This window comes from Castanea sativa, chromosome 7 (genome assembly GCF_040712315.1).
Source record: "Castanea sativa cultivar Marrone di Chiusa Pesio chromosome 7, ASM4071231v1".
NCBI lineage: Eukaryota > Viridiplantae > Streptophyta > Magnoliopsida > Fagales > Fagaceae > Castanea > Castanea sativa.
In genome coordinates, this window is record NC_134019.1 from 19,998,059 (window position 1) to 20,286,416 (window position 288,358).

A 288,358-nucleotide genomic window follows, 5' to 3' on the forward strand; every position below is an offset into this window, starting at 1 on the left:
GTATTCTTGCTGAAATCCTCCCATCCCATGCGGATACTTCTCCACAAGCCACACCCATGCGCCCCTCTACCTAGCTTGGACTTCCATCCCCCCCAATCTTCCCCAAACTTAAGGGCTATGACCCTTCTCCAAAGCCTTGTCTCCTCAATCCCAAACCTCCATAACCACTTCCCTAGTAAAGCTTTATTAAAGGTAGTTAATTTCCTTACCCCTAACCCACCATTATTCAAAGGTGCACACACCTTGTCCCATCCCACCAAATGAGGCTTGGAGTCCCCCCACAAGAAATCCCTTTGCAACCTCTCAATTTTATTGGCCACATGCGTAGGGATGGTAAAAAGAGACAGATAATAAGTGGGAAGACTAGACAAAGTGCTTTTAAGCAACGTTAGTCTTCCACCTTTTGACAGGTACAACTTCTTCCAACCGGCCAACTTACGCTCAAAATTCTCCAAGATAGGATTCCAAACAGTAGGGGACTTGAAGGACGCCCCCAAAGGCATACCAAGATAGGTCATAGGCAAAGATCCAATCCGGCATCCCAAAAGCTCTGCTAAGACATGGATATTAGGAACCTCCCCAATAGGAACCATCTCACTTTTCAGCACATTAACCTTAAGACCTGTCACTGCCTGAAAACAAAGAAGAAGCATCCGAATATAAAGAATCTGCTCCTCATCAGCATCGCAAAACAGAATCGTGTCATCCGCAAACAATAGATGCGATACACAAACCCCTCCCCTTTGTCTACCGTGAGCCCTAAAACCTCGAATTAAACCAGCCCCTTCAGCTCTTTGCAGCATCTTACTGAGAACCTCCATCAAAATCAAAAACAACATGGGCGACAGCGGGTCCCCTTGTCTCAACCCCCTCGAACTCCCAAAAAAATCAGCCGGGGTCCCATTAAACAACACCGAGAATTGGGCTGTAGATATGCAAGTGCGGATCCACCTACACCACCTCACCCCAAATCCCATTCTCCTCAACAAATCAAGAAGAGTCTCCCAATTCACATGATCATACGCCTTCTCAATATCTAATTTGCAAATAACCCCCGGAGACTTACTTTTCACCCTACTATCCACACACTCATTAGCAATGAGAACTGAATCAAGAATCTGTCTACCACCCACAAAACTGTTCTGAGACTCAGATATCAACTGATCCAAAACCTCTTTCATGCGATTTGCCAGCACCTTGGCCAAAATCTTGTAGACACTCCCCACCAAACTAATAGGTCTAAAATCTCGAATATTGGAAGCACCATTCTTCTTAGGGATTAAGGCTAGGAATGTTGCATTTAGAGATTTTTCAAACTTACTGTGTTGATAAAACTCTTCAAACACAGCAAGGACATCTCTTTCCACAGTTCCCCAACACTGGTGATAAAAAGCCAGAGAGAAACCATCAGGACCTGGAGCTTTATCTCCTTCCATCTCTTTAACAACTCGAAGGACCTCCTCCTTTTCAAACCTCCGTTCAAGCCAGTCCCTCTCCAACTCCTCTATCTGAACAAACTCCAATCCTTCCACGAAAGGCCTCCACTCCTCTGTCTCCTTGTACAAATTTTTATAAAACTGTACAGATTGGTCAGCCATCTCGAATTCGTCTTCATAGGTAACCCCATTCACTTCCAACATACTAATATGGTTATACCTTCTCCGAGAATTGGCCATCTTGTGGAAAAATTTGGTATTGTTATCTCCTTCCTTATTTTCCCTGAATTTTAGAGTTGCACTTGCTTATTGTATAGCTTCAATTAGCTGCTTCAACTCTGCCATTAATGTTTGTTTTCTTTAAAAAAAAAAAAAAAAAAAACTCTTCCTTTAAGAAGAGTAAGAAAACTCTTAAATAATTGTATATATACTCCATGTCCAACCATAAATTTCCTTATGTTTATTATATAACTCCCAAAAAAACTCTCTATACATTCATTACATAAACTTGCCTCCTTATTTTATGTATCTATAACTATTCAACTAACTCATTTCATGAATAAAATAGATATTCATAACATAAATCAAGTTTAACTTTCAAGACCTCCTTTTAAACTTAATTTTTGATCACCACAAATTAGGCTCGCATCTTGTAGAAGTTGTCATAGTTTAGTGGCTTGGTGAAGATATTTGCACCCTAATCATGTGACTTCACAAACTCAAGTGGAATTTCCTTTCTAGCAATACATCCTGAAATAAAACAATACTAGGTATCAATGTGCTTGCTTCGGTCATGAAAGACTAGGTTCTTTAGAAGAGCCAGTATTAACTTATTGTCCACAAATATCTTTATAGCTTTTTCTTGCAACATTTGCAACTCTTTCAATAAATTTCTAAGCCACATTGCATGACAAACACTAGATGTAATAACAACATATAGTCACAATTGGTTGCTTCTTGGATGTCCATGCGAATGCAATATCACCCATATAGAATTCAAACCCACTATCACTATTTCTATAATCGGTGTGCCCTGCCCAGTCACTATCGCTATAGCCAACAAGTTTAAACTCTTTTGAGGGTGAATACAATAGTCCAAAATCTAGTGCACCTTTCATATGGCGAAGAATTATGTTGGCCGTTATCAAATGAGTCATAGTTGGTACTTCTATGATGCGACTAAGAAGTCCAATGCCAAATAGAATGTTCGGTCTTGTGCATATTAGGTACCCCAGACTTCCAACCAAACTCTTGAAGAATGTTTGATTTACCCTCTCTTTATCATCATGCTTTGACAACTTCACTCCACATTCCACAGAGTACTAACTAGTTTGTAATTTGACATCTAAAATTTCTTGAGGATCTCATGTTAGGAATCTCATATTTGTTCTAATATCCTAATACTTCTTATAGATCCATCCCTTCAATTAGTATTTAGTCCCAAGATAGGATTGAGTTAGTTAGTTACACATGTTAAGATTAGAATAGAGTTATCTCTTGGCATATGTAACACTATAATCGTATGGGTTAAAGAATTCGTAACATTTTAAAGAATAAACCAATTTCTTACTTAGTCTTTTCTTTCTCTCTTATTATTTCTATATGGAGGGAGATTATCTTGAATTAAGTAAACTCACCAACATTTCGTATCCATTTCCATGAACTTCCCACTCATCCCCCTTAAGAACCATCGGGTTCCTAACAAATGGTATCAGAGCCGTTGATCTTGAACTGACCAAATTTGCAACTCATCATGCTTTCATTGATTTTACATTCAAAGGTGGAGATCCTTTTTGGCGGCTTCTCAAGCTCTATGAATTCTTTGCTCTAGAAAACATGCCACTACATCTCATGTTTTTCATTGCCTCTTATTACATGTAAGGAGAGGTGTGGGAATATTTTCAAGATGTACAAGCATTGGGATTATGCACAAATTGGAAGGATTTCATATGCCCTACAAGACCGGTTTTGAACACCAATCCTTGATGTATCAATGGTAGATTATCACCCAAGAACCCAAGATCCAAAATCTTGTGAATTTCATGCTGGAGGACTAAGAACCAATTCTTAATGCACCAATAGAGGCTACTACTCAAGAGTTCACCATTCAAGAACCGAAAATCCAGGTGTCAGTGATTCAAGAATCAAAGATGCAAGAGACAACAATTCCAATGGTTTAAGAATCAAATGAGGGCTCGAGGATCCAAGAACATTCCAAGGTCCAAAGAACCAATAAGATCTTGAAGATCGAAGAACCATTGAAGGATCAAGAATTTAAGCGGATTTTGAAAGTACACGAGACCACTAGTCAAAGAGAAGTATATGAATATGGTGATCAAGATGTCACTAAGATACTAGTCCTTTGGAAAATTTCCTTTGATGATGATGCCAACCATAACAACACCTTGTGGGCTGTTTTGAAAGGGAGGGGAATGTTAGGAATCTCATATTTGTTGTAATATCCTAATATTTCTTGAAGTTTCATCTATTCAATTGAAAGTTAGTCCCAAGATAGTATAGAGTTAGTTAGTTAGTTACACATGTTGGGATTAGGATAGAGTTAGTTAGAGCTATTGGCACATGTAACACTATAATCACATAGTTAGTGAAAGCACATGCTTAATTTGTAAGCAAAAGGATAAAGCCATGAGTTATGATAAAGCCATGTATGAAAATGGATGTGAATTGTAAGCACTTAACTCTTCCTTATTGCATTTCCTTTTTCTCTTAATATTTCTCTATGCCTTTAAGTCAATTCACCAACAATTCACATCCATTCTCAAACACTTCCCACCCATCCTCTTTAGGAACCAACTAGTTCCTAACATCTTGTTAGCATATCCTTCTTCGGAAATGAATATCTCATCTTCCATTTGCTTCATCCCAATGCCTAGATAATAGGCCATAAGCCAAATATTTGACATTTCGAACTCCTTAGTCATTGCTTTCTTGAAGTCCTCAAACTTACTCGGATTGTTTCTTATAAAAATTAAATCATTTACGTACAAACAAACAATCAAGATAACTCCATTTTTTATGCACCTTACAATACAGTGCATGTTCATGTGCGCTTTTAGAGAATTTTTCTCCTAAGAATATTTGCCAATTAGGTTGTTCCAAGCTCTAGGTGCCTGTTTCAAGATATATAGAGATTTCTTAAACTACAAAGTTTTGTTTTCCTGCCCTTTGACAACATAGCCTATAGGCTGCTCAATAAAAACTTTTTCTTCAATATAAGCATTCAAAAAAAAAAAGATTTTACATCCATTTGATAAATTCTCCATTTATTTTGAGCTGCTAAAGAAATTGACAAACGTATAGTTTCTAAATAAGCAATTGGTGCAAATACTTCATCATAATAAATACTTTATTGGCTATAGCCTTTCACCACTAGTCTTGCTTTGTATCTCTCCACCTCTCATTTTTGCATCATTCTTCATCTTTTACATCCATTTTTCACCAATTGCCTTCTTTCCGTGTGGAAGAGTTGCTAGTTCTCATGTATCATTTTTCTTTATTACCTTGATCTCTTCTTACAAAGAATTTATCCATTTCTTATCTTGCATAACTTCTTTAATTCTAGTAGGTTCACAATCAGCAAACAAATAAAAAAGCATTAGATCATCTATATTCTTCGTTGAATCATAGAGATCATGTAGACTTCTCATTCTTCTTGGTCACTTCTTTCTAGTGATGCTTACAAGGATGGACTTTCATAAATGGGAGATTTTGGTGATGGAGGTGGAGCATCAGGCTCTTCTTGAACTTTATTCAAATGCTCTTCCTCCTCAAGTAAAGGAAAGAAAGCATACTTCTCTTCTTCTTGGGTGCTCCCATTTCTCATACCTTCTTCATCGAATTCCCCATCTCGACTAACAGTTAATTTTCCAGTGCTCAGATTTTTAAGTTTATAACCTTTAGAGCTTGGATCATAGCCAATGAAGACATAATTTTCGCTCTTGTTGTCTAGCTTGGGCCTCTCCTAATCTAGTACATGTGGATATGCTATGCTCCCAAACACACGAAGTTGAGAAATGATTGAACAAATAGACTGCATAATCAATAGCTTCAGTCTAATGTTCTTTAGGCATTCTCTCGCTCTTCAATATGTTTTTAGACATCAATTCTTGGAATATGACTAGATAATTTGATCATAATTTGGTTCATGATGTGGCTATTAACACATCTATCAAGTGCCATCCTCCTTTGGCATGAGTAAGGTCGGTACTACACAAGGAGTCATGTTTTCTCTAATATATCCCTTCTTCAAAATCTCCATGAGGACCATAACTTGCCTATTCAATTCTTCATGCTCCTTTAGGTTGATTCAATAGTGCACTTTGTATCACATGGTCAATTTGTCTTTTAAATTTTCTGCCTATAATGGCATTAAGTTCCTCACTTAGTCTCAGCCAATACACTACTCACACACACTGCAGGAACGTAGAACATAATTATTAAGAGAATACACACAACACACAGTATTTACAAGGCACCAACCCCAACTTTTATTACTCAATATTCAAGTACAAAGGAAGCCTGGAGAATACACACGAAATTCTCTAAGGAAAATACACTCTCTGCTGTTGACAACCCCAACAGCCTAGGCTATATGCACAAAAATAACTATCACAGCAGTTACTACCAAGTAATTGCCCTCTGTCCAGGACTTGTTGTCATATGTGGTCTGACTTAGGACACCTCTAATTGATGTTGTCTTGACCTGCTCTCCACGTTTGCAGCCCCTACACAGCAGGTCTGAACATCCAGCAAGTTAGGAACTGTTTGGTAATTGCTACTGCACACTCTACACATGCCAGCCCATCACTCAGCACATCATGAGGCCTCTGCCCATGCTCCAGCAACCCACACATGATTGTCCCATCATGTCTTAGAAGCTTGGCCCTTGCCCAAGCCCTTCTCATCAGCATCACAGCCCACACAACACTTCCATATGCAGCGCACCAAGTAACTGCTATCAGTCCACTCACACAAGTCCATGCATTCTGCCAGCACCAATCAGCTCAATGCCTTGCACAACCTAATATCATCACAGTAGCCTAGCATTGCCTTGCACACAAGCCACCAAAACCTCACACAAAGCAACCATCCGCCAAGCCACCAGGCCATGAACCATCACCTAGGGTTAGCACTACATACTGCTGCCCATCATCACCAAACCATCTCTGCCCACCATGGCCTTGGGGCATCATATGAAGCAAGGTGCCTCCACATGCTGCCCCTCCTCATGCTCATTATTCTGAATCCAGCAGGGAGACCGGGCTTGTCCCCCCTCAAAGAGCACTTAGGAGCTTCACTAGATAGGCATGAGAAGCCATTGGTGTCTTGAGAAAACATTGAGTCAAGTGACTGGCCTGATGTTGTCCAAGCACTCCAATTCCTCATGCCATCATCAGCAACTTGCAAAGCTCCTAACAAACCACCCCCACCAGAAGAAGTTGACGTCCTTATTGGTAGGGTATCCCCATATGTCTTCACCTCTTTCTCAAACTGCCACAATGTAGATGCTTTCTCCCAACTTGCCTCTAATTCAGCAGCCCCTTTCCACTTCACCAAGTAGTATGTTATCATATTTCCTCCCTTTCGATAACCTGTCACCTTCTTATCGAGAATTTTATCCACTTCTTTATCAAACTGAACCATGACAGTAGGCGGGGCACGCTTTGCCTCATTTCTTGTAGGATCCTCTGCATCCCCATGATAAGGCTTCAAGAAGCTAACATGTTTTGTTGGGTGAATCTGTAATCTTTCTAGCAGCTTCAACTTGTAAGCCACAACACCAACTCTCTTTGCAACCTCGAATGGACCATCATATTTAGGAACTAAACCTCAGTGAATTGCTTCACTTCTGAACTTCCTCCAAATCTGTGGAGTCAATTTCAACAGCACCTTGTCCCCAAACTGGAAGCCAAGAGGCCTTCTCCCTTTGTCAGCATACTTCTTCATTCTCCTCTGTGCTTTCAACAAGTTGTCTTGTGCCTTCTGCATCATCTCTTGCTTGTGGATGGCAAATCTATACGCTGTAGGACATTTGCCTCTTGAACGCTGCTTAGCAATCTCATGAGGTGTGAGAGGTTGCTGTCCCATAGCCAACTCAAAGGGACTCATCCCAGTTGATGAGGACTTATGTAGATTGTAGGCAAACTGTGTAGAATCCAACAAATCTAACCAATTCTTTTGGCTAGCAGTCACATAATGCCTCAAATAGTCCTCCAACACAACATTGAGTCTTTCTACTTGCCCATCTGTTTGTGGGTGATTAGCAGTAGAGAACTTCAACTCTGAACCCATCAAACCAAATAGAACAGTCCAAAATCGACCAGTAAATCTAGAGTCTTTGTCACTTACAATGTCTTCAGGTAACCCAAAGTATTTCACCACATTCTTATAGAACAAATCAGCAGCTACCTCAGTTGTACATGTACTCGGTGTAGTCATAAAAACAGCATACTTTGAGAATCAATCAACCACCCCAAATACTGAACCCATGCCCTTAACTTTTGGCAAACCAGTAACAAAATCCATTGAAATAGAAACCCATGGACTTTCTGGTATAGGCCAATAGTAAGAACGGGACAGTAATGCATACATTCTTTCTCTACCCGGATGTCTTGCCCACTATGGATCATGAGTCTTCTTCAGCAACTCTCTTCGGATCTTCCCACTTGGAACAAACAGCTTGCCACCTTTAGCATACAACAACCCATCCTTAAGCCAATAACGCCTCACTAGGCCTGCAATCACATCCTGCACCAGCTTCTGATAGGTAGCATCAAGCTTAGCACTGTCTTTGATCCTATCCACAAAGTCTGACTCCACTCTAGTCAGGGCAGCCACATATTCTTGCACCTGTTTGCTACTCAGGGCATCTGCTACTTCATTATGCTTTCCTAGTTTGTGCTCCCACACAATGTCATACTCCTGTAGCAAGTCCTGCCACCTAGCCTGCTTGGGTGACAACTTCTGTGTGTTAAAGGTGTTAGCCACATTGTCTGTTCTCACCACAAACTTAGGCCCTAGCAGATATACACGCCATGCTAACAAACAGTGCACCACTGCAATCATCTCTTTCTCATAAGCTGAACACTTCTGTTCTGCCTCATTCAAAATCCTGCTCTCATAAGCAACAAGATGTTTTTCTTGTACCAGCACCCCACCAATTGCTTTGTTAGAAGCATCTGTATGGACCTCAAAGGGCAACCCAAAATCTGGCAGACGCAGCACAGGCTCACTCGATACAGCAAGCTTCAGTTTGTCAAAAGCTTCTTGACATGCATTTGTCCATAACCATTTCTTGTCCTTCTTCAGCAAATCTGTGAGAGGAGCCACCTTCTTCGAATACCCTTGAATAAACTTCCTGTAATAGTTAGCCAATCCAAGGAAAGACTGCCACTCAGCAACCTTGCTTAGTGGAGGCCAATCAAGGATAGCCTGCACCTTCTTCTCATCCATCATAACCAAACCTTTGCTTACCCTATGCCCTAGAAACAGAATCTCTTGCTGGGCAAACTCACACTTCTCTTTCTTAACAAACAATTGGTGTTCTCTCAATTTGGACAGCACCTTCCTAAGGTGTTCCAAGTGATCCTCCAAGGATTCACTATATATTACTATGTCATCTAGGTAAACCACAACAAAGCGATCCATAAACTCATAGAAGACATCATTCATCAAATTACAGAATGTAGCAGGGGTATTGGTTAAACCGAAAGGCATAACTAAAAACTCATAAGAACCATACCGAGCCACACAAGTAGTCTTAGGCTCATCCCCTTCAGCAATCCTCACTTGCCAATAGCCTGATCTCAAGTCCAGCTTTGTGAATTAGATAGCTTTGTTCAATCTGCCAAAGAGGTCTTGAATCAAAGGGACTGGATACTTGTTCTTCACAATCACCTTGTTCAAGGCTCTGTAATCCACACGCAACCGCAATGAGCCATCCTGCTTCTTCTAAAACAGAACAGGAGCACCATAAGGAGCCTTGGAGGGTTGAATGTAGCCTGCATCTAGCAGCTCTGTCAACTGCTCCCTCATCTCAGCCAACTCCATTGGGGACATTCTATATGGGGCCTTCGAAGGAGGGTTTGATCCAGGAACCAACTCAATCCTATGATCAACAGCACGCCTTGGTGGAAGGGTTTTTGGCAATTTTGGAGGCATCACATCAGTAAACTCCCCCAACAGTCCAACCACAGCATCTGGAACTTCTGCATACTTTTCTTGCTTCATCTCAATTAGTGTAGCCAAGTAAGTCATCTCACCCTTCTTCAGCCCATGCTTAACCTGCATGGCTGAAACCATTGGTTCTTTCCCCTTGCTAATCTTGCTATTTCCTGCTCCACGCCTCACAGGAACATAGCAGGGCTGCTTCTCATCAAGGATCAGCAACACTTTAATGAAAGGCAGCAAAGCAGCCTTAGCAGCTACTAGGAACTCATCACCCAGAATTACATCGAAATCATCTAACTCCATGACTAGAAAATTCACCTTTCTTGTCCACTCGCCCACCTTAAATTTCACTCCATAAGCAATACCCAACACAGGTTTTGCCTCTAAGTTTACTGCCTTGATCTTACTTGGGCACTTGCTCACTTTCAGACCAAGCCTTTGAACCATTCGATCAGCAACAAAATTATGGGTAGCACCAGAATCAAGCATACCCTCAGCCCCATTTTCGTTCATCTCCACTTGAACATAAGACAGACCCCTAGAAGTGCCTTTTGCACGTAGTGCATTCAGCAACTGCAAAGGGTTCACTCTGCTGGGAACTTCTTCATCAGACTGCCCACTACCATCTTCAGCAATCATGGCATTAAACTTCTCACGCTTTGGACAGTCTCTTGCACGATGAGGGCCATTGCAAATGAAGCAGCCATCATTAAGCTTAGGCTGTTCTTTGCTTGGTTGAGAGGTAGAACTCTCTCCCTTGCTCTTAGTACCCCAATTTTTCTTCTGCTTGTCCTTCTTCTTGCCATCCTTCTTTTGCTTGTCTTTGCCTTTGTCCTTGGACTTACGTTTTTCTTCTTCCCCACTTAGCTTACTGAACTTGTAGTCCACTAAGGCATCTGTAGCAAACATAGCAGTAGGCAGATCACACACAACCTTGTTAGGAATGCTATAAGCATTGTTGTATTGAGATTTAGTTAGTTAGTTAGTTAGTTAGTTACAATTTCAAGCATGTTAGTCACATTTAGCACATGTTGAAATTATTAATACATATGAAAAATAATAGAACCAATGTTAATCACATTTAGCACATGTTGGAATTATTAATGCACATGGGGAATAATAGTTACAATAGGATAAGGCCATGTGAGCCAATGAGATTAGAGCTAGTCTCCTATAGATATATGATTGTAATCCAACATGAGATATCAATTGAAGAATAAACTAACTTCTTAGTGCATTAGTGCATCTCTTTCTCTCTCTCTTAATCTCTTTTTCTCTATGGAGGGTGATTACCTCGAATTAAGTCAATTTCTCTACAATGCCCATCAATACCCCTACAATTTATACCCATCCCCATTAGGAATATCTAGGTTCCTAACATTTGGTATCAGAGCCGTCGATCTTGATACAAGTGAATATGACCGACAAGAAATCTTTAAAATGGTGAATGAAGTTTCAAAGAATTTCAAGACTTTGTACGAATCTCACAATGCCATTTTAGAGAAGTTCAAGGCCTTGGATGAATCCAACATGGCCATGAAAGAAGAGCTCTCAAGATTGCAAGAGGATCTTGAGTGCAATCTTGAGATCATGACGAAAGAGGACTTACAATCTCTTGATTCAATGAAATTCGAAGAACAAATCAAATTCCAAGAATCTACTACTGTTGTTGCAAGTCGGAATGTTAATTTTTGTGTCAAAGGGGATGATGATATACATGAAGATGCAACCTTTGAAGTTCAGTCCAAAGAACCAACAAATAAAGAAGATGATGATTTTCCAAGAACCAATTCTTGATGCACCAACGGAGGCTTCCATTCAAGAGTCTATGATTCAAGAATTGGCAATCCAAGTGTCGGTGATCCAAGAATCCAAGATACAAGCGCCAACAATTTTAATGGTTCTAGAATTAAATGAGGTCTTAAGGATACAAGAACATCTCAATGTTCAAAGAACCAATGAGACCTTGAAGATTGAAGAACCATTGAAGGCTCAAGAATTCAAGCAAAGTTTGAAGATCTATGAAGAAGAAACCTTCGTGTGCACGAGATTGCTTGTCAAAGAGAAATGCATGAATATGGTGATCAAAACGTCACTACTCTATTGGTCCATTGGAAGATCTCCTTTGATGAAGATGCTATTTCACAACACCTTGTGGGCAAGGTGTTTTCAAGAGGAGGGAAATTTTAGGAATGCTATAAACATATGGATAATAATTGTTGTATTGAGATTTAGTTAGTTAGTTAGTTAGTTATAATTCTAAGCATGTTAATCACATTTAACACATGTTGGAATTATTAATGCACATGGAGAATAATAGTTACAATAGGATTAGGCCATATGGGCCAATGAGATTAGAGCTAGTCCCCTATAAATACATGATTATAATCCAACATGAGATAACAATTGAAAAATAAATCAACTTCTTAGTGCATTAGTGCATCTCTCTCTCTCTCTCTCTTAATCTCTTTTTCTCTATGGAGGGTGACTACCTCAAATTGAGTCAATTTCTCTACAATGTCCATTAATACCCCCACAATTTATACCCATCCCCATTAGGAACCTCTCTAGGTTCCTAACAGCCTGCCTCTTTAACTCCATCTGTGCCCAAGGTTGCTTCTCATCAAGGATTAGCAACACTCCAATGAAAGGCAACAAAACAGCCTTAGCAGCCACTAGGAACTCATCACCCAGAATTACATCGAAATCATCCGACTCCATGACTAGGAAATTCACCTTTCCCGTCCACTCGCCTACCTTAAACTTCAGTCCATAAATACCCAACACAAGTATTGGTCCTTAAACATCTTGACATATTCTCTCACTGTACCAGTCTATTTCATTTTCTTCAAAGCGTCTCTTGCAACCCAGGCAGTGTTGGTAGGCAAGAATTGGTCCTTCAATTCCTTCTTTAAGGCTTCCCATGAGTCAATTTTCCCTCTACCAGCATCTAAATCATCTTCCACACGGGTCCTCCACCACAACTTGGCATCTCCTAAAAGATACATGCTAGTAATTGTCACCATCTCTTGACTAGGTACCCTGGCAGCCTTAAAATATTGCTCCATATCCCACAGGATATTCTCCAAATCCTTGGCATTTCTGGCACCATTAAAGGGCTTTAGTTCAGGCACCTTCACTTTGGTGGCCACTTCCCCCTCCCTAGGCAGGCCACTCATTACTCTCTTCAACATAACAATTTTTGCTTCCAATTGGCGTTGGGTCTCCCTTGCTGCCTGATTCTAGACATCCAGTGCAACAGCCAACTCTTCAACACGAGTGAAAACAATGTCCCTTTGTTCTGCAAGATCATTCCTCACCATAGTAGTTTCTACAGTGACACATCCAATTTGTCACACACAAAAAGTTGTTCCCCCTCTCTAGGAACTCCGAGTATGTTCTCCAAGACAATCACCCTTGCCTTGGTGTTTAAAGACATGACAACCAAGCTCTGATACCAATTGTCACAAGGTCAATTTTTTCTTTTAAATTTTTTGCCTGTGATGGCACTAAGTTCCTCACTTAGTTTCAGCCAATACACTACTCACACACACTGTAGGAACACTCAGAGTAGAATTTTTGAGGAAATACACACACACACACACACACACACACAAAGTATTTACAGAGCACCAATCCCAACCTTTATTACTCAATATTCAAGTACAAAGGAAGCCTGGAGAATACACACGAAATTCTCTAAGGCAAATACACTCTTTGCTGTTGACAACCCCAACAGCCTAGGCTATATGCATAGAAATAACTGTCATGGCAGTTACTACCAAGTAACTGCCCCCTCTCCACGACTTACTGCCACATGTGGTATGACTTAGGACAGCTACAACTGATATTGTCTTGGTCTGCTCCACGTTTCCAGCCTCTACACAGCAGGTTTGAACATTCGCAAGCTAGGAACTACTTGGTAACTGCTGGTAACTGCTGTTGCACACTCTGCACGTGCCGGCCCATCACTCAACACATCATGAGGCCTCTGCCCATGCTCCAGCAGCCCACACATGATTATCCCATCACGTTTTAAAAGCTTGGCCCCTACCTAAGCCCTTCTCATCAGCATCACAGCCCACACAGCATGTCCATGTGCAGCTCACCAAGTAACTGCTATTAGCCCACTCACACAAGTGCACGCATTCTGCCAACACTAACCAACCCAATGCCTTGCACAGTCTAATATCATCACAGTAGCCTAGCACTACCTCACACATAAGCCACCAAGCCCGCACACAAAACAACCATCCACCAAGCCACAATGCCATGAACCATTGCCTAGGGTCAACACCACCTACTGCTGCCCATCATCACCAAACCATCTTTACCCAACATGGCTCACCCCTGCCATGGCTTTGGGGCATCATGTGGAGCAAGGTGCCTCCACATGCTGCCCTTTCTCATGCTCATCATTCTGAATCAAGCAGGGAGACTTAACTTGTCTCCCTCAAAGAATACTTAGGAGCTTCACTAGATAGGCATAAGGAGCCATTAGTATCTTGAGAAAACATTGAGCCAAGTGACTGGCGTGATGTTGTCCAAGCACTCCAATTCCTCATGCCATCATCAGCAACTAGCAAAACTCCTACCACTTTGTTAGGTAGGCTATAGAGTACACTAAGAAGCTTCCTTTGTTTCTTTAGCCACCACATGTACACCACTCTAGTACTTTTATCTTATATTACGATTGGAAAAAATAATAAAATTACTACCCTCCTCTTTGAAAGATTTAGGAGCTCTTTCCTTCTTAATTGGCAAAAGGACAAATTCAAATTTTCTAATTTTAAAGGTATATGTGTTTCTATGGCCACCATGGATACCATGCCCATCATATTGCCAATGCTACACCAAAGGAGGTAATGACTAACATCCATGGAAACAATATCACACCAAATTTCATCTTTACAATTATTTCCCATTTCAAAAGAAATAATATATCTTCTAGTTACCTTTACCTCTGTTCCTTTCTTAAACCATACTATTTGTTAAGGCTTTACATTGGGTTCAATCTTCAACTTAATCTTGTCCACCATTTCTTGTGAAACGATGTTCTCAAAAACTTTTCCATCAATGTTAATGGAATATACCCTAACTTTGGACTTGCATGTGCACTTGAAGATGCTATGACTAGGTCAACCCTCGTTTGAGTCATTTTTTGGAATGACAAGTATTCGATGGATCACTCACCTTCTTCAATTCAATCTCCCAACTTTGCATAACCACAATATCATTATATACGGGTTAACCGACATTATCAACGAACTCTTTGCCATTATCTTCGTCCCGAAGTCACATACACATCTTCCCCTTTTATATGGACATTAGTTAGTTAAATGACCAATTTGGCCATACATAAAAACAAAAAGATTGTTGGCCATGCTTATTAATAATTACCATAATTGTCAAATTTTATATTATTAAAAAAAAATAAAAGAAAGGGAAAAAAACATATTTTGTTATAGGTTTTAAAAATCTATTATATATATAAAACCAAAATTTGACTTTTAGTTGACTTTGTAATATTGTGCCATTAAGTTTTTGAGACCGTACAATTTTGTATGTTATTATTTTAATATAGATTTCTGATTAAATTTAAATTATATTTTGTAATCATATTCTCTTTAGGACAAAGTTTGACTACAAATTTAGTTGCACCCTTAGTTTTCAACCTCTTCTAAGAAGCTAATATGCATGTGTGCAATGCACATGACAAGTATTGGTTGGGTTAAGTGTGGTTAAGTGAGTCATATGCAAACAATAACACATGTTAGTGTCTTGGAGGAAGTTGAAGCATAAGGATGCAACTAAGTTTGTAACCAAATTTTGTCATTGTTTTTAAATGATAGAATATTAAGTTCCAATACAAATATAATTATAATAAATATGTAATGCTAGAATATAGTTCTATACACAAACAAAATCATAATAATTTCTTGTTAATAACAATCATAATATTCATATTTCATATTTACACTATAAATAGAAAATAAAAGAGGGGAAAAAATATCATATTTTGATGTGCATTTTAGAAGAATTTAACTTTTAGTTGACCTCATAAAATTTTATCAATAAGTTTTTCTGTCCTTACAATTTTAATGTCATTATTGTAATTTATATTTTTAATTGATTTTAAATTCTATTCTACATTAAAATCCTTCATTAGAATCATGCCACATTATATTTTCTTTAAATGATAGAATAAATTGTTTTATATACATGCATGATCATAACAAATTCATATTAATAATTATCTAGATTATTAAATTTCATATTTGGAAAAAAACTATTAAAAAAAATTATAATTTTTTAAAAGATGGTAAGGGAAGATTTGCATTATTACCTAAAATATATACCAAAATCCAAAGTCACTAAAAGTTGGGTTACTGGTATATAAGCAACCCACAAATTTTCCTCTCAAAAAGAAAAAAAGAAAAAAAGTTACCTACAATTTTAAGAGCCTATAACAATAGCATTAGATATGCCTAAACATCATACTTGAAAGGATGTCCTAATGAAAGTATCTCTATTTTTTTAATTTCATTTTAATTTTATTTAGGCTTTAATTATTATTTTTGAGAGTCTTTTAGGGTTTAATGATAGAATAAAATAATTATTTTTTGCTTGAAATCAATTCAAATTTTTTGTGCCACATAAATTTCAAGTCATCTTATATGAAATCATACAGGGGTGCTCCATTATTTTGTAAATTGGTGCTCCATCACGCTCTAATGTGTGCATTACCTATTATGAAACGTGCAACATTAGGGAGTAAGAAACTTTATTTTGTTAGGTTCTCAAAAAAAAAAAAATAATAATAATTTGTTAGTATTGTTCATTCAAATTGGGGGAAATAGAATTAACTTTAAACTCCACTTTAGAATTTCCATTCGTAGTACCCATAAAGAAGGAAAAAATAACACATTTAGAGAATAGCAAGAAATGTGAGAAGAGATCAATAGATATTGATTTTAGGGGGAAAAGAAGGAAGAGAGAATATAAAAATTAATATGGAATAGAAAATTAGAAGATTTGGTTCAGGGATAGAGGCAAGCTTTGACATGGGGGGCATTACCCCACCCCCAATTTTTTTTTTTTTTAAATATTAGTATAGACTCGGGTACTAGTTTTAGCAATTTTGTTCTATAAAATTACACTTTGCCCCCCTTTAATAATATCATTAATTATTTTAAGTAATGCTATTGCCACAAACTTTTATACAACATTTTTACAAACTATGGAGGTAGAAAATTCATATTGGTTCGCACTTGACCCACCGCTTACACCACTTTTTGACTTATCAATAACTACTCACTAGATCAACAATTTGTAAACAAGTTTGTAGTTCTAGCATTCCTCCTCGTAAAAACCATAAAAAAAAAAAAAATCAATAGATCTAAAATCTAAAACAAAATAGGCCCAATTAACCAATTTTACCCAACACAAAAAACCCAGCCCATTAAAAAATTTTAAATAAAATTATTTTGTCCTTACCTAATAGCAACATCAAGGTCACACCCACCAGAACAGATAAAAATTAAAAAAAATTAAAAAAAAAAAAAAAAAAACTCTCCAATGGCTAAGTAGTAGAAGAGCCAGAGGTCGAAGCCGCCGCACATAGCCAACAATAGACCCGCCCCCTTAACTCTAAGTCCTGGTTCCGTCCCTGATTTAGTTCACAATCTTAAAGTTTCTCCTGCATTCATTAAATCTTATGAAAAAATTGGATATTTCTTTGAATGTTTACTTAAACAATAGTCTTGGGTATTGATTGTTCATATAGAGAAATTTTATCACTGATGCAATTTTTTTGATAAACAATGAGCAGGAAGGGCTTTGTTTATCCTGTGTTGTTAGGTATTTTCGGATAAGTTGTCTACAAAACTTTTCTTAGGTAGAAGGTTTGCTGCAAAGAGATATAAGAAAAGCCAAAGGCCAATTTTCAATTCAAAATAATACTCTCTTTTAATTTCATACATGATCTAGGACTTAAATAGGATTTACTTGGAAAAACTCTCCATGCATAAGAAATTGCTTACATTTCAAGGAAAAATATGCAAAGTAAAGGTTTGACCAAATATTTTAAAAACAGCTGACAAGACCTATTCACCAGACTTTATATGGTTTGTATATATTTTTGCTAAAACATTGAAGTACTTTGAAAGGACTATCAACTCTAGGCAAAAGTTCCCAAGATATCCAACTAGAAAGCATTCTTCTAAGGATGAATCTACCATTGGCCTGCAGACAATGGTAGATATGCAGTTTGCTAGCATGAGATAAATAATTAATTCTTCAGTCACCAGCACAAGTTTTATTTCCTTAGATTTGAGTCAGAAATACATACTAATAGTTTATAAGTTCATCTGCACTTTCAATTTATTAAAATGAGATAGAGATAAAAGAATTGAATGTGTTATCCTTTTGTTGTCTGAAGTATGCAGCAAGTAATTAAAAGGCATAATCTACGTCTAGAGAATCTTGGCAAAATGGACCAACTATCTCTTGAGCTACAGGTAGGATGTTTTAAAGTTTTTTAGTTAGGTAAATAAGTGAGGTGGAAAGTCATAAGAAACAGATTATGTCTACTTTGAGATAATAACTCTTGAATCCATAAGAGGTTCCTTTAATTCACAAGGAGAAATTTGAAGTGCACCAAAAGGAACGGAGAAAAAACTTTTTGAAATTTATATTAATGAAATTCTGAATTACCTTGGAGACTACTATGCATATAGATAGGAAAAGAAATCATATGGAGGGTACTAGACCATAAAACACCCTAATTTGTGTTACTAGAGGCATTCTATTCCTCTTTCTGTGAGTAATCCTTAGCTACTAACGATGCCTTGAATTTTTCACCTTCATTTTCTGATAATGCTTTTTTCTTCTGGTATACCCACTTGCAACCAATAGCCTTTCTTTCCCTTGGAAAATTTCACTAATTCCCAAGTCTTATTCTTCTATAATGACCCCATCACTTCTACATCCCTATATAAGACGATGGATCTCCACTATTGTTTATGAAAGCAAAGCTAACCATATCTTCAAAGTCATATCTCTGTGGTGCTTTGTGAACTTGCTTCTCTCTACCTTTAGCAATTGAATAAGGCTCTTATTGTTGCTACTATGGATCAATATCATTATCATTATCCCTATCACCGGGTGAACTATTCTAGTCAAACTCCACCTCAACAGTTAATTTCTCCTGTGAACTATCATCATGTCTCTACTTTATTCAGTCTTAACATAAAACCTTCATCAAATATGACATTTTTGCTGGTTACTGTTTTCTTTGAAATTGAATTTTAAAGCCTGTAGCCTTTAACACCTTTTTCAAAACCAAGAAATGTGCATTTTCTTGACTTCAAATCCAATTTATAACGCTTTTCACTCTGCACATGCACATAAGTTGGACAGCCAAAGAATTTTAGACTCGAATAATTAACTGGCCCACCTGACCACACCTCTTTTGGAATCTTGAAATCAATGGTTGATGATGGAGATCTATTAATACTAAAGCTTGTTGTGTAAATTGTCTTTGCTAAGAACACCTTAGGAGACCATATTCAATCTCATGCATCTGGCTCTTTCTGCTAAGGTTCAATTCATTCTCTTTGCAACCCCATTCCGCTATGGAGTTCCTTTAACTATGAAGTGACGAGTAATATCTTCTAATTCACAAAATCTTATGAATTCTATATCTCTATACTCTAGTCCATTATCTATTTTAAAGTATTTTATTTTCTTGCCAGTCTGATTTTCAATTTGTGCTTTCCACTTTTTAAATATGCCAAACACATTAGACTTATGCTTCATAAAATAAATCCATACCTTTCTAGAGTAGCCATCAATGAAACTAACAAAGTACTAAGCACCACTATGAGAAGAAACTGAACTGGAAACCAAATATCTAAATGAACATAGTCAAGAACACCTTTACTTGTATCAAGAACACCTTTACTTGTATGAGAGTCTATCTTGAAACTAACTCTATGCTACTTCCTATACACACAATACTTGCAGAAGTCTAACTTGCATGTCTTCACCCTCTTCAATAAATTTCTCTTGTGTAGCTCTAACATACCGTGTTCGCCAATATGGCCAAGTCGCATATGCCATAATTTTGTGTCATTTGTGCTGGACTCTACCGGAGTGGTGACTGCAACTTTTCCTACAACTGTGTTCCCAATCAATCTATAAAGCGTGCTTACTTTTTATCCCTTCATCACCATCAAAGCACATTTGGTAATCTTTATGATTCCACCATTTGATGAGTATGAATACCCCAAATCGTCCAATACTCCTAAAGAAACTAAATTCTTCCTAAGATCTAGAATATGTCTGACAGTACTAAGAACTCTTACAACTCCATCAAACATCTTGATCTTCACGATACCAATCCCAATAATCGAGCATGTAGCATCCCTACTCATTTGGACCATACCACTATTGTAAGGCTTATACGTGTCAAATCAATCTTTCTTTGGAGTCATATGATACAAGCATGCTGAATCTAAAACCCAAGATTCCCATAGAACATTATTACTTAAATGAGACTGAAAGTAAATCTGCACCAATGTCACTTTCATTTGACGTTTCTTCGACAACACTAGCTGATTCTAGGGGCTTCTTTCCATTCCTCTTCTTCTCTAAATGCTCTTTCAACTCTTTATATTGATTCTTGTTGTGCCTTTTCTTGTGACAATAAAAACACTCTATATCTTTCTTTGTACGTGATCTAGACTAAGATTTGTTCCCGTTGGATTTTGACTCACTTCTATGCCAATTACTCGACTCTGACTTTACAATAAGTCCATCTGCCTGGGAACAATCGTCATCTTGCTTCATCTTTACATGTGACAAGAGAGTACTAGTCACCTCATCGAGTACTACAGTCTCTTTCCCGTACATCAACGTAGTCACCAGATGAATTCTTTGTTGAATTAGGAGATCCTTCATTTGCCATTGCCAAAGGGAAAAATTTCCCTTGCCACAAAACTTCTCTACGTTATACTTTGTGCTTGACATCTTTACTATATTCTAAGGATTAAATCCCAACCTGACCCTGATAACACTTGTTGTGCAAATAGCACCCCAGGACTCAAATCAATAATAATAAATAAATAGAAATTAAATAACAAGCATATACAAAGAACACAAGAATTTACGTAGTTCGGCAAATTGCCTACCTTCATAGCGACGACGGAAAAATTTCACTATAAAAATAGGGAGAAACAATAGTGCACAATAACACTCTCTAGAAACTCAAATTCCAGTACACGCTAACTCTCTCTCACCCACAAGACAAGAAAACTCTATTCTTCTTCTTATGTGGCTGCTACTAGGTTTTAAGAATTGTCTCTTATAATTGCCGCACACTAGCACTTATATATTACTATGCTCAAGTCGGCAATATAGGATTCCTTGTATCAATTGTATTGTTCAACTGCTGTGACCGACTGGGACTTCTGGTTTAATTGTAATTGACTTCGGCTTCTGGCAATTCAAGCCACACACGCAGGCCCACAACAGTTCCATATTTTAGAATCGTTGTTATATTAAAAGTGCTCGGTAACACATCACATTTCAAAAATCTTCATGAACGGCAATTGTTTATATTAGCTTGAGAACGGTACCTCCTACGCCATGTTGAGCAAGGAAATTGAGGAGAAGACACATGAACTGAGGTATTATAGCTACATCACTATCATCTTGTTACTGTAAAGACATATACATACCACAATAAATTAGTGTTGAGAAATGTTCACACCTAACACAGGAAGATTAGGGGAGAAGAGCTCCCTGGAATGGATATAGAAGAATTACAGAAACTAGAGAAAGAGCTTGAAGTAGGCCTCAGCCGTGTTGTAGAAACAAAGGCTTGTCTCTCTTTTTTCTTTTCTTTTTTTGGTTTGCCGGCATTTTAATGGAGTGTTGAAATTTATGTACTTTTATCTTAATATAAGAAACTGTTGTCTTGCAGGGTGAAAGGTTTCTGGAAGACATCACTGCCCTTCAGCAAAAGGTCATGTTCCAAACTTTAAATCCTTGCAGGACATTTCATACAATTATTATAATGTTTGCAAGACATTTCCGGAACAAGATCAGTGCCCTTGAGCTAAAGTTCATATGGTTTCAATGTATAACAGTTTCGTACTTTAGTGATGATCCGCTCCTTAATGATATCATGGTAAAATATTGAAATATTAAGTGGAAAGAAGAAACTAAGAGAAGTTGATAGAACTCAAGGAATTAAGGTGGTTTTGTCTTAGAGGCCTACGTGAACAGTGGAAAGTTTTAAACAACTACATATTTATTATTGAATTTTGTGTATAATAGTGTACTTATTTATAATAGTTTTAATCAACAACTAACAAGCACCATTGAACATATAGTTGAAACCATTGTCAACGTAAATTCATAACTGAATGTTATATTGTTTATCCTATCACCTGACCTGTACCAATTCCTAACGCATCTATTTCTTATATAACAAGTTAGGTAAATATACCAAATTAATTAAATTATATTTTGTGTTTAAGGCTAAGAAGTCTTTGTAATGGCTCTCTGTTCATCTTATACTTTTAATGCAGGGAGCCCAACTGATGGAAGAAAACCAACGATTAAAATAGGTAATAGGTCTTTCTTTTTTAAGAAAAAATTCTTCCTCCTCTCTTCCTATCTCAGTTATAAAAAATGTCTCTTCCACAAATAGGGAATCTGTTTAGCACTCAAAAACATGTACTTGATCAAGGTCAATCATCTGAGTCAATCACCAATATTTGCAGGTCATCTGATCCTCAAGACAATGACAGCTTAGACATATCTCTCAAGTTGGGATAAGTTTGTGAAATTCTTAAAATTTTGAGTTTTCTGAATGAGGTATGAAACAATATATTCAGGATTCAATCAAAGGATATTTACATCGAACCTCAATATTTAGGGGCCTTATAGCATATAGTTGTAGTTTCGATAGAGGAACTTGACCAGGTGGATAAATTTGTCCTTAGGTTTAGTTATTTCTCTGGATTTAGCATTACAATATGTACTATATTCTAATTTTCAGTTCTATATGGGCTTATCTGGTACTGAAAGATAAATTTGTTGGTGAAATTAATGGCTGCAACCACAGGTTGATGTCACTTTGAACTCATCAATGAGCAATTTTTCTGTTTGTGTAGCAACTTAACTATCATCATGGACTGCATGCCGATAAATGCATGCTGCTACTATAGAGAAACTCTTTGCGTTAGTGCATCTTTCTCTGTCTTGCAGGCTACCTTTTCCTAAATAAATTTGAAGTATAGTGAAGATCAAGAAGCATACATGGATTCTCTTTTCTCTAATACAAAAGAAAAAAGACCATGTTTAAGTAAATACAAATCCTAGCTCAGAGCTGTAATTAACTTTCTGTAAGACCAATTTGTTTCCATCAGCTGATTCTAAGAGAGTCTGCTTGTGTATACGGTAGATTTTGGATGCTTGGTCATTTTTATGGATGAATCATAGGTCAATTTGTTACAATGGAAAATGAAGTAGCGGGTGTTGGAAAAGGTTGAGTGTAGGTTTGAGACTGATGGCAAGTCATACTATTGATAAATTAATTCACAATTCTGCAATAGTCTTTGTTTATCTTTGTGTGATTGCCAGTATTACATATTTTCCGCAACATATCTTTATCAAAAATGGTGCTTTTGAGTAAAATTTGGTTTAAGCTTTCAGGTCTAAAAATGTTTTCAAGTCAATCTTGTTTGCAATAAGTCTTCTGTGAGCTTCCTATGATTTTGCAATCCAGATTCTTGCACCAACTTGAGAAGAGTGATATCATAATTCATAATATTAATTTGCTCCCACTGTTTTCTTTTTTGTTTTCTTCTTCTTCTTTTTCTGTTTTTGTTTTTTTTTTTTTTTAATTTTGAATTTTGAATTTTTCTAGGTTGGATTGTTCTATTTCCTAGTCTTCCTTGGCAACTCAAGATTAGCATATCACAGGTTTCATCCATATTTAACTAGATCTTGTCTTGGTTCTCTCTCTCTCTCTCTCTCTCTCTCTCTCTCTCTCCATATATATAAGTAAATAAAATAAAGCAAGATTTTAAATTATATCTTCTTCTTTTTCGGTCAAAATTGCACCAATATATAATTTGGTATTCACCAATCACCACGAAGTAAACTCATAAAAAAAACGTTTAACATGTTAGGACTAGTTAAGACGAACAAGAATCAAATGTCATTCTTTTCTTTCTTTTTCTTTTTTTGTCGTTTTGTTTCGGGGCGCTAATGTGAATATGTAGAAGTAGAACTCCTCAAGTAATTGATTATCTACCTAATGTGTGTATTACTTTTCAAGTAATTGACTAATCAATTGTGAACGAGTCTTTTTAGTCCTTTTTCTCACTTTACTCAAAATAGCAACCAAAATGTGAATCATGAATAGTACATGAGGTCACTTATAATGCTAGTAGGTTTACACCTGGAAATCTTACCAAACATATTTATTTTTGGTATAACAAGAAAATATGAACATTTTAAACATTTTGAAATTAATAATTACACTTACCACTTCTATCTTTGTATAATTTGATTTATTAATCATATATAGTACATGCGGTCACATCCTTTGATTTATATTTACATCCTTTGATTTATATTTTTCTTCAATCCCAATTCTCGAATTGTTAAATTGAGAGAGAGAGATATATATATATATATATATATATATATATATATATATATATATATATATATATATCTAAAAGCAAGTACTTTATTATATTACAGTTTGAATTAATTAAACTCATGAATCAAAAAAAAAAAAAAACTACTTCAAACAAGTACTTTATTATATTACCATTTGAATTAATTAAACTCATTAATCAAAAGACAAATAAAACTACTTCAAACATCTAGTCTCTTAGGTCGAGTGATATGTACAGTGGTACCCTATTTACTAGTACCAAAAAATAAAAATAAAATCTTAACTTCAAATTAGTTGCGTGTGACATTTTATACTAAAGGTTAACAATTATTGAAACTTTGCGTAGACCACAATTGAATAAAATAAAAAATTTCCCAATATTCAAATGTTGCACTTTAAGGTAAATGACAAGTGACAAGTGTGCTTAGCCAGTTTATCCCAGACATATGGAACAAGAGATGGGGAGCATATCGCTTGAGCTAAGGCTGGACCATTTTTGTTCCTTCTTCTCAATCAAATTATCTTATTCAGGAAAAATAAAATAAAAAAAATAGTTCCAGTTTTGTATTTGAAAACGTACCTGGACTATCTTGTGGTCCAGTTTTGTGTTTAAGTCATGGGCCCGCTTCTGCAAAAAAAAAAAAAAAATGTCAAGGCCTCAAAAATCTAGACCCTTTATCTCTTGTTGAAAAAGTTTTGATGTTGACCTCTCCATTGGTCCCTATTTATTATTACGGAAGTCTGCAACTAAATTTAATAGCATTTTGGGCTTGTTTAGAAATGTTTGAGTACTGTTGTTTAAAATAATGTAAAAATTGTAGTTTGAAAAGTGTTATAAAAATATATATTTAAAGTACTCACTAGCTTCATCGAGTGCGATAAGGTTTTTTTTAGCAAAAAAAAAAAAAAAACTGTGTTTTTATTTTATATATATAATTTTTATTGTGAGAATCTAATTTATAAGTGGATAAAGCAATTTGAAAATTAACAGGAGAGCGGTCCAATTTTTTAAGCAATATTTTAGTGGAAGTTAGAGTTGTATTTTTACTGGATTGTCATTTAATTTTGTCTTTACTTAAACATAGAGGTGTATGAGTATTTTTGAACTAAAAAATGAGAAATCCAAACAGGAGAAGCCTCTTAAATAATAGTATAGATAATGCAAAAAATGTGTTTGGTACTATATTTCTAATAATGTCTTTTCAAAAGTGAAAAAACATAATTGTGTGTTTGGTATATGTTTTTTTTAGAGATGCTACGTCAACATTTTAACAACAAATCATAGGTGGTTAGTTGTTATTGGTTCAAATTTGAACCTAATACTAAAATTACATTTTTTTCCCTAATAATAAGAACTAGTAACAATCTGCTACTTAGGATTTGTTGTAAAAATATTGTGAAAATATTGTAGACATATCATTTTTTTTTAAGTGATGACATGTAGTCTAACCAGTGGGACCTACAGTTTATAAAATATTTACAAAAGTGCCATTGACCAATGTTATTTGAAAACTGAAAACTGGTAAGAGAAGTTTGTTAAATTCAGTGTTTAAATACCTTAAAATGAGAAACATAACTCAAACATTCCTAAAAAAACACTCTTACCAAACATGTTATTTTTTTGGGGCCCACAGTTTTGTGTTTACTTATTTGATTCCAATATTATATATTATACTCGTTTCAACATTTTCATTATTTTTTCACTCTTTCGATCTGCATATGTATCATTTTTACTCTCTCGGTGTTTTCTCCATTATTATTATTATTATTATTATTATTATTATTATTATTATTATATAAGCATGTTTTCTCCATTATATTATATTATACATAATGAAGAAAATAAATTGACACCTTCCAAAACATAGGGTTACAAAGTAAATTCTGCCAAACAGGAATAAAGTAGAACTTTCTCTTTTTCTACTTCTCTCTTTGTAAGTTTAGATGATATAAATGAAATTTCCATTTTTATATATTTAGTAGTATTGTTGGTTTTCTTTTTACATTTTTGGGGCCTAAAACTTAAGTAATTTTTTTAACATATCAAAGAATATTATCAAACATTTAAATCTCCTCATTTTTACAAAATGTGCCATTAAATTATAAGACCTTTTGCCAAGAGCATTGCAGCTCAATTGACAAATACTCTTCTTCTAATTATCGAATTATAAAAATAAAAATAAAATGGTAAAACCATTTGTCTAAACCTATTATTGTTAAATAATTAGCAACAATACATTAAAAAAAAAAAAAGGAACAATACATTTTAACTTTTCATTAGTAATTGTTTCTCAAAAAAAAAAAAAAAAATTTATTAGTAATGATTCAAGGATATTGACAAAAGAGTGAGCAAATTTCATTTTAACCCAATCACATTTATTAGGGCCCTAAAAACACTTAATTTTGCCTAATTTCCCTTTTTAAAGGATAATTACAACAATAATTGAGAAATCATTTGTAAGTGCACAATTGCACCTGAACCCAAAGACAATCACGAGCTCAGGCCCAATGAGCCTTAAACAATGAAATTTGTAGAGCGTGGGCTTGAAATCTAGATTAGAAGTACTGAGAATTCAATAACAGGCTAAAAGTTACAAACACTTGTAAATAATAAACGATAATTGCAAATAGACCTCCTCGGACGTGAACCGAGAACTACTTCTGTATTATTTCTCTTTCTTTCCTAAAGGTTACAATTCTTAATTTCTTTTTTAATTACCGACCCCCCTTTCTTTGGCGTTCATCCCCCTTAAATACTTCTTTTTCTGATACTTTACCCACGTGTTGCCCCAACCCCCTCCCTCCTAAATATTTCTCTTTTTAGTGCCTTCGAATAGTGACCAGAAGTTTCAGTTCTACTGTTCAGGGGTCACTTCCCCATTAATGAGGCCAGGGAGGTAGGTGCAAAGTCTTTAATGTGGAGGTGACAGCCTTTGCTTTTGGTATTTTTCTAACACCGGTGTACCTCGAAGGTTCAGGGTTTCCCTCTTTTAACCAGCAGTCTTTCCAGAATTCTGCCTTGGCCTTTGCAGTGAATTTTCGAGTTCTCTTGGAACGGTCCGAGGAGGAACTCACCCTCGGCTGTATCCTCGGACCCTCAGCATATGGGCCGATTCATAGTACTAACAAATTCCTAGTTTTATGAACAGCTCGGCCCTCCTTGCTAGAGCCCAAAGTCCCACATGCCCACTTGAGTCATTTTTACTCCCCACAATAGCCCCTCAAAACTCTGTTTTTCAGTATCCGAGGAGAAAAATAGGGTTTTGATCCAACGAAAACTTTCCCCATACGTTCTGTAAATAACTACACGTGTGAAGACCATTTCGCGTTCCAGAGGATGCCACTTGGCGGTTTTATTTTCGAAAACGCGCGCATTTATTACCGTAAGTTATACCTTGTCCCCCATGTTCAACGGTGAGATGAGCATCCAACGGTCCTTGTTACTCCATGAAAATTTGGGCGGGACGAATACACTTTCGAGGCCGCTTCCCGCACGTCGTGACGCTTCGGGAACCTGCGCCTTCATTTATTTCTCTAGAGGCTAATCCCATCAAAACATCAGCAATCACCTTTTGTCTGCAGAAATCCGTGAAAATTTGCACAACTTGAAATTTGTAAGTTCTCATTTCTTTTCTCTTAACCCTTTCTCCTCGGACCCTGTCCTCGGCTCCCCTTATAACCGTTCTCCCTCTTAGAACTTAGTCTTTCGTTCCTTTCTGATGGGAAAGTTTAAATGTCTAGTTGATACCGCCTCTGGGATGGAAGGCTTTAGAGCCAAGTATCATATTCCCAGCGATGTAGGTTTAGAATACTGCCCGGCGGAAGCCGTGGCCGGTTCTAGGAAGGCTGGAGAGGTTATCATCCCCATGGTAGCCTTCGTAGAAGGTGGGATGACCCTCCCAATGAGACTTGTAACCAGGGAGTACCTCCGCAACCACCGGTTGTGTCCCGATCAGTGCGCCCCAAACGTTTTTAGAGTTTTAGGTAGCATCGACGCTCTAAACGAGCAAATGGGTCTCAACCTTACTTGGCATGACGTCGTCTTTATGTACGAATGCCACAAACTCACTGGAGTAGGTTATTACATCAAATCCCACTCCAGCGTAGTTAGGTTGATCTCCTGTTTGCCCAAGTCCAATAAAGGCATGAAGGATGACTACCTCATCGTCTTTGGCAACTGGCACGATGGCCCCCACTGCCCAGTTGAGTGGGGAGATCCAGGTGTGACACCTTAGGATTTAACTTCCCACCCCATAAGTCCCTAAATTATCTAGGAATGTGCATTCGCATTTACTTGAGCGTCTAACTTTGATTCATTATACGTTCTACGCATCTGACCGTGTTTGTTTATTTGGATGTTTTTCTTTGTAGACAAGCAAAACATACGCCCACGCTTAAGCCACTGCAATGTTGCAGATTTGAATAGAGTGCTACGCTCCAAGGTGTTCGTCAGCAGAGACTTACAACTTAGGGCGGCCCACTTGATTCTGGGGTATGATCCCCATCTCCTCGGACTTCCAGGAGATCGAGAACGCAATAATCGCAGGTGACCGAAGGCGTAGGAGAATCCACATAGCTAGACCTCACTTTTTGGCCGATCACGACATCCCTGACGCCCCTCACACCGTATTGTACACACAGCCCATCGCGGCCATCCCACTCGCCGTGCACTCTCAGGCAATTGTTGTCCCAGAGGAGCGGGTGTCTTTTTCAAACACGTTGAACGAGGAGATAGACCAGTTTCGGCTCGAGGACTCCTCACGACCTCGCGGAAACCCGTTTGTTATCCTTTCCGACGAGGAAGAAGAAGCAGCTAAGGCCTCTAGGATCGAAGGTCTAGTGATAGCGCGTCCAAACGACAGCTCCCTTGAAGAAGAGATGGACGAGTTGAAGGGCCTTATGACAGCGAGAGGCGCAAGAGTGGCGAAAAAGGGGACGAGGGGGTCCCAAGTTCCTCCTGCCTTGCCACCACCCCCTCCTCTAGCCGAGCCCAAGCCTCCCACCGACGATTCTAAGAAGAAAAGAAAGGTGGATGCCGAGGGGGCTGGTGGCGAGAAGCCAAAAAAGCTGAAACAGCAGCCACTGCCAGCCCAACAGCAGAAGCTGGACAAGGGTAAAGGGTGCGCCCGCTCAGTTGAAAGCGGGGAGATCAAGGACGTCGCCGAGGTGCGCCGAGCACCAGCTACCTATTCTCCTGACTTGCGACTAGACGGCGCACCAATTCCCTGCCACTCCAGCATTAGGGCAGTCCAACAAGGCCACGCCCACCACTTAGCCGAGGTGTTGGAGCGTCCTCTTTTGCTGCCCAAGGATATGGAATCCTTGGAGAAAATGGGCCAGCCGCAGCTGTTCCTTTCGTTAAAAAGGGGTTTAGCTCTGGTAAGTTCCACCTTGCAATTGTACTTTATATTTAATTTGTAAACACTTTACCGTATTTAACCTCCTAACATTTTTGCAGTCCATCCAAGAAGTTTTCGCGGCCGAGAAGTTCGTGGATGATTCTCGGAAGCGCGCTGGGATGGAGCAAGAGCTAAGGCAAGAGGCAGAAAGGTCCCTAAGCTAGGCCCTAGCAGAGAATGGGAAAATCACGTCACAGCTGGCCGACTTGAAAAGAGAAAGAGATGGTGACAAGGCCAGCTTGAAGACGATGGAAACCCAAGTGGAGGGGCAGCGTAAGCTTCTCCGTCAAAAGGATGACGAGCTCGCCCAAGTCCACCAGGCACGCTCTGACTTGGAAAAGGAGCTTACGCGAGCAAAGGAGGAGGCTCGCGCCCACAAGCACGCACTGGAGGCCGCGAAGAAGGCCAGCTATCAGGAGGGGGTGACCAGAATGCAAGAACAGCTGACAGAGGCTTTTGCGGCCTTGTGCTGACAGTACTGTCAGCAGGTCTGGGGAGAGGCTATGAATGCAGCTGGGGTTCCTCAAGCTTCCGAGCTGAGGAAGCCCGAGAACATTTGGCTTCCCTTAGACATACAGGAAATTGAAGACCCTCCTGTTGCTGCTTCTCCTGCCCTTCCTCCTGTGGTGCAAGAACTTGTACCTGATCCTACAGAACCTGAAGGTTCCTATAAAGAGAAGGACAAGTGTGATGGCGCCGAGAAGGAGCAAGTTCAAGACATGGAGCCCCTCGTCCCTTCATCAGACAAAGGGAAGCAAGTTTTGTCCACCTTTGAACTGGAACTGAAGAGTACCGAGGCTGGCAGCAGCTCCCTCCAAGACCCCCCTACACAAGCTTAAGGCCTAGGATAGAACCTTTTGTACTCCTCCCCATTTTTTGTAAATAATTAATGAAGAACATTTTTATTCAACTTTTGTTCATGTTGTCTTTGTTTTACTTTATTCTTTTTGTGCTTGCCATGAAAGTTTTCAATAACAAATAGTTAAAGGGAAAACAGAATAAATAAGTCTAACTCCACCATGCAAACCACTATGACTTCCAAACAGCCACATAACTTAATTTAGATATTAAATAATGTCACAGTTAGACAACTCACATGATGGTTAAACCTTTGTAATCTGACATATTGCTTTCAGTAGGATGTAAGGTCCAAAGACCATTCCTTACAAAAATTTGTTTAACACTTAAAAATGAGGAACTTGAGATCCAAATTAATGAATGGTGAGATAATGATTCCCATAAAACGTGTGATAAGAATAAGAACAATGACAAGATATTAAGAACAGTGACAAGGTTTGTGGTCCGAGGACTATACTTAACCAAGTTTCTGTTTGATTCTTAAGAATAGTAACTTCAAATGTTAATTTTCCCAAAGTAGGAGGTCCAAGGACCCGGCATAACTAAGGTTCTGTTTAACAAATGATAAGATATCAATTTCCACAAGGTTTGTGGTCCGAGGACTACACTTAACCAAGTTTCTGTTTGATTCTTAAGAATAGTAACTTCAAATGTTAATTTTTCCAAAGTAGGAGGTCCGAGGACCCGGCATAACTAAGGTTCTGTTTAACAAATGATAAGATATCAATTTCCACAAGATTTGTGGTCCGAGGACTACACTTAACCAAGTTTCTGTTTGATTCTTAAGAATAGTAACTTCAAATGTTAATTTTCCCAAAGTAGGAGGTCCGAGGACCCGGCATAACTAAGGTTCTGTTTAACAAATGATAAGATATCAATTTCCACAAGGTTTGTGGTCCGAGGACTACACTTAACCAAGTTTCTGTTTGATTCTTAAGAATAGTAACTTCAAATGTTAATTTTCCCAAAGTAGGAGGTCCGAGGACCCGGCATAACTAAGGTTCTGTTTAAAAAATGATAAGATATCAATTTTCACAAGGTTTGTGGTCCGAGGACTACACTTAACCTAGTTTCTGTTTGATTCTTAAGAATAGTAACTTCAAATGTTAATTTTCCCAAAGTAGGAGGTCCTAGGACCCGGCATAACTAAGGTTCTGTTTAACAAATGATAAGATATCAATTTTCACAAGGTTTGTGGTCCGAGGACTACACTTAACCAAGTTTCTGTTTGATTCTTAAGAATAGTAACTTCAAATGTTAATTTTCCCAAAGTAGGAGGTCCGAGGACCCGGCATAACTAAGGTTCTGTTTAACAAATGATAAGATATCAATTTCCACAAGGTTTGTGGTCCGAGGACTACACTTAACCAAGTTTCTGTTTGATTCTTAAGAATAGTAACTTCAAATGTTAATTTTCCCAAAGTAGGAGGTCCGAGGACCCGGCATAACTAAGGTTCTGTTTAACAAATGATAAGATATCAATTTTCACAAGGTTTGTGGTCCGAGGACTACACTTAACCAAGTTTTTGTTTGATTCTTAAGAATAGTAACTTCAAATGTTAATTTTCCCAAAGTAGGAGGTCCGAGGACCCGGCATAACTAAGGTTCTGTTTAACAAATGATAAGATATCAATTTCCACAAGATTTGTGGTCCGAGTACTACACTTAACCAAGTTTCTGTTTGATTCTTAAGAATAGTAACTTCAAACGTAAGAGGTACTTATAACTTTGAAATGTTAACTAACAAAAGCACATTTTATTAATAATAATACCTTCTAAGGTTATTTACATTCCATGGGTGTGGTACAATTCTTTCATCTAAGTCAGCTAGCCGATATGACCCTGTGCCTGCTACTGAAACAATGCGATAGGGGCCTTCCCAGTTGGGACCTAGTTTACCCCAAGCTGGGTTCTTAGAAGTGCCCACAACTTTTCTTAGTACAAGATCACCAGGTGCGAGCGGCCTTAGCTTCACGTGGGCGTCATATCCCCGTTTTAGCTTCTATTGATAATAGGCCATTTGGACCATAGCTGCCTCGCGTCGTTCCTCAAGTAAATCAAGACCTTTCTCCAGGAGTCCATTGTTATTATCCGGGCTAAAAGAACTCGTCTTCAGAGTGGGAAAATCAGATTCCAGGGGTATAACCGCCTCGGCTCCATAAGTCATAGAGAATGGTGTTTCTCCCGTGGACCTGCGCGGCGTAGTCTGATACGTCCACAGAACATGGGGGAGTTCTTCTACCCATCTGCCTTTCGCATCGTCCAACCTTTTCTTAAGCCCACTAACTATGACCTTGTTAACAGCCTCAGCTTGCCCATTTCCCTGAGGATAAGCTGGGGTTGAATATCTATTTATGATGCCCATATCACCACAGTATTTCCTAAAAGCCTTGCTGTCGAATTGAACGCCATTGTCTGAGATAAGTGTGTGTGGAATACCGAACCTAGTGACGATGTTTTTCCAGACAAATTTCTTGGAGTCAACATCTCTGATATTTGCTAAGGGCTCGGCCTCAACCCATTTAGTGAAATAGTCTGTCCCCACGAGAAGCCATCTTTTTTTTTCCTGCAGCTCTCGAAAATGGCCCCACTATGTCCAATCCCCATTGTGCAAAAGGCCAAGGACTGGAGAGAGGGTTAAGAACCCCTCCAGGTTGATGAATATTAAGGGCGAACCTCTGGCATTGATCACATTTTCTGGCATAGTCCTGAGCCTCTCTCTGCATATTGGGCCACCAATAACCCTGAGTCAGAGCTCTATGGGCTAAGGACCTTCTCCCAGTGTGGCTTCCACAAATCCCCTCATGCAGTTCCTCTAGTAGTGCTTCCGTTGATTCAGGGTGCACACACAACAAGTACGGTTCTAAGAAGGATCGTTTGTACAGTTTCTGGTCCTCGGATAACCAGAAACGTGGGGCCTTTCGACGTATCTTATCTGCTTCAGATTTGTCCTCAGGAAGGGTATCATTCTTGAAAAAAGATATAACCGGGTCAATCCAACTAGGTCCAGGCCTTATCAGATGAATGCGAACTGCGCTAATGATGGAAAGAGTTAGTTCTAGCAAATCCTCCACGAGGATAATCTTGGGCAAACTTTGAGCCGAGGACGTTGCTAAAGTAGCCAAAGAATCTGCATGGGTGTTTCCACTCCTAGAAATATGAGCTAAGACGAAGGAGTCAAATTCAGCTTGCTGACGCTTGACTTGGGCCAAATATTCTTGCATTCTGGGATCTCTAGCCTCCATGGTCCCCATGACTTGGCCGACCACTAACTGAGAGTCCGAGAACACATGGATTTGCTTACCACCCATCCTACGTACCATCTTCATGCCCACCAAGACTGCTTCATACTCGGCCTCATTATTAGTAGCTGAGAACGCCAATCTCAAAGATTTTTCGAAGACAATTCCCTCAGGGGACATCAGGACAAGTCCAACACTAGACCCTCTCTGATTAGCTGCCCCATCCACATACACTTTCCAAGTCGGAGGTACTGCAGCCGTGATCATACCAACTGATTTTTCATCCATGTGGGCCTCCTTTAAGGTTTCTTCTAGCAATGGTTCGGTAAACTCTGCCACCAAGTCAGCGAGGACCTGGCCCTTCACCGAGGTGCGAGGCTTGTATTTAACATCAAAGGCTCCCAAAATGGTTCCCCATTTGGCCACCCTGCCAGAGTAATCGGCACTGCGTAACACCGCCTTAAGAGGCAATTGGGTCAGGACCACCACAGTGTGAGACTGGAAATAATGAGGAAGCTTGCATGTGGCGTGAACTATGGCCAGAAGCGCTTTCTCCAAGAGCAGATAGCGCACCTCGACCTCATTCAAAGACTTACTAACGTAGTAGACCGATCTTTGCACCCCGCTTTCATTCCTTATAAGGACCAGGCTGACCGCGTGGACGGTCACTACCAGATAAGCAAACAAGACCTCGTCCGCCTCGGGGCGAGACAAAATGGGTGGCCGAGAAAGATATTGTTTAAGCTGTTGGAAAGCTAACACGCAGTCCTTGGTCCATTGAAACCCTTTCCACTTATTCAACAATTGGAAGAAAGGACGGCATCGGTCAGCTGATCGAGAGATAAACCTATTTAATGCAGCAATCATTCCGGTCAATTTCTGGATCTCTTTTGGGTTTCGAGGCGGCTGCAAATCTTGAATAGCCTTGACCTACGCTGGGTTCACCTCTATGCCTCTGTGAGTAATCATGTATCCCAAAAACTTCCCGGACCCCACGCCGAAAGAGTACTTTGAGGCGTTAAGGCGCAGCTTGTACTTTCTTAGCACCTGGAAGGTGTCGGCTAGGTCTTTGACGTGGGAAGGTATTGTTTTGCTCTTCACCATCATATCATCTACATACACCTCAATAGTCTTCCCTAATTGTTGTTCAAACATTCTGGTCATCATTCTTTGGTAGGTAGCCCCAGCATTCTTCAACCCAAATGGCATGACCTTATAGTGGTAGTTCCCTGTTGGAGTAATGAAAGCAGTCTTCTCTTGATCTTCCAATGCTAATGGAATCTGATGGTAACCCTGGAAGGCATCCAAAAAACTCATTCGAGGATGTCCGACGGTGGCATCCACCAGTTGATCAATACGCGGCATAGGGAACGAATCCTTGGGGCAGGCCTTGTTCAAATCTGTGAAGTCGACACATACTCTCCACGTTCCATTCTTCTTTTTAACCACAACCGTATACGCCAACCATTCGGGGTAGAAAACTTCTTTAATAGCTCCAGCCCTCTTGAGTTTGAGCACCTCTTCCTTTACAGCCTCGGAATGTTCTTTGGAAGAACGCCGAGGTGGCTGCCTTCTCGGAACAATGGCAGGGTTGACATTCAAACGATGACAAATGAAGCTCGGATCTACGCCTGGAGCCTCATAAGGGTCCCACGCAAAAACATCAATATTGTCCTTCAGAAATTCCAACAACTCCATCTTCTCCTGGTGTGGCAAACGTATGCCGACTTGGAAGAACCTCTCTGGATCATCGGCTATCAGAAACTTCTCTAACTCCTCACAATGAGCCTCCTCTCCTGTCACCATTCTAGGTGCACTAGGAGCTGTTAACTGCTATAAGTCTTTGGTGATCAAAGCCGAAGACTCAGCTTCCGTCTGGTGCAGCACTGCAGCCGAAATGCACTGCCTGGCCACCGATTGGCTGCCGAGGACCTCTTCAACACCTTCCCCCGAGGGGAACTTAACTTTAACATGCAAGGTAGAGGAGACAGCTCCAAGAGCGTGCAGCCATGGCCTGGCAAGGATGGTTGTATATGGGGAGTACGCGTCGATCACAATGAAATCCACCTCAACCGTTTCTGAACCAGATTGAATGGGAAAACGAATCTGTCCCTTCGGCACAACGGCCCTTCCTTCGAAACTTATGAGTGGCGAGTTATAAGGAGTAAGATCTTCCAGCTTCAACCTTAGCCCCTTAAATAAATCAAGGTACATGATATCTGCACCGCTGCCCTGATCTATCATCACCCTCCTCACATCATAATTCTCTATCCTAAGAGTAACTACAAGAGCATCGTCATGGGGTTGGATAGTCCCCACCTTATCCTCCTCGGAGAATCCCAAGACGGGTAAATTTGGCTTCAACCTCTTCGGCCTGCAGCCTGACTCCTCGGCCTGAAGATGTGAAACTGTCATCACCCTGGTGGGACCCGAGCCGGTCCTGCTAGGTGCAGCAAAAATAACATTAATTGTTCCTAACGCCGGCCGAGATGAATTATTCCTCTGATTGTTTGAGCTAGATTGACTGCCCTACCCGCTAGGTTGGCACAAGTGCTGCTTCAGTTTTCCTTCACTGACAAGCTGCTCCAAGTGGTTCCAAAGGGTCCGACAATTCTCGGTAGTGTGGCCCACATCCTAATGGTACTGGCAGAAAAGGTTCTGATTCCTCTTTGTGGGGTCTCCTGCCATCTTGCTAGGCCACTTGAAGAAGGGCTCCTTACGAACTTTCTCCAGCAACTGATGTACTGGTTCTCGGAACACAGTGTTCACGGCCTGAGGTGCTGCCGAGCCGGACTGCCCAACATAATCTCTTCTCGACTTGTTGTTGGGGTACCTGTCCGACTTGAAATCCCTTCTCTCCTACGGGATAACCTTCTCCTTACCCTTTCCTTGCTGCTGGTTTTCCTCCACTCTCTTGTACTCGTCAATACGGTCCATGAGGCGACGTACGCTGCGGACGGGCTTTTTAGTCAAAGACTTTCTCAAGTCGTGATCAGTAGGAAGACCTACCTTAAAGGTATTGAGCGCCACCTCATCAAAGTCACCATCTATTTCATTAAACATCTCCCAGTAACGGTCGGAGTATGCTTTCAACGTCTCCCCTTCCCTCATGGTCATGGATAACAGCGAGTCTAATGGCCGAGGTACTCTGCTACACGTAATGAACCGCGAAGCGAATGCTCTAGTAAGCTCCCCAAACGAACCTATAGACCCCGATTTAAGGCCGTTGAACCACCTCATAGCAACAGGCCCTAAGCTAGAGGGGAAAACTTTACACATCAGGGTCTCGTTGTGAGAGTGCACCGCCATCCTCTGGTTAAAGTGACTCACATGCTCCATCGGATCAGTCTGGCCATTGTAGATGGTAAAGGTGGGCTGGGTAAACCTCCTAGGAAGCCTTCCTTTCTCAATCCTCCGTGAAAATGGAGATTTGGAGAGTTGGTGCAACGCCCGACTCATAGCATCATTTCCCAAGCCCCTAGAAGGGAGTTTCTTGTGTCTGCGAGCTGGCGGGTCGTCCTCCTCACAAGAGGACATTGCGCTGGGGGGTGAGCATGACCTCGAACTGTAGCTACCTTCCCGAACCTCCAATGAAGAAGGATTAGATGAGGACGGTGAAGGCTTACGTCTGGTGCGGCGCAGTTTTCTTTTCAAATGATTAATCTCTTTCTGCATGGCTTTAGTACCATCCTCGTGGGTGGTGCTACCCCCGCCATGAGTATGGCTAGCCCTAGGGTATTCCGTATGGACACTTCCCTCACGATCCCTTTGACGCTCAAGAAGCTCGAAAAGGTCCTCCGGTTGTGATCCTTGAGACTTAGCATGGTGTGAGCCTAGGCCTGCCATAGTATCCCAACTCCTTTTAGACTAGATTCCCACAGACGGCGCCAATTGTAAGTGCACAATTGCACCTGGACCCAAAGACAATCACGGGCTCAGGCCCAATGAGCCTTAAACAATGAAATTTGTAGAGCGTGGGCTTGAAATCTAGATTAGAAGTACTGAGAACTCAATAACAGGCTAAAAGTTACAAACACTTGTAAATAATAGACGATAATTGCAAATAGATCTCCTTGGACGTGAGCCGAGAACTACTTCTGTATTATTTCTCTTTCTTTCCTAAATGTTACAATTCTTAATTTCTTTTTTAATTACCAACCCCCCTTTCTTTGGCGTTCATCCCCCTTAAATACTTCTTTTTCTGATGCTTTACCCACGTGTTGCCCCAACCCCCTCCCTCCTAGATATTTCTCTTTTTAGTGCCTTCGAATAGTGACCAGAAGTTTCAGTTCTACTCTTCAGGGGTCACTTCCCCATTAATGCGGTCAGGGAGGTAGGTGCAGAGTCTTTAATGTGGAGGTGGCAGCCTTTGCTTTTGGTATTTTTCTAACACCGGTGTACCTCGAAGGTTCAGGGTTTCCCTCTTTTAACCAGCAGTCTTTCCAGAATTCTGCCTTGGCCTTTGCAGTAAATTCCCGAGTTCTCTTGGAACGGTCCGAGGAGGAACTCACCCTCGGCTGTATCCTCGGATCCTCGTCATATGGGCCGATTCATAATACTAACAAATTCCTAGTTTTATGAACAGCTCGGCCCTCCTTGCTAGAGCCCAAAGGGCCACATGCCCACTTGAGTCATTTTTACTCCCCACATCAATAATATTTGATAATTGAATTAATCAAGTGTGTGCAACTTTGCAATTATTTTTAGTTCAATCGATTAGGATTATGACATGTTACCAATTTTAAATTAAATATTCATGGTACCAATTAAAATCAGTTGTTCATAATCACAATTGATTAGACTCAACCTTGTGTATACCTTTTAGTAGTTAAAATTTGATTTCATGATATCTTTTGATCCAATGGTTTTGATTGAAGCCTGTGAGCAGTAATTTTGATTATTAAGATTAGTTATGATTATTAAGATTTCAAGATTTGTTTTGTATGAAGCGAATGAAATTACGGTCAAAAGTTATGATTTTACCTTTGGGATTTGAAATTACCCTTTATTCTCCAAATGAGGTTAAATACAACATATAAAATTAGGTGTCTACAAATGTGAAAGAACAAAACCCTTGTTTTTTTTTTTTTTTTTTTTTTCTCATTAATACTTGAGATAATTGTTAGCATAACCATGTTCACTATAATTTATAAATGTCCAACCCTAATGAAATTGTGATTCTATTTAAATAAATATAAATAACCTTATAATTTCTTAAATAAATTATATACTTAAAAAATAATAATTTTATTTATAGATATCTAAAAAACTTAACTAAGATTTAGGATGTTAGAAGTCAAGCTACTTTGCCATTTCATATATATAAGATTTTTTTTTTGGATAAAATTTTTAAGGATTAAAAAAGAAGAAATATTCAAGATTTAAAAAAAAAAAATTGGGTTACCCTCCCCACCCCCACCCCCACCCCCACCCTGGCCTCTTTGATCCTCTGCCACTATATCCACCTATGATATTGTCCAATTAGAATTTAATTTTACAATCTTTCAATTATTACATTTTACCCATAAGATGACTAAAATGAAATCAATAGAATTCCATTCAAATTAGAGTTTTAGATTTTATTTTAAAAAATTTAGGGGTGAAAATGCAGTAATTGAAAAGTTTATGAGACTAAGTTGTAATACACGCAAACCAAAAGGAAATAAATAATTTGTTCACAAAATGCAAATTGGTTTCATTTTAGTCCAAATGATAGGGTGTGAAATATAACAATAAAAAGTTTATGACCTAAGTTATAATAAGGCCAAACCATAGATAAATAAACGGCAGTTTTCCAATATCTTTTGAACTCTTTAGTCTCATGCCTTTGTAAGGCAATATCATAAAAATGAAAGTCACTCTACTTTCAATTTTTAAAAGGAGTGTGGAACAAATGTAACATTGGATTAATTGTTATTATTGTTTTTAAGAAACGAAATTGAATAATTAAGTTAACGCAAGCATTGGTTCAAGGATGAAACTAAAAACTACAAATTATTTAGAAGCAATATTAATGTGTTCTTAACTTTATTTAGCCTCTTCTTCATATAAAATTAAAAATTAAAAAAAAAAAACTTTTCCTTTCTGTGTCTAGTTTTAAAGAACCTTGTATTGAACTTTATCTTATTTTCTCTAGTTTTCAAATTCAACCGCACAAACCTTTCTAGAGTTATATATATATGGGCTGGGTTCAAGTTACACTTGGTATAATTCTAAATAATATTACATCACTCAATAACTTTTAATGAATTTATATTTTGAAAATTCCATCGTTGGATTATATGTTCTATATATTCAAAACATACATGCCAATTTTCATACAAATTGGATGTTATTTACCATTCGATCCAAAAATTCATCTTCTATACATTATTTTAAATTACAAAAATTTGAATTTATACCATTGATAGATAACATGACTATTGATCTCTGATCACCTTGAAATTTTGTGAGCATGGAGAATATATAAAAATGATGTAATCCAATAATTGATTTGTCAAAATTCACATCAATTAAAAAATATCGATTGGTGTAATATTACTTAGAATTATATTAAGTGTAATTTGAACTCAAACCTATATGAGACTATAGTTTATTTTGAATTATTTAAATATAGACTATAACTTTTTAAATTTGTTTTGACTTTTGACATAAAACTTGTAGTAAAACTTGTAGATACAGAAATCCCAAGCATTATTGGACTACAATGAATTCCCTATCTTGTTTTTCCTTTGCTGTCGACACAGTAAAATAAAAACTCATTCACATGATCACCATGACCACTTTATGCACCAATGCAGCCCTATCCACACTCGGGATGATCATTTTGGTATCCATCTATATAGTGCTCTTCTATGAGTCTAAATCTTCTGTCCCACTTTTCCTGCTCTACTCTATACTCCACCAATAAAAACTTGTCACGTGTTTACCTAATTAATTAAATACAACTATTAATTAATGACGGTAACATTAATAAGTCAATAATGATAGTATTTAATTAATTAAGTAAACACGTGAAAAGTTTTTATTGGTGGAGTATAGAGTGGAGCAGAAAAAGTGGGACAGAAGATTTAGACTCCTCTTCTATATATCATGTAGTGGAGGAGAAAGAGTGTCAGGACCGAAATCCATGAAACATGAATTTAGATACCTGATTATCTTGCTAACCTTACTTAGCTCAATAAACATAATTTATTTAAACTTAATTCAATAAAACTCCAAATAAACAATGCTTCTGATAAACCTCTTATAATAAACAAAATCCACAATTTATAATAATCTCCAAAATATTGTGAAGTCTAATCGGAAAATAAAAAATAAAAATAACTATTAATCTTTTCAAAACTCCACAAATTGAAAATAAACTCCACTATATAAAATGTGAACTACAAAACAAAGGTAACTAAAATTTAATGAGTCTTCAAGTAACACTGAAGCCGCCTACAACTTCCACGCTCTACCTTACATCTCACAAGCGGTCCAAAGGTTCTAATTCCCAACTATACTTTAATCTGAAAATATTAATTGATGGGGTGAGCCACACATCTAGTAAGTAATTATACAGAATACACAACGCAATAGAGTCAAACAAAGCACGAGTTTGATTTCACAATTTCACTCAAAATATTCAATATAGTTTTCAAAACATGTAAAGAATCACTTAATACACATATAATCATATCTTAAAGTCTTTTGGAAACACATACAAATAATTGATCAGAGCACAGTGTCACATATACACATCACATATTCTCACATACAATCATGTGAGCAGATACCAACATCTAACCCCTGCTGGTGAGGGATCAACACATATTCTCACATACAATCCTGTGAGCGGATTTACACATATATATCTGATCAATTCTAAAAACATTTATTTTGAGTCACATATCTCAAACAATAAAGTTTATACAACATATAATAATTTTCTCAATATTAACAATTGTTCCAACAATAAAGATATATTAAATATCACAATATCAAATTGAAACATAAATCAAAAGATACTTGACTCTCTTAGGGAACGAATAGGAACTGAAGGGTTTATATAAATGTTTTTACAATTCTTGAATAAGTTTGAAAATCCAGTTTGCTAAAAGGAACGTCTTAAATACCATTTGAAAAACAAGAATATGATTTCGAAATCGTTGGTTTGAAACAATTTAAAGAACAAAAATCTTTTTAGAAAACTTACTTTGAAACTCAATTATTTTCATAAAATAGTTTAGTTAAAAATCTTCTTTTAAATGGGTTTTGGACATACAAATCGTTATTTAAAATTTGAAATTTCTTTTAAAACATTATTTAAAAGCCAATTAAAATTTCTCTTTCAATAGTGTAAAAAAATGCTTTTTGATAAACTTTTAAAAAAATGTAAGCTTAAAAATATAACTTTGAAAATCTTTAACTTCTAAGAACCTAAAGAACAAAACTTGTGCATATTATGCATAATTACTTACCGCACTCAAATCACTCTGAAAGTCCAGCCAAAATAATCTCCAAAGAGCCTCAAGACACTCTTAAATCGGACCTATAATCAATTACGAAAATTACTCAATATCCTCTACAAAATATAAATTTTACTAAACTATAAAAATTGACTCACTAGTAAAATACTTTGCTGAACTAATGATAGCACTAATGCAAAGTAATTTATCAAAACCCAGAGGCAGCAGCTAAAGTTTTAGAGTTTAAGTTAATATACATAACCCCAACCAAGCCATATTATATATATATCTACCATAGAAAACTTTACAACTATCCTAATATCCTAATATGTATATATATATATACAACACGGCATAGCATAAGTCCAGAGGCAAAGAAACCACAGCCGAAATATTTGACTTCTTCTATTCATTATATATATATATATATATATATATATATATATATATATATATATATATATATATATATATATATATATATATATATATATACAAATCCAACTAAAGATCAATAGCCACCTTCTTTGACTTCTTCTTTGACCTTTATATATATATACACAAATCCAACGTAGCCCCCTTCTTTGACTTCTCCTTTAACCTTCTTTAACCATTATATATATATACCAATTCAATGAAAGAAGGAGGGCCGAATTGTTTGACTTCAATCTAGGATTATATGTACAGATCCAATGGAAGACTTAAACAAAAAAAATTGATTCGTGAAATCCCACTAGCTCAAATCTAATATCTAATCCAACGGAAAATCTAAATGTTAGAATATAAATTTTAGGATCAAAATCAAATTTCTAAATAACCTAATAAAATTCTAATTTTTTCTTATTTCTAATTGAGAGAAATCTTACCTTGAACAATCTGATTGTCTCTTCAATTGTACGTGTACTAACTCCAAGGAAAACACCTCTTAGCCTCTTAGCCTCTTAGATAAAACCCTGACTATCTCTTCCTCTATTCTGTAGCTTGTATTATAAGATGTGGGCTTAGTGGGTAGTGGGCTGCAATAACAATTAAAAGAAAGCCTATAGCCCAACAATTATATTTTAAAGAAAACTCTAAAATAAAAAAATTATGTGGGGTATTACGAGAAAAAATTATTTTGGGAATAGAGAGAGGTATAGAATGTCATAAATAAGAAATAATAAATGAGATCCTAATCAAAATATTAGCATTAATGAGTTTTTTATTTTTTACCGTTAAATCTACTTAAATCCAATGGTTTAGAAAATGTGTAACTCTTGAAAGTTACACCAGGTGTAACTCTAAGCAATGTCACACCATTCGATATTTCTTAATTGGATGTGAATTTTGACAAATTCACTGTTAGATTACATTATTTTCATATATTCTCTATGTTTGTAAAATTTCAAGGTGATCAAAGATTAATAACCATGTCATCAATCAATTATTTAAATTTAAGTTTTTAGAGTTTAAAATAATGTATAAAAGATGAGTTTATGGATCAAATAACAAATTACATCTGATTGATATGAAAATTGGTATGCATGTTAAAAACATATAAAATATGTAATTCAACGGTTGGATTTTCAAAATATGAATTCAATAAGAAGTTATTGAGTGATGTAACGTTTCTTAGAATTACGTTAGGTGTAACTTGAACCTAACCCTATATATATAATTCAAATTTAAATTCTTTTCTACAAAAGAATTGGGTAATATTACTTAAAGCATTAGCATTGGGGGTGTAAACATCTCTTGTTGCTATTTTACAACCTGAGTCACCCAAAAACCACTCCATTTAGGTTTGTAAACTTTAAAAAAAAAAAAAAAAATTTGCATTCTATGAATAGTAAGATTGCATATGCAACCTTACTGTTCATAGGTTGTAAAAAAAAAAAAAATTATTTTAATGTGGTTGAGTGTGAAGAAAAAAAGTAAGTGGGGAAAAAGAAAGAGAATAATAATTTATTATTATTTTATTTGGTAGTTTATATTATTTTATTGGGTTGTATATAAAAATAAAAATTGGGATGTAAAGTGAGTTGTAAAATGAATTGGTGAAATAAATAAAGTAGTGTTTGATAATGTAATTTTTTTTTAATATAATTTAATTTTTTTGCATCTGTGGATGCTAATAGTCACTCATAAGGCTCTTGACCTAACTTTTTAAAAGACTAAATACAAATTACATCATCTAACCATAACTAGTTTTCAATTTTGTTCTTATAGTTTTAATATATATATATATATATATATATATATATATATATATTTTTTTTTTTTGTTGTTGTAATTCAGTCATTTCAATTATGTATGTTTTCAATGTAATTCTTCCGGAAAATGACGTAATTTTTCTGTTGGAGAGAAATATGACTTAAAGGTACAATAAGATGGAGAAAGATGGAAAAACTAGATTCAAATGTAAATAAAGCAACTTTTTTTTTGAAAAGAGTAAATAAAGGAACTTAAATAATATATATAGAAACAAAAATAAGAGTAGATAAAAATTGTAATTTAACTTTTATTATGGTTGTGTTCATCTTCAAGATGTAACATTAAAAAGAATTAAGAAAATATCTTCAATATATAATTTATGATAATAATAAAATTCAATGTTAAAACTAAGCTAGTGTGCTTCCAACACAACAGTTTTTTTTTTTTTTTTTCGTGTGCGGAGAAACAACAGTTTTGTTAGTTACGTGGGCTGTGTATAGGCCTATAGAGTACACCCTGCTCGGATTTTATTTTATTTTATTTTTCCATCTTTTATAGGTAGAGTAAGTACAGTTTTTTTCATGAAAAGGAAAAGGAAAGAGAAGGCAAGTGCAGCTTGACTTGTTATGTTTTATATATAATATTTTTCCATCTTTTATTGGTTGAGTAAGTGCAGTTTTTTTTTCATAAAAAAGGAAAAAAGAAAAAAGAAAAAAAGCAAGTGCAGTTCGATTTGTTGTATTTTTGATCTGATACTTTGGTTAAACTTCTATCAAACACAATATTCCTCTTCCGTACAATAATACATAGATTTCATTTTATTTCTCTATAGTCTGTAGCGTTCTGGAATCCATAAAATTTAGGATCCGTTTGGTTGGGAGAATGCAAAAGCAAGAGGATAGAAAATAAAGGGAGGATAGAAAAATAAAAGCATAAAAAAGTTTTTAGTTTTTCTCATTTGTGTTTGATTGAGAAGGTGAAAAAATAGAGAGATGAAAATTTTTTTAGTTTGGTTGAAAATAAGATTCTTATAAATTTATCATTATGTTATTCTTAAAGAAAACAAAAAGTAATATATTATATTTTAAAAAAAAAGTGTATAAATAAAAGTGGATATTTCAAAAATAGCACAAGAAATAATATAAAAGTGTTTTCTTAAAAAATAATTAAAAAAAAAGAGAAGGAAAAGAAGAAAAACCCACCGCGCCTGACAGGAAAAAAAAAAAAAGAAAAAAAGAAAAAAAAAAAAAACCAGCGTTACATAGAAAAATCAAAAGAATATATATATATATATATATATATATATATATATATATATTCCTTTTCTCTCTCTCAGCTTGGTATGCAAATAGTTTCTATTTCTGGAATACAAGGTTGGGCTAATAATTTGGTTTGAACTTTGAAGTAAAGGGTCTGATAAGCTATTATCAGGGAAAATGACGAGGAGGAAAATTCAGATTAAGAAGATTGACAACACGACGGCAAGGCAGGTGACATTCTCAAAGAGGAGGAGAGGAGTTTTTAAGAAAGCTTTTGAGCTCTCAACTCTCTGCGATGCTGAAATTGGTCTCATGGTCTTTTCTGCTACAGGAAAGCTCTTTGAATACGCCAGCTCGAGGTTCCAATCTCTCTTTCTCTCTTGTACTTCTTTCTACTTATAGAAAAACCCTTTTTATTTTCTCATTTTTTTGACTAGAGAAAAACCCTTTTTCTATCTTTAGAAAAATATGTCATTGTCCATTCATTGGTCGTTTTGTTCATGCGTTCACTTTGATTTTATGATTTCTAAGGTGCGTGTGAGAGAGAGTGAGAGACCCAACTGCTCAAAATAAAGATCTTTTACTGAACAAACCAAATAAGTGATTTAAAAAATAGTACTATATAGCGTTAAATAAAGAGAAAATATATATATATTTTTTGGATGAGAAAGAGAACTTAACTTATAAAGTAGTACTATGTAGCATCAAATGAAGAAATGAAAAAGTACTGCAAAATCTTATGGTTTCTGTCTAAAGAAAAGGGACAGGAAAAAGAAAAAAAGAAAGACAAATAAACAGTTTTTTTTGGTAAACCAAGTATACAGTTTGCAATTCTTACCTTGAAGGGTTTAACGTATATATGTAGCTGCTACTTGTTTTGAAGTTCTATAAGCGGGTTATTTTGGCTTTGAATATTGCTAATTATTCCCTATTATTTAGCTTATAATCTAATGTTTTATTTACCCTGAGTTTTAGAGTTGCACTTGCTTATTTTAAAACTTCAATTAGCCGCTTCAACTATGCCTTTAATGTTTGTTTTCTCCACAAAAAAAAAAGAAAAAAAAGAACTCTTCCTTTAATGCCTGATGGTCTGTGTACTTTTGCACTTCTACCTGATTAAATCCACTTTTTTTATCCTGACTAATCTATTCACAGCATTACTGTAAGAATTTCTTCATAAACTACCATGCAAATCTCAATGAAATTATATGACTCTAGCTTAGGAGCGACATTAGAGATTATAATTTTTTGTTTAGAGTAACATATATCAATTGAAACACTTTTGGTTATGTATACATAAAATCTAATGCTAAAGATTCCAACACAAAAGTGAGCTCTGATCTCGTCAAATAAATTCTCTTCCTATCTTCTATAGTAATATCACATATGTACATGTTAAATCTACTTAATTGTAGTGTTCTTCCACTAGCAAATAACACCATTAGGCTTACATTGCAAGTGTATGATGAAAGTTCAGAGTGTGCAATATACAAATTGAAATTTTCAAGTAGTCTTGATTGAGAAAAATGAAACAAATTACTTTACTCTACATGAAATATATAAGCATTACAAGAATTACGACAACAACAAAAATAACTAAGCCTTACTCTAAAGTTTAGAATAGGTTATGGATCCTCAAAAATAACTAAGTCTTATTCTCAAAATTTAAGGATTGGTTATGGATTTTCAATAAACTAGTTAGGGTTTTTGGAAAAACATTGGTGGGTCTTTCCCCACCTGCACTCTCAAACACTCATGCACCACTCAAAGAAAGTGATTCTCACACACACACACACACCCCGGGGGGGGGGGGGGGAGGAGGAAGAGTAAGAAAACTCTTAAATAATTGTATTTCTCTTTTTTCACACTTTTAAAAAATTGACGGATGCATGAGGTATACTCCATGTCCAACCATAACTTTCCTTGTGTTTATTATATAACTCCAAAAAAAAAAATCTCTATACATTCATTACGTAAACTTGCGTCGTTATTTAATGTATCTTTAACTCTTCAACTAACTCATTTTCATAAATAAAATAGATTTTCATAACATAAATTAAGCTTAACTTTCACCATCTCCTCTTAAACTTAATTTTTGATCACCAGAAATTAGGCTCGCATCTTGTAGAAGGTGTCATAGTTTAGTGGCTTGGTGAAGATATCTGCACCCTAATCATGTGACTTCACAAACTCAAGTGCAATTTCATTTCTAGCAAAACATCCTCAAATAAAATGATACTAGGCATCCATGTGCTTGATTTGGCAATGGAAGACTAGGTTCTTTATAAGAGCTAGCGTTAACTTATCGTCCACAAATATCTTCATAGCTTTTGCTTGTAACATTTGCAACTCCTTCAACAAATTTCTAAGCCAAATTGCATGGCAAACACTAGAGATAGTAGCAACATACAGTCACAATTGGTTGCTTCTTGGATGTCCATGCAAATGCAATATCATCCATATAGAGTACAAACCCACTATTACTCTTTCTATTATTGGTGCCCCTAGCCTAATCACTGTTGCTGTAGCCAACAAGTTTAAACTCTTTAGATGGTGAATACAATAGTCCAAAATCTAGTGTACCTTTCATATAGCGAAGAATTCTCTTGGTTCATAGTTGGTACTTCTATGTTGCGACTAAGAAATCCAACACCAAAGAGAATGTTTGGTCTTGTGCATATTAGCTAACTCAGACTTCCAACCAAACTCTTGAAGAATGTTTGATTTACTCTCTCTCTCTCTATTGTCATGCTTTGACAACTTCACTCCACATTCCACAAGAGTACTTACTAGTTTGTAATTTGACGTCTAAAATTTCTTGAGGATCTCATGTTAGGAATCTCATATTTGTTCTAATATCCTAATACTTCTTATAGTTCCATCCCTTCAATTAGTACTTAGTCCCAAGATAGGATTGAGTTAGTTAGTTAGTTACACATGTTGGGATTAGAACAGAGTTAATAAGAGTTCTTGGCATATGTAACACTATAATCATATGGGTTAATTGGTGAGAGCACATGTTATATTAATAAGCCAATAGGATTAAGCCATGTGTGGCCAACAAGATAAGAGCTTGGATTTTATAAATACATGCATGTTACCTTAATCTGTAACATTTTAAAAAACAAACCAATTTCTTGCTTAGTGCATTTCCTTTCTCTCTTAATATTTCTTTGTGGAGAGAGATACCTCGAATTAAGTAAACTTGCCTGCATTTTGTATCCATTTCCATACACTTCCCACCCATCTCCCGTAGGAACCATTAAGGTCCTAACAAATGGTATCAAAGCTCTTGATCTTGAAATGACCAAATCTGTTGCAACTCATCAAGCTTTCATTGAGTTTACATTCAAAAATGGAGATCCTTTTTGGCGGCTTCTCAAGCTCTATGAATTCTTTGTTCTAGAAAACATGCCACCACATCTCATGTTTATCATTGCCTCTTATTACATGTAAGGAGAGGCGTGGTAAAATTTTCAAGATGTGCAGGCATTAGGATTATGCACAAATTGGGTGGATTTCATATGCGCTACAAAACAGGTTTTGAACACCAATCCTTGATGCATCAAAGGAGATTATCACCCAAGAATCCAAGATGCAAAAGCCCATGAATTTCATGCCAGAGGACTCAAAACCGATTCTTAATGCACCAATAAAGGTTGCCACTCAAGAGTTCACGATTCAAGAATCAGAAATCCAAGTGCCAGTGATTCAATAACCAAAGATGCAAGAGCCAACAATTCCAATGATTCAAGAATCAAATGAGGGCTCGGGGATCCAAGAACATTCCAAGGTCTAAAAAAACAATAAAACTTTGAAGATTGAAGAACCATTGAAGGCTCAAGAATTTAAGTGGATTTTGAAAGTACATGAGACCACTAGTCAAAGAGAAGCGTATGAATATGGTGATCAAGATGTCACTAAGGTACTAGTCCATTGGAAGATTTCCTTTGATGATGATGCCAACCATAACAACAACTTGTGGGCAATTTTGAAAGGGAGGGGAATGTTAGGAATCTCATATCTGTTGTAATATCCTAGTACTTCTTGAAGTTCCATCCATTCAATTAAAAGTTAGTCCCAAGATAGGATAGAGTTAGTTAGTTAGTTAGTTACACATGTTGGGATTTAGGATAACGTTAGTTAGAGCTATTGGCACATGTAACACTATAATCACACAGTCGGTGAGAACACATTCTTAATTAGTAATCAAAACGATAAAGCCATGGGTTATGATAAAGCCATGTATGAAAATGGATGTGAATTGTAAGCACTTAACTCTTCCTTATTGCTTTCCCTTGGGCTCTTAATATTTCTATGCCTTTAAGTCAATTCACCTACAATTCACATCCATTTTCAAACACTTCCCATGCATCCCCTTTAGGAACCAACAGGTTCCTAACATTTCCTTAGCATATCCTTCTTGGGAAATGAATATCACATCTTCCATTTGCTTCATAAGCCAAATATCTGTCATTTCAAACTCCTTAGTCATTGCTTTCTTGAAGACCTCAAACTTACTTGGATTGTTTCTTATAAAAATCAAATCATTTATATACAAACAAACAATCAAGATACCTGCATTTATCATTCTTCTTTATTACCTTGATCTCTTCATCCATTTCTTATCTTGCACAACTTCTTTAATTCTTGTAGGTTCACAATTAGCGAACAGATTAAAGAGCATTAGATCATCTATATTCTCTGTTAAATCATAGAAATCCTGTAGACTTCTCATTCTTCTTGATCACTTCCTTTTAGCGATGATTACGAGGATGGACTTTCATAAATGGGAGATTTTGGTGATGGAGGTGGAGCATCAAGCTCTTCTTGAACTTTATTCAAATGCTCTTCCTCTTCTTCTTGGGTACTCCAATCTCACATACCTTCTTCATCAAATTCCACATCTCGATTGACAATTAATTTTCCAGTGTTCGGATTTTTAAGCTTATAGCCTTTAGAGCTTGGATCGTAGCTAATGAAGACATAATTTTTGCTCTTGTTATCTAGCTTAGACCTCTCTTGATCTAGTACATGTGGATATGCTATGCTCCCAAATAGATTGCATAATCAATAGCTTCAATCTAAAGTTCTTTAGGCATTCTCTCGTTCTTCAATATGGTTTTAGTCATCAATTCTTGGAATATGACCATATAATTTAATAATAATTTGGTTCAAGGTATGGCTATTAATGCAGATCTATCAAGTGGCATCCTCCTTTGGCATGAGTAAGGTCGATACTACACAAGGAGTCGTAACTTGCCTATTCAATTCTTCATGCTCCTTAAGATTGATTCAATAGTGCACTTTGTTAGGTAGGCTATACAGTACACTAACAAGCTTCCTTTTTTTCTTTAGCCACCAACATGCACACCACCTCAATACTTTTATCTTATATTACAATTGGAAATATAAGAAAATTATTGTCCTCCTCTTTGAAAGATTTAGGAGCTCTTTCATTCTTAGTTGGCAAAAGGACATTCAAACTTTCTAATTTTAAAGGTATATGTATTTCTATGGCCATCGTGGATAGCATGCTTATCATATTGCCAAGGTAGTAGAGCAGATATGCCAAAATAGCAAAACAGAACGTTTCATAGGTATTTCGCGGGAAGGCCTTACCCGCGAATTACTCACGAAAACCAGCTGTCATGACTCTTTGCATTCCAGTCTTGCGCTCTGCACACAGCTCATTTCGTGAGAAGACTTCTTGTGAAACTTCTTGCAAAATTCATTTGGTCTTCAATAAAAGCTTGAGTCTTCACACTCTTTCTCACACACAACCCATACAATGAAATTCCACATAAAATACAAGGTAAGCATGATTGAATAAGATTACAATCAAATTTGGCACAGAATTAAAGTCAATACAAAATAGTTGTAAATAACAACTTTACAACTAACATCCATGACAACAATATCACACCAAACTTCATATTTACAATTGTTTGGCTTTTCAAAAGAAATAAGATATCCTCTAGTGATGCTAAACAGACTACACATGCCTTTTTGGAGCAGCAGGAGTACTGGAAGTCACAGCACAAGATCAAAGGGGGTGCCAGTAGAGACCATAAGGGCAACAATGTCGGAATTGCATTAAATTTGGCAGATAGAAGGGAAATGACATTCTAATCCAGATTCATGATAGGTGTCATGAGCGTCGCCTAAATTTAGGCAAAATTTCTTTGTTAAGGCCCTGAAAATAGCGTTTTTGGTATTTATAGTAATATTTGTTTTTCCTTAATTACTTTTAGTTTAAAAGTTAGAATAAGGTCTTGTTCGTTTTGGGACGTTTCTTAGAGAGTATTTTCAATTTCCACAATTATCTAAATTTTGCTATTTTTGGCAAAAATCACTATTTTGCCACCTAATTATGCGATTAGTGCAGATTAGGGTTTTTGGGTATTTTCATATCCGTCCTAGGGTTTCTTTTACTATTTAAAAGAAAAAAAAAATTACCCACAATTTTAAGAGCCTATATTAATAGCATTAGATATGCCTAAACATCATACTTGAAAGGATGTCCTAATGAAAGTATTGGATGTGCCTAAACATCATACTTGAAAGGATGTCCCAATGAAAGTAATCTCTATTTTTTTAATTTCATTTTAATTTTATTTTGGCTTTAATTATTATTATTTTTAAGAGTCTTTTAGGGTTTACTGATAAAATAAAATTATTATTTTTTGCTTGAAATCAAATTAAATTTTCTGTGCCACATAAATTTCAAGTCATCTTATATGAAATCAGACAGGGGTGCTCCATTATTTTGTAAATTGGCATGATATATCATATAAGGGTGCTCCATCACATTCTAATGTTTGCATTACCTGTCATGTAACGTACAACATAGGGAGTAAGAAAATTTAGTTTGTTAGGTTCTCAAATAAAAATAAAAAATAAAAAACAAAAAATAATTTGTTAGTATTGTTCACTTGAATTTGGGGAAATAGAATTAACTTTAAACTCCATTTTAGAATTTCCATTGCTTAATACCCATATAGAAGGAAAAATAATACATCTAGAAGATTTGGTTCACAGTCTTAAAGTTTCCCCTTCATTCATTAAATCTTATGAAAAATTTGGATATTTATTTGATTGTTTACTGAAAAAATAGTTTTGGGTATTGATTGTTCATATGGGTAAATTTTATCAATGACGCAAGTTTTTTGGTAAACAATGAGCAGGAAGGACTTTGTTTATCCTGTGTTGTTAGGTATTTTCGGATAAGTTGTCTACAAACATTTTCTTAGGCAGAAGGTTTGCTGCAAAGAGATATAAGAAAAGCCAAAGGCCAATTTTCAATTACTCTCTTTTAATTTCATGCATGATCTAGGACATAAACAGGATTTACTTGGAACAACTCTCCATGTATAAAAAATAACTTACATTTCAAGACAAAATATACAAAGTAAAGGTTTAACCAAATATTTTTAAAACAGCTAACAAGACCTATTCACTAGACTTTATATGGTTTGTATTGAAGTACCTTGAAAGGACTATCAACTCTAGGCAAAAGTTAGCAAGATATCCGACTAGAAAGCATTCTCCTAAAGATGAATCCACTCCAAATAACCTTCCTTACAAGTTGCTGGTTTTCTATGTTTGTTGGCTTACTTTTTAGGTACATTTGAATTTGTTTGAGAAATCAGTCTTGAACATTTTCATGCAACTTCTTTATATATTTTACTCTGTCCTCAATGTCTCCACTAAAATTATGAGTAGCAATTTTATATACTTAACTCTTTCCTCATTATCTCCACTACAATGATTAGTAGTAAGCAGTAATTTCATGTCAATAGCATTAATAGGATTTTTGTTTCGAAGGGTAATAGGATTTTTGTTTCGAAGGGTAATAGGATTTTGACTATACACAACTTTCAATGGACTATAATTGGTAGTTTGGCTAGCAAACCGATTGTATGCAATTCAACTTGAGTTAGAAGGATAACTGTCAGAATATCACTTAAACTTTGATTAGCAACCTATGCCTGATCAATCTGAGGATGACAAGTTGAACTATGTTGAAGGTTAGTTGCGAGCATCAACTAAAGGTTGTGCCCAAAATGGATTTTGAAGTTTAAGTTTTTTGATTTAATGACATAGTCTTTAAAATACAATGAAGTTTTACAATCTCTCAAAGGAAAAAATCAGTCACATGATAAGCATCTAGACTCTTGCTATAATCCTTTTCGTCTTTGGAAAACCCACAACAATATTCATAGAGACATCTTCCCAGAGCCTTAGGAATTGGAAATGGCATGTACAACCCAGTATTTTGGCAATTGCTCTTGGGAAAGAGAGTAGTCACCTTCTTTTAGGAAAGAGAGAAGTCACCTTATTTTCATTGAGTTCCAACTTTTTTCAATTTCAAATGTCCATGCTTGAACCTTTGCTTATCCCCATTAAAATTGAAAGTTAAAATAGCGTATAAAACACCAATGAACGTTTAGACTCCCAATTACAAAAATACCAACGCAAGCTTATAATCAAACAGTATATGTGCGGAATATGAAATATAAGCTATAACCAAATTGGTAACACACTCTAAACCATAATTAATTACAAACACAGCAGCAATTAAAAGGTAAAAAGAAAGGAAAAAGAGATGTAAACATAAAGATAACACGACGATGTGTTATTGAAGAGGAAACCGAAGTATTCGGCGAAAAACCTCTTTGCCGCCCTCCAAACGGTCAATAATCCACTAGAGAATGAAGTTGGGATGAATAGCATAAGATCCTCCAAGCTTAATCAACCCAGTGCACCTAAGCCCTCCAAGCTTCTTGCTCCAATAGGGTTAGGCCGAACCTTGTCTTCTCTAACTTACCGGATCCAGTAATAAGCCCGTTGTATCAACCAAATGAATTGGTCTTCTCTGAACCGTTTCCCAAGCACCAAAATGCCTCCTCACTAATGTGAGTATAGTGAGATAAGGATTTGGCAAATGTATCTCTCAAGAATATGTCAATGGAGAGGGTGAGAGTAGAGGAATTTGGAGAATCAAATGATAAAAATTGTAGATAAGTCAATCTTGGTTTTCTCTAGGGTTTCTCTCTCAAAATTCTCTCTAGAAACTCTCAACATTTCGTGGGTATAAACATATTTATAGTGTGTATGAGGAATGCGAAAAGTCAGTTTTCATCAAACAAGGCATTCTAGCGACTTAACCTCGCGATTGGAACAAGTCTCGAGTCTGAGTCGCGAGCTAACTGCATGGCTAGACTAGAAGTTTTGTTCTGTAGTGCTTCAACTATTGTGACCCTTTAGCTCACCTGCATGCTTCACACATGTGCCATTCTGGCGACTTACTAATCGCGAGATCCAGTCATGAGACTCCTTTGAATTGCACACATCTTGAGTTTTTCTTTACACTCTCTCACACACAACCCTTACATAAATCCCACCTAAATATAGGGTATCTAATTGCTAAATTACAAGAAAATTTGTCACGGAATAAAACCAACACATAATTGAATAAATTCAACCTTACAAAAATGATGCCATTTTTTAGTGTCACCTTTTATCTTTTTCATGTTATTGTGAGCTTGTTAGGAATAACCTTTTCCTCCTTGGTTGGATAGTGTGGTTAAATGTCTCTCTCCTCCAAGGTCAAACCCTTCTTAAGCTAACCAAGCCAAACCCTCCTTCAAAGGTTGCAATTTAAGACTTCAAAAAGAAAGTTCTAGGATATGGATGAAGCATGTATTTATACGGAGAGTACATAACCAAATTCTTTGAAATGAGGCTGTACTGTTGGGGAAATAAACACCTTAGGGAGTTTCCTTGAGTAATTAATATAACGTATAGAAGCACACTTTAACCCAAAAGACCTAAGCTCAATGGGTATGTGCTCAATTATATTATATTAACTACTCATCCTTCTAATCTTTATTCAATGTAGGACTTCGCTCACGCATGTAACCCAACAATCTCCCCCTCGTGTGTGAGTCGCTGCCTCTCTATGGGCTTCAAGACCTCTCTATGGGTCATGAACAAGTCTTACTCACTCCCCCTTGCCTAATGGGCTTATTACTTCATCAACGCGTCATCCATGGGCCTCTCATACGCCATCCATGGGAACCACGTGTCAACCCCACATGCAAATCCATGTCCTTGGGAACCTCACGCCATACCATTATTTAGCACCATTAGAAATATCCCTTTCTTGGCCTTTTTTTCTCCTCTCCTAGATCCTTATGTGTGGATTGTTTAGGCTTTCTTTATCCCTACTAGGTAGGGACTATGAACACCTCACCACCTTCGCCGCACACTACTATGGACTCTAATACCACTTGTTGGGAAAATAAACACTTTGCGGAGCATCCTTGAGTAATTAATATAACATATAGAGACACACTTTAATCCAAAAGGCCTAAACCCAATGTGTATATGCTCAATTATGTTATATTAACTGCTCATTTTTCTAATCTTTATTCAATGTAAGACTTCACTCACATGCGTAACCCAAAATGCACAAGCAGTGGACAAGTCAGGATCTCATAGAAAATATATGATCACGAGCATGGTATGTATGCTTGAAATCTCAATGGGATACTGTAGCTGTGTATGTTCAAAACAAGACCTATGTAGGACATCATAGGAAAAGATATAGAGTACTCTAGTTTAGCGTTTTGTGATACGGTACTTAAAATGAACTAAAACTACCATTCAGTGATACAAAACCACAAACTGGCAAATTGGAGATCTTACCCCTAGTATCATATCAAAGGTGACACAGAATTTTACCATTCTAACAAGCATTACAGATAGGAAAATGGTAACATCAAGAGAGGACAAAAGTGTTTTCTCGTTTTAAAAAAAAAAGAAAAAAAGAATTACATTTACATGTTCCTAAATATTAGGGACTTTACCATCTAAGCAAGGCTAGTTACATAATTCTTAATCAAGGACTAAAGACAGACAGGAGAACCACTTAAGTTTCAATTGATGGTAATTCCATGACTGGAATGATGAACATGATCAAATGTTGGAATAACCTAGCTGTGAAGATATCTGATGGGCAAGACTAGCATTAGCAAGCCAACAAGTGATGTCATGATCAGTGACTTGGCTTTGAATGAGAATCTCTAATTACTAATTAAACCACAGTGAAAATAAGTAGCATAACTTAGTCAATTAACCAGATTTCTTTCAAATTTGATAAGTACTATGTTAGTTTCAGTATTGATCTTCTAGTCACATTAATTAGGATCATGATAATAACATGGTCTTTTCCATCATAATTGTGCTCTTTACAGTGCAGTAGTGGGACTTATCAACTTGTCTTTGATTGTGGTTGTTAAGAATTGCAATTAACCTGATAAAGCATTTTCAAAAGGAATTTCAATGTAGTTAATGATAAAAATTTTAGCAACATTAATTTAAATAACAAGAAGTGCGTACTTAGATGTCTAGGATTTTGTAGGGTTTCATGAACTGTCATGGAAAACTAATACCACAAGTCTTGTGAAGTCTTACTTTGAATTTTAGAGTATCATTTCAATCTTTAAAATTTCCAAAACTAAAACAGTATTTACTCTATGATATTTATCCTGCAAGCAGTAATTATGTAACATTTTAATGCAATAGCTTGAACCAAATCCAAAGGTCTAAGTAATTTTATTTGATGCCTGAAAAAATTATAAATTTAATTACTAAATAAGTAAGAAATTAATATGATGTAAAACACAGTAGGAAAATAAGAATAATAGAATTAACAAGACAAATACTAGGCTTCACCACCTTGAATTTGCCTGCAAGCACTAGACATCACCATTCACTACCAAACAAAGAGAAAAGAGAAAGCCATCATTCTCAAATTATCAAATTATTCTTATTCAAATAGTACTACCTTTCACGACTACAAAAATACTAGTTTAATTGGGTTTAGGTATTACACCAATATGGAAAATGCCTAATCAAATCCCTTAAACTAAATTCAAAATTCAAAGTCGAAAACGAAATTATTTCCACATTTAGAAATAAAATCTTAGATGGTTTTAATGCTCCCTCTATCAACTTTCATGTTTGAAAAAAACTCGACCTTGAGTTTTGAAGAAGAGAAGGATTATAACTCTAGCATGCAAACGCTTGCCACAATATAGGAACCACATCTGGGAGCACGTACAATAACAAAGCTTTGCATTCCATCACATCATGATACTCTTTGGAAATGAGAAAATCAATGTTTAAAATCAACACAATCTTATCTTGAATTGCCATAGTATCCACTTTCTCCACTTCATCGGTGAATTTCACTACACATCATGCGCACCCTCAAAAATTTTCTTCTCTTGCTGAACTTTCGCCTCATCAAGTATTGACTCACCAACAACTTGAATTTGGTCTACTACACATGGTTGAGGATGTACAAGCTGGATAGTTGTTGGCACGTGCATCTCCTTTGCATAACCAATTTTTGGTGCCTCAACGCTACTATCTCTCTTGTGTAAAGCTTTACCCTCAAGCTTGTTGGGTAGTTTTTAAGTGGATATCATTATTTTGTCTAGTTAGGTATTAATCTTAGTGATTACTTGCTCCCCCAATTTTTACAAAGTAGATGAAACTTTTTGAATTTCCTTTCTTCCACTAGCTAAAAGTGGACTGAGAAGAATCAAGAAAATTTCTTTATATGTGTCTAGAGACATAATTGTTTCCATGGCTGAAAATACAACAAGTGAATAGATGGACCTAATTATTTTAAAGAAAATTTGAAGCATCTCAACAATCAATGCATCACACTCAAGGTCTAGCATCACCAAGCATGACCGGACCTTTGCAACAGTGTCAAGAATTAAATCCTCCTTCGTATAGTAACAATTGGGCACATGAGACAAATATACAAATTTTCAAATGTTGCTACAATCAGCTGAAATATTTCCATCATTTGCTCATCATCATATGGGGCATCTAGTGTTGTTATCCTTGTAATCTCAACAATGCAAGATGCAACTGAAAAGTTCATTAGTGACCAATGCCTTCATTGAGGGTAAAAGTGCATCTTGCATTGATTTGGATAGTGCTTGATCCATATTTGCTAATAAGAGCGAGGAGGTTATCAATGGAGGAATAAGAGTTAAGGAGGATTTTCACATCCTCCGTAAGCTGCTCCTCAAAGTCTCTACCAAAGGAAGTCAGTTTTAGCCACAAAATACAAAGACTGAAACTTTACTTGTTGCTAAAAGCTAAAGAACTTGATCGCTTCTAGGTTTAATGCTAATCTGACTTCTTTCGAAAATTGGGCTAATGGGTGGATTTTTTTTTCTTTTTGTACTGATTTGAATTGAGTGGAGGGGATCAGATGTTCTGATACCAAGTTGATGTATAATAAAATAGGAATAAAAGGATAAACGGGACAAACTTTAGGCTCCACCTCCAAAAATCTACTTGCAAGCCCTAGGCATCACCACCTAAGGGTATTTGGCATCACTACCAAACAAAGAGAAAATCATCATTCTCAAATCATCAAATTATTCTAATTCAAATTGTATTGTCCTTCACAATTACAAGAGCACTAGTTCAATAAGGTCTAGGGATTACACTAGTATAGAAAAATGCCTAGTCAAATCACCTAAAACCCTCAAAAATAAAGCTCAATTTAAAATTTAAAGTAAGAAAAAAAAATTTACATTCAAATATAAAATCTTAGATAATTTTAATGTTTCTTGCATCATACTGTACCCCTTGTGTCAATCAATATAAATAATTTAAGAGTTCATATAGATGTTCACCTTTTATAGTTTGACCAAATTAGAAGTTTGCACATAGTATGTGTCAATCAATATAAATATCACTTGTGCTTCACATTTTAATTGGGAAAACACAATTGGCCAGCAGACAATGACAGATATGCCAACATGAGATAATAATTAATTCTTCAATCACCAACTCAAGTTTTATATCCTTAGATGTGAATCAAAAATACATACTAGTAGTTAATAAGTTCGTTCGCAATTTCATTTTATTAAAATGAGAGAGAGATAAAAGAATTGAATGTGCTATCCTTATGTTGTATGAAGTATGCAGCAGGTAATTGAAAGGCATAATCTACATCCCGAGAATCTTGGCAAAATGGACCAATTGTCTCTTGAGCTACAGGTATGATGTTTTAAAGTTTTTTAGTTGGTAAATAAGTGAGATAGAAAGTCATAAGAAACAGATTACGCCTACTTTGAGATAATAACTCTTGAATCCATAAGAGGTTCCTTTAATTCATGAGGAGAAATTTGAAGTCCATCAAAAGGAAAGGAGAAAAAACATTTTAAATTTATATAAATGAAATTCTGAATTACCTTGGAGGCTACTATGCATGTAAATAGGAAAGGAAATCATACGGAGGCTAGTAGACCATAAAACACCCTAATTTGTGTTAAGCAAAAAATGAGGCTAGAAATATGAAAAATCACCAAAAAGATCAAAATTAGAAAATTTACAAAATCAAATCCTACAAACCTTAAGAGACATCCCAAAACAAATGAGATCTTATTTTGAATTCTAAATTGAAAGTTATAAATAATTTTTTTTTTAAAAACCTTACCATAAATAGCAAAAATTACTAAATGAATGCCTAAATGAGGGAATTTGTCCAAAAAGTGGCATAGGTCATGGCCATAACTTTAAATTACCATACAATAGCAATGAAGTCTTAATCCCAAAAAATTTTAAGGTCAATTATGGATTCTCAATAGTTTATTTAGCCATATATATTTTTCCTCCATTCTATTCTATCTGAATTCATAGTGTTCATTACTTCCTTACTTGACAAGTCCTTTTAATTACTTCAACTAATGTTGTTGTTGTTTTTTTTTTTTGGTTGTTGTCTTCCTCTACCCTTTTTCATTACCTCAACTTGAATTAACTTTCTACTGGTGCATTAATTGCTCTCTTCTAAATATGACCACTTCTAACTTCATCAACAAGGCCACCCCTAACTTCAAGCAAATTTCCTTATTTTAAATTTTATGTTTACATGCATTTTCATCTATCCATATTAATATTCTTATTTTCAATGTCTTTCTTTTAACGTTGATGCACGTAATTTTATCATTGTCATAAGGAAACATGACATGATTATTTCTTAATCTGATAGCTCATGAAATTTTCATGGAAATTTTGAGACTTATGTTTTATTGGAAATTGTACCACCATAAGAAAAGCTAGGTATTATTTTTGACTTCTTGTGATGCAGCCACTCTCTATCCTTAGGCCAACCAACCAACCAACCAACCCCCCCTCTACCATTAGGACTGACAACCAGCCACCCTCTACAAGCCAAACAGCCAGCTAACCTTTTTGACCTCTTAGGACAGCCAGCAGCCCCTTATTTTGACTTATCATATCTGCCATGTATCCTCTTTAATTACAACTTTGACTTATGTAACTATTACCTACTTTATTTCCTAATAGTTAAAAATTATAAATAGGCTAGCTATGTAAAAGTACAATCAGTTTTTGATGTGAACATAATTTATTTTCAGACCTAGACAGAAACTTGTTTCACCAGTTTCATTGTAATTCCAGCTTTAATTCTTAATTTCAATGCAATTCTAGTTCAAGTTCTCAATCAATTGATCTTGATTTCCATCTTTTGGTATCAGACCATAGATCTGGTCTTTTTTCCCTACCACTTTGATCATTTGAGTAGATTTCCTTGTGTTTCTTTTTTTTTTCTCCCTCCATTCAAGATCCTAGAATTTAGATCTAGGTTCCATATGACAATCAAATCTATGGCTGTTGCAAATATCACAGATTTGATCACTTGTGCTGTTACTTCTATTTACAATTTTTTTTCAAAGATTGTGAAGCTTCTAATGGCTCAAAGAAGGAGAGGAAGGAGAGGTGGAATAAGGGGGAATCAAATGGATGTTGGGGAAGGAGTTGAAGCTAACCCTCCGGTGGGGATGAATGTTGGACGGAATCAAAACATAGAGAGAAAAGACACGATTGCTGAATTAAGGAGACAAGTTGTGGCACTTACAGAGGTGGTGCAACGTATGCAGCCTCCTCATGAGACTACCGATGAGTCCGATGACTCTCATTCTCATTTTGAGAACCCTTTTGGAGCTCCTCCTAGGGGTAGGCCTTATGTGGAAAGAAATGAGCCAAGGCTTGACTACAACTTCAAGGTTGAAATTCCAGAATTTCAAGGGAGTCTCAAACCAGAAGACTTTGTAGATTGGCTTAACATCGTTGAAAGGATGTTTGATTATTATGAAGTTATAGATGAAAAGAAAGTGAAGCTAGTCACTATTCGCCTTAAAGGGAGAGCTTCTGCTTGGTGGGAACAATTGCAAATTTCTCGCCAAAGAAGTGGTAAAGTCAAGATCAAGAGTTGGGAGAAGATGAAGAAAAAGCTCTGTGAGAAATTTCTTCCTTTCAACTACACCCAATCACTCTACAAAGACCTACACAACCTTAAGCAAGAGGGAAGTGTAGAGGAGTATACAAAGGTGTTTCACCAACTTGTAGTAAGGGTAGATTTGAATGAAAGTGAAGAACAAATTATTGCAAGGTACTTGAGTGGATTGAAGCCATCCATCCAAAGTGTCCTTAGTCTTCAATCATTGTGGAACGTGTCATAAGCCTACAACCGGGCTTTACTGGTAGAGAAGCAACAAACTAGGCTAGCTTTAAGGTCTGGATAGTGGGGTTCCAAGTCTGGGCAGGGGATTTCTAGCCAATATAAGGTTGGGAATTCAAGTACAAATGGGAGAGGAGAAACTTCTGGGGTTGAACAGCAACCCTGCAGGTTCTAAATCTGCTATTATAGCCCCAAAACAGTCCTAAATAGTCACTGTTAGCGGGGGTAGACAGCAATAGGTGGGTACTTTCAGATGTTTCAGGTGTGGAAAGCCGGGGCATCGATCTTCGGATTGTAGGAAGAAGGCTCTTATGTTGGAGGAAGTAAAAGAGCTTGAACATGAAGATGGAGAACCCATCTTTGATCAACCTTCAAATGAGGTTGGTGGTGATTTTGAAGAAGAAGAGGGCTTGACACTTGTGATGAGAAAGACTCTTCTTGCTCCTAAATTCAATTCCGAAGAAGATTGGTTGAGAACCAATATTTTTTATACAACTTGTAGCAGTGGAGGAAGAGTTTGTAGTATGATCATTGATGGGGGGAAGTTGTGAAAACGTGGTCTCTCAGGAGGTGGTTGATAAGTTGAGGCTTGCCACTCAAGATCACCCACATCCCTACAAACTTTCTTGGTTCAAGAAGGGTAATGAGGTGAAAGTAACGAAGCGTTGCTTGGTGCCATTTTCTATCCGGAAAAAATATTTTGATGTAGTTTGGTGTGATGTAGTATCAATGGATGTGTGCCATATCCTCTACAACCTCTTTACTCGCTTCTAAAAGCTTCATTCAAGAAAGTCAAGATAGTGGCTACATTTTGGCATTAATTCCAGTCAACACAATGGCTGGACCTGATGTTCCTAGTGCTGTCACTGAGTTATTACAACAATATGGTGATGTTTTCCCCATGAGTTACCTCCTATGCGAGACATTCAACATGCCATTGATTTGGTACTGGGTGCACCCCTTCCAAATAAGGCAACATATCGTATGGCTCCAAAGGAGAAGGAAGAGTTGCAAAAACAAGTTCAAGAGCTTCTTGATAGAGGCTACATTCGGGCTAGTATTAGCCCATGTGCGGGACCCGCTCTCTTGACTCCTAAGAAGGATGGCTCTTGGAGGATGGGTGTGGATAGTAGAGCTATCAACAAGATCACAATCAAGTATCGTTTTCCAATTCCTAGATTGGATGACATGCTAGATTGCTTGGTGGGTGCAAAGCTGTTTTTCAAGATTGATTTGTGAAGTGAGTATCATCAAATTAGAATTTGCTCAAGAGATGAATGGAAGACGGCCTTCAAGACACATCATGGATTATTTGAATGGCATGTTATGCCATTTGGTTTGACAAATACACCTAGCACTTTCATGAGAGTGATGACACAAATGTTGCAACCACTATTGGGGGTTTGTGTTGTTGTGTATTTTGATGATATTTTGGTGTATAGCCGTTGTTTGGAGGATCACTTGGTACATTACAGCTTGTGCTTGACATTTTGAGGAGAGAAAAGTTTTATGGTAACATGAAAAAGTGTAGGTTTGGGATGGATCAAGTGGTGTTCTTGGGGTATGTTGTGTCTTCCAAAGGAGTGTTCATGGATGAAAACAAGGTTAAGACAATTGTTGATTGGCCTACACCTTCTAGTGTGCATGAGGTGAGGAGTTTCCATGGTCTTGCTACCTTTTATAGAAGGTTTATTAGCAATTTTAGCACCATTGCAGCACCTCTCACCAATTGTCTCAAACGAAAGTCCTTTGTTTGGACTAATGAAGCCCAAGAAAGCTTCCAACTTTTGAAGAGGAAGTTAGCTGAAGCTCCTATCCTTGCCTTGCCCAATTTTGACAAGATGTTTGAGCTTAATTGTGATGCGTCAAGAGTGGGAATTGGGGGTGTCCTTAGCCAAGAAAGGCAACCCATAGCATTCTTTAGTGAGAAGTTGAATGAAGCAAAACTTATGTATTCTACCTATGACAAGGAAGTCTATGCTATTGTTCAAGCCATCAAGCATTGGAGTTACTATTTGGCCTACAAGGAGTTTATTCTACACACCGATCATGAGGCTTTGAAATATCTCAATAGCCAATCTAATGTGAATAAGAGGCATGCTAAATGGGTAAGCTTTTTGCAGCAATTCACTTTCTCATTGAAACATCAGTCAGGAATTCTCAACAAAGTGGCTGATGGGTTGAGTAGGAGGACTAATTTCTTGGTGGAAATGCAGGCTAAGGTTGTTGGTTTTGAAGCTTTCAAGGAGAATTATCAAGATGACCCACATTTTGGTGATCTATAACAACAATTACAGCAGGGACAGCAACCTACCAAGTCTAACTTTTGGTTGAAGGATGGATTTCTTTTCAAAGGGCTGAAATTATGTGTGCCTAAATGTTCTCTAAGGGAGTTGATGATTGTTGAACAACATAATTTGGGGCATTTTGGCAAATCAAAGACCCTAGAATTCCTTAAACAAGACTATTTTTGGCCAGAAATGACTAAAGATGTTGAGCGGCATGTTCAAAGGTGCCAAGTTTATCAAAAAGGAAAGGGTACAACCACTAATGCAAGTCTATATTTACCCCTTCCAGTGCCTAATAAACCATGGGAATATATTAGTATGGATTTTTTTCTTGGCCTTCCACCTACACAACGAAAGAGTGATTCAATCATGGTGGTAGTGGATCGTTTCTCTAAGATGGCTCACTTCATCCCATGCAAGAAGACTTCGGATGCTTCCAATGTGGCTGCTTTATTTTTCAAAGAAGTCTACAAGCTTTATGGTGTACCCCTATCTATTGTTTCCGACAAGGATGCTAAATTTCTTGCTCATTTTTGGCGAACTCTATGGCGCAAGATAGGAACTGAATTGAGCTTTAGCACTTCATTCCACCCTCAAACGGATGGTCAAACTGAAGTTGTCAACCGAAGTCTTGGAAATCTCTTGAGATGCTTGATTGGAGAAAATCCCAGGAATTTGGAAAGTATCCTTCCCTTGGCTGAATTTGCTTACAACTCTTCTCTTAATCGGACTATTAACACATCTCCTTTTGAAGTTGTGTATGGGAATAAACCTTTGAGTGTCTTAGATTTGGCACCCTTGCCACTTTCTAAGAAGGTGAATGTAAGAAACAGAAATGACAGATTTTATACAATCTGTCCATGCACAAGTCAAGGAGAGAATTGAACATTCCAATGCAAACTACAAGGTTGTTGCTGATATTCACTGAAGGAGACTAATTTTCAAGGAAGGGGACCTTGTATGGGTGATTTTGACTAAAGAAAGGTGTCTCCACGGCTCCTATTCCAAGTTGGGAGCAAGGAAAGTAGGTCCATGCAAAGTATTGACTAAAATCAATGACAATGCCTACACAGTCCAACTACCCCCTCACTTAAACATTTCTAATGCCTTCAATGTGAAGCATTTGAAGCCTTATTTTCCAACTGAAACTTGAGGGCAAGTTTCCTTTATGGAGGGGAGTATGATGCAGCCACTCTCTATCCTTAGGCTAGCCAACCAACCGCCCCCTCTACCATTAGGACTGACAAATAGCCACCCTTTACAAGCCAAACAGCCAGCCAACCTTTCTGACCTCTTAGGACAGCCAGCAACCCCTTATTTTGACTTCTCATATCTGCCATGTATCCTCTTTAATTACAGCTTTGACTTATGTAACTATTAGCTACTTTATTTTCTAATAGTTAAAGATTATAAATAGGCTAGCTATGTAAAAGTACAAGCAGTTTTTGATGTGAATATAATTTAGTTTCAGACCTGGACAGAAACTTGTTTCTCCAGTTTCACTGTAATTCCAGCTTTAATTCTTAATTTTAATGCAATTCTAGTTCAAGTTCTCATTCAATTGATCTTGATTTCCATCATCTTGTGGCACTCCCAGAATGAAGACCCTAATATTTCGGCAACCCTAAAAATATCTTATTGAAGGCAGGATAGGAACTGCTTACATATTTTAGAACCATTAATTGATAATATAAAAAGAAGTTTTACGTCCATAATATTTTTACAATACTTTTACAACAAATCATAGGTGGTAAGTTATTATTAGTTCTAATTTGAATTCACAACTTAAATTACTTTTTGCTCGCCCGTAATAACCAATCACAACCTACCATCTAGGATTTGTTTTGAAAATGTTGTGGATATAGCATTTCTCTAATATAAAAAGTGCTCACATCTTATAGTCATTGCTATCAACTTGTTTACAGTAAAGCACATACCATAAATACCAAAAATTATAAAATAATTAAATGACTTCCTAAATGAAAGAATTTACCTGAAAAGTAGTGTAGATCTTGGTCATAACTTAAACTTACCATAAATGATAAAAATGATATATCCCTCTCAAAGTTTTTTCCAATGTTTTCATCTTAAAGTTAATGCAGGTAATTTTATCATTATTAGAAGGAAACATAACTCTGGATTATTTCTTTATCCACTTTCTCATGAAATTTTCATTTTATTGAAAATCCTTCCGCCATAAGAAAAGCTAGGTATTTTGGTTTTAAACAACTTAGAAGACTACTTGTTGCACTCCCAGAATGACCCTGACATATTTTAGAACCATTGTTATATTGTAAGTGCTAAGTAACACATCATGTCTTCATGAACGGCATGTTGTTTATATTAGCTTGATAACGGTACCTCCTACGCCATGTTGAGCAAGGAAATTGAGGAGAAGACACATGAACTGAGGTATTATAGCTCCATCACTATCATCTTGTTACTGTAAAGACATATACATACCACAATAAATTAATGTTGAGATATGTTCACACCTAACACAGGAAGATTAGGGGAGAAGAGCTTCCTGGAATGGATATAGAAGAATTACAGAAACTAGAGAAAGAGCTTGAAGTAGGCCTGAGCCGTGTTACAGAAACAAAGGCTTGTCTCTCTTTTTTTATCTCTGTTTGCCAGCATCATAATGGAGTGTTGAAATTTATGTACTTTCTCTTAATATAAGAAACTTTTGTCTTGCAGGGTGAAAGATTTTTGGGAGAGATCACTGCCCTTCAGCAAAAGGTCAGGTTCCAAACTTTAAATCTTTGCAGGACATTTCATACAATTATTATAATGTTTGCAAGACATTTCCCGAACAGATCAGTGCCCTTGAGCTAAAGTTCATATGGTTTCAATGTATAACAGTTTCGTACTTTAGTGATGATCCGCTCCATAATAATATCATGGTAAAATATTGAAATATTAGGTGGAAAGAAGAAACTAAGAGAAGTTGAAAGAACACAAGGTATTAAGCTGGTTTTGTCTTAGAGGCCTACGTGAACAGTAGAAATTTTTAAACAATTATATATTTATTATTGAATTTTGTGTATCATAGTGTACTTATATAAGGGAATGTGTAGTAGACTAACTCTGTGTTAACCCTAGGATAGCAGTAATATAGTTAGTACCGTGTACAATTAGGACTACTATAATGTAATAAGCTTAAACCCTAAATCCATATCTTTAGCAAATGTCAGCTGTAAAACTTTGTCATAATGTTAATGCAAGTTGGTGCAAGTTCATAAAAATAGTAGTCTTTGTGTGCATTGGCTAGCTCAATGGGTAGAGAAAGGAAAAGTTCACATGGCTAACAACAAGTAACAAGCACCATTGAATATCTAGTTGAAATCATTATCAGCATAAATTCAGAACTGAATGTTATATTGTTTATCCTATCACCTGACCTATATCAATTCATAACGCATCGATTTCTTATATAAGAAGTTAGGTGAATATACCATATTAATTAAATTATATTTTGTATTTAAGGCTAAGAAGTCTTAGTAATGTCTCTTTATTCATCTTATTCTTTTAATGCAGGGAGCCCAACTGATGGAAGAAAACCAACGATTAAAAGAGGTAATAGGTCTTTTTTTTTTATAGAAAAAAATTCTTCCTCCTCTCTTTCTATCTCAGTTATAAAAAATGTCTCTTCAACAGATGGAGAATCTGCTTAGTACTCAAACACATGTACTTGAACAAAGTCAGTCATCTGAGTCAATCACCAATATTTGCAGTTCATCTAATCCTCAAGACAATGACAATTCAGACATATCTCTCAAGTTGGGGTAAGTTTGTAAAATCCTTAAAAATTTTGAGTTGTCTGGATGAAGTATTAAATAATATTCAGGATTCAATCAAAGGATATTTACATCAAACCTCAATATTTAGGGATCTTACGGCATATAGTTTTAGTTTCAATAGAGGAACTTGACCAAACTGATAAATTTGTTCTTAGGTTTAATTATTTCTCTGGATTTAGTATTACAATATGTACTATATTCTAATTTACAGTTCTAATGGGTTTATGTGGTACTGAAAGATAAATTTGGTGGTGAAATTAATGGTTGCTACCACAGGGTGCTGTCACTTGCAACTCATCATCGAGCAATTTGTCCGTTTCTGTAGCAACTTAACCATCATCATTGACTGCATGGCAAGAAATGCATACTGCTACTGTAGAGAAACTCTTTGCCTTAGTGCATCTTTCTATGTCTTGCAGGCTGCCTTTTCCTAAATGAATTTGAAGTGGAGTGAAGAGATCAAGAAGAGTGCCAATTTGTTTCTACCAGCTGATTCTAAGAGAGTCTGCATGTGTATGCGATAGATTTTGGATGCTTAATCATTTTTATGGATGAATCAAGGGTCAATTTGTTACAATGGAAAATAAAGTAGAGGGTGTTGGAAAAGGTCGAGTGTAGGGTTGAGACTAATGGCAAGTCATGCTATTGATAAATTGATTCACAATTCTGCAATAGGTTTTGTTTATCTTTGCGTGATTGCTAGTATTACATATTTTCCGCAACATTTCTTTATCAAGAATGGTGCTTTTGAGTACACTTTGGTTTAACCCTTGAGGTCTAAAAATGTTTTCAAGTCAATCTTGCTTGCAATAAGACTTCTACGAGCTTCCTATGATTTTGCAACCCAGATTCTTGCACCAACTTGAGAAAAGTGATATCATAATTCATAATATTAATTTGCTCCCACTGCTTTCTTTTTTGTTTTCTTCTTCTTCTTTTTCTGTTTTTGTTTTTTTTTTTTTTTAATTTTGAATTTTGAATTTTTCTAGGTTGGATTGTTCTATTTCCTAGCCTTCCTTGGCAACTCAGGATTAGCATTTCACAGGTTTCGTCCATATTTAACTAGATCTTGTCTTCTCTCTCTCTCTCAAAAAGTAAATAAAATAAAGCAATATATTAAATTATATGTTTTTTTTGGGTCAAAACTGCATCATATCTATATAATTTGGTATTCACCAATCACCATGAAGCAAACTCCAAAAAACGTTTAACATGTTAGGGCTAGTTAAGACCGAATAAAAATCAAATGTCATTCTTTTCTTCTTTTTTCGTTTTGTTTTGGGGGTGTTAATGTGAATATCTAGAAGTAGAACTCCTCAAGTACTTAATTATCTCCTAGATGTGTGTATGACTCTTGAAGTAATTGATTAATCAATTGTGAATGAATCTTTTTAGTTCCTTTTTCTCACTTTACTCAAAATAGCAACCAAAATATAAGTCATGCATAGTGCATGTGATCACTTATAAAGAGCCAGATAGCATACTCAATAATTTTCATGTGTTTCTACTTTCTAGGGAAGTCTCACCAAACATCTTTATTTTTGGTATAACGAGAATTCATGAACATTTTATACATTCTAAAATTAAGAATTACACTTACCACTTCTATCTTTTGGATAGTTTGATTTATTAATCATATTTAGTACATGCAGTCACATCCTTTGATTTATATTTTTTTCAATCCCAATTCTTGAATTGTTAAATCGAGATATATATTTAAAGCATGTACTTTATTATATTATAGTTTTAATTAATTAAACTCATTAATCGAAAAACAAATAAAACTACTTCAAACATCTAGTCTCTGAGGTTGAGTGATATGTACAGTGGTATACCTTTTACTGATACCAAACAAAAAAAACAAAAAACAAAAATCTTAATCAAATTAGTTGAGTGTGACGTTTTATACTAAATGTTGACAATTATTGGAACTTGATGTAGACCACACTTGAATAAAATAAAAATTTTCCCAATATCCAAATATTGCACCTTAAGCTAAATGAGTTGTGTTAACCGTAAGCTGTTTTTTGTGCTTCACAGCATGTTTTTGTCTTTTTCTTCTTTTTCTTTTTATTTTTCAGTTTTATGTATATTTTTTTGCAGTTTTTTAGGCTGTAGAGGCAGCTTCATAGAAAGAAAATATATCTATATATATTAAAGTGAGGCCAGTTTTATATATATATATATATATATATATATATATATATATATATATATAGTGTTTATTAACATTTGCCTTTATAAATTCATCTAGTAGAACAAGTGACAAGAGTGCTTGGCCAGTTTATCCCAGGCATATGGAACAATATATGTGGAGCATATCTTGAGCTAAGACTGGACCATTTTTGTTCTTTCTTTTCATTGAGGTCAAATTATTTTATTCAGAAAAAATAAAATAAAATAAAATAGTACCATTTCTGTATCTGAAAGGTACCTTGTCCCTTTGTGGTCCATTTCTATATTTAAGTCATGGGCCCGGTTCTGCAAAAGATGAAAAAAGTAATGGCCTAAAAAATCTAGGCCCTTTATCTCCTCTTGTTTAGAAAGTTGAGTTTGGATGTTGACCTCTCCATTGGCCACCTACCAATTATTATTGGAACTAAATCTAATATTTGACTAATTTTATTCCAATATTATATATTACACCCGTTTCAACATTTTCATTATTTTTTCCTTCTTTCGATTTGAAAATGTATCATTTTACTCTCTTGGAATTTTCTCCATCCTCATTATTATTATATAAATAAGTTTTCTCCATTTAACACCTTCCAAAACATAGGGTACAAAGTAAATTCTACGAAACAAAAATAAAGCAGAGCTTTCTCTTTTTCTATTTCTTTTTTTGTAAGTTTTAGATGATATAAATGAAATTTCTATTATGATATATTTAGTAGTATTGTTGGTTTTCTTTTAACATTTTTTGGGCCTAAAACTTTACTTTTTTTTTTTTTTTAAAACATGTCAAAGGATATTATCAAACATTTAAATCTCCTCATTTTTATAAGAAGTGCCATTAAATTATAAAACCTTTCGCCAAGGAGCATTGTAGCTCTCAATTATTGGCAAATACTTTTTTTCCAACTATCAAATTATAAAAATAAAAACAAAAACAAAAACAAAATGATAAAACTATTTATCTAAACCTATAATGGTTAAATAATTAGCAAAAATAAATTAAAAAAAGGAACAATACCTTTTAAATTTTCATTAGTAATGATTCAAGGATATTGACAAAAGAGTGAGGAAATATCATTTTAACCCAATCATATATATGGGGGCCTTAAAACCCTTAATTTTGCGTAATTGTCCCTTTTAAAGGATAATTACAAGAATAATTGAGGAATCATTAGTATTTGATAATCGGATTAATCAAGTGCGTGGAACCTTGCAATTATTTTTAGTTCAATTAAATAGGATTATGACATGTCCTTGATTTTAAATTGAAACCTCATGGTACCAATTAAAATCAATTGTTCATAGTCACACATGATCAGACTCAACCTTTTGGATACATCTTAGTAGTTAAAACTTAATTTCATGATATCTTCTAGTCCGATGGTTTAGATTGGAGCCTATGATCTGTAGTTTTGATTATTAAGATTTAAAGATTTGTTTTATATGAAGCGAATGAAATTATGGTTAAATCTTACGATTTTACCTTTAGGATGTAAAATTAACCTTTTGTCTCCAAATGAAGTTAAATACATGTTGTAAAATTAGGTGTCTACAAAAGTATAAGAACAAAACCCTTGTTTGTTTACTCATTATTACTTGAGATAATTGTTAGCATAACCATGTTCATTATAATTTATAAATGTCCAACCCTAATGAAATTGTGATTCTATTTAAATAAATATAAATAACCTTATGCTTTCTTAAATAAATTATTTACTTTAAAAATAATAATTTTATTTATAGATATTTAAAAATTTTAACTAAGATTTAGGATGTTAAAAGTCAAGCAACTTTGCCATTTCATATATACAAGATCGTTTTTTATAAAAATTTTAAGGATTAAAAAAAATAATAAAGTAAGAAATATTCAAGATTTTTTTAAAAAAATTTGGGTTGCCCTCCCCACCCCGGCCACTTTGATGATCTGCCACTATATCCACCTATGATATTGTCCAATTACAATTTAATTTTACAAGCTTTCAATTATTACATTTTACCCATAAGATGACTAAGATGAAATCAGTAGAATCCCATCCAAATTAGAGTTTTAGCTTTTATTTTAAAAATTTTAGGGGTGAAAATGTAGTAATTGAAAAGTTCGTGAGACTAAGTTGTGATACATGCAAACCAAAAGGGAATAAATAATTTGTTCACAAAATGCTAATTGGTTTCATTTTAGTCCAAATTATAGGGTGTTAAATATAATAATAAAAACTTTATGACCTAAATTATAATAAGGCCAAACCATATATAAATAAACGGCAGTTTTCCAATTTCTTTATTGAACGCTTTAGTCTCATGCCTTTGCAAAGCAATTTCATGAAAATGAAAATCACTCTACATTCAATTTTTAAAAGGAATGTGGAACAATTGTAACATTGAATTAAGCTTTATTATTGTTTTTTTAGAAACATCATTGAATTATTAAGTTAATACAAGCATTGGTTCAAGGATGAAACTAAAAGCTACAAATTATTTAGAAACAATATTAATTTGTTCTTAACTTTATTTAGCCTCCTCTAACTTCTTTATATAAAATATAAATAAATAAATAAACAATAACTTTTCTCTTTATGTTTGGCTTTAAATAACCTTGTGTTAAACTTTATTTTAGTCTCTCTAGTTTTCAAATTCAGCCGCACACCACCTAACTAGAGTTTTTTTATTATTATTTATTTTTATATATACTGGATTTTAATTCAAGCTCTCCTCTATGAAAGAATTAGGTAATATTACTTACTCACAAGGCTCTTGGCCTAACTTTTTAAAAGACTAAATACAAAACTACATCATCTAACCTTATCTAGTTTTCAATTTTGTTCGTATAGTTTTAATTTTTCCTTCGCAATTCAGTCATTTAATTATATATTTTTTCAGTGTAATTCTTCTGAAATGACGTAATTTTGCCGTTGAAGAGAAATAGGACTTAACGGTAGAACTGGATAGAGATTGACGGAAAAACTAGATTATAATATATATATATATATATATATATATATATATATATATATAAACAAAAATAAGAATAGATAAAAATTATAATTTAACTTTTATTGTGGTTGTATTCATCTTCAAATTATGATGAAACATTTAAAAAAAAAATAAGAAAATATCTTTAATATATAATTCAAAATAATAATAAATTCAATGTTAAAATTAAACTAGTATGGTTCCATGCTACACGGTAGGTTTTTTTTTTTTGTTGGTGGTTGTTGAGAAATAACAATTTTGTTTGTTAGAGCACTAACATTGGGGTGTAAATCCCCCAATTACTATTTTAGCAACCAACAAGAAAAATGCAGCTACACCCGTGGTGGTTTTTTTTTTTTTTTACCAATAGTAATGTAGGATGTAAATGTATATATATATATATATATATATATATATATATATTATTTTATTCACAAATATCTTATGGTGTGTTAGAGAGAAGAGAGATTTATAATATTTAACAGTGTAGTTATATTATTTAATTGTGTTGTATGTAAAAGTAAAAACTGAAACATTGCATGAGTTGTAAAATAGAATAATAAAATAAATAAAGTAAATTTTTAGAACGTGAAATAAAAATTGGTATGTATCTCTAGATGTTAGTGCTCTCAGGTGGGTTGTGTAGGCCTGTAGGTACACCTGTTATTTTGTTTTTCCATCATTTATTGGTAGAGTAAGTGCAATTATTTTTCATAAAAAAAAAAAAAGAAAAGAAAAAGAAATGCAAGTGCAGCTTGATTAAACTTCTATCAAAAACAATATTCCACTTCCCATAAAAAATTAAAAAAGAAGAAGACAATATTCCTCTTCCGTACAATAATACATAGCTTACATTTTATTTTTCTTTACCATTCCGAAATCCGTTACTTTGATTTTATTCGTTGTGTAATTAATTTTTTTTACTATTCTCTACCTATCTCTTTTCTTCTCTCTCTCCCTCTCTCTCTCTCAGCTTTGTATGCAAATAGTTTCTATTTCTGGAATGCAAGGTTGGGCTAATAATTTGGTTTGAACTTTGAAGTAAAGGGTCTGATAAGCTATCATCTGGGAAAATGACGAGGAGGAAAATTCAGATTAAGAAGATTGACAACATGACGGCAAGGCAGGTGACATTCTCAAAGAGAAGGAGAGGACTTTTTAAGAAAGCTTTTGAGCTCTCTACTCTCTGCGATGCTGAAATTGGTCTCATGGTCTTTTCTGCTACTGGAAAGCTCTATGAATACGCCAGCTCAAGGTTTCAATCTCTTTCTCACACTTCTTTCTACTTACAGAAAAACACTTTTTTTTTTCTCTTTTTTTTTTTTTTTTTTTTACTAGAGAGAAAAACCCTTTTTTCTATCTATAGAAATATATTTCATTATCCATTCCTAGATCGCTTTGTTCATGCATTCACTATGATTTCTAAGGTGTGTATTTGTGAGAGAGAGTGAGAGACCCAACTGCTCAAAATAAAGATCCTCTTAAGAAACCAAATAAGTGATTTAAAAAATATACTATGTAGCATTAAACAAAGGAAAAATAATTTAAAAAATACCGTACTATGTAGCGTCAAATCAAGAAAAGATGAAGTACTGCAAAATGTAATGGTTTCTGTCTAAAGATAAGGGAAAGGAGAAAAAGACAAATAAACAGTTCTTTTTTTTTTTTTTAGTAAACCAAATAATAACGGCTTTTAATTCTTACCTTGAAGGGTTTAACGTACATATGTAGCTGCTACTTGTTTTGAAGTTCTATAAGCGGGTTATTTTGCCTTTGAATATTGCTAATTATTCCCTATTATTTAGCTTATAATCTAATGTTTTATTTTCCCTGAATTTTAGAGTTGCACTTGCTTATTGTATAGCTTCAATTAGCTGCTTCAACTCTGCCTTTAATGTTTGTTTTCTCCACAAAAAAAAAAAAACTCTTCCTTTAATGCCTGATGGTCTTTTTGTACTTTTGCACTTCTACCTGATTAAATTCATTTTTGTTATCTTGACTATCTATTCATGGCATTACTGTAAGAATTTCTTCATAAAATATCATGCAAATCTCAATGAATTATATGGCTCTAACTTAGGAGCAACGTTAGGGATTACAATTTTTTATTTTGAGTAACATAAATCAATTGAAACACTTCTGGTTATGCATACATAAAATCTAATGCTAAAGATTCCAACACAAAAGTGAGGTCTGATCTCGTTAAATATGTTCTCTTTCTATCTTCTATGATAATATCACATTTGTACATGTTAAATCAACTTAGTTGTTCCTCCACTAACAAATAACACCATTAGGTTTACATTGTAAGTGTATGATGAAAGTTCAAAGAATGTGCAATATACAAATTGAAATTGTGAAGTGGTCTTAATTGAGAAAAATGAAACAAATTACTTTACTCTATATGAAATATATAAGCATTACATGAATTACAACAACAACAAAATAACTAAGCGTTACTCCAAAGTTTAGGATCGGTTATGGATCCTCAAAAATAGCAAAGCTTTAGTCTCAAAATTTAAGGATCGGTTTTGGATTCTCATAAACTAGTTAGGGTTGTTGGGAAAACATTGGTGGGTCTTTTCTCACTTGCACTCTCAAACACTCATAGAAAGTGATTCACACTCACAAAACATACAAATAGAGAGTGAGAGAGAGAGAGAGAGAGCTCTTAAATAATTTTATTACTCTTTTTCATACTTTCTTTTTATAAAGTTGAGGGATGCATGCATGAGGTATATATACTCCACTACAACCATAACTTTCCTTGTGTATATTACATAACTCCAAAATACTCTCTATACATTCATTACGTAAGCTTGCCTCGTTATTTTATGTATATTTAACTCTTCAACTAACTCATTTCATAAATAAACTAGATTTTCATAACATAAATTAAGTTTAACTTTCAACAACTCATTTTAAACTTAATTTCTGATCACCACAATTATGCTCGCATCTTGTAGAAGGTGTCATACTTTAGTAGCTTGGTGAAGATATCTACACCCTAATAACCCAACTTCACAAACTCAAGTGGAACTTCCTTTCTTTGTAGCTTCGATTATGAAAGACTAGATTATTTGCAAGAGCTAGTGTTGACTTATTGTCCACAAATATCTTTGTAGCTTTTGCTTGCAAAATCTGCAACTCCTTCAACAAACTTTTTAGCCAAATTTCATGACGAACACTAGAGGTAGTAGCAACATACAATCACAATTGATAGCTTCTTGGATGTCCATGTAAATGCAATATCACCCATATAGAATACAAACCCACTATTACTCTTTCTATAATCGGTGTCTCCAACTCAATCATTGTCACTATAGTCAACAAATTTAAACTTTTTAGAGGGTGAATACAATAATTTGAAATCTAGAGTATTTTTTGCATAACGAAGAATTCTCTTGGTTGTCTTCAAATGAGTCATGGAAGGTACTCAGTATTCCTATGTTGTGACTAAGAAGTCCAACGCCAAAGAGAATGTTTGGTTTTGTACATGTTAGGTACCTCAGGCTTCCAACAAAACTCTTCAAGAATGTTTAATTTACCTTCTCTCCATCGTCATGCTTTGACAACTCACTCCAAATTCCATTGAGTACTAACTAGTTTGTAATTTGATATCTAAAATTTCTTGAGAACCTCCTATTAGAAATCTCATATTTGTTCTAATATCCTACTACTCCTTACAGTTCCATCCCTTCAATTAGTGCTTAGTCTCAAGATAGGATTGATTTAGTTAGTAAGTTACACATGTTGGGATTGGAATAAAGTTAGTTAGACATGGGTTAATTGGTGAGAGCACATGCTTAATTAATAAACCAATAGGATTAAGCCATGTGTGGCAAATAAGATGAGAGCTTGGGTTTTATAAATACTTGCATGGAACCTTAGTTTGTAACATTTTGAAGAAAAAACCAATTCCTTGCTTAGTGCATTTCTTTTCTCTCTTAATATTTATTTATGGAGGGAGACTACCTTGAATTAAATCAGTTCACCTACATTTCGTATCCATTTCAATTCACTTCCCAGTTATCCCCCTTAGGGACCACTGAGTTCCTAATAAATGGTATTAGAGCTATGGATCTTGAAATGACTGAATCTGTTGCAACTTATCAAGCTTTCATTGTGTTTAAATTCAAAGGTGGAGATCCTTTTTGGTGGCTTCTTAAGCTCTCTTAATATTACATGTAAGAAGAGGCATGAAAATATTTTCAAGATGTGGAAGCATCAGGCTTATGCACAAATTGGGTGGATTTCATCTGTACTATAAGACCGCTTTTGAACACCAATCCTTGATGCATCAATGGAGATTATCACCCAATAATCCAAGATGCAAAGCCTGTGAACTTCATGTTGGAGGACAAAGAACCAATCCTTAATTCACCAATGGAGGTTGCCATTCAAGAGTCCACAATTCAAGAACTGGAAATCCAAGTGTTAGTGATTTAGGAATTAAAGATGCAAGAGCCAACAATTCCAATGGTTCAGCAATCAAATGAGGTCTCGAGAATCCAAGAACATTCCAAAGTCCAAAGAACCAATAAGACCTTGAAGATCAAAGAACCATTGAAGGCTTAAAAATTTAAGCGGCATTTGAAAGTCTACGAAGAAAGAACCTTCATGTACCTGGGACCACTTGTCAAAGAGAAGTGCATGTATATGGTAATCAAGATGTCACTAAGATATTGGTCAATTGGAAGATTTCTTTTGATGAAGATGACGACCACAACAACACCTTGTGGGCAAGGTGTTTTAAAGGGGAGGGGAATGTTAGAAGTCGGTCCTAAGATAGGATAGAGTTAGTTAGTTACACATGTTGGGATTAGGTTACAATTAGTTAGAGCTATTAGCACATGTAACACTATTATAACACGGGTTAATTGGTGAGAACACGTGCTTTATTAGTAAGCAAAAGAATAAAGCCATGGGTTAATTGGTGAAAGCACACTATAATCCTTGCTTCCTACATTTCCTTTCTCTTTTAATATTTCTCTATGCCTTTAAGTCAATTCACCTACAATTCATATCCATTTTGATACACTTCCCACCCATCATCCCGAAAAGGAATCTGTGAATTCTCTCCCAATTGGTTGGATTGTAAGTGTGATGATTTACTTCACGGGCGAGGCCTCTAGTTCAAGTCTAGGATGGCCTAGCTATGCCAAGTAAAAGAATAGAAGAAGCATCTGACTCCTTCATGCATGCCTCACTTGGCTTGGGGGGGGGGGATATAGCTCAGTTGGTAGAGCTTTAGGAACCATTGGGTTCCTAACATCTCTTTAGCATATAATTCTTGGGAAATGAATATCCCATCTTCCATTTGTTTCAACCCAATGCCAAGATAATAGGCCATAAGCCCAATATCTGTTATTCGAACTTCTTAGTAATTGCTTTCTTGAAGTCCTCAAACTTACTTGGATTGTTTCCTATAAAAATCAAAACATCTACATACAAACAATCAATCAAGATATCTCCATTTTTTATACACCTTACAATTAAGTGCATGTTCATGTGCACATTAAGAGAATTTTTTCTCTTGAGAATATTTGTCAATTTTGTAGTTCCAAGCTCTAGGTGCCTGTTTCAAGCAATATAGAGATTTATTAAACTACAAAACTTTGTTTTCCTGCCCTTTGACAACATAGACTATAGGCTGCTCAATATAAACTTATTCTTCAAGATTAAAAAAAAATTACATCCATTTGATAAATTCCCCATTTATTTTGATCGGCTAAAGAAATTAGCAAATGTATAGTTTTCAAATGAGCATTTGGGGCAAATACCTTATCATAATTGATACTTTCTTTTCTATAAACTTTCACCACCAATCTTGCTTTGTATATCTCCACCTCTCCTTTTTGCATTATTCTTCATCTTATACACTCATTTTACACCAATCTTGCTTTGCTAGCTCCCATGTATCATTCTGCTCTATTACCTAGATCTCTTCATCCATAGCATTTATCCATTTCTTATCTTGCACAACTTCTTTAATTATTGTAGGTTCACAATCAGCAAACAAACAAAATAGCTTTAGATCTTCTATATTCTCCGTTGAATCATAGAAATCCTAGAGATTTCTCATTCTTCTTAGTTACTTCCTTCTAGTGATGATTACAAGGATGGACTTTCATAAATAGGAGATGCTGGTAATGAAGGTGAAGTGGCAGGCTCTTCTTAAACTTTATTGACTTGCTCTTCCTCTTCAAGTAAAGGAAATAAATCATACTTCTCTTCTTCTTGGGTGCTCAAATTTCATATGCCTTCTTCATCCAATTCCATATCTCAACTAACAATTACTTTTTCTGTGCTCGGATTTTTTAGCTTATAGCCTAGAGCTTGCATCATAGCCAAAGAATACATAATTTTCACTCATCATCTAGCTTGGACCTCTCTTGACCTAGTTCATATGGATATGCTATGCTCCCAAACGCACAAAGGTGGGATACTATAGGCTTCTTTTTTGCTCCAATCTTCTTGTGGGGTTTTCCCTTGTACACTCTTTGTGTGATATTGGAGGGACAAATAGACTGCAAAATCATTAGCTTCAATCCTAAGTTCATTAGGCATTCTCTTGCTCTTCAATATGCCTTTAGCTATGTTAAGAATTAAGCAATTATTTATTTCTGCTACACCATTCTATTATGGTGACCTAGGAATTGTTAGAGGGTGGAAATCTCATTTGTTCCACAAAATTCTTTAAATTCATTTTGATGTGAATTCGCCTTCTCTCTAAGATTCTAGGACCATAATTTCATGGTTACTCTAATTTTCTACAAATGCCTTAAATTTCTTAAATACACCAAAAACTTTAGATTTTTGTTTCGAAAATAAGCCCTCATTTTTTTGCTATAATTATCAATAAAGAGAAGAAAATGATTACTTTTATTGTGATGGACCAAAGGGGGAAGCAATCTTCGAGTCCCACATCATTTGGGGGAGGAAAGGGGGAGGGCCTTTTATGTGAGCTCACTATTTAAAATGTCATGAGGCGTTTCGCACAAGATTGTGTTATGCGAGAAAGAACAAAACCATGAGGTCTGTGTGGCCAAAGATCATGACATGAGGATATGGATCATTACATAATGGTTTCAGAGCCCTGACCTACTCAGAAAGTGTGTGCCCCACACATGAGGATGTGTGTGCCCATAAAATGGGTGGATTGTGAATGACCAAAGGGAGAAGTACTCTTGGACTTCTACATTGCTTGGGGAAGGAAAATGGAAGGGCCTTATACGTGGGCTCACTATTTAAAATGTCTTGAGACTTCTTCCCACGATGTTGTATCACATGAAAAAGAACAAAATCATGCAACTTGTGTTTCTAAAGCGAAAAATATCATGACATGAGGATATGAGTTGTTCTAGAATGGTATTAGAGCACTGCTGCACCTAGAAAGTGTGGGCCTCGTATGCGTCCTCACGTGTGCCTACAAGGGGGTGGATTGTGAAGGAACAAAAGGAAAAGGAATCTTGAAGTCCTACATCACCTAAGGAATGAAAAAAAATGAAAAGGGGAGGGGGTTATATGTGGGCTCACTATATAAAATGTAATAAGGTCTTTTCCCACGAAATTGTGTCACGTGAGCAATAAGAACAAAACTATTCAACATGTGTGGCCAAAGCGGATAGTATCATGACATAAGGATATAGGTCATTATAAAATGAGAAGCAATATTGAAGTCTCACATCTCCTGGAGAAGGTAAAAGGGAGGGTCTCATATATGGGCTCACTATCAAAAATGGCATGAGACCCTTTCCTACAAGACTATGTCATGTGAGGAAGAACAAAACCGTGCAGCTTGTATGGCCAAAGTAGACAATGTCATTACATGAGGATATGGATCATTATAGAATGAGAAGCAATCTTGGAGTCTTATACTTCCTTAGAAAGAAAAGGGAGAGGGCTTTATATATGGGCTCACTATTTAAAATGTCATGAGGTCTTTTCCCACTAGGCTATGTGTCACGTGAGGGAGAATAAAACTATAAGGCATGTGTAGCCAAAGCGAACAATATCATGACATTAGGATATGAGTCATTACAAATGGCATTAAAGCCCTTATCCAACCAAAAAGTATGGGCCCTACACGTGAGGACGTGAGTGCCTGTAATGGGGTGGATTGTGAAAGAACAAAGGAAGAAGAAATCTTGGACTCCCACATCTCCTAGGAAAGAAAGGAGGAGTGTCTTATATGTGGGCTCACTATCTAAAATGTCATGAGGTCTTTTTCCATGAGGTTATGTCTCATGAGGAAGAATAAAAATGTGTGGCTTGTGTGGCAAAAGTGGAAAAAATTATGACACGAGGATATATGTCGTTGCATAATGGCACCAAGGCCCTAAACCAGTCAAAAAGTATGGGCCTTAAATGCAAGGACACGTGTGCCCGTGAGGAGTGTGGATTATGAAGGATCAAAGAGAGAAGCAATCTTGGAGTCCTACATTGCCTAGGTAGGGGGATGTCCTAAGCCTTATGAAGGGCCTTGGAATCAAATTGGCTCGAGGCCTTTTAAAACATTGAGAGAGGGGCTTTGTGTCACTCCTATAAAGGACAATATCTTCTCAATGAAGAGTTTGAGCATGACGTAATGGTATCAAAGCCTTAATCCAATCGTAAAGTGTGGGCCCTACACACAAGGATGCATGTACCCTTAAAGGGGTGAATTGTAAAGGACCAAAGAGAGAAGTAGGGGTCCCAAATTGCCTAGGGAAGGAAAGGGGAGCGCCTTATATTTAGGCTTACTATCTAAAATGTCATGAGTTCTTTTCCAACCAGGTTGTTTGTATTGTGAGAAAGAACAACCTTGTGTGACCCATATGGCCAAATCAAACAATATCATGACATGAGGATACAAGTAAAAAGAGCTTTCAAGGACTTAAACAAAGGTTGGTCATTGCACGAGTGCTAACCATTCCTTGTAGCTCTGGGTGGTTTTGTTATTTATAGTGATTCTTTGAGAAAAGGGACTTGGTTGCGTGTTAATGTAGCATGGTAAAGTTGAAGTTGCCCTATTTTCATGGCAAAAATTCAGTAGAATTTCACATTAAGTGTGTCACTGTGCATTGGCAAGGTTTCATGCTAGTGTATACGGCATGAACCAATTTGTTCAGTCTAAGGCAAACCAAAGCACACCCAAGTACCAAACACTTGGTATGCGTCGTATACATGGTGAAATGACATGTCACTAGCTGGTATGGATATGAGCAATTACACACGTGGTAGGTCATATAGCATGAATATGCATCCACAACATAAGCCTTAAATGCATACCCACACTCCAAGGTAAAAATGCATCCATGATTAGGGAGGGGTTGCCTTCCTAACCACAAACATCCATCATCCAAAATGCATGACTGCCTTTATAACATATAGCATGCATAATATATCAACACATAAAGCAGATATGTAGACATATCCACACCTAGAAGATGTGGCCCAAGCAAGGTACAAAAAAGGAAACCCTAGACTAGGAAAGCTACATGGTTCTAAAGGAAAGGGCTAGGATAGAGTGAACCTTATGAAGGGGCTATGTAGGGAATTAACACGAAATTCCCAACTTGTGAGAAACAAAAATTAGAGAAAAACGCACGCCAAAGAAAAATAATCACATGCACAAGACAATATTTACGTGGTTCGGTAATTTGCTTACATCCACGGAGTTGTAGGGATTTAACTATTATTAGGGAAAAAAATACAAAGTGCGACTACATTTTTTCCCTTTCTAAAAAACAACAATAGAAACCCTTATCACCAAAACAATGTTTTTCTATATCTAGTGCACAGGATTCACAAGCGCTATGGCTTGGGCCTATCGGCCTAAGTCTCCGCTCCATGGACTAAGTCTCAGAAAATCTCCCATTAAAAACCACGCAACATTATTCGGGTCAGGTCGTCAACCGAATCAAACACAACTAGGCTCCACAAAGCCCAACAAATCTCCCACTTGGAGATAAGTTCAATCACCAACATGAGCCGCTATCTTCCAAAAACAATCCCTCATTCCTACAACTCATCCTCCTATCCTCAAGCTAGAAGACCAATTGAAGCTGCACACAACTTCAGCTTCTCAATAGTGACACCCTTAGTCAACATGTTTGCCGAGTTCTTAGATCCACAAATCTTCTCAAGTATTGCCAGCTTATCTTTAACAAGGTACCGGATAAAGTGGTATTGTGTCTGTATATGCTTCAACTTTGAATGAAAAGTTGAATTTTTAACAAGAAAAAAATTGCACTCTGACTATCACTATGTAGAATGCCCATCTCTTGTTTCTTACCCAATTCATCTAAGAAACCATGTAGCCAAATCATCTCCTTTCTAGCTTTAGTTGCTGCAACATATTCAGCTTCTGTAGTAGACAAAGTTACAATTTTTTGTAGGTTTAAAGCCGAAGATATAGTTGTACCACCCAGAGTAAATACAAACCCAGTAGTACTCTTTCTACTATCAATATCACCAGCAAAATCAGCATCTACATAACCCTACAGTTTCAAACTTGCACCTGTGAAGTAAAGACATGTATCTGATGAACCTTTTAGATATCTCAGAATCCACTTGACTGCCTCCTAATGCTGCTTTCCTGGCCTACTCATGAATCTGCTTACAACTTCCACTGCATGTGCAATGTCTGGCCTTGTACATACCATAGCATACATTAAGCTACCAATAGCTGAGGCATAGGGCACCTTGCTCATATAGTCACTTTCTTCTTCTGTCTTTGGTGACTATTCTTAGCTCAATTTGAAATGACTGCCCAATGGTGTGCTCACTGGTTTAGCTTCATTCATGTTGAATCTGCTGAGAATTTTCTTCACATACTTTGACTGTGAAAGATTCAATGTACCATTAGCTTTGTCTCTAATGATTCTCATACCAAGGATTTGTTTTGTATCTTTCAAATCCTTCATTGCAAATTTTTTTGCCGATTGCTTCTTCAAATTATTAATCTCCTCAATGCTAGACCCTGTAATGAGCATATCATCCCCATACAATAGTAAAATGATGTAAGAATTGTCAAAAAACTTAACATAGCAACAGTGATCAGCTGCACATCTCTTGAACCCAATTTTATGCATAAAACTATCAAATTTCTTGTACCACTATCTAGGAGCTTGTTTTAGGCCATACAAGCTCTTTCTTAGTTTGCAGACTAGATTCTTTTGTCCCTGAACAATGAACCCTTATGACCGAATCATATAAATGTCTTCCTCTAAGTCACCATGAAGGAATGTCGTCTTCACATCTAACCACTCAAGATGTAAGTTTTCTGCAGCCACCATTCCCAATACCAGTCTAATTGTTGACATCTTCACAACTAAAGAAAATATCTTTGAGTAGTCAATGCCCTTCTTTTATTGGAACCCTTTAACAACTAATCTGGCCTTGTAACGTTTGCTACCATCATGCTCATTCTTTATTCTGTATACCTACTTGTTGTGCAAAGCCTTCTTTCCTATTGGCAATTCAGTCAGTTCTCATGTCTGATTCCTCAACAAGGAATCCATCTCATCCTTCATGGCTAACTCCCACTTGCTTAAATTCTCATCTTGCAAGGTTTCATCATAACACTCTGACTCACCACCATCAGTCAACAGGAGGTAATTTAGAGTGGGTGAATAATGCTGTGGAGGTCTAATGGTCCTGGAAGATCTGCGGACTTCATCTACAAGTGTACTATGATCTACCTATGAATCTACATTCTCATTATCTTCTTCACCCATTTTCTGGACAGTACTTTCAGTCAATTCATCTAAGTTGACAAACTCATATTTATTTTGATCAATCTCTGTAACATCTAGCACTACAGTTGACCCATCCTTATACATAACCTGTTCATTAAATATCACATTTCTACTTCTGATGATTTTCCTGTTTTGTTCATCCTAAAACCTATAGCCAAATCTCTCATCACCATAGCCAATGAAAAAACATATTTTAGACTTTGCATCAAGTTTAGTACAAGCATCAAAATCAATATGAACATAAGAAACACAACCAAAAAATTTTAAATGGGAAAACTTTACCTCTTTACCGCTCGAAACCTTTTCAGGAAGTCTGAACTCCATGGGAACTAATGGTCCTCGGTTTATCAAGTAAGTTGCAGTGCTAACAGCATCAGCCCAGAAAGTTTTTGGTAGTCCAGCATACAACCTTATACTCCTAGCATGCTCATTGAGAGTTCTGTTCATGCGCTCAGCCACACCATTCTGCTGTGGTGTCCCAAGAATGGTCTTCTCCATCCTGATTCCTTATGCAGCACAATACTCACTAAACCCTCCATCTATGTACTCTCCTCCATTATCTGACCTCAAATATTTTACTTTCAAACCTATTTCTATCTCAACCATGGCCTTCCACTTCTTAAAAGTTTCAAATACATTAGATTTATTTTTCAGAAAATAAACTCATACCTTTCTGCTTAAGTCATCAATGAAAGTGATGTAGTACCTTGAACCTCCAAGGGATGCAATTGGAGAAGGCCCCCATAAATCAGTGTGTACTAATTCCAATTTTTCAGCCTTCGGTGTCTTGCCAGTTTTCAAGAAGCTCACCTTTTTCTGCTTTCCTAAGATGCAGCTTTCACACATGTCAAAATCAATGGACTTCAATTCTAGTAGTTTTCCTCTTGACAACAGCATCTTCATCCCTTTCTCACTTATGTAACCAAGTTTGCAGTGCCATAGGCTTCTATCAGTACTTGCTTCAGCAACTACAATTGTGTTTCTTGAACATGAGGTCATATATAGAGAACTAGTCTTCTTTCCACAAGCCAATACTACGGCTCCCTTTGGAACCTTCCAAGTACCACCAACAAATAGTATTGCATGCCCTTCATCATCGAGTTGTCCAATAGAAATCAGATTCCTCCTCAAGTCAGGAATATGCCGAACCTTCTCTAGTTACCAAACAAACCCATTGGACAACAATATCCAAACGTCTCCCATACCCACAACATCCAAGGCTGCACCATCAGCCAAATACACCTTACCAAAATCACCTGCAACATAATTCTGTATGATTTCTTGCTGTGGAGTGGTATGAAACAAAGCTCCTGAGTCCAAAACCCAATCATCAAGTGGATTGTCTACTGCAAGAAGTAATGCATCCTATACCTCTTCTATTATGCATTAGCAAAATCATTTTCATTCTTCTTCTTAGGACTTTTGCATTGCCTCCTGAAGTGACCTGTTTTCCCACAATTCCAACATTGTACTTGTTGGCCTAATCTAGATTTACTTTTGTTCCAATTAGACTTTTGCATTGCCATCATACCACGAACATCCATCATCCAAAATGCATGACTGCCTTTATAACATATAGCATGCATAATATATCAACACATAAAGCAGATATGTAGACATATCCACACCTAGAAGATGTGGCCTAAGCAAGGTACAGAAAAGGAAACCCTAGACTGGGAAAGCTATAAAAATGGTTCTAAAGGAAAGGACTAGGATAGAGTGAACCTTACGAAAGGGCTATGTAGGGAATTAACACGAAATTCCCTACTTGTGAGAAACAAAAATTAGAGAAAAACGCAAGCCAAAGAAAAATAATCACACGCACAAGACAATACTTACGTGGTTCGGTAATTCGCGTACGTCTACGGAGCTCCAAGGATTTTACTATTATCAGGGGAAAAATACAAAGTGCTGCTATAATTTTTTTTTGATAAGTAATAATAATATATATTCAAGAACACTACCTTATGCAAAAAAATATAGGGCAAAGAGAAAATTACAAAGGGAAAAGAAAGAGAAGAAATAAAAAAGACAAGAAAAGATACTAATTATACAGGAGCAAGCTAAGGAACATAGGGAGAGAATCACTAGAGGTGAGTCCCCAAGCCCTAGACCAATCAAATAGAGAGCCACTAAAAGAAGCCAATAGCTGGTCATCCGAGCTATCCATGTCCTCAAAAGTCCTCCTGTTTCGCTCCCTCTAAAGGCACTGCATTAAGCACAATGGAGCTAAATTCCAAATACTAGACAAATGCTTTCCAGGCCAATTCCACCAACCAAAAAGAGTATCCGCAACCGATCTTGGCAAGACCTAAGAGATCCCAAAAGATCTAAACACCAAACTCCACAACCGATAAGCCTAACCACAATGAAGTAACAAATGATCCATTGTCTCCCTATTGTAGTGACACATGATGCACCAGTCAACAAAATACATCCCTCTACCTCTCAAATTGTCACCTGTAAGAATCTTATTCCATATAGCAGTCCACACAAAGAAGGAAACACGCCAAAGAACCTTAACCTTCCAAACACCTTTCTAAGGAAAAATAATAGGCAATGGACCTCTCAACCTATTGTAAAACAATCGGATATCAAAATCCCTATTCTTTGTCAACTTCCACCTCATACGATCTTCATTCTTGGTGGGAGGTAGATTTGAACCCAAGGTACGAAGAAATTCATCCACCCTACCCATTTCCCAATCATTAGGTCTCTGAATAAAATGAACATTCCAGCTTCTCCATTCCTCTATCTCCAACCGTTCAAGAGAAGAGGCCACCGATGCCTCTTTATAGGAAGCAATCCCATACACACTCAAAAAAGTCAATTGAAGAGGAGAATCCCCACACCATGGATCTGTCCAAAGCATAACTTTATCTCCCACCCCTACCTCAAAGTGAATATTTTTGCTATACTCCTCCTAACCCATGCGGATACTTCTCCACAAGCCACACCCATGTACCCTTCTACCTAGCTTGGATGTCCACCCCCCCTCCCCCCCCCCCCCCATTCTTCCCTAAATTTTAGAGCTACAACCCTTCTCCAAAGCCTTGTCTTCTCAATCCCAAACCATCATAGCCACTTCCCTAGTAAGGCTTTATTAAGAGTAGTTACTTTCCTTACTCCTAGCCCACCATTTTTCAAAGGTGCACACACCTTGTCCCATCCCACCAAATGAGTCTTGGAGTCCCCCTACAAGAAGTCCCTTTGCAACCTCTCAATTTTATTAGCCACATGAGTAGGGATGGTAAAAAGAGATAAATTATAAGTGGGAAGACTAGATAACGTGCTTTTAAGCAATATTAGTCTTCCACCTTTAGATAAATGCATCTTTTTCCAACTGGCCAACTTACGCTCTATTTTCTCCAAGATAGGATTCCAAATAGTGGGGGACTTATGGGACGCCCCCAATGACATACCAAGATAGGTCATAGGCAAAGACCTAATCCGGCATCCCAAAATCTCTGCCAAGACATAGACATTAGGGACCTCCCCAATGGGAACCATCGCACTCTTCAACGCATTAACCTTTAAACCTGTCACTGCCTGGAAACAAAGAAGAAGCATCTGAAAATGTAGAATCTGCTCCTTATCTACATCGCAAAATATAATCATATCATCCACAAACTGAAGATGCGTGACACATTCCCCTTCACCCCCGTCTACGAGCAGCCCTAATCCCTCAAAGCAAACTAACCCCTTCAGCTCTTTTCATCATCTTACTGAAGACCTCCATCATAACCGGAAACAACATGGGAGATAGTGGATCCCCTTGTCTCAAACCACTTGAACTCCCAAAAAAATCAGCTGAAGACCCATTAAACAAGACAGAGATTGGACTATAGAGATGCAAGTGCGGATCCACCTACACCACCTCACCCCAAATCCCATTCTCTTCAACAAATCAAGGAAAGCCTCCCAGTTCACATGATCATAGGCTTTCTCAATATCTAATTTACAAATAACCCCCGGAATCTTACTTTTCACCCTACTATTAACACACTCATTAGCAATAAGAACTAAATCAAGTATTTGTCTACCACCCACAAAACTGTTCTGAGACTCAGATATTAGCTTATCCAAAACCTCTTTCAGACGGTTTGCCAATACCTTAGCCAGAATCTTGTAAACACTCCCCACCAAACTAAAAGGCCTAAAATTTCAAATATTGGAGGCACCATTCTTTTTAGGGATTAAGGCTATGAAAGTTGTATTAAGAGATTTTTCAAACTTTCTGTGTTAATAAAACTCTTCAAACACAACTAAGACATCTCTTTCCACAACTCCCCAACAATGGTGGTAGAAAGCCAAAGACAAACCATCAGGACCTGGAGCTTTATCTCCTTCCAACTCCTTGACCACTCGAAGAACCTCCTCCTTTTCAAACTTTTGTTTGAGCCAGTCCCTCTCCAACCCCTCTATCTGATCAAACTCCAGGCCTTCCACAAAATGCCTCCACCCCTCTATCTTCTTGTACAAGTTTTTATAAAACTGTACAGCTTGGTCTGCCATCTCAGATTCGTCCTCATAAATAACCCCATTCACCTCCAACATACTAATATGATTATACCTTCTCCGAGAATTGGTCACCTTGTGGAAAAAATTGGTATTGCTATCTCCTTCTTTAATGCAAAGCATCCTTGATTTCTATCTCCACGAGACTTCTTCCAATGAGATAAGGTATTGTATTTGAGATCTCAACAAAACCCTCTCACCTAACTCCACTTCAGAAAGGCCATTCTCCCCTTCCTTAGCATCCAATAATTTCAAAGCCTCCAACAAGTCTTTTCCCCGACGCTCTACATTTCCAAACTCAATCCGGTTCCACTGAATAATATCTTCCTTCAATGCCTTCAGCTTCTTAGCAAGAACAAAACTGGGGGTACCTGAGAAGGAATATCGATTCCACCAAGAATGAACCCTATCCTTGAACCCATTCGTCTTTAGCCACATGTTCTCGAACCTAAATAGACTTTTTCCCCTTAATATCCCTCCTGCCTCCACTAATATTGGGAAGTGGTCTGAAATAGGACGAGGTAAAACTCATTGGATCGCATTCGGATAGTGATCTTCCCAATCATAAGAAACCAGAACCCTGTTTATACTAAACATCGAAGGCTAATCCGAACCACTCGACCATGTATAACTCCTTCCTTCCAATGGCAAATCTATCAAGAAGCTCCTCGATGAACTTATAGAAATTCTCCATAGCCAGGGTAAGACGTAGTCCCACAAACTGTTCGCTTGGGAATCGAACAATGTTGAAATCCCCTATGTAACACCATGGAACTTCCCAAAGTTGCTAAATACCAATCAAATCATCCCACATCTGCCCCCTTAAATTATTATCATTCGGACCATAAACCCCAGAACGTGCCCAAATAAAACCATCCCCCAAACCCTGCCACCAAACTGATACGGAAAATTGACCCACCATTACCTCCAACTTTTCTAAAGCCCTCATATCCCACATCATCAAAACCCCACTAGTTGTTTGATCCGCATCCAACGCAGCCCAGTCTACATAGGGACAACTCCACAAGCTGCAAATCAACTGTCTATCCATGCCCGCAAGCTTAGTTTCTTGAAGGCAAACTACATCACAATTCCACTCCTGTAATAAATTTCTAACTATCAAACGTTTCCGCGGATCATTCAATCCTCGAACATTCCATGACACCATTCTTAACTTCATTGAAACTGTAAACTCCCTACTACAACCTCAGTAATACATTCAAAGAAAACTATCTTCCGACATAGTTAACCGAGGAAATCAAATTCCTCAACTCCCTCTTCCCTTTATCCTTGGAGACAGCTTTTCGGTGGGCACCATCTTTCCTGTGCACCAAATTGGCCGCCTCAAACTTCGTCTCGAGTCTTTATAATAGCATAATACATCTCTTCTCATGCCGACGCAAAGGGAGTCCCCTCATCTTGCTGAAATTGGGTAGTCTATGTTTCACCCAGTTAGAAACATTCAATGTGTTATCAAACCTCATCACCTCAGAATTACTATTCAATTTAGCCGTCACAACCAGCCCCAGAGGATTAATAGTCATCAAGGGGGAAGAACTAACAGCATCACCCAGGCCCTCATTTGCATAAGCTGTTCCTACCTCAATTAATGCCAACACCGACTAGTTAGCCTAAAGGGAGGTGTCTAACCCCTGAATATCACTTACACCCTCAACTCGACCACCTTCATCTCCACCTGGCACAACCAATTCCTCAATCCCAATTCTCGATGAACTCTAAACATAATTGGATAACACAAGAGCCCTGTCAACCTCCATTTCTGCCTTACCCAATGTGATCGGAGGCTCATCGGTGCGAGACCCACCAAAAAGAGCCTCCACCGATCTCTCCACAGGGCATCCCATAAGCTCAATTAGAGGAATAGACATCAAATTTGTCCTCGTGGTGTGGATAAGATCAAGATCAACCCTACTTAATGACCCAGTGAGTCCCTGCCGTGAAAACCAACTGACGTAGGATGACGAAACTGCCTTCGCAGGACAGTAGTTCATCTCGGTTCAACCCACCAAGCTCATCACCGTCTTCAATGCTAGGTGTCACGCTGTACCAGCCTTCTCCGATGGCGCCGATGACACTTCAGCAAGATACCCAACAGCACCAGTGATGTCCTGAGTAACCAAAGCGTCGTGAGATGCTTTGGACATCACCAGTGTGTGGGCTTTCTGATTTAAGGAGCTTGGGTCACCCAAAAATGGGCTTACACCCACTTCCATCCCAAATGGACCGGTAGGCTCAGGATCAGGGATCACAGGAAGGCACACTTGAGCTTGATTTGAGCCCACCTTAGGATTTAAGTGAGCCCGTGACCCACTAGGACCCACTACGTGCTCCCTCTGATCCCTTGTGACCCTTATAGAACTCCTCAGACCTCCTTTTTTCCATGACACACGCCTTTTTCCTTCTCCATTCAACTCTACAGTCAAGCCTATTCCTGTCCAGTCAGAGTTCCTCAGTTCACCTTTTTTTTCCAGAAACATGATCAATCCAATTTGATTTGAAATACAATGGGGATCTCCTTTTTTTTTTTTATACCAGATTTGTCTTTTCAAAATTAAATGCCTGTGTTGTTCTAAGAGCCCATCTAAACTGGGAAGCTCACCGGAGTTTCGCTCAGCAATCTGTGTTCAAGTACTGGGTTCTGCTTCTCTCCCTTATTCTCCTTAGTTGCAATTTCCCTTTACCATGGGCACTTAACAGATGTGGTTGATTTCTGTCCCTGACCTGCACCTGATGCGCACGCACCGTATCAGCATAAGATTTAAAAGGTTGAACCCCTAAGTTATCCTTATGAAGCTGAGGAACAAATTTCGAATGCCCAGACCCACCATTGACATAGTTATCAGGTTCCAACAACTTCCTTAACTCTAAGCCAAAAACCCTCCATCCATTCTTTGCTTTGCCTATTGGAATGATAATGGACCTCCTAGACCCTCCCACTTTAAGTTCAGTCAAAAGAAGGAACAACCCAAAAGAGTTGGATCTCCGTTGGAGGGTGTATGCTACATCACCATCCCTAAACGAATAAAAATACTTTGGATTAAACTCCACAACTATTTGTTCTATACTCTTCATCAGCCATTGTGCCGCATTCTTACCCATGAAAATCGACTTCGTGAAATACCTACTCCGCTCAAAAATCCTTAAAGAAAAATACCATCTCCCTTCCTCTACCACCAGTTGAAAAAATTTGGATTCAATACAAAAATAGCGAGAACAACCCATAATTCTATGCAATCTTAGGAAATTTGTAACTATCGTGGCTACAGTTTTTCTCTCTCTCAAAAACAACAAGAGAAACCCTAATCACCAAAACAACGTTTTTCTATATCTTGCACATAGGATTCACAAGCGCTATGGCTTGGGCCTATCGGCCCAAGCCTCCGCTCCATGGACTAAGTCTCAAAAAATCTCCCATTAAAAACCACGCAACATTATTCGGGTCGGGTCAGGTCATCAACCGGATCAAATACAACTAGGCTCCACAAAGCCCAACAAATCTCCCACTTGGAGACTAGTTCAATCACCAACATCAGCCGCTATCTTCCAAAAACATTCCCTCATCCCTGAAACTCATGCGTAAGCAAAGCTTTCAAAAGTGGGTCTTAAGATTTTGGGTATAAAAATGGGTGTGAACTCACACGAAAGCAAATCTTGGAGCAATGCTTGGTTATACGGACAACCAAGCAAATGAACATGCGTAAGCAAGATAAACAAGCATGCAAGGGTGCAACCAACACATAAAGATCACACAAGAGGGCATAAAGCAAGTAAGGTAATAAACTCAAAGGAGGCAAAAGCATGTTATCAACACATACAAGGATAAAAGCTTATCACGTCATAACACACACTCAAGGCTAACATGAGAAAACCTAACATGCAAAACTAAGCAAGATAGAAAGGCAAGGTATAAGCATGCCAACATCATCAACATATGATTTCACACAAGCGGTTGCACCTATACAAGCAACAAAGGGAAAGATGCAACCAAACATAGGCAAGAAAAAGCACAAAGGTGCAAACAAACATGCTAAGGAAAACACAAAAGGTGCAATCAAACACATACTAAAAAAGGTGAATAAATAGCATTTAAAGCATGTTAGAGATGCAAGAAACTAGATCTAAGCATGCAAGCAAGGATCTAAAGATGAACATGGATCTAAGAATGGAGCATCCAAACATGTCATCACAGTACAAAGGATCTAGGAATTAAACACATGAACGCAAGTAAAAATCCAAACAGGCATAAATATGTATTTAAGACTCTAATCCAAATCCTTCATTGAACTTGGGTATTTGGATGCAAACCTTGACTAGAGAATCAAGATTTGCACCCTGCTCATGACACAAAACACAAATCAAATCATAAACAAACTAATGGTAGCAATAAGCACTCAAGCATGGCATCCAAACATGCAAATATGGCATAAGGAGCACAAACAAGGAATTTAGGCATATCTTAGCCAAGAAGACTAGGCTAACATCATCAAAGCAATAAAAACATGCTTGGGAATTCAAATGAAGCTATAGACAAGCTAGGAAATCTAAATAAATCAATAAAGAGTTAGAAATTAAATGGGTGTAAATTGTAGCTAAAAAGCTACATCTACACCCTCTCACCTCAAAACCAAAGCCAAAAGACCAAAGAGGGAGAAAAAGAGAGTTAGAACACTACCTATTGATGTATGAAGGAAGAAAGAATCAAATATTTTTGATGTGTGTGTATGTTTGGGAGTGAATTATAGTGAAAAGAGAGAGAGAATTGCTCTAGAAAAGTGCTCCAAAGGACCCTTTTTTTTTTTTGGCAATCTAGGAGCAGGGGGTAAATATATTTTTATCTGTGACCCTTCGGCTTCTAGCGTGCACAAAGTGTGCACCCTTGAATTCCAAGCGCACACAAAGTGTGTCAGTTCTCGATTCTCATGCCACTTCAATTTCCGACTTCAAATGCTCATTTGAATGCCTTCAAAAACTCCAATTGAATTGATTCTAGTTGCATTGGAAAGCAGTGAATGTCTAGTTTTCAGATCAACTGACTTTGTGTAAATCGATGGCGGACCATAAAGCTATCAGCTCGGGAAGCAAGCTAATGCACTTGGCATTATTTTCATGATATCTCAATTGTGTTGATTCCGTTTCGACCCATGAGCTATCATTTTGAAGGGAATTCAATATTCTCCACGATAGCGTTGGTTTTATCCCGATCATACGGTCAAGTCAAAAGTCAACTCTTAGTTGCCGCAAAAAAGTCAACCCTATGTCAAATTTGGTCAAAGTTGACAAAAGGCTCCGATATTCTCAAGTTTGATATAAAAAATGAAAAACATCATTTTGGTGGATTTTTTTGCCAATTTTGACTTCTGGTCAACTCCTGGTTGACCAGGGGCATTTTGGTCATTTTGTCCTAAAATGGTACTTTGAACACTTCGATGCCAGAACAAGTTAAACCATGATGACCGAGGTGTTCCCACAATCCCTTTAAGAAAAGAAGATTTTTTTTTTTGGAATTTTCGGAATCCAACATGCAAATTGAGGGTAGACAAAATACTGTATCAACAGATAACATAGTCTTTCTCAAGGAATTGTCCCAAACTCAAAATATTATTTTTCATGCTTGGAAAATGATATGCATTAGAACTAAATTAGTGATCTCCATTCTTTAAGAGCATAAGAATTTTACATTTCTCCTCTGCTGGAACTTTGGATGGGTCACCAAAAGTAACATTCTTGGCCACTGATTCATCAAGCTCTATAAACATCTTTCATTATTACACATATGATTGCTAATGCTAGTATCAAGATACCGTGTACCTTTATATTCTTTGTCTTCTCTTTTTTTTCAATATAGTTAGCTTTCTCCTCAACAATGTCAACGACATTTTTACATTCAGAAGTATATTGCCCAAACTGTTGACAATTATAACATTTAACATTAGAATTGTCATACCTTTTTTTGTATGGCCTTAAGAAACCCCACATTCACAATTTCTTGTGGATTTTGAATTTTGACTTATCTATTCATAATTGGGAGAGTTATATCCATTCTTTCCTTCAGATTCTCTTCCTTGACCACGTTCATGTCCTTGACCTCTTTGGCTACTTTTATGCCACCCTTTCTCTTTCAAGGTGAGCTTAGATTGTAGGAACTCCTCCAAATGCTCTTGCTTCTTATTGAGCCTTTCTTCATGGGCTTGCAAAGATCCCATGAGCTGGTCAATGATCGTTGACTTCAAGTCTTTTAATCCTTAATAACCACAAGGATATAGTTAAACTTGAAAGTTAAAGATTGAATGATCTTTTCTACTACACAGACATTAACCAAATTCTCACCATATCTTTTTAGTTGATTTATAATAACCAACACCCTTGAAAAATAATCCAAAATAGATTTGGATTCTTTCATGTGCAAGAATTCAAACTCGCCTTACAATGTTTGAAGGAAAATCTTTTTCACCTTATCAACTCCTTTTAGGGAGTTTTTAAGAATCTCTCAAGCTTGCTTGGATGAAGTTACGTTTGCAACTTTCTTGAACATAGTTTTCATCCAAACCTTAATATATCAAGGTAAAGGCTTGTTAATCTTTCTTGTCATAAGAGACAAAGTATCATGATTCAAAGTCATCATCTTCATCAGTAGGATCATCAAAAGAAGCAGCATCCCCATCACTATCAATAGGAGCAAGCTCATCATCCTCAACATTTGAAGGTATAATCTCCCTAATCTTGAGGCCTTACGGGACATCTGACCAACTCTAGTGTTTAGTTAGGACATATCAATTGAGATAGCATCCAATCTCTCACTAAGTGTAGTCTAGATCTCACTTATTTGATTCATCTTCTCATGAACCAAGCTTATCTCATTAAGAAAGTGTGCAACAAGGCATGTATGGATTGAAGTAATGGAGGGGCAGTAAAAGCATCCTCAATAGCATGGATCTCATCTTCTTCAGCCTATGTTGGTGTCCTCTTTTTTGTCTTTTGGTGCTTCTTCCTAGTAAAGCCTTTCAGTTGTCCTTATACTTGGAAATGGTGTCCTTCCCAATATAACCAATGGGTACAAAGTGTGAGAGGTTTACAAGATTAGGTATATTATAGTAACAAAAAATTTTAGAGATGACAGAGGGATAAATGAGTTTCTCGTGCTAAGTAGAATCACAGTGAATATCAATCATAGAAGTGACTATGATTGTAGGGAGGTCAACAAAAACGTTCTCTAATAAGGCATAGAGCAAGAGAGCTCGAGACGTGGAAATGGGGTCGTAATGAGATACATTGTATGAGGAGTAACACATGATCATGTTTAGGAGTTAAGTCTTATTGAGAAAATGATGTATGGGAATGTAGAGGTTAATACGCTAAGTGGCATCCTCATTACCACAAAACTGATCAACTAAGGAATTTGGCTTGGTGGTGGAGGAAGCATCAAAGGGGGAAAACTAGAGGTCCTTTACCCTAAGAATACCCAAGATGTTAGGTTTACCACTATCCTAACACCATACACTTTGTTTGGGCTTGTACAGGTGTGTATGGCCCTAATGACAATGGACAACGATCTTCTTTATGGGAGGAGTTATCTCAGGTTTGTGCCAGGTGGCCCATGGCATGGTGTTTAGTAGGTGATTTCAATATTATCAGGTTCCCAAGTGAAAGGCTTCGCTGTGAGTCCTTTAGCCCTGCTATGTTCGCATTCTCGGATTTTATGGAGAATAATTCTTTAGTTGATTTACCTTTAGAGGGGGCCTCCTTCACGTGGTTTAGAGATTCTGGTCTTCCCTTTATGTCAAGAATTGACAGGGCTTTGGTTTCTCCTAATTGGGAGGGCCACTTTGAGAATGTATCCCAACGGGTGCTTCCCCTTATTCTTTCAGACCATTGCCCGCTTTTGGTGGAAGTTGGTGTTATTCGTCATGGGCGAAGTGCCTTTAAATTTGAAAATATGTGGTTGAAATTTGAAGGTTTTGTTGATAAAGTTAAGAAATGGTGGGAGGGGTATAGTTTTGCGGGCTCTCCTAGCTTCATTTTGGCCCAAAAATTGAAGGCTCTAAAAGCTGATTTAAAAAAGTGGAACAGGGAGGAGTTTGGTAATTTGGCTTTTAGAAAGAAAAACTTGCTGACTAAGCTGATGGGGTTAGATGCGAGAGAGGAGTTGGTGGGTCTTTCAAACGAGGAACAGATTCACCGCCTTCAACTCAAAGGACACATAAAACAGTTGGCTTCTCTTAAGGAGATTTCTTGGAGGCGAAAGTCTCAAGCCTTGTTTGTGAAGGAGAGCGATAATAATACTAAGTTCTTTCATAGATTAGCAAACTTTCATAGAATCGCTAATCAAATTAAACATATTGAGGTGGATGGTGTTCTTTATGAGGATGAGTCTGATGTTTGCTCTCAGCTAGTTCTCTTCTATCAAGGGCTGTTTAAGGAATTTGAGGTGGGGCGTCCTACCATGGATGGGTTAGATTTTGCTTTTATTGAAGAGAATGAGCAGTTATCTTTAGAGAAGGAGTTCTCGAAGGAGGAAGTCTTCTAGGTTTTAAGGGAGATGAAGGGTGATAAAGCCCGTAGTCCTGATGCTTTCACCATGGCGTTCTTTCACAAATGTTGGATTGTGGTGGAAAAGGATGTCATGGATTTTTTTGTTTACTTTCACTGAAACTCTATGTTTGAATGGTCTATGAACGCTTCGTTCCTCACTTTAATTCCTAAGAAATGTAATGCCATTAACATTAAGGACTTTCGCCCCATCAGTTTGGTGGGTAGTGTGTACAAGCTGCTGTCCAAGGTGTTGGCTAATAGATTGAGGGTGGTTTTGGATAATCTCATTTCTGAGTCTCAAAATTCGTTTGTTGGCGGAAGACAGATTCTAGATTCAATGCTTATTGCAAATGAATGCCTGGATAGCAGGTTGAAAAGCATAATTCCAGGCGTGGTTTGCAAGTTTGATATTGAAAAAGCTTACAACCATGTGAAATGGGAGGCCTTGTTTTATTTGATGGGCTGGATGGGTTTTGGACTGAAATGGAGGGGGTGGATTAAGGCTTGTATTATGTCGGTCCATTTTTCTGTCCTAGTTAATGGATCCCCTGAAGGTTTTTTTGGAAGTTCTCGTGGGCTGAGACAGGAGGATCCTCTATCCCCGCTTTTGTTTCTCTTGATAATGGAAGTCTTAAGTAGACTCTTGAAGAAGCCTAAGAAGTGTAATCTTATTCGGGGTTCTCATGTGGGAGCTGTGAACTCTGTTGGTATGCGTATCTCCCATCTATTATTTGCTAACACTATCTTGTTTTGTGATGCCTCTAGGGAACAGTTGTTGTCCATTAGGTTGGTGTTGTCTTGTTTTCAGGCTTTTACGGTTTGAAGGTCAATGTCGGGAAAAGTGAGATTGTCCCTATTGGGGAGGTGAATAATCTAGATGCATTGGCTAATATTCTTCATTGTAGAATGGGCAGTTTGCCTATGAAATATTTGGGGATGCCGTTGGGAACTTCTTTTAAGACTGCTTCGATTTGGAATCCTATTTTGGAGAAAATGGAGAAGAAACTATCTAGGTGGAAGCGTCTTTATTTATCTAAGGGTGGTAGGCTCATGCTAATTAGAGTACCCTCTCTAGTCTCCCAACGTACTTTTTATCTCTTTTTACTATATCTAAAGCTGTGGCTGCTAGATTGGAAAGTATTCAAAGGAATTTTTTGTGGGGGTCTTCGGAGGGGGGCTACAGGTATCCTTTGGTGGCTTGGGAAAAGGTGTGTTTGCTCGTTGAGATGGGTGGTTTGGGGATAAGAAGTGTGGTGTCTTTTAATCAAGCTCTATTAGGGAAATGACTATGGAGATATGGTCATGAAGTTACCCATCTCTGGCGGAGAGTTATCTCTTCTAAATATAGAGAGGGTCAAGGGGGTGGAGTACTAAAGTCTACAGGAGGACTCATGGGTGTGGCCTATGGAGAAGCATTAATGAAGGGTGGGAGAGCTTTTCTAAGCATCTGTCTTTTGTAGTGGGCGAAGGTAATCGTATCCGGTTTTGGTAGGATAGGTGGATTGGTGATAATACTCTAAAAGATCTCTATCCTGAGCTTTATGTTTGTTCAGCGGTCAAGGATGCTTACATCTCTGAGGTCTTGTGGATTCTAGAATGGGGTACTGTTAGAGTGTGGAATTTAAGGTTTTATAAAGTTTTTGAAGATTGGGAGTTGGTTGCTTCTTATTCTCTGCTTTAGCTTATCCAAAATCGTATTCCTCAGGGTGAAAGGAGAGATACTCTTTACTGGTGGCTAAAAGGTAATGGTAAGTTTGACACCTGGTCTTACTATCATGTGATTCGGGGTGCTTCAAATTCTCTATTTCCTTGGAAGGGGATTTGGAAACCAAAGATTCCTAAGCGTGTGGCGGTCTTTCTGTGGACAGCTGCTCATGGTCGGATCCTCACTTTGGATAATCTAATGCTTAAGGGTCGCCCCTTGGCTAATTGGTGTTGTATGTGTTGCTGTGATGGGGAGTCGGTAGGCCACCTTCTTCTTCATGGCCTTGTTACTCTTTCCCTATGGTCTTATATGCTTCAGGCTTTTGGTATTCATTGGGTTATGCCAGGTTCGGTGGTAGGTTTGTTATCTTGTTGGCATCAATGGCTTAGGAAGCATAATTTGGATTTTTGGAATTTGGTTCTAGGGTGCTTAATGTGGACTGTCTGGTTGGAACGAAATCGTCGATCTTTTAAGGACAAGGAGAAGACGTGGATGAGTTAAAGGTGTTAAGTCATCGCAGTCTTTTGGAGTGGGCTCGTTGTTAGGGTTTTACTGATTGTTCTTCTCTATCTGAGTTTATGTCTTCCCTTAGCTTAGTTTCCCGATTCCCCTCTTTGTGTTGTGCTGTGTGCTCTTTTTCTTTTCTTTTTTTTTTCTTTTTTCTTTATTTTTTCTTCTTCTTGTTGTTCATCATCATGAACATCTTGTACTTTTCTCATATTGTTTTGTCATTAATATTATTTCTCTAATTACCTATCAAAAAAAAAAAAAAAAACAGCTTATCATGCAAGAGATTATTCTCATTTTTAATTTCTTTCAATCTATATGTTGAAAATTGTTTAGCGTGTTTCTTTGATTTGGAAAAAAAAAATCCTTAAGCATATCACATTGTGTACCCCTAGATTCACACATAGTCATTTTCATAAACATGTGAAGTGTCACATTCAACACTCTCCATGATAACGGGGTCACATATCACATTAGAATTTTAATCCAAGCAAATTTTACCAAAGCTCTGATATCAATTGAGAATTACACAAACTCAAGTTATTTAGAAACCAAATTTTATGGCTAATGTCAAATTTAAGCTAATTACACAATTTAAGCCCAATTGTTTAAGTGATTAGCCAATTATCAATAATATGCATGGATAAACATATATATCAATAAAATCACAGAAAAGTAATCACCCACAAGTACATTGAAGTGATTACAAAGAGGAAAACACAAGTAATGGGCAGCAAAACCTCTTCGAGGCATCAAATCACCAAACGATCCACTAGAGAAAATTATTACAATACATCTTACATACAAAGCCCTCCAAGTTACGAAGTCAAAAATGTACTCAAGCCTCCAGCTCTTGCTAGCAATTGATTCCTTGAATCCTTTCTCTTCTTTAGTCATCAGAACTGCAATTGAGCCTCCAATTGAAATCTCGATGTCTCCTTGGCAATTTGGGATTTCTTTAATGATTTCTAAGCTCCAATCAACACCAAAACTTTGAAGTTAGTAATAGGTGTGATGGTTTTGATCTCTTCTAATAAAATTTGGACAATTGGAGAGGGAGAAGATAGAGAGATTAGAACATAAGTGCCAAGAATCCAAAGTCACAATAATCAACACAACCAATCATACCTAGCCATAAATCAAGAATTATGTTCAAGGTAAAGCAAAAATCACATAAGCCAACAAAGATGTGCATCAGTACCAATGACTACACAAACAAGCGTATGAGATGACAGTCAAGGGATACAAAAATACCTCACACAAGCATGCACCAAGAACATAGTTTATCATGATACAACAATTGAATTCTAATGACAATGAACATCTTGAGGGTCTCAATGAGACCAAGTAAGAATCCACACATACTAGGAAGAAGGCACATGGACGCATACAACCATTTGCAAAATGAGCGAGTAAAGGTATGTTATGATCAATTTACGCAAAAATGACTAACAGCAAACAATTTGCATTCATTAGATACTATGATAATACAATAACGCAACCAAAGCAAAAAAATATTCCTTACAGCAAACAATGTGTATTCGTTTGATACTATTATACACATCACTTTTAAAACGAGGTAGCTAGCCTCTTGAATTTCTTTTGGGTATTAAAATGATAAATTTAAGTCAAGATAAAAAAAACAACCAAGGTTTGGAATAAATTACACAAAACTCAATGTTTTTGTCATACTTTCAAATTTACTACACAGTAGGTTAGTCCTTTTGTAAAACTCATTTGGTTAATGAAAAGGTATCTGATTAATTCAAAATTTTAAGGCTTTCTATAATTTAAAATTCAAAATTCAGCCTAAAATTATTTTTCTATAATTTATTAAAAACCATGTACAGTTGCTGACTCAAATCTGTCCTTGACAAATTTAGGATCCTGAGAGAAAATTCATTGTAATTTTAATACTAATCCAATACTATAAAACTTGGACTTGCACAAAAAATACATGCATTATCTTTCATGAAAACCATCTACTTCCAAATTAAATCTATAGAAATTACCATAAATTTCTAATTATTGTATGCAGAGAAACCTTTCTATTAACAACATCACAAAGTTTTCTTGTAAATTCACGAAGTATGATCTAGGGCTGTCCGTGGGTTGGGCAGGTCGAGTTTTTGCCCAACCCGCAACTGACCCGTAACAGTAACAGATTCGTTGGTTCGGGTTACCGGAGGGTGGTGGTTGGTTTCGGGTGAACCCGATTTCACCAGAATCCTTTGAAACGCGATGAGATCTCACCAGATCCGACGAGATCTTGCCAGATCCATCCAAGATCCGATGAGATCCCATTGGATCTGGCAAGATTTTTGCCAAATCGTGATGAGATATCACTAGTTCAGCCAGATCCGATGTTTATTGTGCTAGAAATCGACGGATTTAAGTGAAATAGTGGCTGGAATCTGGAAAAAGGGGCCAAAATCTGGGAAAAAGTGGCCGAAATCTGGAAAAATGGCCAGAATCTTAATGGACTTCGGTTCGGGTCGGGTTTCACGGGTTTTGAACTGAAAAACCGATAACCGACCCGCTGGGTGTCAGGTTAGCAAAGTCGGAAATGCGTCCGACCGTCGGAGTCGTCGGATCGGGTGGCAGTGGGTCGGACGGGTTGGGTGGGTTGCCAGTTTGCCTAGACACCCCTACTATGATCAATTGACATTATTTTGATATGAAATCCAATATCTTTATTCTTGACATGTCATATATTAATCCTAAACAAACCATTTCATCATTTGTATTAATATAAATACCAAAATTTTAGGGAAGTGGATAAACAAACAAATATGCAAAACTAGAGTTTAGTTACACTCAACACTATACGACATATTTCATGGAGATAATTTATCACACTCTTGGCATTCAACAAGCATAATGCTCACATTCACACATGTCAAAGAAGTGCCATTTGAGTTAGAGCTCATTGGCAGAAGGATAAGAAAAGTACAACATACTCAAACTTTTAATTGTTTAATTGGCTGATTCTAACAGAGGAACATAGTCTGATTTCTGGTTTCCTACATAGTAAATCTTCATACAATGTGCAAGTTTCTTTGTGAACTTTGTTGAGAGGCCTGGATACCTCGGATTAGTCATAAATCTGAGGCCTAGCTACCTCAGATTAGCCATCAAATTCTTTGATTTTTTCTTTTATACTGTTATCATGGGAGGTTCCATTTTCTTTTTCGCCGAGTCCAAAACTTTTGAATTTTCGGTTGAGGAGGGAGGTACTTATTTTATGTTACGTTTATATGAAAGAAATAAGGATTCCCTCTGGTCAGTTTTCATGGGTAAAGAAAGTGCTAAACATTTGCTAACTAATGTGGAGGATCTAATGTCAAATATACCTCCTGGAAACTTTGCAAGAACCTTCAAGGATGGTAGTAAGGTTTTTAAATTGCAACTGGGTTCCAATGCACATGGAAGCTTTCTTATGATCTCTGAACTTGTTCATAGGTGTCGAAAAGGTTCCATCATTGTGCCGGAAGGGAAGCTGGGTAGTGGGTGGAGAGGATTTGGATTTCATCTACGCAAAGCTATTGCTCCCGACTCACTTACCGTCAAACTGCCATCTCAATCTGTTTGACATGGCAACAGTTCAGGCAACAAAGATCCTTTTTGTCGGCAACAGTGGATGGTGATCGGAAAGACAATGGTGGAAACAACAAAGGAAAGCATTTAATGCCTAGTTTTCAAAATTCAAACATACCTTGCTTGAGCAATCAATACCAGGATTCGCGGGATTGGGGTGTTGGGAAGGAAAGCCCTGTCTTGGTGCTGACATCGTGCTTAGGATTAATGCTAATGCTTTCAACGGCACTAAAATTCCTTTATCGCTAGAACTTCCTGTGTTTGGAGTGTAGGCTGAATGATAAGTGGGAAGTTACGCACTCCAATATCCGGGAAGTGGGTCAGGGAAGTGTTGAGCCCACGCAAGTCTTAAGGCTCACTGTACTCTCAAAAGCTAATCAGCAAGACCCAACTCTTTTCAATATCTCTGAGCCCAAACCCACCTTGGTCTGGCGGCCCAAATCAAAAGAGCTTAACTCCTTGTCTTTCCCGATCCGAGAGTCCCAACCTTCAAGGAAGTCTTCGTAGCTTCCATTGGTCTCAACATCCCCAACGGTTGATGTTTTAAGTTCCGATGGGGTGGTGGAGTTGCCGACAACGCCGTTGATGTCGTCGATGGTCGCCGCTACTCAGTTTCACAACTCCGATAAGGTCAACAATGCCAGGTATGTGTTATTAGTGCTATCTAACTTGATTCATGCCTCCAATGTAGTCGAGGTTGAGCTACTCAGTTTTGATGTGGCAGATGAGGCCAAGATTGAGTCGGCATGCACCATAAATAGTGAAGAGGGCTTAGAGTGAGACTTCCAATTGATTCTTCAGGAGCATTCCGGCAATATAGTCAAGAAATGGGGGAATTTGAAGCAGTGGGTACTTGAACTATGTGACCGAAGGAGCGTTGCGGTTCTGATTCAGATACTTCTGCCATGGTGTGAAGCTATCGAGGTATTGGAGGAGCAAAAATAGCTGGCCTTAGTTTTGTGGGAGTCTTCTGAAGCTATCAATGGGTCAATGGCTCTTATCGAAGAGGATGAAGTGCTAGTGGTCGACTGGGTATCAGATACCTACTCGGAGGATGCTAATAAGCCTCTAGCTGTTAAACCACTTGCTTTTTCTCTCCCTTCAGCTATGGCAGAACAGTCTATTGTGGATGAGGAGAGGTTTGTGGGTGTGGATAATTCAGAGAGGCAAGTACCTTACTCAGAGTGGTTTCAAAGGAAATTCAATAATTTCGATAGTTTCCTTGGCACATCCCTAGAGGGTTTGGAAGATCAAGCAACATAATTTTTATTGGCTGTTGAAGCTGAATTAAAGCGGAGGGCTGAGGTGAACAAGATAACATATGGCTTTAAAAGCTCGGGGGTGAAAGGTTTAAGAGAGTTGAAGGGGTTGTTCAGTTCTATAAATTATGGCTCTACCTCTGCTAGGCGAAGTGGTTCTAATAGGGATCGGGTTCTCTCTGTGGCTCAATGAATTTGAAGTTACTTTCCTGGAATGTCAGAGGGCTAAATGAAGTAGATAAGAGGCTTTAGATTCGTAACTTGTTGCGTTCCTGGAAGGCTGATATTGTGTGTTTGCAGGAGACCAAACTAGAATGGATTACTAGAGGTATTGTTTGGAGTATACGGAGTTGTCCATACATAGATTGGTTGTACCTAGGTTTTAATGGTGCTTCTGGAGGTATTTTATTGATGTGGGACAGTCGGGTGGTGGAAAAGGTGGAGGAAGCGGTGGGGCATTTCTCGGTTTCTTGCAAGTTTAAAAATGTTGGTGACCATTTTGAGTGGGCTTTTACTGGTGTGTATATGGACCAAATTCAAACAAAAGGCATAGTTTAATGTGGGAGGAACTAACCAGGTTGATCACTTGGTGGGATTTGCCATGGTGCTTAGGAGGTGACTTTAATATCATCTGTTTCCCTTCAAAGCGGCTGGGGGCTGCTAGCTATGTTGTTTACTATGAAAGTGTTTTAGAGTTTGATTAAGTCAACCCTAACACATAAAATATTATTTATATATAAAGTACATGATATTACTATTTTGCCCCTATTACTCATAACACTCCCCCTCAAGCTAGAGAGTATATATCATACAATCCTAGCTTGTTACATAATAAACCCAAACGAGTCTTACATAAAGCTTTAGTAAACATATCAGTAATCTGGACTCTTGTAGAAACATATGGAGTAGCAATCACACCATCTTCTACTTTCTCCTGAGTAATATGACAATCTACTTCAATATGCTTGGTTTGCTCATGGAACACAAGATTGGAGGCAATGTAAATTGTTGCTTGATTATCACAATGCATAGTCATAGGCAACTTCACAACGAATCTTAATTCCTCAAGTAAATGCTTAATCCATATAAGCTCACTTGATATGTGTCATGGCTCTATACTTAGCCTCTGCAATAGACCTAGCAACAACAGTTTGTTTCTTACTTCTCCAAGTAATCAAATTTCCTCCTAGAAAAGTGCAATACCTAGTAGTAGATTTTCTATCTAACGGTGATCCAACCCAATCAGCATCAGTGTAGGCTTCTACCCGTAGGTGACCATTAGCTTTATACAAAAGCCCACGGCCTGGATGTGCTTTAAGATACCTCACAATTTGAATAACTGTCTCCCAATGTGGAAGGCGAGGATCTTTCATAAACTGGCTCAAAACACTAACTGCAAATGATATATCTGGGTGAGTAATTGTGAGATAATTTAGTTTACCAATGAAACGATGATATCTCTCAAGATTAGATAACAACTCTCCTTGATCTTCATACAATTTGACATTAGGATCCATAGGAGTCTCCACTAGTTTAGATCCTAACAAGCCAGTTTCTTCCAAAATATCCAACACATACTTCCTTTATGATAAACTGATGCCTTCTTTAAATTGTGCTACCTCAATACCCAAGAAATAACAAAGTTTACTTAGATCCTTAGTTCAAAAGGAGTTTTGAAGGTATCTTTTCAAATCATCAATACCTTGCTTGTCATCTCCAATTATTATAATATCATCAACATATAGTATCAACAAAATCTTTCATTTATCAGAGGTATGAGAAAACACAGAGTGATCAGAGTGGCAACATCGCAATCCAAACTTTAACACTACTTCATTGAATTTACCAAACCAAGCTCTGGGAGATTGTTTAAGACCATGGATGGGCTTATGCAACCTACATACTTTTCCAGACTCCCCCTGAGCAACTAACCCATGTGGTTGCTCCATATACACCTCTTCCTTCAAATCACCATTCAAGAAGGCATTTTTAACATCAAACTAAAATAATGGCCAACCCAAATTAGTAGCCAAGGAGATCAAATTCCGGACAGAAGAAATTTTAGCAACAGGTGAAAATGTCTGGGCATAGTCAACACCGTATGTCTGGGTATACCCTTTGGCAACCAAGCGAGCCTTCAAACGCTCAATAGAACCATCAAGCAAATACTTCACAGTATACACCTAACGACAACCAACAATAGTTTTCCCTAGAGAACGAGTAACTAAAGACCAAGTAGCATTTTCAGACAGGGCAGATATTTCTGCCTCCATAGCAAATTTCCAACCAGAGATGGAAATAGCTTCCTGCATTGACTTAGGAACAACAGTAGAATTCAAAGATGTGGTAAAGGCATGAAGAGTTGGAGACAAGTGACCATATGAAACAAACTAAGAGATAGGGTGAGAGGTACAAGAATGCTTACCTTTGCACAAAGCAATTAGAAGAGAGGCAGGATCAGGAGTCGGATCACTAGGTGGGGTAGAAGTCTTTGTTGGAGGTTTCTGCCGACGACAATATACCTGGAGTGGTTTTTTAGAAGATTCAATAGGAGACACAGGTGGTAGGTGAGGAAGACAAGGAAGGGAACTGTCACTAGCAACCGAATGAGAGAGATAGGACTGGGATTCATCAAATGTGACATCAACACTAATGAAACGACGCTGAAGAGTAGGTAAGTAACATCGGTATCCTTTCTAAGTATGAGAATACCCAAGAAAAACACATTTGATGGATCTAGGATCAAGTTTGTCACACCCTAGACCTAAGATATGAACATAGCACACACAACGAAAGATCTTAGGAGGTAGATGAAACAAAGGTGCATCAAGAGAGAGCATAATATAGGGGATCTGACCACCTAGAATAGTGGAAGGCATACGATTAATTAGGTGATAGGCAGTGAGAATGGCATCACTCCAATATGATTTGGGAACATGCATATGAAATTTTAAGGCACGAGTGACCTTTAACAAATGACGCATTTTGTGTTCAGTAAAACCATTTTGTTGTGGAGTATGGGGGCATGAAGATTGGTGAATTATACCATGATCATCAAAAAATTGAGACAAAGATGTATGAAAATATTCACGAGCATTATCAGATCGAAAAATACAAAGTGAAGCATTAAACTGAGTCTTTATTTCCATATAAAATGATTTGAATATTGAGTACAATTCAGACCATTCTTTCATAAGATAAAGATATGTGACTCTAGAATAATCATCAAACAAAAAATAACAAAATATCTAAATCCCAGCAATGAGGGAGTGTTTATTGGACCCCAAATATTAGAATGAACTAAATGAAAAGGACTACTAACACAACTCTCATGCCTAGAGGCAAAAGGCACCCTATGGTGTTTACCCAACTGACATGCTTCACATTGTAAAGATTCAATTTGATGACACGACAGAACTAATGACTTCAAATTCATGAGAGATGGATGACCAAGGCGACAATGATGCTGAAGAGGCGAGTCAGACAAATGAGAAGCCACTAAACGGGAAGAACCACATCAATCCAAGTAATAAAGTCCACCAGCTTCATGCCTCCACCAATAATCTTCCTCATCTTGAGATCTTGAAATATACAATGAGTGGATGAAAAAATGGTAGTACAATTTAAAATTTTAGTAAGCTTACTAATTGACAAAAGGTTAAAAGGAAAATCACAAATATATAAGACAGAAGAGAGAGAGAGATTAGGACTGAGATTGGCAGTGCCCAAACCAGAAACTGTAGTTGCTGAGCCATTTGCCAATGTAACATTGGGAAGACTATTAGATTACTCAAGGTCAGAGAGTAAACCTGAGGTACCTGTCATATAATCAGTAGCACCTAAGTCAATGACCCAAGGGTCCTGAGTGGCAAGACAAGCAGTGGAAGAACCTTGTTAAGCCAAAGTAGCAGTAGAATCAGACCCAACAGAGTTGGAATGTGGAGACAAAAGGTGATTGTGCTCTTCCTTAGGAATAGAGACTACTCTAGATGTTGGTGGAAGTGACTGTGAAGGCGATTCTTGAACTTGAAAACTAGCTTGGTGAGTCGAGGGTTTACCATATAACTCCCAACAAAAGTCTACTATATGATTTTCACCATGACAATAAGTGCACTCACGAAGACCACGTCCTTTACTACGACCCCCTTGTTCACTACCATGGCCCCCTTGGTCACGACCTCCACGGCCTCAGCCCCCTCGACCTCAACCTACACGACCACCTCTATTACTCCCCATATAAGTGGTAAAGGCAGATTTATCACTAGAAGGTAATGAATCAGTATTGGAGAAAGAGAAAGAGTCAGTACTCAAATCAGATAATGTGGCCTATTGAAGTCTACCAAACACTTCACTCAATGGAAGTCTGGACTAGCTAAAATTTTTTATTTCACTGGATTCAAACTTTTAGGAAATCCAAGGAGGAAACGAGCAACATGCATAGAATCTCTTTGTTTCTTCATAATTTTAGCATCAGAGTAGATAGGCTGATAAATATTGAGTTCTTCACATACACCCTTAAACTTGTTATAATAGTCTTCCAAAGACATATCACTCAAACTCAAGGAGAAATAATTTTGATAAAGATCATAAATTTGCTTCAAATTTTTAACACCAAAGTAAAGTTCCTTGGCTTGTTCCCAAACAAGTTTAGCAGTTGGTAAGAAAACCAAACTACAACTGATCTTAGACTCCATGCTATTCCACAAACAACTACTAATTTGTGCATCTTCGGCTCTCCAATTAGCAAATTTAGGGTCTGTGGGTGCAAGACATTCCTTAATCACGTAATCAAAGTTCTTTCTACCAAGAAGAAAGACTTCAAATGCCTGTGCCCACTAAGCATAATTACTACCATTTAGACGAATGGAGGTAATTGATAACATATCAGGAGATAAGAAATAATTAGGGGGCTAAGCACTGTCTTTGGACTCCATAATAGCAATCTAAAGAACAAACTAACTCTAAAGAAATATGTTGAACTGAATTAAAACAAAATCCAACCAACAACCAATATACTTCAACCAATCAGCCACGCCAATAGCAACTCATCTATTAAAGAATCAACACCAAACTATTCCAAAAACAAGGCAGCAACAAATCCATACCAACACCAAAAAAGAAATGCCTAATGCACCATTAAACATCTACCTAAGGATGCCTGAACAGATAATCAGAGAACGTATTGAAGAAGAGAAGAAAAAAAAGAAAGATCAGACCATGGTTGAAAACCCTCAGTTGAAAACTTCAGCGACGGCGCTAGGGTGTAGGAGCTGCGGCGCAAGGACCGGTGAGTAAACTGGGATGGGTCGTCGAAGGAGGGCGAGTAAAACCCTGCCTCTCTCGTGGTCAGGTGATGCCGATCTGGTGTCGCGAGACTAGAGAGAGGTTCACCGGCACTAGACAACTCCTTCAGCCACTAAATTGAGATCGTTGGAGGTCACTATTAGGTCGTTGGAGCTAGCAAGTCAGGTTATGGTTGTCAATGACAACAATACCAGTAGGTGGTGGTTGGAGGGTTAACGGCAGTGGCAGGTTGGTGGCTCGGATACCATGTTGTTTACTGTGAAAGTGTTTTAGGGTTTGATTAAGTCAACCCTAACATATAAAATATTATTTATATATAAAGTACATGTTCTGCCCCTATTACTCATAACAAGCTATTCTCAGGCTGTGTATGGTTTCTCTGACTTTATCTCTCTTCATGGGTTGATGGATATTCCCATGGTAGGGGGCCTTTACACCCGGTCCAATTCTTCATCAGCTTCTCGTCTAGATAGGTTTCTTTTCTCCTTGCTATTGATAGATCACTTCACATAGTTTTTTCAAAAAAAGGATGTCTAGAGTAATTTCAAACCATTTTCCTATTCTGTTGGAGGGTGGAAGTCAGCGAAGAGATAGAATTCCTTTTCGATTTGAAAATATGTGGTTGAGGGTGGATAATTTTGTGGATAAAGTGAAGTCGTGGTGGGCTTCCTATTTGTTCCAAGGAACCCTAACTTTTATTCTAGCTAAGAAGTTGGCTGCGTTGAAGTTGGATTTAAAAAAGTGGAACGAGACAGAGTTTGGCAATGTAACGTGTAAAAAGCAGGACCTTTGGAGTAAGTTGAATGTTTTAGATGCTAAAGAGGAGACCTATATAACAGCTGAGGAGAAGTTAGTGCAAGTTAATCTTCATACAGATATTGAAAAGTTGTTTAGAAGACATTAGTTGGAGACAAAAGTCTAGGGTGTTGCATTTGAAGGAAGGGGATGCCAATACTAGATTCTTTCATAGAATGGCTAATTCTAATAGGAAAAATAATGGTATTGAAAGCCTAATAGTTAATGGTTCCTTGTCTTCTAATTAGGGCATGATTGCAAATTGCATTACTCATTTCTTCATAAATTTTTATTTTGAGCACTAGGTTGTTCGGCCTTTTCTAGATGTGCTAGTTTTTCCTATGATATCCGGTGGTAATGCGGACTGGTTAGAGAGACCTTTTGAAGAGGCGGAAATCTTTGATGTTGTTCAAAGTTTTCATGGTGATAAATCTTCTGGTCTAGATGGCTTCCCAATGGCACTTTTCCAATCTTGCTGGGGGATTGTCAAACCTGATCTTATGGCTGTGCTTATGAAATCCCTCAATAGAGTCCTTTTTTGGGATTTGAGCTTGTCTAGGGGTGTGACTGTTAGGGAATTAGAGGCTTTGTCAAGCTTCATGGAAACCATATATGGTTCTTCAATAAGGGGGTTTGGTGAGGATAAGATGTGTTGGATTCTTAGCAAAGTTAAGGGGTTCTTGGTGAAAGATTATTATAAAATTCTAGCTGGTCCTACTATCTTCGGTTTTCCTTGGAGAAGTATTTGGAAGCAGAAGATTCCCTCTAGAGTAGCTTTTTTTGTATGGACTGCTGCCTTAGGTAAATGCTTGACGATTGATAACTTACGAAAAAGGAAGGTGTGGATTTTAGATTGGTGCTACATGTGCAAGAGTAATGGTGAATCAGTTGACCATCTCTTCCTTCATTGTCCCGTTGCTATAAAAATACGGTTGATGGTTTTGGGTTTATTTTGAGTGTCTTGGGTTATGCCACATACTATTTTGGGGTTGTTAGGGTATTGGCAAGGCAGCTTTGGTCGTCATTGAAATAGTTATATATGGTCCATCGTTCTCCATGGCTTAATGTGGTGTCTTTGGAGGGAGAGAAATAGTCGTTGTTTTGAAGATATTGAGGGATCTATTCCGAACCTCAAGCTTTTCTTTTTTAGAACTTTATTGGATTGGTTGTTTGCTTTGCAAAACCAATCATTCCCTTCTTTAATTGATTTCCTAGATTCTTGCAATTTTTGTATTTGATTTGTTGTCCCCATGTTCACTCCCAATGTACTAGGGTGTTTCCTTTTTGGTATCAATATATCTTATTACTTATCCCAAAAAAAAAAAAAAATTTTAAATAAACTTATCTCAACAAAAGAAACAACAAAACCCATATGGTTGCCCTAGGAAACCAACCATCAAATACCCATTAGTAAAAATAGACATTCAAACCATCTTATCAAAGCAAAAACTCCCAAATGATTAAAATTTTTAGAATTTGGCAAAACCATTGCTACCCAAATCCTCATAACCCTTTAATATTTCATTATTCACCGAACTCATCAAGTATTTACCATAAAGATCAAAAAATAATAGAACCCAAAATATTTTATAGAAGAAACTAAGAGAAGACTTAGATTTTTACCTTGGGTTTCATCCATTTCAAAATCTCATGGAGTTTGGCTACTAGGAGGATTAACAAAGAGAACTCCTCACACCCTTGGAGGTCTTGACTAGAGAGAGGAGAAATGAGGAAGGAGACACGAGGGCTTAAGGATTCAGTCATGAAGGAGGGAGAAGAAGGGGGATTAAGCGAAGAGAGGAAGGGATAAAGAGGAGTGGGTATGAAAGGGGGGTCTATGTATGGTGTAGAGGAAAGATTATGAACCATTCATCACAAATATCTTGTTGACAATTTTACAAAACAAATTCCACTAAAAAGAATATATATATATATATATATATATATATATATATATATATATATATTAAAGAAAAACTTTGGGTGTTAAAACAACCACTTCATCTTCCAAACTCTCCACAATTGAATTTGACTCTGCATCCTCAATAGCAACAAATGCGGTGTAGTTTCCTTCACTATCACACTCCTCATTGGAGTCGAAACTTGAGTTTTTGGAATCACTATGGGTGGAATTCGCGGCCTTACCCTTACCCTTCAAATAATTTGGAGATTATTTCCATGCAAACTCAATTCCATTGCACTCATAGCACTTGATGGTTTGTGATGAAGATGATTCCTTGGAATTCTTCCACTTTGAGTTCCTCTTGGCTTTGTCATCCTTGTTAAAGTTCTTCATTGAAGATGATTTCCTAAACAGAAGGACTTATTGTTTCCATTCTTCTTCAACTTGAGAAACTTTTGAAGTTCTTAGTAATGGAACACAACTTCTTGTTCCACATCTTCAAAATCGTAATCATCTCCTTCAATCTCATCAACCAACTTGAGACCTATAGACTTTCCCGACTTATAGGAAGGCAACGTGAGCTCATGTGGAGTTCATAATGTCATTCAACTTAAAATTGAAAGCATCAAAAGGTTCATCCTTGCTTATCCTTAATTCCTTGAATTTTGTGGTGAGAGCTTGTAGCTTGGTATCCTTAACCTTCATGGTGCCTTCATGAGTTGTCCTTAAAATGTCCCAAGCTTCGTTGGTGGTTTTGGTAAGAGATACCTTGTGAAACTCATCACTCGAAATTGCAAAGAATATTGCCTTGAGAGCTTTATTATTAGCATTAGAAAATGCATGCATAATCTTGTCCCATTTGGCCAAAGGGTTATCCAATTTCACTCATCCATCCACAATGGACATCCAAACGTTATCATCGAGGGATTTAAGGAATGCATGCATACGAACCTTACATTATGCATAGTTTCTACTATACGGGCTTGACGTTTAGGCCTAATCCATTAGTCCCCATAAGGTTGAGAGTCTAGGACCCAAAGCCAGGTTGGGGCCTAGTGCCAAGTCAAGGCCTATATTAGATGGGAATGGTAATGCCTTAAGGGAAATCGCTTGTCAAGCACCATTTAACGACGGTTGCAAGTTTCAAGAAAGTCACGTCAGTCATAAGTAGTGGGCCTTATTTGATTAGGAATATATCTCAGAGGGACCCATCAGTATGGAAAAACACTATTTCATCATGACACCCCTACTATGGGAAGTCTATAAATAAAGACTGACGGGTAAAGGGGAGGGGGTTGGCAATTTTTGGGGGAGAGATACACGAGAAAAAAGAGAGGAATGACCAAAAAAGGTAAGCTTCTGCTCAACTAAGCTTAAGCCTTCTCGAGAAGCACATACACAGGGTAATGAAATACAAAGTGGGCCTAAAGCACCTTCTCTTGGGCCGTCAGATTGGATTTAGGAGGTTTTTCCATTGTAGGAAATTTCATACCCATCAAAAACAAGTAAATTGGAAGCCTGACCCAAAAACTCATTAGGTACCTTAGGCTAGGCACCACAATTGGTGCCGTCTGTGGGAATCTCCTACTCAGCTGAAGACCCAGGGCCAGTCTATCACCACCCAGGATGGAAGGGCCACATCCAGGTGAGGTGTCAGTGGGCTGTAGAGGTAATCATTCAAGGGTCTTATCCCAGGGCCAAAGAAGGATGGAAAGGGAGTAGGATCACATGCAAGACAGGCATGAAACAATGGTGGACTCGAATGAGGCTTCTTCGCAAGGAGAAAGATTGGTCTCCTACATTCCTAAGCATTCATATCATAGTGAACAAGACTAGGAGATAGAAAACCTATGAAAGCAAGTTAAGGAGTTGGAGCTTGAAATAAGGGGCCGACGGAAGAAGGGACCGAGAGGAGTCGTCTAGTGATCATGACTTTACTAATGGCTATACAGGAGAGTTGTCCCATTGAAGTCATTCACGGCGATTAAGAGACAGATCTAATAAGACTATAGGCCATCACTCTGAAACATCGAGAATAGATAGACACGGACACCCTAACACTACCTTAGATGAGTCGGGCACTTCGAAGAATTGCCCGATCATTGTTTTCTGATGAGATAGGACGTACTGAAATGCCGATCCTCCTTTTATTTGCTATGATGGCAAAACTGATCTAGCGAAGCACATCAATCATTACATTCAACTGATGTCCTTATACTCTCAGAATGACGAACTGATGTGTAAAGTGTTCCCATCCAGTCTCAGGCCCACGACGATAAGATGGTTCAATAATTTAAGGAAGGGGTCCATACATAACTTCAGAGAATTGATTCAGGTGTTTGGGGCTTGTTTTATCACTTATAGTATGGTCCCCTAGCCTATCGACACATTTCTATCCATAAGGATAGGGAGTGGGGAGACTCTTCAATCATATGAAAATAGGTATTGGGAGCTATACAACAAGATAAGAGGGGGAAATGAGCAAGTTGCAATGTGAACGTTCAGGCTAGGGCTCCCCCAAGAGTCGGAGTTGAGAGATTCACTAACTATGTGACCACCCAAGAACATGCATCAGCTCATGAGGAAGATTGAGGAACATAAAATGTTGGAAGATAACCGACAGCAAAAAAAGGGTAAAGCTCTGTCCACTTCTCAATATAACAGGGATTCTTGGTTTAGGGGTTTTCAACAAAGACCCAGAAGGGAAGTCAGGGCCCCGGAGCCCAAGGTCTGTATAGGGAATGTTAATTTAGCATTTGAGGGGCTAGTGCACAAGATTTTGGAGTGGGAAAACAAATGAACCTTACTTTAGGTGGTTGGGTAAGATGGAAGGAGACCCAGCCAGGAGTAATCAAAGTCTGTATTGTACGTATCATTAGGAGAAGGAACATACCACCAAACAATGTAGAGTGTTCAAGGATCACTTGTAGCAACTTGTTAAGGCCGGGCATTTAAAGGAATTTGTGGTTGGACAAGGAGGGAACACAGTAGGGAAAACCTCATGAAGCTGAGGAAATGCACTTCCTCTACCCCTTGAAATCATTGAGGTTATCCATGCAACACCCATAGGCGTAAGTGCAAGTCACCGAAAAAGAGTTCTGAGCACTACCACCTAGCAAGAGCCAAAAGCAGTGGACTGGCCAGAGAAGAGGCTGAGGCTGACCAGAGAACCGATCGATTTTAGCGATGATGACCTCGAGGGAACCTCTCAACCACATGATGACACCCTGTTGTGACATCAAGAATTGAAAGCTTTTTTTTCAAGAGGGTAATGATAGACCAAGGTAGCAGGATTGAGATAATCTACCCCAACCTCTACAAGAGCTTGGGTTTGACGCTAGAAGACTAGACAAAGTACGATATACCCCTAGTGGGGTTTGATGGGAAGGTTATGGTACCCAAGTGGCAAATTTCACTACTTGTATTAACTGAGGGGAATGGGGTGATGGTGAACTTCATAGTGGTTGATTTTTTTTCACCATACACGACAATCCTTGGTCCACCTTGGATTTATGCCATGGGAGTGGTACCCTCCACATTTCATATAAAGGTTAAATTCCCCACCAAAGGTGGAATTGCCGTGGTCAAAGAGGATCAACGAGTAGTGTGACAATGCTTGGTGGCCTCAACTAACCATAAGATTAAACAGAAGGAGCAAGTAGAGCCAGAGTCATTATAGCAATTACAGGAGACCGAGGAGGACGTCAGGGCTGACAGTGCTAAAGAGTTGGTCCAGATCAGAATTATGTCGTATGAAGATAAATACTTCCAAATTGGAAAGAGCCTACGGATAGAGGACCGTATTGAAATGTTGTTGTCATTAGTGCAAAATTTTGACATTTTTGCATGGAGCCCATATGAAGTGCCTAGTGTAGACCCGACCTTTATTACCCATAAGTTGAATGTGGGTCCCCTATTCCCCTCAAGAAGGCAGAAACCGAGGAGATCTGCCATACAGCATGTGAAGGCAATGAAAGAGGAAGTAGAAAGGTTGAAGCAGGCTAGGGCAATCAAAGAAGTGTTCTTCCTATAATGGTTATTGAATACAGTGGTGGTGGAAAAGAACCAGAAGTGGAGGGTATGTGTGGATTTTACCAACTTGAACCGAGCCTGCCCGAAGGACCCTTTTCTAGTCCCAAAAATTGATTAGCTAGTAAATGCCACTTATGGGCACCCAAGGATGAATTTCTTGGATGCTTTTCAAGGATACCATCAAATGGCCCTAGCTCCCATGGATCAGGAAAAGACATCTTTTATATCTCCTGAGAGCAACTATCATTATACCTAGATGCCCTTCATGCTAAAAAATGCAAGGGCTACCTACCAGCGGATCATTACCAGAATGTTCAGGGATCAAAGTAGAAGCACGGTAGAAGTTTATATTAACAACATGGTGGCCAAGAGCAAGAAAGATGAGCAACACGTAACAGACCTTACCAAAGCCTTCGAAATCCTGAGGCGACACAAGTTACGCCTCAACGCCAACAAGTGTGCATTTGGAGTGGGAGCTAGAAAGTTTTTGGGATACATGATTACGAATCGGGACGTTGAAGTAAATCCAGACCAAATTAGAGCAATACAACAACTCAATCCGCCAAGAAATCCTAAAAAAGTGTAGAAACTCACGGGTATGATTGTAGCCCTAAACTGCTTTGTTTCGAGATCGGCAAACAGGTGCAGGTTATTCTTCCAACTATTGAAGAAATGGAAAAGGTTCCAATGGACTGAAGAATGTGAAGAAGCATTTCAGGACCTAAAGCATTATTTGGTTAGCCCACCTATCTTGTCCAATCCTAAGTCTGAGGAAGATTTGTACATGTATCTTGCAGTATCTGATCATGTTGTGAGTGTTGTGTTATTGAAGACTTAGGGTGGAGTGCAGAGGCCAATGTATTATATTAGTAAGGCCCTTATGAATTTGGAAATGCGATACCTGCCATTGTAGATGATGGCTTTAGCACTAGTCCACGTGACAAGAAAATTGCCCCATTACTTCCAGGCTCACATGGTGTGTGTGTTAACCGAACACCCCTTTCAATTGCTATTGAGAAGGCCCAACTTCATGGGAAAAATAGCCAAGTGGGGGCAAGGCTTGGGTCGTTTGATGTGAAGTACAAACCGAGGAACGCTATCAAAGGGCAAGTGTTGGTGGATTTTGTTGCGGAATTTACCCCCTCATCTAGTGGCACGGATAAAGTTTGTCAAATCTCGGTCTAGCCATGGCAAGTGTACGTGGATGGTGCATCTAATGCTCAGGGAGCAAGAATAAGGATCATACTTGTTTCACCTGAGGGCATAAGGTTGGAGCACTCGCTAAGGTTAAGCTTTCGAGCTTTCAATAATGAAGCCAAGTACGAAGCATTGATTGCTAGGCTTAAAGTAGCTAAGAAGTTGGACGCTGAAGAGGTAGAGATCTTCTAGGACTTGCACTTAGTAGTGGGTCAAGTGGAGGGAAGTTTTAAAGCAAGAGACCCTCAGATGCCTAAATACTCGAAACTAGTTAGCACAGTACGAGCTTGCTTTCAAAGAGTAAGGGTGTCCTAGATCTTTAGGGAACAAAACAATCATGTGGAATCATTGGCCACTTTGGCTTCTTCCATGGATGACTGCGTCCCTCGTATAATTTCAGTAAAGGTGCTAAACAATTCAAGCATAAAGCATCAATAGTGTGTAGCCATAGTGCCAACACCCGGTCCAAGATGGATCGATCCTATTATCTTGTTTATCATATGGTGTCCTTCTGAGTGAAGCAAAGGAGGCCGAAAAGATTTGAAGAATTCAACCCGGTTTTGGCTGTTTAAGGACAAGAGGTTGTACCGACGGTTATTTAGGAGACCCTATTTGTTATGTCTTCACCCTGGAGCAATGGAGGGCCTCCTTACCGAGTTACATGAAGGAGTTTGTGGTAGTCCCATGGGTGGACGGTCATTAGCACACCGAGCCATGATGCAAGGATTTTCGTGGCCTAACATGCAAAGGGACGCCACCGAGTATGTGAAAAAGTGTGATCAATGTCAAAAGCATGCACTGAATATCTACCAACCGGTAAGGAAACTTGAACCCAATCTCCAGCCTGTGGCCCTTCGCCCAGTAAAGATTAGACAACGTGGGGTCATTCCCTTGGGCCACTAGTAATAGGAGATTTGCCATAGTAGCTACGTATTATTTCACAAAATAGGTTGAAGTTGAAGCTTTAACGAACATTCGAGATGTAGATGTGAATACGTTTGTTTGGAAGAATATTATCATAAGGTTCGGATCCCAGAGACATTGATTTTGAATAACGGGTTACAATTTGACAGCAAGGCCTTCCGTAAGTATTGCAGTGACCTTGGAATTAAGAACAGATATTCATCTCTAGCATACCTTTAGAGTAACGGACAAGTAGAGGTCACGAACAAAGCAATCGTTGATGGGTTGAAGAAAAGACTTGAAGGGGCAAAGGGTAAATGGGCCGAGGAGCTACCAAATGTGTTGTGGGCTTACAAAACCACGCCCAAGAGATCTACGAGTGAAACCCCTTTTCCCATGACTTTCAAGACCAAAGTTGTGATTCTTGTGGAAGTAGGCCTAACAAGTATGAGGGTCTCAAATTTCTCCCTAAACAATAACAATGCTTATATGACCAAGCAGTAGGACCTCTTGGAAAAGCACCGAGAGATGGCTTTGATTAGATTAGTTGACTATCAACAGAAGTTAGCTTAGAGGTACGACAGAAATGTAAAGCCTAGAGACTTCGTTGTAGGGAACCTGGTCTTACGGAAGGTGGTAGGAAGTATGAGGGATCAAAGTTTGCTAAAGTTGACTCCAAACTAGGAGGATCCCTACCGAGTCATTGCAGTGGTGGAAGCAGGGGCTTACTACTTGAAGGATATGGAGGAACGATCACTTCCCCAACCTTGGAATGTGAGCAATTTGAGAAGATATTACTATTAAGTGAAACCATTATGTTGAAATGTCCAACACTGTAATTTCGTCTAAAAAAATGAAACGGAAGCAATCATCTTTATCAGTATTGAATTATGTCTGATGTGTTTCACATTTTTATTCTGAAGAGACTAAGGACAAAAATCTAGCCTTAGCCTGACCCCGATCACCGACAAGGTGGAAACCTTAACAAAATTATCTAAGGATAGAAACCTAGCCTCGACCTATACCCGATCATCAATTAAGTGGAAACCTTAACGAAAATATCTAAGGGCAGAGAGCTAATTTGGCTCAATTCCAATCAGTGAGTGAGATACAAATCTGGATAAAGACTATCTAAGAACAGAAATCTCGCCCTGATCAACCGCGGTAACTGAATTAGTGGGAAACCTTCATAAGGAATGAAAGCCTGTCATAGCGTGGGAATTATTTATAATGGTTCGGTTGATTATTGCAGTTTGGTTATCAAGATATTGCTCGTTCATAAACACTTGTGAAAATTTGCAAAACTAATTTTAAAATTACTTAGAACAAATTTAATAAGATATATATATATATATATATATATATATATAAGGGGTTGTTCTACAATTCGATGGCCAAAACATGGCTTAATCCACAAAATAGTAAAGGAGAGTTTAAATTCATAACAAAGGAGAGCCAAAATGAAAAAAACAAAAATAAATACAAGTACAATAAAATGTTTAGGGGATAGGGTCTTGGGTAGCATCAGGGAGGACAAGGGAAGCACCTCTAAAGGATGGTGCGGTAGGTGCAAGGGCAATCTTCGAGGTGTCCATGCCTTCAAAGGCAATAGGAAAAGCCGGGTTGACCAAATCTACCACCACTATGTGGGAATCAATTTGCTCAGCAAGATTTCTCATACTAGGGCTATCCTCCCCTCCCTCCTCTTCCTCTTCTCCCCTTGCAGCAGGTCGTCCCCCAATCCGGGCTTGGATGGGAAGGTCATCGCGCAGCAACACTTGGGTAGGAGCTTTGAAGGTAGAGTGTTGGGTAGATTCATGGCTTCCACTATGGCCATCCAACCCTGCATGAACCCTATTTGTCAGGCTTCAAAAATGATGGGGCCATTTGCGTTTTCAGTATCGTTAAAACCCTGCAAATCGACAGGCTCTTGTCTTAGGTTGAAACCATGTTGATTGCCTCAGCCAGCTTAGTCCAAGTCCTTTAACTTGCCCTCCAGCACCTTAACCTTCCACTCTACAGAGTCCCAGGCCCTCTCAGCAACTATGGCCCTTTGCTCCATGTGGGCCAACTCCAGATCCTTCTCTTGGAGGGTGGATTCAGCCACTTGCTTGAATGCTTTCTCCCCATCTGCCTCCTCGGTGGCCAACTTCAGCCGACCTTCGAGGATGTGTGTCATTTGAGTGGCCTAAAGCAAATGAAAAGAGAGAGAGATGTTAGGTAAGAGCTAAAGAAGGATACTTGAATAAAATATGGAACAACAGGATGGAAGGAAAGATCCCGATCAAGAGTATTTACAGCAATAGTATGCCATTTCAAGTTGAGGGCAATATCCTCATCCCTGTAGTCTGACCAATACTTCATATCCTCAAGGAGAAGCAAGGTCTACCTCAGGCTATTTGCGACCCGGCCACCGAGCCTGTTTCTCTTGGTCCTCACATAGGAATTTGAAGGAAGAGGCCCTTCCCCTAGGCTAAAAGAGCTCTACCAACCCAAGGATGAGAGAGTGGAGGATGAAGTCACATTAGCACTGGTGATGGTCGCTCCTTTGGTGGCCCTCGGTCTCGGAATAGTGTCCCAGGTCGGGGGAGGATTCATGACGGTCGTGACTAAAGGGGGGTGTGGTTAGTAAGGGGAACATCGGACTCTCTGGAGGGTTCATTGGCAATTCTTTGCCTCTTGTTGCAGCCTCGGAAGGCTAGAGGAGTATTTTGTTGGGGGGTCACTTGACCTCCAATTGACCAAGCGTCCGAGAAGTAGCGCCTGATGTCCATGTTACATCATTGGATCATAGTGTCATTTGGGGTTGCAGCAATGGGCTCTTCTACTAGGGTGTGCTCTGCTCTGCCCTGGAAAACCGTTTCCCCAAAACCATCACTGATCAGTTCCAAAGAGTTTGCTCTTCTAAGGCAAGGCCCTCGGTCCCAAGTTTCACCTATGATAAGGCCCCTCAGTAAGAATCCCAAAAGGTGGACGTCTATGTAAGACAGTAGGGGCTACTGACTGTCAAAGCGGGTCCCTGATCCTAGAATTGAATGTTTTTGATAGATCATCTAGCAATCACCGCTTTCAATTCAAACTCCTCAAGTTGCATCTCCCTCATCATCATTAAATATAGGTTCAACGGCATCATCATCAAAACGCGGCCTAAGACCCGCGTGTTTTGTAGTGTCCTTGCCATTTTCTTGGTCCACAAGAGTCACATACACATCTACCTTTTTCTTTGGACTTAGTCATTGCTAGGAATAAATATTAAAATTGATAGGAATTGCATGTGGACTTGGTCAATATTAAAATTGATAGGAATAAATATTAAAAGAGTCTAGATTAATAGAATTGGATATGCCTACACATCATACTTAATAGAAGACTTCATGTCACAGTATTCCTATTTTTTAATTTCATTTTAATTTTGTTAGTCTTCTATTTTTTTATTTTCAAGATTTTTAGGCTTTTAGAATTAAAGAAGTTTGACTTTTGGTTGACCTCATAAAATCTTTACACATTAACTTTTGATGCCTCACAATTTAATACATTATTATGCTAATGTATACTTTTCATAGATTTTTAAATTCTATTCTATATTGAAATATTTTATTAGATCTTGCCACATTATACTTTCTTTAAATTGTAGAATAGATAGTTCCATGTAAAAATATAATCATAATAAATTCATATTATCAGTTATTCAATTTATATATGTATATATATGTATGTATGTATGTATGTATATAATCATATATGTATGTATGTATTTTTTTTTCTCTTAAAAGATGATAAAGGAAGATTTTCATTTATTACCTAAAAAAATGTTGAAATCTAAAGTCACTAAATTTTTTATTTTGATAGGTAATAAGGAAATATTCTTAAAAAGTAAAAGATGAAAAGATACTCAGAATTCACGATAGTGAACAAAGAACAAACAAAAACAAAGAAGAACCAAAAAAAAAAACATTAAACTATTCTAAGAGACAGAAGAAAACCAATAAGAGCAAAACAATCCGAGAGATCCCAATACCATGACCGATCAAAGAGAGTCTATTGGCATAAATTTAACAACTGAGCTAGAGATTTTTCAATATTCTTAAAAGAACACCGATTGCGTTCAGTCAACATAGTCCACATCAAACAAACTAGAATCAAATTCCAAATGTGAGAATTAGGTTTCCCAAGCCAATGATGCCAACAAAATAATAAGTTTGCAACAGCACCTGGCATGACCCAATCAATCCCGAGTAGTTGAAACATATACATCCACAGAGAATGAGCTGACGAGCAGAATATCAACAAGTAATCCACAAATTCGTCATAACAACAACGCATACAACAACAATTAGCCAAAGAGTGACCACGAAGCATAAGATTATCCAAAGTAAGAATCTGACCATGAACCGCTTTTCACATAAAGAAAGTCACCCTTTTAGGAACCTTTAATTTCCAAATGCCCTTCTAAGGGAAAATAAGAGTAACATCTCAAATCTTATGATAAAAAGATCGAGTGTCAAACTTCCGACTTCCATTGAGGCTCTAAAAAAGACTATCACAACCACCTCCCCTATCAGAGATTGGATCAAGTGAAGAAAGAAGAAAGAAGCCGCTAACTCCCAATCATTGAATTTTCTATAAAATCTTAAGTTCCACACTCTATCATTTCCACCCTACTAGAGGACTCAGAACATAAAAAATACAAGCTTCCTTATTGGCTGAAAACACAAATAACTGAGGATAAAGAGTTATAAGAGAATTATACCCAATCCACTAATCATGCCAAATAGGAATATGTGAACCATCACCCACCACAAAAGACAAGCTTAGAAGAGTTCTCCCAATCTTCACTTATGCTTCACCATAAACCACACCCATAAGCCCTTCAACAAACTCTAGTACTCCACCCCCCTTTCTCCTCCTCATATTTCATGGCAATGACCCTCTGCCATAGATGGGTAGTTCTATGGTCATACCTCCAAAGCAATTTCCCTAATAAAACCTTATTAAAAAAACACCAATTTTCAAATTCCCAAACCACTCAGCTCAAGCGGTAAGCACACCTTTTCCCAAGCCACCAAGGGATATTTGAAACACTCCTCTGAGGAATCCCACAAAAAATTCTTCTTAATGCATTCTAATCTAATAGCCACAGCTTTAGGAACAGTAAATAGAGAAAAATAATAAGTTAGAAGACTTGAAAGGGTACTTTTGAACAAATAACGATGCTTCTAACCCAAAAGCTTCTTCTCCATCCTCTCCAAAATAGGGTTTCAGATAGAGGCTATTTTATACGAAGTACCCAATGGCATTCCCAAGTAATTCATAGGCAAATTGCCCACCCTGCATTGAAGAATATTAGCCAGAGTTTGAATGTTACTCACCTCTCCGATAGGGACAATCTCACATTTCTCCACGTTCAATTTCAAACCGGTAAAGGCTTGAAAACAAGTCAAAGCCAACCTAATAGAGAGCAACTACTCCTTAGAAGCATCACAGAAAATAATGGTTTCATTAGCAAAGTCACTAACTTGGATAACTGTTACATAAGTTAACCACAAATTTATGAGTCTGGAATAATAACATTATTGTGGATTTCAATTAACTTAACAGGTAAAGTCTTTGATTTGAACCCCTGCCTACACCGAAAACCAATTGGTGTTTTAGCCTAATGATAATGAGTAATCATTAAAAAGTGAACGTTATAAGTTGAAATACTATGAAAGCATCTCTATTAATTTAATTTTAATTTTCTTTAGGCTTTTAATTTAAATTATTATTTTTGAGAGTCTTTTAGGATATGAATGGTTAAATTTATTTCTTGTAGGTTACCTTGTAATTAGGTACAAACTTAAAAAGTTATTACTTAGGATTGAATTGGCTATAAAACTAAACAAAAAATCCTACAACAGATTCTTACAAAATGATTTGCACGCGCCAAAAACCAGTCACATGAGAAGATCTAGAGTCTTGTTGTAATCCTTTGCGTCTTTGGCTAACTCACAACAAAATTCATACTAACATCTTCCCACAGTGCCTTAAGAAGTGGAAATGGTCTATACAACCGAGTATTTTGGCAAATGCTTTTGGCAATGGACAAGTTTGAAAAATCTCTGCATGTTGCATAACATCTCACTCCAATTTTTCCATTTGAAATTTTCTTTGAAAAGAGTAATTTTCTTATCTCATCAAATTTAACCAGAAAGTCCACTTTCATGAGGTTCAATAATAATGGTGTTCCTCAAAGAATATTGTGGAACAAATAACTGATTTCACTTTGATAAGGACCCTTTAAGCACTCTTCCCATACCTTGGTATAGTAGGCATCCTCTTTGTACATCATCAAAATTTCAGAGAAGAAATTTTGAAGATGTAAAAAAGTATTAGCCACTTGATTTTGAACACTTGTCTCATGCTTGAGGGTAAAAGAGAGAGATTACAAAAACTCACTCCACTTGATGTGTTGACTATTGTGATATTGTTGGGTACGTTCTTCAAAGTTTCATGATCTGAAGGTTAAATATATAATATATGATGAATTTTTTGGAAGAATATAGTGACTCCAATGACTCAAAGTAATAGAATTTTTTTTGTGGCAGATTTAGTAGTTCTTTCGAGATTCACTCAAGTTTTCACTAAAGATGGAGAGATAGGCTTGCCTTATTGGCTAAGCACTATACCAATGCCCATATTAGAAGCATGACAATTAATCTTGAATACCTAATCAAAATTTGGTAAAGAAAGAATAAGAGATTCAGTCATTTCTTTTTAATGAGTTCAAAACTCTTTTCTATTTCATTTGTCCACTTAAAAGTACCTCCCTTCAAAAATTTGGTGATAGCGGAAATGGTTGAATCCTTTACCTAATCGCCAATAAAATGATGTAAGACTATGAAAACTTCAATATAATGGAGTGACTTTGGTGCAGGGAAATTACCACAAAATTGCCAACCTGTGAGAAACAAGAAATAGAGAAAACACACACTAAAAAAAAATAATCACACGCACAAGACAGTATTTACGTGGTTCGGCTATTTGCCTACATTCACAAAGTTGCAGGGATTTCACTAAATACAAAGTGCAGCAACAACCAAAAAAAAAAAAAAACTCCTAATCACCAAAATAACGTTTTTTCTATATCCTGCGCACAAGATTCACAATGGGCTACAAACTTGGGCCTGTCAGCCCAAGCCTCCGTTCCATGGACTAAGCCTCAGAAAATCTCCCAATTAGAGACTAGTTCAATCACCAACATCAGCCGCTATCTTCCAAAAAAAATCCCTCATCCCCTGCAACTCATCCTCTTGTCCTTAAGCTAGAAGGTCAACTGAAGCTACATACAGCTTCAGCTTCTCAATAGTGACACCCTTAGTCAACATGTCTGCCGAGTTCTTAGATCCACAAATCTTCTCAAGTATTGCCAGCTTATCTTCAACAAGGTACCGGATAAAGTGGTATTTTGTCTGTATATACTTCAACTTTGAATGAAAAGCTAAATTTTTAGCAAGAAAAACTGCGCTCTGACTGTCACTATGTAGAATGCCCATCTCTTACTTCTTACCCAATTCATCTCCTTTCTAGCTTCAGTTAACATACTTAGCTTCTGTAATAGACAAAGTAACAATCTTTTGCAAATTTGAGGCCCAAGATATAGTTGTACCACCCAGAGTAAATACAAACCCAGTAGTACTGTTTCTACTATCAATATCACCAGCAAAATCGATATCTACATAACCCTGCAGTTTCAAACTTGCACCTGTGAAGCAAAGACATGCATTTGATGAATCCCTTAGATATCTCAGAATCCATTTGACTGCCTCCCAATGCTGCTTTCCTAGCCTACTCATGAATCTACTCACAACTCTTACTGCATGTGCAATGTCTGGCCTTGTACATACCATAGCATACATCAAGCTGCTAATAGCTGAGGCATAGGGAACCTTGCTCATATAGTCCCTTTCTTCCTCTGTCTTCGGTGACTGTTCTTTGCTTAGTTTGAAATGACTACCCAAGGGTGTGCTCACTGGTTTAGCTTCATTCATGTTGAATCTGTTGAAAAATTTCTTCACATACTCTGACTGTGAAAGCTTCAATGTACCATTAGCCTTGTCTCTAATGATTCTCATACCAAGGATTTGCTTTGCAGCTCCCAAATCCTTCATTACAAACTGTTTTGACAATTGCTTCTTCAGATTATTAATCTCCTCAATGCTAGACCTTACAATGAGCATATCATCGACATACAACAGTAAAACAATGTAACAATTGTCAAAAAACTTAACATAGCAACAGTGATCAACTTCACATCTTTTGAACCCAATTCTATGCATAAAACTGTCAAACTTCTTGTACCACTGTCTAGGAGCTTGTTTTAGGCCATACAAGCTCTTTCTCAGTTTACAGACTAGATTCTCTTGTCCTTGAACAATGAACCCTTCTGGTTGAATCATGTAAATGTCTTCCTCCAAGTCACCATGAAGGAATGTTGTCTTCACATCTAATTGCTCAAGATGTAAATTTTCTGTAGCCACTATTCCTAGTACCAGTTTAATTGTTGACATCTTCACAACTGGTGAAAATGTCTCTAAGTAGTCAATGCTCTTCTTCTACTAGAACCCTTTAAAAACTAATCTGGCCTTGTAACCTTTGCTATTATCATGCCCATTCTTTATTCTGTATACCCACTTGTTGTGCAAAGCCTTCTTTCCTACTAGCAATTCAGTCAATTCCCATGTCTGATTCCCCAATAAGGAATCCATCTCATTCTTTATGGCTAACTCCCACTTACTTGAATTCTCATCTTGCAAGGCTTCATCATAACATTTTGGCTCACCACCATCAGTCAACAAAAGATAATTTAGAGCGGGTGAATAACGTTGTAGAGGTCCAATGGTCTGCGGATTTCAGCTACAAGTGTACTCTGATCTACCTGTGAATCTGCATTCTACTTATCTTCTTCATCCATTTTCTGACAGTACTTTCAGTCAATTCATCTAAGGTGACAAACTTAGATTTATTTTGATCTATCCCTGTAACATCTGGCACTACTGTTGACCTGTCCTTATACATAACCTATTCATTAATTATCACATTTCTACTTAAACCTATATCCAAATTTCTCATCACCATAGCCAATGAAAAAACATATTTTAGACTTTGCATCAAGTTTATTACGAGCATCAGAATCAATATGTACATAAGAAACACAACCAAAAAATTTTAAATGGGAAAACTTTACCTCTTTACCGCTCCAAACCTCCTCAGGAAGTCTGAACTCCATAGGAACTGATGGTCCTTGGTTTATCAGGTAAGCTGCAGTGCTAACAGCATCAACCCAGAAAGTTTTGGTAGTCAAGCATGCAACCTCATACTCCTAGCATGCTCATTGAGAGTTCTGTTCATGCGCTCAACCACACCATTTTGCTGTGGTGTCCCAGGAATGGTCTTCTCCATCCTAATTCCTTGTGCAGCACAATATTCACTGAACCCTCTATCTATGTACTCTCCTCCATTATCTGACCTCAAACATTTTACTTTCAAACCTATTTTTGTCTCAACCATAGCCTTCCACTTCTTAAAAGTTTCAAATACATCAGATTTATTTTTCAGAATATAAACTCATACATTTCTGCTTGAGTCATCAATGAAAGTGATGTAGTACCTTGAACCTCCAAAGGATGCAACTGGAGAAGGCCCCCACAAATCAATGTGTACTAACTCCAATTTCTTAGCCTTCGGTGTCCTGCCAATTTTTAAGAAGCTCACCTTTTTCTACTTTCCTAAGATGCAACTTTCACACATTTGAATCAATGGACTTCAATTCTGGTAGTTTTCCTTTTGACAGCAGAACCTTCATCCCTTTTCTCACTCATATGACTAAGTCTGTGGTGCCGTAGGCTTGTATCAGTACTTGCTTCAGCAATTGCAACTGTCTCTTGGGCTTGAGGTCATATAAAGAGTACCAGTCTTCTTTCCATGAGCCAATACTCTAGCTCCTTTTGTAACCTTGCAAGTCCCACCAACAAATAGTATTGCATGCCCTTCATCATCAAGTTGTCCAACAGAAATCAAATTCCTCCTCGGGTCAGGAATATGTCGAACCTTCTCTAGTAACCAAACAAATCCATTAGGCAATAATATCCAGACGTCTCCCATACCCATAACATCCAAGGCTTACCATCAGCCAAATACACCTTACCAAAATCACCTGCAACATAATTCTGTATGATTTCTCAATGTGGAGTGATATGAAACGAAGCTCTTGAGTCCAAAACCCAATCACAAGTGGACTGTCTACTGCAAGAAATAATGCATCATGTACCTCTTCTGTTATAGCATTAGCAGAATCATCTTCATTCTTCTTCTTAGGACTTTTACATTGCCTCCTAAAGTGACCTGTTTTTCCACAGTTCCAGCATTGCACTTGTTGGCCTGATCTAGATTTACTTCTGTTCTGATTAGAATTTCTAGATTTTGATCTGCCTCGATTTGAATTTCTATCATTAGCCTCTTGACTCAAGGTTTAGGGCAGAACCAGGTCTAAGGTTTCACTTGCATCTCTTCTACAAATCTCCTCAGCCAAAATTAAATCTCGTATGTCATTGTACTTCAGCTTTTCTTTTCCTGTGGAATTGCTTACTGTCATCCTCATTGCCTCCCAACTGTTTGGCAAAGAAGCCAAAACGATCAGTGCACGGATCTCATCATCAAAATCAATTTCTATAGACAACAATTGATTTGTGATAGCGTTGAATTCATTCAAATGTCGTGCTACTGATGCGTTCTCTGCCATCTTCAGATTGAACAGTTTCTTCCTCAGATGCACCTTGTTGTTTGCTAACGGCTTTTCATACATACCAGACAAAGCATTCATCAAATCTACTATGGTCTTCTCCTTTACAACATTGTGTGCAACAGACTTAGACAGCGTTAACCTAATAACTCCCAATACCTGTCTGTCAAGAAAAGCACATTCCTCATCCTTCATAGTCGCAGGTTTTGTCCCCAAAAGAGGCAGATGCAATTTCTTCCCATAGAGATAATCTTCAATCTACATCCTCCAATACACGAAGTATGTACCATCAAACTTTTCTATTCCAGACGCCTTTCCTGCTTCCTCTGCCATTGCTCCCACTCAAACCTAACCCTAGGCTCTAATATCAGTTGTAGGGAAATTACCACAAAATTCTCAACCTGTGAGAAACAAGAAATAGAGAAAACACACGCCAAAGAAAAATAATTACACGCACAAGACAGTATTTATGTGGTTCTGCAATTTGCCTACGTCCACGGAGTTATAGGGGTTTCACTATTATCTAAGAAAAATACAAAGTGCAGCTACAGTCTTTTTTCTCTCTTACAACAATGACAACGAAAAAAAAAACCCCTAGCCTCAAAAAATCTCCCATTAAAAAAACCACGCAACATTATTCAGGTCAGGTCGTCAACCGGATCAAACACAACTCGGCTCCACAAAGCCCAACATTTGGCTTAGTTAAGCTTGTGATTGTCTCAATCTTACTTGGATCCATTTTTATCCCTTTGCTAGAAACAACATGGTCCAAAAGTACAAGGCCATTGATAAGTAAATGGTTCTTCTTTAAATTGGCAAGCAACTTTTTCTCTCTTGAAATTTCAATTATTTTTTGAATATGCTCCAAGTATTGTACTATATGCCTCTTGTACACCAAATTATACACCAACAAAACTCCTACTAGTCTCTAAGCACACACATGAGGCTCTTTTATTTTTTTTTTAAATACTATATTTTTTAATTACAAAAAAACCTAGGGGTGTAATAAGAGAATGAGGATGGTAGGTAATAAGAAAAGCAACGTATTACCTATACAAATATTAGGTAATACGAATAAGCTTTTATCAAAGAAAAAAATAATAATAATATGGAAATGATAATAATAAGAAAATAAGGATGATAGTGAAGAGTTTGCATATGATCCAAACCAAAACCAAATATAGGAAAATGGCAACCTTTAAACAGTTTGCGTTTGAATAAAAAATGTATTACCTATTTTTATATAGGTAATAGGTAAGCTTCTATCAAAGTAAAAAAGAAAAAAAATGATAATGAAGAAAAGGTAGAGTAACGTACCAAATTCAACCGAAACCAATTGCGAAAATCTCATCAATAGACAAGTTGTTGTGGCTGTGATTAAAAGGTATTAGAAGGCTATTGATTTTTTTATAATAAAAAAAAAATAGAAAAAAGTAATGTATATTGACGTACACATACCATTGATCAGGAGAAACTAGAAAAGCTTTTCCTTGGATTTTGATTTGAGAAAAGATGATAATGATGGTGTAAAGAAGAATAGCACAAAATGAGAGAACTGAGGGAGAAAGTGATGGAGGAAAAAAATGGTGAAAAGGAAAGATGTTTTAGAAAGCTAAGTTGTTTAGAGAAAGAAAGAATTAACTAGCTTTTCAAGAGACTTATTCTTGGAATAATACCTCATAGATAGATTTCTTGGATTCAAATTCACCTAGTTACAATGAAGGCAGCCTTGCTTATTTATAGTTACATAAGCAAGCTACTGAGTTAGTTACAAGAACCCACCATGTGGCTGCCATGTGATTTGGCCAAAGCCTAACTAACTTCTCTAACTAACTAATAGGCTATTGCAATTATCACTAACAACCTATCAGCTAACTAACTCTCTGTTACAAGTGATAAAGGCTATTAAAAGTAAAACCAGAAATTACTTATTATACAAAAGAAGCTAGTAATAGATAGATTTTAAAATAAATTGGTCAGCTAACTCAGTGGCTTTTAGATGCTCCTTCTTGGGTAATGGTAAGCTTGACAAGTCAAGAACACTGGCTGGTTGAATCCCATTAACAATCTCAAAGGGAAAGTGTTAAGTTGTTCTATTGGTAGATGAGTTGTAGGTAAACTCTGCTATAGGTAAAACATTCTCCCATTCCCTAAGTTTGTCCCTTACAAAACACCTTAGGAGGTGCCCAAACTCCTATTGACCACCTCAGCCTGTCCATCCGTTTGAGGATGGAAGCTAGTGTTGTACTGCAAGTCAATACCAATTTTCCTCCACAAAGTCCTCCAGAAATGGGCAAGAAACTTAGCATCCTATCAGACACAATGCTAGTTGGAACTCCATGTAGCTTATAAATCTCCCTGAAAAATAAACCAGCAATATTGGAGGCATCATTTGTCTTTTTGCAAGCCATAAAATGGGCCATCTTGGAGAATCTGTCCACTACCACTAGAATAGAGTCTGATCTTCTAGTAGTAGGGGTAATCAAGGCACAAAGTCCATGCTAATGCTGGTCCAAGGCTTGTTAGGCACCAGAAGGGGCAGATACAATCCAGCATTGGTGGCTGTCCCTTTGCTTTGCTGACATATCATGCATCTTTGAACTAGTCTTCCCACATCCTTAAGCATGCCTGGCCAATAGAATTGTTTTTGTAGGAGCTACAGTGTCTTCTCTCTCCCAAAATGGCCTTGGTTATGCACTTCAAGCAGAATCTTGTGCCTAAGAGAACATTTTGGAATACAAAGGAGCAGGCCTTTGAACAAGTAACCATCTTGCAAGTTGAATCCAGGACAGGCAGCTCTGTTGCCTTATTGCAAATTCTGCATAATCTTAAACAACTTGGAATCTTCCTTATATTGCTCCCTAAATGCCTCAAAGCCCTCAACGGTGTTGTGCATCAGCACTAATAAGGAAGATCTCCTGCTAAGACCATCTGCCACTCTATTAAGGACTCCAGCTTTATGCCTTAAGCTAAAGTTGAACTATTGTAGGTAGACAGCCCATTTGGCATGCCGTTTGTTGAGGGTTGCTTGGCTGTTGAGGTGTTTAAAAGCCTCATGGTCAGTATAAAGTATAAATTCTTTGTAAGCCGAATAGTACTCCCAATGTTTTATTGCTTGTACTATGGCATAGAATTCCACATCATAGGTGATGTAGTTGAGCTTGGCTAAATTGAGTTTTGCACTGGCATAGGCCACTGGCTTGCCCTCTTGACTAAGAACACCCCCTATGCCAACTCCAGAAGCATCACAATCCAATTCAAAGATCTTTTCAAAGTCAAGAGCCTGCAATACTGGTGCTGCAGTAAGAGTAGCTTTCAAGGACTTAAAACTCTGCTGCTTAGCCTCATACCATGCAAAAGTAGATAGCTTAAGACAGTCAGTGAGTGGTGCTGCAATTGTGCTAAACCCTTTGATGAATCTCCTGTAAAATGTTGCTAGCCCATGGAAGCTTCTTACTTTAGCCACAGATCTTGGAACAGGTCAATCTAGAATGGCCTTAACCTTTCCCTTCCCCTCATCCATTGCGATTCCTTTATCAGTCACCATATACCCAAGAAAACCTACCTTACTTACTGCAAAGGTACATTTCTTGGTATTTGCATAGAACTTATCCCTTCTTAGTAACTCAAACACAGATTGCAAATGATTCACATGATCATTCAAAGTCTTGCTATATACCAATATATCATCAAAGTAAACTACAACACATACACCAAGCAAAGGCTGCAACATTTGAGCCATTACCCTCATGAAAGTAGCGGGTGCATTAGTAAGACCAAAAGGCATGACAAACCACTCATATAGCCCACTATGAGTCTTAAAGGCAGTCTTCCACTCATCCCCTAGCTTAATCTGAATTTGATGATATCCACTTCTAAGATCTATCTTGGAAAAGATTTTAGAACCAGCTAGACAGTCAAGCATATCATCTAGCCTAGGTATAGGAAACCGATATTTGATTGTGATTTTGTTAATGGCTCTACTGTCAACACACATTCTCCAACTGCCATCCTTCTTAGGGGTTAAGAGGGTTGGTACAGCACATGGACTAATACTTGGCCTAATATATCCCTTGTCCAATAGTTCTTGCACTTGCCTATTAAGTTCATCATTTTCCATTGGTGTCATCCTATAGGCAGCCCTATTAGATAATGCACCGGAATGAGATCAATGGCATGTTGTATGTCTCTCATAGGAGGCAATTCAGTAGGTAATTCATTATGGAAGACATCCTCAAATGACTTGATCAACTCCTTTATAGATTGAGGCACTATCATAGCATCTAACTCTAATGCAGTCAATAACATGTAAACCACACCAGTTGCTAGAGTTTCTTGTGCAAATTTCTTGACAATAAGCAAAGAATTAGGCTATACAGTAGGAGTTTTAAGAATCGCCATTTCTTTCATGGGCAGTAGGGTGTAATGATGTCCATCCTTGTATAGGATGTAGGTGTTCTTCCTTCCATCATGGTTAATATGCCTATCATACTGCCAAGGCCTTCCCAACAACAAATGGCATGCATCCATCTTCACTACATCACAAAAACTGAAACTTGGAACTTCTTCCTAATTGATAAAGTGACCATGCATCTCTTGGAAACTCTTATATCATTGCCGATCCTAAGCCATGTCAGTTTGTAGGGGTGAGGATGATCTTCGGTCTTTAAACCAAGTTTATCAACAACTTCTTCAGAAACTAACATGAATGTGTTCCTATTTTGTAGACAACTGGGTTACGCTTCAAAAAATATAATGATATATAGTAGTAACTAAATTTATGGATAAGAAAGAAGTTATAATAGAAGTGCTTTTTTTTAATTCAAAATAAAGAGTAAGAGATTTGAAAAAAAAAAAAAAACACAAAAAAATTAGAACGTGAGAGTAAGGAAACCACAAATTAAAAAAAAAAATGGAAAACGTGAGTTTAGTGATTGAAGGAATAGGAATAGTTGGAGCAATTCAAATATTTGAATAGAGAGTGTTTCTATTTTGTAGGCAATATTTTAGTAAGAGTTATAAATGTAACTTTATCATATTATTCTTTAATTTTGTCTCTACTTAAATTTAAGAATTTAGGGGTATGTCTCAACTGTTATTCTTTGCTACATTATGGGTGGTGTTTGTAGTTTTTTTATTGAATCCAAACTTTTTCAACTGGTGGTAGAGGAAGGGGAACGGTATTTTTTTTAAGGATTTTTTAGTGGAGTAGGTACTTCATGAAGTCAGTCTTCCTGGGTAAGAAAGTGGCACAATGGCTGATGAAAAGTATAGAACAAATAGTCGTTGGAATCAGCCCAAAGTTTTTTTATTCGTTCAAGGAAGGTGATTTAGCCTACACCCTTCATTAGAGCTCCAATTCTTTTGGCTTGTTCCTACTATTGACGGAACTTAAAGTTGGCAAGTCTAGGAGGTCCATTTTATTCCAGTAGGCAGAGCAAAGAATGGATGGAGGGTTTTTGGGTTAGAGTTAAGGAAGATGTTGGAACCTGAAAACTATGTGAATGGTGGGATTGGGCAGCTTGAGGCTCAACTTCATAAGGATAACTCAAGGATTCAACCTTTTAAATCCTTTGTCAATACAGTGCATGGGCATGAGGTATAGGTAAGGGGCAGAAATCAGCTAGAGAAGCAAAACCCAGTAATTAAACAAAAAATGTTAAGCGAAGCGCCGATGAGCTTACCAGGTCCAACGACTTTAGGAGGTAGAGTTGTGGGTTCTTGGCGAAGTACAGAGTAGTGTAACGTTGGGAGGACAAATCCGGCAGGAAATAAAAGGAGATCTCCTTTCAATTTCAAATCAAATTGGATTGAACATGGTTATGAAAAAAAAAAAAAAAGTGAACTGGGGAATTCTGACTAGGTAGCAAAAAGCTTTACTGTAGAAGTGAATGGGGAAGGAAAAAAGAGGGTGGCGTGGAATAAAGGTAGACTAAGGAATTCCTTATGGGTAACAAGGGGTTAGAAGTAGCACAAGTCTTGTGGTTCACGAGTTCACAAATATCTTGTGATGGGCTCAAACCAAGATGTTACTCAAGTGGGCCTTTTAGTGATTCCTTATCTAGAGCCCACCAGCCCACTTAGGATGGAAGTGGGTGAAAGCCCAACTTTAGGGGACCCAAGACCTTTATTTCTATAAGCTCACGCATCGGTGATGTCCAAAGCACCTCATGAAGCTTCGGATGCTCAAGACATCACAAGTGCTAATGTTGATCCCGCTGAGGAGTCACCGGCACCATCGGAAAAGGCTAGCACAGTGTGACAACAAGCCTCGATGACGGCAGCAAGCTTGGCAACCCAAATTGAGATGAACCGTTATCCAGGGAAGGCATCAATGATGGAATGTGGTATTTCTCCAATGGGTTTCACTCTAGGAACTCACCAGCGACACTAGATAGGGCCAATACTGCTCTTTTCCACACCATGAGGACAGATTTGGTGTCTGTTCCTCCAACCGAGCATATGGGTTGCCTTCTGGAGATTTCGGTAGAGGCTGAGAGTCTTACTTCTGGTGGGCTTTGCACCGATGAGCCTTCGTTCACACCGAGTAAGGTAGAAATAGAGGGTGACAGGGCATTAAAAGGTTCTGTGCTATCCAATTACAATCTGAGTCCACCGAGAGTTGGGATTGAGGATGGGGTGTTCCGAGTGAAGATGAAGGTGATCGGGTTGAGGGTGTAAGTGATATTCAGGGGATGGACACCTCTTATTAGGCTAACCAGTCGGTGTTGGCATTAACTGAGGTCGAAACAGCTTATGCAGTTGAGGTCCTAAGTGATGTGGACAGTTCTTCTCCGTTGATGTCTATTAATCCTCTGGGGTTGGTTGTAATGGCTGAATTGAATAGTAATACTGAGGTGAGGAGGTTTGATAACACATTGAAGGTGCCTAATTGGGTGAAACATAGACTCCTCAGTTTCAGTAAGATGATGGGGCTTTCTTTGGGTCGACATGAAAAGAGGTATATTATGCTATTACAAAGACTTGAGATGGAGACTGAGGTAGCCAAGCTGGTGCACAGGAAAGATGCTACCTACCGAAAAGCTATCTCAAAGGATAAAGGAAAGAGGGAGTTGAGGAATTTGACTTCCTCGGTTAATTATGATGGGAGATAGCTTTCCTTTCTTTAACTACATGACTGAGGTTGTAGTAGGGAGTTTACAGTTTCAATGAAGTTAAGAATGGTGTCATGGAATGTTTGAGGTTTGAATGATTCGCAGAAACGTTTAGTAGTTAAAAATTATTATGGAAATGGAATTGTGATGTAGTTTGCCTTTAAGAAACTAAGCTTGCAGGCATGAATAGACAATTGATTTGTAGCTTGTGGAGTTGTCCCTATGTAGACTGGGTAGCCTTGGATGCGGATCAGACAGCTGGTGGGGTTTTGATGATATGGGATAGGAGGTCTTTAGATAAGTTAGAGGTAATGGTGGGTCAATTTTCCGTATCAGTTCAGTGGCAGGGTTTGGGAGATGGTTTTATCTGGGCATGTTCTGAGGTGTATGGCCCGAATGATAATAACTTGAGGGGGTAGATATGGGATGAGCTGATTGGAATTCAGCAACTTTGGGAAGTTCCATGGTGTTACATAGGGGATTTCAACATTGTTCGGTTCCCAAGTGAACAGTTGGAGGGATCACGACTTACCCTGGCTATGGAGAATTTTTCTGAGTTCATTAAGGAGCTTAGCTTGATTGATTTGCCATTGGAAGAAGGGAGCTATACATGGTTGAATGGTTCGGATCAGCCTTCAATGTCTAGGTTAGACAAGGTTCTGGTTTCTCATGATTGGGAGGATCACTATCTGGATGAGACCCAACAGGTTTTACCTCATCCTATTTCAGAACACTTCCCTATTTTAGTGGAGGTAGGAGGGATATTAAGGGGGAAAAGTCTTTTTAGGTTCGAGAACATGTGGCTAAAGACAGATGGGTTCAAAGATAGGGTTCAATCTTGGTGGAATCGATATTCTTTCTCAGGTACCCCCAGTTTTGTACTTGCCAAGAAGTTGAAGGCATTGAAGGAAGATATTATTCAGTAGAATCGGAGTTTGGAAATGTAGAGCGTCAGAAAAAAGAATTTTTTGAGGCTTTGAATTTATTGGATGTTAAGGAAGGGGAGCACGGCCTTTCTGAAGTGGAGTTAGGTAAGAGGGCTGGGTTGAGATCTTAAATACAGAACCTTCTCTCATTGGAAGAAGTCTCGTGGAAACAAAAATTGAGGATGCTTTGCATTAAGGAAGGAGACAACAATACCAAATTTTTCCACAAGATGTCCAATTCTCAGAGAAGGCATAATCATATTAGTATGTTGGAGGTGAAGGGGGTTATCTATGAGGACGAATCCGAGATGGTAGAGCAAGCTGTACAATTTTATAAAAAATTGTACAAGGAGATAGAGGAGTGGAGGCCTTTTGTGGAAGGGTTGGAGTTTGATCTGATAGAGGGGTTGGAGAGTGACTAGCTTGAATGGAGTTTTGAACAGGAGGAGGTTCTTCGAGTTGTCAAAGAGTTGGAAGGAGATAAAGCACCATGTCCTTATGGTTTCTCCTTGGCTTTCTATCACCATTGTTGGGGAGTTATGGAAAGAGATGTCTTAACCGTGTTTGAAGAGTTTTATCAGCACAGTAAGTTTGAAAAATCTCTTAATGCAACTTTCATAGCCTTAATCCCTAAGAAGAATGGTGCCTCTAATATTCAAGATTTTAGACCCATTACTTTGGTGGGGAGTGTTTACAAGATTTTGGCTAAGGTGTTGGCAAACCGTCTAAAAGAAGTTTTGGATAAGCTGATATCTGAGTCTCAGAATAGTTTTGTGGGTGGTAGACAGATACTTGATTCAGTTCTTATTGCTAATGAGTGTGTTGATAGTAGGGTGAAGAGTAAGATTCTGGGGCTATTTGTAAATTAGATATTGAGAAAGCCTATGATCATGTGAACTGAGAGGCTCTTCTTGATTTGTTGAAGAGAATGGGATTTTGGGTGAGGTGGTGCAGGTGGATCCGCACATGCATATCTACAGTCCAATTCTCTGTCTTGTTTAATAGGGCTCTAGCTGATTTTTTTGAAAGTTCAAGGGAATTGAGACAAGGGGAGCCGCTATCCCCCATGTTGTTTCTAATTATAATAGAGGTCTTCAGTAAGATGATGAAAAGAGCTAAAGAGGCTAGTTTGTTTCAAGGCCTTAGGGCTAATGGTAGACAGAGTGGAGGGGTATGTGTCTCGCATCTTTTGTTTGCAAAATATACGATTCTGTTTTGCAATGCTGATGAGGAGCAGATTCTACATGTTTGGATGCTTCTTCTCTATTTTCAGGCAGTGACAGGCTTAAAGGTTAATGCGCTGAAGAGGGAGATGGTTCCCATTGGGGAGGTTCTTAATGTCTGTGTCCTGGTAGAGATTTTGGGATGCCAAATTGGGTCTTTGCCTTTGACCTATCTTGGTATGCCATTGGGGTCATCCCACAAGTCCCCTACTATTTGGAATCCTATCTTGGAAAAAATTAAGCGTGAGTTGGCCACTTGGAAGAAGATGTATTTTTCAAAAGGTGGAAGACTAACGTTGCTTAAAGTACATTATCTAGTCTCCCCACTTACTATTTGTCTCTTTTTACCATCTCTACGCATGTGGCCAATAAAATTGAGAGGTTGCAAAGGGATTTCTTGTGGGGCGGACTCTAAAACACATTTGGTGGGATGAGACAAGGTGTGTGCACCTTTGAAAAATGGTGGGTTAGGAGTAAGGAAATTAACTACTTTCAATAAAGCCTTACTTGGGAAGTGGTTATGGCAATTTGGGATTGAGAAGACAAGGCTTTGGAGAAGGGTTGTAGCTCTCAAGTTTGGGGAAGAATTTGGGGGATGGACTTCCAAGCTAGGTAGAGAGGTGCATGGGTGTGGCTTGTGGAGAAGTATTCGCATGGGACGGGAGGATTTTAGCAAGAATACTCGCTTTGAGGTACTGGTGGGGGATAGAGTGAAGTTTTGGACAGATCAATGGTGTGGGGATTCTACACTTCAATTGACTTTTTTGAGTATGTATAGGATTGCATCCAATAAAGAGGCATCGGTGGCCTCTTGAACGGTTAGGGATAGAGGAGCAAAGAAGCTAGGATCTTCTTTTAACTTGAAGACCAAATGATTGGGAAATGGGTGGTGTGGATGAATTTCTCCGTACCTTGGGCTCAAATCTACCTCCCATTGAGAACGGAGATAGTATCCGATGGAAGTTGACAAAGAAATGGGACTTTGATATTCGATCATTTTACAATAAGTTGAGAAGTCCCTTGCCCATTATTTTTTCTTGGAAAGGTGTTTGGAAGGTTAAGGCTCCTCGGCATGCCTGCTTCTTTGTGTGGACTTCTGTTTGGGATAGGATCCTTACAGGTGATAATTTGAGAGGTAGAGGGTTGGATTTTGTCGACTGGTGTATCATGTGCCGTAGTAATGGGGAGACGGTGGATCATTTGTTACAACATTATGGTAAGGCTTATCGGTTGTGGAGTTTGGTATTTAGATCTTTTGAGTTTTCTTGGGTCTTGCCAAGATCGGTTGAGAATACTTTATTTGGTTGGTGGAATTGGCCTGGAAAGCATTTGTCTAGCATTTGGAATTTAGCTCCATTATGCTTGATGTGATGTCTTTGGAGGGAGTGAAATAAAAAGACGTTTGAGGACATGGAAAGTCCGGATGATCAGCTATTGGCCTCTTTCAGTAGCTCTATGTTTGACTGGTTTAGGGCTTGGGGACTCACCTCTAGTGATTCTCTCCCTATGTTCCTTAGCTCTATCCTATGTAATTAGTATCTTTTCCTTCCTTTATCTTTATACTCTTTCTCTTGCCTTTGTATTTTTCTCTCTACCTTATGCTTTTAGCCAAAAATTCTTTCCTTGCCATTTTACATGATTTTGGAAAAAAATTGATTTCATTAAGCCAGTAAGTTTTGTTGCACTATAAATATTCTACATGAAGTTGAGCTATGGAAGTTAGAGAATATGCTTTGGGGTTATGCATGAATAGTGACTTTGTTATTTAAAGGCCATCATCTTGTGTTTATATCAAATGCAGTGAAAGGCAAGCCACTGCCAGAGCACAAGTATGGACCATCTTGAGTAGAAAGTAGGCAGGTATGGGTTGCATTTGTTATATGCATGAAAATGGGCTTTAGGCACTAGCGGAGGAAGGGAGAAGAGGGGGGCATGGTTTTGACAAAAAAGCTTTCTCCTCCATGCAATTTCTATGAAGTATATATATATATATATATATATATAGACACACACACTAACTTTTACAGATGGGCCCTCCTAAGAAAATAGTTTGGCTTCACCAGTAGTTTTTGAGCACTACGTACTCCTAATGCACTAAAATCAAATCTAAGTAATCTGAACTATCCACGTAAAACTTCATGTCTACCATACCAGCCTCATGGGAGTTAGGAAAGTTCTCTCAAAGAATTACAAGCCTTCACCATACTAGGCGACTAGGCACTCTAGCCACCCTAGCCCAAATCTTACTAGAAATTTGTTACTATGACACTCTTCCAACCTCCCACTTTGAGATTCTGATCGCTGTACAAGAGTTTCCTCAGACTCTCTTGTTAGTTCTTTGTGGAGCAAGAACACCTAAAGAAGATGCGACCATATGAAGTGAATGAAGCGAGCTTGGCCTAATTCTTGAAAACATCTTCAACTTGCTGTGTCATGAATGCTTTCGTATTCTTTGCTTTTAGGCTCGTGTGATGTTTTAGGCTAGACAGGATCCAATAGCAATCAACTGATATGATGTTCCTCTGATTTCAAAGTCAGCATGACATGCTTTTATGACTTCAGGAAAAGTGCTAGAATAGTCTCATTTTGTGCTAAAGATAGCATGAATTGATCTATATTTGTAGACTTAGTTTCTTGAATAGTTGAGTTTGCTTTGCGTAATTTGAGGAATGCTTTTGGCACAATGGTATAAAAATAAATATACGTTGATACCTACTAGCATATTAGGTCCTCCTTGGCATGATAGCATTTCTGGAACAATGACTTTCATTTCAGTCTTATCAAGTCACTAGGATCTTTACACGGTAATTTAGTGCCATGAAATGGTTAAATATTTTTTGTTATGAATAATGTTAGAAATACAAATTATTTTACAAAAAAATTTACAAACTGCTGATGTGGTAAGTGATTATTGGTAAATGAAAAAGTGATATTAATGGTAGATCTAGATGAAAACTAATAAGAGGTTGGCCACATCAATAATTTGTAAAAATATTGTAAAATAGTTTGTGCCCGTAGCATTACTCTTTTGTTATTGCAAATTGCTAGTTTTCTTTCACTCTACCATTTTTTCTTGGTAACCAAGTAATGTCATTTTCTTGATGAAATCCCTGCATGTTAGGGATAACCTTTTCCTACTTATTTGGAGGGTGTGATTGAATGTCTCTCTTCCCCAAGGTTAAACGTTTCATAAGCCCAACCATTCCGAGCTCTTCCTCAAAGATTTCAATTTTAGGGACTTTTAAAAGAAAAGTTCTAGGATATGGATGAAGCATGTATTTATGAGGAGAGTACATGACCAAATGCTTTAAAATGCGGTTGCTGAAGCAATGGACAAGTCAGGATCTCATAGAGAATATTTGTATGCCTGATTAAAATCTTTATGGTGTAATGTAGCTGTGTATGTTGGAAACATGACCTAAGTAGGACATCTGATGGGGAAACATATATAGCCTAGCTTAACCATTAATTTGAGATATGGTAGCTTAAATGAAATAAAATTACTAGTCAAAGTGATACAATACCACAAACTAGGGGTGTCCAAGCAAACCGGTGACTCGCCCGACTCGCTGCCACCCGATCTGACGACTCCAGCGGTCGGATGCGGTTTCCGACTTTGCTAACCCGACACCCAGCGGGTCGGTTATCGGTTTTTTAGTTCAAAACCAGTGAAACCCAACCCAAACCAAAGTCCATTCAAAATCCAACCGTTTTTTCCAAATTCTGGCCATTTTTTCAGATTCCGGTCATTTTTTTCTAGATTTCGGCTACTTTTTTCAAGATTTCGACCCCCTTTCCAGATTGCGGCCAATTTTTCACTTAAATCCGTCAATTTCTGGCACAATAAATACCAGATCTAGCCAAACCAATGATTTCTCATCACAATTTGGCAAAAATCTCGCCGAATTCGACGGGATCTCACCGGATCTTGGATGGATCTAGCTAGATCTCATCGGATCTGGTGAGATCTCGCTGTGTTTCGAAGGATTCCGATGAAATCGGGTTCACCCGAAACCGACCACCACTCGCCAGCAACCCAAACCAACAAATCCGTTACTATTACGAGCCGGTTGCGGATTGAAAAACCACCCACCTGAACTGTTATGGGTCAGTTGCAGGTTGGGCAAAAACCTAACCCGCCCGACCCATGGACAACCCTACCACAAACTGTCAAATGTGGGAAAGTGTGCCCCAAGTATCACATCATATTAAGTTGAGAACACAGAATTTTACCCTTCCAACAAGCATCAGCTGTAGGAAAATGGGCACTTCAATAAGAGGGGGGGGGGGAGAGGGGGAATAAACTGATACAATCCCATGGGTAGAACTCACCATTGAAAACCAACTTGCAAGGGGAGGGTGACTAAAAGCTTATATACACATGATTCAACTCCACTCACCTATCAGTTATTCAATGACTTAGCAAGACATTTTAATCTAACCTCTAGGTTACCCCCTCCGATTTGACCACAAAGCCGCTACTTATTTGATTCTATACTCAATTAGTTACATTAGATTACTCTGCGCAATGGTTAGCTCTGATACAAAATGATACAAACTCATGGGTAAAACTCACCCTTGAAAACCGGCTTGTAAGGGGGAGGGGGAGTGCCCAAGAACTTATATACACATGATTAAGCTTGCACTTAAGTTATGTGGGACACTAGGATCATAACACAAACACAAACCATTTTTCATTTATTGTTTGAGATTTTTTTTTTTTTTTTTTTTTGGGAAAAAGCATAGAAATAAGGATGACTAAAACATCAATCGCAAGGGTTTGGATTAATGCATGCCACCTTTATGTGTGACTAAATTAGATAATTTCCAGTCATGGAATTATCCTTAATTGAACTTTAAGGGGTTATTCTGTCTGTATGTCATCCTTGATTAAGGATGGTGTAATTAGCCTTGCTTAGATGGTACAGTTTCTCATGTTTAGGAACATATAATTCTTTTGTGTAAATAAAAGCTAAAAACACTTTTAGTAATGAGTTTAACAATCTTGACATTGATCAGTAGAGTGACCAACTGAACATTATAAATATTAATGTGATTATTGTCAATGAACATGGTAATGTTGGAACAGCCTATCTGTGAAGATAGCTGATGGGCAAGACTAGCACAGTAGCAAGCCAAAGAGTACAAATAACATAATTAGGAAGACATACTGCTGAGAAATGATATCATGAGTGACTTGAGTTTGAACCACAATCACCAATTACTAATTAAACCACAGTAAAATTAGTAAAATAACTTGGTCAACTAACTTGATTTCTAATGGTGAGTACCATGTTAGTTTCTGTATCGATCATGCTAGTGACAATTAAAAGGATCATGACAATACACGATCTTCTCCATAATAATTGTGCTTTTCACAGTGCATAAGTGTCACTTATAAACTTGTCTTTTATTGTAGTTGTTAAGCATGATTGCAATACACCAAATAAAGAACTTTCAAAATGAAGTTCAATGTAGTCAATGATAAAAAAAAATTTGCAAAACTTGATTATCAAGAAGCACATACCTGGATGTCTACGGTTTTCTAGGGTTTCACGATGAACTGTCATGGGAAACTAATATCACGAGTCTTGTGAAGCCTTTCTTTGAACTTTGGAGAATCTTTTCAATAAACATTTGACACTGCAGTATCCAGAGAACAGCCCTAACACTTAGAGAATTTGGCCATCATTGTTGGGATCCAAAACAAAAAGGTCCTAGAATATCATTGACACATGCAAAAAGCCACATGAAAAGGAATAAGTCTATTTCAAGAAAATATCCTTTGAATCCACAGGGTGGTCCCTAAATCTACAAGAAGATTTTTTTGATTCCACTAGAAAGAAAATGAAAAACTTATTTGAGAGTCTATTGATCAAATTCCGAATTCTCAGAAGCTACAACCCAATATATATATATAGTAAAGAAATTCTAAGTGTCTAGGAGGTCCTTAAGAAACCCTAATTCGTGTTAAGCACAATTAAGGCTTAAAATAAGAAAAATCATAAAGAGAAAAAGATAAAATTGGAAAAATGACAAAAATAAATCATAAGGACTCTAGGAAACATCCTAGAACTAATGATACATGATTGAAAATCATTTATCCCACTTTGGGTGTTTCATTTTATGTTTCACCAATTGTAGTGTGTCGTGTATGATATTTTTTATTTATTTTAAACTTTGGTTATTATGTAAGGAAAAAGAAAAGGAATGTGTGGATAGCTGCAATTTTTTTTGATGTAGTGGCTAGTTGCAATTGATAGACCATAAAGTGCAGCACTCAAGGTGAGACAACGAATTTGTATTCGTAAGACTTTATTCTAACTTTTAAATTGAAAATTAAAATAAAAGAAAAATAATATGGTTACGCAAGATTAAAGAAGAGAGAAGTGAGAAAATCAACGCATAGAATTAAGTATTTTGGCAATATGCCTACGTCCACAAGAAAAAATGGCTAATAATCTACTAAATGAGAAAATATGGTTACAACAGTATTTATATATAATAACTCTACCAAATACAAATTTCTTAAAATGCCCTTGTACCATTTCGCTCTTTTCTGCTTTACTCCACTCTCTTACACCCATAAAGCACCCAACTCAATGGCCTAGTAACAGATATGAGCCAACTCCAATAAAAATTCAACATAGATATCAAATCTAACAAAACAAAAGTCTAAACAAACAAATTTTTCAAAAAAGCGACATGGGTCATGGCCAAAGTTGATGAGTTTAGATCCTTATGGCGATTCCCTTTAGGTCACCAAATTTCACCCATCATATCACTGTGTCCAATGATTTCTACTAGTACTTTTTGAACTTCTTATTACTTGACTTATAATGGTCTCTCTTTTCAAAGAAAGTCTATATGGTAGGAGACTACAATTGAGTAGTTAGCATAACATATAGGGACGCCATTTGACTTAAAAGGCTTAAGCCTGTGAGTTTGGGCCCAGTTATGTTATATTAACCACCTCCTCTCATGTGGGACTTGACTCACACGTGTATTCTCATCTCCCCCTCAAGTGTGAATCTCTATCTTTCAATGTCCTTTGACCAAGTCTCACTCGCAATACACAATCCCCCCTCATGTGTGACTCTTTACCTCTCTATGTCCTTTAACAAAGTCTCACTCTTCCCCCCTTGCCTTATGGGGCTCTTTTCCATGACCCAAACATCATCCATGGGCATCTCATGCGCCATTCATATGAATCACATGTCAACCCTGCACAATCATCTATAAGAACCGGCACACACATCCACATCCATAGGAACACCTCCATAGAAACGACACACTTCACCGTGTTTAAACACCATTGGCAATAATCATTTCCTAGGCCTTTTTCCAGGATCTTTTATGTTGACATTTGCTCTATCCCCATTGTGGAAGGGACCTAAACACCTCGACGCACACCACTTAAGCTCTAATATCACTTGATGGAGAGATAACACTTTAGGGAGACTCCAACTGAGAAACTAATATAACACATAGGGATACCACCTGACCCAAAAGGCTTAAGCCTATGAGTTTGGATCCAACTAAGTTATATTAACCACTCCCTCTTGACATCTTATTCAATGTGGTACTTCACTCACACTTGTATTCTTAATAGTATTTGCTTTGAGATTTAGCCTGCAAGAATGCTCTTTGGGTCTGGTTTCCAACTCATCAAACAGTGTGTGATTTGTAATAATTTTAGGATGCCATTGTTGTATGTTTTGTATATTGTTTTCAGATGACATTGATGTATGTTTTGTAAATGTTGTAACACTAATGCAATAACACCAAATCCAATATTTTAAGTCATTATATTTGATGTTTGCAAAAAATAGATGTTTACAAAATAAGTAAGAAGTTAATCTATCACTTTTGCCGATCAGTATAAATAGTTTGAGGGTTCATTTAGATGTTCACATTGCATAGTTTGACCAAATTAGAAGTTTACATATAGTTTGTGTCAATCAATATAAATATCACTTGTGCTTCACATTTTGATTGAGTACACAGTTGGTCAGGACACTACAGTTGATATGCCAATATGAGATATTTAGTTCTTCAATCACCAGCTCAAACTTTTCTTTGCGTAGATTTGAGTCAGAAATAGACAAATAGTAGTTTATATGTTCATCAGCACTATCATCGAATTCTAGTGAGAGAGAGAGAGAGAGAAAAACTGAATGTGCTATCTTTTTGTTGTTTGAAGTTTGCAGCAGGTACTCGAAAGGCATCAGCTGCATCCAGATAACCTTGGAAAAATGGACCAACCTTGTCTTGAGCTGCAGGTAAGATGTTTTGAATTTTTCAGTTGGTGAATAATGTCCTTTTTGGAGTTAGAACTGATCATGATAATGCCATCGTGTTCTCAAGATATCTAGAAGAATAGACTAGTTTAAAGGTACAGATATTTCAAACTTTTTTTATTATTAAATACAGTGATCCTAGAAAAATTAAAGTGCCTTCCTTTAATTTTTCCGCGACCCGTTCCATTACATAGGCTGTTGGCCCACATTTACTCTATCTCATATTTATCTAATGCTGTTTAGACTTATTACTACAAACGCATGATGCAACAATATCAATACCCTCTTTTAAAGATTTTATATTATTAAACAATTGGAGCTTTAAAATTCTCCAAATCATTGATCTACATATAACAAAGTTATTTTTAGTGTTTTGTCATCTTAACGTTAATGCAGGTAATTTTCTCATTATCATAAGGAAACATGGCTCTGGATTATTTCTAAATCCATTTTTTCATGAAATTTTCATGAAAGCTGTGAAACTTACATTTTATTGAAAATCATACCACTATAAAAATTAAATAAAATTAAATAAAAATGCTAGGTATGATTTTTGGAACAACTTAGAAGACTACTTGTAGCACTCCCAGAATGGCAGAATGATGACCCTAGCATTTAGGGCAGCCCTACAAATTTCTTATTGAAGGCAGGAAATGCTTACATATTTTAGAACCATTTTTATATTAAAAGTGTTTGGTAACACATCACATGACAAAAATCTTCACGAACGGCAATTCTTTGTGTTAGCTTGAGAACAGTACCTACACCATATTGAGCAAGGAAATTGAGGAGCAGACACATGAGCTGAGGTATCATACTTAACATTGCTATCAACTTGTTATTCTAAATACCACACTAAATTAATGTTGAGAAATGTTTATACCTAACAGGAAAATTAAGGGAGAAGAGCTCCATGGAATGGATATAGAAGAGCTACATAAACTAGAGAAAGATCTTGAAATAGGTCTGAGACGTGTTACAGAAACAAAGGCACGTCTCTCTTTTTAATCTCTGTTTACCGTCGTTATAATGGAGTGTTGAAATTTATGTACTTTCTCTTAATATAAGAAACCTTTTTTGGCCTTTCAGGGTGAAAAATTTCTGGAAGAGATCACTGCCCTTCAGCAAAAGGTCATGTTCCAAACCTTAAATTTTTGCAAGACATTTCATACAATTATTATAATTTTTGCAAGACATTTCCAAACCATTATCAATGATATCATGATAAATTATCAAAATAGTAATTTAAAGAAGAAATAAAAAGAACTTGAAAGAGAGAGAGAGACACAAGGAATTCAGGTGTTTTGGTCTTAGTGGTCTACATTAACAGCAGAAAATCATAAACAACTACTGAGAAGTATTTTATTGTTGACTTTATTCAGTGACAAAAGTTGTTTGTAATTTGCATTTTATGTTTAATTTATTTTTCCTAGGCTTTATTGTATTTTGGGGTAGATGTACCTGAGCCTCTCCCTCAACATCAGAAAGCTACATCAACCAAAGATCTCGTGACCTAAAGGCGACATAGGTGGCCTGTGAGCTCCGCGTGGCAGTTGGTCTTGATGAGAGTCCAAGCGTGTAACTCACAACCTCCACATGACCTTAGGGGGCGACATGGTCGAGATTTGTGCATCTATGTACTCTGCATTCTGGACTACACCTATCGAATGCATATCTGTCAGCACATACATAGTTGTGAAGTGTGGCAAGTGGCTTCAGATAAGGGTTATACAAACCCCCAAAACCATAAGAGAAAATCTAAGAGAAGCAATCCTAGTGTATGAAAAGAGAGATCCCTTGCTTTGAGAAAACCAATCCAACCTCTCTTTTCTATCTTTTTCGTTGTATTGATTGAGATATTGTAAACACCTTCCTCACTCATAAACACAAACCTTGTGAGTGAGAGACTGACTATGGAAACTTGAGAAGCCTCATTCAAATCCAATCTTCATTACTGGTGTTTCCATTGGATTGCTTTGAGAAAACCAATCCAACCTCTCTTTTCTATCTCTTTCATTGTATTGATTGAGATATTGTAAACACCTTCCTCACCCATAATTAAACACAGATCTTGTGAGTGAGAGAATGGCTATGGAAACTTGAGAAGCCACATTCAAATCCAATCTTCATTGGTAGTGTTTCCATTGGTGCTTCAATGGAGGGTCTCCTTTAAGCTAGGAAGATAAGGGACTCAGAGCAGTCGGTTGCTAGCTGGAGCTTGGAGAACTCAAGTAAATGTAGGCTTTTGGGCTTGGAGGGTTCATAGTGTCCTAATGTACTGCAACTATCTTGCCTAGTGAAGATTTCTGACGAATAGTCGGGGGAGAGGTTTTTACACCCAGGGCTTAGGTTTTCCTCTTCCTAAACATTTCTTGGTGTTTAGTGTGGTTTGCTTGCTTTCCTTTTTATTTCCTTTGCTTTACTATATTGCCATGCTTTGTGTAGTGTAGTTTAGTTTGTATGGAAATTGGTTAAGCCATTTACACTTGGACTATATTGTTTAGTTTAGTGTTAAAATCAACTTAGCCGTAAAAGCATGTTTTAAGGGTTCTAAATACTTGCTAAGGTATTTGAACTACATATATACACTCTTTTTTTCTGATAATTCGATAAGCAACATATTCACTATTGAGTTAAGTTTATTAGTGTAATTATTGAAGGCAATATGTAGTAGACTAAATCTATGTTAACCCCAGGATTAGAGTAACAAAGTTAGGACTATGTATACAATTAGGATTACAACAATATAACAAGCTTACCCTAAATCCATATCTTTAGCAAATGTGAGTCAGCAGTTGTAAATTATGAGTTATTTGTAGAACAAACTATTTATTATACAAAATGAATAATGCTAATGCAAGTTGGTGCAAATTCATAAAAATTGTGGTGACGAGTCTTGGAATTGTAAAACTTTGTCAGCCTTTTGCCAAGGTCTTTGTATGTGCACTGGTTAGCTCAATGTGTAGAGAAAGGAATGGAAGTTGGAGTAAATTCATGTAAATTTAGAACTAAATGTTATATTGTTCATTCTATCACAAGACCTAAACTGATTCTGTCTCCTCAAAAAAGGGTATCAATATACCATACTAAATTATATATTCTATTGCAGGAAGCCCAACTCATGGAAGAAAACCAACGACTAAAACAGGTAATAGGTCTCTTTTTTTTTTTTTTTCTTTCTTCTGTTTTTCTCTTCATATATGATATATCTCTGTTAATAAAAAAAATGTATCTTCACAGATGGAGAATCTTTTTAGTGTTCAAACACACGTACTTGAACAAGGTCAGTCATCTGAGTCAGTCACCAATATTTGCAGTTTATCTGATCCTCCTCAAGACAATGACAGCTCAGAGACTTCTCTCAGGCTGGGGTAAGTTAGTAAAATTCCATTAATTTCAATTGCTTTTCTTTTTCTTTTTTTACTTTTGGGTTTTCTGGAAGAGGTATGAAATATGATTAAGGATTCAATGATTCAATCCAAGGATATTTAAATCAAATATCAATATTTAGGAGCATATTTTCTAAAGCATACAGTTGTAGTTTCAATTGAGGAACTTGACTAAACAGATAAATCTGTCCTGTGGCTTAATTATTTCCCTGGATTTGGCATTACAATATGTCCTCTATTCTTCAATCGAAAGTTAATTTTGCTTTTCTGGTACTGAAAGGTAAGTTTGGGGGTGAAATTAAGGGTTGCAACCACAGGTGATGTCACTTTCAACTCATAATTGAGTAATTTGTTTGTTAGTGAAGCAATTATGGACTGCATGCCAGGAAATGCAAGCTTCTGCTATAGAGAAACTATTTGCCTTAGTGCATCTTTCTATGTCTTGCAGGCTACCTTTCCCTAACTGAATTTGAAGTAAAGAGAAGATCAAGAAGCATATATGGATACCCTTTTCTCAAGTTCAAGAAATAGGCCATGTCTAAGTAAATGCAAATCCTAGCTCATATATGGATACCCTTTTCTCAAGTTCAAGAAATAGGCCATGTCTAAGTAAATGCAAATCCTAGCTCATAATTGTAATTAAGTTTCTGTGACCAATTTGTTTCCACCAGTTGATTCAAAGAGCCTGCATATACATATGGTGGGTTCTGGATGCTTAATAATGCATATTGATCAATTTGTTCCAATGGAAAATAAAGTTGAAGAGTTGGAAAAGTCTGTGTGTAGGGTTGAGACTGATCTTGGCAAGACACATCATTAATATAGGATGAACTGGATGAAGCGAGCCTGCATATACATATGGTGGGTTCTGGATGCTTAATAATGCATATGGATCAATTTGTTCCAATGGAAAATAAAGTTGAAGAGTTGGAAAAGTCTGTGTGTAGGGTTGAGACTGATCTTGGCAAGACACATCATTAATATAGGATGAACTGGATGAAGCAAGCCTCTCGCATTTCTGGGAAACATTTATAAAGGAAGACAAACTCAGATGTTTGAAGATCTGCAAAAGTATTAGTAATTCCAGTAATTTCTTCCAAACATCAACAGCATGGTAATCCTTGAAACACCAAATATATATAGACTTTGACAACTGTTCTTGTGTTTGTAGAGTTTGCTCCATTAATTTAATTAGTTGCTTAAGATGCATAATCAATCCATGGATTTTAGGAATAATGCAACACTGTCAGTGGGCAAAATAGGGTTTTGCTACCATAATCATCTATTTGTGTGTGTGTGTGTGTCTTGGGGGGAAAAAAGCTACAGTCCTGAAATTGAGTCACACTTCTGCAATAGGTTTGTTTATCTTTGTGTGATTGCCTCTGAAGAATTACTTGTCCGCCTTCACATTTCTTTATCAAGAATATTGCTTTTGAGTACACTTGTTTTAAGTTCTAAATCAAGTTAATCTTGCTCCTTGCAGTAAGGCTTTTTTGTGCCCTATGATTTTGGAATGCAAATTCTTGCACCAAATTGAGAAAAGTAATATCATAATTCATAATATAATTTGCTCCCACTGAATTTTATTTTTTTTCTCTTTATTGAAAACTTTTAGGTTACATTGTTCTATTTCAGAGTCTTCCTTGACCCATAAAATGCAAGCAACATCTTATCAATCACCGCCAAAGACAACTCAAGATTAGCACTCCACAAGTTTCTGCCATATTTCACCATTGCTTGTCTTGGCTGGCAATTGTTAAACCCACGTCATAACTCATATGTATGTAATTTGGTATTTACCAATTACCATCAAGCAAACTCACCAAAATTTTTGTTTAACATGTCATGGCTAGTTAAGGGACAAATAAATCAAATATCTGTATTATTTTTTGTGCTAACAAGACTCTCCAAAACTCTTTTAAGTAATTAACTATTCGTCATGTGTTATAAATCGTCAACGGCATTTTTAACCCCTTTTTCTCATTTTACTAAAAGAGCAACCCAAGCGTGAACTACAAAGGGTTTTCAGTTTTTACTAGTTGTTACTTTTGAACAAGAAAAGGCTAACTAACACTTCTTGAAAATAATTGTATTACATGAGGATTGGGGCACAATTGCAACATCTCTGATTCTTCAAATTCTGCATGTGATTCTATAAAGTTCTATTATTTGACACAAACAGGAAAACATAATATGGATCAGGTTTAGCAATATTAAAGCTAAAAGCCCAGAACAAGCTAAGCTAGAGCAACTATAAGAGTCACATGAGTTTATTAACTCCTTGAGTTTCTAGAGAAGTGATATTTTGTTTAGTGTTTTAATGCTAATAGGTTTACCATTGGAAATCACACCAAACGTATTATTTTTGTCATAAAAAGAAATCATAAACATATTAAACATGCTGAAATTAATTACATTTTAACACTTCTATTTTGGTCTACTTTGATTTTTTTTTTTTTTAGTAAACAGTAATATTTATTAGAACACACACAAAAATAATAATATTAATTATTAGTGTTTCAAACCGGATTTATAATATATTATTTAACCAGAGTACAACTACAAAAGGGTCTAACCTTTGTAGTTGTAGACTAGGGTTATTAACAGCGAACACTAGACACACACAACCAATGTGGGATAAACATCCTTTTTTTATTTAGTAAACAGTAATACTTATTAAAACATATACGAAAATAGTAATATTAGTATTTTAAACCGGGTTTATAATAGTAATACTTTGATTTGTTAATCATATGGTACATGACGTTACATCTTTCAATTTTTTTTTAATCCAAATTGTTAAAATTGATATATGTAAATCATGTACTTTATTACAATTTGCATTAATTGAACTCATGAACCAAAAACAAATAACACTACTTCAAACACCTAGCTTCTTAGCTTGGGGGGACAAACCTAGGTGGGGGCCTAAGAGGGCCCTGGCCCCCTAGGCCCAAAAAAAAAATTTAGTAGATAAAATTTTCAAAAAAAAAAAAGACTTGGGCCCCCTTAGCAAAATGACTTAGGCCCCCCTATCCCAGCCGGCCAGCCCAGTCAAGAGCCCTGAGCCCATGTAAGTCTAAAAAAAAAATTAAAAAAAAAAAAAAACCAGCAAAAGTAACCAAACAAAGCAAAGCAACAAGCAAAAACGAAGGAAAAAAGAAAAGAAAAGAGAGAGACCCATCATTGACCCAAACACGCCGCCACTCACGCCACCACACATGAGAGAAACCCATTGTAGACCCATTCGCAAACCTGTCGCAAGCCCGTCTCTGTCTCAACTGTCGACGTTGCATACCCAAACGGGAAACGGCCACACTAGTGCCGCCACTATTGCCATGTGAGACCCATCTTGCCGTCGGTTGCTTGATTGCCCAGCCTAGCTTCACTGCTCCAGCCTTCACACTTCACAAGTATTTAATCTATCCTTTTCCTTTCCTTCAAAACCAAATATAATATTTGTGAATCTCTGTGCTTGTGGACTTGTGGTTGTGGTGCTTGTGTTTTTACTAATGAGTGATGAACTGAGTTGGTGATTGTGAATTGAATCTGTGCCTGTAGTGTTTTTTTTTTTTTTTTTTGCTTTTTGGCTTTGTGACTCTCTCTGTCACTCTGTGTTTGTAACTCTCTCTTATATTATATAGATGAGAGAGAGAGAGAGAGAGAGAGAGAGAGAGAGAGTAGAGTTTGTAGAAATTTCAGATTAGAGAATATATTAGTGTAGTGTTAGACTGTTAGTTTTTTGTTAACTGGTGGTTGGGCAATAATAGGGACAAGTTACAGGAAAAAAAAATGTAAAGTTAGGAAAAGTTTTTTGGAGCTAGTGCGGAATAAAATCATAGTGTCAGTAGTGGGATTGGGTGAGTCCGTGAGTGTCAAAAATATGGAAACAAGACAAAGACAAAGAGATAAATAAAGGCAAAGACCAAAGACAAATGACAAAAACGAATCATATAATATAGAAAATTGTCACACAAATTTAAGAAAATACCAGTGATTCACTTGCACATATTGTTAACTCATAATGCTAAATTAGATATATTTATAAATTGAAAAGAAATGAGAAATAATAAATTTATAATTAAATGCATCATGCATATTACCTAGATAGTATTTGTCTTTAGTTAGTAACAATAACCGTTTGTGAGATAATATATATGATTCTTATTTTATTTGTAGATCATGAAAAAATCAACTACAATGTTTGATTTTTTCAAAAGAAAAGATTCAAATTCTTCAGAAGTCAACGTAGGATTGTCAACAACTAATGTTGCTATTCCAATTCCAAAAAATGTGGATGTTCCAATTCTAGAAATATTCATTCCCCAATTCTGGAAAATGTCGATGTTCCAATAGTGTTTCGTGTCTTTTGTTTTTGTTGGTAAATGATTATATCTTAATATATTAAGAAACAATGATTTTTGGGTATTTATCTTGGTTGATAGTTTATTGATACTATATAGATGCGTATTTGAATTTTTTTTTTTTTTCTTATCTCCTGCCCCCAGCTTGAAATCCTAGGTCTGTCTTTGCGAGTGGGTACCCTGGCCTATTTACCATTACAAAAGCTCTAAACATCAAATTAATTAGCTAGTAGAATGTGACCTTTTAAAAAATTCGAACTTGATCTAAAACACAATTGAATAAAATAAAAATTCCGAATATTCAATATTGCACTTAAAGCTGAATTAATCAAAGTAGACATTAACCTTAAAAGATCTTTATAAAAAAAAATCACCTAAACTTAGGCCATACTTCCACTCCAGGCATATGGATCAATATATGTGGAGCATTTAGCTTGAGCTAAGACTGGACCATTTTTGTTCCTTCTTCTCAATCAAATTACCTTATTCAGTATAGGAAAAAAAATTGTACCATTTTTCTATATGGGAAAAAAAGCGCAAAAAAAACTGGACCATTTTTGTGGTTCGTTTTTATATTTAAGATATGGGCGTAGAAAGCTAGTCCCTTGATCTCTTCTTGACAAAGTTTAGATATTGACCCTTCTTTATAAAATAAAATAAAATAAAACGAAGAAGTAGTAGTTTTGACTTGTGATGTTGACCTCTCCACTTGTCCCCATCCTTTTATTACTGGTACTAGATATAATATTTTATTAATTTGATTCAAATATTACATATTATGATGCGAGAGGGGTCAATTGCCTCCCTGGCTTCCAATTTCTTTTGATATAATAGTACTGAAACATTTATGGCATGTTTGGATGTTTAAAAAAAGAGGGAGAGTAGAGTAGAGGGAAGGGGAGTAATTCAATTACCTTGTTTGGGAGTTTTTTAAGGAAGGAAGGGGGAGGGATTTGGAGGGGTTTGAAGGGGTTTCAACTACCTCCAACCCCCTCATTTTTAATTCCCCCAAATTGGAGAGATTTGGAGGGAGAGTAGAGCACATAAAATTATTTATAAAGTAAATTACCTAATTTACCCTTATTATATTTATAAAATTACAATGTTAAAAATAAGGGGAATGGCTAATTACTCTCTTCCCCCTTACTAATTATAAAAACATCCAAACAAGGTGGAGGGTAATCATTCTCCTCTACTCTCCTCCCCACTACTCCCCTCTACTCTCCTCCCTCTCTAAACTCCCAAACAGGCCATTAAGAAGACCTCTGCAGATATAGGCTTTGTCAAGAGTTACGAAAGGGTGTGTTTCGCGAAACTTAAAATGTTAACTTATTTTATTATTTAATTTATTTTTTTATTATTTATGAGTTTTATTATATTTTTTGATATTATTTATGAGTTTTACTGTACTATTTTAGTTAACTTTTACTTTTATCTATAGTACTTTCAGCAAAAAAAATTTCAGTTTCAGCAAAATAAGTGAATCCCAATCAGACCATTAAACGTAAGAGTAATGTATTTACTTTAGTAAAATAAAACTATAAAAAAATAAGAGTTACAACATTTTCACAATAAAATTTACATATGTGTTAGTAGCAAATAAAAACATGTAATATTTTTTTTTAATAAAACATGTAATATCAATAATAGGCTTAGACGAGTACAAATAGTAATTTGTTACTTAAATTTTGTTGTGAAATTATTGTGAAACTATTATATCTATAGTACTATTAAAAAAATTACTTACTTGTCACACGTCATTTTCGCCGCTCTCATGTCATGACAAGTATTGAAATAATGGCCAAAGGCCTTGTAGCTAAATTGGCACATCCTCATGTACAAAGTGCTTGGGGGTCTAGGGGGAAAAGGGTTCAAGCTGCGGGGTTAGCAGCATGTTATAATTATTTCTCAAAAAAAAAAGTATTGCAATAATGGGTCCCACTTTATAATAATCATACTTTTTGTTGAATAAGAAACCTTATAAGAAAAATAAAATAAAATAAAAACTAATACTATTATGTCTTTGTAATGTATAAGACACTAAACATAGATTCATAGACTCCCCTAAATTTTTTCTTCCATCTTCTTACTTCTTTATAACTTCTTTATAGTTGTTTATAGTTTCATAGTTTTTGCTATAAACCCAAAGTTTAACTACTAAAAAAAAGTTTTTCTCAAACCAAAAAATAATAATTTAAGAAAGGTTGAAATTTAAATATGAATTGATTGCTTTTTTATATGAAATATATATTTATAAATGATTGAGAATATGGAGAAGCCTTATCATAATATAAGTATAAAAAAATAAAATAAATTGTACATTTATTTTAGTTTATGTATGAAAATTATATTACCATTTTTTTTATTAATATCACTTAATATTTTTCACATTCATTACACTTTCAGTTTTGCCTTTTGATCTTGCTTCCCTGAGTCGAATCTTGACTCAGCCATTGGCTTGGGGTCATAAAAATTCAATGTACCAACTCATTGAATTATTCCCTTGGAAATGTTTTACTAAACAATTTGGTTCCATTGTTTCTGTTTGCATTTTTGTGAATGTAATCAATATTAGTAGGGTTGTGCGGCTATGTGATTAGAGCGTTCCTATCAAAGATTCTAAAAAATTTACCATTTAGCATCTCAAAAACCAACTTTATAACATATAACACATCACTTTAACACTTCATTTAAATATTTTTTTCTTTCTTATATCAAAACTTTTACTTTTTTTAACACTTCATTTAAATATTCTTTCTTTATTATTTTTTATCGTTCCTCTCTCTCTCCCTGTCTCTCTCTTTCTCAACCCATCGCCGCCACCAGCAAACCCACCAAGCAAAAAACACACACACACACACACACAACAAACCCACATCCCAATCCACCATTGCCAATCAAACCACCAAGCAAAACACACACATACACAAAAACACACACATAAGAAACCCACAAAACTCCACAACCACAACCACAATAACCAACCAACCACCATAAATCACCCACCCCCACAATCATGGCAACCCTCCACCACCACCATGAACTTGACCCATAATGAAAATCCACGACAACAATAGCAGACCCACCACGGTAACTCTTCGTCGCCGATCTATAGCTCAGCCCACCACGGCAACCCTTTAAACTAGATTCAACCCACCACAACAAACCTCCACAAAAGCAAACTCATCACACCGATCTATTGCACCACAACCCACCACACCCCAAACCCACTATGACCCAGACCCACAACCCACCTTCCCATCGCCACCAAATTCGACTCACACCCCTCAACCAGTAGATCAGTGAAGACCCAGACTAAAACCCACAATTCCGTTAAAAACACTGCACTGTGACCCGCAACCCATGCCCATCAGACCACAATCGCTAACCATTGGACCATTGCCGCCACCACCCATGACCATCGGACCATCAAACCACGACCCACGACCATCGAACCACAACCCACAATCATCGAACCACGACCCACAACCCAAAATCAAAACCACAGTCATCAGACCCACGATCCATGACCATCGGACCACAACCCATTCTGGCCCACAATCGCCAAACCATAACCATCGGCGGCCTACAATTGTCACACCATAATCATCGGCAAACCACAATCGTCGAACCACGGAAGAAAGAAGAGAGAAGAGAGAAGAGAGAAGGGAGAAGTGAGAAGTGAGAGAGGAAAGAGAAAGACAAAAATGAGAAAGAGCCGTTGGGGAAATAAAAAACAATTTTTTTTTAACAATCCAGCTACAATAAATTATTATTGATAACAGCTTACTGTAGCTCAATGCTAAAATTTTTAAGATTTAGCATATTTGATGTAAGTGTTTTTTTATTATTTGAGGTGTTAAAAATGCTAAAAAAATAGTATTTAATATTTTTAGTACCTTTGATAAGAATGCTCTTAGAAATATTGTAATGAATGTGTTTGACAAAATGTAATGGGTGGACTGTTGACATGCCTTACGCTATTTGCTCGTGCGGCCCATTAAATCCATGAAGACGAATGGACTGCGAAGACGAATTCATTTGGTTCCTTAGGTGGGTTGGACTGCCTCTTTTTTTTTTCAAAAATGGCCCAATGCAAAGCAGTATTCCTACTTGCAGGTTCTAAAATATTTTACCATGAATAGAGCTATAAAACGTTACTAATCTCAATTACATGTCCAAAAATCAATTGGAAATATAAATATATATATATATATATATATATATATATTCATGAAGTCAAAAAGTAAAAAAAATAAATTCGCAAAGAATATTAGATAGTTTAGATATTGAATAAAGAAATAGTTTGTAAGACAGTAGCCCAAATTAACTTCTTCTTCTTCTTCTTCTTCTTCTTCTTCTTTTTTTTTTTTTTTTTTTTGCTAAAATGCAAAATTGACCCTTTAAGTTTTTTCAAATTTCATTTCAGTCTTCTAACTTTGTTTTCGTTCATTTCAATCCTCTAAGTTTCAAATTTATTCAATTAAAGCCTCTCCATTAACTTTTGTTAAAATTTTTTGAAAAAAAAAAAAATCTAGAAAATATTTTTCAATCATTAATTGAATTTTATTAATTAAAAAATTTTGAAGAAAAATTTATAAAATTGAAAAATTAACCACAATATATAACAAAAGTTGATAAAAAAAGTCTTAATTGAATAAACTTGAAAATTAGAGGACTGAAATGAACAAAAACAAAGTTAAAGAACTGAAATGAAATTTGAATAAACTTAGAGGGTTAGTTTTGCATTTTATCCCTTTTTTATACAAGAAAGAAATTTTAAAACATAATTTCTTCTGATTATGGCATTAATTAAAACATGGCATCCTTGTTCTGAATCTTCTGATTATGGCTTGATTAGTTCTCAAAAAAAAAAAAAAAGATCATGGCTAGTTTATGGGTATATATATGATTTAAGTTATTTAATCTTGTCCGAGAACCAATCTGTTTGTTCACCAAGGTGGCACGCTATCGCCAATATGCCAATTTTTTTTATAAAAATATAATTTTATTTAGTCTATTAATAAAAAACTTCGACGGAATCTTATATAGTACATTACATTTTAAACCCTGACATTTCAGAATTTAGTTTTTACCCCTAAATTTTAGGGGTGTTTAAATTTTACTCTTTACAATTTGAGAATATTTACATTTTACACCAAACACCTTCAGAAAATTTAAATTTTAATATGTCAGGTGTAACTAAAATCTAAATTCCTTCAAACTTCAAGGAGAAAAAATCTAATTTTTGAAACTTTAAAAGTATAAAATTTAAACACCCCAAAATTTTAGGTTTATAATTTATAATTCACCTTGATAATATATATTTAAGAATAATGAAAAAGTTAACGGATGAACTAAAATTATTAATTTAGAAAATATTTGCAATTCACCTACACAAACAGTTTTGTTTGTTTATGCGGGCTGTTTGAGGGTAGTGTACGCCCCCATGATGTAGCGTGAGGAGCGTAGCATTGGTCAATGTGCGTTAGTATCGTTACATCCCGCTAAAGACTAGTTCCAAATCTCTCTCACATACACACAACATTAACAAACGAATATCTGTCTCTCCCTCCCTATCTTCATCAAACCATTCTTGCATCGTTACACTTCCTTAATTATTGTCTTGAGTTTTTTTTCTTAACATTTGCATCTATCGAACTGTTTGTGTAATAATAATAATAATAATAATAATAACAATAATAATCAGCCATGGATGAAGAGTATGACGTGATTGTTCTTGGGACTGGTCTCAAGGAGTGCATTCTCAGTGGCCTTCTCTCTGTTGATGGACTCAAAGTAAGATGCTTCTCTCTCTCTCTCTCTCCCTACAATTGTTTTGAATGATGGCTTTGTTGCTTTTATTTTTATTTTTTGTATATGGAATTTGTGTCTTAACGTTCTCTAGATTATTCTATTCATTGCCCATAAGATACCTCGAAAACCCTATTGACTTATGATATGACGGATGGAACTTGCGATCTCTGACAGCTTTATGTCTTTAAAAACTACTTCTAGTGACAAATTAAAAGAAAAACTACTAAACACGGTGTTTTCAATAGTTTTGTTTTTTCCTTGTTAGAATAATTAATGCTCAGATAATTAAATTCATTATTTTTTAACTAGTCATGATTATATAGCATATGGTCAAGCTTGTCTCTATATTCTCTCTCATTTAAAAAGTTAAAAATCCCAAATTTTTTAATGTTTAAATTCATCATGTCCTATCTTCTTAAACTTTTCGTAACTAAGTTGTAGTTTATCTTCCTAAATTGAAAACAAGGAAAAAAAAAAAGCAATTTGGAAAAACATCATTTGGATGCTCTTTGAATAAACTGTCTTTGCACTATTCTATTTTTTCGTGAATTTAAAACTAGTTTTATAAACATCTTTTTGGTGATAATCTACGATGTAGTTTGTCCAAACATCCAGGCTTTTAAATACTGTGATTCTACAAATTTTACATAGTAATGTATATATACAAATACGAAGGAACCAGCTGGAAATTGTAATTTTTTAAAAATGGCTTTGTTTCTCAATCTTTGAGCTTGGATTCCGATATTAGCTTGCTATGCTATGCCTTTTCCTTATCTCTTAGATGCTATGTAGCATCTGGAAGATTATATCATTGCCAAAATTTGTAAAAGGGATTGAGGGCATTATAGTTGCTTGTGTAAAAGAGATGAATGTGGAGCAGCTACATCTTAGATCTGTTTGAAATAGGTCTTTGAGTATCAATCTGACAGGCATTATTGGGGCTGGCTTACAACTATGTTAAAAAAAAAAATCCTTCGAAGTTAAATTAGTTAAGTATGGTCTATTTACACATATATCTTGGGAAATAGAGCATAGTCAAAGGGGTTAGGGGCACGGTGACAAGTTATATTATAGTCACATGGTGTGAAGCCGTGAGCTTTCCATTTCTCTAGCACAAGAAATCAATAGCATTGTATTGCATGTTCATGCTTTCTGGTTGATTTTATTAATTAACTTGCAAAACTCCTTTCCTATTGTCTACCTCAAAGCGATCTCTGATTTTACCGAGTTTCATGAAGTTAGATTTATCTGTATTCTTAGATTGTGTGATTTCTGTATCCCACTTCCACTAAGGATACACCTGCACTTACAGTATCCTTGGATTTGCTGCTGAGTTTTGCTTTCTTGATAAATTACTGTTAGTAAGGCGTTGTGTTAATTATCCTGAAAATAACACCTCAGCATTGAGTATCCTCAGATTTTCTAATGATTCACTGTGTATTCCATTGGAACAGGTATTGCATATGGACAGAAATGACCATTATGGAGGAGCCTCATCTTCTCTTAACCTTATGCAGGTTATTCTTGATATGCATATACATTCTCCATCTTCATTTTTCCTTCAGAGAAATACTTCTATCCTCATGTCATCTGATTTATTTATTTATTTATTTATTTTGTTTTTTGGTTTTTCTTGTCAAAACATATTGTTCTGCTTTATAGCTTTGGAAGCGTTTCAAGGGAAATGACCAGCCTAAAGAACAATTGGGGTCAAGCAGAGAGTACAATGTTGATATGATACCTAAGGTATTTAGAGTTTTATGCAACATTCTATTATCAGTGCGATATTCTGATGCTTTAATGCTCTCAAATTACACATTTCACCCAATGTTCCTCAAACATTGTTAAGGTAGTGCTACATCAGGAAGCTTTATCTGTTCAATGTGTTTGCAACAGAATTTTTTTTTTTTTTTGTGTGTTAAATCTGAGTAATGTGCAAAACAAACAGATATTACTTCTACAGTGAAACTTCTGCCATTAAGATTGTACAATAAATCAATTTCCCATGGCAATGCCTTATTTGTTTTGAGGCAACCAAGTTAGGATGGCATTGCTTTGGGTCCTGTTCCTTGCACCAAAATGGTACTAATGTGCAGTGTTTGCCTTGTTACTTTGCGCTTCTGCCTTGGCAAATATTTCCCTTTGAATGTGCCATCTTTTATACTCTATGTATTATGATGAAAACCTTTTCCCATTTGCTTTTGTAGTTCATGATGGCCAATGGTAAGTTGGTCCGTGTTCTCATCCACACTGATGTTACCAAATATCTACACTTCAAGGCCGTAGATGGTAGTTTTGTATACAATAAAGGAAAGGTATGAAGCATGTTGACAATTTAGTTCTCTCTCTCTCTCTCTGGAATTTGGTTATTTATCTTGAACCCTTATCCTTCATTCTCACGTTTCAGTACAACATATTACTATCCTAAATGAAAGCTTATAAGAAAATATATTTCCTGCAATTCTGTTTAGATTTACAAAGTTCCAGCAACTGATGTTGAAGCACTGAAATCACCTCTGATGGGACTGTTTGAGAAGCGCCGTGCTCGAAAGTTCTTCATTTATGTCCAAGACTATGAAGACAATGATCCAAAATCTCATGAGGGGCTGGATTTGAACAAAGTTACAGCAAGGGAGCTTATCGCGTATTATCTCATTTCCCTATTCGTTTAGATTACATTTTATAAGAATGCAAATGACTAGAGCTCATAAGGAGGAACTCACACTAGCTAAATGTTGAGAGTTCAGATTTAGCTCCTCTTTTGGTTGTGATGTCTCTGGTTATTTTCAGTAATTGAATAAGTACCACCCCTGAACCCTAAAAAAAATCCCCCAATTAACATCTAAACTGTATACCATGTCTTGGGCCACATCAATTTAGTGCATCTTGTATTCCCTAAATTTATGTATATATATATATAACTTACAAGGTGACTTTTCGTTCCATATATCCACATCAATGCTCCAACCCACTGTCTGATATGCCATGTGTACAGATATTATATGAAAACAGCTTGTGGAAAGTCCTATAGTTATATATCCTTACCTATCCTTAGTTGTGATTTGTGAATTTTCAGGTGTACAATGTCTGAGGTGCCTTCTTATGCTCAAAGCTTACCCTTTTTTCTTTTTGAAGTTCTGATTCAGATGATCTGAATATGAACTCATAAAAATAAGAATCAGAAGACATACTTAGAATAATAATGGTGGAAACTATAATTGTATTGGTAAGAAGAAAGGTACAAGTTAGTGCAAAATAGTAAAATAAACAAAAATTAGCAGGGAATAATAGCATAGTTGCACCATTGATTTTAATTAAAATTTCTAATGCTATAGAATTTGTATCTACTAATTTATGTATACTAATCCAAGGTAGAAATGATTTTGCGACTGGTGCTTTCTTTTGGTGTTTGCATTCTGAGATGTCATCTCCGATCATGGCAATTTTGTATCTTTTATTTCTTTATGTAAAATTAGCCATGTCTCTGAAGTATTGCCTGCATGTGATGAATGAAGATGGAAAGAAGTCTTTGTTACTCCAATATTACTCTGCATTTGATTTCTTTGCTTATTTAGTAATGTCTACTAAAGTCATCATAATTTGATATATGATAATCTGTTTCCACGCAGAAAATACGGGTTAGAAGATGATACAATTGACTTTGTTGGTCATGCCTTGGCACTTCATATTGATGATAGTTACTTGGATCAGCCAGCTATGGGTTTTGTGAAAAGGATGAAGGTGCAATTATTTTTCCTGGACCATATGTATCATAACATGTGTTATTATTGGTTTTTACTGCATTCATAGCAATTATTTTATATCTCAAAGCAATATCAAATGATAGCATAATTCACCCAACTTCTGCCTCACCAATCCCGGCAGGCCCCAATCCCGAAAAAGTATATAAAAAATTGGCATCTGATCATGAAGTTGTGCTATGGTAGTCATATGTTTAAGCGCACTAGGGTATTTTGTGGTGTAAATTATTTTCATAGTTATCTCAAACCTCATGACACAATCATGTACATAATACATAGAACATTAACAAATCTACTATAGTGCATTTAATGATAATATTAAATAACTATTTCTGTTCATTTACAACCTATATAAATTTACAGACAATTTACTTAAAGCAGTTCTTAAATTTTCAAGGAGTTAATGCTACAAAATACAGGATCCATATGAATATGGCATGTTCAGGAGACACTTAACTCCCTTACAACTTCTCATGAAATTTATACTGAGATGTGGAGATATAAAAATTTTGTATTATCATGGTTCAATTTGAGAATGTCACCAATGTCATGAAAGTTTTTGAAACTATGCGAAACAAATCATTCTTTTCTTTTCTTGATTTCCTTGATTCTTGTAATTTTTGTACTTGATTGTTGACGTACACCTTGTGCACTCTCTGTATACTAGGGTGTTCCATTTTTATATCAATAAAACTTATTACTTATCAATAAAAAAAAGTTTTTGAAATTGAATACCATGTTTAAGGGCTTAGTATGCAGTGTTTTAACACAAAAAACAGTAATATGGTGTTGTTTCAATTGTCAAATGTCATCTTCATTTGCCATTATTTATATATGAAACTTAATGAATACCGAATCCTCTTCCATATACTAATATATTAATACCGAATCCTCAATCCTTACTGGATGTGAAAAAGTTTTTCATTGCTAGTAGGATGAATTTTTTTAGTATACTAACTTCATGCCAATGTCAGACAAAATTCTAAAGTAGTGAAGGAGCTTCATATTCATGATATAAGCCAATGCTTTACAGTTGAACCTGCCCTTAAGTAACCAGAAGGAAACTTAGCTAAAAAGGGTTGGGGGGAAGAAAATAGGCCAGTTTTTACCTTACAATCTAGTCCCTTGCAGAGGCCACTATATATAGAAGATCTACTTCAAAGCATTTTTTTCAAGGGGGTTCTTGAGCTTTGACACCAACTGAAACAATTGTAGAATAATCACTTGTCTATGCTACTACTGGTATAAAAGTTGCTAGTACAGTTCTGAATAAGGATAATATACCTTTAGTTAATGTGTACTTGCATGACAACGATTACTTTTAAGTTCCAACAATATTGACATTTTTCCTTTTCTTTCTGTAAAGCTCTATGCAGAGTCTTTGGCACGTTTTCAAGGCGGATCTCCTTATATTTATCCATTGTATGGACTGGGAGAATTGCCTCAGGTTTGTTTTTCAATGGTAACATTGTGGTAATGTTCAGGGATAATATAACTTGCTATTCTGATAGTAAAACTTGATATAATGATTTTTGCTCATTATTGGCAGGCTTTTGCACGCTTAAGTGCAGTTTATGGTGGAACTTACATGCTTAACAAGCCAGAATGTAAGGTAAAATATGTCAAACCATTGCTGTCCAAAATATTTATTTTCCTGTGTTTTTGTATGGTTTGCAAGCCTTTGGGACTCAACGTATGTGCTTTTATTGATGCAAACTCAACAAGAATGCCTTGAGGCTCATCCTTTGAGAAAAAAGGTATGGCTTCCAAGGCACACCTACCTTAGGTATCGACCATAACCAATAACCCAAAGTTGGATAGTACCCATATGTTTTACCTTTTTTAAGGATCAACCCACTCCTTTTCTCCTTTAAATGTACTTGGATTTTTTTTCTCAAGGCTTTCTTTACAGCTAGTAATTCCTTGTGGCTGGTTTTTCTGGACTTAACAGTGATAGTGCACTCAGTGCTTCCCTTTATACCTCCCTGCATGCTTTGATTGTTGTAGTGTTAGTGGCAGTACTCTGTCCTATCCTGGGTGCATATTTCACATGTCTTACTTTAAAAAAAAAAATTAAAAGATAGCATAGAAATTATAAAGTTCTAGGTAACACAACTTTTTAAAGCATTTTCTATGAATCTGGAGCTGTCCTCCATGTTACACAAGACTCTACCATCCATAATGGCCAATTTATGAGGCTTGGCACTTGCATGGAGTTGTTCACTGTTCAATAATTTTCACTTTTACTGCTGTTCCTTATAAATCTTAAGATTTGAATCTAAAGAAATTTAATTCTGTAGATGTCCTTAATTGCTTTTCACCTTTACTGGTTAACACAACAGAGAGAATTCATTTTATATATCACTTTTGCTAATAAGGCTACCTCTAAACTCCTCTTGTCAAATTTTAATCAATGTCTTATTTTACTGTATGATAGGTAGAATATGACACTGATGGGAAAGCCATTGGAGTGACTTCTGAGGGAGAAACTGCTAAATGCAAGAAAGTTGTTTGCGATCCATCATACTTACCTGATAAGGTAACTTGTAAACCAGCTTAAAATTATGTAATCTTCTCCTGAAAAACTGGTTTAGGTGCAGAAATGTAACCTCTATTTCAAGGCTGAATTACCCTTTCTTTTTTCATCACCTTATTTGGGCTTCATTTGCCAATCTTTTTAAAATGAAACAGGTCCGAAAGGTGGGAAAAGTTGCTCGTGCTATATGTATAATGAGCCATCCTATTCCAGACACCAATGATTCTCACTCAGTCCAGGTTATCCTACCACAGAAACAGCTTGGCCGCAAATCAGATATGTACGTGTGCTGAACTCTTTTCCTGTTTCCATTTATTCTTTTGGCAATAAAGTACAAATGTTTAACAGTCAGTGCACATTTGCAAAATGTAATAAAGTGTAGTTGATTCTAATATCTTTAATAATGAGTTGTATATCGGAGTCAAGATATCAAGCATGGTTTCAAGCAATATTTGTCATAAGCATCTATTTCACATTGGCAATTCTTGTCGAAGTTGTTCTTTCTTTCTAAGAGGCTATCAAAGGTTCCTGCACCATTATTTTTTCACTTTTCCTCAAGAATCAACATATTGGAACATGCCTTGGGAATTTTGAAGGGTTACATAAAATGCAAAGCCCAATCTTTTTTTTCTTTTTCTTTTTCTAAAGAATATTATTAATGAAAGGAAAGCTCAATTAGTAGAGCTTACTTATGAGTTACAAGATACCACTCCCCAGCATAGTGCACCATTAAAGCAAAGCCCAATCTGACAGCCGATAATAAAGGCTTATGTTCTTCAGCATGCCATGATGGGATACTTTAATGCTTTACTCTTACAATAAATAAGCCAAACATTTTTTTTGTCAAGAAAATCTAAATTAATCCATGCAGCATCATACCAAATGCACCCTGAGTTAATACACTTATTATTGCCTTAATGCTAGATGAAAAGTTAAATAGATAACAAATTTTATCCCAAGTCCCATCTAAATGTATCGCTTAACTTTTATCATGGCTGCAGGTACCTCTTCTGTTGCTCATATGCTCACAATGTGGCTCCAAAAGGAAAATACATTGCTTTTGTTATAACAGAAGCAGAAACTGACAAACCAGAGGTGGAATTGAAGCCTGGTATTGACCTACTTGGACCTGTCGAAGAAATTTTCTATGACACTTATGACAGATTTGTTCCGACGAACAACCATGAAGTTGATAGTTGCTATATATCTACTGTAAGTACACATACAATGCATCTCTTATACTTTGCTTTTCCAGAAAGGATTAAGATTTTCCATTCTTTGCAACCTGCTAACAACACAAGTCATAAGAAACCCAAAACTATATGGCTGGTTACTGGTATTTCTTCTTAACAGATAAGTTGTAACCTTAGTAGTTATTTTGCCTATTTATAAAGCAAGAAGGGAAAAAATCATCTGATTTTCAAAACAAAAATCCTGTAGTTGGTAGCCAGCAAAAAAGAGTACAGTATTTAAAGTATAAATTACGAACGTTTAATGTCTTTAGTAAGTAATTGGTCCAAAATTTGTGATCAGTGTCTTAACCAAGAAAGAACTGCAGACCCCCAATCATGGGATTTTGGTGACATCTTGATGATTGGCATGTTTTGTTTGATATCAGTAATTAATATATATTTAGAAATATATTTACTTTCACCTCCAGCATTTTGAGGAAAACATCTACACCTTGTAAAATTGCTTCTCATGTAAGGATGTGTGAGAACCTAGATTGTTTTTGCCTAGAAATTGGTTAAGGATTTGCAAAAATATTGGTACTTTGTATGAAACAAAGTCAAGGATTGACTGCTTTCTTTCAATAACAAAACAGAGTTCTAGCTCCTTTTCTTTCTTTTCTTATATTGAGAACTGATTGGGTGTTGCTTTTTTGGCAGAGCTATGATGCAACAACTCACTTTGAGTCCACTGTAGAAGATGTGATTCAATTGTACAGTAAGATTACTGGAAAGGTAACCTTTTTATATCCACTGTAAATGATTTAGGCATATAAAAGAAGTAACTGTTTTTTTAAAAGAGATACAAAGGACCAACTGTCTCAGATAAAATTATTGCATGTGCATGGGTAGATGTATTCCTTCATGAATAACCATTTTTGAGATGTTATTGCATAAAAGGAGGAACATTTTTACAATTGTTTTTGTTGTGCTGAACTGCAGCACAAGCATGTGTTGTGAACATTGAAAATAGACGTCTAGTGTGTTGTAAATATCTGCCATTAACTTTGCACCATTGTGAAGCAAATTGTAAATGCTTCAATCCCATGGCACTCGTTGTTGGCTTCTGTATATTAAAGGTTCATCTGCATCAATTAGAGACATGATTAAAAAATGAGCTCCTTTATGTGGAACTAAAGCTTTTCTCTATAATTGTATAAAATAGCTGTCAGGAATTCAGAATAAAGTCTATGGTAAGGTAGTTCATATTCCTCGGACAATTTTGAGTCCAACACTTTAAAGAATGATTTGTTGAATACAAAAAAAATTTCTTCTGGATATATTATTTTTAAAAATTCTTTTGTTGGACATACTATTGATGGGTGAGCAAGACAATATGTGGCCATGAATATGGGTTTATTCAGCTCAGAACAATAACCAAATCTGGCAACTATGTCTCAATATTCTCAACCATCATTTTATATATTTGCGTAGGACCAAACTCTCTTGTCTTAATTACAATGTTACTATAGGGAAAAACAGATGAGTGAAGCATAATCTAGAGTTGCCAGTTTGACTCTTTGTATTTAGCATCTCACTTATTGTATGTTTCAGGATCTTGATCTTTCTGTGGACCTGAGTGCTGCAAGTGCTTCTACTGAGGAATGAAATTCTTCCGGCTCATCATATTATATGCAAAGCTCTCTAATTGTTAATTTAAATTATCATTCTTTTATTGAATAGAAAAACATATATTTTGTTTGATGGATTTTTGTGCTCCCAAAAGAGTGGTTGCTATTTAACAAACTTGTTTCTGAACTCAGATCTCAATTTCAAATATTATACTGTTGTCTTCATCTGGATTTCATAGGCCTGTATATAGCATGATCTTTAACCTATAAAATTTATCACGCTTATGCAAGCAAGGTGTAGTTAGGTTTCAAAGCAGCAGACTGGTTGCTTTTACTTCATTGTTAAAGAGAGAGAGAGGTGGAGAGAGAAACAAAAGCCACTTGCAAGAAAATTTTCCTTCATTACTAACATTTTACTTCAAAGTAATACGTGTCCTAGTCATACAACAACCTGTTAGGACCAGAAAAAGACGATCTTTGTGGGGAAAAAAATTTCAACAATGGGTTATACAAACATCATGAATGTATCCAAGGTCTGAATTTTATATTATTCTACACATGCACCCTTCAACTACTAGAATCTACCGACAAATACCATGAAAATTGGTCTTTTCCTCATTCACTGATCAAATTGAAGTTGAACCCAAAGTGACCAAAAAGAATTCAGAATGAAAAAGGAAGAACTAATTGAATTGAGTTGTTGACCCAAAGTAAATGTCATTACTTAATATAACCATTGCACAATGGCATTGGTTCACCTTACTAACTTTTCTACATTTAGGACACATTTGGATCAAAATTGTGATACCATGATATGGATTGGATTAGATAAATGTGTTGTGTAGGCATGTGCCAAGTTTCACATTAAATGTGTGTTAAGTATCTGTTTGGAAAGCGTGTTTTGTGCATTTTCCAACGGTTGAGTTTTTTTAATGGGTCTCGTGCACTGTTCACAGGACCCACAAATACGGAATTCAACAAATTTTTTATTAAAATTAGGTTTTACAGTACTATTTACACATTTAAAAATTATTTTGCTACAATATTTTCAGTTTTCAGCAATAAGTAGTATCCAAACACATTTTAAGTCAATTTGGATTGCTCTGTTTTTCAATTTATACCCTTGACAATTATTTTGAATGGACTTGGTTTACGTCTTATTCTTTGACTCTTTGTAAACAGGATATGGTTGTCTATATATTATCCATATATATCCTATTCTTTTAAATTTATATAAAATCTATCTAATCAAATATATTAAAGAAAAACCTCACGGAAAATTTAACTAAATAACCTAAAATGGCTTACATTCTTCCATATTGAAAGTTACAACTTACCAAGAAGCCTATCATCATACTTCTCCAACTGCTAATGTACAAGCCTAAAGCTTTCAAGGACAACCCAGTTAACCAAGAGGCACATACACTCATCTTTGAACTTCTTAAGATGCCTTAAACTCAAAAAGTCATTACAAAAGAAACACAAGATAGAAACATGAATTAACCACCCCCAATCACAGCACCAGTTTATTGCATCATCATCAACCTTCAAGTTCAAATTTGTGTACTTGGTGAAAAGAATTAACATGATCAAGAATAGAAAAGAGTACAATTCTTCCAAATCTTTTTTTTATTTTTTTATACAAGATAGAATTCTACTCTAACATAATCAAAGTATATATGTGTGTGAAGCTTCCTCCTGGAGACTTGATCCCCGGCCTATACTCCCCACACCCCACAAGCATTTATACTTGTGGAGTGACCACCACACCAAGGGTACGCGGTGGTAAGATTAAAGTTGAATGACTACAGTTTAAACCCTCCTATTGTAACTACTAAATTACATTATTTAAAAATTAAATAAAATAAAAACTATTGTGTCCACACCAAATTACACAAGTATCTATATTTTCTAGCAATTGAAGGCCAAACCCTAAAAAACTAAGAAATAAAAAACCCACCAAAATATGTCTCTCTATCTATGAATCCAAAAAACAAAGTGCATTTAAACTATCAAGCAACCAAAACCCCCATGGTGTCAATGCACATCCATACAAGAATATAAAAAAACATTTTTTTTTTTTTGAATACTTGAACTTAGATTGAACATATGTAAGTGAATCATCAAACACATTAAAGAGAAATTAATGTGCAATTTGGTGCTGGCTTGAGTTTTCATGTAACATAACTCAACTTAACTCAACTTAAATCTTATCACCGTGCATTCTTGGCACGATGGTTACTCTATAAGTATAAGTGTTTGTGGGGTGTGGGGATCAAGGGCTGGAGTTCAAGTCTCTAGGAAGAAGCTTCACGCACATATATATTTCGATTGGACTAAAGTAGAATTTCTATTTTGTATAAAATATAAAAAAATTCTTATATTTACTTTCCAAATAATATGACATGATGAACATTGTTATTGAGAAATTAATGAGTTGGTGAAAAATAACTAGAATTGTGAGTTGAAACCTAGTTTTCAACTTATGATTTCAGCTTATTTTTATTTGTCTAAGGGCATATGTGCAGCGGGTTTTACCGTATTTATAAGAGTAATAAATTTGTTTTGTTTTGTTTTGTGAGTCCATGACATAGCTGACTTAAACTTGAGCGTTAAGGGCAACTCGAAAGGTCACTGCCCCAATTTGCTTGGAAAGTTGCCCCAAGAGGTCCAAGCCACTTTCTTGCCCGTTCATTCAGTTTGACTTTGACAACAACATCGTCCATTACACATCCACTTCCACTTCATCACCAGATAATCGAACAAAGCTCCGGCACAATTTCACGAGAATTGTTACGTTCACAACATTATTATAATAATTTCACAATAAATTTTAGGTGTTATTTTGTTATTGACTATTACCAATAATAAAAAAGTAATTTCAATGATGATCCCAGATTAGAACTCATAATAGTTTGTCACTTAAAATTTATTGTAAAATATTTGTTGTGAAAATGTTATGTAAACACCGTCACATGAGTTGAAATTTTAGTTGAAATTGTGAAATGTTGTTTTCAAAACACATTTTCACCATTTTAAAATTTTAACTAAAATTGTGTTTTCAAAAGAAAATTTCACAGTAAATGTGTAACAAGATTTTTCCTTCAAAGCAAAACTCAGATGTCAGTGATTGACCCAAATAAGAACTAATAATAACTTAGGTTTGTTGTGACTATTTACTACTAATTTAATTAAAAATATTATTATAATTAAAGAGCTCACTTACTACTTATTAGACAAGAAGAGGAGACGTATTATATGAGAAATAAATAGGGATAAATGAAATTATCGAGTTTGTTACCGTTGGCAAAACCAAAGAAAGGCGGTGAGATTTACTAAGAAAAAAATCCAACTCTACTTGCTTACCTAGAATAATAAAACAAGAGTAATACACCAAACACTATTCTGATTCAGATTTCAAAGTTCATGCATAACTTTATCTCTACAAGCTTAAGTGTGTGTGTATAATTCAATAGCCATTAACGAATAGAGCCATTAATGAAGTGCTTTTGTTTTTTTGTTTATGTGGTTTGTGTTGCATTGTGTATTTTGCTTTGTGTTTCTTGAAAATCCTTAAATTCCCATTATTGTTTGTGGTTGCTTCAAATGACGACAATGATAGATATGTTGCTTACTATTGTGGTGGAAGAGCTATATATTATGAATATGAAGATGAGCAAGTCAAACAAGAATAAGATTTGTGCTTTAGGGCATCATTCCTCTTAGGATTGGGGAGGTGCTTGTAGAAGGAGAACAAAGCATGTAGATTGAGGGTAACCACAACCACCTAATCATATCAATGAAAACTCAATCATAGTTATTCAACACAAGCAACTCAATCACTCTGACTTTATCTTTATGCTATCAATACAAGAATCACCAAGCAAACCGAATAGGAAGATGATCAAACACTCTGTCTCTGTGCTATTTACACCTGATCTGCCCATTCAATTCAAAGACAAAATAAACAAGATTTTTCCATCACAACAAAGCTCAAAGCTCAATGATTGGCCCAAATAAGAACTAATAATAAATTAAGTTTGTTGTGAAACTGTTGTAACTATTTACTACTAATTTAATCAAAAATAAATTAAAATATTATTAGAACTAAAGAGCTCACGTACTACTTGTTAGACAAGAAGAGGAGATGTATGATATGAGAATTAAACAGAGATGAATGAATCTATCGGGTATGTTACTGTTGGCACCAAAGAAAGGCGGTGAGACTCACTAAGAGAAGAGTCCAGCCCTACTTGCTTACGTAGAATCATAAAAACAAAGTAATACACCGAACACTATTCTGATTAAGATTTCAAAGTTCATGCATAACTTTATCTCTATGAGCTTAAGTGTGTGTATGTGTGTGTGTGTGTATATAGATATAGATAATTCAATAGCCATTAACGAATAGAGCCATTAATGAAATGCTTTTGTTTTCTGTTTCTGTGGTTTTTGTTGCATTGTTTATTTTGCTTTGTGTTTCTTGAAAATCCTTGAATTCCCATTATTGTTTGTGGTTGTTTCAAATGATGACAATGATGGATATGTTGCTTGCTATTGTGGTGGAAAAGCTATATATTATGAATATGAAGATGAGCAAGTCAAATGAGAATGAGGTTTATGCTTCAAGACATCATTTCGAACCCTCCTCTTAGGATTGGGGTGGTGCTCATAGAAGGAGAACAAAGCGTGTAAATTGAGGGCAATCACAACCACCTAATCATATCAATGAAAACTCAGTCTCAGTCACAGTTATTCCACACAAACAACTCAATCACTCTAACTCTATCTTTATGCTATCAATACAAGAATCACCAAGCAAACCCAATAGGAAGATGATTAAACACTCTGTCTCTGTGCTATTTACACCCGATTTGCCCATTCAATTCAAAGACAAAATAAATGGGATGCATGGTTAGGATTTCAAAAGACAATTTCACAATAAATGTGTAACAAGATTTTTCCATCATAACAAAGCTCAGATATCAGTGATTGGCCCAAATAAGAACTAATAATAACTTAAATTTGTTGTGAAATTGTTGTGACTATTTACTACTAATTTAATTAAAAATAAATTAGAATATTATTAGAATTAAAGAGCTCATGTACAACTAGTTAGACAAGACAAGGAGACGTACGGTATAAGAATTAAACAGGGATGAACAAAATTATCAAGTGTGTTACCATTAGCAGAACCAAAGAAAGACGGTAAGACTCGTTAAAAGAAGAGTCTAGCCCTACCCATTTACCTAGAATATTAAAAATAGTGTAATACACCAAACACTATTTTGATTAAGATTTCAAAGTTCATGCATAACTCTATCTCTACGAGCTTAAGAGAGTGTGTGTGTGTGTATGTATAATTCAATAGCCATTAACGAATGGAGCCATCAATGAAATGCCTTTGTTTTCAATTTCTATGGTTTATGTTGCATTGTTTATTATTCTTTGTGTTTTTTGAAAATCCTTGAATTCCCATTATTGTTTTTGGTTGTTTCAAATGATAACAATGATGGATATGTTGCTTACTGTTGTGGTGGAAGAGCCATTTATTATAAATATGAAGATGAGCAAGTCAAATGAGGATGACATTTGTGCTTCAGGGCATCGTTTTAAACCCTCCTCTTGGGATTGGGGTGGTGCTTCTAGAAAGAGAATGAAGCATGTAGATAGTGGGCAACCACAACTACCTGATCATATCAATGAAAACTCAGTCACAACTATTCCACACAAGCAACCCAATCACTCTGACTCTATCTTTGTGTTATCAAAACAAGAATCACCAAGCAAACCCAATAGGAAGATGATCAAACACTCTGTCTCTGTATTGTTTACACCTGATTTGCCCATCCAATTCAAAGAAAAAATAAATGGGATGCATGGTTAGGATTTGAAGCTTGTTATCCAGAAAAAGCTATTCCCAACCGATATGACTGAACACTTTGACCGCCTTTTAATTCCAAAGGGACAGATGAAAAATGACTTTCTCGCACTAAAGGAACAGACCATTATGCTTCAAAAAAATGCAAATGGGCATCAGAGAGGATTCAAAGTTTCATTGATAGAGCCAGACCTTGCAGAATCAATCGTCGTAGTAAAGAAGTGGAAGGTGGGTGGGTAGGAACTATCCCTACATGTTGAACTTCGGATGGGAAAAGGTGACAAAGAAGCATCAACTTAAGGACAATGATATCATATAGCTTTGGTCCTTCAGATTCAACCAAAAATCCTACTTGGCCCTTGTTAAGCTTTAGATTTCTAGCTTATAATTTTATTTCAGCTTATTAGTGGGGCACTTTTAGATTTCTAGGTTACAATTTTATTTTAATTAATTAGAGGGGCATTTCTTAAGATAGCTAGGTTACAATTTTATTTAAGTTACTTAGTGAGGTTCTTCTTAAGCTTTAAATTTCTAAGTTAAAATTTTTATTTCAGGTTTTAGTTGTTGTGAATTTTTAATTTTTTTTAGATAGTTACAATTTGTTAATAACCTAGCAACATGAATCTTTTTTCTTTTTACTCCCAGCATAGAAATATATTATTTAATGTTGGCTACTAGTTGTCATAAACTTAGGGTATGTTTGATATGCTGTAATAGCTTCTATAATGGAAAAGTTATTCATGTGTAATGGTAATCTGGTCATTTGGTTATATTTTTATTACATGGATTAGTTATTACATTGGAATAACTATTATTTAAATTGAAGAATAACTATTCCTCTTTAAAATGGATATAATAGCTATTTCTTGGTATATATAATAGGTTTTAGAATTAATATATTCTCAAAAATATAAAGTTTCCTTATACATCGTCATTTACAAGCTTTCTATATGTAACAACCAAACTTATGAATAGTAATGGTAATTCCATTACAATGTTTTTTATTCCATGTAATAAAGATTACTATTCCTAATGTAATCTACATTCAGTGTACCAAACGTACCCTTAATTTGTTTAATGTTGTAATCTGCTTTGAAACTATTTATTTGAATGTAGTGCAATTCCTTTCAATAAAAATGGTGAATTTATTTAGTCACCAAAACATAATAGCAATTATATAGAATAACTATGGTGTTGATTTTAGGCTAAGTTTGAAGCCTTAATTTTAGGCTTGTTTGATAAACAAGACATGTTCAAGCAAAAAAAAAAAAAAAAAAAAGGAAAAGAAAAAGAAAAGAAACTTGTTAATGAATGGGCTCGTAAGCGATATGGTTCAATAAAAAAACAAGTCAAGCTTAGGTTGGTATATGGGCAGGGTAATTAGCTTAATATGGGTTGAAAAATAAACTCATGCCTTATTAAGCCATTTATTAATTAAGAGTTGGGACCACTCATGAACGATAGGGTTCAACAAAATAAACAAGCAAAGATTAGGTTGGTTATGGGCCTCGTAATAAACTTAAAATGACTTGAAAAATAAACTTATACATTACTAAATCATTTATTAATTGATAGTTGGAACCACTCATCCAAACCAAATAGGCTTGATGGTATGCTTAATATGTGCTTGATAATGCAATTGCTTAATATGAGCTTGATAATACAATTCTATCGGATCTCGAGCTAAAGAGCTTGAGTTTGAGCTTGATATTAAGCTCAAACTTGGCTTGACTAATGAATCAAACCAAGCTATGTTGAGCTCAAACTTTTAGATTTTTCGATGAGGTCAAGCTCAAATATAGTTTGTATTATTGGTTTGAGCTTAATCCAATTTTGAACATTTTACATTTGTTGTCAAGTCGGGTTTGAACATTCAATACTCGACAAAACTTGACTTATTTATAGCCTTATTTCTCCGTATAGTGATGTTGATCATCAGTTACAGCAACAACTACGTATATGTTTTAAAGGTAGTTGATTAGTTGAGAAGGGTGTGTTTTTGTGTTGTAGTCTTGGGTTGGTTGTCTTGATGTACAATTTGTAGTAAAAGTGGAAATACTTTTATTAATTTGTTGTAGCAAAGGGCCTCTAGAGAGCATTTCTACACGAGATTGATTGTGGACACTATTACAATTTTAGAAAGAACTCAAAGCAAATAATAGCAACAGAACTTGAAAATAAAATAGACACAAAAACACAAAATATATAGAATACCAAGAATTTACGTGGTTTGGCTTTTGGCATATGTCTACGAGTAACGACAAGAAGAAATTTTACTAACAAATTTAGAAAATACAAAATGCTTTAGAGGCATTCCCACAAAACTAAAATCCCAATACATCCAAAATTACTCTCCCACATAAATGCAAATTTCTTTCTCACAAATACAAAGTTTATAGTTTAAACTAAAACAAAAAGAAGTTTTCTCTTCTTAGAAATTTCTGCACAACCTCCTCCATAAAGCCTCCTTCAAAGAGATTTTTTACTCTCACATTTTCCTGCAATGCCACACCACCTTAGCTTGAAAATGGATCAAGTCTTAGAGCATTAGAATTAGTTGTTGCAAAAAGTATATTATTTTAACACATCAAAAAGCTTACTTTATTATTTGAGCACGTTATTTTACAGTACACCCTACATCACATGTTCTATTCTTCAATTCCATACTTTAAAATAATATATATAACACATTAAAATAATATATACTTAAAACTCATCCCAATACAAAACAATAAAAATTGTATTTTTGTGAACAGTAGGTTAGGAGAGGAGAAAGAGTATAATAAAAAAAAAATTTACAATACCTATACTTTTTAAAATGGTATTGTTCACCCTTGCTAAAAGTTTTGAATTTGAAACATCTGATGAGGAAGCTTTTTTGGAGTTTGGTGTGCCAAATGCCAAATATTTGGCATTTGGCACGCCTAATACTAGTACTCTTACAAAACAAAAATCATTTGTCACCCTATCAAAACTCGTACGACTAACTCAAATTGCAAACCTGAATAAAATCAAAATAGGAATCTGAGACAAAATCTAAGACCATTTAGTTTAATTCTAATAATAATAAATTTAATGCAATTATATGTTTAAATTTAATTGAAAAACTTAATGTACTGCATCTAAGATTTAACCTACTAATTAAGAAATTACTAATAAAATTAAACCAATAAAATTATTTGATTATCATTAAGATTTCCTCTCACATATGAGTGCACATGATTTAGTGCAACTAGTTTAAGAGGTCTTTCACTGTGCCAACTAGGTTAGTATCCCCTTAAGTCTAATTGTACCACACTTATACTAGAGAGGGAATCAATCTCTATTTAGTGTAGTTGATCAATTACAAAAGAGAAATGATATATTTACAACATTTTTACAACAAATTTTAAGTATTAGGTTGTTATTGGTTGTTATTGTTGAGGCAAAAAAGTAATTTCAGTAGTAAATTCAAATTTGAATAACAATTAATTATCTATGATTTGTTGTGAAAATGTTATAAACATAATATTTCTCATTGTAAATATAGAAAAACAACGTTTTCGACAAAACCAATACACTCTTTGAATCGAGGCACTACTTTCTTTTCCTCTATTTTCTCAAAAACCAAATACATTGCTGTCAACGCACGCAAACCGCATAGGAAACTCATCAAACAATGCAAATATTCAAAAAAAAAAAAAAAGTTCAAACAAAATCACAAAACTTATTAATACCCACCAAAGCAAATCCATTTGAAAATGAAGGCCCAAAAAAAAAAAATCACAAAAAATGTAGGCCCCCCAAAAAAAAAACATCACAAAAAATGTAGGCCCGGTTTGGGCCCATTAGAACAGGAGAGAAACCATACCGAAGTCTTTTTAACTTCCCCACTACACTATAGACTAGTGTCTGAAATTGGTTGACTAGGAAAGGAACCAGTTTTCCATTTGACCCACCTTTTCCACTAAACTTTCAAAAGAAGGATTTTCACACGCGCAAACAAAACAAAACAAAACAAAACAACGCAAAAGCAAATAAAATAAAATACTAATCATTTTCCTGTCATTTGAATTCCCAGCACTTTTTCCTTTTGTCTTGGAAGTTGAAGCCCCTCATGAGTCGGTCTTCGTCAGGAAAGCGATTCGACGTGTTCGAGTTCGCCGAAGAGGACGAGCAAGTCGAGAAAGCATCTCAAAGGTTCTTAGGCATGTTTGGAAACCCTAAGAAACCCAAACCCAAACCCAAACCCAAACCCAAACCCAACTCTCCTTCTCCTCTCTCCAAGTACACTTTCCTTCAGTGCTGTAAGTCTTCACAACACACAAACACTCTCTCTCTATCAAGTTTACTTGTTTGTAATCACACTCTTTGTATTATTGTTGTTAATGTTGAAAAGCTATGTGCATTGTGGAGGGTTATGACTAAGTACAATTTTGCTGAGTTTTGTGATCATGGTGGGAAATGTGATATAGAGTTTGTATATGTGTTGGTTTTGAACTTGTGTTGGACTTTTAGATTCATAGAAATGTGTACATTGCTGATTTTAATTCGTATATACAGGAAAACTCTATAGTGTTTCTGTGTTTTTTTTTTTTTTTTTTTTTTGATAAGTAACGTAAGAAATTTTATTAGAAAAACCAAGTACACTGGAAGTGTACTATAGTGGCACAAATCAAGAACCCGGATTACAACGATCGATAAGATTGGGGAGAGAAAAACAGGAACGAAAAGGCAAAATTAAACTACAATCAAGGAGGACTAAAGTAAACTATTGGCCCTTAAAATTTGGTATCGTTTTCATTTTGGTCCTCTACATTGTAAGAATGTCATTTTGGCCCCTCATGTTTGATTCCCTTTTCATATTCTGTTAGTGGCGTCATATGGGCACCACTTATCTAGCATTTAACGGTCAAATTACTAACAGAAATGCACGACAGGGCCAATATGAAAACAAAATCAAACACGGAGGGCCAAATTTTTAATTTTGAAATTTAAAGGATCAAGATGAAAGCAAATCGAAAATTTAAGGGGCAAAAGTGTGCTTTAGTTTTTTTTCAAGGGTATATGGTAGTATGGTACTCACTATGATCATAACTGCGTATTTTCAAGTGTTGTAATATCCGTCATTCGTTCTTAAATATAAATAAAAGACTAAGATTAAAACACTTGAAATAAACGATTTTGATTGTAGTGGGTTTGATAACTCAGAGGTACTATAGAGCAACCTTGCATACTGAAGTTGCTGCTTGCTTTCAATAAATTTATTTCAAAACTGGTGGGCATCTTAAGCTCATGCTATTTAATTGGAATTTTGAGTAATGTGGCGGATAGCTCTGAAGGTTATACAGTCACTGGTGTTGAGTTGGCTATGTCGAAACTGAAATCCAAATGAGACCAAATTTAGAATTTCTGTCCTTTCAGTTTTCTGTGGTTTTAGGCCTTGTGGGACGGGTAGGACTACATGCACCTAGGGGAATAGTCAAGTGCTTGAAGAGCTTTAGACACCCATGTTTGCAAAAAAAAAAAAAAATTTTGTGTTCTTAGGCCATGTATCGTTGTTTAAGTATTTATGCTGTGTTGTGAAATATTTTTGTATAATTTTCATTCCTATACTTCCTACATAGTTGCACAAGATACAAAGACTCCACCTAAGGAAATCAACAATGCACGAATTGACATTGATGCTGAAGGTACAGGTCATCAATGCCTTATTTTTGTTATGTAAATGTCAACGTATCTAATTTTCTTTGTGTGAAATATGTTTGTCTAATTTTATTTCCTATACTTCATACATAGTTGCACAAGATACCAAGACTCCACTGAAGGAAATCAGAAATGCACCAATTGACATTGATGCTGAAGGTATGAGTCATCAATGCTTTTTTTTTTTTTGGTTATTTAAATGTCAATGTATCTAATTTCCTTTGTTATGTTTTCTCTGAGGCTGTGCTAGAAACGAGGAGTCCGCAAAAGGAATTTGATGTAGCTTCACAAAGATTTAAGACTCTGCGAAAGAAAGTTGGCACTGAATTGTTAGACATTGATGCTAGTGATACGGATCATCAATGTCCTACGGAATTGTCAGTTGAAGATGGCACTGTAAGAGTGGAGACCCCTGGGTTGGATACCCTTCTGCTGTCTAGTTCTTCAAATTCTGAAGTAAATGCTTATGCCAATTCAGTTATCTTTCTTATCCTGTTATCTTGAGTCTTGAATTCTTTCCAACAAGAGCCTTAAAATCTTTGAGTATTTTAACTGCCAGAAATTAAATAGACAGCAAGTCTCTTTTTGAAGTGCAAGAAGTCAGATATAGATCTTGTAGATCATCTGTAACTAATCAATTGGAAGTTGTTGCAGAACAAGGAAGTTGGTATGGCTTCAGATTATGACGACAACATTGGAACTTGTTCATCAACTTCAGCCTCAAGTCCTGCAATTGATTTTAGCTCTAAACTCTGTACTGTTTCACTAGAAGAACAAGTGTCAGAGTATGGTTCTGGTGGATATGAAATTGTAAGTGTATTCACCACATATTTTTATGATTTAACAATTGATATTGTTATCTGATAGCTCTATGAAGAAACAGTTTTATGAAAAATCGTGGGGTTTGTACAAGAGTACATGACAGAAACTTTGTCAACAATTTGGTGTCTACTCTATGTTTGGACTTTGGAGACTTGAAACAATCACATTGCTTCTCTTACCATCCATGTAGTTTAATAGAATTACATTAGAGGGCAATTCATTATGTAATCTTGAATTTTGAGCTTGGGGTACCAAAATACTTATAATTGTATTACCTCATTCACAGTTCTGGCAGGTGGGGCTGTGTATATGGGGTTTGCTCCCTAGGGGTGAGTCCAAAGGGCCCTACCTTGGTGAGGTTCCACGTCATCAAAATTTTTTTTATCTTGTTCTTTGCATTACCCATGTGCCATTTCAAACATGGATAGAAATTTTGTGCGCATAAGAAATTCATCATTTGGAAGTTTAAATTGAAATGAACTAGCTAGAAATCCTGGCACTTTTACCTGTGTTCACCTGGGAAGCCTTTTTGAGGCTATGACTTTCATTAGATTTTAAATAGATAGTTGTATTTCTAAGAATCTTGTGGAAGCCCTTTCAAAATGAGGTTTTTGTGGAAGGACTATCCATATATGATAATTGTAAAATCTGCTTACTGCAGAACCATTCATTTGCTAACATATCCAGTATTGTATCCCAAAGCTTAATCCAACTTTAGAACCCTCTGTGGCTTGTTTAGTCTAGCCTTCTTACCTTCCATAATCAACTGAGAAATGCTCGAGTACTTTGCTGTTTGGAGGGCCTGAAGAAGGCTATTGACTTGGCTTGGGAGGAGTATTTTTTTAATCGGCTAGTGTGGAAAAATGCAAATACTACCGTTCAAGATCCAATGGATCTAAAAATGGTGTTTCTTTATAATTGTAGGCTTGTAGCCCCAATTTATTCACAGTTCATAATCCTTTTTTTGTTGGTTTTATGAAGCATTTACCACTTCCACTGCATTTTATACTAGAATGAGTTACTTGCACATCTGAAAATTGTTTAATTTCACTCTTTTTTGCAAAGTGCATCTTTTCTTGGTTTCTTTCGAGAGGTTGGATATTTTTATGGGACTTTGAATTTGGTGGATTTGCAGGACATTGTAAATATGACTGTTCATGTGTTCCCGGATTTTCTTATTTATGGAGGCAAATATTGCACGAAATGTTGGCTCACATTTTCAAACAGCAGCATCAAACTTGAGGGTTCAACTGTAAATGGGCTCAAGGAAATCTTTAGCTTTGAATGGGCTGTTGGTGCTATCACTAAAATTGAGTCAGAATGGTGTGGAAGGGTGAGTTACATTGACTTTTCCTCTCTGTTGCTTCCATATAGTCCAACTTGGTACTTGTTGGGTGTAGGTTGAAACTGCTGTGGTTAACCTTCATCTTAAATCAAGGGGTTCTAAAGGACCTGGAAATGCAAAAGAAATTTCAGGTTTGTGCTTTTCTGGAAAGTAATTGTGTTGGAACTATTCCATAATCTGTTTGTATCACAATGGATCAAACTACACAAGAAACAACAAAGTCTTGTAGACATCTCAAGAAGCCTAAATAATTACATATAAATACAGAAACTTATATACAATGAGAACATAGGAATAGAATCATTATTCGTGAGTCCCCAAGCTCGAGACCAATCAAATAAAGTCCCAACAAAATGATGTAGAAGCCGATCCCTTGATCTCTCCAAATGCTCAAATATTCTCCCATTCCATTCTTGCTAAAGAATCCAGATCAAACAAAGTGGAACCAAATTCCAAATATCCGACAAATTTTTTCCTAACCAATTCTTCCAACTAAACAAAATACAAAGGTTTTGTCAATAGGTTTGAAAAATCCTAGTTGTTAAATTTTGTATCTCATAGTTGAAACAGTCATGAAATGCTTATGATGTTGGACAGACTGGTATACTCTTTACTAGGGGTTTATCCTAATAAAAACCCACTAACATGTTTACCTACTCTTACCTTCTTAAGACTTGTTGGAATGAGGTTCAAAAAGATTCAAGAAATTTCCTTTTGTTAGGATTGTGTACAAAGAGAAAAGATATCATGGATTTATGGATTTTCTTTAGTCGGGTTGTCCATCTAGAGAATTCATTTTCTTTATTCAGGTTGTGGATTTAGAGATTTTCTAGTAATGAGCTTAACTTTGGCCAAGCAAAGTGCTTAGACCTTGGGGTTTTGTGATTTAAGTGTGCCACAGCACTGTTCCACACACACTGCACAACAACTTCACAATTCAAATCCACACACAAATCCATATAATCTAGTGTATTATAATCTTTTCCAATTAAATCCTTGCCATTCTCATTTGGTCACGCATTGTGTTTTGCTTTCGAGCCACACAACACCTACCAAGTTGGCTTTGATACCATTTATCATGATTTGAGGAAGTGTTAGCAACATATACATCATATATTAGAATGCAGTCACAATTTAGGTTTTTTTAATTTCTTATATAGCTTAAATTGACATATTAAATACTAGACATGGGACTTAGCACTTGTGCAACACTTTAAGCACAATCCAAATCCACATACAAATTCAAACAATGTGGGGGAATTACAATGAATGGTTGAACATTACCAAAAATTTTGATACCTAATCTTCCATATTATGTAGGTTCACAAATGTTTGTCCAACTACCGAGAGGGAATTTTAAGTCTAAAGGAAATTCTTTTACAACTTTTTGATTCAAGTAGCAATACCAAATGGCATGGGAAAATGAGAAAGGAAAAAAGTTTATAAACTGGTTTCTCCTTTGGACGGGTAAATCTTCTTCCAACCTACCAATCTCATTTCCATTTTCTAGTCCATTTTCCCAAACTTCTCTTCATTTTAAAGTAGAACCTTATAGAAAACCCAAATATATCATGGTAATTTGACACCTTGCAACCAAGAATATTTGCTATATCTTCAAAACCTGGCATATCACTAATATGTATTAATTCATACTTTCCTAAATTATTTTCAAACCTGCTATAACTTCGAATTAGAGAACAACACATTTCAAATAATGTAGTTTGATTTGGATTAGTCTTGCAAATATTAAAGTATCATCTACAATTAGAAGATGAGAGATCATCAACAAATCATTTTTAATGCTTCTCACCGTATACCCAAATAGATGGGGTCATTAGCCCCTAACAACGTTTTATGGTGAGGGTCAAGGGGGGTGGTGTACCAAAGTGTGCAGGAGGACCCACGGTTGTGGCCTTTGGAGAAGCATACATGAAGGGTGGGAGAGTTTTTCTAAGCACCTATCGTTTGTAGTGGGTGAAGGCACTCGCATCCGCTTCTGGCATGATAGGTGGATTGGGGATTATATCCTAAAAGATCTCTACCCTGAGCTCTATGTGTGTTCAGTTGCTAAGAATGCTTGCATTTCTGAAGTTTTGTGGCTTCCGGAAGGAGGTTCTACTAGAGTGTGGAATTTAAGGTTTTTTAGAGCCTTTGAAGATTGGGAGCTTGCTGCTTCTTTTTCTCTTCTTCACTTTATCCAACCTCATATCCCTCGGGGGGATAGGAGGGATATTCTTTGTTGGCGGCTCAAAGGCAATGGTATGTTCGACACCCGCTCTTTTTACCAAGCAATCCGGGGTTCCTCGGATTTTTTGTTTCCTTGGAAGGGTGTTTGGAAACCAAAGGTTCCTAAGCGTGTAGCTTTCTTCTTGTGGACAGCCGCTCATGGTCGGATTCTCACTTTGGATAATCTCATGATTAGGGGTCATCGCCCTTTGGCAAATCGGTGTTGTATGTGTTGTTGTGATGGGGAGTCGGTTGACCATCTTCTTCTTCATTGTACTGTTTCTCATACATTATGGTCTCTTATGCTTCAGGCTTTTGGTATCCACTGGGTTATGCCTAGATCAGCGTCGGGGTTGTTATCTTGTTGGCATCAGTGGTTAGGGAAGCACAACTCGAATATTTGGAATTTGATTCTAGGGTGTTTATTGTGGATTGTTTGGTTGGAACGGAATCGTCGCTCCTTTGAGAACATGGAGAAGACATTGGATGAGTTAAAGGTGTTATGTCGGTGTAGCCTCTTCGAGTGGTCTCGTTGTTGGGGTTTTACGGATTCTTTGTCTCTTTCAGAGTTTATGTTTTCCCTTAGAGTTTCCTTCTCTTAGTTTTTCTTTCTTTGTATCTTTCTGTTCATCATCATGAACATCTTGTATTACTTTTTCTATTAATATTACTTCTTTGATTACCTATCAAAAAAAAAAAACAACGTTTTAGAAGTGGGGACAATTCATCTTCTTGCCTAAGTTGTCTTCACCCATGGGAACTATTAAAAAATCCATCAAACTGCTATTAACCAAATATTGAAAGTCAAAAAATTGATATACTGTAATAAACCCACATTGCTCCATATACAAAAGAAAATTCCAATTTGCATAATCATAAGCCATCTCTAAATCCAATTTGCACAAAGAATAGTCCCAGAACTCTAGATTTTAATATTTGGTCTAGATATTTGTTAGCAATAAGTATGGAGTCCAAATTTGTACTTGAAAAAAAGTCTAATATTTGTCTCCATTTGGTAAATGCATTTTAGGATTACTTTTGGAGCTTTGCTACTTGCTACATCACTTCATGAAAGGATCAATTATTGGTGTTTAATTTTGATTTTGATTTTATATATTTTATGTAATATATGACATCAATAAGGGAACACAATGTTAATATGCAAGATATCCCAAAGAATTATAACAATGGAGTTAATAAAAAAAATTAGAGGGACTCAAAGAAATCTACAATAGAATGGCTTTCACTAGGACCCAAGACACATGACTATTTGAATAATGATCTAATGAAATATGACTTCAATTGACCCATAAAAGCTTCCACATCCTTGAAAATAAATGATTATGCTCCCTCCATATTAGGGGTGTCCATGGATCTGTTTGGGTTAGGTTCGTGCCTAACTCAAACTCAACTTGAACACTTAGGGTGGGGAAGATCGGAACTTGCTACCGACCGTGAAGGAACGTTGGATCAGATGGATTGGGCCTCATCAGGTGGCAGGTGGGTGTTGGTCAGAGTTGGGTTTGGGCGGGGGGTTGAGATTTTGCTAGATTTGGCCGAGATCTCTTTATATTAGTGGAGAGAGAAAGCTTAAATTTTACCAGAATGGAGGCAAAATCAACGATATTTGATAGGAATATTAAGGAGGGCAACAAAGGAACCCCTATACAGATGAGGAAAATGGAGTAAGAGAGGAGTTTCAGACGAGCTAGGGCTATCAGGTGTCGAACTCTCTCACCCGTCACTTGAACTGACTTCATCGGATCTGCATAGTCAAGTACCGCTGCCAACCACCATGCTTATTGGATAAGTCGGAGTATAGATCCATTGAAGGTGGGTCCGTTGAGTCCGGTCGGTACGTAGACACCCGTATTCCATACTCAGTTAGTGTCCACAATAGACGTAGGGAGGCTAGATTCTAAACTAAAAAATAGTCTTTGTGAAATCAATCATTCCTTTTAGTTAGAAGATCAATTACCCTCTTTGGTGTCACCTGTTGAATTCCAAACACACAGAAGACAATTGTCCACAATGCATATGCTATGTCACAATGCTGCAATAAAATGATCTCACTACTACACCTGCACATAGACCACCAATCTACTAACTCAATTCCTCTCTTCATGAGAATATTGCATGTCAAAATTGTTCCCTTGGCTGTTGTCCGCACAAAGAATGCAACCCTATTTGGAGCCTTGGCACGCCAAATGCTTTTCCAAGGGAAATAAACCTCACTCGAGCCTCACTAGGCAACATAGAATGAATGAACATCAAACCTATCATTACCATTCAACCAACACCTAATTCTTTCAGGGCCCTCTCTCTTGGTATATTGGAGTGCAGTATATTAAGAAATGAATCAACTAGCTCCAATTATCTGTCATTAAAATTTCTAATAAGCCTAACATTCCAAGAGCTTGCATTCCCATCATTTTGACATTCCAAGAAAGAGTTAATTGAAGCATCTTTATTAGCTGTAAAGGCATACAATTCTAAGTATATCTTTAAAGATTGATTCTCATGTCACTTGTCTTGCCATAACCTCACTAGGTTACCATCCCCTACCATGAACTGCTCATAGCTTACAAATCTATCCCAATCCATGCTAATACTCCTCCATAAGCTATCTCGGGTACTTCCAACTTGCTTTGATTTTTTACCATTTTCAAATATCCCTGCCTTCAAATTATGTAATGGATTTTTCTTTTATTTTTCCTTTTATTTTTGTAATACATTTTGTGAATGATTGGAAGAAGTGTCTATGACTCTTTTTATACAAAGCAAGTAAAAATGTGTTGACTAATACTTATGTTACTGTAAGTTAGATTTCTACTTGATACGTCTCCACTTTTCACTAAAAATTGTTTTACCTTTGCTGAAACTAGCTTTTTAAGCGAATATGTCTGAATAGATAATTTATCTACCTTTGTGCTGTCCCAATGCATGCAGGAATTGAGCTCTTGACGTTTGCAATTAATGACCCTCGTTGGTCCAATGGAGAGGAAGCAATCAAATCATTGGATGTGAGATACAAGAATATGTGGAATGTTATTTTTGAGTGAGTTTTTCTTTTTTTTGATAAGTAACTTAAGAAATTTTATTAAAAAAACCAACCAAGTACATTGGAAGTGTACTACAGTGGCACAAATCAAAAACCCAGATTACAATTATCTATAAGATGAGGGAGAGAAAGACAAGAATAGGAAGGCAAAACTAAACTCCACTCAAGGAGAGTACGGAAAAAGAAAAACTTAGTGTTAAGAATAGACCATTCACAATTCTCAAAACATCTAGCATTCCGCTCCCACCATAAGCACCAAAACAAACAATGCGGCACAAACCTCCATAAACCTATATTTCGATGTCTACCAAACTTCCCCTGCCAAGAAGCTAATACCTCACTAATTTTATACAGCATATCCCAATGTATACCAAACAAACAAAAAACCATAGACCACAACTCATATGCTATAGGACAATGAAGAAGAAGATGATCCATTGATTCTTCATACCTTTTACACATAAAGCACCACTCTAACACTGCAATATGCCTCTTCTAAAGATTATTTGTAGTTAAGATCTTACCTAAGGCTGCAGTCCAAGAAAAGAACGCTACTTTAGGAGGAACCTTGGATTGCCACTCCATTTTCCAAGGAAAATCAATGACAGAAGAAGGAGATAAAGAGTGGTAAAAGTCTCGAACCTCAAAACCTCTCCTCATTGCTGGCTTCCAGCAAAGTTTGTCATCACCAACACCCCGCACATTCGTGGAATAAAGCACAACCCAAAAACGATCAAATGATTCTGACTCCCAATCTTATGGTGGACGACAAAACCGAATGTCCGAATGAAGCCTCTCATTGGAGAAACACATCACCTCTAACACAAAACCTCCTTTGCTCGACTATCTATTCCTTCATTGTCCTATTGCTATGGATCTATGGTCTATGGTTTTGGGTCTATTTGGAGTAACTTGGGTTATGCTACACACTATTTTGGGGCTGTTAGGGTGTTGGCAAGGTAGTTTTGGTTGTCATCAAAATGGTTATATTTGGTCCATCATTCCTTATTGCTTAATGTGGTGTCTTTGGAGGGAGAGAAATAGTAGATGTTTTGAAGATATTGAGAGATCTATTCCAGACCTCAAGCTATTCTTTTTTAGAACTTTGCAGGATTGGTTGTTTGCTTTGCAAAAACAATCATTCCCTTCTTTTATTGATTTTCTAGACTCTTGCAATTTTTGTATTTGATTTCTTGACCCCTTGTACACTCTTTATGTACTAGGGTGTTCCTTTTTGATATCAATAAAACTTATTACTTATCAAAAAAAAAAAAAAAAAACTCCCTTGCTTGACTAATACTATACAATTCTGGAAATGCTTCCTTAAGGGAACAATCCCTGCACCATACATCCTCCCAAAAATTTATCCTAGTACCATCACCCACATCAAACCAAAGAAATTTAGAAAAGTCCAGCCAACCACTTCTAATGGATTTCCACACACTTACACCATAGGTCCCTAACACTGGTTTGGTACACCAACCACCCCCTTTATCCCCATATTTAGCCTCAATGACCTTCCTCCAAAGGGCATCTCTCTCTGTTCTAGAACTCCACAATAAGGGTGTCCATTAGAACCCGGCCGACTTGACGCCGGTGACGGTCGGAGATGGGTCTCCGCCACCAAAAACCGATTTAGGTGGGTCATATGGCGGGTTTTCCTCTTCAAAACCCGATATTCCTGATCCGATCGATGAAACGAAGAAAGAACGCCGGTTTTATCTAGATCCGTTCAGATTCATCAATATTCCGGTGAGAAGTTTGAAGTTTTTGGTTAGATTCGGTGAAGATCTTGGGTTTCTTGCTTAGATCCGGCGGTGAGATGAAGATTTTTCTCAATTTTTACTAAGATCCAGCTTGATGTGGTGCTTTTGCTCAAATCTGGGCTTGATATAGTGCTTTTTGCTTCAATTTTTGTTTAGATCTTGTGATTTTCTCTGAAATCTGGGCTTGTGTGATGGGTTTGAGCTTAAATCAGGCGAAGATTCGGTGGTTTACCTCAGTACCAAGGCTGACCGACCCAACCGTCGTCCACCGGAGACCGATCCGACTCGACCCGAGGTCATCTGCGGTCGGTGGCGGGTCGTTCAATCCTCCACCCTATGTAAGCGGGTCGGTTGCGGGTTGGGCATAAACTCGACTCGGACCGACCCATGGACGCCCCTACTCCACAACCATTTTCCTAACAAAACATAATTAAATCTTCTTAGCCATCGAATCCCTAAACCTCCCTTTAGCACCGGCATACAAACCTTAGCCCATTCCACTAGAGGAACCTTAGGAGCATCAATACCACTCCAAAGAAAGTCTCTCTGTAATTTCTCCATATGATTTGCCACCTTTACTAGAATGGGAAGGAGAGAAAGATAATAAGTAGGTAAATTGGACAAAGTACTCTTAATAAGAGTTACTTTGCCCCCCTTAGATAAATACAGCCTCTTCCACCCAGCTAGACGCCGCTCCATCTTCCCCAAAACAGGATTCCAAATTGTCTCCTCTTTATTGGAAGCACCCAATGGAAGGCCCAAATATTTCAAAGGAAGTGAAGACTACTGACAACCCAAAATCTCCACTAATTCATCCATATTAGGCATGTTACCAATTGGTACCAGTTCTGACTTCAGTAAGTTAATTTTTAACCCTGATACCACTTCAAGTTTGGCCAGCATTCCATGTAAAGCAGCTAAATGATGTGGGTCAGCATCGCAAAAAATAAGTGTATCATCTGCAAATAAGAGATGGGACACCGTTAGCAACGTACCAGCTGAATTACCTACTGAGAAGCCTGAAAACTGTCCCAACATAACAGCCGTATCCAACATACGACTCAAAGCCTCCATGACAATATCAAAAAGGAGTGGAGATAATGGGTCCCCTTGACGAACACCCCTTGTGCTTCCAAAAAAATCAACTGGAGTACCATTGATTAGAATAGAAAATTTGACAGTTGATATACACCACATAATCCACCTTCTCTATTTTTCTAAAAAGCCACATCACTTAAGCAAATACATAAGAAAATTCCAATTCACATGATCATAAGCTTTCTCAATATCCAACTTGCAAATAACCCTTAGCACCCCCATCTTCATCCTACTGTCTATACATTTGGAAGCAATTAAAACAGAATCCAAAATCTGCCTACCTTTAACAAAGACATTTTGAGAATCTGAGATAAGACTATGCGCTATCCTTCGCAAATGATTAGCCAAAACCTTAGATATTGGCTTAGTAATTTTGTGTTAATATGTTTTGTTAGAATTGTGTGGTTAGATGATTAAATTTACTTTATCCTAATAGCTTAAACTTTTGGGATAATCGATAATTTGACATGGTATCAAAGCAAGAGGTCCTAAGTTAGATCCTAGTCTCCTCCACTTTCTCTCCCATTTAAATTCCCAAATGTTGGACCTCACCTATAAAGAGGAATTTGGGCCCAAATGTGATGGGGAGTGTTAGAATTGTGTGGTTAAATGATTAAATTTATCTTATCCCAATAACTTAAGCTTTTGGGACAATCGGTAATTTAACAATTTTCTTTTTGATTAACTGAAATGTTCATGTTTTTATAAACTAGAACTGTTTCATTTCTTTTAGTTTGTCCACTGTATAACAGAATAGGTTAGTTATAGATTTTGAAGTTGATTGTTACATGCCATTTGGTATCTTTTCATATCTTTCTTATGAAGATGAGACTTTGTTTTTCTGGTGAAAAGATGTGGGTTAGCTTCCATGGTTTTTTTTCCCCATGGGCTTTCTTTCTGTTCGTACATCCATTTTCAAGCACACATTTTTCTGTTCCTCAAAGAACTTCTACTTATCTATTAAAACAGCATTTCTTTAATAATTTTGATTCACATTGTTTAATTATCTGTGTTATTTTCTTGCAGTACTGATTCGGAAAGGAAAGAACATACTTTCTTGGGAAAGAATAGCTTGCTCATTTCAAAGAATTATCTTTCTCAGTAAGTCAAAGCAAGTCACATGTGCTTGCACTATCATCTGCCCGTCTAGATGGTTTCTGGTGTTATGTGGTCTTCTACAATCTACTTACTATAATTCCTGAATTTATGAGTCTACCTTCTTTCTCATCCTTTTGCTGCTGCTTATAAATCGCTGTAGTCATGTTAGTTAGAAGGTCAAAACATTTATAGCTCTCTTGACTAAACAAGAAGTTAATTATCTAAAAAATATAATGTCAAATTGTCCTGGATTTATGTTGACAAAGGTTGAGTTGTTCACGTTACTAGTGGACTGTGGTTTTATAGGTTAGATGGTTTATTTCATTACATGTGCATATTCTGATTTGAACTTGGTTATTGAAAATATGAGAGGCTTAAGAAAATCAACGGAGCATGTGAATTACAGAGTGAGATGTGCAAAAAGTCATATTGAATATCAGTAATGACTCAGAAATCTAGATCTACTGCAATAATATTGTAGCAGCAGTACAATAGTAAAAGTAAAAAAACTGGAGCACTACCCACAAGTGAAAAAATATTATCCCAGCCAATTTTTTTGAACTTTCCCTGCCTTAATTATTATTATTATGATATATTTAGTTCTTCTATCACTCTGGAAAAATGGGAAATTATTCACAGATTAGGTGCATGATTTAACAAGTATACACGCATGCTGATATATGGACATTCAGTGCTATGCAAACTGTGATTCCAAATGGGAATTAAGTCTCTTGTTGTATATTTAATTAATTTTAATCACCTGTACATATCATGCTTTTTGGATGAAAGTTCATTCGTGCTCCTTCTCTCTCTCTCTCTCCCCCCCCCCCCTCTTTTGATAACTGAAACTGAAACTGAAACTTCATTCATGCTCATAAACTAGTTGATCATGATTATATGTTCAATCTCAGCCTTCTTTTTTCCCCTCTTTTTCTGTGCTTTGATTTAATTTTATAAATTTCAGTTTTGATGAGCCCTTCAAAGATGTTTTCTATCCAGAAGGGGATCCTGATGCTGTTTGTATCAGTAAGAGAGACATTGAGCTTCTCCAGCCAGAGAGGTTCATTAATGATACTATCATTGACTTCTATATTAAGTAAGTGAAAATGTTCCAAGGGTTTTGTATGGTGAATGTGTCTGAATCACTATATTTTTGTTTCATGAGGCCATGTTTTATTTATATGTTTATTTATTTATTTTATTGGCCTTGATCAAATCATATATGCTATTTAAAGTTATGAGAAGTGGTTTGTGCGTATGCATTCATGTGCAAGATCTCTACATAAACAAGAACAACAATCAAGCCGTAGTCCCAAAACTTTGGGGTTGGGTATGGATCCTCAACAAACTAATCAAAGTTAGATTCTTGCATTCCACCATTCTGTCCTAGCTAAAGTCAAATTTTGTTATGACCCAGGTGTTGGATAAATTATTTGAGTTAGTGTAGTGATAGAATAAATCTACCTAGATAGATTAGTATTGTTATTTGGTTGTATTTATTTTAATTCCTATGTTTTAGGATAGGATTTGGTCCTATGTTTTAGGATTTGTTGATGAGATTATCTCATCCTTGGCTATTTATGTACGTTGAATGCATTAATGAGAATTAAGCAAAAAAATAACCAAATAATGTCTATTTCATCTCTCAAGTTCAGGAGATTCTCTATCTCTTACTTGACACTCCTTTTTTACTACTTTTATTAAGGTTATTTTAGGTATTCCTCTACCTTTTTATTTTTTGTTCCCTTGACTTGAATCATTTCAAGCACTTCACCCTCATCTTTTCATCAATTATGCCCACCCCTATCTCAAAGATAATTTCCTCATTTCAGATCCTATCTTTCTTTGTACTTCAGCCTATCCATCTTAACATTCTCTTTTTATGAACATGCTTTTTAATAGCCCAACAGTCAATACCATAGAGCATAGCTTTAAAGGATATTTCTTATCTATTTTTTGTTTGGGTTTTAAAATGGTAATATTTATTTGCAATATATTTGTCTCTTTAATGCTGCTTATACAGTATAACTTATGATGAAGTTTTCATCTTGGAGCTGCAATTTAGGGTTACTTGTCAAGAAGTTGTAGCATTTTCACTTATAATATTATGTAGGCACCTAGGAGTCTGATTTGGACTATCAACGGAGAGCATGACAATGAGATATTTAAAAGATTTGGGAGCAAATGTAGGGGTCCTTGCTTAGCATTTGAAGCTGCAGTGTAATTGCTATGAATCTAAGCAATCACAAATATTTAACAGTGGTAGGGCTTTGACACCAGTTGATTTTAGCATGCAAAACTTCCCCTGCTTTTGATTTAACCATCCCAATCTCTTTCACTTCTCTTGTCCTTCACCCATGTCAGAATTTAAGGCTTTTGAAAACAATTCAGGACAAGGAAAGGTGAATGCTTCTTAATTACAACGGCAATATAAAAGTTACCAAATAAGGTTTTCTTTTTGTTTCATGATGAATCTAAGCAAAAGCAATGTTGTTAAAGCAGTGCGCCTTGGGCCTAAGAAATGATTTTTGAATAGGTGTATTTTTTTCTTATCAAGTTAGAATAGGTAATGTTAGAGTTGAAAGCAAGGAAGCTAATCTGAGGAAGTGCCAAAATGCCAAAATCTCTGCTGTGTCCATGTCTGACACATATTGGACACAGATCTGCTGGGGACACACGTGTGCCTAGATGAAACACACACACACATATAAATATATCCTTGGACATAGTTGGAACACACTAGAGACACAATCTTGACACAGTGAAGTGAAAATTTGAAAAGAGAGGCAAAAGATGGATTTTAATTACCCAGCAAAATTTGAACCATTGATCAGGCTCCTCAAATCAAATCAAGGAAGCATGGGTGTGCCGTTTTGGCCAACGCACCCGAGTTGGATTTGTGTGGATGCGCTTGTATGCGTGTCCACCGATGATTTTTTTTTTTTTTTCGATGCGGCCCGATTCGGTCCGAAATAAGACCCAATATGGGTTCAATTTGGTCTGAAATTGGACCCAATATGGGCCGAAATACTTTAAAAAAAAAAACCGTTAATCTCAAAGTTATATTTTATTTCGTTTTAGTTTCAAACTTTCCATATTGTATTCTAATTTGTGAACATCATGTAATGGTTATGTATTCACCTTATTATCTACTTTGCTCTTAAATTGATATGTGTTTACCATTATATGAAAAACAAATCTTAGCAATATATAGAAAATAAAAATAAAAATAAATATATATTTAATAATTAATTAATAAATGTATCCCGCCGCACCCGCGTCCTATTTTTAAAAAAATTGCCGTGTGCCACACTGCACCTGAACCCAAATCCACACCTGTGCTTCCTAGAATCAAATTGACTCCTCTTTTTCACCCCAATCAACTATCTGCTCTCCCTCTCCTTGCTCTTGCTTTGGGTCTAGTACCTCACTACCTCTGTCACACAATTTTCTTTGGTTTTCATTCATGATTTTTCCAAATTTTACCAGTTTATATATCTTCTTCTTTTTTAACCCAAGTAGCCTGTATGCTTGTTATGAGAGAAAATAAACCATTTTTTAGTCACTTAGTATGTATTTTATTTGTACTCTTAACATCATTTTATAGGTGGCACTTCTTTGCTATCTTTAAATTTCTTTGGCAATAAATTCTAGATGTATTTTCAAACATTTGATGGTTTTTTATTTTGAAAAGCTTAGATAAACATAAAATTTGTCTTAAAATATATATTAATTAATTGTCATGTTACTGTTGTATTCTAGTTTTTCAATCGTAATGTTTATATCGTCTTGCCTGTGTTCTGCGTCTGTGTTCATTCTTCCTAGGTGAGGCAGTATTTAATGAAATTGTCTGGTAGTATGGTCGGGAATTAGAAACTCAAACTTAATTAATTTGTTATTGCATCAATTTGTGAACCTTATGTCATCAACTACAAACTACAGAGTATATATACCATGTGAAAAGAAATTAAGTAAAGAAAATTGGCTTCAGTTTTGGTTGGAAAAAAGATGAACATAGGTGTTTTGTTTATAAGGAATGTCTTGTTATCTTATGACTAAGTAAATTGCTTCAATGGTTCACGTGTATACATTAACAAAGATTCTCCTTGGTATATTTATTTATTTGAAGCCTGATAAAATTTATGAATTGGCTATCTTGTGAGTTTAGTTTAATGGTTCTTTCCCCCGTAAGGCACATATTAATACATTCAATAAATAGTTGTTTAATGTAGCTCCTGTTTCAAAATAGTTGTTTAATGTAGCTATTATTTCTAAATGCTAAAAGATACCATCTATGAAATCTGGCCTGTTTCAGACATTTGAAGAATAAGATTCAACCTGGGGAAGAGCATAGGTACCACTTTTTCAATAGCTTTTTCTTTCGGAAGCTTGCTGATCTTGACAAAGATCCTTCAAGTGCTTGTGAAGGCAGGGCAGCATTTCAACGTGTCCGTAAATGGACAAGGAAAGTGAATCTTTTTACAAAGGATTACATCTTTATTCCTGTCAACTACAGGTCAGACAGTGGCTGTGCAGATAACTCGCTTGTACTGCTGAAGAATGACCTCTTATTGTATTGCTTTCTAATTTGAGTTGTTGATGCATCTATGTGGCAGTCTTCACTGGAGTTTGATTGTCATCTGTTACCCTGGTGAAGTGGCTAATTTCAAAGGCGAGATCTTATGTGATTATCACTCTGTTATATTTTCTAGTCTTATCCCTATATTCAATTTAGAGCCATCTTGCAGATGAAGACATTGAAAACTTGCCCAAGGTACCTTGCATCTTGCACATGGATTCTATTAGAGGAAGTCACAGAGGCCTCAAAAATCTTTTTCAAAGGTAGCCTACCTGCATTTCATGTTCATAACTATTTACCTTCGTCTATGTGAATGAGCTATGGCTCAAATGGCACTCTATCTTCCCATAACAATGGGTCATTTTAAGGTTGTGGGTTGGTTTAAAACCCATTGGGTGTTATGCTACCTTTCTTTTAATTAGACTGCTCACCTTTGTTTACCTGTTGTCATTATGTTTTTGGCTAGGTCCATGTTTACCATATAGTTACATTTTTGTATGGATAATTTATTGTGAGAGATGGGTTGCAACTGAAGTGCAGAAGTGTACAAGATTGAATCCTCAAAGACAAAAAGAAAATTAAAAGTTCAATGAATAAAAATAATCTTAAAGTGACAAGGAGAAATTAGAATCAAATTCTTTGCAAAATGGAAATTATGAATTTTCCAATTTAATATTTTGGCCTTTCTTTTTTGTGTGTATGTGTGTTTTTTTTTATTTTAAATTTTTAAAATTTTTCAGTCCCAAGAGATTTTGTTGATGAGGCCAAAATTGGCTTGTGGGAAGTGCCAATGATATAGCATAGATTCATAGTTTCTTTGAGAAGTTCAAAAACTATTTAGCTTCATGAGTTGTTTAATCTCAAATATTTTGAATAAGAGAACTAGATTAGTTTAATACGGACAATGACCAGCTTCATTTGTTTGTGATGAAATTCCAGCTACTTATGTGAAGAGTGGAAAGAGAGGCATGGTCAGACAGCAGCAGAGGTTTCTTCAAAATTCTTACATTTGCGATTTGTTTCACTTGAGGTATTGCCTTGCCTTTTAGTTTCTGTGATGGATATTCTAGAATTTAGTAAAGAAACAATTGCTTCCTGAGATTAAATACTTAATCTCTTCATTGAGTTAACCTTTTCTTTGTGGATGTGGATGTGCCATATATATACTGAAAAAGAGTAGATTCTACCTTTTGTGTTTCGTTAATTGCCTTAAGTGGTACATAATAATGAAAATGGACTAGTTTAATATGGACATCATCAAATTTTGGTATTGTACAATGCACAAATTAAAAAGTGACATTATTATCCTTTTACTGCATCAAATATGTCTAGACCAATATGAAAATTCACTGGTTTGCAAAGTGAAGGGTACACCAGGTGATAATGTTCTGATCTTTTCTTTTATTATTTATTCCTTTTCAATTGGTTAGGGTAAGTGAATGAGGTGTAGTGAGAGAGCTTATACAACCTTTACAAACAAAAAGTTTGTTCGATACCGCCAAAAACCCCAAGTAATAGCCATGTTTTTGCTGTTTGATTATTGCATCTTTAGAATCTTTGTTTTTTTCTATTAAAAAAAACAAGAATATTAACTTCCATCTGGCCATTCCTTCATTCACAGAATATTATTTGTCCTTTGCTCCTGGTATTTCCTGCTTGTGGCATTGCCAGACAAACTGATGAATCAATCTATCATTTCTATAGTATGATGCTGCATATTCTTAAAGTGGAGCTTGGGGAAAAAGACTTTCTACCCCTATCAAATTTAAAATTGTTGCTTGATCACCCGTGTCCCCTCTCCTTGGAAATGCTAAAGTTCCTTTGCTAGTTTCACCACTTTGTGTTGGTCATTCTAGTATTTAATTTCAATTAAATGCAATTGTCTGAAGAAGCCATATTATTAGAAACCATCATCATGAGCTGAAGTAATCTATTATTCTAATAAAATATCCTTATATAAGGAAGTTAAGACTTTTTAATGAAGCTTTGCTTGGAAAGTGGCTTTGGAGATTTGGGATGGAGAGGACTGCCCTTTGGAGGCAAGTGATAGAGGTGAAATATGGCTGTGAATGGGGTGGTTGGTGTACTAGGCTTGCTAATGGTCCATATGTTGTGGGCTTGTAGAAAAATATTAGTCGGGGATGGCCTTCTTTTTCCTGCCACATTCTATATGATATTGGGGATGGGTCAAGGGTGAAATTCTGGGAAGACCATTGGGGTGGTGAGACTTCCCTTGCAGTCAGCTATCCGGAATTGTATAGATTTTGCCGAGACAAGGAGGCTAGTGTGGCTGAACTTATGAAGCTTGAGAATGGAGTCCTTTTTTGGATGTAAATTTTTTTAGGGGTGTGCATGCTCGGGAATCAGAGGCATTAGCTGGTTTCATGGATACCATTTATGGTGCTTCGGTGAAAGGGTTTGGTGAGGATAAGATGTGTTGGAAACTTGATAGAGAGAAGGGTTTCTTGGTTAAGGATTATTATAATCTCTTAATGGGCTCTAATGACTGTTGCTTTCCTTGGAAAAGTATTTGGAAACAAAATTCTTTCTCGAGTTGCTTTTTTTGTTTGGACTGCTGCTTGGGGGAAGTGCTTAACGATTGACAATTTACGAAAAAGGTTTGGATATTGGATTGGTGCTACATGTGCAAGTGCAATGGTGAATCAGTTGATCATCTTTTTCTTCATTGTCCGGTTGCAATGGATATGTGGGCAATGGTGTTTGGATTGTTTGGAGTTAGCTGGGTGATGCTACAATTTGTAGTGGGGCTATTAGCATGTTGGTAAGGCAGATTTGGTTGTCATTGAAATGGGTATTTATGGATGATTGTTCCACATTGCTTATTGTGGTGTCTTTGGAGAGTGAAATAGCAGGTGCTTTGAAGATAAGAAAAGATCAATCTCAAACTTGAAGCTATTTTTCTTCCGAACCTTAATAGATTGGTTGGCTGCTTTGTGGAACCAATCATTTTTATCTTTTCTTGATTTCTTAGATTCTTTTTTTTTTTTATAAGTAAGAATGTTATATATACGAAAGGCTACTCTATGCATGAAAAACATAGAGCAAACCCAGAAAATACAAGAAGAAAAAGACTGAAAAAACAAAAAAGAAAACCAAACAACAAAATAATTACAAGAGAGAAAGAGAGCTAAGAAAAGAGGGGAGAGAATCATTAGTCGTGAGTCCCCAAGCCCGAGACCAATCAAAAAGACTCCCACTAAAAGAGGCAATCATCTGAACACCGGAACTATCCAAATCCTCAAAAGTCCTCCGATTCTGTTCCTTCCAAATACACCATAGGATGCACAATGGAACTAAGTTCCAAATTTGAGACGAATGCTTCCCCAACCAATTCCACTAGCCAAAAAGCAAATCTGGGATCGATCTAGGCATAACCCAAGACAAACCAAAAGATTTTAAGAGAAAGCTCCACAACTGATAAACCATCTCACAATGAAGAAGTAAGTGGTCTACAGTCTCTCCACAATGCCGGCACATAATGCACCTGTCTACAAAATCCAATCCCCTTAATCTTCTCGAGTTATCACCCGAAAGAATCTTATTCCAAGCCACACACCAAACAAAAAAAGAGACTCGCCTAGGGGCCTTAACTTTCCATATTCCTTTCCAAGGAAAGACAATTGAGGAAGAATCCCGCAATTTGTTATAATACGACCGGATGTCAAACTCCCCATTAGGCTTCAACTTCCATCTCATCCGGTCTCTAACATCCATTGGAGGAGTTTTAGCTCCCAAAATACGAAGAAAATGCAGCCCTTCTTCCATCTCCCAATCATTAAATTCTCGAATAAAACGAATATCCCAAATTCTTCTATCATCCGTTCCCTGCCTTGACAAAGAAGCTTCTACAGATGCCTCCTTATCAATGGCAATACCATACAACCTTGGGAAAGCCACTTGAAGAGGACGATCCCCATACCACCCATCCTGCCAAAATCTCACTCTATTCCCCAACCCAACGACAAACTGACAATTCTTGCTAAAAACCTCCCATCCCACGCGAATACCTCTTCACAAACCACACCCATGAACTCCCCTACCTAGCTTTGAGGTCCATCCTCCCCATTCTTCCCCATATTTTGACATTACCACCCTCCTCCATAACCGACCCTCTTCCTTCCCAAACCGCCACAGCCATTTTCCCAATAAGGTATTATTGAAAGTAGTAATTTTTCTTATTCCCAAACCACCGTTAGCTATAGGCGCACAAACTTTATCCCATCCTACTAGATGAATCTTGCTATCACCCCATAGAAATTCCCTTTGCAACTTTTCAATCTTATTAGCCACATAAGTAGGAATGGTGAAAAGAGATAGAAAATAGGTAGGAAGACTAGATAACGTACTCTTGAGTAACATCAATCGACCCCCCTTAGACAAATACAACCTCTTCCACCTGGCTAATTTTCGCTCAATTTTTTCCAAAATAGGATTCCAAATTGAAGGGAAATTATGCGAAGCCCCCAACGGCATGCCAAGATAAGACATAGGCAAAGTTCCAACTCTACATCCCAAAATTTCCGCCAGGGCATGCACATCATCAACCTCCCCTATAGGAACCATTTCACTCTTGTGCACATTGACTTTCAAACCTGTTACCACCTGAAAACTAAGTAACAATAGCCGAATATGAAGAATTTGCTCCACCTCTGCATCACAAAAAAGGATAGTATCGTCTGCAAACAATAGATGTGAAACACATTCCCCACCACCCCTCCTCCTACCCTCAACCTCAAAACCGCAGATCAAGCCAGCTCCCTCCACTCTTCTCAACATCCTACTAAACACCTCCATTAATATCAGAAACAGCATAGGAGAAAGCAGATCCCCTTGTCTTAAACCCCTAGAACTACCAAAAAAATCAGCTGGAGACCCGTTAATCAAAATAGAGAACTGAACTGTGGAAATACAAGTATGGATCCACTTACACCACCTCACACCAAAGCCCATTCTATTCAACAAATATAGCAAAACCTCCCAATTCACATGATCGTAAGTTTTCTCAATGTCAAGTTTACAAATAACTCTAGGAACCCTACTCTTCCCTCTGCTATCCATGCACTCATTCGCAATAAGAACCGAGTCAAGGATTTGTCTCCCACCCACAAAGCTATTTTGAGTCTCAGAGATCAACTGATCTAAAATTACTCTCAAACGATTTGCCAAAACCTTAGCCAAGGTCTTATACATACTTCCCACCAAACTAATAGGTCGGAAATCTCTAATATTAGAGGCATCATTCTTTTTAGGAATCAAGGCAATGAAGGTAGCATTGAGAGATTTTTCAAACTTACAATGTTGAAAAAACTCTTCAAAGACCGCTAACACGTCTTTCTCCACCACTCTCCAACAATGATGATAGAACGCCATAGTAAACCCATCTGGACCTGGAGCTTTGTCCCCCTCCAAATCACGAATGACTTGAAGGATCTCCTCTCTCTCAAACTTCCTTTCAAGCCAAACCCTCTCCATATCCCCAATACGGTCAAACACCAAACCCTCCACAAAAGGACTCCACCCCTCAGGCTCCTTGTACAAATTTTTATAAAGCTGGATTACCTGATTAGTTACCTCAGATTCCTCCTCAAAAACCACCCCATTCACCTCCAAGGTCCTTAGAAGATTATACCGCCTATGGGAGTTAGCCATTCTATGGAAGAACTTGGTGTTATTATCTCCTTCCTTGATGTATAACATCCTAGATTTTTGTCTCCAAGAAATTTCCTCCAAGGAAAGAAGATGCTCCACCTGAGACCTCAAAGCTACCCTATGACTTATCTCCCCATCAGTTAGACCAACATCCCCTTCCTTAGCGTCTAACATTTTCAACTCCTCCAGTAATTGTTTCTTTTGACGCTCTACATTACCAAACTCTCGACGATTTCATTGTACAATGTCCTCTTTCAAAGCTTTTAATTTTTTTGCAAACACTAAACTAGGTGTACCTACAAAGGAATGCCTATTCCACCAAGATTGAACCCTATCCACAAACCCCTTCGTCTTCAACCACATGTTTTCAAATCTGAACGGACTTTTCCCCTTGCCATTCCCCCTGCCTCCAAGAGAATAGGACTGTGATCTGAAATAGGACGGGGTAGAATCCTTTGAATTACATCTGAGAAATGATCCTCCCAGTCTGGGGTGACCAAAGCTCTATCAATCCTAGACATCGCTGGTTGATCAGTACCACTTGAACATGTATAGCTACCTCCTTCCAAAGGCAAATCAATCAAGTTAAGATCCTTAATAAATTCAGAGAATTTTTCCATAGCCAGGGTCAAACTTGTCGCACCCCTACGCTCACTAGGAAAGCGAACAATATTAAAATCCCCCAAGCAGCACCACGGTACCCTCCAATATTGTTGAATACCCACCAACTCATCCCACATGTAACCCCTCTTGTTATTCTCATTTGGGCCATAAACCCCTGAACATGCCCATATAAAACTGTCCCCCACCCCTTGCCACTTTACCAAAACTGAGAATGTACCAACCATAACTTCCATCTTATCCAAGATCCTTTTATCCCACATAATCAAAATACCACCAGCATTCCAGTCAACCTCCAAAACAGCCCAATCCACAAAAGGACAGCCCCACAAACTACAAACCAGCTGTCTATTCATGCTAGCAATTTTCGTCTCTTGCAAACAAACAACATCACACTTCCATTCCCGCAATAAATTCTTCACCACAAGTCGTTTATGAGGATCATTGACACCTCTAACATTCCACGAAATTATTTTTATCTTCATTACCACAAAAAAAAAACCCCACCTACTGACACTAGCACAAAACCAAACCTCTATCTCCTATCATAATTTACCGTAGAGATCAAGTTTTGCAGCTCTCTACATCCCTTGCGTTTGGACTTAGCCACTTTTTGGCTGCCTGTTACTTTCCGGTGTAACACATTGGCTGCCTCCATCTCAGTTTTGAGCCTTTGTAATAGAGCAATGCACAACTTCTCATGTCGGATCGTTGATAACCCAACCAATTTATTGAAACCAGGAATTCTTCGTTTCACCCACCTAGAGACATCAAATTTAGCCTCAATGCTCAATACCTGAGTGAGCTCCTCCAACTCTGCCAAAGTTGTCGACGCACTCGGAGCAATAATCTGTAAAGGTAAACAATCCGACAATTCTGCTTCACCAGAGCCCACAAAAAAATCAGCTGCATCCTCCACAAGCATGATACTAGAAGAGAAATTTGCCTCCTTACCCAAAACTCCAAAACCCATTGACCCAGCACGCAGAAACTCCAAAAAAAGATTGGGGAAAGAAGGTCCAACCAGTTGCGACACAAAATCGAGAGTCACCAACCTCAAATCTTCAGAAATCAGCCCACCTGACAACCTATTTGAGCCCAAAATACTATTCCGGTCAGAGCTATACCAGAAAGCCGTATGCTTTAATGCCCTATCACCCTCTAAATCTGCCTTACCCATTGTGATCGGAAGCTCGTCGGCGCGAGCCCCCCCAGGAAAAAGGCATTCCGCCTCTGCCGAGTTCTCCGCAAGACAACCCACCTTCTCCAGTAATGCTGGTGAGTCATCGGCGCAAAACCCAGCGGGAGGAGGACACTGACTTGCCCACCTTCTTGTAATTTTTGTTTTTGATTGTTTAACCCTTGTACACTCCCTGTGTACTAGGGTGTTTCCTTTTTTGATATCAATAAACGTCTTACTTATCAAAAAATAAAATATCCTTATATAAATAAATTCATTATTAGAAATGTGTCTTTCCTATCATTTCTATAGGAACACACTACATATTGGCAATGGATAGCTGATCACATCTGTACCCTCTCCTTGCAAATGCTACAGGCTACAGCTGTGCTAGTTTCCCCAATATCTCTAGGTTATTCTGTTGTTCATATCCATAAATGCTATTTTCTGAAGAAGAGCGTCACACAAATGGAGCTGTGCTCAAATATTCTTTTCTTCCGAATGGTTTATGCTGTCTGTATATCTAGAAATGATTAACAAAGTTGGTTTCTCTTATCCTCTGCAGTCCCCCATATAATTTCAGAAGTGCATCCCATCCAACTCATTAAAAAAATAAAAATAAAAAACTTTATTCAGCTCACACTCAAATCTTAATATTTTCCCAGAAGAATACTCTAGTCTGTCACCGGTTCCATAAGCTGCGCTGGTGCTTTTGTGTCACTGCTCTAAAGCATGCTATGAATCATCCATGGTTGTCAATAGCACCCTTCATACTTTTACATCATGGTTGCATTTCCGAGTGAAATACTTTCTACAGATTAAGGAAACAAATATGAGTTTTGTGCTCAGAAGTGCATTTAAGTTGTCAACCTGCAAATTTCTTAAAATCCAGGAGTGGGAAATTATGTTCACCATTATATTTTGTGATTATTATATCATGCAATCGCTAAGCCCTAGTGTATGGCTTTATGCATGGTCCACCAAATAACTTCCTATGCATGCACTATGCCTCAAAAGGTCAGATAGTTTAGTTACTTTATTTGCATGGAAAGTCTAGGCCTGGTTAAGTAATCTAGAATTAGTGAGAGTTTAAGATGTCCTTGTTGCTTGGGAGTCAAGTTATATCAGTTCCTTCAGAGCCAAGAAATTCTCTCCATGCATTGTTTGTCAGTTTTGCATAGTCATTCCTTATGGTCTGTTATTGAATTGCTAGATTTATGTAATTTATGTGATTGATTGTAAGGTCCCCTTTTGTATACTTCCTGTATGGTTGGGCCTTCTTTTTGATATTAATAAAAATAATATCATTGCTTATCAAAAAAATAATAAAAATTCTCTCATAGCAATGCTCAGATACCTTTAGTATGTACTGCTTTGTTTTGAAGCAGTGCTAGGCTAAAAGGTTAATCGAGTAAAAGTGAATTAGTGTCAGTGGGATTTGTGAGAAACGTAATAGAGCCAGCTTGCATATTTTGAATTGCCATTGGGTTCCAAATTTAAGGTTAAGAGTTGTTTGGAATTCTATTATAGAATGAATGGGCAAAGGCTTATAGGGTGGAAGAAGTTTTATCATTCAAAGGGAGGGAAGTTCATTTTGCTTATTGAGAGTACGCTACCCTTGTTTGTTCTCCTTTGAAGAAGGGAGGGCTGAAGATTCGTAATCTTAGTACATCTAATCAAGTGCTGCTAGGTAAATGGGTAATGGAGGTTTTAAGGAGAGAGAGGGTAGGTTTTACTGTGTGTGTGTGTGTGTTTTTTTTTTGGATTAGTTTATAATATAAATTATCAAGGGAAGTTTGACTGCGTATGATTTGTTCCAAATATGATGAATTTTAGGGGGATACCTTTTCACAACATATAAAATTCTCAGTGGGGGATGGCACACTAATTCAGTTTTGGCATGATTGTGGTGTTGGAACTCCTACCTGAAAGATACCATTGCTTGAATTATTTTGGATGGTACCCAATAAGAATGCTTCAATTGCTGTCCAAACAAAATGCAAAATTAAAATGACATGGGAATAGAAATGAATCATGCAATGGATAGTGGCTTTCCAGAGTAGTATCAACCCATTTCAGTACATGCACGAATACCATCCTGTTGCAAGTATAGGCTTACATTCATGTTTTGGTTTTAGGAAGTGAATCTTTTCTGTGTTATAGAATATTGTCTGTCATGGGTGGCTCTTTATTTTTCTTTGTTGAGTCAAAATCTTTTGAATTTTCTGTTGAAGAAGGGGGTTCCTTCTTCCTTTTACGTATTTTCAAGAGAGGCAGAGGTTCTTTACAATCAGTATTCATGGGCAAAGAGTCTGCAAAGAGATTGTTATCTTTGGTGGAAGATTTTATTTACACCAAGCCCCCTGGACACTTTGCGAAAACTGTTAGAGATGGAGAGACAGTTTTTATTCTTCAACTGGGTTTCAATGCTCATGGCTCTTTCCTTATGATCTTAGAACTCTTACATGGCCGATGGAAAGGTTTCATAGTAGTTCCGGAAGGAAAACTGGGCTGTGGTTGGAGAGGTTTTGTAGTCACTTGAGGAAGGCGATAGCTCCTGGAACTCTTGCCTTTAACCAGCCCCCTAAACTCTTACTTGGGTCTGAATACAAAGCCTCCAAATCTTTTGCGGCAGCAGTGGAGCAAGGCTGTCGTAAAGAACCCAAAACTCTCAGGCAGGTAGTGGCGGCGAAGTCTTCTCTGACCCAGGATTCCCGCGGCGCTGCGAATCCAAAACATTTAATGTTGGACCCTCGAAAGTCCAACTTTGCAAATCTGAGTTCTCAGACCCAGGATTCTCGCAGGAGCAGTCTTGGGAAGGAGAATACTCTGTCAGGGGAGAAGGTCTTTTCAGCTGAAGGTGATGGTGGGATGAGTTTGGAACTCTCTTTTAAGCTGGATCGTGGGCCTAGTGGTAAGTGGGAGATCAGTTGGTCCAAAGTTACTGAGGTGGACCTTTCTATGGGCCAAGCATCTAACCCAAAGCCCTCTCTTTCTTTTAAGCCCAAATTTGTCCCTCTGATTAACCATATTCCAAACCCAAAACCCTTTCAAGCCTCTAACCGAAAGCCCATTCCTAACCCAAACCCCTTTCAATCCTGTTCTATTCTTGGGCCTCACTCCAAACCCAAAGCCCATCCACCTTCGATTGACCCAGCCTCTACCTCTACCTCTACCTCTAAGCCCAAACTGAAAACTGCCTTTAAATGGAAACCCAAACCTTCCCAGCCCTTCGTGATACAATCTCAGACCCACCCACTGTCTTTCTACTTCTCGCAAGCCCCTCCCTCCCACCTAATATCGTCGGCAATAGCAGAAACAGGTAGCGATGAGCCTGTCGCTGTGCCTTCGCCGTCGCACTTGGAACCAACGAGCACCGAGAAGCTTCTCTCAGTGCCTGACAACTACGAAGCCTCCGTGACTGAGTCTAGCTGTTCCGATGCTTCGGTGAATGAGTCCCTGTGCTCCGATAATGAAGTGGCCTTGCATCGTGACATCCAACGGATCATCCATGAGCACATAGACAACGCCATCAGGAAATGGGGAAATTCTGAGCAGTGGGTTCTCGAATTACGAGACGGGAAGAGAGTGGCAGTCCCGATTCATATTTCTTTGCCACCGGAAGTTGCGGTTGTTGGAGTGGATGAGTCGAACTAGTTGGCGTTGGTTCCAGAGGAGTCATCGGAACCTAGGAAGATAAATTCAGAACTGGATAAAGGGGTTGAGGTTAGTGTGGAGGATTGGGTATCAAATATTTGTTCTGGGGATACTTCTCGGTTTTTTGATTTATCGCCTCCTCTAAATGTCGAACCCCTGGCCTTCTCCTTACCTATGGGTGTCAGGGAAATTCCTGAAGGGTTAGCAACTTTGGTTGTGGAAAGTTTGCTGGGAAAGGACAAGTACTTATAATGGTTTTAGGAAAAATTCAGTGGCTTTGATGATTTTCTTGGGACATCCCTCCAAGGTTTGGAAGAGCCAGCTACCAAATTCCTCTTGGCTGTTGAAGCTGAGTTACAGCAAAGGGATATTAAGGAAAAATCTGACAAAGCCATGAAGAGCTTAGGGAGGAAAGGGATAAGGGAATTGAGGGGTTTGTTTAGCTCTGTCAATTATGGTCCAGCCTCTTATAGGCGCAGTGATAATGGTAAGGACAGGGCTCTATTTATTTCCCAATGAATCTGAAGATTATATCTTGGAATGTTAGAGGTCTGAATGGCAAGGAAAAACGGCTCAAGGTTCGTAATCTTTTACGCTCTTGGAGGGCTGATATCGTTTGTTTGCAAGAGACAAAACTGGAATGGATTACAAGAGGACTTGTTAGAAGTATTTGGAGTTGTCCTTTCATAGATTGGCTATACTTGGGTTCTGAGGGAGCTTCCGGTGGTATTCTGCTCTTGTGGGATAGAAGGGTGGTTGAAAAAATAGAAGTAGTGGGGCGTTTTTCAGTTTCGTGTAGGTTCAAAAACGTTAGTGATCATTTTGAGTGGGCCTTCACAGGTACCTATGGCCCAAATTTAGATAGGGAGCGTCAATTTTTGTGGGAGGAATTGGCAGGCTTGATTAGTTGGTGGAATTTACCTTGGTGTTTGGGAGGTGATTTTAATGTCATCCGCTTTCCTTCGGAGAGGTTAGGGGCGGGAAGATTCACCCGCTGCATGAATGATTTTTCAGATTTTATTTCTCTTCATGGGCTAATGGATAACCCTTTGGAGGGAGGCCTTTTCACATGGTCTAACTCTACCTCGGCCTCTAGAATAGATCGATTCCTCTTTTCTCCGGCTTTGGTAGATCACTTCTCTCATTTCTCCCAAAAAAGGCTTCCTAGAGTGTTATCCGATCACTTCCCTATTCTGTTGGAGAGTGGGAATCATCGAAGCGGGCGTATCCCCTTTCGTTTTGAGAATATGTGGTTGAAGGCGGAAGGGTTTCTAGATAAGGTGAAGTCCTGGTGGGATAATTACCATTTTCAAGGGACCCTTAGTTTCATTCTTGCCAAGAAGTTGACTGCTCTAAAATCTGACCTGAAGAAGTGGAACGAAACAGATTTTGGCAATATCACAGTCAAGAAACAGCAATTATGGAGCAAGTTGAATGCTCTTGATGTTAAAGTGGACAATCAACCTCTAACAGAAGAGGAAATGTTGGAAAAAGCATCCCTTCGTGCCGATCTTGAGAAGGCAGCCTTGTTAGAGGAGATTAGCTGGAGACAAAAGTCCAAAGTGTTGTTTTTAAAGGAGGGCGACTCCAATACGAGGTTTTTTCATAGGATGGCTAATTCTAATAGAAGAAGTAATTGTATTGAAAACCTCATGATCGATGGGGCTTTGTCTTCTAGCCAGGATAGAATTGCTGACCATATTGAACAATTCTATTTGAACCTTTACTCGGAGCGGCAAGAGCAGCGCCCTTTTCCAGATGTTTTGGATTTTCCTAGGATTTCTAGGGATAATGTGGATTGATTAGAGAGACCTTTTGAGGATTCTGAGATTTTTGATGTCATCATGGAGTTTAATGGGGATAAATCTCCTGGGCCTGACGGTTTTTCGATGGCTTTCTTTCAAACTTGCTGGGGGATTCTCAAATCAGACATCATGGCTGTGTTCCACCATTTCCATGAAACTAGCCAGTTTGAAAAAAGCTTGAATGCAACTTTCATTGCTCTCATTCCTAAAAAAGCTGCAGCAGTGGAAGTAAAAGACTTCCGGCCTATTAGCCTTGTTGGGGGGATTTATAAAATTCTTGCCAAAGCTTTGGCTAGTCGTCTTCGTATGGTTTTAGGAGAGATCATCTCAGCTCCTCAGAATGCCTTTGTTCTAAATAGGCAGATCCTTGATTCCGTTCTTATTGCTAATGAATGTCTTGATAGTAGATTGAAGTCTGGTCAACCAGGGTTGTTATGTAAACTGGACATAGAAAAAGCCTTCGATCATGTGAATTGGAGATTTCTTAATTACTTGCTTGAGCGTTGCGGTTTTTCCGATAAGTGGAGGCGTTGGATTTCATTTTGTGTATCAACGGTTCGTTTCTCTATCCTTATTAATGGTACTCCTCATGGGTTTTTTGGAAGTTCAAGGGGGTTGCGGCAAGGTGATCCTTTGTCCCCCTTGTTATTTGTGTTGGTTATGGAAGCCATAAGTAGAATGTTGGATAAAGCTGCCCATGAAGGTCGTTTATCTGGCTTTAGTGTTGGTGTTTCTGAAGGAAGGCCTTTTATGGTTTCCCATCTCCTTTTCGTTGATGACACTCTTATTTTTTGTGATGCTAATATTGATCAGCTGCTGACTCTCCGTATGGTGCTCATTTGGTTTGAAGCTGTGTCGGGTTTGAAGGTAAATTTGGGTAAGTCTGAGCTGGTGGCAGTGGGGTCAGTTCAAGCTATGGATCTTTTAGTGGCTGTCTTAGGTTGCAATCAAGGGTCCTTCCCAATGAAATACTTGGGTCTTCCTTTGGGGGCAAAATTTAAGGACAAGTCAATATGGATTCCTATTCTTGAAAGGATGGAAAGAAAATTAGCAGGTTGGAAAAAATTATATTTATCCAAGGGAGGTAGAGTCACTTTAATTAAAAGCACTCTCTCTAATCTTCCTACTTATTTCCTTTCCTTATTCCCTATTCCTGCTTCTGTGGCCAATCGAATTGCTAGACTTCAACGAGACTTTTTTTGGGGTGGTTTAGGAGATGAGCCCAAATTTCATCTGGTTGATTGGTCTTCGGTGTGTACTCCTCTCTCTTCAGGTGGGTTGGGGATTAGGAACCTGAGAACCTTCAATGTTGCCTTATTAGGGAGTGGTTATGGAGATTTGGGCAAGAAAGGGATGCTCTTGGGCGTCAAGTGATTGAGGTGAAGTATGGTTGTGATTGGGGTGGTTGGTGTTTTAGCTCTTTCTCTGGTCATTATGGTGTCAGTTTGTGGAAAAATATTAGACGGGGGTGGCATTCTTTATCTCGTTTTATTATGTTTGATATCGGAGATGGATCAAAGGTGCTGTTCTGGCTAGATCATTGGTGTGGAACTTCTTCTCTTGCCGACCGCTATCCAGAATTATATAGGCTTTGTCATAGAAAAGAGGCAACTGTGGCGAATCTTATGAGGTACACCAATGGAGTCCTCCATTGGGAGTTTCAGTTTTGTAAGGATGTGCATAATCGTGAATTGGAAGCTTTCAGGAGTTTCATCAATTTCATTTATAGCACTCCCGTAAGGGGGATTGGGGAGGACGAGTTGTTGGCTGCCCTGTAAGAGTAAGGGGTTCACGGTTAGTACTTACTACCATCTTCTAGTTGGCCATAAGGAGCAATTTTTTCCTTGGAAAAGCATTTGGAAGCAGAAGATCCCTTCTAGAGTAGCTTTTCTTGTTTGGACCGCAGCTTTGGGGAAATGTCTGACTGTTGACAATTTAAGAAAAAGAAAAGTTTGCATTCTGGATTGGTGTTATATGTGCAAGTGCAATCGTGAAAGTGTTGACCATCTTTTCCTTCATTGCCCGGTTGCCATGGAGTTGTGGGATATGGTCTTCGGTTTATTTGGAGTTTGCTGGGTTATGCCAAGGTCTGTTGTTGGGCTTTTGGCTTGCTGGCAAGGTCGTTTTGGTCGCCATCGTAATGGAGATATTTGGAAGGCCGTTCTTCATTGCTTGTTGTGGTGTATTTGGAAGGAGAGAAATAGTAGATGTTTTGAAGACATCGAGAGTTCTATGCCTGATCTTAAGTCTCTTTTTTTCCGAACCTTACTTGATTGGTTCTCCGTGTGGAGAAGCCATCCTTTTCTTTCTATTTTGGATTTTCTTGACTTTTGTAATGTTCGTCTTTGATTTGTTCTCTCTTGTATACTTCCTGTGTACTTGGGTGACTCTCTTTTTTATTTCAATGAAATTATCTTTATTACTTATCAAAAAAAAGAAATGAATCATGCATTTTCTCTCTTCTTTGGATGTTCACAATTAAAGGCAAGTAACCTTGTTTAAAAGGAGGGATAGGTGACTGTTTGGATCAGCAGAACTATAATCACCATCCTTAAATAATATGCATTATTTAATATTATGTTACATTATCAAAATTCCCTCATTGATTCTGTTACCTTTGATTTTGCCCAATTTTGCATGAAACCAAAAGTTGACATTGTTCTATTTAGCTCAACTGGTAAAGTCTCTGATGGTTGTATAAGAGATTTGGGGTTCAATCTCCGTCTACACAAAAAACTGATTGGTGTTTTGGTCTAATGATGAAGAGCTATTATCAAGAGTAGATGTCATAGGTTGAAAAACTCTCAAAAAAAAAAAAAAATTTTGACATTGTAAGGGAATGGAATAAAAATGGGGCATTCTCCCTTAAAAGTTGCATTCCATTTTTTTTCTTTTCCGTTTTCCCCCCTCCCACATAAGCTATAAATATTTCTTCTTGTTAGTACATACATTGAATCACCTAAGCCCTTCTTAAAGGTTGTCTTGTAAAGCCAGTCCACTTGTAACATATAGAAGTTTGGCATCTGTTAAAATTCTTCTCATTTTATCAATGATTCTTAGCTTTTATAGACTTTGTGAAAATTATTGTTTTTACACATTTTTTTGTTCCATTTTTTATTCAGCTACCGCAGCAGGAAAATTCATTTGATTGTGGTCTTTTTCTACTCCATTATGTTGAACTGTTTTTGGAGGAAGCACCTATTAACGTCAACCCTTTTAAGATAACAATGTCCTCCAAATTCGTAAGTGATCTGATCTCATTTCCCAAACATTTGGTGAGGATAGCATCATCATATTATTGATTTTAATGTATTATCTTTAATAATTGTCATCTTTTCTTTTATTGGTAAGTGGCTCATGCACCTGGTGAGGTGTTTTTTTCTTTTTTCTTTTTTTGGGGGTAAGTAAAAATAATTTCATTTGAAGCAAATAAAATATACATAGTAGAAAACTTTCCCACAATCGGAAATCACACGGTCAAATGCAAGCTATCTAAATACCCTAAAAAAGAACAGGAGGTGGTGCTGCCTAAAACCACCGAGCATGCAAGCAGATATCTAAACAATGACTGCTTGATGGCATGGATTGGATGCTTTAGAATATAAACCATCAAATGTTCTGTTGTTTTGCTCTCTCCAAATTGTCCACAAGATGCATAATGGGGTAGCAGTCCAAGCTTTGTAGCTTCAATGACTTGAAATCTCCCTTGCCAACAACTTAACAGATGAACCAGAGTCTTTGGCATAGCCCACGACAATCCAAATAGTGAAAATATAAGGGACCATATATTTCTTGCCACTTTACAATGAAAAAAAAAGGTGATCATTTCCCCACTATTCTTCCACATGCAACATCAACCTATAATCATTATGTTGCGGTTCCAAAGATAATCCACTGTTAGGATTTTATCCAACACTACCCAAGCAATCAGAGGCACCTTAACACACTATAGACACCATAGAAAGAATTTATATTACTATTTAAGAGGCTGCTCCTGTTTGGGATCCTCATTTTTTTTGTTAAAAAATGTCCCTATACTCCTATATTTAAGTAGAGACAAAATTAAATGATATTTCGGTAAAAATACAACTCTAGCTCCCACTAAAACATTGCCTAAAAACTAGGGTTACTTTCCTGTTAATTTTCAAATTGTTTTATCCAGTTATAAATTAGTTTCTCAAAATAAAAATTATATATATAAAATAAAAACACAGGTTTTTTTTATTATTTTTTTATTTTTTAAATGTCTCACGCGCATGTGATGAGGCTAATAAACAATAATCATTATATTGTGGTACCACCATTAGGATTTTATCCGACACCGCTGCCCAACAAAGAATGAGATCTTCTGATGCACTTTAGCACACCATATTTTTCTTCAGGGATAATTAGCCCCTGTAGAAACCCTCCAGACACCTTAGAAATAATGGACATACATGCACCCAGCGAGTTAACTCTATTACCAAGCCCTTCATCCTATGTTGTAAGGAGATATGAGGTGTCATCTGAAGTAGAACTCATTTTTAACAATATTAAATTATTTTTCTTGAACAGAATTACATTGCTAAGGACTTAGGAAGCTCTCTGATGTAGGTAAAACCAAAATGATGTAACAAGAAAATTTATGATAATAATAAAAATAGTAGAGAACCTAGGAGTCAAACACCTAGGATTGCCTAGAGTTAGCACCAAGCGAGAGAAAATCTCTTGGGGTCAACACCATTGGAATGATTGCAGTAGAAATTTTATTCTTAAAAATAAGCCCCTTTTAAAGGAGTATAATGCTTTGCTTATGTAGACTACTAAATCCAATTCTAAGCAATATAAGAAATCCTAATTCTCATAGATGTAGGGAACCTAATTCTATGACTTGGGAGATACCAATTATTGAATTTCAAAATTACTGTTGACTCTAGGAAATTAAGTTAAAATACTAATAGCCCTATTTAATACTAATACCTAAAATACATTTGACCAATAAAAATACAATGGACTCCAAAATCAAATAAGATTATAATAATAAAAAAAATCTGTCCTTGCACTTCCTGCATAACTAAGCATTTCGATGTTATTATCCCTCTTTTCTTTGCCCACCAGCAAAAAAGAAAAAAGGCAGTATGAATCCATGATTTTTATACACTGCCACAAGGGTATCGCATTATTTAAAAGCTTTTTTTTTTTCATTGTGACAAGGAAGTTTTGATGATGATTGCATTTTTTATTTTATTTTATTTATACTTAAGAATAAATTTATTGAAAACGGACTAATTTATGCCAAAAAAAGGGCATAAAGTAGCCAAAATAATTACAAAAAAGAAAAAAGAAAAAAAAAAAGAATATGAACAAGCAGAAAGCAATTCTGTAAACATACATTCAAGAAGCTTTACTATTACATCATAACCAAATAAATGTTTATTGATTTCTGTTTTTATATTTTTTAGCTTTGTTGCACACTTGCATCCATAGTACACTTCCTGTGTATATGGGGATCATTTTCATTTCATTCTCAATAAAGCATTATATTACCTATTAAAAATAGAGAATGTTTTGTAAGTTTTAAGCAAGGTCACAAACAGTGTATATTTTTCCAGCTTAATGGTAAGTGGTTTCCACCAGAAGAGGCTTCTTTAAAACGTGCTTGTATCAGGAAATTAATATATGAAATCCTGGAAGATCATTCAAAGAAAGCTCCGCTAGCTGATTGTAATGACAAAAATCCTTGTCACTCCCAAGAAACTAACACAGACATTCTAGAAATTGGAATAGAATTTCTTGAGGGGACCAGCAATTCAGCAAAATCATGTCATGGAGAATTCTTTGGTTCTAATGATAAGCAGAGGTTTGAAATATCTAATGCTGTTTCCCCTCCAAGAGTACAGAACTTTAAAGAATTAGGATTTGTTTCGAGGGAGGTTTTTGAGCCGGGAACTACTGGCAGGTCATTTTCTGATGGAAAATATAAGAAGACAGCAGATCATCATGGGAGGAGCATCATGTCACCAATAGAGGTAATAAAAAAAATCTTGTACTGACTAGAAGCAACTTCTTCTTATGTCCTTAAAAATACCACTTGGTCTTGCTGGTTTTAGAATGTATGGTTGTAACGAAAAGGTAGGAAACGTGACAAGACTACCTACACACACACACGGCATGCTTACATATTCAAATGGAGTACTTTTATTGGACTTTGGCCAAATGTTGGTGTTATGTAGTAGTATTGCAATATGTGCCACTCCAAAATTTCAGCTGATTCTACACTGCTCTGATCATGTGATACCTTTCATTCTAAAATCCATGAAGGTCTTAACATACCATTCAATGAGCCAGTGTGCAGGGCCCCTTAAACCAAATTTTAGATTCATCAAGTTGTGTATTCTTTGACCATGAAATTTGTACCAACATTACTAAAGAGATCTGACATGCATTGTAACAGGATCTTAGTTATTAATGGAATTATTTTCAGGTTTATTAGAGTTCTGTCAGATCAACTAAATTACTGGTATTATGCTTTGCTTGAAAGCAGGAAGGTGAAGAAATCTGTGAGCAAATTGCTGAGTCACTGTTAGATGCGGAAGATTGTCAGCGACCGGCTGTATTTGCTTCTGAATTACCCTCAACATCATGTTTTGGCAAAGATTTTAAAAAGTTGGGGCCTTCTTGGAAGCAGGGATTCTCTAAGCATCTTGGAAAACCTGATGAAGGGAACTCATTTTCTGGAATGCTCATCGGTGGATCCCAGTATTTGCTTCCAGAAACTGAGGGAGTGAACCATCTGGAGAAAACAGATAAACCTCAATCTTCTTCAACCTCAAGTGAGGAACTCATGGCTTGTGTTGTTGAGGATTCTCTAGAGGCAAATGACATGTACGATCAAGATGAAAGTAAAAATTCTCCCTCCATTCAACGGAACATTATTTCCTTGTCTGATCAAGAGGTTGACTCAGTTGAAATCATTAATGTTAAAGAGAATATTTCACCATCAAGCGATGAAGATCCGGAGTGGCGATTAGATGAAGAGCAAGTTGAAAAAAGACTGAAGTGTGTGCGACAATTTAAAAGACAGTTTGCAAGAAGTCTGTCAAAACAACTGCATTATTGATGGCCTTCAGTATAGCCTAACTGTTATTAGCTGAGAGTTTGTAGGATTAAGTATATAAATTAGGAAAATAGAGCCCTCCACCTTAATTCACAAAATAGGATAAAATGAAGGGGTTTGTTTGTCATCCCAACACTTTGATTGATATCAAAGCTCTCATGTAATATATTAATAGCAAGTTTTTACAGCAGATAAAAAAAGAAGAAGAGAGTTTTTATAAGATGGGCTGACTTTTGCCTTCCTAACTATGAGAACTCAACTTTCCACTTCAATGTTTTTCTTTTTTCTTCTGGTTTAAATTGTTTCTAGGATTTTATGGATGACATGATCAGATTACTTTCCATACTTCATTTTAGATAAATAATTTTGCCTCCACCACTGTTGACTGATTGGGGCTCATTTGCGGCAACCACTTCTGAATCCCAGGATATTGCCTCCAGCATCTCTCCAACAACACCAATAAAATAATCGCCTGACATTGTTGATGGCATTCTCGGCTTTTTTAGTCAGTGATTGTGAGAAATCAGTCGCATAATTCTAGCGATTCTTGGCTCCCATTGTCTCTTTTGTAGAACTCAAACCCAGACAATGCTGCCCTGTACCTCTGTTTTGGTCGTTGACATCTCTCACGGTGCACTAGTGAGCTTAGAACACAACATACGGCTAGCTAGGACTTGTGGACTCGAAATTCATTCTCATGCTCACGTTGGACTTCTGCACCTTTTAATATCAAACTCAAATCAATTAGTTTGTAGATTGCATTTCCCGAATTAATCTAGATGCTCCAAAGAAATAATATATCATTCCCAAAAAATCCTAGCTAGCCGTATAAAAAAAAAGGTCTTGTTTTAGGAATAAAATTATATTCCTATTATTCTGAAACATAGCCTTAGTTTTAGGAATAAAACTCCTCCATCAGTTGGAGTATTCGGATTTTCTCTCCAAAAAAAAGTTGGGAGTATCCGGATAGCTTTAAACTTTCTATTATTAATTCTAAGTTAGAAACACTACTATAACATCATATATAAGCATCATGTAGAAGTCAGCTGCTCATATTTTTGTGAAGGCCTCTTCGTTAGTTTCAAACCAAGACCAAAGAATTCTTCATCTCACTAGTTCTTTCACAATGTCGTCTCACATTCTCTTTCTCCTACAATTCTAAAGTCAATTAGAAATTCTAATTATTATTATTTTTAATTCAAACTTCTTCATCTAATAGAAATTCCTCCAAATCTATAAAATTCTCAAATTTTCTCCACGAAGTGAAATTCAACGACCTCCTATTTACTTTCCAAGGGAAACTTTTCCGATTCGATCCACCAGTCTAATTCCCATGTAAGTCTCTCTCTTGTTAACCTTCTTTTCATTTATGTTTTTTTGTAGAGAGATTTAGATTGTTCTCTCTTAATTATTGAATTGGGGCTTCTATTCAATACTACTTTATAAAAAATGCTTATCCTTTTGGTTAGTTTATAATGATGCAGTGATTGCTTTGAGGTTTAAAGCATGCAATTAAATTTTTTTTTTTCTCAATATAAAATTTCTACTCTAGTCTAATCTAAGTGTATATGTATGTGAGTCTCTCTTCTAGAGACTTGAACCTCGGTCCTTACCCTTCACACCCCACAAACACTTATACTTGTAGAGTGACCACCGTTAGTTACTTATAAGTTAAATTTATATTGGATAGGATGTTAGATTTTTTTTTTTTTGGGTCAAGTTAGTGTACATGCTGATACTATTCTTAGATATTACTTTGATACTTAGAAAGACTTACAAGAATGTGAGATATACTTAACATCAAGTTAAATATTGAACTTATTGCTAATAATTATTCATTTAGTTATTATATTTTATTACAATTATATATTTTTATAAGTTCATGGTCAAAACCTGCAACAAATAGGCCTTCAAGTTGCTGCTATATATGTTTCTAAAAAAAAAAAAAAAAAAAAAAGTTGCTACTATATAATAAAAGTTGGATCTTGGAAATTGGTGAGCAATTATCTTGGCTTTGGGACAAGCATATAGTTTACCGAAAGGACAAAGTTTAATTACAAAATTGGTTGTAACTTATGGCTACTGTGGGGGGTAAAAGTGTTTGAATAAACGTTTGGGCTTTGGGCCTGGTTAGTTGGTACAAGTCTGTTCAATCAGGGTCTCTAGGCCTACAGGTCAATCCGCACTATAGGGGTCAGTTGAGTTGTCTGAGGAGGAGTATCTCCTCGGACAGGCCCAGCAAAGGCCCTGGGACTTGCTAAACGGCTTAGAGGCAAAATTCTGGAAGATCTGTTGGATAAAGGTGTGATCCAAGCACCTTTTAGAAGCAAGAACGTGTGAGAAATATCTGAGAAAAAAGCTGCTACCACCGCATTAAAGGCCCTGCATCTACCTCCCTGGCCGCATTAATGAAGAAATGACTTTTGAACAGTAGAATTCAGCCATCCAGCTATTATTTGAAGACTTTAAGAAGGTGGTAGATGGGACAAGTATCTGAGAGGAAAATTTGTGTTACATGTAGATGAAACAAGGAAGAAGAAGAAGGATATAAGAAGACGAGAGAGAGAAGAAGAAGGGTATCTTCTTATTGGTTGACAAACTAAAAAAATTGTAATATTTTGCTTAGAGAAAGAAATACAATACAAATTGTCCTCGGCTTACGTCTGAGGAGGATTTTCCTGTCACATTTATCTATCATTTACATAGACTGCGGCATTCTAGCTTGTTGATCAACTTCCAACGTCCCAAACCTAGGTTTCAAACCCATACTCTACAAATTTCATTATATAAGACCCTTTGGGCCTGAGCCCATAATTTGTTTTTGGGTCCGAGTACAAATTGTGCACTTACTATTGGCGCCATCTGTGGGAATTTAGTGTTGAAGGAATTGGAACATCATGGCAGGCTTAGGTTTGCATCATGCAGAATCTCAAGGATCCCAGCGCGAAGATCTTTTTGAGCATCTTGAGCGTTGGAGGGATCGAGAGAGAAGCGTGCATACCGTATATCCTGACGCGAGCCATTCGCGTGGTGGAAGCAGTGCCACCCATGAGGATGATGCCAAGGCCATGCAGAGGGAGATTGACCACCTCAAGAAAAAGTTACGCCATGTCAGACGAAGGCGGGCTTCGCCCCTATCTAATCCTTCCTCAGGGGGTCCCGGGGAAGCAGTTATAGTCCAAGGTCCAGGACTCCCCCTAGCGAAATCTTCTCTTACAAAGGGGATGACCTACCAAGTCGTAAGCATAGGAAGCTTCCTTCCAGGGGCTTGGGAAACGATGTTATGAGCCGAGCGTTACACCAACTCTCCAAATCGCCCTTCTCACGCAGGATCGAGAAAGGAAGGCTCCCTAGACAGTTCACCCAGCCCACCTTCACCATTTATAATGGCAGGACAGACCCGGTTGAACATGTGAGCCATTTTAATTAGAGGATGGCGGTGCATTCTCAGAACGAAACCTTGATGTGCAAAGTCTTTTCTTCTAGCCTGGGACCTGTTGCTATGAGATGGTTTAATGGACTAAAGTCGGGGTCTGTAGATTCCTTCATGGAACTTACTAGGGCATTCGCGTCTCGATTCATTACATGCAGCAGAGTCCCTCGACCTTTGGACTCATTATTATATATGGCCATGATGGAGGGTGAGACTTTGAAAGCATACTTCGACAGGTATTGAGAGATATTTAGCTAGATCGATGGAGATTTTGATGAGGTGGTGATTAACATTTTCAAAGTGGGTCTCCTAACTGATCATGATTTAAGGAAATCCCTGACCAAAAAGCTCGTACGGAGTGTACGTCACCTCATGGATTGTATCGACGAGTACAAAAGGGTTGAGGAAGATCAACAACAAGGTAAGGGTAAGGCGAAGGTTATCCCGCAGGAGAGAAGGGATTTTAGGTCGGACAGGCACCATAACAATAAGCTGAGGAGAGATTACTCTGGGCAATCTGGTTCAGCCACTCCTCAAGTAGTTAATACTGTATTCTGAGAACCAGTGCACCAATTGTTGGAGAAAGTCCGTAAGGAACCCTACTTCAAGTGGCCTAGTAAGATGGCGGGGGACCCTACGAAACGGAATCAGAACCTTTTTTGCTAGTATCATTAGGATATGGGTCATACCACCGAGAACTGTTGGACCCTTTGGAACCATTTATAGAGCAGCTTGTTAGCGAGGGAAAATTGAAGCAGCACCTGTATCAACCCAACGGACAAGGAAATCGTTTGGGTTTAAATAATCAGAAGAACAACTCATCTCGGCCGCCCTTGGGGACGATTAACGTCATCTTCGCTGCATCTGGCAAGATCGGTTCTTGTCCTACCAGGGTGATGGCAGTGTCACATTCCCAGGTCGAGGAGTCAAGTTCGAGGCTGAAGAGGATCAAAGGGAGTGCACCTATTTTAGGATTCTCTGATGAAGATAAGGTTGGGACCATTCAACCCCATAACGACGCCCTGGTGGTCACATTGAGGATAGGGAATTATGTCGTCAAGAGGGTGATGGTCGATCAAGGCAGCGATGCAGATATTATGTACCCTGACTTATTCAAGGGGCTTAAGTTAGGACTGGAGGATCTCATTCCCTATGACTTGCCGTTGATAAGTTTTGAAGGGAAGACTGTTATACCAAAGGGACAGATCCGATTGCCCGTACAGTTCGGCTCGGAAACGGTCGATGTGGATTTCATTGTGGTTTACGCATATTCTCCATACACGGCCATCCTCGCCAGGCCTTGGCTGCATGCTTTGGGTACTGTTTCCTCAACTTTGCATGTTAAAGTAAAATTTCCTTCAGGTGGAATCATTGAAGAAATTCTTGGTAGCCAAATAGTAGCAAGACAATGCATATCAGCAGCAGTATTGCATCAGGCCAAGACAGAGTCCTCGGCCTTGGCCGTGGCGGACTTATAGCAATTAACAACTCTAGATGCGCCCGGTGCGGTGACAACAGAGGAGGCCATGTGTGAAGATTTGGAAAGATTTCTCATAACTGATGATCCCGAAAGGTTCTTCCAAGTTGGGATATGGTTACCATACCAAGAGAAGATGGAATTGGTGAAGTTTTTGAAAAACAATATCGATGTCTTTGCTTGGGATCCCTATGAGGCTCCGGGGGTTGACCCAAGCTTCATTTGCCATCATTTGAAAGTCAACCCTACCGTTGTTCCTCGAAAGAGCATTCCGAGGCTGTCAAGGAAGAAGTGCTCAAGCTCAAAAGGGCTGGGGTTATTAGAGAAATTTTCTACCCGGAATGGTTGCACACAATCGTAGTGAAAAAGAAGAGCGGAAAGTGGAGAGTATGTATGGACTTCACAGACCTAAACAAAGCCTGCCCAAAGGACTCATTCCCAATGCCTCGCATCGATCAACTTGTGGATGCTACGGTCGGGCATCCTCGATTGAGTTTTTTAGATGCCTTCCAGGGTTATCACCAAATACCATTGGCGTTGGGTGATTAGGAGAAGACTGCCTTCATTACTCCTACGGGGAATTATCACTATAAAGTAATGCCGTTCGGGTTGAAAAATGCAGGGGCTACTTACTAAAGGATGATGACCAGGATGTTTGAATCGCAACTTGGAAAGACCATTGAGGTATATGTGGATGATATGGTAGTGAAGAGTAAGACAGTACCTATGCATGTGAAAGATCTGGACGACACCTTTCATATACTGAGGAAGTACAAGCTGCGCCTTAATGCCTCAAAGTGTTCTTTTGGGGTGGGTTCCGGAAAGTTCCTAGGTTACATGGTGACTCATAGAGGAATAGAGGTGAACTTGGCACAAGTCAGAGAAATTCAGGGCCTGCAACCACCTCGGAATCCAAAGGAAGTTCAGAAATTGACCGGGATGACTGCTGCTTTTAGCAAATTTATCTCTCGGTCTACTGACAGGTGTAGACCTTTTTTCCAACTGTTAAATAAATGGAAAGGATTCCAATGGTTCGAGGAGTGTCCTTTAGCTTTCCAGCAACTTAAGAAATATTTTTCCCGACCACCCATCATGTCTCGGCCGGAGGTCGATGAAATCCTGTTTGTATACCTAGCTGTAGCTATCCACGCAGTCAGCCTGGTTCTGATAAGGGACGACAGTGGGGTACAAAGACCGGTTTATTGTGTCAGCACATCTTTGAATGAAGCTGAGGTGCGTTATTTGCCTTTGGAGAAGGCAATTCTGGCTGTAGTCTATGCCACACGAAAGCTTCCTCACTATTTCTAGTCCCACACCGTTGTGATTTTGACTCAACTGCCTCTCAAGTTAGTGTTACGAAGTGCTGACTACTCGGGGAGGGTAGCCAAGTGGGGAACTATTCTGGGAGCTTTCGATATCAAATATATGCCACGCACCTCGGTGAAGGGCCAGGTTCTCGCGGATTTGGTGGCAGAATTCACCGAACCATCGTTAGAAGAAACTGTGAAGGAATTGCACATGGATGAAAAATCAGTTGGCATGATCACGGGCAAAGGACCTCCGATTTGGAAAGCGTATGTTGATGGGGCAGCCAACCAGAGGGGGTCTGGCGTTGGACTTGTTTTGGTATCCCTTGAGGGAATTATCTTTGAGAAATTATTGAGATTAGCGTTTTCGGCCACTAATAACGAGGCTGAGTACGAAGCTGTCTTGGTCGGTATGAATATGGTACGGAGAATGGGGTGAAAGGCAATTCATATGTCCTCGGATTCTCAATTAGTTGTGGGCCAAGTGACGGGGACCATGGAGGCTAGGGATCCAAGAATGCAAGAGTACCTGACCCAGGTCAAATGTTTACAATCCGAGTTCGATTCTTTCATCCTTTCGCACGTTTCTAGAAGTGGAAACACACATGCGGACTCGTTGGCCACTTTGGTGACATCCTCGGCTCAATGTTTGCCTAGGATTATCCTCGTCGAAGATTTGCTAAAACCAACTCTAATCACTACAAGTGCCGTCCATATCCATTTGATAAGGCCCGGACCTAGCTGGATTGACCCTGTGGTTTCTTTTCTAAAAAGCGATATTCTGCCCGAGGAGAAGTCTGAAGCAGATAAGATTCGTCGAAAGGTGCCTCAGTTTTGGTTGTTCTAGGATCAAAAATTGTATAAACGCTCCTTTTTCGGACCATACCTACTGTGTGTACATCCTGAAGCAACAGAGGTACTTTTGGAAGAATTGCATGAGGGAATTTGTGGAAGCCATACTGGGGGGAGATCCTTAGCCCATAGGGCCCTGACTTAGGGATATTGGTGGCATAATATGTAGAGGGAAGCTCAAGACTAAACAAGAAAGTGTGACTAATGCCAAAAGTTTGCTCCCAATATTCATCAGCCTGAGGAGTCCTTAATCCTTTGTCTAGTTATTGGCCATTCGCTCAATGGGGACTGGATATAGTTGGGCCTTTTTCGAGGGTTGTGGGAAACAAAAGGTGGCTGCTCGTGGGAACTGATTACTTCACCAAGTGGGTCGAAGCTGAGCCTTTATCAAATATTAGGGATGTCGACTCTAAGCTCTGGAAGAATATTATCACTAGATTTGGGGTACCTCACACACTTATTTCAGATAATGGCGTACAATTTGATAGTAAAGTTTTCAGGAAATACTGTAATGACTTGGGCATCACAAATAGATACTCCACCCTAGCTTATGCTCAGCGAAATGGGCAGGCCGAGGCCGTTAACAAAGTTATAGTCAGTGGACTTAAGAAGAGGCTGGATGATGCGAATGGTAGATGGGTAGAGGAGTTGCCACATGTTCTGTGGACATATCGGACTACGCCGCAAAGATCTACTGGAGAAACACCCTTCTCCATGACTTACGGGGCTAAGGCGGTGATACCTTTAGAATCTAGGTTTCCCACATTAAGGACGAGTTCCTTCAGCCCGGGGAATAATGATGGCCTCTTGGGAAAAAGCTTGGATCTGGTCGAGGAATGACGAGAGGCCGCCATGGTCCAAACGGCTTATTATCAACAGAAGCTTAAGCGAGGATATGATGCTCATGTGAAGCTGAGGCCACTAGCGCCTGGGGATTTGGTGTTGAGGAAAGTCTTGGGTGCTACCAAAAATCCAGCATGGGGAAAGCTAGCACCAAATTAGGATGGACCATATCGGATCATCTCCGTAGCAGGCATAGGGTCATATCGCTTAGCCGATCTAGATGAAAGAATTGTACAATGCCCATGGAATGTAAACAACATACGAAGGTATTATTATTAATAAAAAGTATTTTTGTTGTTCGCTGTTCAAATTATCATTATACAGCTCGATTTATTTATTGCTATTCATAAGTATCAAACAGAAACTTGGTCATGCGTGGTCCTCGGACCACATGCCTTGTGGAAATTGATATCCTATTGTTTGTTATTAGTTATGTCGGGTCCTCAGACCTTCTACTTTGGGGAAATTAACATTCCAATTTACTACTTCTAAGTATCAAATAGAAACTTGGTCATGCATGGTCCTCGGACCACATGCCTTGTGGAAATTGATATCCTATTGTTTGTTAAACATAACCTTAGTTATGTCGAGTCCTCAGACCTTCTACTTTGGGGAAGTTAACATTCCAATTTACTATTTCTAAGTATCAAACAGAAACTTGGTCATGCATGGTCCTCGAAACACATGCCTTGTGGAAATTGATATCCTATTGTTTGTTAAACAGAACCTTAGTTATGTCGGATCCTCAGACCTTCTACTTTGGGGAAATTAACATTCCAATTTACTACTTCTAAGTATCAAATAGAAACTTGGTCATGCATGGTCCTCGGACCACATGCCTTGTGGAAATTGATATCATATTGTTTGTTAAACAGAACCTTAGTTATGTCGGGTCCTCAGACCTTCTACTTTGGGGAAATTAACATTCCAATTTACTATTTCTAAGTATCAAACAGAAACTTGGTCATGCATGGTCCTCGGACCACATGCCTTGTGAAAATTGATATCCTATTATTTGTTAAACAGAACCTTAATTATGTCGAGTCCTCAGACCTTCTACTTTGGGGAAATTTACATTCCAATTTACTACTTCTAAGTATCAAACAGAAACTTGGTCATGCATGGTCCTCGGACCACATGCCTTGTGGAAATTGATATCCTATTCTTTGTTAAACAGAACCTTAGTTATGTTGGGTCCTCAGACCTTTTACTTTGGGGAAGTTAACATTCCAATTTACTACTTTTACGTATCAAACAGAAACTTGGTCATGCATGGTCCTCAGAACACATGCCTTGTGAAAATTGATATCCTATTGTTTGTTAAACAGAACTTTAGTTATGTCGGGTCCTCAGACCTTCTACTTTGGGAAAATTAACATTTCAATTTACTACTTCTAATTATCAAATAGAAACTTGGATGTGCATGGTCCTCGGACCACATGCCTTGTGGAAATTAACATCCTACTTTTTGTTAAAAAGAAGTTTAGTTATGTCTGGTCCTCAGACCTTCTACTTTGGAAATATTAGTAGAAACCATACCACGTTAGTGTTGAAGTGTTAATGAGCCACTTGGATTGCTTTATGCTCCAAACTGAATGCTAAGTTAAATTTTTGATTGTGTATTGCTGTGTTACATATATTATGCTCTTGAGACATGATTTACAAGTATACGCTAAGTATATTTACTTTTATTTTAAGTTACGGCTAATTGAAATGTTGGAGGTGGAGTTAGTTGTTCCGTTCATTCATTTTTGCGTTAAAAAGAGGCGAATGAGTATTTTTGTACTAAAGATTGGAAGTCAAATGAAGATCAAACCAGTTAAAGTTTCTCATTAATTTCTTTCAAAATGTACATATGAAGCAAAAGCCTTAATACAAATTTTACTGCGTAAGAAAAGGGGAGGAAGTCCTAACTAGCCTAAGCCTTAAGCCTTAGAAGGGGGGTCTTGCTCGGAAGTGCTGGCAGCCTCTGTTGGTTTGCGGTTTGCCTCTGTTCGTTTCAACTCTGCTTCAAATGAGGTCTGGACTTGTTTCCCTTTATCTCTTGCCACCGGTGGAGCGACATTGGGCTTGGCATCTTGGCACGTAGGCTTCTTGGCGCCATCGCCCTGTTCCTTCTCTTTGTTAGAACCCTCAGGTTCTTTAGGAGTTGGAATGGGCTCTGGAATCATGGATGGGAGCGTGGAAGACGCCGTCTCGGGGGCAGGTGCGACAGGAGGAAGTTCTTCGATCACTTGGATGTCTTGGGGGAGCCAAATGTTTTCAAGCTTCCTCAACTTGGAGGTTGTGGGAATCCCTGCCACATTTAAAGCTTCCGCCCACACTTCTTGACAATATTCCCGGCACAGCTCGGCGAACTCCTTAGTCAGTTGGTTTTTTGTCGCCTCCACCCCTTCCTTGTAAGCAGTCTTCTTCGTAGCCTCCATAGAGTCCTTGAAGGTACGAGCCTCATCCCTCATCCTAGCAAGCTCTTTCTTCAGATCAGAGTTTTCTTGCTGAGCTCTGGAGAAGTCTTCGTCCTTCTGACGCAGAAGCTTGCGTTGCCCCTCCACCTGGGTCCTCATTGTCTTCAGGCTGGCCTCGGCACCGTCCCTCTCCCTTTCTGCTCTGCCAGCTGTGTGGTTAGTTTCTCATTCTGCGCAAGAGCTTGGCCTAGGGACTTCTCAGTCTCCTACCTAACCTCCAGTGCAGCTGCAGCTTTCTTCCAAGAGTCTTCCACTCACTTCTCGGCAGCGAAGACTTCCTGAATGGCCTGTGGTGAAATATTAAAATGGATGCACTATTAGTAGAGCAAATTTAAAGTACATAAGAATGGTTTTTTCGTTAAAGTGTAATGAAAGCAGTAAAGTGAGGATAAGACCGAGACACTCACTAAAGCCAAGTCCCTTTTTAGCGAGAGAAACAGATGCGGTTGGTTCATCTTGTCCAGGGCGTCCATGTCCTTGGGTAGAAGAAGAGGACGTTCCAAAGCCTCGGCTAGGTGGTGAGCGTGACCTTGCTGGAACACCCTAATGCTGGATTGGCAAGAGATTGGTGCCCCGTCCAGTTTCAGCTCGAGAGACTAGTTGGCCGGTGTACGGCATACCTTAGCCAGGTCTCGGTTCTCCCCACTTTCCACTGAAGAGGCACGTCCCCTTGCCTTTGCCAACCTTTTGTTGTTGTTGTCGTTGTTGTTTCAGCTTCTTCTGCCTTTCCGCATCTGCCTCCTCGGCCTCATTCTTCCTCTTCTTCTTAGGCTCTGGAATGGGAAGCTTAGGATCGGAGGGAGGAGGGGGTGGTGGCAAGGAAGGAGGGACTGGGACCCACCCGCTCCCTTGTTAGAGACTTTTGAGCCCCTCTTCGTCATCAGCTTCCGTAGAGTGGCCATGTCATCTTCTTCGGAGCTAGAGTCAGGTTGTGTGATTATTAGACCTTGTATGCCCGAAGTTTTGGCGGGCGCATATTCTTCGTCCGAGAGGATGACGAGATGATCCTCTCGAGGTCTCTTAGCTTCCTCGAGTCGAAACTGGTCTATGTCCTCGTCTAACGGTTGTTGCGAGGACGCTGGCTCTTCTCGGACGGCGGTTGTCTAGGAATGTGCTGAAAGAGGAATCGCTGTGATAGGGTGAGAGTATAGTATGATGGGGGGGTCGTTTGGGAGTTTGCGGTCAGAAAGGAAGCCTGGTCGTGACACGTCTATCCTTCTGCGTCGTTTGTCTCCCGCGGTGCCTTCTGCGTCGTTTGTCTCCCGCGGTGATCGCGTTGTCAATCTCTTGAAAATCCACTAATAAAGGATTGTATCCTAGTATCAGGTGGGCAGCTCTCACTTGTAGGTCTTCACTGACAAAGACTTCGGAGCGAAGGGCGCGATTCAAGTCTGCGACGTTGCAAAGGCTTAGACGCGGACGTACGTGTTATTTATCTGTGAAAAGAAACATTCGAGAAGACGAGCATGGTTGGATTAGTGATAAATATCAAGGGAAAAAGCAAACATGTGCAATAAAATTAAAAACGGTAAAAGTAACGGGATTGAGTCATGGGTTAGGAAATCTAATTCCTATGGAGTCACACCTGGCTCTCCCCATTTGACTGGGCAGTGAGGACCGTCAAACCAGTTTCTCGAGGCGATGAGATAGTCGTCTTTCATGCATTTGTTGGATTTGGGAAGACAGGATATCAATCTAACAATGCTAGACTTGGATTTAACGTAGTATCCTACACTTTTGAGTTTATGGCACTCGTACATATAGACAACGTCGTGCCATGTGTGGTTCAGACCCATTTGCTCGTTTAAAGTATCGACATAACTTAAGACCCTAAATACGTTTGTTGTGCACTGATTTGGGCATAACCTATGGTTACGTAGGTATTCGCTGGTTACGTTTTTCATGGGGAGGGTCATCCCACCTTCTAGGAAGGCGATCATGGGAATGATAACTTCTCCCTCTTTCCTAACGTCACCTATGGCTTCTATTGGGCAATATTTCAAGCCTACGTCGTGAGGAATCTGATATTTAGCCCTAAAACCCTTCATACCGGCGTCAGTATCTACTAAACACTTAAATCTACCCATTTGGTGGGAATGAAAACGAAATTTTGAAGAAGGAAAGGGATCTAGTTGGTGGCCGAGGATAGAAGCCAAGAAGGAATGAGTAAAGAAAATTGAGAACTTACGGGAATTGATTAGGCGATTCTTCATGAGCTTCTTGAGAGGAAAGATAATGATTAGCACTTAGATGTGATTGATTTTTGAAAGAATGGATGGAGATACGGGTTCCCAGACGTTTTGATGTGTGGGAGGCGGCCTTGAATCAAAATTATCCCGCCCAATTTTTTTAGAACAAACTTGGGCCGTTGGATGCGTATCTCACTGTTGAACGTGGGGAACAAGATGTAACTTGCAGTTATATATGCACGCATTTTGGGTTTCGAAGCGTTAGAGACGGTTTAAGGGAACGAAAGGACCCCTACATGTGTGGCGGTTTGCAAAGTGTGTGGAAGGTGCGCTGTTTGGTTCAAAACTCTATTTCTCTCCTCGGATGGGAGGGAAAAATAAAGTTTTGAGGGGCTATTGTAGGGGGTAAAAGTGCTTAGATAAACGTTTGGGCTTTGGGCCTGGTTAGTTGGTACACGTTTGTTCAATCAGGGTCTCTAGGCCCACAAGTCAGTCCGCACTATAGAGGTCAGTTGAGTTGTCCGAGGAGGAGTATCTCCTCGGACAGGCCCAGCAAAGGCTTTGGGACTTGCTAAACGGCTTAGAAGCAGAATTCTGGAAGATTTGTTGGGTAAAGGTGTGATCCAAGCACCCTTTAGAAGAAGGAACGTGTGAGAAATATCTGAGGAAAAAGCTGCTACCACCGCATTAAAGGCCCTGCATTTACCTCCCTAGCCGCATCAATGGAGAAATGACCTCTGAACAGTAGAATTCAGCCTTCTAGCTATTATTTGAAGACTTTAAGAAGGTGGTGGATGTGACAAGCGTCTGGGAGGAAAATTTGTGTTACATGTGGATGAAACAGGGAAGAAGAAGAAGAAGGATATAAGAAGACGAGAGAGGGAAGAAGAGGGGGATCTTCTTCTTGGTTGAAAAACTAAAAAAATTGTAATATTTTGCTTAGAGAAAGAAATACAATACAAATTGTCCTCGGCTAACGTCTGAGGAGGATTTTCTTGTCACATTCATCTATCATTTGCATAGACTGCAGCATTCTAGCCTGTTGATTAATTTCCAACATCCCAAACCTAGGTTTCAAACCCATACTCTACAAATTTCATTGTATAAAGCCCTTTGGGCCTGAGCCCATCACTTGTTTTTGGGTCCGGGTACAAATTGTGCACTTACAGCTACAACCTTAGTCAATAAAATAAATATTACTATATATTTTGAAAATCTAGCCATTGAATTGCATGTTCTTTATGCTTTTAATACACATATCAAATTTTGTGTCAAGTGGATATTATTTACTATATGATCTATAAGTTTATATTTTATGCATAATTTTAAACTACAAATCTTGCCATTGAAACAATTTATTGACAACATAGTTATTGATCTTTAATTTTCTAGAATTTTTTTAAGCATAGAGGATATAAGAAGAAGATGTAATCCAATTGTGTATTTGTCAAAATTCACCTCTAATAAAAAGATATTGAGTAAGTTTGCAGTCTTATGCTAAACTTTGTCCTTACCGAAATTAAACACCATTACCAATAATTTACTCTAAATAGAACTCTATTTCTTAAATTTCAAAAAATTTAAAATTTTACTTTAAATAAAATTCTAAAAGTAATACATTCTTATTAATTATTAAAATAGTTTATTGTATATTAAAATTCTATTATCAATAGATTATTCTGCACAAAACTTTACCACAACATCGCAAGAAATTAAAAATTCTTCTTAAATTAAAATTATATTGACAAGAAATTTAATATTTGTACAAAGTGGCTCAATATATACATATGAGTGTGTTTTATACAACCTAAAATCAATAGCTTTTGGTTTTGCAAGGAAGCTGGGAAGCACTTTGAGCGTCATAGCAGAACTGTGGGCTCTAAAGGACGGGCTCACCTTGGCAAAGCAAATGGGGATTGAGAAAATTTGTATTGAAATGGATGCTGAGTTTATTGTGCAGCTTGTTTCAAGGCCTTCAATGGTCAATCTAATGCTTGAATCTCACTTGACTGAATGTAGGAGCCTGATTCAGATATTCCCTAACTCCTCCGTGGCGCACGTGTTCAGGGAGACAAATGGTTGTGTTGACCGGCTAGCAAAAATGGGTGCTGAACTTGATGTAATAGATTTTTTTTTTTGGTCTAACCCACCGGATGTGGTGGCTGAGATGCTAGCTAGTGATAAAGCTGGCATTGGTTATTGTAGTAGACTGGTTGTTTTGAGTTAATTCCAAATGTTGTTTACCAAAAAAAAAAAAAAATCAATAGCTTATTCATTTATTTATTTTATTTTAAAAATCATGTGAACCCTAATTATTAATATAATTTTGATTTATTTACATATAATTCTTAATTGGACCATGCATCTCACGGTCATAACACTAACTAGATTTTAAATCTGCTTTAATTTTGTGCCAAATATTCCTCTATTTTAAAACTACTTTAAACTTATTAAAATGACAATGTTAATTACACACACCAACTTGTATACATATTTATACGCACAGGTGCAAAAATATTTAAAATCATAAGTTAAAGACACGATTTTAAGTTGGAAATCATGTATTCATCACATGATTTTAGTTGTTGCACTCGTGTAAGTACACACTTGCTACAAGTTTTACTCTTAATCTTGTTCCAAAGTAATAATCCAACCTCTGTTTATCTAAAATGACTAGAAGCAATTCAGCCAGTTCAGTTGGTGGTGGATTTTCCAACGTAAAATCCGACCATTTTTGGTCGGATATCGAGTTATGGAGGCGGGAATTCTTGTAACCATACAAATCTTCTACCACAAACTAGCCAGAGAATGTGCTACCATGTTGCCTGTGCATGGATCAGTTGCACGAATGTGACTTGTAACACTTGTTGTATTTCAAACAAAAAATACCCGAGTCTTGATCTACGAGGTCGTGGGAAATGCAAGCTTTGCATGACACCAGCGTTATCACCTTCAATGATCAGCTCTCTAAACACAGCTTCTATAGCCATCTAATTTTGTATTTCAAACAAATTACCTTTACCCATAAAAATTTGTATTAGTACAAACAAACCCAAAAAAAAAAAAAAAACTGGCCTATGTTCCTTGGCCCCTGGACAGTCCTAATACAAAATAAATACATAAAATTTTTTCTGATTTCTAAAAAATTGTCCAAAATACCTATATAAGTATATAATCCCTTACTGGTTACTACTTAAACCTCAAAAAAATCCCGCCGCCTGGCCTTTGCATGGCGTCACGCCTCGCCAGATTCACCACATTAAATGGAGGAGATCCACCCAAGGCTCCAACGACCACCGGTGGCTCCCAGCCTCTTCGCATACTGATCCAATTGGTGAGTGCTTGAGTGTTCTCCCTCTTTCGAATCAGAATAAATTTATATTATTAGTCATATTTAGTCTGCTTATTACGTTGTGTTGTGTTATATATGTTAGATATTTACTTTATTGTATGATTAAACTTGCACACAAACTGTTACACACTTTTATGATTTTATTGTGGAATTTTTACATAGAAGATAGAAAATAGAAGTGCCTCTATGACCACCAATTCGTATATTATTTTCAGCAATTATGGACTCCACAAACATGGCTTGCTTATCGTAGAACATTTACATTTTTTTTTTTTTGGTGGTAGTAGTAGAAGTAATAGAAAGAAAAAAATTGATTTAGTCTATTTATTTCACAAATTTGGATGATTCACAATCCTCTCACCCTGCAATTATATATCATGATTAGAAATCAATACAGTGGATCGGAGTTTATAAATTTTATCATGTCCTCAAAAGTGTGATTGTTAGTTTAGACTTCGGGTGAGGTATCGTTTGCTGTAACCTTCGCTTAACCAGATTTCTTTCCTTCTCTCTCTCTTCTTCCTCTTCTTTTATTTATTTATTTATTTATTTATTTTCCTTACTTTATCAGTTTTAAATTCATGTTTTATTATCTTTCCTGAACTGATTTATTTGTTTTATATATATATATATATATATATATATATATATTTTGTCTTGTCTTGTTTATTTTTGCATTATATGTAATAAAACCCAAAACATTTAAAGATCTCCCCTTTTCTTTCTTCTATTGGAATCTAAAACCCTAAGGGTCTATTTGGTTTGAGGGGTGAAAAAGTGGGAGGGTAGAAAATGGTGGGATGATAGAAATTGGAAGGATAGAAAAAATTTTAATTTCCCTCATTTTTGTTTGGTTGGGAGTGGAAAAATGGAGGGATAGAAAAAATGAATTTGTATAAATTTACGTATATACCCTTATTAAAAAATGATACCCAATTAAAACCAAAAAAGTGATAAACAAGAAAGAAAAAAAAAATCAGTCACCTAAATTTATTAAAAAAAAAAAAATCTTGTCCATAAAAAAAGAATCACATCTAAACTAAAAAAAAAAAAAAAAAAAACACAAAAGAAAGCAAAAGAAAAGAAAAGAAAAGAAAAAGATTATTAGACAAACACTTGCCCAGTAAATCAAAAGAAAAAAGGAAAAAAAAGAAAAAGAGGCAGGCAACGTCCAGGTTGAAAAAAAAGAAAAAAAAAAAAAAGTATGAAGAAGAATCACATGGATGAAGCCCATGTGCAACTGCACATGGGCATTTTTGTCCAAAACTAATGCCCAATTTATCTCTTCAGTTTTCTTTTTATTTTGAGGAAATTTTTTTTTGGTGGATCCAGGAAAAAAACACTTAGGCCCCATCATTTATTTTTCTTTCTCCCCACTTGAACAAACACACTCTGAAAAAGTTTTCATTTCCATTTTCTTTTCAAAGTTTTTCATCCACCTTATTTCACCTCCAAACAAACACACCTAAAGCATTTTCTCCTTCCTCTCTCGTCTACTCTTTAATTCCGATTTGAACCCCACAAGGTAAATAAAAGAATTAGAGATATTTAAGGAAGACTTTCAACTCATAAATGCTAAATATTTTTCTAAAAGTCAAAGCCAATTAGTATCCCTTTTGAAAATTAGTTTACTATTCAAACATAAGGAAAATATATTAACAAGTTTCAAGGTAATTAATTTTAACTTAAATGGTAACATGAAAGTCAAAAATCAATCCGTTCTCAGTTAATCAAGATTCAAGTTGATCCTTAAAATATGCACGATCATTCATGATGTATCAAGACCATCTAAGTCTAATAAAGGAAACTACTCAAAAGTTAATGAAACTTTTCACTTCAATTAATAATATTTTCTCATAATACTTAATCACTCATCTCGAACAAAGTTTCCAATCTTGGTTGGTATCCACATGAATGTGTCTTGTACACATCCATGATTGGGTATGCACATACACCCACTTAGATGTTGTTGATATGATGCTCTCTATATTCATATGTTGATGTTGAGCTTGATGCCATTAGTTGTTTGCCTTTATTTGTACCTATTTCTCTATGTGCTTGCATGATTATATGTTTTCCTCACTTTTCCTTACTTGTCTCACAAGACACGTATGTGGTGCACAATATGGAGGCTTTGGTGGGTTTGTTGGGGTGTGGGTAGTCTTCTTTTCCCTTAAAATATTTGGGCCTTCCATTAGGTGCTAAGTTTAAGGATTTATCTGCTTGGAATCCTATCCTAGAGAGAATGGAGAGGAGATTAGCAGGTTGGAAGAGACTAAATGTATCTAAAGGGGGTACGGTGACACTTATTAAAAGCTCACTCTCGTCTTTACCTACATACTTCCTTTCCCTTCTCTCTTTACCGGGTAAGGTGGCAAAGTGTATGGAGAAATTACAACGAGATTTTCTGTGGAATGGGATTGGTGGTGAACCTAAAATTCATTTAGTTTAATAGGCCAAGGTCTGTAAGCCTTTGTAGGTTGGGGGATTGGGTATAAGAAGTGTGGGAACCTTTAATTATGCCTTGTGTGAAGGTCAATTTTTGGTTAGTATTCAGGCCCAAGCTTAAACAGGGACCCCGGACCCTCTAGTTGTAGTTTGGGGGAACTGGGCTTGGTTTACCGCAGCTAAATGGGTTGTTTACAAATCAAGTGGTACACAGGGCAAGACTTCTGCAATACATACACACTAGCAAGAGAGAATATGTATTGATCAATGTGAGAGTCTGTTTTTCAGTCAGTATCCAGGCCTAAGCTTAAACAAGGACCTCGGACCCTCTAGTTGTAGTTTGAAGGACCTGGGCTTGGTTCACCATAGCTAAATGGGCTGTTTATAGACCAAGTGGTGCACAGGGCAAGACTCCTGCAATAAGTATACACTAGCAAGTGAGAATATGTGTATCGATCAACAAGAAAACAACAAAGGAAGACAAATGTAATAAAGAAAACACAACAATAATTGTTCGGGATCCTCAAATCAATAACAAGTACTTCATTAGTTTTCTTAATTATGGATTACAATGTGCTCACTAAGACGTAATACAAGGTTCAAATAAGCTTAAAAATTACAGACTTAGATGACTATTGAAGCCTCTAAGACTTGCAAAGTTTGGATCATTTTGAATCCAAGTATGTACTGTAGTGGCTATTTCTGGGATACCGGGAGATATTTCCCTATTTTCTTTGAATTTTACAAAGTTTTCTTTTAATGATTCTATATGATTTCCCTATTGCTGAATGCCCTTCAACGTTGGCTGCTTCTCTCTTTTATAGTGTCACTTTAGGGTTCCGAGGTACCATTGATTCTTCCCCCTTGGCTCCTTGGGTACCAAAGCTCCCTGTTTGTTCCAGCCTTTCTAACAACCGATTCTTTCCTTCTTTCCCATAGTTCTCTTCTTTTGGTTTTTTTTTCCCTTCAAAAGTGTCTTGTTGACCTTCCATTTTGAGGTGCCTTTAGGGGAGCTGACCTTTAACTTTGCTCCCTCCAAGTTTTTTTTCTCTATCTTCTCTTTTCAGGCTTAGCCCCCCTTTTAGCCGCCGCCCTTTTGTCATTTTTCCCAGTAGGCCAAGTCCTCCTCTGCCAAATCGAAGGTTATCCCAACTATTTCCTTTCATGGATCTCTTTTCTAGGTTCCCCGAGGCACCGACCTCTTATTCTTGAGTCGTTGCTCTCCAAGCCCTCAGACTTTGTGCTGCATCGCTGAGTGCTTTGAGAAAGGACCTATCTGCCTTTCGTTCCTGGTCCCTTTTGACCCTCCTATGAGCTGTCTTAATCCCACCTTGGCCGTGCTGCACACCTAGAGGTCCCAAGTAGTCTTTGGTGTCCTGGTCTAGCCCCTTTTCTCTGGTCTTTCTTTGGTTTCTCTAATCTTGGTAGGATGACTTCTTTCCTTTCTCCCTTTGTTTTATGGACTTTAAACCTTGCCTTTTCACAGATCCAGGGCCTCAAACCCATCATCCTTCTTTCTTTTGTAAGCCCAATCTTCTTTCCTCGATTTTTTACTCCCCACGGGTTGGCCCAATGTGCCATTTGTTGGGCCTTTTATCATGATTTTTTTTAGACCTCAAAATTTAGCCCCCCGAGCTCGTGGCTTTCCTGCAGCCCACGCGTGAGTGATGTCGAGTTTGAGTTCCCGTAGAACTTCCCTTTTCGTTATTTCGACCATCCTTGGGTTCTCTTCTTTCTTCTTTCAGGTTCCTGACTTCCTGCTGACTTTGAGTACCCTGGTCTTCTTTGCACGTTGCAACTTCCTCCCTTTTCATACGGGACGTGGCAGTTAAACCTTTTTTTTCATTTTAAAAAAATAGTGGTAAAAGAAAAAACTTCCTCCCTCCACTTTTCTTGTTCCCTGTAACTCCCATTAATAACTGCCAATAAATTTCTTCCTTGAAATTAAATTTGGCAACTGGTGCGTCTTTTCATACATTGTCTTCCCTAACTGCTTTTGGTGCCATTATTGCGATCACTTCATATATATGTATTTTTTTTCAGAGTTTTTCATTCTCAAGCTTATCTCTTTCCTTTTAGTTAATTTGCCTTCTTGCCTTTTTTATCCCCATGCTCTCCATTCTTCGACCTCTCTATTTCCAGCACGCCCGCCGTTCTGATGGCTTCCTCTTTATCACGAAAAAGGAGGGAGCATACTCCTAGCCCTTAGGCGAGGGCTCCTCTAGTTTTGCGCAGGACAAGTCACAAGGAGTCACAGAGCGTCCTGCCTTCCCTTTACGGGACCCTTGGTACACTCCCAGCCTGTTCTTCCTTGGGGCGTCTCATGGTGAGGCCCCTCCATCTTCTTATGCCTGGGTATTCTCTGGTGAGGCCGGTTTTGCCAGTTCCACTCAGGTACCAGACCCAAGAGAGATTTTAGATCTCCAGATTAGGCAGGGATCTCGCGAGGTGGTCATTATTTTCTTCAATTTTGTCCTTAGGAGGATCTCTGGTTGTCCTATTTGGGTGGACAAAGAACTCTCTAATGGGGAGTTCGTGGGTTGTCTGGAGCGTGCTGGGATCTTGAAGGCAGTGGCAATTTCTAGGAATCTTGAAGGTTTCAGAGATGCTAAGGGTCTCAGGCACTTGGTACGCCGTTGGTGCCTTTCCCTTCATACCTTCTTCTTTTCTGTTAGTGAGCTTACGATCACCTTGGAAGATGTGGTCAACAACTTCCTCCTTCTAGTGTTTGAAGATGAGAATCCTTTTGCCATCAATCTTTTCGATGAGGATCTCGAGGTGAAAGATGGTCATGGTGCTTCTCCTGGCGGGAAACCGGTTAGAATGGGCAGATGGGTTATTAATCTTTCGCAGGAGAAAGACAAGGAGATCAGGTGAGTTGGGTTCCTGGCGCTCTGGCTCAGCAAATTCCTATTTAGTGAGTTCCCCGGGTATGGGATTAAATCCGTTTTCTTCCCATTGGTGATCAGGATGGCCCGAGGTGCTCGGTATCCTCTAGCCCCCATGTTTTTGGGCCATGTTTATTCTCAATTGGATCTGCTTCACGGAGATGAGGTTGAAGGTGACTCTTGCTATGCCATCACCTCGTCCCTCCACTGTGCCATTCTCCAGGTATTTATGTGGGATTTTTCTTCGGTTACTTTAGCAAAGTGTAGGAATTTGAAATTTGTAAAAGGCAAGTTCGAGGGATCCCCTGATGTAGTTAAAGGTCTATGTGGTAGTTCTACTGATAGTTACCCCATTGTCTTTTGTTGGGCTAGTTTAAAAGGTGGTGGTCTCAAGCTGGTCGAATTATTTGATCAGGCAGGGCACTTAAAGTGGCAATCTCCCCGGGAGTACAGCCACGGGTTTGCTTGTGACTCTGTATTAGCTTCCTTTCTTAATTCTCCAGGGAACACTTATGTCCTGGTGATGAAAGCAGCCTAGCCTACTTGGCCTGTGTTAGTCCTTCATGGCTTCCAGTGCCTTCCTCAAGTGGCCCCAGGTATACCCACTACTCAGCACATCGGGTACTCCAGCAGTTTGGCTTTGATCAGGATATCCCTCTAGTGTTTAAGGATGCAGTACCTTCCCTCCCTTCTCTGGACCCAATCCTGAGACCTCAGGCCTTCTCCTATTGGTCACGTAGAAGTCCTCAGTTTGTGGTGCCTAACTCTTAGAAGGGAGTCTTTGCCTCCGGTGGTTTTGCTGGGTATTGGAGAAGAGTACAAGAATCCTTTGTTGACTATGTGGGTTCTGGCAAAATTGGGAGAGTTCCTAGTCCCGTTATTCTTTCTGCTCTAACATCCAGTAGGCGCTTGTCCCTTCCTACTCTTGGTATTGTATCTGCTGCCGTAAGTAGCAAGATAGGGTTCGTGGAGTGGCATGCTTCCAGGGGTGGTTGGGTGTGCTATGCTCAGGATTTTCCGGAATAATGGTCAGGATGTGACCTCATTGTTGGTGCTTCCTCCAGAGTGCCAATTAAAAGAGGGGTAGTAGAGGCAATTGGGGCTGTTACTCCCATAGGTAAAGGCAAAGAGAAAAAGATTAAGCAGGAGAAGGCCAAGCAGGCTGAACTTGAAGAAGGTGTTGAGATTGGCTCTGAAACTAAGAAAAGAAAAGCTGCGAGGTCCTAGAAGCAGTTGGTAACTTTTGAGGAACCCGTGAAAGTGAGTTCCCTTGCAGTGGGAAAAGAAGTTGGGTGTTCTTTAGCCCCCAAGTCTCGAGTAAAGACTAAGGTAGAGTCCTCTCTCTCTCAGGTTCCTGTGAGTTCTTCAGCTCGCGGTTCTTTGGGATCCTTTGATCTTGTACCCCAATCTCCTCTAGGACCCTCTGGGCGTGCCCGTAGTAAACAAAAGACCATTGGAGGTTCTTTACAGAGAGAGAGAAGGGCAATGCCTCTTTCCTTATTCTCTCTTTTATTTTTTTATGGTGGTTTGTCATTGTTGTTGCAGTGCCTTTCTTTCTCTTTTAACTGATGCATGACCATTTTCTTCCTTGCAATCCAAGTGCAAGTCAGACCCCAAGAAAGGCAGGAGTTAATCGTCTGGTGATGACGTGGTATGGCCCTCTTTGTGCCTTTCTTTGTTTGTTTCTTCCCCCCCCCCCCTTTTTTTTTTGTACTGTATACTTATACCTATATTTTGTAGGTGGAAGTGTCCACTCCCGTGGCAGGTAGGACTTTGGAAGAAGTAGTGGTTACTACTTCTTCTGCTGGTTTTCTAGGTGTGGAAGAGGAGGCCCTTGGTGGTGGTGTAACTGAGGAAACCGAGCAGCTAATGCAGGATGTCCAATCTACTCCATCTGCTGCTCCTCTGGCTACTTAGGATCCTGAGGCCCCTCAGCCCCTTGCTTCCCAAGACCCCTAGCCTGGGCAGACTTCTAGTCCTGCCAAAACTGTGTTGCCTGATCCTACGTTAAGTAAAGAACCCTCGGGGGGCGCGTCTCCATCCGTTCAAATAGGTAAGCCCCCACTCTTCTCTTATAAAACGCTTAATCTTGTCAATATTTTTTTTAGACTTCCCTTCTTCTCTTCTCTTTGTTAGGTCAAACCAGTGCTCGAACTGCCCCTGAGGCTGCTCCTTCTTTGGAATCAGAAGGTTTTGAAGGTGCGTGTTGATCTCCCTTTACTGTGCTACCTTCTCCTTCCTCCTTTTGTACTCTTCCCTGACCTCTTCCTCCTATGGCGAAGGCCCCAGTATCCTTTCCTTCTTTTAGCCATTTTGCTAAGGTTTCCTCACCCTTTCTTCAACGTGCTGCGTGTTCTTTCACAGAGTCCTCCAAGAAATCAGAGGAATAAGAGGAGGAAGTTCCACCACAGGAAACCGATACAGGTTCTCTCCCTTCTTTTTTTTTTTTTTTTGCCTTCACTATTTTTTTTTTACTTTGCCTCTTTCTTTCTTGGCTCCACTCTCCCTGTTGAATTATGCCCGTTCTTGCAGGTGTTAACACAGGTGCTGGAGATCCTTAGTCTGTGGTTCCTGAAGCGGCTATGGGATCTACTCAAATTGCTAAATCTCAGGCAAGGACCCCTCGAACTATCCAGCAGATTGAGAGTTCTTTAACACCTACAAGTGGAGATGTACCGATGGGGGAAACTTCAAAAGCAGTTGTTTCAGATTCTGACTCGGGGCTTCCTGCCTTCCTGACCCGTTTCGATCTTTTGGAGTTTAATAACCTTCCTGCGAGTCATTTTCATCACTTTGGGCCTTCTATGGCAACTTCCTACGTTTCTTCGTGCCTGTGGAGGGTCTGCCATTGTTGGAGGGGTTGCTCAAAGCCTATGAAGACTTTACCAGTGGCTTTAGGGGAGGTATGTTTCTGGGCAACATTCTGATGGAGTTGCCGTGTGCTGTGCTGGTCTCCCTGAGGAATTCCTCCCTTGACTCCTATCTAAAGAGAAGCTTTTGGAATGGAGGGGAGTGGTGCAGGATCTTTAAGAGGCAAAGTTCAACCTGTCCTTCTTGTTGAAGTATTTGCGCTTACTGGCCCACGTGCTATTCTAGAGGTGGGTTTCCAGGAGCATAGATGCTGAGATTGCTGCTACCGAGGAGGCTCTAGCTCGTGCCCATAAGGTCCTGCAGGATTTAAAGTCCAAAAGGCAAAGGGTGCTCTCTCCTTCAGCTGTCCCTGCCATTTCTCCAGACAGTTCCTTGCTGACCGGCCTTGTTCCTTAGCCCCTTCCCTTTTTTTTAGCTAGTTTAGATGTGTGTTTTTTTTTTTTTTTTTTTTTTTTTCAAATAGTTTGGGCTGTATAAGTTTCATCTCTCCTTTTTCTTGGACACTGTTTCTGGCTTTTCTTCCTATTTTCCAATAATATGGACCTGCATTTGTATCCTTTTTTTTTTTTAAGGACTGCTTCTTCTTCTCAATAGCATATGGATTTGTTTCTTTTCCCTTTTTTTTTTTTTGTGTATATGGTTTTGATGTTGTTGTTGTTGTTGTTTTTTTTATTTTTTTTTATATATATCGAGTCTTGGACTATGGTCCTTACAAGTCTTATTGTAGAGCCTGGACCAGGTATCCTGGTGATCACTTTACTGCTCAGGTGCTGAATTGGGTACATTGGGTGCTCTCTTTCTCCCCCCCCCCTTTTTTAGGAGGTCCCAAATCATGAACCAGGCAAGTTTCCTTTTGCCAAATACTGGGCTAGGTATCCCAGGTACTTATTATTTTTTTTTGGTACCCGTGGTCCTAAGCCATGTACTTTTGGACTAACTGTGGTGTGGGTCCTGGATCGTATGCCAGAGTTTTTTTTTTGCATCGGTCCAGGTATCCTCCCCAAGTCTGCCAATGTTTGGACTTTGCAGTATTTAGTTTGACTATAATTTTAAAGGAAATAAAAGAGGTTTCATTGAATCAAAACATAGTTGCCAATCTTAAAAAACACAGAAGAGATGTCAAAATAGTTAGAAACCCAGAGTGCTTTCCTATCATGGGTTCCTGGATAATGCTACTTAAACAAAATTCATGACAAAAGAAAAAGGAAAGATGAAAAATACTTGGCGGACTGGAGAAAAAGAAAAAAGAGGTCCCAACATACTGAGATTGTTGTTTTCCTATGCATAGTACTGTTTTAGCCATTTCCCATTTATGGGCTTTGTTAGGACTGTTCCATCTTCCTTTGTGAGGTAGTAATACCCACTATTATGGGCTTCTCTAACGATGTAGGGTCCTTCCCACTTTGGGGAAAATTTGGAGTGCTCTGGGAGGTTTCTTCTTAAATGTTTTGTTGTCCTTAGTACCAACTGTCCTTCAGTGAAGGCCCTTGGGTGTACTACTTGCACATACGCCCTAGTCATCCTTTGCTGGTACCTCTGGCTTCTCCTCCTAGCCAGTTCTCTTTCTTCCTCTACCCATTCCAGATTTGCCAGTCTTCTTGCATTGTTTGTGTCCTTGGTGTCCTTCTGGTGTTCTTCAAGTACTACACTTGGTGTAGGGACAACTAACTCCACATGATTGATGGTTTCTGTCCCATAGACTAGGGAAAATGGCGAGAATCCTGTGGCTGTCTTTACGGAGCTTTTGCACGCCCATAGTACATCTGTCAAGTGGTCACTCCATTTTCCCCTATACTCATGCTTCATCTTTTTAAGGATCTTTAATATCACCCTATTAGTGGCCTCAGCCTGGCCATTTCCCTGTGGGTAGTATGGCGTGGACCTTCCATGCTTGATGCAATACGCCTCAGTCAGACTCTTCATATCTTTGTTTATGAACGGGGTCCCATTGTCACTGATCAGTCTCCTGGGGATTTCGAACCTTGTAATAATGTGCTCTCGAATGAAGTTTGTTATGGCTGCTCCAGTGGCTTTTTTCAAAGGGATAGCTTCTACCCATTTTGTAAAGTATTCGGTGGCTGCTAGGATCCATATGTAGCCATTAGAAGTGGGTTTATAGGCCTTATGAGATCAAGCCCCCAAGTGTGGAAAGGCCATGGTGTCGTCATGTCCTACAGTACATTTGAGTGAGTATGAATTGCATCTCCAAGCATTTGGCAGGCATGGCAAGTTTTGACTAGTTCCTCAGAGTCCCTTTTCATTGTTGGCCAATAGTATCCTAATAGTAGCAACCGCTTGTAAAGTCTTCTTTTTCCTGGGTGACTCCCACAATCACCGGAATGGACTTCTCTGACTACTTCTCTGACTTCCTTTGGTCCCAGACACCTCAGGGGGTCCCCGTTGTACCCTTCTTAAATAAGATCCCATTTTGTAAGAAATATCTGACCACAAGTTTCTTGAGCCAGTGGGCTAATGTCCTGTCAGTTGGTAGGATCCCTTGAGCCAAGTATTCCATGAATGGAGTCCTCCAATCTTCTGCAATGAACACGGCATAACTCTTGTCCTTGTCCATCGAAAGTAGACATCTTTGGCACTTATCCTATATGGTTGCTGCCTTCTTGTTCATATTTGGCCAGTAGTTCCCCATGCATTGCATTCTTCTGTACAGACTTATCTTTTCTACTGAAGGAAAAATTCTGGTTTTGCATCTCATGCAAAACCCACAGCGGAAGCGACGAACTATGATCTATTTCATTCATGATTGATAACGTGCACTATGCAAATTTCAGAATTTAAGAACAAGATGGCATACCTTGGTGTGGAGAAATTCAAAACAAAGATTGGAAGTACTTGGGAACACTTTTAATCTTCACTTCAATTCCACCTTACGCCCAAGATGTGTGGTCTCTTAATCAGTTTTTCAAAGGGAGAATGAAAGTGTGTCTCACACTCTCTCACACACCGTTTCTTTTTCTTTTTTAAACTCTTCTAATAAAAATTCTGTATGTTTCTCCCTTTATAACTAACTGATTATCTAATTGGACTGGCCTATTGGGCCTTTCCAACTGGGCTTTAGTGTGTGGCTTGAAGTGGGACCAAAAGGGACCAATAAGACACTAGCTCCAATGGGCCTTGGGCTTTTCCATCAACTCTTGACAAGTCCAAAGTTACCATTAATTATATTTAATACCACTATATAAATATAATTGCACTCTAGGCCTTATTAATAAATTATATCCCAAGACTTTATTAAACACGTAACCCCTTCATAAAATATTCGTAGTAACACAAAGTCATAAACGTAGACTGCCACTTTGTAAATTACTACATCTTATCCTTGAGTACCCGGTTTAATTCTTTAAAGTTATTCATTATATATTTATGAAATCCAATTTCATAAATATATACTTTAGTAATTTCTTACTAAAGTGGTTAGGCCTAACTCTCTGAATAACTGAAACCATTAAACTTATCTCAAGGGAATATTTTATATCTCCATCAAGAGACTATGAATTCCATCTTGAGAATATATGTTCCATCAACACTAAATGTGGCTGCCCAACATACTGAGGTTTTGACCGTTATTTCAGATCTCACTCCTGATATATCAAAGCAACCTACACTTCATGATCAGGTCCATTATTCTCTCAAGATTAAGAGTTTATGCAAATAGAAGTCGTGAGATTTATTATTCATTTTACAGTCGTTAGAATAATAATAAATCTCACAGCGGTCCTGTTCAATATGTTTTAACTCTTAAAACATATCAACATATCAACTAGAAGTTTCCACTTCCATGATCAAGACAAATCATCTTAGTTGACATGTTATAGTCTTCGCAGATGAAATGCCCAATTTCATCACCGACTATGAACTATAAATTCTGAGTTTACAAAGAACTTGTGATTTACATCTTCTGTGACTTTTCACATAAATCACATACAATGCATCTCATGGACTATATGATAATATCCCATATTCATGTTACCATTATTTTAGATAATAATAAAATAACTTTATCAACCACAATATTAAGTCATACATCATGTCATACATAATGTCATACATAATATCACACATAGCATCATACAATAGGATTTAAGGGCATTAATCCTAACATCTACAACCCTACAAGTTTGACTGTGTAGTTCTTCTAATCTCATCCTTCCTTCGTTTTCATTGATACACCTGGATAGGATTCCTCCAAGTAGTCTCCTGTATAGTTCTCCTTTTATTAGGGTGTAGTTTGTTAGCTCTTTGATACTCCCCTCATGTCCTAACCCTTTTATTTTTTCTTGAACCTCCTTTCTCTAATCTTGCTGCTCCAGTTCTTTGGGGAACATCCTTTTTAGGACTTTTATGATGGAGTGTTCTTGTCTACTCACCCTTATCAAGGTTTTTTTTTTTTTCCTTTTAACTGCCATTTGGGACCCCAAGGTGGCCAGTGCATCGGCGAACCTGTTTTCACTCCTCTAAGTGTACTCTACACTGAAGGTCTGAAACTCCTGCTCTAGCCTTTGCACCCAAGTCCTGTAAGCTGCCAAACTCTGTTCTCTTAGTGCAAAATTGCCCTTCACCTGAGAGACTACAAGATTGGAGTCTCCTAAAACTCTCATGTGCTTTACTCCTATGCTGAATGCTATGGTTAGCATAGTTAGGTATGCTTCATATTCAGCGGCGTTATTCAAGCAGGAGAAACCGAGCTTGAAAGATGAGGGTAGGGTGTCCCCATCTTCACAACTTAATATAATTCCCAGTCCATTTGAGGTTACTGTTGCTGACCCATCAAACCTCATCGTCCATTTCTTCCCTGGGAGCTCTATCACTGCCACCTCCCCAAGGATCTCCTCACCTAGCGGAGATTCCTCATTCTCGGGTAACTGGGCTAGCAGGTCTGTTATGGCTTGGCTTTTGACAGCCCTGGGAGTCCTGATGCCTATGTCGTACTAAGAAAGCAAAACGAGTCATTGTGCTATCCTTCCTGTCAAGGGGGGCTGATGAAGGAGTGCCTTTATGGGGTGGGACTTAGTCATTAAAAGGATTTGATGAGTTGAGAAATATCGTTTCAGCCTTTGGGACGTGTAGATAACCACTAGGCAAGCCTTTTCTATCCTGGGGTACCCGGTCTCAGCATCCTTAAGTGTCCTGCTCACATAGTAAATGGGTTTCTCGCTCCCATCATCATCTTCTTATGCTAGTAGGGCTCCTATGGCTTGGGAGTTTGATGCTAAATACAACAAAAAGGGTCGCCCACGTACTAGTGCTTGGAGGGTGGGAAGGCAGTTTATGATCTGTTGGACTCTCTAGAAGGCTTCTTGTTGCTCAACTCCCCAGGTGAACTCAGTCCCCTTTTTCAACAGTTTGGATAAACCACTTGTGTCCGAAGCTAATCCTGGCACAAACCTCCTGATGTAGGAGACCCTCCCTAGGAAGCTTTTGAGCTCCCTCACTGTCGTAGGCCTCTTCATTGTGGCAATGGCCATGGCTTTTGCTGGATCCACACTTATGCCTCTGTGGTGTACCAGGAACCCTAGGAATTTCCTAGCAGACACCCCGAAGGCACACTTCATGGGGTTCATGCGTAGTTTGTACTTCCTGCATCTTTCAAAAACTTGTTCAAGTACCTGGAGGTGTCCTGTCCTGGTTTTTGACTTCACCACAATATCATCCACATAACCTTCCATCTCCTTGTGTATCATGTCGTGGAAGATGGCTGTCATGGTTCGCTAGTATGTGGCCCCTGCATTTTTTAGGCCAAAGGGCATTATAGTGTAATAAAAATTCCCAATTGGGGTCTTGAACGCTGTCTTCTCTACATCTTTGGCAGCCATGCAGATTTGGTTGTATCCGCTATACCCATCCATAAATAAGAACATAGAGGTTCCCAAGGCTGAATCCACAAGGAGATCAATATTAGGCAGAGAGAACTCATCTTTTGGGCATGCCTTGTTTAGGTTGCGGAAGTCCACACAGCAACGGATTTGGTCATTCTGTTTCTTCATGGGCACTATGTTGGAGAGCAACTTGGGATGTTGGATGGGTTTGACAAATGCAGCTGCTAGCAGCTTCTTGACTTCTTGGGTTATTTGAGCTTCTACATTAGTGTGAAAGACCCTCACTGGCTGGACCACTGGTTTAACTCTCGGATCGACATTGAGAGAATGGACTACCAATTCTGGATCTAGACTGGGCATCTCATCATAGGTCCATGCGAACACATCCATGTATTTCTGGAGAAGGGCTACTAATTGCTCTTTTTCTTGCGTTGTTAGCTGACTGCTGATGAAAACAGGCTTCTGGGATCCCAGCTCGGCTTCTAAGTTTATTTCTATTAGCTTCTCTTCAGTCTGAATTTGGGCCTTTTGAACTAGTTCCTTGGGGATTTCTTCTTGGGTGATCATGAAATCTGATGGTCTGGGACCTTCCTGCATAATGCATTCAGGCCTTGTGCATCTTCACAAACGATAGATTACCCTTCCTCCGGGTTCTCGCACTACTACACACTTCCTCCTTCCTTTTCTTCTAGGACAGGTGCTCCTGGGGTCCCTGGCGTGGCGCTCTCACCATCCGATTCTAACTCATCATAGAACATGGTTTCTACAAAGTTCACCTCCCCTTGGCTTAAAGGGTTATGATTGGCAGGGATCCTTACGGGCTTCCCGTTTAATCTCCTCTTAACACATTGATGGTACATGGAGGGAATAAGGCGGTGCTTGTGGAGCCTTGGGCGTCCCAACAATACATGGTAGGAAACCTCCGAATTAATCACATGGAATCTTGTCAGGGCCACTATTGGTCCCACCCTTAGAGCCAGCTGCACATATCCTTTAGTTGATTCCTCCGACCCTCCAAATCCTGTTATCTCTATGGGGGCCCCTTGGATCCTTTTATCAGTTAGGCCCACGGCTTCCAAGGTACTCAGGGCGATGAGGTTAAGTGACACCCCTGTATCTACCAATGCCCTTCTGACTTGGACACCATTTATAGTGGCCATTAGGTAGACGGGTCTACGATGGTCTGGATGCTCAACCTCCATGTCCTCATTAGTGAAGGTTATTGCGTTGGTTATCTCCTAGTAAGCTCAACTGGCATGGGACTCCGCAGTGAAACATTCCATTCCTGAATGTGTTGCTATACTCATGAGGGACTTTGTGGCCACCCTTCTTGCTTTTAGTCCAAATCCCAACTGGTTGAATTGCGATCTAAACTTGGGGTTCTTCTGGAGAATCCTGACTGTGCTTGGGTGGAGGGATCCTTCGGGTTCTTTTGCTTCTGCTAGGTTCCCATGGATCACTACAGCCACCACCCCCTTTCCTTTGTGGTTGGGTAGAGTGTTCCTTTGCACCTCTGGCTCCTTTTGAGTGAGTTCCAGGGTTCCCTCTCTTAGCTTCTTGTGAAAAAGCCTATGGAGGGTGCAACAGTCCTTGGAAGAGTGCTTGATAAAATTATGAATTCTTCAAAACAAGGGATTCTTCCTCTCTTCTTCAGTTGGTGGTCTGGACACGGTAAACGGCCTGACCACTCCATCTCCAATTCATTTTTCTAGGACTTGGTTCAATTCTTCTGCTGTACATGGGATTACAGATGGTTCCTCGAATATTTTTCTGTTAGGCTTCTTCCTTTTCTCTCCCACTGATGTTGTCATGGCTTGGGGTACTGGCACCCTCTTGGTTCTCATAGTCTGTGCTGTTCTTGTAGTTCTATGTAGCAGGTCAACAAACTGAGTTATGCATAGATTTTTGAGATTGAGCCTGTAATCAAAGAGTATGTTGGATATGCAGGTTTCCACGAGCTCTTTTTCTTCATGATCTCCATAGCAGTCTAGAGGCACATCTTCAAATCTTTTGATGAACTGGACAGGGTCTTCAAACCTTGTCCTCACCTGGGTAATACTTTGTACAGAACCTCTCCATCATTTCGTCCTAGGTTCTAATGGACCCAGGCTTTAGCGTGGTGTACCACATATATGCTTTGTCTACTAGGGACTTAGTAAACTCCTTCAGGCATAACTCTCTGTCTCCTGTGTAATGGCCCATAGTGTGGATAAACATGCTCACGTGTTCCACGACACTTCCATTCCTTCCATCAAAAGGATGGAACTTCCGAGGTTCATATCCTTTGGGATTTGGCTTGCTAAGGAGCTCTGGCTGGAATGGGAGATCCCGGGAAAATTGTTTGGGAATTCTTGAGAACTTTTCCCTTTCCTGCTCCAACAGGGCACTAACATTTGCCAGCGTCAAGTACTGAGGGTTAGCTCCCCCTCCTACTGCTGACCCTCCCTCTGGTTGGGCTCTGTCTTGGTTGACCACAAGGGGAACATTATCCCTAATTTCTTTTGTCCTGCCTTCTTTAAGGAGGCGAATCACTTGCTGCAAATCCTTTAGCATTTCTGTCATTCGAGCCATGGGGTCTGGCTCCTGTCCTGCGTGCCTTTGGCCTGATACAACCTCCTACTTTACCAAAGGCACCTCATTCCTCTGTCTAGAGGCCATTTCATTTTCTCCTACGAGTTCAGATGCCGTAGATGGCACATTGGTACATTTGCTGTTCCTTGCTCTTGGAGCCATGCTCTGCGAAGGGATTACTTCTTCCCTCTTCTTTTCCTAGTCCCCAGTGGAGTCGCCAAAATGTGAGAGTCTGTTCTTCAATCAGTATCCAGGCCCAAGATTAAACAAGGACCTCGGACCCTCTAGTTGTAGTTTGAAGGACCTGGGCTTGGTTTACCACAGCTAAATGGGCTGTTTACAGACCAAGTGGTGCACAGGCAAGACTCCTGCAATAAGTATACACTAGCAAGTGAGAATATGTGTATCGATCAACAAGAAAACAACAAAGGAAGACAAATGTAATAAAGAAAACACAACAATAATTGTTCGGGATCCTCAAATCAATAACAAGTACTTCATTAGTTTTCTTAATTATGGATTACAATGTGCTCACTAAGACATAATACAATGTTCAAATAAGCTCAAAAATTATAGACTTAGATGACTATGGAAGCCTCTAAGACTTGCAAAGTTTGAATCCTTTTGAATCCAAGTATGTACTGTAGTGGCTGTTTCTGGGATACCGGGAGATATTTCCCTGTTTTCTTTGAATTTTACAGAGTTTTCTTTTAATGATTTTATATGATTTCCCTATTGCTGAATGCCCTTCAATGTTAGCTGCTTCTCCCTTTTATAGTGTCACTTTAGGGTTCCGAGGTACCATTGATTCTTCCCCCTTGGCTCCCTGGGTACCAGAGCCCTTTGTTTGTTCCAGCCCTTCTGACGACTGATTCTTTCCTTGTTTCCCATAGTTCTTTTCTATTGGTTTTTTTTTTTTCCTTCAAAATTTTCTTGCTGACCTTCCGTTCTGAGGTGCCTTTGGGGAGCTAACCTTTAACTTTGCTCCCTCCAAGTTTTTTTCTCTGTCATCTCTTTTCAGGCTTAGCCCCCCTTTTAACCGCCCCTCCCCTTTTGTCATTTTTCCCAGTAGGCCAAGTCCTCCTCTGCCAAATCAAAGGTTTCCCCAGCTATTTCCTTTTGTGGATCTCTTTTCTGGGTTCCCCAAGGCACTGACCTCTTGTTCTTGAGTCGTTGCTCTCCAAGCCCTCAGGCTTTGTGCTGCATCGCTGAGTGCTTCGAGAAAGGACCCATCTGGCTTTTGTTCCTGGTCCCTTTTGACCCTCCTTTGAGCTATCTTAATCCCACCTTGGCCTTGTTGCACACCCAGAGGTCCCAGGTAGTCTCCAGTGTCCTGGCTTAGCCTATTTTTTTTGGTCTTTCTTTGGTTTCTCTGATCTTAGCGGGCTAACTTCTTTCCTTTCTCCCTTTGTTTTATGGACTCTAAACCTTGCCTCTTCATGGATCCAGGGCCTCAGGCCCATCATCCTTCTTTCTTTTGTAAGTCAAATCTTCTTTCCTCAATTTTTTACTCCCCACAGGTTGGCCCAATGTGCCATTTTTTTGGGCCTTTTATCATGATTTTTTTAGACCTCAAAAATCAACAAGAAAACATCAAATGAAGAAGGATTATAATAATAAAACACAAAATAATTGTTCGGGATCCTCAAATCAATAAGAAATATTCCATTGATTTTCTCAGTTATAGATTACAATGCGCTCACTAAGACATAATACAAGGTCCAAATAAGCTCAAAAATTACAGACTTAGATGACTATTTAAGCCTCTAAGACTTGTAAAGTTTGAATCCTTTTGAATCCAAGTATATACTGTAGTGGCTGTTTTTGGGATACCGGGAGATATTTCCCTATTTTTTTTTTATAGTTTTACAGAGTTTTCTCAATGATTCTATATGATTTCACTATTTCTGAATGCCTTTTCAATGTAGACTGCTTCTCCTTTTTATAGTGTCACTTTAGGGTTCTAGGGTACCGCCAATTGTTCCCCTTTGGCTCTCTAGGTACCAGAGCCCCTTTTCATTTCAGCCCTTCTGTCGACTGATTCTTTCCTTGTTTCCCATAGCTTTCTTCTTTTGGTGTTTCTTCCTTCCGAGATGCCTTTTGGAGAGCTGACCTTTAGCTTTGCTCCCTCCAAGTTTTTCTCTATCTTCTCTTTTTAGGCTTAGGCCCATTTTAGCCGCCCCTCTCCTTTTGCCATCTTTCCCAGTAAGCCAAGTCCTTCTTTGCCAAGTCGAAGTTTTCCCCAACTATTTCCTTTCATAGGTCTCCTTTTTTTGGGGTTCCCCGAGGTACCGGCCTCTTGCCTTTGAGTTGTTGCTCACCAAGCGCTCTGGCTTTGCGTTGCATCACTGAATGCTCGAGAAGGACCCATCTGCCTTTCATTCTTGGTGCCTTTTGATCTCTTTTTGAGCTGTCTTAATCCTAGTTTGGCTGTGCTACACATCCTAGAGGTCCCAGGCAATCTCCGGGATCCTGGCCCAGCCCCTTCTACTGGACTTTCTTTGGGCTCTCTGATTCTGGCGGGCTGACTCCTTTCCTTCCTCCCCTTTGTTTGATGGGCTCTGAATCTTGCCTCTTCACTGGTCTTGGGCCTCATGTCCATCGGCTCTAGCATCCTTCTCTTTTTTGGAAGCCCAATCCTTTTTTCTTCAATTTTGCTTCCTATGGGTTGGCCCAATGTCCCATTTCTTTGGGCCTTCCTTTTATTATGGTTTTTTTAGACTTTAACATATAGCCCCCTGAACTCATGGGTTGCCTGCAGCCCACGCATGAGTAATGTAGAGTTTGAGTTCCCGTAGAACTTCCTTCTCTGTTCTTTCAGGGTCTTGACTTCCTGCTGACTTTGGGTACCATGGTCTTCTTTGCACATTGTAACTTCTCCCTTTTCACACGGGACATGGCAGTAAAAAAAAAAAAAAAAAAAAATTCTTCTTTCCCCCCCCTTTTTTTTTTTTAAATAGTGGGAAAAGAAAAAACTTTCTCCCTCCACTTTTCTCGTTCCCCGTAACTCCCATTAATAACTGCCAATAACTTTCTTCTTTGAAATTAAATTCGGCAACTGGCGCGTCTTTCCATACATTGTCTTCCCTAACTGCTTTTGGTGCCATTATTGTGATTACTTCACATATATGTATTTTTTTTTTCAGAGTCTTTCATTCTCAAGCTTATCGCTTTCCTTTTAGTTAATTTGCCTCCTTGTTTGTCCATCCCCGTGTTCTTCATTCTTCGACTCTCCTACTTCCAGCACACTTGTCGTTCCGATGGCTTCCCCTTCATCATGAAAAAGAAGGGAGTGTGCTCCCAGCCCTTCTGAAGGTAAGGGTTCCTCTAGTTCTGTGCAGGGTGAGTCATAGGGAGTCACGGAGCACCCAGCCTTCCTTTTACGGGACCCTGGTACACTCCTAGCTTGTTCTTCCCTGGGGAGTCTCACGGTGAGACCCCTCTAGCTGCTCATGCCTGGTTATTCTCCGGTGAGGCAGGTTTTGCCAGTTTTGCTCAGGTACTAGACTTGAGAGAGATTTAAGATCTTCAGATTAGGTGGGGCTCTCATGAGGCGGTCCCTATTTTCTTTGATTTCGTCCCTGGGAAGATCTCCGGTTGGCCCATTTGGGTGGACAAAGAACTCTCCGATTGGGAGTTTGTAGGTTGACTGGAGCGCACTGGGATCCTAAAGGTAGTGGCCATTTCTAGGAATCTTGAAGGTTTCAGAGATGCTAAAGGTTTTAGGCACCTGGTACACCGTTGGTGTCCTTCCCTTCATACCTTTTTTTTTTTTTTTTTTTCTTGGTGAGCTTACCATCACCTTGGAGGATGTGGTCAACAACTTCCTTCTCCCAATGTTTGGAGATGAGAACCCTTTTGCCATCAATCTTTTTGACGAGAATGGGCAGATGGGTTATGAATCTTTCGTAGGAGAAAGACAAGGTGGTTAGACGAGTTGAGTTCCTGGTGCTCTGGCTTAGTAAATTTGTGTTTAGTGAGTTCCCCGGGTATGGGGTTAAATCCGCTTTCTTCCCATTGGCGATTAGGATGGCCCGGGGTGGCCAGTATCCTCTAGCCCCCATGTTCTTGGGCCATGTTTATTCTCAACTAGATTTGCTTCACGGAAATGAAGCTGAAGGTGACTCTTGCTATGCGATCACCTCGTCCCTCCACTGTGCCATTCTCCAGGTATTTATGTGGGACCGTTCTTCGGTTACTTTAGCGAAGTGTAGGAATTTGAAATTTGTAAAAGATAAGTTCGAGGGATCCCCTGATGTAATTAAAGGTCTATGTGGTAGTTCTACTGATAGTCACCCCATTGTCTTTCGTTGGGCTAGTTTGAAAGGTGGTGGTCTCAATCTGGTCAAATTATTTGATCAGGTAAGGCACTTAAAGTGGCGATCTCCTCGGGAATTTGGCCCCGGGTTTGCTTATGACTCTGTGTTAGCTTCTTTCCTTAATTCTTCAGGGAACACTTTTGACTTACGTCCTGGTGATGAAAACGATTTAGCCTACTTGGCCTGTGTTAGTCCTTCATGGCTTTTAGTGCCCTCCTCGAGTGGCCTCAGGTATACCCACTACTCAGCACACCGGGTGCTCCAACAGTTTGGCTTTGATTAGGATATCCCTCAAGTGTTTAAGGATGTAGTACCTTCCCTTTCTTCTCTGGACCCGTTCCTGAGGCCTCAAGCCTTCTCCTATTGGTCGTGTAGAGGTCCTCAGTTTGTAGTGCCCAACTCCCAGAGGGGGGTCTTTGCCTCCGGTGGTTTTTCCGAGTATTAGAGGAGAGTACAAGAATCCTTTGTTGACTATGTGAGTTCTGGCAAAATTGGGAGAGTTCCTAACCCCGCTATTCTTTTTGCTCCAATATCCAATAGGCGCCTGTCCCTCCCTACTGTTGGTATTGTATTTGCTACCATAAGCAGCAAGACAGGGTTCGCGGAGGGGCATGCCTCCAGGGGTGGTTGGGTGTGCTATGCTCAGGATTTCCCGGAAACGTGGTCACGATATGATCTCATCGTTGGTGCTTCCTCCGGAGTGCCAATTAAAAGAAGGGCAGTAGAGGCAATTTGGGCTGCTACTCCCACAAGTAAAGGCAAAGAGAAAAAGATTAAGCAAGAGAAGGTCAAGCAGGCTGAGCTTGAAAAAGGTGTTGAAGGTATCGAGACTGGCTCTGAAACCAAGAAGAGAAAGACTGCGAGGTCCTAGAAGCAGTTGATGATTTTTGAGGAACCCGAGAGAGTGAGTTCCCTTGTAGTGGGAAAAGAAGTTGGGCGTTCTTTAATCCCCAAGTCTCGAGTGAAGACTAAGGTAGAGTCCTTTCTCTATTAGGTTCTTGTGAGTTCTTCAGCCCAAGGTTTTTTGGGATCCTTTGATCTTGTACCCCAATCTCCTCTGGGTCCCTCTGGGCGTAGCCATAGTAAACAAAAGACCATTGGAGATTCTGTATAGAGAGAGAGAAGGGAAAGGCCTCTTTCCTTCTTCTTTCTTTTATTTTATGGCAGTTTGTCACTGTTGTTGCAGTGCCTTTCTTTCTCTTTTAACTGATGCGTGTTCATTTTCTTCCTTGCAGTCCAAGTGCAAGTTAGACTCCAAGAAAGACAGGAGTCAATCGTCTGGTGATGACGTGGTATGGTCTTCTTCGTGCCTTTCTCTTTTTGCTTCTTCCCTTTTTTTTTTGGCATTGTGTACTTATATGTATATCTTGCAGGTGGAAGTGTCTCCTCCCATGGCAGGCAGGACTTTGGAGGAAGTAGTGGTTATTGCTTCTTGTACTGGTTTCCCAGGCGTGGAAGAGGAGACCCCTAGCGGTGGTGTATCTGAGGAAATCGGGCAGCCAATGCGAGGTGTCCAATCCACCCATTTGTTGCTCCTCTTGCTACTCAGGATCATGAGGCTTCTCAGCCCCTTGCTTCCCAAGACTCCCAGCCTGGGCAAACTTCTAATCTGCCAAAACTGTGTTGCCTGATCCTACGCTAAGCAAAGGACCCTTAGGGGGTGCGTCTCCATCCATACAAACAGGTAAGCCCCCCACTCTTCTCTTATAAAATGTTTAATCTTGTTAGCCTTCCCTTTACGGGACCCCTGGTATGCAGCAAGAAGAATCAACATCAAGGCCATATGTATGTTTAGATTTCCCAAAAAAGAAGCCATTAAAAATCCAGCAAAAAAAACTAGGTATTATCTTTGTAACCCATGGTCCAAGCCCGTGGGATCCCTAGTGGATAGTAAGGGAGGAATGGTTTGGTCGATAGGGGAGTGATTTCTAGTGAAAGAAGGATCCCGAAACTTTCCCTTGGTTCATATATTTGCTTGGAATGCATGAACCAATGGAAAGCTTAGTTCCCCCATGTGCATGACATCTCCCCACATTTTCCTCTCTACTGTCACTTTCAACCAAAGCTGTCATCCATTGTATTGAGCAGCCCACCCCTTCTTTTGACTTTCCAAGAAGGAATCTTTCATTTGTAACTAAAGCAAAATGCCCCTTTTGAGTTATAATTGCCTAAATAAGATAAACCTCTACCCAATGCATCTTTTCAGGTCACAGAGGACATAGTTTTACCCAGCAGACCTGAGACGTCCTCTCTCGGGGTACCAGACCAGGTCTGCTATAAAAGGAACACAAGGCATAACAAAAAGGGGGGATTCGGAGGGGAGAAAAATGAGGATTTAGGTGAAGAGTTCAGAGGTTCAAAACACATTTTCTTAGAGCTTTAAAAGCCCAACAAGGAAGAGAAAGAAATAAAACAAAAATAAGAGAGCCAAGGTGGAGGAATTTGTCCCATATCTTCGAGATTATTCAAAATACCACTTAGCCTCCAAAGAAATAAATGCCAAAACATGCACACATCAGATATCACTCTCTCTCACAAAAATCCTCCTCACCTAACTATCTTGGAAGGCAATGCCCAAGCAAAGCCACTTGAACTTGAGTTCCAAATCCTACAAGTCTTGTGCAAAAGCACTAAGTCTGTGAGAATTAGGGCCAGGATCCTTGTGGCTGAATCAATTTCATGAAATTCATTTATGTATATGTTTATGTATTAAAATGTATGTCCTAACCTAAGAAACTAACAATTATTTGAAGATATGTGTATTGTATAGTGTATTTTTATGCAGGACCTATAGAAGTAAAGGGAAATGAAAAAAAAAAAACTCCATTGCATAATAAGCATGGAGAAAATCGTATAGATAAGAGAATTAGCGTTCTGGGATTATAGGCTTTATACGCCAGGGATACCACGACCAATACGTTCAGGGTACCATGACAGTACGTCTGGGGTACCGAGTAAAGAAACTCTTTTAAGTGTTCACACAGTAAAAGGCATGGAGAAAGATTGTATTGCATGATAAGCATGGAGAAAAATTGTATAATTTAGAGAGTTAGTATTCTGGGTTCTTACAGGCCTAATACTTGTGGGAACCACGACGTCACGTCTGGGGTACCATGACAGTATGCCCGAGGTACCAAGTGAAGGAACTCTTTTAAATGTTTATACAATAAAAGATAAGCCTAAAATACTCTATTTCAACCTCCTTCTCATTGTGAATATTATGAATACTTATTTACTTATTTTGTAAGAGTAAAGGGTCATTTTATGGCACTAAAACACTTATAATGGTATTTTTTTGCTTAGTAGGAATCACTTTTTTTGCCTTAAGGAGATTTATGTGACTTGAGCACAGCTTGGTTCGTAATCAGCCCCCATTTAGTTGCGGTTACCCAAGCCCAGTCCACCAAACAACAAGTAAAGCACTCGAGATCCTTGTTTCTACATGGGCCTAGGTACTGTCCAAAAAAGGACCCTCATATTTTGGCGACTCCGCTGGGACTGGGAAAAAGGAGAGGGAAGAAGCAGTCCCTTTGCAAGCATGGCTCCAAAGCTAGGAAACACCAAGAGGAAGGAAAGTTCTTCTTAAAGTTCCTTAAAGTGCAGGTTCCTCTAAAGAATGTCCTACCAAGAGACTTTGTATGGAATTTTGGGGAACTTCCCAACACAAGACAAGTTTTATGCGTCATTATTTTCTGCATTTTACAATTTGAACATAATGGATCATTGCCCTACTCTCCTAAAAAAAGGGTCATGTTGTAATATTTAAACAATCATAACATTTTCTCATCGCTAAAAAAAATGGAGAAGTGAGCAAATAAAAAAAAATATAGAGAGATTGATGAGATGAAGATTGTATGAGCTGCATAATAAAGCAATGGCCCCACATTTGGGGGGTTGATGTATTTTCTTTATAAAAAAAAATTCATGATATTGTTTCATTTGTTTAAAAAGAAAAAGAAGAAATAAAAGTAAGCAAATCAAAAAGGCTTGATGAAATGTAAATTACATAGCAAAAGCAATTGCCTCACGTTGTGGGGCTAAATAATTTTGCAGCAACTTGATAATAATATCATATGGCGCAGGTTAATGAAATAGACAAGTTCCTTGGCTCCACCCATGGATATAGCAAAATGGAGTACACCTGTGATCCCAGCAACGTCTAGGAGATCCTTGACTCTAGGAAAGTAAAGCCTGGGAGATCCTTGATCCTAACAAAGCTGAGGAGATCTTTTATTTCAGCAAGGCTGGGTACATCTTTAATTCCAGCAAAGTCTAGGAGATCCTTGACTCCAGGAAAGTATAGCCTAGGAGATCCTTGCTCCTAACAAAGCTGAGGAGATCCTTTATTCCAGCAAAACTGAGTACATCCTTAATTCCAGCAAAGTCTAAGAGATCCTTGACTCCAAGAAAGTAAAGCCTGGGAGATCCTTGATCCCAAAAAAGCTGAGGAGATCCTTTATTCCAACAAAACTGAGTACATCCTTAATTCCAGCAAAGTCTAGGAGATCCTTGACTCCAGGAAAGTAAAGCTTGGGAGATCCTTGATCCCAACAAAGCCGATGAGATCCTTTATTTCAGCAAAGCTGAGTACACCCTCAATTCCAGCAAAGCCTAGGAGATCCTTAATACCAACAAAGCTGAGGAGATTCTTGATTCCAAAGGAGGTCCTAGATTCCAGTAAAAAAAAAACTGAGTAGTTCCCTAGTTCCAGCCATGGTTTTAGCAAAATGGAGCAGTCCTTTGGTTCCAATTTTTTTTTTCTTCGAGTTGTTCCTTGATGGAATAGTTTTCTCATTCTAGCAAAGTGGAACAGTTCTTTGCTTCCAACAAAATTGAAATACTTCCACGGATCCAGCAAAGTAAAAAAAAAAATGGAGGCATCCGAAAAATGGATAGAAGTTTTACAATAGCATCAAGAGAAGGTGGATCAAGCATGATTCAACAACCGCCTCATGTCATGGGGGCTAAACCCTATTGTGCGGCGGACCTTGAATATATTTTGAAGAAAATCAATAGAAACACTATATTGCAAGGCAGTAGCAAAATCAACATTATTGAAAGCTCAACAACTATACAGTGCATCTATCATTTCTTGCAGCTCAACAATTGGGCTCACCCATGGAAATAACAAGATTTGGAGAAGCTATAGAATCTACTGAAGGACACGTACAACTAGCTCTAAAGGTCCACCATGGCATCACAAATATCGCTTGATCCTCTCAATGTACTTATGGTACGTGAAATAGGGACCGAATGGGAAGCCCACAAAATTGTTGCCAATCCTAGTCCCTTCATCTAGCATGAAGTAAATTTTGTAGAAAACATATTCTATGATGAGTCGGCTCCAGCTGAAGAATATCCCATTGTTAGGATCCCGGGGGCTCCCATCTCTAGGATCCCGGGGGCTCCTATCCTAAAAGAAGAAGAAAACTAGAGGAAAGGTAGAATATTGCTTATAAAGGCACGCGGGACCTGGATGTAGCCTACAAGAGGATCCCAAACCACCATCTTACATGATAGCCCAGGAAGAGATCCTGGAGGAATCTAGAGATACGATGAGTCAAAATATCCCATCTCTAGGATCCCAGGGGGCTCCTATCCCAGAAAAAAGAATAAACCTAGAGGGAAGGTTAATATATTGCTTATGAAGATCTTGGAGAAACTTATGGATATGGAAAGGAAGGCATAAATCCTACCAAAGGAAGAACTAGAAGAGGTGAACTTAGGGGCTAGCCCAAGGAACTTGGGGCTTATCCTAATCATCAGTCAGTTATCAGTACAAAAAAAGAGCAACTGGTGGAGCTTTTGAAAAACATAAAGATTTATTGCCGAGGACTCCTTCAAATTTAATAAGGGGCGTCCAAAGGATAAATTTCCTTTGGGATCTTGAAAGAAAAGAGAAGGGAACTCGAGGATAATTAAAATAGTGAAGAAGGAAGTTCTACGGAAACTAAAACTCAGTACCACTCACGCGTGGGCTGCAGGCAACCCATAAGCTTAAGGGGCTAAACGTTGAGGTCTGTGAAAGTCATTTTTTTTTGTTAGTATCCAGGCCCAAGCTTAAACAAGGACCCCGTACCCTCTAGTTGTAATTTGAAGGGACTGGGCTAGGTTCACCGCAGCTAAATGGGTTGTTTACAGACCAAGTGGTGCATAGGGCAAGACTCCTGCAATACTTATACACTAGCAAGTGAGAATATATGTATCGATCAACAAGAAAACAACAAAGGAAGACCAATGTAATAAAGAAAACACAAAAAAAAAAAAAAAAATGTTCGGGATCCTCAAATGAATAAGTACTTCATTAGTTTTCTTAATTTTGGATTACAATGTGCTCACTAAGACGTAATATAAGGTTCAAATAAGCTCAAAAATTACGGACTTAGATGACTATCTAAGCCTTTAAGACTTGCAAAATTTGAATCCTTTTGAATTCAAGTATGTGCTGTAGTGGTTGTTTCTGGGATACCGGGAGATATTTCCATGTTTTCTTTGAGTTTTACAGAGTTTTTTCTCAATGATTCTATATGATTTCCCTATTGCTGGATCTGCCCTTCAACGTTGGCTACTTCTCCCTTTTATAGTGTCACTTTAGGGTTCTAGGGTACCATTGATTCTTCCCCCTTGGTACTAGAGCCCCTGTTTGTTCCAGCCCTTCTGATGACTGATTCTTTCCTTGTTTCCCATAGCTCTCTTCTTTTGGTGTTTTTTCCTTCAAAAATGTTTTGCTGACCTTCCGTTATGAGGTACCTTTGGGGAAGCTGACCTTTAACTTTGCTCCTTCCACGTTTTTTTTTTTTTCTCTTTCTTCTCTTTTCTGGCTTAGCCCCTTTTTAGCCGCCCTTCCCCTTTTGTCATTTTTCTCGGTTAGCCAAGTCCTCCTTTTCCAAATCGAAGGTTTCCCCACCTATTTCCTTTCGTGGGTCTCTTTTCTGGGTTCCACGAGGTACCAGCCTCTTGTTCCTGAGTTGTTACTCTCCAAGCCCTTTGGCTTTGTGCTGCATCGCTGAGTTCTACGAGAAGGACCCATTTGCCTTTCGATCCTAGTGACTTTTGATCCCCCTTTGAGCTGTCTTAATCCCTCCTTGGCCGTGCTGTACACCCAGAGGTCCCAGGTAGTCTCCGGTATCCTGGCCTAGCCCCTTTGTTCAGGACTTTTTTTGGTTTCTCTGATTCTAGCGGGCTGACTTCTTTCCTTTCTCCCTTTGTTTTATGGACTCTAAACCTTGCCACTTCACGGATCCTGGGCCTCAAGTCCATCATCCTCCTTTCTTTTGTAAGCCTAATCCTTTTTTCCTCAATTTTTACTTCCCATGGGTTGGTCCAATGTACCATTTCTTTGGGCCTTTTGTCATGATTTTTTAGACCTCAACATTTAGCCCCCTGAGCTCATGGGTTGCCTGTAGCCCACGCGTGAGTAATGTAGAGTTTGAGTTCTCGTAGAGCTTCCCTCTTCGTTATTTCGACCATCCTCAGGTTCCCTTCTTTCTTATTTCAGGGTCCTGACTTCTTGCTGACTTTGAGTACCTTGGTCTTCTTTGCACGTTGTAACTTCCCCCTTTTCACACGAGATGTGGTAGTTAACCTCTTTTTTAAATTAAAAAAAAAAAGTGGGAAAAGAAAAGAAAAAAAACTTCCTCCCTCCACTTTTCTCGTTCCCTGTAACTCCCATTAATAACTGCCAATAACTTTCTTCCTTGAAATTAAATTTGGCAACTGGCACGTCTTTTCATACATTGTCTTCCTTAACTGCTTTTGGTGCCATTATTGTGATTATTTCATATATATGCATTTTTTTTTCAGAGTCTTTCATTCTCAAGCTTATCTCTTTCATCTTAGTTAATTTGCCTTCCTTTTTTTTTTTTATCCCCTTATTCTCCATTCTTCGACCTCCTTATTTCCAGCACGCTCACCGTTCCGATGGCTTCCTCTTCATCACGAAAAAGGAGGGAGCATACTCCCAGCCCTTTTGAAGGCAAGGGCTCTTCTAGTTCTGTGTAGGACGAGTCACAGGGAGTCACGGAGCACCCTACCCTTCCTTTACGGGACCCTTGCTACACTCCCAGCCTGTTCTTCCCTGGGGTGTCTCATGGTGAGGCCCCTCCATCTTCTCATGCTTGGGTATTCTCTAGTGAAGCCGGTTTTGCTAGTTCTGCTCAGGTACCAAACCTAAGAGAGATTTTAGATCTCCAGATTAGGCAAGGATCTCGCGAGGCAGTCCCTATTTTCTCTAATTTTTTCCCTAGGAGGACCTTTGGTTGGCCCATTTGGGTGGACAAAGAACTCTCTAATGGGGAGTTCGTGGGTTGTCTAGAGCGCGCCGGGATCCTGAAGGCAGTGACCATTTCTAGGAATCTTGAAGATTTCAGAGATGCTAAAGGTGTCAGGCGTTTGATACGTCATTGGTGCCCTTCCCTTCATACCTTCTTCTTTTCTGTTGGTGAGCTTACAATCACCTTGGAAGATGTGGTCAAGAACTTCCTCCTTCCAGTGTTTGGAGATGAGAATCCTTTTGTCATCAATCTTTCCGACGAGGATCTCGAGGTGGAGGATGGGTTATATGGCCATTTTGGTGGGCGTGCTGCTTCTCCTGGTGGGAAACTGGCCAGAATGGGCAGATGGGATATGAGTCTTTCACGGGAGAAAGACAAGGAGATTAGGCGAGCTGGGTTCCTGGCGCTCTGGCTTAGTAAATTCCTGTTTAGTGAGTTCCCCGGGTATGGAGTTAAATCCGTTTTCTTCCTATTGGCGATCAGGATGGCCCTAGGTGCTCGATATCCTCTAGCCTCCATGTTTTTGGGCCATGTTTATTCTCAACTGGATTTGCTTCACGGAGACGAGGTTGAAGGTGACTCTTGCTATGCGATCACTTCATCCCTCCACTGTGCCATTCTCTAGGTATTTATGTGGGACCATTCTTCGGTTACTTTAGCAAAGTGTAGGAATTTGAAATTTGTAAAAGATAAGTTCGGGGATCCCCTGATGCAGTTAAAGGTCTATGTGGTAGTACTACTGATAGTCACCCCATTGTCTTTTGTTGGGCTAGTTTGAAAGGTGGTGGTCTCAACCTAGTCGAATTATTTAATCAGGCAGGGCACTTAAAGTGGCGATCTCCCCGAGAGTTCAGCCCTGGGTTTGCTTGTGACTCTGTATTAGCTTCCTTTCTTAATTCTCCAGGGAACACTTTTGACTTACGTCTAGGTGATGAAAGCTGTTTAGCCTACTTGGCCTGTGTTAGTCCTTCATGGCTTCCAATGCCCTCTTCAAGTGGCCCCAGGCATACCCATTACTCAGCACACCGGGTGCACTGGCAGTTTGGCTTTGATCAGGATATCCCACCAGTGTTTAAGGATGTAGTACCTTCCCTCCCTTCTCTGGACCCGTTCCTGAGACCTTAAGCCTTCTCCTATTGATCTCGTTGAAGTCCTCAGTTTGTAGTGCCCAACTCTCAAAGGGGAGTCTTTGCCTCCGGTGGTTTTGCTGGGTATTGGAGGGGAGTACAAGAATCCTTTGTTAACTATGTGGGTTCTGGCAAAATTGGGAGGGTTCCTATCCTCGTTATTCTTTCTACTCTAACATCCAATAGGTGCCTGCCCCTCCCTACTGCTGGTATTGGATCTACTGTCGTAAGCAGCAAGACAGGGTTCGCGAAGTGGCATGCTTCCAGGGGTGGTTGGGTGTGCTATGCTCAGGATTTTTCGAAAGTGTGGTCAGGATGTGACCTTATTGTTGGTGCTTCCTTCGGAGTGCCAATTAAAAGAGGGACAGTAGAGGCAATTGGGGCTGCTGCTCCCATAGGTAAAGGCAAAGAGAAAAGGATTAAGCAGGAGAAGGTCAAGCAGGCTGAACTTGAAGAAGGTGTTAAAGGTGTTGGGATTGGCTCTAAAACTAAGAAAAGAAAGATTGCGAGGTCCCAGAAGTAGTTGGTAATTTTTGAGGAACCCGAAAGAGTGAGTTCCCCTACAGTAGGAAAAGAAGTTGGGCGTTCTTTAGCCCCTAAGTCTCAAGTAAAGACTAAGGTAGAGTCCTCTCTCTCTCAGGTTCCTGTGAGTTCTTCAGCCCAAGGTACTTTGGGATCCTTTGATCTTGTTCCCCAATCTCCTTTGGGACCCTCTGGGCGTACCCGTAGTAAACAAAAGACCATTGGAGATTCTGTACAGAGAGAGAGAAGGGCAAGGCCTCTTTCCTTCTTCTCTCTTTTATTTTATGGTAGTTTTTCATTGTTGTTGCAGTGCCTTTCTTTCTCTTTTAACTGATGCGTGATCATTTTCTTCTTTGCAGTCCAAGCGCAAGTCAGACCCCAAGAAAGGCAGGAGTCAATCATCTGGTGATGACGTGGTATGGCCTTCTTCGTGCCTTTCTCTTTTTGTTTCTTCCCCTTTTTTTTTTTTTGTTGGTATTGTGTACTTATACCTATATTTTGCAGGTGGAAGTGTCCCCTCCTATGGCAGGCAGGACTTTGGAGGAAGTAGTGGTTATTGCTTCTTCTGCTGGTTTCCTAGGCGTGGAAGAGGAGGCCCCTGGTAGTGGTGTACATGAGGAAACTGGGCAACCAATGCAGGGTGTCCAATCCACTCCATCTGCTGCTCCTCGGGCTACTCAGGACCCTTCAGCCCTTCAGCCCCTTGCTTCCCAAGACCCCCAGCCTGGGCAGACTTTTAGTCCTGTCAAAACTGTGTTGTCTGATCCTACGTTAAGTAAAGAACCCTCGAGGGCACGTCTCCATCCCTACAAATAGGTAAGCCCCTACTCTTCTCTTATAAAATGCTTAATCTTGTCTATATTTTTTTTAGACTTCCCTTCTTCTCTTCTCTTTGTTAGGTCAAACTAGTGCTCAATCTGCCCCTAAGGTTGCTTCTTCATTAGAATCAGAAGGTTCTGAAGGTGCGTGTTGACCTCCCTTTACTGTGCTTCCTTCTCCTTCCTCCTATGGCGAAGCCCACAGTATCCTTTCCTTCTTTTAGCCATTTTGCTAAGGTTTCCTCACCCTTTCTTCAATGTGCTGCGTGTTCTTTCACAGAGTCCTCCAAGAAATCAGAGGAGTAAGAGGAGGAAGTACCACCACAAGAAACCGATACAGGTCCTCTCCCCTCTTTTTTTTTTTTTTTTTTTACTTTGCCTCTTTCTTTCTTGGCTCCACTCTCCCTATTGAATTATGCCCGTTCTTGCAAGTGTTGACACAAGTGCTGGAGATCCTCAGTCTGTTGTTCCTGAGGCGGCTGTGGGATCTGCTCAGATTGTTGAATCTCAGGCAAGGACCCCTCGAACTATCCAGAACATTGAGAGTTCTCTAACACCTACAAGTGGAGATGTACCAATGAGGGAAACTTCAGAAGTAGTTGTTTCAGATCCTGACTCGGGGCTTCCTGCCTTCCTGGCCCGTTTTGATCTTTTGGAGTTTAACAACCTTCCTATGAGTCATTTTCATCGCTTTGGGCCTTCCTATGGCAACTTCTTGCGTTTCTTCGTGCCTATGGAGGGTCTGCCATTACTGGAGGGGTTGCTTAAAGCCCATGGAGACTTTACCAATGGCTTTAGGGGAGGTATGTTTCTAGGTAACATTCTAATGGAGCTGCTATGTGCTGTACTGATCTCCCTGAGGGATTCCTCCCTTGACTCCTTATCTGAAGAGAAGCTTTTGGAATGGAGGGGAGTGGTGCAGGATATTTTAGAGACAAAGTTCAACCTGTCCTTTTTGCTGAAGCATTTGCGTTTACTGGCCCACATGCCATTCCAGAGGCGAGTTTCCAGGAGTATAGATGCTGAGATTGCTGCCGCTGAAGAGGCTCTAGCTCGTGCTCATAAGGTCTTGCAGGATTTAAAGGCCAAAAGGTAAAGGGTTCTCTCTCCTTCAGCTGTCCCTGCCATTTCTCCAGACAGTTCCCTGCTGACCGGCCTAGTTTAGATGTGTTTTTTTTCAAACAGTTTGGGCTGTATTAGTTTTATCTCTCTTTTTTCTTGGACACTGATTTTGGCTTTTCTTCCCATTTTCTGTAATATGGACCTGCATTTGTATCCTTTTTTTTTTTTTTTTTAGGATTGCTTCTGCTTCTCAATAGCATATGGATTTTTTTTTTTTTTTGTATGTTGTTTTGTTGTTTTTTTTTTATCGAGTCCTAGACCATGGTCCCTACAAGTCTTACTGTAGGGCCTGGACCAGGTACCTTAGTGATTACTTTACTGCTCATGTACAGAATTGGGTATATTGGGTGCTCTCTTTCTTCCCCCCACCTTTTTTTTAGGAGGTCCTAAATCATGAACCAGGCAGGTTTCCTTTTGCCAAATACAAGGCTTGGTATCCTGAGTACTTATTATTATTTTTTTTGGTACCTGTGGTCCTAGGCCATGTACTTTTGGACTAACTGTGGTGTGGGTCCTGAATTGTATGCTAGAGTTTTTTTTTTTTGCATCGGTCCAGGTTTCCTCCTTAAGTCTGCCCATGTTTGGACTTTACAGTATTTAGTTTGACTATAATTTAAAGGAAATAGAAGACGTTTCATTGAATCAAAGCATAGTTGCCAATCTTAAAGAACACAGAAGAGTTGTCAAAATAGTAAGAAACCCAGAGTGTTTTCCTATCATGGGTTCCTGGATGATGCTACTTAAACAAAATTCATGACAAAAGAAAAAGGAAAGATGAAAAATACTTGGCAGACTAGAGAAAAAGAAAAGAGGTCCCGACGTACTGACATCTTTATTTTCCTATGCATAGTACTGTTTCAGCCACTTCCCATTTATGGGCTTTGTTAGGACTGTCTCATCTTCCTTTGTGAGGTAGTAATACCCACTATCATGGGCTTCTCTAATGATGTAGGGTCCTTCCCACTTCGGGGCAAATTTGGAGGGCCCTGGGAGGTTTCTTCATACATGTTCTGTTGTCCTCAGTACCAGCTGTCCTTCAGTGAAGGCCTTTGGGTGTACTGCCTGTGCATACGCCCTAGTCATCCTTTGCTAGTACCTCTGGCTCTTCCTCCTAGCTTGTTCTCTTTCTTCCTCTACCCCTTCCAGATTTGCCAGTCTCCTTTCATTGTTTGTGTCCTCGGTGTCCTCCTGGTTTTCTTCTAGTACTACTCTTGGAATAGGGACAACTAACTTCAAAGGACTGATGGCTTCTGTTCCATAGACTAGGGAGAATGGTGAGAATCCTGTGGCTGTCTTTATGAAGCTTCTGCACGCCCAGAGTACATCTGTCAAGTGGTCACTCCATTTTCCTCTATACTTATGTTTCATCTTTTTAAGGATCTTCAGTATCACCCTATTAGTGGCCTTAGCCTGGCCATTTCCCTGTGGGTAGTATGGTGTAGACCTTCCATGCTTGATGCAATACGCCTCAATTAGGCTCTTCATATCTTTATTTATGAATGGGGTCCTATTGTCATTGATCAGTCTCTTGGGGATCCCGAACCTTGTAATAATGTGCTTTCAAATGAGATTTGTTACGGCTGCTCCAGTGGCTTTTTTCAAAGGGATAGCTTCTACCCATTTTGTAAAGTATTCGGTGGCTGCTAGGATCCATATGTAACCATTAGAATGGGGGTTTATAGGCCCTATGAAATCAAGCCCCCAAGTGTGGAAAGGCCATGGTGTCGTCATGTCCTGCAGCACATTTGGGTGAGTATGAATTGCATCTCCAAGCATTTGGCAGGCATGGCAAGCTTTGACTAGTTCCTCAGAGTCCCTTTTCATTGTTGGCCAATAGTACCCTAATGGTAGCAACTGCTTGTAAAGTCTTCTTTTTCCTGGGTGACTCCCATAATCACCGGAATGGACTTCTCTGGCTTCCTTTGGTCCCAGACACCTCAGGGGGTCCCTGTTGTACCCCTTCTTGAATAAGATCCCATTTTGTAAGAAATATCTGACCATAAGTTTCTTGAGCCGGTGGGCTAATGTTTGGTCAGTTGGTAAGGTCCCTTGAGCCAACTATTCCATGAATGGAGTCCTCCAATCTTCTGTAACAAACACAGCATAATTCCATTCCTTGTCCATCGAGGGTAGACATCTTTGGCATTTCTCCCATATGGTTGTTGCCTCCTTATTCATATTTGGCCAGTAGTACCCTATGTGTTGCATTCTTCTATATAGACTGGTCTTTTTTGCAACCCCATAGGTTTAGTTGTCTAGTTCTTCTAATCTCAACCTTCCTTCTTTTTCATTGATACACTTGGATAGAATCCCTCCAGGTAATCTCCTGTATAGTTCTCCTTCTATCAGATTGTAGTCTTTTAGCTCTTTGATACTCCCCTCATATCTTGACCCTTTTATTCTTTCTTTAACCTCCTTTCTCCAATCTTGCTACTCTAATTCTTCGGGGAACATCCTTCTTAGGACTTCTATGACGAAGTGTTCTTGCCTACTCACCCTTATCAAGGTATTTTTTCCTTTAACTACCATTTGGGATCCCAAGGTGGCCAGTGCATTAGTGAACCTGTTTTCACTCCTTTGAGCGTACTCTACACTGAAGGTCTAAGACTTCTGCTCTAGCCTTTGCTCCCAAGTCCTGTAAGCTGCCAAACTCTGTTCTCTTAATGCAAAATCACCCTTCACCTGAGAGACTACAAGATTGGAGTCTCCTAAAACTCTCATGTGCTTTACTTCTATATAGAATGCTATGGTTAGCCCAGTCAAGTATGCTTCATATTCAACGGCGTTATTCGAGCAAGAGAAACTGAGCTTGAAAGATAAGGGTGGGTGTCCCCATCTTCACAACTTAATAAGATTCCTAGTCCATTTGAGGTTGCCGTTGCTGACCCATCAAACCTCATCGTCCACTTCTTCCCTGGGAGCTCTATCATTGCCACCTCCTCGGGGATCTCCTCACTTAGTGAACATTCCTCATTCTCAGGGAAATGGGCTAGCAGTTCTGCTATAGATTAGCTTTTGACAGCCCTGGGAGTCTTGATGCCTATGTCGTACTAGGCATGCAAAACCAGCCATTGTACTATCCTTCCTGTCAAGAGGGGCTAATGAAGGAGTGCCTTTATGGGGTGAGACTTAGTCACTAAAAGGATCTGATGAGCTAAGAAATATCGTTTCAGCCTTTTGGATGCTTAGATAACCACTAGGTAAGCCTTTTCTATCCTGGGGTACCTAGTCTCAACATCCTTAAATGTCCTGCTCACATAGTAAATGGGTCGCTCGTTCCCATCATCATCTTCCTGTGCTAGTAAGGCTCCTATCGCTTGGGAGTTTGATACTAAATACAGCAAAATGGGTTGCCCACGTATTGGTGCTTAGAGGGTGGGAAGGCAGCTCATGATCTGTTGGACCCTCTAGAAGGCTTCCTGTTGCTCAGCTCCCAAGGTGAACTCAGTCCCCTTTTTCAACAGTTTAGATAAATCACTTGTGACCGAAGCTAATCCAGGCACAAACCTCCTGATGTAGGAGACCCTCCCTAGGAAGCTCTTGAGCTCCCTTACCGTTGTAGGCCTCTTCATTGTGGCAATGGCTATGACTTTTGCAGGATCCACACTTATGCCTCTGTGGTGTACCAGTAACCCAAGGAATTTCCCAGCAGACACCCCGAAGGCACACTTCATGGGGTTCATGCATAGTTTGTACTTCCTGCATCTTTTAAAAACTTGTTCAAGTACCTGGAGGTGTCCTGTCCTAGTTTTTGATTTCACCACAATATCATCCACATAATCTTCCATCTCCTTGTGCGTCATGCCGTGGAAGATGACCGTCATGGTTCGCTGGTATGTGGCCCCTGTATTTTTGAGGCTAAAGGGCATCACAGTGTAATAAAAATTCCCAATTGGGGTCCTGAACGTTATCTTCTCTGCATCTTTGGCAGCCATGCGGATTTGGTTGTATCCACTATACCCATCCATAAATGAGAACAAAGAGCTCCCTATGGCTGAATCCACAAGGAGATCAATATTAGGCAGAGGGAACTCATCTTTTGGGCATGCCTTGTTTAGGTTGCAGAAATCCACATAGCAATGGATTTGGCCATTCTTTTCCTTCACGGGCACTATGTTGGAAAGCCACTTGGGATGTTGGATAGGTTTTACAAATCCAGCTGCTAGCAGCTTCTTGACTTCTTGGGTTATCTGAGCTTCTACATCAGTGTGAAATACCCTTGTTGGCTGGACTACTGGCTTAACTCCCGGATCCACATTGAGATCATGGACTACCAATTCTAGATCTAGACCGGGCATCTCATCATAGGTCCATGCAAACACATCCATGTATTTCTGGAGTAGGGCTACTAATTGCTCCTTTTCTTGCGTTGTTAGCTGACTGTTGATGAAAACAGGCTTCTGGGATCCCATCTCGACTCCTAGGTTTATTTCTATTAGCTCATCTTCAGGCTGAATTTGGGCCTCCTAAACTAGTTCCTTGGGGATTTCTTCTTGGGCGATCATACAATTTGGTGGTTCGGAATCCTCCTGCATAATGCATTCAGGCCCCACGAATCTTCACAAACGATAGATTACCCTTCCTCTAGGTTCTCGCACTACAACACATTTCTGGGATCTTAAGGAGCTGGGCTCCCTCGTTTGCCTTTTTCTCTCCAAGAGGTTTCTCAAATCATGGGTACTTCCGCCTTCCTCTTCTTCCAAGACAGGCGCTCTTGGGGTCCCCGGCGTGGGGCTCTCATCATCCAGTTCCAACTCATCATAGAACATGGTTTCTACAAAGTTCACCTCCCTTTGGCTGAAAGGATTATGATTGGCAGGGATCCTTACGGGCTTCCCATTCAATCTCCCCTTAACACATTGATGATACGTGAAGGGAATAAGGCTGTGCTTGTGGAGCCATGGGCGTCCCAACAGTACATGTTAGGAAACCTTCGAATTAATCACATGGAATCTTGTCAGGGCCACTGTTGGTCCTACACTTAGAGCTAGCTGCACATATCCTTCAATTGATTCCACCGACCCTCCAAATCCTATTATCTCCATGGGGGCCCCTAGGATCCTTCTACCAGTTAGGCCCATGGCTTCCAAGGTACTCAAAACGATGAGGTTAAGCGACGCCCCTGTATCTACCAGTTCCCTTTTGACTTGGACACCATTTATAGTGGCCATTAGGTAGAGGGGTATACGATGGTCTGGATGCTAGACCTCCATGTCCTCATCAGTGAAGGTTATTGCGTTGGTTGTCTCCAAGTAAGCTCGACTAGCATGGGACTCTGCTATGAAACATTCCATTCCTGAATTTTCTGCTATACTCATGAGGGACTCTATGGCCACCCTTCTTGCTTCTCGTCCAAATCCCAGCTGGTTGAATAGCGATTTGAACTTGGGGTTCTTCTGGAGAGTCTTGACTGTGCTTGGGTGGAAGGATCTTTCAGGTTCTTTTACTTCTACCGGGTTCCCATAGATCACCACAGCCACCACCCCCTTTCCTTTGTGGTTGGGTAGAGGGTTCCTTTGCACATCTGGCTCATTTTGAGTGAGTTTCAAGGTTCTCTCTCTTAGCTTCTTGTGAAAAAGCCTACGGAGGGTCCAGCAGTCCTTGGTAGAGTGCTTGATATAATTATGAATTTTGCAAAACAAGGGGTTCTTCCTCTCTTCTTCAGTTGGTGGTCTGGACACGGTAAATGGCCTAACCACTCCATCTCCAATCCATTTATCCAGGACTTGGTTCAATTCTTCTGCTGTACACGGGATCATCAGTGGTTCCTCGAATATTTTTCCATCAGGCTTCTTACTTTTCTCTACCACTGATGCTGTCATGGCCTGGGGTATTGGCACCCTCTTCATTCTCATAGTCTGTGTTGTTCTTCTAGTTTTCTGTAGCAGGTCGACAAACTGAGTTATGCATAAATTTTTGAGATTGATCCTGTAATCAAAGAGCATGTTGGATATGCAGGTCTCCACGAGCTCTTTTTCTTCATGGTTTCCATAGCAGTCTAGAGACATGTCTTCAAATCTTTTGATGAACTGGATAGGGCCCTCTCCTGGCCCTTGCCGCACCATTTGGAGGCTTTGGAAGGTGACCTTGTCCTCACCTGGGTAATACTTCACACAGAACCTCTCCATCATTTCGTCCCAGGTTCAAATGGACCCAAGCTTGAGCGTGGTGTACCGTGTATATGCTTTGTCTATTAGGAACTTAGCAAACTCCCTCAGGCACAACTCTTTGTCTCTTGAGTAAGGGCCCATAGTGTGGATAAACCTGCTCACATGTTCCACGACACTTCCATTCCTTCCATCAAAAGGATGGAACTTCGGGGGTTCATATCCTTTGGGATATGGCTTGCCAAGGAGCTTTGGCAGGAATGGGGGATCCTGGGAAAATTGTTTGGGAATCCTCGAGGGCTTTTCCCTTTCCTGCTCCAACAGGGCACTAACATCTGCCAGCGTCAGGTATTGAGGGTTGGCTCCCCCTCCTACTACCAACTCTCCTTCTGGTTGGGCTCTGTCCTGGTTAACCATAGGGGGAACATTATCCCTGATTTCCTAAGTCCTGCCCTCCTTAAGGAGGCAAATTTCTTGCTGCAAATCCTTCAGCATTTCTGTTATTCGAGCCATAGGATCTAGCTCCTATCTTGCGTGTCTTTGTCCTGATACAACCTCTTGTTCTACCAAAGGCACCTCGTTCCTCTGTCTGGAGGCCACTTCATTTTCTCCTACGGGTTCAGATGCCGCGGGTGGCACATTGGTACCTTTGCTGTTCCTTGCTCTTGGAGCCATGCTCTACGAAGGGACTACTTTTTCCCTCTTCTTTTCCCAGTCCCCAGTGAAGTCGCCAAAATGTGAGAGTTAGTTTTTTCAGTTAGTATCCAGGCCCAAGCTTAAACAAGGACCTCAGACCCACTAGTTGTAATTTGAAAGGACTAGGCTTGGTTCACCGCAGCTAAATAGGCTGTTTACAGATCAAGTGGTGCACAAGGTAAGACTCCTACAATACGTATACACTAGCATGCGAGAATATATGTATCGATCAACAAGAAAATAGCAAAGGAAGACCAATGTAATAAAGAAAACACCAAAAAAAAATTGTTCGAGATCCTTAAATGAATAAGAAGTACTTCATTAATTTTCTTAATTATGGATTACAATGTGCACACTAAGACGTAATACAAGGTTCAAATAAGCTCAAAAACTACAGACTTAGATGACTATCTAAACCTCTAAGACTTGCAAAGTTGGAATCTTTTTGAATCCAAGTATGTGCTGTAGTGGCTGTTTCTAGGATACCAGGAGATATTTCCCTATTTTCTTTGAGTTTTACAGAATTTTTCTCAATGATTCTATATGATTTCCCTATTTTTGGATCTGCCTTTCAACATTGGCTACTTCTCCCTTTTATAGTATCACTTTAGGGTTTTAGGGTACCATTGATTCTTCCCCTTGGCTTCCTGGGTACTAAAGCCCCTTGTTTGTTCCAGCCCTTTTGACGACTGATTCTTTCCTTGTTTCCCATAGTTCTCTTCTTTTGGTGTTTTTTCCTTCAAAAGTGTCTTGCTGACCTTCCATTCTGAGGTGCCTTTAGGGAAGCTGACCTTTAACTTTGCTCCCTTCACAATTTTTTCTCTGTCTTCTCTTTGCAGGCTTAACCCCCTTTTAGCCGCCCCTCCCCTTTTGTCATTTTTCTAGGTAAGCAAAGTCCTTCTCTGCCAAATCGAAGGTTTCCCCAGCTATTTCCTTTCGTGGGTCTCTTTTCTAGGTTCCCTGAGGTACCAGCCTCTTGTTCTTAAGTCGTTGCTCTCCAAGCCCTCTAGCTTTGTGCTGCATCGCTGAGTGCTTCGAGAAGGACCAATCTATCTTTCGTTCCTGGTGCCTTTTTTATAGGCCAAAAACATATTGACCCATTGTGATGGATTAATTGATTAATTAGCTAAGTTATTAATTAATCAAATTAACATGCAAATTTCGTGGTAGCATAAACAAATCACCAATTAAACTAAGTATGCAGCGGAAATTATAGGAGAAAGAAACATACATCATCACATATATAACAAAGATGAGCACAATGTATGTAATAATGGTCACAAGACCTAGGTACAGGAAGAAAACTATATCTAAAATGGAGAAAAGAAAAAAAAATACAAGTAATCCTCACTACATCCCTCAACACTCAACACCCCCCTATAAAAAAAATCCTATACAAGCTCTCCCCCTACGTATGACTACTCTCATAACCCAAAACTACTCCCCCTTTTTGTCACGAGTGATAAAGGGTAGAGTGTCAAGTAGACATCTCATCGATAGAGCAGACATCTCATCGGTAGAGCTAGCATCTCCATCATCAGCATCCGAAGCATCATCGTCATCACCATCATCATCCCCAGACTCGGAAGCCACAGGAGGTGGTGGAGGAGAAACCTCGGGAGCAAAACCACCCATGGTTGCCTGTCGCCTAGCAATGCGACCAACACGAACATTCACCTGATACAAATCTGTAGAGAGCATATCTAGGCGAGCATCCATGCGCTGAAGTTACGGCATGATGTCTCCTAGTGACACATTGCTCATAGAAGAAGAGGGAGCAGATGAAGCACGAGCAAATCTGGATGGAGCGGAACGGGAGGAAGGAGCTGCTGAACCTGTCTGACGCGACCTAAGCTGTGCCTCACTACGTTTTACGGTAGCGGCATCTATGGCAACCATGACAGAAAAAGGGTCGAAGACAGGAAAAGGGATAGAAGGATGGCGTAAAATCCTCGTGATAGCAGAAGGAAAGATGAGCTTATTATGAGTAGCCGTATCCTTATACACATCTATGATAGAAAAGATGAAATGTGAAGGAAAGTCAATGGTAAGATCCTTAATAAGAGACAACATAAAACGAGTACGAGGCTCTGTGATAGAGTTGTAATGAGAGAGAGGATATAAGACAAAAGTCATCACCATGTTTAAGTCGACATGACGTAAACTGGTGCTCACCCCAATCAGAAGGGCGCTTACAAAAAGCGGTGATCATTTCATCTTTGGACACAGTCCGCAAACGCTCACAACTAGGGTAGTCAGGATGTGCAACCCTCGGAACATGGAGCACATTGGACACCAACTCCGGTGTGACGACTAAGCGCGTACCTTGAACGCGAGTGAGAAAGAAAGGTATAGAATAATCAAATCCATGCATGTTGGAGTAAAACTCCTAGATCAGCACGGAAGGACAAGTGATCGGGACGTTATACAGTGACTCCCATTCCCGTTTGTGAAAGACATCGGGAAGGTCAGTGTCGGCAAAGTCTACCAGAACAACTTGGCATTTCGAATGAACACCTCGTTTGGAAAAGTTCTCCAAGAAGTCCTGATGGGCTTTCTCATCATGGAACCGAACAGAAAGAGGAGTGGAATCAGAAGATGAAGAGGCCCTAGAACGAAGAGGGTTTTGGGTCAAAATAGACTTACATTTTGATGCCATGGACACTACTAACGCAAACAGAAAGAGAGGGGGAAGAAAGAAACACTTAGAAAAGTTCCAACACAATTCAAATATAACAAGTATATTGAATAGATAGAGCGAATGCATGGGGAATGCATGAACATGTGACATGTAATATGAAAAACATCATGGGCTCAGCCTAATCCAATCCTACTAGCATACAAACATTTTGCACACATCTAAATGCATGAAAAGACAGTTAGAATGCTAATGTAATGCAATGCATGGAGTTTTTAAGATCAAATCATCAAAACCCGTCCCAAAAATTTCAATACAAACTCATCAATTTTGAAAAACCCCAAAATTTTTCAAAGACCCCAAAATGTAGGTTTTAAAAACATGAAATGCATGTAGAATGAGGGATAAGAAGCTTACCAAGTGAAGAAAAACTTGAAAAAGCTTGACAAAACCTTAAGAAAAGGATTTGGAGTGTGAGAGAGAGGTTTGGAAAATGAAAAGACAATTCTATCGAGAGAGAGATCGAGAGAAATGAAGAACCGAATCGCACAGAACCTTTATATAGAACCTCAGTAAATCCCGACAGATACAGGTATCGAGAGGTGTCAAGACATATGTCGAGGTTGGTGTCGAGAAATACAACGTCGATAGCTCCAGCTATCGACAAGGTGTCGAGGAACAAGACAGGACACGAGAACAGATGCTCGATCGATCCACCAGGTGTCGAGAAGCTATTGAGAGGACAAGAGGTTGCTCGATCGATCCAGAAGGTGTCGAAAAGCTATCGAGATTGAGATAAGAAAAAGCTGAGAAGCTCGACAGACAGACAGGTGTCGAGGAGGTGTCGAGCCAACTTTTCAAAACAATTTTTCAAGAAGGGAAAAACACAAACATGAATGCATTCACGCATGCAACTCAACCAATGAACCAATGAACATATTAGACTCTCAAAATCATCTCTCAACAACAATCTTAAGCCCATGGAACAAAAACAAACACACTCACACACTGAACAAGTCTAATCGATTTTATATTTCAAAAACAAGTCAAGACAGTTTAGTGAGTATACATCAACACATGTAAACCTTGTGATAGCCAAATCACATTGTACTTGCACATGTATCAAAAATAGCAAAGAATATTGCGTGTTGTGTGTGAAAACATCTCAAGATAGCATAAATGTCTCTATGTTATGGCGATTTGAGATATGAGAAAATCACTTTAACTCACACACAATCATAACTGTTTGATGGGGACTATCACCTTCAAGGTACATCCTATAACTCCCACATCTCCTAGAAAACACGCTTGCAATCATATCTAAGGTATTTTTGATCTTTTTGCTTTTATTTTCTTTGCATATTTTCTTTTTATTAAGCAAACCATGCATGGGTATACGAAGGAAAGAAAAGAAATACCCAATATGTTAAGCTTTTGACATTGCACTTTTACTATGCCGAAACATACAGATGTCATATCATGATTGGCGGGTAACAGTGGTGAGATGGTTATTTATGCCTTTCTCTTAGAATTTTCTAGTCCTACCCGTCAAAAAGAGTGATACGAGTGTTAAGTACAAGAGATCACTTAACCTTACTCATCACAAACAAAGAGCCACAAAGCTCACTTGCTTAGTTGTGCATAGAGATGCTCATCTAAGCTACAAGTGATACAAAGTTTAGAAAACTCTGTTTTAATGGCCATTTTAAAGTTCACAAGAATCGATGTACACAAACACACACTGTTTTTGTATTTTTTTGATTTTTTTTTTTTAATTTTGAAAAACAAAATAAAGCAAAACTAAAAACAAACAAACAAAAACATGTTAAACAATGCAAAACAATGCATAAAACTAGACTGACTCAAAATAGTAAAGCAAAACACACAAGTAATGCAAAAACCAAAACAAGAAGGGGAGAGAGAGAAGAAGTGAATAAATCACTTGGAACCCTTTTCCTTCCACACCTTGGAAGAACATTTCCTTTTAGCAAACCCTTGAACCGGTGATGAGGGGGAAAGATTGAAACCGTTCAAGTTCGAAAGAAACATGAGGGCTTTAAGGAGATCTCCAAGAGGATCAAGAGAGGTTTGAAGCTAATTCTGGTTCCCAGATGCTATCATGTCATTGCTCTGTTGAGTGGCTAACCACTTATAGCAATTTGGTCGAGTATGACCGGCAATACCACAATGATGACAGAGATGCTGCTTCTTCTATTTAGGCTTTTGAGAGTTAGCCTTCGTAGTCCTAGGGGTTTTGGTTTCCTTCTTCTCAAACTTAGTGGGTGCACCTAAAATGGACTTACCCTTGTCTAGGTTCTCACTTGCTAATTTAGTTTTATCATCATTGTTCTTAATTTTAATATTATTAGCAGGAGGAACAAAAATAGTAGTACTAGTAGAAGCAATGTTAAAGGAAGAGAATTCATACCCCAATCCTGTTCGATCAGAAGCAGATTTCTGAATGCTGAGCATCTCATCTAGCTTCACACTTGATACCCTCTCCAATTGAGCTCTAACTTGAAACAGCTCCACTTCAAGCTTCTTGATCTTCTCAGCCAAGAAATTGTTCTCGAATCTCAGTACCCCAATAGTTTGATTTGCTTCATCAAACTTTGTGCAAAGTTCCTCACGATTAAGTTCCACATCACTAAGCTTCTTGGTGGCTAGCCTATAGAGTTTCTCATGCTTCTCAGAGAGCTTGTACAGTTTCTCATAGGCTGTATGGATATCATCCTGATCATCCATCTTTTCAAACTTGGATTCCACCAATTCCTTTTCTTCATCCACATCTTTAACAATCCCTTCAGTAGGATTGACAGCGACAGTGAAGGCATTCAAAATTTCGTCATCCTCATTGTCGGAATCATCATCAGGCTTAGTGTCGCTCAAAGTAGTAGCTAGTGCCTTGCTCTTCCCAATGCTCTTGAGATATGTGGGACATTCTTGTTTCATATGACTAAAGCCTTGACGTCCGAAGCACTTGGGTCTTGCAGGAACAGTATACTGACCGCCATCCCTAGCATCCTTCTTCCCTTTATCTTGACTCTTGAACTGAGAGGAGTTAGATTGCCTACGGTCCTTGTCGAAGCCCTTTCCATTGGCATTTTTCATGAATTTCCTGAATTTCCTGAATTTCCTAGTAATGTAGGACTTCATCTTAGAGTCTTCATCGTCTAATGACTCATCCGTCTCATTGCTCTTGGCCTTCAGTGCCATGCTTTTGCCTTTACCCGACTTGCCAATTCTTGTCAACCCTAACTCGTAGGTTTGCAGATTACCAACCAGCTCAGTCAGAGGAATCTTGTCAATATCCTTTGATTCCTCTATCGCCGTGATCTTGGCATGGAATCTCTCAGGTAGAGATCTGAGCACCTTCCCACAATCTTGGGTTCAGGAATGGTTTCCCCAAGATTGAAGGCTGAGTTTACTATGTCCTTGAGCTTGGCATAGAACTCATCGAATGACTCATCCTCCTCCATCTTAATTTCTTCGAAGCTAGTAGTGAGCCTTTGTAGCTTTGAGTCTTTGACAGCCTTTGTTCCCTCATAGGTTGTCAGAAGGATAGTCCATGCTTCTTTCGCAGTTTTCATGGAGGATATCTTCTTGAATTCCTCATTAGTGACCGCACTGAATAAGGCATTCAATGCTTTACTGTTGAAGTTTGCCGCCTTGATCTTAGCTTCATCCCAATCAGCCGGCGCTTCTTTAGCCTTGGTCCAGCCTATCTCCACAGCTTGCCACACCTTCTCATCTAGAGACTGCAAAAAGGCTCTCATGCGTACTTTCCAGTATGCATAGTTAGTACCATCAAACAATGGAGGCATAATAAGAGACTAACCTCCATCCATGACAAACAGGGGTCAATGGAACACACACAAAGATTAAACCCTAATCAGAGTGTGCCTGCTCTGATACCACTTGATAGGCCAAAAACATATTGACCCCTTGTGATGGATTAATTGATCAATTAGCTAAGTTATTAATTAATCAAATTAACATGCAAATTGCATGGTAGAACAAAAAAATCACCAATTAAACTAAGTATGTAGCGAAAATTAAATGACACGGTGATTTGTTTACGAATGGGGAAAACCTACACGGCAAAAACCCCACCAGGTGAATTTAAGGTCACCACTCCCGAAATTCCACTATTATCACAACAAGCGGTTACAAGTAAAGGAATCCCAAGTACCTTACCAACCTACAGTTGAACCCTTACCCCAATACCCAATTGGACTTATTCTGTAGTGACAATTTCTCCTTTTGATGCACAGCTCCCATGTACGTGACTAACCAATTGCGCGGATCCCAGTATGTGACTTCAATCACCAACTAGAGAAGATTGTTGGCTGCAAAGTTCTTCAATTCATCCACACGATGAAGATTAAGAAGATGCTTGGTTACAAAACCCTACGGTACAAAGACACAACAACTTCTTCACAAGAGAGATGAATTAGGGTAAGAACTTTGTCTCAAGCTACAATTTGCATGAACAAGGATTTCTCAATACTTATGCAACTTGCCACCCTTTAACGGCCCTTAAAATAATCCTTTTATATGTCTAGGGTTGGGAGAAAAGAAGGTCCAAAGACACATCCACGGATTGGAATCAAAACAGAACTCAGAATATGTTTTTCTTAAATCTCGACAGCTAAAGGTGTCGAGGTGCTGTCGAGGTGCTGTCGAGCCTTAGGGCCAAAACAGCTTCTTAAAGCTCAATAGATGCAGTTGTCGAGCTTTAATAAAGAGCACTTCTGAGCTTGTTTCTTGGACAAACTTGATGACTTCAACACTTGATTTTGAAACACAGTTTCTTGAAGTATAAAACTCATCCTAATTCTACCCAATTACAAGTAAAGTACGTTTTGACAAAGGATTAGCCAATTACATAAATAATGAATGACATATGTTCTAAACAAGTGAAACACTTATGTCCTAACACTTTTGATCACCCTTTGAGTTGTCTTAATCCCTTATTGGCCATGCTACACACCCAGAGGTCCCAGGTAGTCTCCGGTATCCTGGCCTAGCCCCTTTCTTCTGGACTTTCTTTGGTTTCTCTGATTCTGGTGGGCTGACTTCTTTCCTTTCTCCCTTTGTTTTATGGACTCTAAACCTTGCCTCTTCATGGATCCTAGGCCTCAAGTCCATCATCCTTCTTTCTTTTGCAAGCCTAATCCTTTTTTCCTCGATTTTTAATTCCCATGGGTTGGCCCAATGTGCCATTTATTTGGGCCTTTTATCATGATTTTTTAGACCTCAACAACGTCTAAAAACAATCATGACACAAGGCCCAAAGAAATAGCACATTGGGCCAATCCCATGGAAAGCAAAAATTAAAAAGGGGTTGAGCTCATAAAAGGAAAGGATGGTAGGTCCAAAAGATTTGAGGCCCAAGATCCATGAAGGGGCAGGTTTTAGAACCCGTGAAACAAAGGGAGGAAAGAAAAGGGCCCAGCCTGCCAAGATCAAAGGACCAAGGAAAGTCTAGTAGAAAGAACTGGGCTAGGATCTCGGAGACTGCCAAGGGCCCGGGATCCCTGGGACGTGTAGCACAACCAAAGTGGGATTAAGATAGCTCAAAAGGGGAACCAAAAAGCACAGATATATCCTTCTCAAGCACTTAGTGGTGCAGCAAAGAACCAGAGGGCTTGGAGAGCAACAACTCATAAACAAGGAAGCTGGTACCTTAGGGAACCCAGTAAGAACCATGAAGGTGTTGGGACATATGTGGTTCAATTTTTAAGAACATATATCATTATTTTATGTAATTGGCTAATCCTTTGACAAAACGCACTTTATTTGTAATTGGGTAGATCTAGGATGTTTTTGATACTTCAAGAAACAAGGTTTTAAGATTAAGTATTAAAGCCATGCAAGTCTGTCCAAGTAACAAGCTGAGAAGTGCTCTTCATTAAAGCTCAACAGTTGCATCTATCGAGCTTTAAGAAGCTGTTCCAGCCACGTGGCTCGACAGCTGCTTGACAGCACCTCGACACCTCTAGCTGTCGAGATTAAGGAAAAACAGTTTTTCAGTACTATTTTGATTCTGATCCGTGGACATGTCTTTGGGCCTTCTTTTCTCATAACCCTAAACATATAAAATGATTATTTTAAGGGCCGTCAAAGGAAGCACAAGTTGCATAAGCATTGAGCAAAGTCTGTTCAAGCAATTTGTGACCGGAGGCAAAGTTTGCCCTAGTTCATCTCTTTGTGAAGAAACTGCTGTGTCTTTGCACCATAGGGTTTTGTAACCAAGCATCTTGTCGTTCTTCATTGTGAGGATGAACTGAAGAACTTTGCAACCAACATCTTTCTCAAGTTGGTGATTGTAGTCGTGTACTGGGATCCGCGTAAATTGGCTAGTCATGTACTGGGAGCCGTGCATTGAAAATGAGAGATTGTCACTACAGAACAAGTCCAATTAGGTATTGGGGTAAGGGTTCAACTGTAGGTTGGTATAAGGTACTGGGATTCCTTTACTCGTAACTGCTTGTTGTGATAATAGTGGATTCTCAGGAGTGGTGACCTTAAAATCACCCGGTGGGGTTTTTGCCTTGGAGGTTTTCCCCATTCGTAAACAAATCACCATGTCAATTTATTTTTCGCTGCACTTTAGTTTATTGGTGATTTGTTTATACTACCACGCGTTTGCATGTTAATTTGATTAATTAGTAAAATTGGCTAATTAATCAACTTAATCCATCTCAAGGGGTCAATACGTTTTTGGCCTGTCAGAAGGGAAGTAGCTAGGGGAACTTTCAACCTGGCAAGAATAGAATTGGCGCACTTAGGAAAAATGATAAAACAGAAGGGCGGCCAAAAAGCTGAGTCTGGGAAAAGGAAAATAGAAAAGCCTTGAAGAAAGAGAAACTGAAGGTCAGCTCCCCCGAAGACATCTTAAAATGGAAGGTCTGCAAAGGACTTTTGGAGAAAATGCATCAAAAGAAGAAAATTGTGAGAAATAAGGAATGGGTCAGCCACCAAAGCTGCTGACACGCTGCGGGCTCTGTTACCCAGGGGAGCAAAAGGAGGGAACCAGTGGTACTCCAGAGCCCTAAGGTGACACTATAAAAGGAGGAAGCAGCAACAGTGAAGGATTATTTAGCAACAGTGAATTAGAGTAGAATCATAGAGAAAATTCTATTAAAACATTCAAAGAAAGTAGAAATATTCCCCGGTGTACCGGGGCAGCCACTATAAAACATACTCGAATCCATAGGGGCTCAAACTTTGCAAGTCTTGGAGGCTGAGAAGGCCATCTAAGTCTGTAATTTTTGAGTTCATTTGGACCTGGTAACATGTCTTAGTGAGCGCTTTGTAATTCCTCAAACAAAAGCAATGGTATATTCCTTATGAGGATCTTGGGAAACAGGGGGCTGAGAAGCTTCAGGATCCCGAGTAGCCAGGGGAATAGCAGACGGAATGGACTGGACACCCTGCATTGGCTGCCCAATTTCCTCAATTATACCACCAACAGTGGTCTTCCCCTTTTACGCTTGGGAAACCAGCAGAAGGAGCAGTGACCACTTCTTCCCCCAAAGTCCTGCCAGTTGTGGGAGGGGGTACCCCCACCTGCGGAAAAAATATATATATACATAAGTACACGGTACCAAAAAGGGGTGGAAACAAATAGAGAGAGGCACAAAGAAGGCCATACCACATCATCACCACACGATTGACTCCTACCTTTCTTGGGGTCTGACTTGCGCTTGGACTGCAAGGAAGAAAATAGTCACTTATATTTTAGGAAGATGGACACTTCATTTGGAGTGCCGTGCCCAAGTCGGACAAGGGATACATCTAGGACACTGCTACACGCGTCCCAACTGTGTCCTTTTATTTTCGAAAACTACGGGACACTCATCTTTTATTTCTTTTTAGTTTCAATCTTGAACACTTTTCTAGTTATCTTTTATTTACTCTTTTGGATCTTATTCTTGGTATGTATTCAAATTTCTAAACATCATTCATTAGTCATGAATCCACTTTATTATCCATTATTGCTCTTAAATTGATATATTTTTAACATTAGATGAAAAAATAAATGCTTTAAAATATTTAAAAATATAAATAAAAATATAGTTAATAATTAATTACTATGCATATCCCCGCCATGTCATATCCTAATTTTTCAAAATTTTGGTGTTGTCATGTTTGTACCCGTGCCCGTGCTTCCTAGCTTATATTTTCTACATGTCAAAAACCATATATGAGAAAGAAATTATTACTTCTACATTGTGAAAATAAAGGGTTAAAATTTGAAGAAAAAGAAATTATACCTTACTTCCAACTAGTACTTCAAGAGCATCCTTATAATCTCATAACCTACTGCGTTTTCTAAGATTCTCATCGAACAATTTCCCTGCCCATTTGTTGCAACCAGTCATGCATGGACAATGTGCCATTTTGCTCATCATTTATGAGACATTTATTAACAAGTCTTGTAATACCATGATTTGGAAATAATTCGCAAGCGTCTAAGATATTTTCAACATAATCCTTGAACCATCCTCAAAAGAAACATGAAATATCAAGGAAAATATCTTTTTCGGTTTCTTCCAATCCATCATAACTTACTTTAAGTATTTCATGAATATCTACTTTGGGAATTTTTTTCATATTTATTTATTGCAGTTTTCCATTCATTTTTTGTTCTTCCATACAAATCAAAACCTATGATTGTCAGAGCTAGTGGAAGGCCTTTGGTATAGTCCATTACTCGGTATGCAAGTTCAAAATAATCTTGAAGGGGTTTGCTTTTATGGAAGGCATGTTGACTAAAGAGTTCAAAAGCTTCATGTGCGCCTAATTCCTTGACCATGTAAGTTATGCAACCTTGTGGAAGAGTAGCTAGCACATGTTCATCTCTTGTTATAATGACTCTACTTCTTGAAAGAAACCAATCACATTCTCCAAGCAAATCTTCTACTTGTTTTGAAGTATCAACGTCACCAAGAATTAAAAGAACTCTCTTATTGCAAAGCCTTTCCTTTATCACATTAATTCCCCTGGATACATTATCCACCTTCACATGACTGGCCCATAAGATCTTAGAAATAATTTTCTCTTGTAGCTGGATTTTGCCATCAATTGTCTTTGAATTTTCTCTAACATTCTCTAGAAAGCAACTTCCTTCAAAAAAGTCAACAATTCTATTATAAACAGCTTTTGCAAAGAGCCATATAACTCAATTTTTTTTTCTCCTAACATTTTCAATGGAAAATGTCCAGAGTTCAAGTCTTCCTCCCCTATTGTATCTATCTTATTATCAAAAAATATTAGTTCTCTAAAAAAAATACTATAAAAAAATATTGAAATTTTATAAATTAAAAAATATTGATATTTAATATAAATAATAGTAGTATTCAATTAGAAAATATTGATATGGATTTCAATAACACAACTTGATATTACAAACAATTAATACCGATAAGAGTAGGAAATTTAATCAAAACAATAATTAAAATTTGTCAAATTAGAGTTTTTTTTATAATAAATATAATACAAAATACATTTAAAATGAAATTTATATTTGAGAAAAATTTAGGTTCAATACCATAGATATTGTTCCTTAGGTAATCCTTCTAAATTACAACAACCTGTCCTTTTTTTCTTTTTCTTTTTTTTTGAGCTTCTTCTATAAAAAAAAAAAAAACCAAAATCAAAATCAAAAGTACTCAACTTACGGTAATTAATAGTCTCTTTTTATTTCTTTCTTCCACTTTTTTTCATGGCTTGCGAGAACACTGATAACATTAGATCTCTCGGATTTCTTACTCAATCACTACAGTTTAAGTATTTAACAGTAACCAAATTTCTTTCTAAATACCAGACAAACAATTCCTTCTTGATGCACGAACTCACTTACTCTGTCTTAACTCACTCACTCACTCAAATCTCAAGTATTAGATTCGAAATTAGTGTCCTTTCTTAGGAGCCTACATATTGCAATTAACAATGCATTATAGGGATCTACTATACACGAAAAAAGAAAAGTGAAATTAGGTAATGCATCCCTTCAGATTGTGATTTGTGAGAAGACTAATAGCCTTCTCATTCTTTAGATTTTGCTTGAGAAGTCTAAGGGGGCATTTGGTTTATATTATTGTCCATTCGATCATGGTCAAGATATAATGTTAATGGGATTATGAGACGCAAGTTTTATGTTAGTGGGATTATGCCAAAAGCAGAAGCATTATTTCTAATAATTTGGAATTATTTCTAATAATTTTGAATGATGGATTATGAAAAAGCAAGATTGTGTGTTGCTATTATTTAATATTTTAGGTAATTTTGGTGTGTACGTGTATATATATTCCGTTCTTCCTTAAAAAAATCAATTCAATCTTAATTTTAACAAAATTGCAAAATTTATGAATTAAATTGAGTCCTTTATTTTATATAAATATATATATATATATAAATATAAATATATATATATATATATATATATATATAATACAATATATTCATATATATTCATTTTAAGGGTCATAAGGGTATTCTAGTCATTTTAGAAGTATTTGTGTGATTTTGAAAGTCATAAGGGTATTTTGGGTCTTCCAAGGGTATTTGTGGTTTAGGGGTACCTAAGAACAATATATAAAGTATTGTGTCTAAGTTTTCCCCTTATATTTTTATTATAGAAAAGTATCTATGTTTCATAATATTTTTATATTATAAATAAATTATTTCTTTTAAGAAATACTTATGTCCGCATGTGTAAACTACAATAACATTATTAAACAAGAATCCTACAAAAGGGAAAAGGCAAGCTAACGATTGGATCTTCATACATTAGCACACATAAGTATGAACTTATAATTTTGTAAGCTTAGGGTCTGTTTGAAATTCGCTTATTTTGCTGAGAAACTTTTTATTGAAAGTATTGTATATAAAGGTAAAAATTAGTTGAAATAATATAATAGGACCTATGAATAGTACCAAAAAGTGCAGTGAGGCCCATAAATAGTAGCAAAAATAAGCTGAATAATAAAATAAGTTGGCAAAATTAATCATGCTAAACAGACACTAAGTGAGAAATTCACTAGCAACATAAGAAGGGAATAGCAGACTTGCATACTGAATAATTAACCAGCTATACATGACATCTTCTCCATACGCGTCCTCACATTTTGAATGTTCAGAAAGTTGCATTCCTAGAAAGAACAGTTCAACCATGAAGTCCATATCAATAGCTTCCTTCCAGCATAAGCAGGGACAATTTAGGGCCAAAAAATAGAGCAAGAATCACACCATTTGGTTGGGTGTGATGAATTCAATGCAAGAGGCTGAGGGAAACAGGTAGATTATAGCCATCTGAAAATCTGAACCATGAAAGCGCACACAAAGAAACACTATAAATCAAAAATCAACTATTACAAGCTATGACAGTGTATCCTTCCCTCATTGCTTTCCCTGAGTCCTAAGATCCTCCATTACATTTTTGTTGGTGGCCTGAAAGAGGCAAAAGAGGTTTTTGAAGCATAAATAGTAGTGCAAAGACGTGTTGTTATTTTTATATCTGTAATATATAGGTAAACTTAGAATATCTTAGATGCAGTACATTAAATTTTCCAATTGAATTCAAACACTTGGCTGCATGGACCAATAAGATAAGAATAACGTCATCTTTTCCAATAATAATTAAATTCAAAAAGTGTTTGAATTTAATTGGAGAACGGGAAACCTAATATACTGCACTTAAAGTATACAAGTTTTACCCATTATATATATATATATATATATATACACACACATACACACTCTTCTAAACATGCATTTTATCATGAAATATGTTATTCATATAAACACTCATCCTATGCCAATGATAGGATCCTACATTCACCCTTGCTTCTCAAACAAACAAACAGAACAAAATTTTAATAAGGTTAACACAATTTTGAGTGTGAAAGTTCACCATACAACTTTCATACGTGAATATAATCTAGAAGTGAAAGGCAAGGCTCATTAAAGTAGCAGGAGTGCTAAATTTTGTGTACCACTCTAAAGGATACAAAAATCTCAATTGACACGACCAAAAAA

General features: G+C 38.0%; 8 protein-coding genes across 29 annotated transcripts in view; 5 read left to right on the forward strand and 3 right to left on the reverse strand.

The window, feature by feature from the left end:
* LOC142643060 (MADS-box protein JOINTLESS-like) overlaps window positions 1-23,056 on the forward strand; it is a 24,828-nt gene extending 1,772 nt beyond the window's left edge. The window contains exons 2-7 of one of the 4 annotated variants that reach the window (XM_075817595.1): window positions 18,067-18,145; window positions 21,252-21,316; window positions 21,409-21,508; window positions 21,613-21,654; window positions 22,223-22,261; window positions 22,418-23,056. In XM_075817595.1, coding sequence (XP_075673710.1) covers window positions 18,067-18,145; window positions 21,252-21,316; window positions 21,409-21,508; window positions 21,613-21,654; window positions 22,223-22,261 — 325 coding nt within the window. In that variant the 3' untranslated portion in view covers window positions 22,418-23,056. Of the gene's footprint in view, window positions 1-18,066; window positions 18,146-21,138; window positions 21,317-21,408; window positions 21,509-21,612; window positions 22,262-22,417 lie in introns of all 4 variants that reach the window. The other 3 variants (XR_012845813.1, XR_012845814.1, XR_012845815.1) reach the window with 3 other exon arrangements.
* A 22,744-nt stretch (window positions 23,057-45,800) lies between these two features.
* LOC142642168 (MADS-box protein SVP-like) lies at window positions 45,801-69,214 on the forward strand. Of its 2 annotated transcripts, none has more exons than XM_075816524.1 (8): window positions 45,801-46,087; window positions 59,750-59,828; window positions 66,946-67,010; window positions 67,103-67,202; window positions 67,299-67,340; window positions 68,139-68,177; window positions 68,259-68,386; window positions 68,678-69,214. In XM_075816524.1, exons 1-8 carry the CDS (start codon window positions 45,906-45,908, stop codon window positions 68,724-68,726), a joined length of 684 nt encoding a protein of 227 aa, XP_075672639.1. In that variant the 5' UTR covers window positions 45,801-45,905; the 3' UTR covers window positions 68,727-69,214. The 2 variants fall into 2 exon arrangements, with proteins under 2 accessions (XP_075672639.1, XP_075672640.1); XM_075816525.1 differs by having other exon boundaries at window positions 68,821-69,214.
* Window positions 69,215-74,454: 5,240 nt separating this feature from the next.
* On the forward strand, window positions 74,455-153,234 carry LOC142642470 (MADS-box protein SVP-like). Of its 8 annotated transcripts, none has more exons than XR_012845663.1 (10): window positions 74,459-74,801; window positions 147,805-147,883; window positions 148,649-148,710; window positions 148,792-148,891; window positions 148,991-149,032; window positions 151,011-151,049; window positions 151,142-151,272; window positions 151,739-151,821; window positions 151,889-152,404; window positions 152,906-153,234. XR_012845663.1 is itself a non-coding variant. In XM_075816832.1 (9 exons), exons 1-9 carry the CDS (start codon window positions 74,620-74,622, stop codon window positions 152,991-152,993), a joined length of 762 nt encoding a protein of 253 aa, XP_075672947.1. In that variant the 5' UTR covers window positions 74,596-74,619; the 3' UTR covers window positions 152,994-153,234. The 8 variants fall into 8 exon arrangements, 4 of the variants coding, with proteins under 4 accessions (XP_075672944.1, XP_075672946.1, XP_075672945.1 ...); XR_012845661.1 differs by adding an exon at window positions 152,774-152,832 and having other exon boundaries at window positions 151,739-152,404; window positions 152,926-152,937; XR_012845662.1 differs by having other exon boundaries at window positions 151,739-152,404; window positions 152,926-153,234.
* Window positions 153,235-154,281: 1,047 nt separating this feature from the next.
* LOC142643762 (guanosine nucleotide diphosphate dissociation inhibitor At5g09550) lies at window positions 154,282-170,781 on the forward strand. 2 transcript variants are annotated; one of them, XM_075818477.1, is made up of 14 exons: window positions 154,282-154,703; window positions 161,365-161,453; window positions 162,926-162,988; window positions 163,134-163,217; window positions 163,679-163,786; window positions 163,943-164,115; window positions 165,101-165,212; window positions 166,599-166,679; window positions 166,782-166,844; window positions 167,670-167,771; window positions 167,924-168,048; window positions 168,770-168,980; window positions 169,658-169,732; window positions 170,552-170,781. In XM_075818477.1, exons 2-14 carry the CDS (start codon window positions 161,367-161,369, stop codon window positions 170,603-170,605), a joined length of 1,338 nt encoding a protein of 445 aa, XP_075674592.1. In that variant the 5' UTR covers window positions 154,282-154,703; window positions 161,365-161,366; the 3' UTR covers window positions 170,606-170,781. The 2 variants fall into 2 exon arrangements, with proteins under 2 accessions (XP_075674592.1, XP_075674591.1); XM_075818476.1 differs by lacking the exon at window positions 154,282-154,703 and having other exon boundaries at window positions 161,163-161,453.
* A 9,557-nt stretch (window positions 170,782-180,338) lies between these two features.
* Window positions 180,339-218,421, forward strand: LOC142605349 (putative ubiquitin-like-specific protease 2A). 3 transcript variants are annotated; one of them, XM_075776809.1, is made up of 17 exons: window positions 180,339-180,735; window positions 182,056-182,121; window positions 182,228-182,293; window positions 182,385-182,590; window positions 182,780-182,944; window positions 184,092-184,289; window positions 184,357-184,432; window positions 189,477-189,585; window positions 193,479-193,553; window positions 194,515-194,646; window positions 197,866-198,066; window positions 198,167-198,222; window positions 198,299-198,392; window positions 199,069-199,159; window positions 214,185-214,304; window positions 216,654-217,070; window positions 217,586-218,421. In XM_075776809.1, exons 1-17 carry the CDS (start codon window positions 180,546-180,548, stop codon window positions 218,159-218,161), a joined length of 2,838 nt encoding a protein of 945 aa, XP_075632924.1. In that variant the 5' UTR covers window positions 180,339-180,545; the 3' UTR covers window positions 218,162-218,421. The 3 variants fall into 3 exon arrangements, with proteins under 3 accessions (XP_075632924.1, XP_075632926.1, XP_075632925.1); XM_075776811.1 differs by having other exon boundaries at window positions 182,375-182,590; window positions 217,586-218,420; XM_075776810.1 differs by having other exon boundaries at window positions 182,789-182,944; window positions 217,586-218,419.
* Window positions 218,422-248,009: 29,588 nt separating this feature from the next.
* On the reverse strand, window positions 248,010-249,319 carry LOC142644106 (uncharacterized). Its single transcript, XM_075818784.1, has 2 exons — window positions 248,813-249,319; window positions 248,010-248,708 (listed from the first exon to the last, which is right to left on the reverse strand). The coding sequence occupies exons 1-2, from the start codon at window positions 249,317-249,319 to the stop codon at window positions 248,010-248,012; spliced, it is 1,206 nt and encodes a 401-aa protein (XP_075674899.1).
* A 19,110-nt stretch (window positions 249,320-268,429) lies between these two features.
* Window positions 268,430-268,870, reverse strand: LOC142644107 (uncharacterized). Its single transcript, XM_075818785.1, has one exon. It carries the CDS (start codon window positions 268,868-268,870, stop codon window positions 268,430-268,432), a length of 441 nt encoding a protein of 146 aa, XP_075674900.1.
* Window positions 268,871-287,177: 18,307 nt separating this feature from the next.
* LOC142643044 (uncharacterized) overlaps window positions 287,178-288,358 on the reverse strand; it is a 9,735-nt gene continuing 8,554 nt past the window's right edge. For 7 of the 8 annotated variants that reach the window (XM_075817566.1, XM_075817565.1, XM_075817571.1 and 4 more), the window contains exon 6: window positions 288,213-288,358. This exon is cut by the window's right edge. Coding sequence is in view for 1 of the 8 variants with exons in the window: in XM_075817569.1 (XP_075673684.1) it covers window positions 287,720-287,770 (51 nt within the window). In the remaining 7 variants the exon portion in view is untranslated. Of the gene's footprint in view, window positions 287,771-288,212 lie in introns of those variants that run through there. The other variant, XM_075817569.1, reaches the window with a different exon arrangement.

Excerpts from the sequence above, each read along its gene's own strand:
- LOC142642168 (XM_075816524.1), top strand. The coding sequence starts at position 45,906 with ATGACGAGGAGGAAAATTCAGATTAAGAAGATTGACAACACGACGGCA. Across the intron at positions 46,088-59,749 it reads TTTGAATACGCCAGCTCGAG|TATGCAGCAGGTAATTGAAA; the intron begins GTTCCAATCTCT and ends TGTTGTATGAAG. Across the intron at positions 68,178-68,258 it reads AAAACCAACGATTAAAAGAG|ATGGAGAATCTGCTTAGTAC; the intron begins GTAATAGGTCTT and ends TCTCTTCAACAG.
- LOC142642470 (XM_075816832.1), top strand. The coding sequence starts at position 74,620 with ATGACGAGGAGGAAAATTCAGATTAAGAAGATTGACAACATGACGGCA. Across the intron at positions 74,802-147,804 it reads TATGAATACGCCAGCTCAAG|TTTGCAGCAGGTACTCGAAA; the intron begins GTTTCAATCTCT and ends TGTTGTTTGAAG. Across the intron at positions 148,892-148,990 it reads GACGTGTTACAGAAACAAAG|GGTGAAAAATTTCTGGAAGA; the intron begins GCACGTCTCTCT and ends TTGGCCTTTCAG.
- LOC142643762 (XM_075818477.1), top strand. The coding sequence starts at position 161,367 with ATGGATGAAGAGTATGACGTGATTGTTCTTGGGACTGGTCTCAAGGAG. Across the intron at positions 166,845-167,669 it reads TTAACAAGCCAGAATGTAAG|GTAGAATATGACACTGATGG; the intron begins GTAAAATATGTC and ends ACTGTATGATAG. Across the intron at positions 168,049-168,769 it reads CTTGGCCGCAAATCAGATAT|GTACCTCTTCTGTTGCTCAT; the intron begins GTACGTGTGCTG and ends TCATGGCTGCAG.
- LOC142605349 (XM_075776809.1), top strand. The coding sequence starts at position 180,546 with ATGAGTCGGTCTTCGTCAGGAAAGCGATTCGACGTGTTCGAGTTCGCC. Across the intron at positions 189,586-193,478 it reads ATGTGGAATGTTATTTTTGA|TACTGATTCGGAAAGGAAAG; the intron begins GTGAGTTTTTCT and ends ATTTTCTTGCAG. Across the intron at positions 214,305-216,653 it reads TAACAATGTCCTCCAAATTC|CTTAATGGTAAGTGGTTTCC; the intron begins GTAAGTGATCTG and ends ATATTTTTCCAG.
- LOC142644106 (XM_075818784.1), bottom strand. The coding sequence starts at position 249,319 with ATGGAGGTTGAGCATCCAGACCATCGTAGACCCGTCTACCTAATGGCC. Across the intron at positions 248,709-248,812 it reads CAGGGACCCCAGGAGCACCT|GAAGGTCCCAGACCATCAGA; the intron begins GTCCTAGAAGAA and ends TGCATTATGCAG.
- LOC142644107 (XM_075818785.1), bottom strand. The coding sequence starts at position 268,870 with ATGGTCAGATATTTCTTACAAAATGGGATCTTATTCAAGAAGGGGTAC.